Raw genomic sequence first — 251925 nt, 5'->3', positions numbered from 1 at the left:
ACACTCCCAAACCTGCTGAAATTGCTGTAGGATGCTGTGCTGTGCACAACGCACATGGTTGACTCCCTCTGTCTAAAAGACACAGGGATCCTCAAGCTTTTTACTGTTTTTGAGCTGGCAACATATTTCTTGGATGGATGGGCTATATTACCTACAAAAACTAACTAACTGACACTTTACTTGACACCAAGAATATATCAGCATTACCAGTCGTCCAAGTTTACTCGCACCCTTCTATTAAAGTACAGCCTCTTCATCTTTTCTCCCGTACAATTTGGGATATGACATCTTCAGGAGTATTGTAGAATTCATGTAATCCTTACTGTAATACAGTTACAGTAAAACATACCATAGGTGTACTAACTGAAAATTACAGTTTGCAGGCTGGTCTTCAGCAGATTTCGAGAGAGAGGTTTGGTGGTCAATTCACTGACTTCTCGCACTTCACTAACAGTCACAAGATGTTTGTGAAGCAACAACTTTAACAGACTGTTGCACACTGTGTTAAGAGTCAGTGACTCAGTACATCTAACCCGCAAAACCTCTCCTTTGCCTTTCTTACTGGAACAAATACACTTAGTGATCCCTGTAAAAAGCTATAAACATATAGGGGTAATTTAAAAGCAGAGAGATTCATGACAGGTCAGAGTTGTGTTACTTTACCAAGTGTAAAAACATGTGTGACTCATTTGCTGTGGACCTTTTCAGATTTTAAAGATGTGGCCCTTGAGATAACGTTACAGTTGAGTGAATGTAATGGACCGCTTGCACAACATTTGAGAAGGGAAAGATCAAGCTGTACGTGGAAATATAAATTGGTTTGCAACATCTTTTGCACAATTGGTCAGAGTGCTCTCAGTTTGGAGTATCAGGGAGAAATTCTGATGTGGGCGCTAAGCTAATAGTTATTCAGAATAGGGCAATAGAAGAGCAAATTTTAATCTTGTAAAACCAACCCAAACCTTGAAAAAAATTGTAGTGGTCTGTGTGTACATAGCCATACATAGCAATTTGTAAACCACATCAGTTCTGACAGTTGTTTACTTTGTCAGTTTTTTCTCAAAAGAAGAAAGTTGCTATGCCTCATTGTATGTGTGGTAGCTGCCCAATCTTTCCTGCTGTTGATCCAGCTGTGCTTCACTTTTCTGGCAGTCTAATCCCAAAATACCAACTATGAGACAGTAAACATTTGTTTAGAAAGCTTTGGAAAGACACTTTCCCATATTTTAAGTCCTTGCAAGTTAGTCACCCAGCCTGACACTCCTTCGGATAGACTCAGCTGAATAGCTTTTGCTCGAATTACTGTGTATTTAGGTATTAAGTATTTTAGGTTTCAGTTTTTTCCAGTTCTGAGTAACTGTTAGCATAGACGTTGTTAGCTTGACCTCATGGTTACTGAATATGTTCAGCTTGATTCTAGTCTTAAAGGTTTCAAGTAAGGAAAAACATCTTCTTTTAATCATAACTTATTTTCTCTCTGTGGTAATTCAATTCACTTTCAGTAAAACTATGATATTGCAATGACTTGCTGGGGGTCCTGACCTTCTTTTCCCTGTGCTCTGGTTTTCTGGGGGTTCCGTGATAAGGGCTGCAAACAAAGAATTCCCCAGGTTGCATAACAACAGATTTCCTTTGGGGAAATTAAGGTTTACGGCTCTGAAATATATCAAGTTCGGTTGCGTGTTCCCTCTCCCCCTCAGGGCCTCCCCTTTCTCCCTCTGCCCCAAAACCACCTCTCCACGTCGCACGAGACTCCCTTACTTCTCATTCTCCCCCCTCTTTGATTTTCAGCCCTGTTGTTCACAGCCAGACTCAGACTTCACTCTTCATGTAGACATCGCCTTTGTCTGCACATGCCGCTTGTAATATGGGGCACATGTGGTTCTCTTTTTATGCTTCCACAAAAATGCTGTACTGCTCTTGTGAAGCATTGCAATGAAGAGTGAATTATTGTTATGAAATTATTCTTATTCCCAGGAGATCCAACAAATTGCACAGTAGCTCTATAATTTAAATTTTCATGTCATGAAATTAAGAAGTATAGATAAATTGGTAATAGAACATTACTCTAAATGGATAAGTTTTGCTTTGTGCTGTACTTTGAAGCCTAACGGAATCAGTCATTATAGAATTTTGGATTTATTATTATGAGCCTCATCATTTGACCTGAAATTAATGCTACATCTGGTAAGAAATAAACGATATGTAGCTATTAATAACAAAAAAATAAAAACTATTTAGACAAGCAGTTTAAACATTTCACTTACTTTTGGTCATTGACGTTATTATGAGGCAATATGTTTTACTGTAATTTAGCTGTTGTTACTGGTAACAGCTCTGTCACTTTGTTATTTTTTTTCTCTGAATAATAAAATGGTTTGTGGTTTCAGGAGCATTTTGATAAACAATGTTAATACTTTTGGAACACCATGTAAGTAACAATTTATGTGCCTGGCGTGTATGAGTTGCGTCTTCTATTCTTGGAAATCTGCTGCTTCACGTCTGTGACGATTCTCTCACATACTGGTTGGCTTCAGCTTCTCCTTGCCCTGCTGGCAACGCACAGCCTTGAGTCTGAAATGTGTTTACATTTTGAGCATGTTACAAATTATCTGCTAAGACTAACTTTGCGTGACTTGGCAGAAGCCTTCACCTTGCTCAGATGTTGTTTGGGTCAAATGTATTTCAGAGGTTTGCTCTTTCAGTTTGACTGTCTTTATCTGACAGCGGTTCTCCAAGCCAGATGTGAACCCAGGCAAAAAGTAGAACTTATTCTTGATGTCGGTGTGCTTTCTTTTGAGCCCGAAAACTTGTGTTTACATGAGTATATGCATGCGTTGGCACCCTGCCAATACGTAGGCAATATTTTTCTTCACTGACAAGATCCCATTTTTACTTTATATCGTAAAAACTTTGACCCGCTCAATGAACTTTTTATATTCCAATTTATAGATATGGTGTATCTCTGAGCAATATCTCATCTCAACCTCCTTTGACAGATTGAAATATCTCATATTATGTTTTTAGGATTTTTCCAAGGACACAAAAGATTTTCCAAGAGTTTATTTGTGCTGGGTAATTAATCATCTTAAAGCATCTTAAATCAAAGCACTGCAGTTGCTTCATCGATGATACATTTTCACCAAAGGATTACGTGAATTCTAGAGTTAAAGTGTACAGTAAGCTCCCAAACAGCCATTAAGTCATCTAACTAGATCAAAATTACAGCAAAAAAATGATTTCAGACATTTTGTTTAAGAATTAGGCCAAGTCAGAGTGGTGATTAAAGAAATTTAAAAAGCTGTGATTGAATGACAAGGTTGTCATCGTTATTAGCGATAGACAGAATAAATAGTTCATTCAAAATGCATAGTGCTGTTGCAAATGTACTGATTTTTAAAAACATTTTTCATCACAGTATGTAAGCAAAACAGCTCTTTCTTCATTTTGCTCTCTACAATGTTTTGTGCTCAATAACATAGTTTCATTAACGGCAGGATGAAGGCTTTGTTCATATGATTCGCGTGCAGTTTTTCTTCATGAAAATGCAACAAAAGCACAAAGTCTCAGAATAGAGCAGGTAAAAATACTTGAATATGTTGCAAAACAACATCTTTCTTTCCATTGGATTTATTGTTGGGCAGACACCTGTTGACTTGTCCACAAAAGGAACTCTGTAAGCTAGTGTATATGAGTTTATTTTGAGGTCTGTTATACTCTATAGTGGAGAAAAACCCATGAATACAGACTGTAAAACGCCTTCAACTGTTTCACTGTAAACAATCAACATAGAATAATGCACATTGTAAGTAAATGGGACACTTAAACACATAGCAAATCTGCTTTATATAAAGAAAAAATAACTTACAATCATAAATGATAAAGCAATTGCTGGGATAATGTTGGTGAAATGAGTATTTGATCATTTGTGATGAAATAAATGAATCTCCTGGTATATTATTGATCGTTTTTGTCATGCTTAGCTAAACAGGAATGTCTGAACAGAAACAAAAGAAAATCTCTTTACAAATAAATATGTGAAATTTTAGTGTACAAGATTATTAACTCTGTAAGAGATTATATAGCGTACCCATTAATTATGTTGTTCAATTTGTGTTTTAATCTAGAGATCTCTTAAGCAGCAGCAGAATGTTGTAGCATTTCAAAATCCCATCTTAATAATGAAAAGGGAGTCAGTGAGCAGCTTCAGTGTGTTTGACCAGAGTCTGGTCTCCTGCAGACAGGACAGACAGACCAAAACACATCATTCACAAATGGCTTGCTTTATGTGTGCTATTTATTCATTCTATTAGTGGACATGCTATTTTCATGTATTGCGCTCCAGTTGAGTGTACTTTAAGCATTTGTAATTAAAAAGACAAGTCCAGCTTGCTTCAGCACTTCTTAGTCAAGCCAAAGATTCATTCTGGACCTTTATATTGAATATACAGGTCTCCTTATCTCGCAGAGTGTGGAACTTCTTTGGAAAAGGGTTTTGTGGTGCTTGTGTGTAGTACATTTTTCTGTTTTGTAGGAAAACACTTTACTTAAGATACTTAAATAAAAATACCAATAACAGTGATATTTTGTGATGGCATTGTCTTACTTGAAGTTGACTGGAGCAGTTTAATCCGAACATCTGATACTTGTTGCTTTCTGTTATCAAAATGACAGCATATTATAAACGATTATCTAATCTATAACTTGAAGAGAGTGGAGTGTGACGTTGGTAATGAGGCTATGTGTGTCTGCTAACATGTATATGTGGCTGAAATCAAAATCATAAACAATTTGCAGCTAAGTCCTTTGCTTTTTCACTCCACTCTCCTCTCCTCCTCCTTGCATTGCATTGGGATGAAGTGAGATGACACATGTTCCCTCCTGGTCTTCTTCCCTCGCATTGGCCTTCCTTTCTGAGACAGGGCTATGAACATTGCTTTGCCATTTTTAGTCCACTTTGCAGAGGAGTAAGCGTTGAAGTAGTTTTCTAGGAAAACCTCCTTGAAGTTGCAGTTTTCATTGTAGATCCTCTGTAATGGAAATATAACAAACCATTATTGCAATGTGGTATGCAGTTTCCAGCATTTGTCTTTTTTGTCAGCTCTTGGTCATGGTGATTACAATGGATATTTGGGAACTCTTGTTAGCTGTTACTGCATGATTACGGAGTGGCTGAAAAAAGCATATGATTTTCTCATTGAGGATAAATATTACCTTGCCTTGCAGCTGTCCAGCCTTGTTCATACAGAAATAATACTGGCTCTTCACACCTTTGATAGCCAGAATGCCGCCCTCAGAAACAGTTCTGATCTCCAGGATACCTGCCAGATAGTCAGACAGTCAGGAAAAAGAGACACTTTGCAGGACAGATAAGAAACTGTCAACATCCATCCTTCACCCCAGCTCTGCGCTGCACTCGACATTCATCTTCATTAAAAAAGGAGATGGAAGTTCCTGTGATTAATCAGTCTGTGGTCTCTCTGTCTTTGTTCAAGTCTTGTTAACTTGCCTGGGTGGCCATTACACAAACCACAACCTATGCCATTGCACATATGGGAGACAGATTAGGCCTCTCTCCCCTGGGATTGAGAAAACTACCTCCTGGTATGTGCTTTGCACGCTACATTTTAAGTCTGCTCTTCAAATCTGTGGAGGGGATAAAAACACTCAAGAAAGGCTATTTTGCTTTGTGATTTTTAAAGACTTCGCAACTTATGAATAAATGGTAGTGCTTTGTTTGATTTGTTAAAGCACATACCACTTCAGTAAAGCCATAGTGTGCCCCGTTGAAAGTTAGTCCCAGGAATGGGAATACATTTTACATTATCATGTAATCTAACAAAGGCACAGAACAACAACTATTTATCCAAAGTCAAATGGTCATAGAGTTAGATGACAATAAAATTGAATTGTGGAAGCCCTTACACACATCATACACTGCTTGCCTTATCCTTTTGATTAAGGGTATGATGTTTACAAATTACAAATATATAGCTGTAAAACTAAAAGGCTTTGTGTTACGCAAATATGTATTTTGGAAAAACAACAAGCTACAGATGATAGATTTTCTGGTAAACAAAAACCTTGTCATTTCCATTGTTTCACTGCTGACATTCTTTCATTTGACAGACAGAGGGAGAAAAAGGGGAAAAGTCTATTAAAGCTCTTCAGAAAGACATTGAGCATGCATGCATTTTAGTGTTTGCTAGATCACAAACAGATGGCAGTCTCCCAATCCTGGAATGCTGTTTTAGCTCTGCTTGCACTTTATATTGGACTTGATAAGTGTGCCCTTTGACTGTTTGCTCATATTTACTTAACTTGATTGATATTTTTCATCATGACTCTAAGGTGAACTTGATCTCAAATCCCTGATTCATTCAACGCCAATTTCCTAATAATGCGTACAATGAGGGGAGCTGAGGATGTAACTGCATCTCATACTGTGTCAGTGTTGGCCATGAACATGTAACAGCTACAGGCTTTTGGTGCTCAGTGGAAATATGAAACTCATTTTCACTCACATACATGCGCATTCTGTAAAAATGTTGGCGCTTAAGCAGTCCTCAGCTTCAACAGATTTTGCATCACACGCTGAACCTTTCGTAGATAAACAAATAAGTGGGTAACGCCTAATTGGGCCTTTTCTGAACAGAGTTGGCCTTCAGGCTTTTACATTTACTGGTAAGAATGCTGAAGACAGCAATGGATGATTGTGCTAGGTATTCATTTTGAATGCTTTTTATGAAGTTCTATAAAATTATACTGAGAGGATTTCTGATCTGACACATCGAACATAGCTGATTAACTCTTGTGTAGTTAAAATTTCCAAAGCAACTTTAATCCATAGTCCCACTTAAATTACAAATACCCGTTACATTCATTAGGTACAACTTCAACATTGACGAGAGCACTCAGAGCACAACCGCCACCAAAGCCAATGCTGTTTAAACCTTTTAACTGAAGCTATCCTGATCTGCACCCAAATTTAATAAGTGCCTCATTTGCCTGTGCTCTGAATCTTAACCAAGCTAAACGAATTTCTGCTCAGCAGTTTTTGCATAATCATGTTAATAAACACAATGAAATATCGCACACTTCGACTTTCGCTTTTCCTTGCACTGAAAAGTCTTATTATAGATCTTATTATAGATCTATTAGAGAGCCATTGGCAAAATACTTATTTTTTGCCATGTTTTTAAGTTAAATCCTTTTAAGCTTTGCCATTTATAGGATTTAGAGATTTTTTTTTTGCTTATTTTGGCTTACTTTTTTATAAATTTGATCAACTCAAATCAAGCCTTGCCATGGTCTTTCATTCAGGCACAAACCTTACCTATGGTAGTGATTATCGTTCACTATATAGTTAGAAATACAACATCTTATGCCAACTTTATGTTTGCTTTTGGTGTGTTTATACATTTAGAGAAAAATTGTACAGTCAGATAGCAAAATATTCCTAACAATATACAGTTTTAAAGAAACATCTGTACATAATCATTTATTTGATGATGTCAAGTATAAGCATTACATTTTTGTTCTCTTAACAGAAAGTTACAGGAAAACATAACAAATTCACAGGCAATTAGATTTATGATCCAAGTAACGATTTGATTTGAAAGATAATAAAGAAAGAACAAATGTGTTGTTTGGTGAAAACACATACGCCTTTAGTTACAGAGGCAAATGAAAAGCAGAAACCAAAAAGAAGATTTTGATTTAGTTTTTTTTTTCTTTCTCTTTTTGTCAGAAAAGCTTTTATACAAACAACTTTTACACTTCTGTTTTCAGTGCAGTCAGAAATAGTCGTTGATTTATTAGATCTATGTCCAAACAAGGCTGCCTACATCAAATAAGTGTTAACTAAATTTATTGGGCTTTAAGCCTGCGACAGTCAGCCACATATGGGTGTGTTAATTCTTCTGTCTTTCATTGCCAGTTGTTGCACAAGCATCTTTCCAATGAGCCTTCTCTCTTTAAAGCCAACATTCCAGCCTTTGCCACACTGTCAGATAGGAGGAAATGATAACTACGTAAAACATCCTTTCTTTGATTGAGACATGTTTTTGTAAACACGAACTTTGGAAAATGTTGGACACTAACAACTTGCTGTGTTAAATCACAGTTATTGTGGCTAGCAAATAAAATGTCATTCATTGATTGCATTAGTCATACATTTTTCTTTTAGTCGTAGCAAACGGTATTTTTGGGTCAGACAAGGTATGTTGTCTGTCTCTGTGAGAGATGTCAGATGCTAATCTAAGGTTAGTAAGACATTTAAAGAAAATGACTAATTCTTTGTTTCCAAATCTCAATTTGACACCAAGTTTATGCAGCTGTAATTAAGCTGGACAAATGTGAGTCATTGCCATGTGGGTCTGGGGTCGCAGATACCTGGCACTCTTAAGTCTTCAAGAGCCTTCAGTTTACTTCATTGCAGCCTGTATTTGGTGTTAACAAGCCAAAACCCCCACCTGCTTTATTTTACCTCTGTCACTTTGGCTCCTCTACCAGAGACAAATGACTCATTAACACTGAGGCAAGTGCTATACAATAACATCTCCCACGTGCTTCTGTCACCTTGACAAGCTGAAGATTCTTTACTGACTGAGTGGAAAGATCTCAAAGCTAAACATTTAAAGTTTCATATTCTAAGACAAAGTTAAAGTGAATCCACATGTAGAACATTTTTTTCTGGTAGATTTGTGATGGGTGTATTATTAACACAAACAGAGAACCTCCTAATGAACCTTAGTTGTTAGTATTAGACACAATGCAAGATACAAGATTTTTTAAATCTAAAGAAAAAGTACTTACTGTGGCAGTTGGTGGGATCTTGAGTACCATTGATATTGCCAGAGTCATCAATTGTTAGGAACCACTGCGTGCGGCTGAACAACTGTCGAATACGCACATCTCCTCCCTCCATGTAATCATAGTTCCTTGTGTGGCGCTCATGTTTGGAACAGTTCATGATGGCGGCAAGTTGTTCTGGAGTGCAGTCACTGTAGACCACACACACACTGCCAAACAGAAAGATTGCGTGCAGGTAGAGTCCCGAGAACAGATTCTGAAGGTTCCATGTCAGCATCCATTTGCGCATTATAATACAATACAGTGGGGATCAATGAACAACATACTGAAATGCGAGATTGAGAGCTATGTGGTATCCCTCAGCCCAGCGACCCCCTGACCCCTGACTTGTGAGCTTCAGGTCCTTGTTTCTGTAGAGGGGATTCCTGGTGTGATGTTGTGACCGAGCGTTTAATGAGAAGACTTTGTGAGGCTGGCTTTGAGTGGCTGGTGAGAAGTCTCACGAAAAAGACAGCTGACAGTGTCAGGAGATGATGTTTGCGGTTAGTCCTCAGTAACGGTGCATATTGACTGCTCCATCCTCTTGAGACCATAGTCCGACAAGCAGCATCATAATCCAGGTTAAGAATGGTTGTACAGGATGTCACTTTAGAATAAAAAAGAAAGAAGAACTGTTTCATTTTTGAGAAATGGCACATTTACAAATTAAAAGACAAAGATTAAAAAAAAGGATTAAATGAGAGCTGGAAAGATCCAGCTCTGTAGAGCTGCTGTAAATTTTCAAACATATTTTACAAAGCTTCTGGTTTCACATGTCTATACAAATTTTCATTGTATATTTCCTAATAGTGACGAAAAAATGTTGTGGTGCACACTGACAGACATGTGGCTCCCTGTCACAGACCCAGAACAGTGAAATATGTCATTCAGGCTATTGAATTGCTACACAAAACCGTGCTCTTTTCTGTGTTAACATATGTACATATGTGAATAAACAAAATACACTTATATTCTTAAAAGAAAAAAATACCTGTAGTTTAATGACTTACATGTGCTCTTAGTGATGATAGGAGTTGTTAGACGTGTGTTCCTTTTCAGCCAGAATTTTAATGTGAAGACTCTTTGGTTCTAAAGCCGTGGTCTCAGTGGTAAACCAAGTCCAGTGATGCAGTAAAGCAGAGCAAGAGCTGGGAGCTTCTGTCAGGTCCCATGTATGTTTCTCTGATTCTGGCAGGCTGACTCTGTGCATCATCTACTGTTGCTGTGTACTCTGCTTAGATAAATGCCTCCTGCTGACCTCACTTGAGAGCAATTAGATCCCAACCAGTCAGCTGTCCCTGGCTGAGATGCAATGGAGAAACACCCTCTGCCTGCCTCTCACTCACCAGACATGAGAGGGAGCTATAAACTCTTGGAATACCAGACTCTCCTCGGTATGCGCTCGTAAGTACTTTAAGAACATTTGCATACACACTCATTCTAACAGAATTTGTTATGACTCCTCTGAGTTATCCTTGTAAAACCTTAGATGGATAATGCTTTGCATATTAGAGATCTCACAGTGACTCTTTTGGATGTTTTTTCATATCTGCTCTTATGACAAAGCTTTAAAGAATTTACTTCCTATCCTTTTAAATGTCACAATTAATTAGGGGATTTACTCAGCCGCTCTATATCATTGGTAAGGATTTATTGACCTGAGTAAAAGACTTCAAAGAAGTCCTTTAATTCTCATTCTTATTGAGTGTAATAGTGGGAAGCAATAAGTTATGGCTGGCAGGTATCCATCCAAGGAGAGAAAAACAGAAGACATCACTGCTGAGAGGTAGTCATCTCCATGTCAGGGGTCATGCACTCTTTCACTTTTCTTGTTTGTATTTAAAGTCACAATTTATTGCTCTACATACCTGGCCTTTCCTTGGACTCACTACTTCAAAAGTTTATATGGGCCCTAATGATCCGCTCCCCTGGGAAGGTCAGGACTGCAGGCCTGAGAGAGAGGGACTTCTGGCCGCAGCAGGTCTCCTTCTCATCTCTAAACTGATGGTCATAAAGACCTGATCTATTAGTTGTCACTCTGGCCTGTTCAGCTGTCCCTTCTATCACCTCAGATAGTTCATGCTCTGGTCTTTTGAATGTATAGGCCATGGAAGCACCACTTCAGGCCAATACCATTTTAGAAATACTAGACACATTCACATAAAAATGACTGTTTATAGCCTAGATTTTGATAAATCAATACTACTCGTGAACAAGAATAATTTTTCATATTGAACAAGTAATTGGGAAAAAATATTCTACGGATATATTTAACTTTCGTGTGTCGAAGGGAATTGCTTGCCCCGAGGAGGTGTGTTGTCATGGACATGTAGCACCTGGTAAGTCCCCTGGGGATATTGTTTCAATGAGAGGGGGCAGGCAAAGTGATTCCGAAGCCAATGTGAAATGGTCTCAAAAGACATGAATGACCTTGCCTGGAATTTGAAATTTGGACACCCCACTTGTAGACATGTGAACAAACTTTGCAGGTGAGACCTTAGTGCATAGCTGAAAACAATGCATAATGTCCATGTTGGCTGATTTCATGTGAAGATTTGTGTATGATTATACCTCCATAATGAGGCCAGTCCTTGGCTTTGAAATATCACCTCCTTGCAGGGAAAGGACCTGTAGGCAGTTGTCCCAGTGCAGGAGGTTGATCGAAATCATCTTTTCGATGGGGACTGATTTCAGTCACTTTTCACATATGCCTCAGATGACAGGCAGTGAGGAAATAAGAGGGATGTAACGTTTCATTGAACAACCCAGATGAGTGCTGCTGTGTTTGTTGTTCTTCAAGAGAGCAAGAAGGTCACTATTGTACATCTTTATTTTTGAGTGTTGAGGGCTCTGCCTTTCATCTATTTTTAGGAGTATCCGGCCCTTGTGGTTGGTGCCCGGAGATAGTGTTAGGAAGACATAACCTTGTAAGAACCATGTCTATCTTCTTCTAGAGGTCAATAACTTAAGCTCCATGCTTTCATTATTCAGTGGTACTTGAAGGTCATGAACTTTTCTTTTTTAATTAATTCTATCCCAGATTAGTTCAAATATATTCAGGTCTTCTTCCCAAGTAAGAACTCTCAGTCTTTCTACACCAAGCCAACAGTCTGTGGTCTGGCATATCACGAGCATCAGCGAACATTAAGAGCAATAAAGAAAGTTTAAGTCCCAGACTGTCTTGATCTTCTTGATCAATGTCAAAATCACATCCTATTACCAACATGACCTTGACCTGCACACACTGGAAAATACAAGGAATGATGGAAGGCTCTGCCATTCCATCACTTTTTCAATTACTCTAAGAGATCTCTTCCACTAATCTTTTCGAGTGTGTATCTACATACAGGCCATTTTCACACATGAACACAGGATTTCTAGGAGAAAGCGCAAACAGTTTGGTACAGTCTTTTACAACAGTTGCTGTTCACATGGTACATCACATCTGGAAACAAGATGGAGGCAGTGTGTGAGAACGGGTGTCTAGAGCACACAGGACGCAGCAAGTGATGCAGAAGCGACAGTGTGGAAATCAGTGTTCTCTTGCAACAAGTTGAGGATGTATGTAGGCTATATCTGTACGTAAAAGTGAGTAGCAGATGGAAAGCAGCATACCTCTTTGCTATGTATGATCTATTTGGCAGTCTATCATTTGTTTCATATTGTTTTACCACCATGAGACTTGCCCTCATATTGCCAATGGATTAGCTTTGATGCAACTTGATATGACTGCTTTAATGCAAAGAGATTTTAGGTGCATTACACGATTTGTCTGAGACAAACAGCAATATGGTGAATCAAAATTTTGTACAAGAAGTACCTTAGCCTGGTTTCAGGCTTGTTTTAGGTTATGAGGGCTTTATGTTGGCAAGTGGTTTAATTTCCATAGTATAGAGTTCAGGGAGAAGATTAGCCCTGCATCATGCCTGTGTGTTCTTTACTGTCACCTGTTGGACAGTTGGCTGTTCATTTTCATTTTAACATTCATTTTCAGTTTTGTCCTCCTCATGTTAGTAATATCATCTCCAGCATCATTCAGTGTCTTGCTGATCTGCTCCTGCAATTGGGCTTTTCTGTCTTTGCTGTGATCATCTCTGTAAGATAAACACAACGACAAGCAGTTTCTCAACCATGCCTCCAGTTACCACAGTGATAATCTTTTTCAATTGTCATCAGTTCTCTGAAAAAGATGACATAGAGAAACCAGCATATTTTTGAAAGCTGCTCCATTAGAACTATCCACATGCCTTTAGTTCAAAGTAGCTGCACAAAATAAGTCAGAGGACACTGGAAAAAAAAGATACTGGGTGCATCACTTTCCCCCTGGTTGACCAGAGGGCTTTCTCCTAACCGGGAACAATTGACAGAAACAAACAAAAACTCTGGTACACAGCAGAAAATAAATGCTATATGGAGACTAGCCCTTATTAACACTGATCATATCATGGTATTTGGTGTGAAGTTAAGAAATTGTTCAACCAACAACTTTTGTTTCCCACCAATGTTTGATCTTTGAAATCCAGAGGATGTTTTTGGGGACTGCTTTTGAGGGTCAAAACTGGGTAACTGAAGAGTTAAACAGCAGCTTTAAATGCAGTCAGAGCTCCTTCTGAATAGCTGATTTCAGTACTCTAATATCTCTCATTTTAGAGTTCTAAGGTCAACAGCTGCATCACAGACCTTCCAAGATGTGGAAAGGGGAGACGTGGAAGTTGTAGACAAGGCAGATTAGACTTTTTAAAAACATATTTTAACACCCCTAGCACTTTCTGCTCCTTCTTTGTTCTTCCAAGATATATGGGTGTACCCAGGTGACCTTTACCTTAACATAAAACATACATAAGATTTATCTTCTGGACGTATAATTTTACTTTACTAAGAAATAAAAGTTTGACACTGGTTTTGTGTGTCAAATTTCTCTTACTGTTGCATCATGTCATCACCTATGGGGTTTTACCACCTAGCCTTTGAGACTATAAAATGTTCCAAATCAAGCCATACTTCCTGTCACACCTATTTCTCACTGTTTTGCCTTTTTCTTCTTTCCTTTAATAACAGTAAGTAATAACACCACTGGTATGGGTAGTTTCACTTGTAAAGGTTGTACTTTTTAATGTAATAGTGAATTTGAAATAGTGTTAAGAATATTAACTATAACTATAAACTAACTGTAAAATTTGTGGTAGTAGTATTATTGTAATGGAAGGGAAAAAGTCCAATGAAATGATGCAGCGATAAAAAGCTGCTTGAGTGTGCAATCAGCATTCCTGGAACTGAGACTTGAAAGATGTGTGTTAGTTAATATGTCATGCAAATACTGTAATCAGAAATGACTTTTACTTAAATCTTGTGTTTATGTGTGCACACACATTTCTACTCTTGCTTGTACATGTGTGTGCAGGTAGTTTGGTTTTACAGGCTTAATGGCTGCCCGCTGCTCCTCCAGGATCAAAGGCGCAGCACTGTCTGGAGTTTACAGTAGCATAGGAAGTGCATTGGCCGTGAGGCAGGCACACTAGACCTGCGTGAGTAAGGCTCTTTAAATCTCAATGACTGAATTCCTTAATTCCCCATCTGTCCTTCTTTATTTATTGTATTTCTCTTTTTCTTTTTCTCTGTTATTTGTTTGCTATTGTGACAGCATTTAAAATGTAACAGCTTCTCTTAATTTATTCCCACTGTTGATTATTTTGTCAAATGTTAAAGCCAGCAGAGAGTCTGTGAGGGTTTAAATGATTGCAGGGTAACACGCAAACATGTAAGCTCACCATAAACTCAATTCCAACTACAAATCCAGATTTACCACCAACTCCATTTTCTGAGCCTTTTATTCAGTATAAACTTATGGTAAATGTCGTAGTTAGTTTAATTTCATTCCCCACACATTTTTGTCAACTAATAGTTATAAAGATAACTGAATAAAATGTACTTGCCTATGAAGTTTTGTAAAGTTTAGATCTATTTTAAAAGTAAGTTTGTTAGTATATTGTTGAAAGACATCACACACTCACACAATTTGGGGTCTTTTGTGTTATTGTTCTAAACCAAGTACAGCGTTGTGGGGTTTATCTGGCAGCTAACCAGATGTGCAGTTGTTCAAATAGCCGTTTATTAGTCTTCCTAGGCTGACAGTAATATTGCTATCTGATTTATATCTCTGTTGTATCTCAAGAACCTCTTAGATTGTTAGCACATGAAGCTACGTCCAGAATTTATTATACTTTCCGCTATTACTGCAGAGATCTGCTTATACACAATATCTGCTCTCAACACTCTAAAAGCATTCCTGGAGAGAGAAGAGCCTCTGTGTCTGTGTGTGTGTTTGTGCTTTTACCCTGTCTTCTAGTGATATGACTGTATTTATGATGGGAGAATGCATCCTCCCTAAGGTCACTCTATTCTTAGCACCATTTTAGACTGTTTGGGTTTAGCTTTTGCTTTCTAAATTCCATGATAATTGGGAATCTCTTGGGATGGAGCCTCACAACATTAGCTCCAACTATAGAAAAATATGTAGCTTACAAACACACACTCATGCATGCAAACTACTTATACACAGACTTAATGACTGCTTTAAAAGTTTCATTAAACAACCCTTGCAGATAATCCGTATGTATAAATATTCAGATTTTTTTATACAGATCTGTGCAGAATTGCATTTGTGTTCACTAAAACAACACATTTCCCATCTTGAGTCTGTACTCACCCTTAAAGACATTGTAGAAGGAGTAATAGTGAAGCTTTGACTGTGGCAGTTAACAGAGACGTGCATACAGTGTCACACACTGCCCATTTTGATGGGCTCTTTGAAGCATCTCTTCCTGGGTACTGCTGTCACGCTGAGTGTTAGTGCTGTAAAATACAACACATGGCCACAGCACAGTAAGTCCCTGCTTCCTCTGTCTTGTCTGAGGTGAGAGATTAATGTTTCAAGTGTTGCTTGGTGTTTTTCAATAAATGTTATAGCCCATTGGGGTTTCATATCTGTAGGATGTATTCATTAGAACTTAATTGAATGCCATGCAGGTCATCTTGCTGGATTATACAAGAGACAAATCAACATTTGGGCAAGGTTGGGCAAGTATTAATACCAAACAAAGACTGTTCTATTGTGTCCCCATTCGATTTGGATTGCATCACATTGTAAAAAAATTATATTTTTTTGAGCTTGTACAGTCATGTGAAAAAGAAAGTACACCCTTATTCACTTAAAACATTTTACAAAACACAGCATGATAATAATAAAAAATCATTATGTCCTTGCCAGATATTAATTAAAGTGAAGTAAATACAACCTCAGATGAACAACAGCACATTATGTACTCCATCTTGATATTTAGCGCTAACTAACTAAGCCAAAAACTGGAAGCAATGTGTGAAAAATCATATACAAACCATTCAGCAGCTTGTTGAACCACCTTTAGCAGCAATAACTTGAAGTAATGATATATGATGTTATCAATCTCACACATTGTTGTGGAGGAAATTGGCCCACTCTTCTGTGTAGTGTTGGTTCAGTTAATTGGTGTTTGCAGGTATTTCTTTATCCACATCTCTCTTAAAGTCCCACCACAACATTTTAATTAGGTTGAGGTCTGAACTGATCTTCTGTAGATTTTCTTCTGTGTTTGGGATCATTGTCCTCTGGCACGACTGAATTTCAATCAAGTTTTGGCTGTCAGACACATTTGACACTACAATACTTTGATATTCAGAAGAGTTTATAATTGACTCAAGGACTGCAAGGTTTCCAGGTCCTGTGGCTGCATATCAAGCAACTTTGCAAACCTGAATTGTGCTGCCATGTTCTATTTAGAGAGAAGACACTTTCTTCTGGAAACCCTCCAAACAATCCATACTTGCTCTGTCCTTTCCTAATCATGCTGTCATGAACTTTAACATTAACATGCTAACTGAAGCTTGTAACATCTGAGATGTAGTTCTTGTGTTATTTGCACATTTATCTGAGCATTGAACAGTCTGAGTTTGTGATGAACTTGCTGGGACATCTGGGAAGATTGACAACTGAATTTTTTCCTCTTGTTGATAATCTTGCTCACTGTAGTGCGATGTTCTTGTAACCCTTCCCTGTAATGATGGGCGGCAACAATTGCTTCGCTGAGATCACTGCTGATGTCTTTCCTCCTTGGCATTGTGCTAACACACACCTGAAAGATCAGCAAACTGCTAAAACTTCTGCTTTTATAAAGGTGTTCACACCTTGATGATCAATTAATCAGAGTGAATTTGATCAGCAGCACCTGGCTGCTAGTTACCTACCATTTTAATTTCAATGGTTTTTACATACATAGTTTTTCACATGCAGAGTAATAAGTCATTGTTGTTCATCTTAGGTTGTACTTACTTTATTTTAAGACCAGGTAAGAACCAAATTTTTTTGTTATAACCTGATATGTGGAGCTATAGAATTGAAAGAGGGTGTGCTTTCTTTTTTACATGACTGTATATGTGTTATAGTTATCTAACTTATTATCACATTTGATAAAAATAGTATTAATTTTCTTGGATGTAATGACAGCACATCATGGCTGCATGCTAATGTGATCAAATAAGGCATATCAGTTATTTCAGAGATTTTCTGTTAATTATGTATTTAGTTGTTGCTAGGCACATTTCAAGTTCGTGGCTGTTTTGGTGCATTAGGGCCGGCATAATCAGCCTTGTTTGAGAATGTGAACTGGTATTGTGCTTCAGTGTCAGGGTAATATACTGATCCCATCTAATGCTGGAACAGCTGTTAGGGATCACAATCTTAACCACTCACCATATCTGCTCATGTATCAGAAAAAGCAGAGCTTTGGTTATAAAAACATTCTCTTCTTCAGTGGCTTTAAAGGAGAAACAGGTTCTAAAATAAGCACTTTTAAAGTTTCTAAATCGAAACAGTGGACAGTTTAAATAACCTCTAATTCAGGTCATGTTTATAATTGTGTAGATATATGGAGAAAATATACAAGCTGTTTTCTGTGGTATAAATATGATTTGCCATTTTTACACCCTGTAATTTTTCAGTAGCTTTTAAGCAATTTCTTTGTAGCTTGCTTGCATGTACAGTAATGTCATATTCACATCTTCTTTTTGTAAGTGGGATTTTGCTTCTGCCATTTTCCCTCATATTAGGTTTTAATAGCAGATTCATTTGATGTGGTTATTCTGTTAATACAGTATATGAATATATATTTCCTGTGCATTTGTAAATGCATAAATTCTGTTTTCTAGTTTCAAATAATTTAATAATGTAATGAGGACTAAAAATGTTAAATATATATGGTATGTTTGAGGTCAATGCAGGCTATAGTTGTGGGGCTAAAAATAACATTTTAAAGCCATATGTATAGCTTTTTTGCATGAATAAATACCTTCAGAATATCAGTAGATGATTGTCCCTGTGTGTGTGGGTTGTATGACATCTTCAGACACAACATCTCCATCCCAAGTGGCTGGTGCAAGAGCAGATGCAGAGGCTTGTTAACACTTCAGCGGCTGACCTGTAATAGAGCTTTGTAGTGAGATTCTTGTTATTTTGTGTTTTAACTACCTAAAATGGCATTGTGCACATTTCAGTATCACAAAACCCAGATGGTGCCTGAAAATGTCTGTTTTCTGTCTCATATACTTTCCACTTTCCACTCTGTGTCTTTTCAAATTTATCTACATTGCTTTTATAGGTATGAGGACTGGGGTAACATGGACTTTATACCATATCAGTCAGTGGGGATGTTTAACGTCCAACCTATCTTCAGTCTGTGTATAGAAAACATGAACACCTGGGATTTTTGAAGAGAAAAAATGCAAAAATAGACTCTTTCCATCGTTGCTTTTCCCTTATGTACATAAAGATGGTAGATTTTCTGTTGGAGCTGAGCCATCACAGCATGAGACATAGGGGAGGGGATGACAGGCGGCACCTATCCTGAGAGCCCAGGACTTAGGGCATGATGCAAACAGTATGGTGTGGAATTCATTGTATATGTCTACAACACAATGAGACTAGAAGATGAGGCTTCTTGATGAGTGTTCAAATACAACGCATATCTGAAAACAAAATCAATGAGTTTAAAGCAAGGTTGTCCAACAAAGTAATGGATAATTGAAACTGTTTTGTCAACATTATGCCCAACTCAAATTAAACCAAAGTTCTTAGTTTTCATTTTGGCGGACTACTCCAGAATGGAGAGTTTTTTAACTGAATCCTTAAAAGGGAGACAGTTCAACCAAGAAAACTTAAATAGTTCAGCTTTAAATCAAAGGTTGCTTGGGGAATTGCTTTATGCCACCATTATCGTCTATGCTTCAGTCATTTTTTTTACTGAATTAGGTAGCAAAATGGCATGTAATTTATAGTTATACTAATTGTATTTGAATTGCCCAAAAAGTAACATTGTTTAACAACCTCACCAGGATTATCTAACATCCAATCTGTTACTCTTTCTTCAATTTCTTCAATTCTTCTTTATTTAGTTAGTTAGTTTCTAGGACAGGTATATTTTTTATTATCTGATACATACATTTCACCCCTTCTTTGAATGTATCACCTATTTTCAAGATGCATTTGTTGTTTTAAAAATACATTGTCTCTTTATGGTGAGTTAAGCATCAGTATTAGAGTATGTAAATAAGTTGTGATCATGAGCACTACCAGCAGCCTTGTGTTAACTAAACAGAGCTGTATTTCAACAATTATCTGAAATGACTATGTCAGATAACAGTTTGTGCTCAAGGAGATTCCTGTCACGATCAATTTCAGAAATATAGTTGCTTTCCTCTTTGACTCAAAACGCTTCCAGATGAGTGCCCCAGTCACTACTCCCTGAGCTCTGTTTTCCTCCTTTCATTACCATTGCCTCTTTGTCACATTTACTGTGTTTAGGTTTGTGCATTTGCCATGCAACCCCTTCTCAAAACGCTTTTTAAAAACAGACTCAAGAATAGTGTGCTAATAAAATACCATGCCTCATCTAGGTATAGCACTTTACATTTTACTCTCATCATAAAAAGAGTATGAGGGGTTCCAATCAGCAGGGTGCAATGGCAATAACATGTGTGGGGTTCAAACACACCAAGCTTGCTAACTTCATAAAAACACTCAAACATGGGGCTTTGTGAAGTTAAATGGGGCACTTAATGAACCTGGCATGGAACTGCATTGGACGGGGGTTTGAGGCGCTGGAGGGTTTGGTGGAACGTAAACTGTTTTTCATGGTGTTTTCAATGTTCCTCTTGTGGTACTTGATCAGTGAGGATTTTGCCAAACTCTTATCAGTTAATTAGAAATTAGTGAAATTTAAATGGAATTAAGCTAAACAGACAGCCTGACTTTTCCTTTCTTCTTCTTGCACACGTTGTATGAAAGGTTGGGAAAATGTATTTGTGTAGCCCTTTAGTAGAAGGCTGTAAATCGAGTCTACAGTGACCTACATTCACAACATATGACCTATGTCATTAAAGCCTCTATTTAAATAGTCCTAGTTGTTGTAGTTTTATTGGATGGATGTAAACAGTTCATTTGCTAATCATACCACTGATACATACAAAAGACTGCTGACGACAGGTGAATAGGTGAAGAATTGTTGTTAATTCTTTAACACCAGTCAGACAAATGATTGACTATATTGAGCAGCATAAATTGGTTGCTTTTTTCCATCCGTTGAATTTTCATACCCACTTAATAACCTCTGTTATGCCACCTGTGTGTCTATTTTTGCATGACATTACACAGTGATCCACTCATAAATGAACTGCTCCCATCAGAGACGGGCTCAGCTTTACTTTATCTTAGCTCTACATAGACTGATTATCAATTATCGTCTGCGCAATTAGCCTTTTTTTACACTGGTCAAGAAACTGCAAACACCCTCTAACATCTGGCTTTTTTTACTTAACATTCAGCCCACCCCCAAATTACTTTGCAGTATTTGTGGGTATTCATTGTCTCAAGCTGCCATTGTCACTGATGGGATCAGAGGATGCGGATGCACATGCTCATATTCAAGAGTGCTGCGTTCAGGGCTACAGGAGTGGGGACAGCTAATTTTTTCCTTTTAGAAACTCCCTTCTATGGACCGTACCATCTCACGTGTGTACTGTGAAACTTACAAAAACAGCAACTCACGGACAAAAAAAAGAGACAAGATTCATTCAAATTGACTTAAAGGCAGCTAACATCTCAAACATTAAACTTTTTTGGTGAAAAAAGGACACACTCCTGGAACATATCTTTTCTCAGAGGTTAGATTTATTACCAGGCAATTCGCATCATAGGAATAACTTCTCAGGCACATTTATTGTGACTGATCAGATTAAATACTTTTCTATACTGTGTGAGCATGTGAGGCCATGACAATGACTCTAATCTGTATTATTGGCTCTGCCCTAGCTTTACAGAACTCACCATTGTTCCTAATCAGCCTGATATGCATAAACTGGACACAATATTAGGCAACATATGTTGATCAATTGTAATTAAAAAGAGTAATGATTGTTATTTGAACTGATGTACCTTTGCAGTAATAATTAGGATATTGGTGTAAAACTGTAGAGTAATGCAAATACCAACATGACTTTGCAGAGATGTCTGTTTATATCTATACTTTTCAGTGTTTGCCATTAAACAACAATTCAGCAGTTACTATAAGTTTATGTAAACTTTTTGGTAAATCAAATAGATGAGACATTGATCAGCTGCAGACAAAGAAAAGCAGCTGCATCAGATGCAGGTATGTTTGTATTCATTTATTCTATCAGCGGTGACAAATATTATATCCTACAACCAGACAAAGTTACAAGTGTTCTCTTTTCACTCTCATACTGTATATGATTGGCACTACACAAAACAGCTATGTAAAATCGTAAAATCAAAAGTGCTGAACCTAGGTTCGATTTGAATTGATAATGAATAAACAAAGTGAGATAAGTAAACAAAGTGAAGGTTCAGGGAATTACTTGTATGGAACACTTGAGTTATGAGTGTGGTTTGGATTCGTCACAGACATGCAGACAGCAGCAGAGGCCAGCGAGGGAGGCAGTAAGTCCAGACGCTTTCAGCTTGTCATAAGGCACACACGCGCTAATCGGCTGTCCTTCACTTTTATATTTGCAGTGCTAATGAATGAAAACAATGAGCACATAAAACAGACTCATGATCAGAATTAATCTCCCCCGAATGAAAGTCCAAATAAAATTTCCTCTGGGCAAAGCTCATTTTGGATCCATCTGAAGTCCTCCTTAATCTTCTCATAGCTACTGGCTTTAGTGGAGCCATAACCATAACACTGAGTTACTCAACTGTTCATTGGCTTCTCAGAGGAATGTCTGTGTCATGTGTTATGACAAAAGTTAATGAGAGACATTTTTGTCTGTTTTATTTTCATAACCTTCATTCTGAAAGGCTGACAAGTTACTGACACACACACACACACACACACACACACACACACACACACACACACACACACACACACACACACACCAGCAACCAAGAGTTTGTTTGCAAATATATCTAAAAACCTGTAGCAAAACACATCTTTTATCAAGTTTACATCTATTTCTTTCAACACTCGACATAATCCCTGTGATATTTGCACATTTATTTGCATCCACAGGTTAGCCATCCTTCATGTGTGAAACGGTTTGTGTGTGAACATGCTGAGGCATATCTATGACTTTTTTTTACTTTTATTTTTGACTAGTAAAGGACTACAGTCTGTGGTTTTAAGATAAGTGCACCTCTCTTGAGCCTCCCCTCTGTCTCATTGTGAGGATAGATGTATTTTAAATAGTGGAGGTGGGAGAAACAGAGTAGAACTGGAGAACAGGAGCTGATATCAGAGGGAGAATACCCCCAAGAATAACTGATTTCTCTCGGAAATCTTTCAATCTGTATCCTGTGATTGGCCTTGAGTTTGTTACATGATAAAGCAATGATCTCTTTCATGGCATCACACCAGCTTTTCCTCCATTACTATGGCTTCAATTCCATCCTCCTTTTCATCACAACTTTTATCTTGTTCTGGCTGCTTTGTGTTATGTTCTGACTTTTATTCTCACGAGGTTACAGGTCACAGTTCCTTAGTGTTTCATTAAAGTCATCTTTCACTTCTGAAGCAGAGTCATGCAATAAGTGGAGGAGCTGAGATATTGATGGATGAATTGGAGTTATCCGTGCAGAGAACAGGTGTTGTCTAGATGAACGGGACTACTGCATGTTGATCAGTTACGTGTTTGCATGTGTGCGTCCAATAGAAACCCATGTGAGGGAAGATGTAAGCAAGGGGCCAGGCTACAGGCCAGAGGAAATAACCTCTGTGAACAGTTATGTTCTGGATTAGCCTGGTTTATAACAAAAGGTGTGCTGCTGTCGTCTCCATGAACAAAACAAACTGCAAAACCCACAAGGGTGACATGTGTTTCTGTTAGCCTGAGACATCTGTTGAAGGGAATTTGTCATAAAAAGTACTGAAAAAGTTTACTGAACTGTCACTCTGTTTAGTAACAAAGCAGGCGAAGAGAAAACACTTAACATTTTTGAATGAAAATGTTAAAACAAAACTCCCGGCTAGGGCCTTTCTGTGTGGAGTTTGCATGTTCTCAAAAACACACATATATGTGTGGGTTCTCTCCGGGTACTCCGGCTTCCTCCCACCATCCAAAAACATGCATGTTCAGTTAATTGGTGTCTCTAAAATTGTCCTTATGAGTGAGTGTGAGCGTGTGTGTGGTTGTTTGTCTCGTTTGTCTCTGTGTGGCCCTGTGATGGACTGGCGACCTGTCCAGGGTGTACCCCACCTCTTGTCCGATGACCGCTGGGATCGGCTCCAGCCCCCCCACAACCCGACCGACGGATTAAACGGGTATAGAAAATGGACGGATGTTTAAACAATTACGAGATTAGTGCAGAATGTACTATTTATTTATTTTGCACTAAATTTCCAGCTATCTCTGCCAAGCAGAAACATGGAATTCTATAGCAGAGATGGTAGGGATGTTGATGCTTACTTTTTGTTTGTGGCAGCTATTACCTAATCTTTTAAATGTTCCATCTATACTTACAGTGAAATGCATTAATTCCAGTGTGCTTTCTTAAACCACGTTTTTTGGGGTTGTCAGACTGAACAGGTGCAGCTCAACAAGCTAAGCAATGTCCACTTGAATCTTATTTGAGGTCACAGAAGATGCCAGCTTGTAAGTATATAAATATAAGAGTATATAAACCTTAACTTGTTTTAGTTCTTGTTACAAAGTTAAAGCAGACCTCATTTTAAGGGGTAATGGCAATTTGATTGAAAACATTGTGATTTTTTTCAATTGTCCAATATGTCAATGAAAGTATAAAGTAAATAGCTGTGGTTTGTACCTTTCTTTTTTATTAATTGTCATTGATCAACCAAATCAAGATAAATGTAATGTCCAGTGTTGGGCAAAGTCATTTAGATGTCCGGGAAACATGAACAGTGTAACACTTTATGTAAGTAAGTGGAAACCACTGACATTTTGACTGAAGTTATTATAGTTCATTATGAAATCAGATAACATCTTATTTTAATTCAGTATAATACTGGTCAGCATCCTTGCCTCATTGATTACCATCCTCCCTAAAATTATTTCAACCTTGCTCCTCTCATAGAAAAACCTGATTTTCCTGTCTCGCTGGCATGCTTTTTCCATTAGCCAAAGAGGGCATTGTTCCCCTTATTTGAGAAGATGAGTGGCTGAAAGAATGAAAACACTGAATAAACAGCCTTGGCCAAAGAGAAGGATAGCATGAGTTTACAGATTAGTCCTTCCCACAGGGCAGAGGGGGTTGTTTCACAATGTGCTTTCACTCAGCCCATATCTTGAGTTGCGTGAGAGATTTCCATATCTCACACACTCTTGTAAATCACAATTGAACAGTAGTAACTCATAGAATGAACTCCAAACACGTCTGTTTTCAATTTGGGCCCAGGGGTCCTGCCAAGGCTGGGGCAGCCTCAGAGACCACCCCCTCAGTGCAGAATTTACGGGCTTCGTCACCTCTTAAGACTGCAGAAGTGCCTGCCCTACTCCCATCACACTAGGACACACATCTCACACCTATAGCTGGGGGTGGTGTAGGAAGGTGTCTGACTGGAAGTGGTGGAATATTGTAACCCCACAAAACTCACTCTGATTACATGCACAGCTAGAAGGATACCACTTATTGGTTTGGTTAAGCATGCAGTTTTTGCAGTTTCTTCTCCGACTTTACCTCTCACTCAAAGCTACATACTCCACATATGTTTTAGAAATTTTAGAATAGAATAATAGACTAAAAGTAGAAAGAGACTTCATCAAGAGGTTTTTCTGAAGTACGTGAGACATCAGTTTAAAATAATCAGGTCCACTTTTCATGCTGATCTCTAGCATTACACAATTTTTGCAAGCCTTATCGAGACTTATATTCTGCCTCATCAGCCCCTTGCTCAGCAATTGGAGACACTCACTCAAAGTCTGTATCATGATAATCTCTGGTAATCAGACTGAACAGATTCTGATCCTATCAGAATGCATGTCTGTATCATTTTCAGAGTTTGTCAATATAGTTTCTGCTCTGTGACCACATTGAAATCTGTATCAGTAACTCAGAGGCCATACCAGAGGAGATTACAGTAATGTTGCAAAGTAAGCAGACCTTTTTCAAAATGCTGGTTTTGTATCAAGTTCGCTATGGCGCTTTGCGTGTCATGTGCTTGCCATAACGCAGAATGTGGTCTTGCAAGTTGGAATCTGCATAAACAGTGGGCTCGGCGCTCTGTTAGGGCCTCTTTTAAAAGGGCTGAACAAAAGTTTAAGTGTAAAGGAATACACATACTCTAATGCAGCTGGCATTAGAGTAAAGTGTTGGATTTCTTTGAAGACAACATTTTGAAGTATTGTCCTCGTCAACACTATGAGGGTTGTCCATTTCAGTAAATAAATTACAAAAGCAGGGTTTTTTTGTGAGAGCTTTAAAATCTATCATGTCTTGTTGAAAACCATGACAACTCTGACAGAGAAAGTGACACATCACTTTGTGTAAGCGATGTAAGTTACAGGCATTTTTTTCAAGAAGACATTACAAAACCACATTGTGCGTACATTACAAAGGCATGGCTTAGGAAGAAAAGAGTATGACACAAAACCTGAAATATCTTGGGTTCATATTGTCTCCAGTGAATTAAAAGTAAATGTTAGAGTTACTGTTTTGTTTCTTATTTACATTTTCTACAAAATACAAACTTTTTTATGATTTTTGGTTTGTAAAAACAATAGCCCCTGATGTCTACTGCTTGCGTGGTTACTGGGACCTCACAGGAATAAAGTGTCATTACACTGATTGAGTCATTGGCAGTTTATGGAGCAAATTCCAAAGCAATGAAAGATATGAGTCCTCCATTATAGTATTTGATTTCACATTTCAGTTGTCCTCTAGTAAAACCATGAAGGAGTTGTGGAGCGCCTGCCAAATCTTTGGCAGATCAAAACCCACAGTAATTGTATGGCTAGGAAAAAGGGAGGTAGGTTGAGTAAACATAGTTACATGGAACCACACACTAAGGTCTTGTGGGAAGTTAGGGGAGCTTATTTAAGCACCCAGAATAATGCATGAGAGAGGGTCAAAACCACTGTGTGTACAACCTTTGCAACCTGTGACATCTTCATCATACAGAATGGGCTGTTTTACAAGGATGTATGTTAACGCATTTCTTGGAACACATCATTCCTTCTAAAACTAATTACTAAACCCCAAAATAGCTGACTGTATTGCATAAGGATTAAAGAAATGTCCTCACGCTTTGTCTGTGCAGTCATTGAAGGATTGGAGAAAATGGAGTACATGAAAAAGTATGACAGAATTTTCTAAGACCTTGAATAATCAGCTTACATTGGAGCTAAGTAGGAACAGAGGATGGTGGACTCGTGTTTGCTTTCCACTTTCAGCTCTGGCACACATTCAGGCCATCTTGAAGAATCTGAAAACCATTACCCAGGACAGTTGGTCAAAAGTGCAGACTGTATAGGACAACCCAGTGCTGTGCCTCACAGAGAGACAGGGTGATGAGGATAGGGATGGAAGGGGTGGGGTGGGTGGGAGTATCATGGAAGAGATATCGTGCGAGAAGAGGAGAAATAGAGACTAATAGAAGTTCAGCATGCTTTCCTGCATAGATGTCTCAATTACAGCCAGCTTGTCATGTCATTCATGTAGATGTGTTGTGTTTCACAGAAACAAAGGCATCCTCACCAAGTGATGTAATATAGAGCATCCATACCTTCATGGTTGTCTGACACATCACCTTTTCCATGCAACAGCAGATTAGCTTAAGACAGGCCTGCAGACAGGCCTCTCTCCCTCTATTGTTTCCTCCACACGCACCAACTGAACGTGCATAAAGAGGGGTCACGCATACAAACACAAAATCAATCGCCCTCTTATACGACATCCAGTGAGCTGCTGACTGATGCCTTTTAAAAGAAGCTAGTAATAAAAATAGGTTTGTGCAAATGTAAGAATGTGAGTGTGACCTGATGTGGGTTTCTTTCATGTGTAAGGTATAATTGGTTTGGCTCCACAAATATGTTTATATTTTAGTGTGCCACTGGATTTAGGAAGCAGGTCAGATAGTGTTGTCCCTTTTTGCATTGTGCCTTCAAGGCAGGGTTGTTGCATATTTGTTGCCATCCTCTTTGCACAGACACAGAGGTGGAGTGGAGGGCCAAAGTTAAAAATTAAAGTATGTGGTGTGTGTAAAGGAGAGACAGCAATGCAGAACCTGTCACCCAAGACAAAGACGCTGTTGCCACTCCTTTGATTCTAGCATCTTATTTGGAAGCATGCACTGTAACCCCTTCAATGAGCTTATCACTTTGCTGACAAACTAAAATAAATCAGATCTATAAACAGCATATGCCAGAGGCCTGGAAGTTCTTAGCTGCTTCGAAGGACTGCACTCCTCTAGACAGAGACCTCAGATGTTATAACTGAAATATGCTGGAGCCGATCTCACAATTTGTGGGTTATATCCCCTAATGCTCCTGTTACCTCTGGGATCACTTTCAAGTTGTCCTTTCACATCTGTTCCCATTGTTCCTACAGCCCCTCGTACCTCTCGCTCTTCTCGTGCTCCCTTTTCTTGATGTTACCATCAGCTGGAATTGCCACATCTATCATAACTGCCATCTTCTCATTTTCGACCACCACAGCACCACAGTCTGCCAGCAGCTGCTTGTCTGTCTGGAACTTGAAGACCCACAGGTTCCTAGTTCTGCTGCTGTCAACTGCTTCATGTGATATATCACAGCTGGGCTTCTAACCCATAGTCACAGATGTAACTGCATCTCATCCATTTTCTATGCCTGTCAGTGTCTGCTGTCTGAACGCTTGTTTCTTACACTATACTGTATGGGTGGACTGTCTCTGTGTCTCAGGGTCCTTAAGATATTTAAGTTTAGATCATCTCTTTTGGCCTCCATTATTGAAATTATCCAGCTTACATTTAGTCTTGTCGGTGTACAGTTGTTACAAGCCTTGTTTACAGAAATTTTGAGAACTTTTCTAATATGCAACAAGAACCTTTATCTGTAGTTTGTTAACTCTGTTGAACTTTTATTTAAAAGACACAAGTGCAAAGGAAGCAGGTCTCAGTGTGGGTGATGCGGTGGTGCAATGGTTAGCACTATCGCCTCACATCAAGAAAATTCCTAGTTTGAATGCCAGCTGGGACCATTGTGTCCCTGTATGTACATGTTCTCTCCAAGTACTCTGGCTTCCTCATTCAGTCTAAAATCAAGCATATTAGGCTAATTGCTGATTCTAAATAAGAGTGAGCGTGTGTGTTAATTTTGTTTTTATGTGGACTGGTGACCTACCCAGGGTGTACCCTGCTTCTTGTCCAGTGGCAGGTACACCCATGATCTTGAACATGGAAAATAAATGAAAGAACAGACAATGTTAAGTGTTGCAGTTTTGCATGAGTAACCTGTATTAATTCTTGCTGAATACAATTTCACCTGGTCAACAGTCTACTGATTCTCCTCTTCAATTTCAGATCTGGACTGAGACAGAGTGAAACAGAAACAGATCTGGACTGCAGGCAGGTTAGTCAATTACGTGCACTTTGTGTCCATAGACTGTCCGAGGCAATTATGTCATCTTCATGGTATCATATGTCTCTCCAGAATTTCAGTATCCATTTACAATGGTACCTTCACACATCATCCATTCCACAGACACAGATACACATTGATACCATAACAAATACTGACTTTTGTACCTGTCACTGATAACATCTGCAATGGTATTTGTCATTATGAGCCTGCTGAACCTGATCTCAGCTTTTCCCAAAAGCGGGATACATGTTGACTGTTTCTCTGTCCGACTGAGGTGAGCCTCTGCTCAGACAACTCAGTGCTGTTTCTGTGTAAAGTTGATATATGGGCTCCTCCTTGGATAACATAGTTTCAGGTTACAATTGTGGATGCAGCAGGGGACGGTGTTAAGTGACAATGGTTTTCCATGGTACAATATAGCCAATGTGGCTATACTGATGATGGTGTCATGATGGTTTCTCATGCAGTGCTGCCTAAAGGGCTCAAAGTGGACAATCCAACAGTGGTTTCTGACCTTGACCTATATAGCATGGGATTTCTCTTGATTCCCAGGACATGTTCACAATATTTTGCACTACAGATATTGAAGGCAAGGCAAGTTTATTTGTCGAATACAATTTGTACACAAGGCAATTCAAAGTGCTTTGCAGCTACATAAAATCATTCCATAAAACATAAACATAATCCTTAATTAATTCAATTAAAAGTGAAGAGTGCAGATAAGATACTTTCAGTTGTCATATGCACAGCTAAAAATAACTGTTTTCAGCCTGGATTTAAACATTGTCAGAGTTGAGGCCTGTCTCACATCTTCTAGAAGACTGTTCCAGATTTTAGGAGCATAAAACTGAAACGCAGCCTCACCTTGTTTAGTCCTGACTCTGGGCACCAGCAGGAGACCCCTCCCTGAGGTTCTCAGAGTCCGAGTTGATTCATATGGCTCTAACATGTCAGAGATGTACTTTGGCGCTAGACCATGAAGAGACTTGTACACAAGCAGAGCTGTTTTAAAGTCTGTTCTCTGAGCAACAGGAAGCCTGCGCAGAGACCTGAGCACTGGACTAATATGGTCATATTTCCTGGTTCTTGTCAGGACTTGAGCAGCAGCGTTCTGGATGTACTGCAGCAGCATTCTAGATGCAGCTGTCTTACAGCCTGTTTAGAGAGCCCAGTGAGCAGGCCGTTACAGTAGTTTAACCTGCTGGAGACAAACGCATGGATTAGTCTTTCTAAGTCTGGTTTAGACACTATTCCTTTGATTCTGGCAATGTTTTTTAGATGGTAAAAAGCTGCTGATGTTATTGATGTGGCAGTTAAAGTTCACGTCTGAGTCCAATATTACCCCTAGATTTCTAACTTGATTATTAGAATTTAGAGAGAGCCTCTCAAGGTGACTGATAACACTTTTTATTTGTTTCTGTTGGCCACAGACAATAATTACATATAAGTAAGTTTTGTCTGAGTTTAGCTGGAGAAAATTGTTTTGCATCCACACACTGATCTGTTCAATGCAGTGACACAATGTATCTACAGGCCTGTGTTCTTCTGCCGTCAGTGACACGTAGATCTGAGTGTCATCTGCATAGTTGTGGTAGGATACATTATAGCTGCGTATTAGCTGGCCTATTGGAAACATGTACAGATTGAACAATAGGTGTCCAAGGATTGACCCCTGGGGAACCCCACATGTAACACAGTTACCAATTTCAACAAAATACTTCCTGTCCTCAAAATAGGACTTGAACCAGTTTAAAGCACTACCAGAGATTCCCACCCAGTTTTCTAACCTCTGTAATAGGATTGCATGTCAACTGTGTCAAAGACAGCACTCAGGTCCAGCAGAACTAAGACTGAGACTTTTCCTGCGTCTGTGTTCAGGTGTGTATTGTTTGTCACCTTGATCAGAGCTGTCTCAGTGCTGTGGTGGGGCCTAAAGCCTGATTGGAAAGTATCAAAAGCATTGTTAGACAGGAGAAAGTCAGAAAGCTGTTGGTATACAATTTTTTCAAGGACTTTGCCTAAGAATGGCAGGTTTGATATGGGCCGGTAGTTGTTCAGTACTGTGGCATCAAGATTGCTCTTCTTTGGAAGAGGCTTAATGACAGCAGTTTTTAAGGCGTTTGGAAATGTTCCAGTCTGAAGTGAGATATTGACTAGATGAGCGAGTTGTGGTAACAAACTGCTCAACACAGACTTTAAAAATCTAGTAGGCCACCCCATCAAGGCAGCATGTTGATGGACTCAGACTGCAGATGATCTCTTCGACTGTTTTTTCAGTGACAGGTGTGAAATGTGTCAACTCTAGGTGTCTAGCTGGCTGCAGAGTAGTTATTTGTGTTGTGGAAATTATTGCATTTTTAATGCCTTGAATTTTTTCATTAAAGAATATTGCAAACTCATTACACTTAGATGTAGAAATTATTTCTAAACTGTAGGGTTTGTTAATCTGTTTACTGTAGCAAACAGGACACGAGAGTTGCTACTGCAGTTTTTCTCGCCCATGTTTTACGCAAAGTCTGGTTGAACACACATAGCTTTTCTTTGTAAATCTCATAATGAACCTGGAGCTTTGACTTGTGCCATTTCCGTTCGGCTCTCCGGCACTCCCTTTTCTGTGCCCTGACTGACTCTTCTTTTCTCCATGGTGCTTTTTGCCTACTTTTAACCATTCTAACCTTGACAGGACCAATGATATCCAAAACATTTAAAAAATTGATGTGTAAAAGTTTAACAGATCATCAACATTAGAACACGGGGTATTTTCAAACTTAATAATTTCCATAAACTGTGTCCTTGTGCTGTGATTTATGGGTCTTCCCTGAACAAGTGCAGACCCAACTGCTGGTTTGGGTGTATCAGACAGGTCAAAGAAGACTAAAAAATTATCAGATAAAGCAACATCGATGACATCCACACTTGAAATAACAACACCCCTTTGAAATTTAGCACATCTAACTCACAAATTAGCACATCACAGTTCAGCTGCACCTCCACCTCTGCAGTAACTCCCACCACTAGCCCTGCTCTATCCAGCTTCTTGTCTCATACCGGTGCCCAAATTAGGATAACCAGTAGAGCTGAATGACTACAGACCGGTGGCTTTTACATCTCATATCAGACCTTGGAGAGACTACTTATTCGTTGCATGAGATTGCAGGTTGCTGAGGATCTTGACCCCCTCCAGTTTGCCTACCAGCAACACATAGGAGTGGAAGATGCGATTCTGTACATGCTGCATCGGGCATATGCTTATCTGGATGTGTCTGGTTCATATGTGAGAATCATGTTCTTTGACTTCTCCAGTGCCTTCAACACCATACGGCCTCCTATACTGAAAGACTTCTAGGTATGGGTGTGGCCCCCTCCCTGACATTGTGGATTATAGACTATCTGCCAGACCACAGTATGTCAGGATGGGGAGATGTGTTTCTGGAACACTGGAATGCAGTATTGGGGCCCCGCGGGGTACTGTTTTGGCTCCTTTTCTTTTCACCCTGTACACATCGGACTTCAGGTACAACTCAGAGTCCTGCCACATACAGAAGTATTCTGATGATACGGCTGTTGTGGCATGTGTGCGGTGGACAGGAGAAGGGACCTTGTGGAGTCCTTCAATGGCTGGACCAAAAAGAACTGTTTGCTCCTGAACACTACCAAGACCAAAGAGCTGGTGGTGGACTTCAGGAGATCTAAAACTCTATACCAGTCAGTCTGCATTGATGGAGGGGAGATAGAGACTGTTCAGACCTGCAAATATCTGGGGGTGGTGCTGGATAATAAACTGGAGTGGTCTGCCAACATAGAAACAGTGTAAGGAGGGGCGAAAGCCGTCTCTGCTGCCTGAAACGGCTCAGGTCCTTGAATGTTTGCAGTGACATGATGTGCATGTTTTATCACACTATCATTGAGAGTGCACTGTTCTATGCTGCTGTCTGGCGAAGTTGAACTACAGACAAAAACTGCAGGCGCTTGAATAAACTGGTGAAAAAGGCTGGTTCTGTGGTAGGCAGAAGGCTAGACCCTCTCAGTGCTGTGGTGGAGCAATGGATGAGGAGGAAATTATTGTCTGTTTTGGAGAATAATAAACATCCTCTCCACAGCATCCTGGCAGGACAGAGGAGCAACTGCAGTGAGAGGCTCATCTCTCTGCGTTGCAGGACTGAGAGGTTCAGGAGGTTCAGGAGGTTCTTTGTCCCCACAGTCATAAGGCTTTTTAACAGTGACTGCTGACATGTTCTTCCATCCATCCATCAATCCATTTTCCATATCCGCTGAATCCGCCTGTCAGGTCACAGGGGGGCTGGAGCCTATCCCAGCGGTCATCGGGCGAGAGGTGCTGTGAGGCGACGGTGCTAACCACCACACCACCGTGCAGCCTGCTGACATGTTCTTTTCTAATTTTATTTATTTATTTACTTAGTAATTTATTATTATCATTATTATTAGTAGTAGTAACAGTATTGGTATTATTATTATTATCATTATTAGGTGTTATTGAGGTGGTTAGCACCATCGCCTCACACCAAGAGGGTTCCAGGTAAAACTCCCAGCTGGGGCCTTTCTGTGTGGAGTTTGCATGTTCTCCCCATGTATGTGTGGGTTCTCTCCGGGTACTCCGGCTTCCTCCCACCATCCAAAAACATGCATGTTAGGTTAATTGGTGTCTCAAAAAATTGTCCTTATGAGTGAGTGTGTGCGTGTGTGTGGTTGTTTGTCTCGTTTGTCTCTGTGTGGCCCTGTGATGGACTGGCGACCTGTCCAGCGTGTACCCCGCCTCTCCCCCGATGACCACTGGGATCGGCTCCAGCCCCCCGCGACCTGACCAACGGATTAAGCGGGTATAGAAAATGGATGGATGTATTAATATTATTATTATTGTTGTTGTTGTTGTCTAATATACAATCATTGTAAATATCTAAAATCTTTTGAGCTACTTGACTAATTTAAATGAATAATGTATTTTTCTATTCTATTCTATTCTATTCTATTCTATTCTATTCTATTCTATTCTATTCTATCTAGAGTTTGCCCTCTACTGTGGGTGTGCTCAGTCACATGTTGACTTAGACCAAACAGGTCTGACAGACCAAAGTTGTTGCTATCTTGCATTGAGAAATTGAAATTTGAACTAATCAGTGATTCTCTGACAGTGTTTGGAAAAGAGTAGTGAGTCACAATCCATCCTTGCTTGGTAAGACTTTGGTGAACATTCACTCAGCATTCTCACTTCACCAATTAATATGACTGTAGAATCATTCACCTCTATTCATATTTCTTCTTGATAAGTTGCTGGTATCAGATTCTATTTGTGTTTAATATATTTTCTAAATGTAATAGAATTTGAAAGTAAAATCTGTGAATTGTTAATTTGTCAGTGTCTTAAGTTTTTGTTGTAGTTTGGAAAAGGTTCCAACCTCTCTGGAGATAGGTTTGTACATACTTTTTTGTATATATATATATATATATATATATATATATATATACTCAGGGTAAGCATAAGTACAAGAGTTTTATGTTTTACTTTATCTCACTTTATTTTCAAATATACTGATATTTAGTTTAGAAAGTTTTAAAGATGGTTTTGCTCTCTTTTATATATTTTTGTAATTTGCTAACAGTTTAACCCTTATGTTCTTCATGATATCAAGGCTTAACACAGTTTCACTGAACTTTGAGTCAAAGCCCATCACAAGGAAACAACAGCTTTAGGATATTGAGCAACTCCTGTACCATAGGGGTTTTGGGTCAGCTGCTTCAGTTATTTTGTTTGAAATATGCAGACGGTGTTTTTGCCTCTCAAAGTGGACATACATTGAATTCACTTCTGTTCCCATGTCACCATATAATACATATACAACTTTATAGCCAAGTAATTTCCACAGAAATAGCAGATACAGCTGTTCACACTGCAAATCATAAAGTTAAGAAATATTACTGGTTATTCAGTGTTGCCTCTTTATCTCTGTTGTACAAAAAAGTGCTAATTCACAATGTTTTCAATTTTAGTTGGTGATATTCTCTGGAAATCAGAGGAGAAGGAAAGGAGTCCAGGCTGATCATAAGAGGCTATCCCCAAGTATTATTGGACTTTAGGGTGATATGTTTTTAAATGTTAGATCATTAAATGAGATCATCTCAAAGTAATCATGCCTTGACAGCAATCATGAGAGATCCTCAACAGTCTGCCTCTGACTCTCACGCTAGCATGCTGATGTAATTTAAAACCAACTCCAAAAAGGATAGTTTTTATGTACTTTCATAATTGTATGTCATTAGATAACAAGCAGGTACAAAAAGAACATCACGAGCAAATGATGAATAATTGACTCACTGAATGTAATGGTTAAGAAACTTCATATCACATGTGACAGGTGATGAAGCCCCCTTCCCTCCAGCAGAGAGGCAAGTGCAGAGAAGTCTCCAATATGTTTTTATTCTTTTTCTTCATAGTCTGACCACCTGCAACTTGCATGTGTCATGCTTGTGCCAATTAAGACATAAAGTAAATGAAAGCCAGACTTGCGCTTTGGGGTCCAGAGGGTTGTAAGGCGGACGTGTAATGGGGAAAGCAGCACACTCCCTCTGCACTGTACACAACAGTCATTAAGCAACCCATCTGCTCAGTGCTTGCATGCTAAGCTGTAATTTTCAGGCTCTGCTGTGTGTGTGTCCATGTTTCTGTTTTTTTGGTTGATGTTGTTTGCTGCATGTGTGTGTGTGAGTGTATGCGTTGGACAAGCCAGTGGTGGCAGACTTGAAGCAGAAAAGATGCTTGTGTGTGTGCCTCTGTTATGTGCGTGTGTCTGTGATTGTCTATAATCTGGATGTCATCACAACCACAAAAATCAGGGCCTGATAGTATCTTCCCTTTGCCCTGCTCCTATCCGCAGCCATAGTCACGAGAGCCAAGGGTCCCCTTTGACCACACACACACACACACACGCACGCACACACGCACGCACGCACACACACACACGCACACACACACACACACACACACACACACACACACACACACACACACACACACACACACACAAGCACACACACACGCACTGAAACAGACACTGCATCATGCTTCCACATTTTGTAGGTAAACATCTCCAGATTGGTGAAGTGGGATGGAATTCCCGCCTTTGTGGGAAATGTGCCCAGAACTATTTGTAAACCCTCTTCTCCGCCGCCTCCTAACTCTTTGCAGATTGTAACTCTGGATTTCTATATTAGGTTACTTTGGTGAGGCTCTTGACCCCTCTTTCCGAGGGTTTTGACTGACCAAAAAAAAAAAAAGTGCAATCAGAAAATGTAATGTCTTTCTGACTGAAACGTCATAGGTTTAGTCACATGTATTATTTTCCAGTATCTTTTAATAAATGTGTACTATACTCTAGCGTGGTGCTTCTATACAAGTATGTGGTAAGCAGCCTTAAGCATTATAAATGTAAATTTAGTTTATTATGTTTTGCAGAAAGGCAGTGAATTTGCTCCAGAGGGAAACGTGACTGTTTCTCTTTACAAGCAAAAGAGCGTACAATCACATGAAAGAATTGGCTGGTGGCCACACTTTCCTGTGGTCATGGTTCAACCTGAGCCATATGCAAAATTTAAATCACTAATAGATTGTGAGAATAATATTTTTTTATTATACTTAGCACGAATCCTGTGCTCATAAAGATGGAATATTTTGGCAACTGAGGTTGAGAGCATAAAAACATCTGCACGATAGGTGTCATCTGAGGATTCGAAGGCAGCACTGGCCCTTCACTGGCCCTTCACTAAGCCCCAGCGCTTGGTTTGGTCTATGTTACAGCTCCAGTTTTTCTCCAACTCATGCTATTTTTTGGGCTTTTCTCTGTTATTCAACCCTATCTCATGTTGAGCAGGCTCTGACTCATACTGTATGTAACCACAGAAGAAAAGAAAAATCTGAATGCTGAACAGTTATTTGTCCTTTTCATTCCCCTGCCTAAAACTTGTCAACCACAACATTAGGTGTTGCAGTTTATACGTTCACTGCATACACAGGGGAAAACAAATGTGGTTCTATCTGCGTTTGATCATGCTTCTCGTTTAATGTCTCTGTTTATGATAATCTGAGATGCCTGGAATAATTTTGGTGAGTTGACACTTGCTTCGCATAACAGTGGCTTGAGTGTTGACAGCTATGCGTGTCACCTTCACTGCAGCTCTTTATCTAATCTGAACAGTGATCTTTTCCTGTGTCAGAAATTGAAATCCACAGAGGATCATTCATCTTCAGGGATGTTGTGCAACATATACAGATACAAGCTATATCAACACACTGATTTCCCAACTAACACTTGTGCACCAGCAGGCAGATGGTCATACACTTACATGGACACTTGTTGTTGGAACATAAATAAGGCCATTAATAATACCTCTATCCATACTACTTAATAATACCTAATCCATACTATCCATGTATTCTTCCTACTTAGATGCCTTTCCTATAACTGTAGTATGGTTCCATTTAATTCACTAAGGGCAGAGATAAAGTTATCTCTCAGCAAGTACCCTGGTTCCATGTAATGGAAATGTATTATTTGTGAGTGACAGATAGATAGATGGGCCCAATGCAGTTTAGAATGATACAAAGTAGATCCTAAGGGATAAGTGTGAGGGCTTTTATCTGATCAAGGAGACGCTCATATGATTTAGCTGCAGAAATCAGAGCCTGGGGTGGAGACAACAGGTTAGACACACAGAGCTACAACAGTTTCTGTGCCATGTCTATAGTAGAGATTTGGTCACTAGCCATGTTACTGCCTTATTTCGCCATTCAGCTGTGAACTATGATGCTTCTCCAATGAGAAAATCCTTGTCAACAAAATGTTTGAGATTTTCATTGCTTTGTTCTTTGAGTGCTGTTGTACTTTTTCAGCTCATTGGGAGAGTTTAACAAATTGTTGTGGTGGCAAAATCTGTTCTGCAAACTGATTTTAATTTAATCCAGTTAAACTGTGTTGCTCATAAAACATAGGATCACATCCAAGCACTTACTCACAGATCTTTATTCATGAATTATCAGCTTACAGAGAAACACTGATTAAATCCATATCACTGCAAGCTTTTATTATTGACTGTATTCAGACCACAGTATGTAGTAAATAAATGAAAACAACACATTAGATTACACAGAGCCAAGACAAAACAAACACAAGAAAGCATATATTGTATGTTTCTAGCTTTATTTTGCTGAGAAGAAACAGCTGCATGAACCATTCTAAAAACAGTATAGTATAAACTACAATAAAGTATGCAAGATAAATATCATAGCAGTTTTTCTTAGCTCATTGAAAGAGTATTGTGGTACCTATAATATTTCTTTCAGTCTTGTAAAGTCTGCTGTCATTTTCTTTCCTATGACAGCTGCAAACCAATGAGAGGTGACAAACAATAGACTGTAAATCACACCACAAGGTGCAATTTGCATGAGAAAGACAGCCCGAATGAAACAATGATCTACAGATAGCAAACATGCCTGGCACTTCCAGAAATGGGTATAGCATGTATATATTTTATAGTAAATGCGAGCTCAAGACACATGCAACGCTTTTAACCGAGGAAAAGTTGTTTGCACGTTGATGTTTTATTACTAAGCTGCTGTCAAATACTTTCACAGCCATACATCATCTGTGCTCGGCTGTCAGCAAATGTGCATAAGTCATTCTACTTACTCCGACAGGTGAGCACCGTGACAACGGAAGGTAAGTTCACTGTCAGGGGCTCAGTCTGAAGATTTGACCCTGTTAATAAAAGCATCTAAACAGTCAGACCTCTTCTGTCAAAGTTATACTGAAAGTACTCCTTTTGCATTTTATAAATGTAAAGTTGGAAACCAGCAATCCCAATACTCATCAGCCTTGATGTTTGAAATATGTAAGGGTGCCTTAATATACACAATCTCATTGCAGAGGGGACAAACATACATAGATTGGACAGGGGAAAAAGTGATATTTGGTATGTTACATAGCTTCATCATGCTGTCTGCATCTGGGACCTGATCTAAAAGCTGGACTTGCTTTTGAATCACATCTGTTATATTTTTATCAGAAGAAGAAGACAGTAAAAACAGGAAAGCTTTGGAACTGTTAGCCCACCATCCCATTGTTTGGGAGGAACTCACGTCAGTAAGATGTGCTGTTGTGAAAATAAGAAACTTAACAACAGCACTTGTACATTTTATAGGAATGTATATGCAAGTTGAACTGCTGTAAAAGTTTGAGAAATGTTTGTTGACATTCATCTGCTCGATCTTCCTGTAGTTCTGTCACAAATACAAGCCAAGAAATAGCGCAAAACATTTAGTACCAAGAACTATTCATGTTTACTTCATCACAGTGTAAAATAAGCGTATTTGACATGTTGAGTTCTAACCTCAAAAACCTCTACCTAGAGGACTTCAGTAGAGATTAGGCATGTCAAGCCTAGTTACAGGTTACTCTGATCTCTGTTCTGTGGGCAATAAATTATCTTGAGTACGTTGTTGGGTCCTAAGCCTACCCAAATTAAAGCAAATTTGTCCACTGAGTAGTATTTCTCAACTTCTGTACATTCATAATACACACAAAAACCTCATGTATCCCAAACCCCCCTCAAACTCAGACTATCAGAGCACATCCTGTACCACAGTTTGCTCGCGTGAGATGCAGGAGGAGTGCGTGTGGATGGCTGCAGTGACTGTTTCTGCCCTTGGAAGTTGGAGTTCATCTGGAGTAACAGCCCCACATCATGGAGTTTGTTGCATAAAATTGAGACATGCTTCAACCTACCTTGTTAAAATGAAAGCAACAAAAAAAAGGAAGAGAAAAACAAACGTGCAAGATGCGTGACTGGCCAGAGTTGAGAAGTGAGAGCAGCTACAATGGCCTAAGGGTAGGCTGTGTAAGGCCAACTTTGCAGAGTGTGATTTTGTGTGTGTTTTTGTTAATGTACGAGTAATGATTTACTAGTTTTTTGGCAATAATACAACAAAGGTTAGCACCCTCATGTGAGCACTCAAAAGTAATGGCAATTTGAGTAGAATATAAAAGCATTTGGCATGATAGGAAATGTACACTGGATTTTGTTGTCAGATGCATGGTTAGAGATGATAAACCTCACGGTATACTCAGATGACAAGGGAATGATATTATTAACTGCTTCCATGAAATGATTCAAGAGTAAGTATCAGAAATAAGAAGAGCTGCTTTATAAGATTTACTGCCTCATGTTAAGATCTTTACATATTTTGTAGGGTTTCATGTTTGCTAATCACAAGCTTGTGCTAGATAAGTATAGGTCTTTTGCACTACGCGGGTCTCTGATATGTAGCTGTCGGAGCATAATTAAGCTTGTGCTGAGAGGGTTTCTCTTTGCCCCTTTCAAATACTGTAGCCTCTCCCCACCACAGCTGGGATTAGCACGCTTTTGTGGTTTTACTGTGTAGAGATTTCAGCAACGATAACGATATATTTCAGGTATTTGAATAAGCCTTGTGCCATAGAATTTGAGGAGGTTGTGTGGGCGTTGTGTAATGACAAATCATGGCATATTAACACCTATGTGTCTTAGAACCACAGCTTTTATGACATTGATTCTTTATGCCTTTAGTGTTGATGCCAACCCATGCAATTAATGAAATGCTGACAGACACAACACACACCATTGCCGCTAGCATTATACGTCTCATGAATGCAGCAATCGGGTCTGCACCAACAGTATCATGTCACCACAATGAACACACTGACAAACACATCACTAGTCTGTGGTTTTTGCTTTATCCTGGTTTCCATGTAAAGCTGGTTGACAGCCACTGCATGACATTATGTAAAATAATCCAATAACCCTGTCAGAGGAAACATGAAAGATAATATCACTGCAGAGAGTGCGCTGTCTGTGACACATTTATACACACACACACTTGCACAAGTAATATTATTCTAGACATTCTTTGTGCTTGGAGTTATAACTCAGTCTGTGAGTACATTCACCCTCCTACTTATGGTCTTAGTGATTTGTGTCTGGATACCGTAAATATTATGGCCAAGCTGACCGCATCGGATGATGGAGCTCAGTTTTTCACCCGTTTTTTGTAATAAACTTATGACACATATGTTGATTACAGTCGATTGCGTAAAGTTTCAGGACTGGAGCTGTGCATCTTTGATAATAAAATCCTTCATATGGTCCAAAGTTGAATTAATCCCAGGGTGAGGCAGTGGGGTTGTTTCGATAGGATGCTGCCAATACTCTCTCTGTGTGGCAGCCAACGCTGTCAAGAAGTCACGAAATTCATTTGACATAAACCTGATTCACCAGGCTGACTAAAATCTGACACACACAACTGGAGGAAGTTTATGAAATATTTTCAGTGGTGAGAATTACCTAAGTAAATTTTTCCAAGAAATCTATATGAGTACTATGTTGAATAGATATACTCCACAACACTATGGTACCCACCACAATTAATATCACTAAAAGTTACCAGTGGCACTATGACCCAACAAAAAATGTAAGTTATAAAAAGTACAGATGTACTTTAACCATAATTCATGTTTCACTTGTTTTGTTTAACTTGAAAATGGAACCTGAAGTGCTTTCAAGAGTTAAAACAAAACTTAAAAAGTACACATGGAAAAGCTATTTGAAAGAAAGAGTAAAAGTTAGATCAAATTCAGAAAACAGCTGTGCAGTAGAATGGACAGAGGAACCATTTTTTTCACGACTGGATCATTATTGATTTATAAATGTTTTAGAAGATGGTTCAATTTAATTTAAACTGCTTTATGTTCAAATCTTTTACACTGAATAATGTGCTCTAAGCTGAGTGGTATCTAAATACTGAGTGTAAATACCTATAGGTTTGTCATTAGTATGGTGGAGTAAACATTGACAGACTTCCATTGAAAATGTAGTAGAGCAGAAATATGAAGTGCCATTGAATTAAAAATAAGATGTCTCGAGTTGAAGTACAGTACTTAAGTGAACGCAGGTAAATTACTGTTCCCACTGAGCGCGTGTTTAATACTAATGATAGTACAATATACTGTAAATTGAGAGAAAAAAAACGTGTTAAAACCATGTCTTGTTACAACACACAGACGACTGCAGCTTGAAACCTCTTTGCAGGGTGTATCAGTCGCGATCCAATAGCGCCATCTACGGAGGGAAATATGTCCCTGCGTCCTACCGCATCGACTCACCACTTCACCGCTGCAAAACACAGCACAGGCCGAGCTACTGATTGTCTCTGAATAAGGACAAGGAACACCATCAATATGTCTGACATGGAAGATGATTTCATGTGCGACGACGAAGAAGATTACGACCTGGTATTTACCACTAATATGACTTGGCTTACTTGTAAATTTTAACGGTTTGTCCGCTGAGCGTTGACAGTTAAGTACCGATAGCACGGGCTAGCTAACGTTAGCGTTTAAGTTAGCTTGTTTGCTAATATCAAGCTGTCAAGGGAATAAGGTTAGCTTTGTAGCCGGCTAACGATTGTTGCTTGACGCTATTTCACAGCTTAGTAATGTTAACAGTAAACATAACGGATATATAGTTTTGTGTGCACGGGCTTCAATGTGTTAGAGTTAGATTTCAAGCCATGGCGTGAGCTAACTTCACGTTAGCTCATGAGTCATATCTGCAGAATAACATTACATCTGCCATGCTTGGCTTGAAGTTAGCTCGCAGAGAGTTTCTAGCAAACGTGCAACTAAGGTGTTGTGACTTCAACAATGACATGTTTGTATTCTTTAACTTAGGAATACTCAGAAGACAGTAATTCAGAGCCAAATGTGGACCTGGAGAACCAGTACTACAACTCCAAAGCTTTGAAGGAGGACGATCCCAAAGCAGCGCTCAGCAGTTTCCAGAAGGTGGAGTTGCACTCCATGAAAATGATCTGTTCTGCGTCGTTTTCGGTGATCTTATCACCTATAAGTGCAATATTTACTGACCTATCTTGATTTTATGTTCAGGTATTGGAACTAGAGGGAGAGAAAGGTGAATGGGGATTCAAAGCACTTAAACAGATGATCAAAATCAACTTTAAACTGGTATGCTATGTAACGCATGCAATACTTTCTTTCACCTTTCTTGTCAGATCCGTCTTATTGATTTTGGTTTTTTAATTCTACAGACCAATTTCCCAGAGATGATGAATAGGTACAAGCAGCTCCTTACATATATCAGAAGTGCTGTCACCAGGAACTACTCAGAGAAGTCCATCAACTCCATTCTGGACTACATATCTACCTCCAAACAGGTATGGAATGAAAGTCAAAGATGCATATGTTGTTTTCTTCTTATAATGTGATAAATCAATGCGTTTTTGAAAATCCCCAACTATATTAACAGATGGACCTGCTACAAGAGTTCTACGAAACCACACTGGAGGCTTTGAAAGATGCAAAAAATGACAGATTGTGGTTTAAAACCAACACAAAGGTATACAGAGATACTTGTGTTTAAGGTTGTTTTGCATGATTATTGATGGACACTCTGATACCTTCTTTTTTTTATGGTTAATTTCCTTTAGTTGGGGAAGCTGTACTTGGAGAGAGAAGAGTATGGAAAACTGCAAAAGATCCTTCGGCAACTTCACCAGTCATGTCAGGTAATGAATCCCTCTAATCTGTGTTTTTCTTTTAGAATTGAATCATTCGTGTAGTCGTCTTCGCACACAAACACTAGAGATTTACAGGAAATTGTGTGGGCAATTGCAGTCAGACTTTTTGAGCGGTTGCATGTTCATGTGTGTACCACACACCCCTGTGTAGTAGAGATGCACAGATGGTAAAGCCTGGCCTTGGCATAGGTGGTCATCTTCTATTCTCGTGTTTAAATGTTCTTTGGCAAGACTGGGAGTCCTGCATAGCCCCCGAGATGCTGATTGGTGTTGTAGAGGTGGGGAAAATAGTGCTAAATGTGTAGTGTTAAAATATATAAAAAGAAGTGCTGCATGAGTGTGTGAATGAGAACACCATCGTAAAGCACTCCGGAGAACCTAAAATACAGTTTATTGGCACTTTAAAAGTGTGGAATATGTAATATTTCTCACATAAATACTTTTGTTTTGTCATTTGTCAACTGTAGACAGATGATGGAGAGGATGACCTGAAGAAAGGAACACAGCTGCTGGAGATCTACGCTCTAGAAATCCAAATGTACACTGCACAGAAAAACAACAAGAAGTTGAAAGCGTTGTATGAGCAGTCACTTCACATTAAATCAGCCATTCCTCACCCACTCATAATGGGAGTTATCAGAGGTATTATTATTATTGTTATTAGAGCAGTAGTTTGTCTGAGATGTGCCTGTCACATTGTATGGACCCAAAGCTGTGTGCTGAGTAATCCGTTCTTGTTTGGTCTTTTCAGAGTGTGGAGGAAAGATGCATCTGAGAGAAGGTGAGTTTGAGAAAGCTCACACAGACTTCTTTGAGGCCTTTAAGAACTACGATGAATCCGGAAGCCCAAGAAGGACGACATGCCTGAAGTACCTGGTCTTAGCAAACATGCTGATGAAGTCTGGAATAAACCCCTTTGACTCTCAAGAGGTATGGAAGCAGTTTTCACTTTGTTAGATTTGAGCTTTTAGTAAACGGGCATACACTTTAACTAAGACTGCAACCAGGAGCGAGACTGGCTGGTTTTAGTCTAAATTTATGTTAAAGCACAGCTCAAACTATTTTATCATTATTTTTTTTTTATTAGAATGATTTGTTTGAACACAACCAAATTTCCAGAAAAGTTGGCATACCGTGTAAACTATAGAAAACAACTATACAACTATACAAACAAAATTCAGTGATTTGCAAAACCTGTATTTCATTCACAATAAAACAGCAAATAGTGAAAGTGAGACAATTTATGGGGGCAACACTCATGGGAAAAAGTTTTGATGGGGGATAAAGGTTGAAAAGATAACATGTTACAACTAATTAGGTTAAATGGCAACAAGTCAGTGATATGATTGGGTAAAAAAGCAGCACCTTAGAGAGGCAGAGTCTCTCAGAAGTAAAGATGGACAAAGTTTCAGCAATCTGCGACAAGACTGCGTCCATAAAATGTGGAGGAATTTTAGAATAATGTTTTCCAACATAAAATTGCAAAGACTTTGAATATTCCATCATCTACAGAGCATAATATTGTTAAAAGATTCAGAGAACCTGGAGACATCGCTGTGAACAAGGGATACGAACAGTCATGATTCTGTCCTGGAAATCACTGCATGGGCTCAGGAACACTTCCAGAAGTCATTGTCTGTGAACATAATTTGTGTGCTGAGGCAAAGTTTAAAACTGTTCTGAGGTCAGACAAATTGAAACTTGAAATTTTTTTTTTGGGTGGGGGTGCATTAGTGCCTGTGGACCTTCTGAAAAGGCACCGTCAGTGCTGAGAGGTTGATGCAGATTTTAGTGCAGCATCCACACATTGTGTTTTGCATGGAATGTCTTCATATTTCAGACAAAGACAAAGCTCAACCACATCCTGCAGCTATTACAACAGCACGGCTTCGTAGTAGTAGAGGAGTGACCTGCCTGCTGTCCAGACTTTTCACCAACTGAAGATATTTGGAGCCATGAAACTCAAAATGTAGCTAGAATCCTATATATCAGACAACAATGGGACTCTAGCAAAGGTCCAGCAGCTGGTCTCCTCAGTTCCCAGATGTTTACAGGCAGAGGATGCTACACAGTGGTAAACAAGGACCACTCCTAACTCTTTTGAGTCATGTTGCTGCCATCTAATTCGAGATGAGTTGATATTTTTCATAAAATAGTAAACCATCTCACTTCTAAAATGTTTTATTTGTGAATAAAATACTGGTTTATGAGTTTTACAAACGTATGTATTTGGTTTTTATTTACATCTCGCACAGCGTCCCCACCTTTTTGGAATTGGGGTAGTGGGACTGATGCTACAGCAGTTTAACTTGATTTCTTCTTCTGTTTTTTTCCTCCAAAGGCCAAACCATACAAAAATGACCCTGAGATCCTAGCGATGACCAACTTAGTAAGGTAAGTGGCCCATGGGTGTATCCATGTTACCAAAAAGAAAAGTGTTGCTTACAGTTTGTAAATTGCGCCCCCGGTTTATTCCCACTGTTGATGAAAAGTGTAACGCACACCAGTCTACTTGCAGTAGCTGAAGACCAGGTCCAGGCCTGCTTTTGTCTGGGACTCTGGGAAATTCACCGTGCTGTCTTTTGCATTGCTCTACGTTGTGTTGACTCGTGTCATATTAACTAAAACTCTGTCGCGATGCACTGCATGACAGCATGGGCAGTATTTGGAGTTTTCTGACATGTATCTTGAATAAGCTGGATTTTTATTTGTGATGGTGACACACATTCCCGGTGTAGAGTTGTAAAGGAGGCGTGGCTTATTATCGTCAGTTCATCGCACTTTGTATCTTGTTTTCCCATTGCAAGAAAGTTGGAGAAGATATAATAATTGCATAGTTACTTCTCATATCCAGATGTGTTTGTGTGTTTTTGAGCTGTTGCACACTTTTTAAAACGGATGTGAGCAGTTCACTTGGTACACAGTGAAGCGGTATTAATCTTCATGGTCATGATATCATTTATTGCAGTTGGCAAAATGGGTGAACACATTTCAAAGAATTATTTGAAATCACTATGAACCACAAATTACTTTTGTCTTGGCCCGAGCTTTCACTGCTTTTCTGCTTCTTTTTTGCCTTCTTTTGTTCCCTTATTTACATGCATATGAGGCGCTGGCTGTGGTTGCTCATGTTCCCTGCATATGTTTATGATTTTTATTAAATAAACAAGAAACGAAGAACGGACACCCAAGTCTGTCGTAAGAATGGTGTTTAGAAGAAAGTGCTATGTTTTGGAATGTGTTTGATGGCGATCAGGATGAGAGTTTTTTTTGTGAGGGTCACGGACACAATGTATATCGTAAAACAACAATGACTGTTTTCCTTTTTCAGCGCCTACCAGAACAATGACATCACCGAATTTGAGAAAATCCTGAAAACGAATCACAGTAATATAATGGACGACCCCTTCATTAGAGAGCACATAGAGGGTGAGTGGTGACTTCAGTCCAGATGTGTTGGGGAAATGTTCCTTTAAGTGTAGCCTATTGATTATGTGATCCTGTCTTTCAGAGCTTCTACGTAACATTAGAACTCAAGTGCTTATCAAACTCATCAAACCATACACAAGAATACACATCCCTTTCATTTCAAAGGTGAGTCGAACGTATCACAAAGTCTCCCATGAGGTGACTGAACTGTCATCTTTCCTCTGTGATAAACACATTGTCTTGAACAGTTATCAGATGAACATTAGTGCTTGTGGTTCAACTTGGTATATTAATTTGAAATAATCTAATTATTTATACTTTGACTAATGAATGCTAAATGTTACTCTGTCGGTGTATTATAATTAAAGCCGAGCTGATGTTAAACTCATTCATCTTATTGCGCAATAATTCTTTTTATCTTCTTATCTTTTTAACTTTTGCTCCATTTTGCAAACTTTTTTCACGTCTAATAAGCTTTGCTCATCTTTTGGGTTTTGTTTTATTTTCACGCCATCGCTTTAAGCTGTCCTTTTTGGTTGCACTTGACCCTGTAAAGTGGAACATAAAGTTCAGTTGAGTAGTAATTTTGCAGTTAAAGCGGAACCCCTAAAGGCTGTTTTGATTGATCGATAACAGTTTCAGCATTGATAAAAATTCATTCATGATGAACTTTGGGACACTAAATGGTCTTTTCCCCATTCCAATTATTGTCATTTTCTTATAGGGAAATTTATATACACGTTATATTTTCAATGTCACAATGTAACTACAGAAAAGAAGCATAAAGGGCAGTATTTATATGCTGGCGATTGAGTGAGATTACTTTAGTTGTGGCTGACTCTCCAACACCTGATGGTATCTTCATGCTTTTTCACTCCATTCTTTGCCTTAGATAGAATTTACATGGTAGTTTGCATTGGACAGGATTTGTTCCACGGGTTTATACAACATTTGCAGTAATTCGCAGTGGAATTACTGTGATAATACACTGCACTGAATTCCGCACGTCCTTAATGTCTTTTCCTGTGTGTTTCAGGAGCTGAACATTGACGTGTGTGACGTGGAGAGTTTGCTGGTGCAGTGTATCTTGGACAAGTATGTCTCTCTCACATATGCTGAGATGCTGACAAAGACAAACACTTCCCTTCTTGTAAATGGCAGTAGTTCCACATAGTTTGCATCTTTTGACCTTGAAGGGAGTCATGCAGTATGAGCTGAACTTCAGCTGTCTTTTGCTTAATTGATAGTGATCTGTTCTATTCTATCCATAGTGTTACGTAAATGACTGAGGAAGTAGGAAGTGAAAACACTTACTGTAATGTTCTTTTAAAACATGCCATTTATATCTTTCTTTGTTGTCTTTGCAGTGTTATGCATATCTGATCTGCCAGCAAAATAATGGAAATTACTTTGACTTTTGATGTTCCAGATGTGAATAATTTTTCTAAAAAATAATTTGTTTTTTTTGGGGGGGTTTTCAGCACGATCCATGGACGAATCGACCAGGTCAACCAGCTTCTAGAACTGGACTACCAGAAAAGAGGAGGAGCCCGCTACACGGCGTTAGACAAATGGACAAATCAGTTGAACTCCTTGAACCAAGCCATTGTTAGCAAGCTCACATGATGGCACTTCAAATCAAGAGACAAAGAAAACGGCATGTTCGACGACATCCATGAAGTATACTCCTGTGCTTCTTCAAGTATATCTGGCCAGACGAGATGCACACCACGTTTTAAGAATGTGTCAAGTTTGAAGAAGACTCAAAGAACCCCAAGAACACGTTCAATTTTTTTATTATTTCTTTTTTGTTTTTCTCCCTGTCCCGATGAGAAGAAATCACTGACACTTGTTTTTTTGTTTTTCTTGTTGATTGGCAGATTCTTCCATGTGCAGCAGACAAAAGCTTCAGTTGTTCAAAAAAAAAAAAAAGTCCTAATGTGTATGAAAGCGTAAACACGGTATTTTAATGTATACTGTTGCCTGTTGGTAATAAACAGATGTCTCTCAGCACTAAAAGATCTGCCTTTGACTAGTCACAAGGCTTTGAATGGGCTGGATATGGAAGAGAATTGCTATTATTATTATTATTATTATTATTTTTAGTGGAAGTCGTAGCAGTATTTTCTCACTAAGCGCTGGTCAAGTTTGAGATTTTCGGCTATCTTGCCACGCCCTCTTTTAAACTAAAGGAAAGAAAACAACTGAAAACACTTTTTTTTTTTTTTTTTTCAATGCAAAGTTTAAACATTGAATGGTACAATGCCTAATTTTCAGAAGTAGGCACAACAGATCTGAACAACTGTAATTTGCACAGTTTTGAAAACGATGTAAGAAATTAGTGTGGGGGGTATTTTGTAGTGAAATACATTGATCAAATCTTTAAATAATGTCTCAAAAACTGATTCTCTGAGCTCAAACTATCAACTTCAATTGACTTTACATTCACCTGACACATTTTTAATTTTTTCAAATTTTTTTTTTACTGAGCGATTACAGCGATTACAGCGATTTACAGGTAAATCTGTGTAACATTTTATTCCTGAAGATGAAAAAAATCGCATATACTTTTAACTAAATGTTACAGATTTTTTTTTTTTTAAATGTCATTTTGTAGTGATCAGATTTGTGTTATTGAAATTTTTACTTGTATTTTTATATAATTTCAAATATATAATTTTACAAAAAAATCTTAAATCAACAGGGGAAGTTAAAGGACCGGTTGTTATAGGCTTAATGTGGAGTTGGAGTCAAAGAGGGGTTTTTAAGTAGTTTAAAAAAAAAAAAAAACGTCTTCTGACCTTGATTTGAACATCTTTTTTTGTATGTATTTCTGTGGATTCGTGACGTACTGTAGTTTGCAGTTAGTCCGTACTTTTTGGACTTCGACGGCTTCCGTTTCAGGTGACTCCCATTTGCTCACCGACAGCAGTTTTCACTTCGCCAGTGCTACTAGCTAGACTGAGGCGAGCGCAGCTAGCTGACGCAGCAGCAGCAGCAGTAGTTAACGGTGGGGTCCAGTTAGTGTGAATCGCCCTAAGCCTTTAGTATAATTTTTTTTACAATGAAGAAACTAAAGGGGCCTTCATCCTGACGTCCACATTGTGGTCAATGACAATCTGCAGCGGCGCTGGTGACTGACATGGACGCTGGTGACATTAAGGTATTTTTTTTTCTAGAAATGAACCGTTTTTGTTGGAAGCTGCCAGTGTCTTAGCCCATGGAAATAAGGCAACGTTAGTTTGAAATGTCGAGGCCGAAAATGAGACTCATTTATCGTGATTAAGAAAGGAGCCACTCTGTAAATACATTTAAAAGCGTTACTTTTTGCTGACCAAAATGGTCTACTTGAGTCTTTATCCACACTAACACCCTGATGGGTTTACGTGTTTATCATAGGCGAAAGCTTGATAAGCAGTTATCCCGTTTTGCTAACAAGCTAACATTAAAACGGCAATAACGGATCCAACAGCAGACTATACGGGGGTTGCCCACAACATACTCATTTAATTTTACTGCAGTGTTTGTGGGCTGTTCATGTTTCAAAACGGTGTAGAAATATTCAGCACTAAATTGAAGTGCGTTTTGTTTAGTGTTTGTAAAACATTAGCTTGGCTAGCTAGCTAAAGCTAACTTAAACTATCTCTGCTGACATTTTAGGGCGATCGTCATTTAAATCAGTGCCAGTTTAACTGGAGCAGTCGGGGTTTTTTTTTACATTCAGATTTGTGTCTATCTTTAGAGCAAGACTTGTCAAAAGGGTTTCGGTCAAGAAGGAATGCATGCATGAGTGTTGTTGTCAGGAGAGGCGGAGACGTGTCGTGGACCGTCAATAGAGGAATGTCTGGTTCTTCTGCATGTATGTCATTCCTCTGCTGCTGTCAGCTATGCAGAAAAGTTGGTTTGTTTACGGTTGAAGTTCCTATGTTTCCTTTTAATAACCAATGCCTTTAATTGACCTGTTACTTAAAGAGCTGAACGATTGTGTTTTTACCGACTGAGGAGAGGTCACATAAGTCAGATCTCCTGATGGACTGCATCTGAAACTCGTCAAGTGTTGTTCCTCCTATTGTTCCATTTCATTCATATCGCGCTTTTTAAAAACTTTTTTTTTTTACTGTAAAAATTGACTAAGGACCTGTAAAACTTGAGTTAACATTTTAAAAAGCAGCCTGGAGCTTAAGAGAGCAACAGGTCTCACAGATAACTTGGGACTAGACCAATTAAGCACTTAAGTAAGTAATCTACTTTATTTTATATTTAATCCTGCTGTTAAGAGGTAGTCAATGTGACAATGTCATGATAGGCATCAGTTCTGTTTTCATTAATGTGAAAATTCTTAAAAGCTTTGATGCACATGCTTTAGTGTCAGCACACAGCCTGCCCTGTCAGAATGGAATTAGGTACTGTTCAGTGGTGTGTGTGTGTGAGAATAAATGCTTGCACAGAGGACTGTGAGATCAGTAAAACCCAGTCGATTCAGTCAAGTTCTGTCATCCCCAACGGATGCACATCTGGGTCTGACCTCATTGTCTCTTTCACAATCGCAGCTATTCTCAATCACCCTCTCACAAGCGCACAGACACTAAATGACACAGATGGTTGAATCGAGAGATGAATCACCTCACCAGCTCTGTCTTTCTCCACATTTTCCATAAATGGTTGGATTTCTCCACCATTATCTAGAATTCAAGATTCACTCTGAGGGAACACGAGGCGTCCATGTTAAGGCTTGATGGATAATTAGCTTATCTTGTGGTGCTGTTCCTGCTTTATCCTCTCAAACTAAATCCTGTAACAACACACTACGCCGTAACATTGTACACGTCCAGACCAGCTACTGCAGTGCTAAACCCTGCAGCTTTATCGGTCTGCGCTTGGAGACTGCTATCACTCTGCTGAGGTTTGTGAGCTTCAGAAATCTCACTTTAGGGCTTTGATTTGGTCCTCTTGACTGAAACGGGCTTGGCAGCCAGAGCAGGCTTCATTTATCTTAACTAGATGGGATGGGATCTTAAGATCACCTCAGGGAAGCTAAGAGAACCACCCAAAGACAGTGGCAGTTGAAGACAATAGCTGTCTGTGTGACATCCACTGGCTATACTGATACTCTATTCATACATACCAACCACTATTTCAGAGAGAGGGGGAGCCTTTGTGTGCTGAACCCTGTCACCTTTTCTCATCCTTTGGGGAAAAAAAAAAAAACACATTTGAATTAGACAAGTGGTACCATGAAGTAAAACAAGGGGCACTTAGAGACGTAAACTAATGGATTTTATTAATCGCTGCTTGAGATAACCACAGTGCTCAGAGAGCACATCCTCCCTTGCCTTTTGCCCGTGCTCCCTGCTTTTAAAACAAATTTCCCTAAAATTCAATTCCCTCGTTATCTAACAAACAGGCAAACAACAAAGCTTACCCATTACATAACTTCCTTTACTGAGGTAATCATTAATCAGGTGTGTAGGCTGCGTATTAGTTTTTATCGTTCATCTTACCCTCCTCCTTTGGCTCTGTGCCTCGACAGTAAAACTGTCTCATGTGACCCATTGAGATCGAAGTACTCCTGTGTTTTAGTCTAAAAATTCCCCCTCCAATGCCTTTTGTTGTGTTTTGGTGCTTTTCTGTGGCCACATCTCATTTCTTACAGCCTAGCTGCTTAATTATCAGTGGAGTGTGTTTGCACCATAAATCTGGACACCCTTAAAACCAGAACACCCAGTTTTCCCTTCTATTTTTCCAGCGAAATCGCATCACAGGTTGACTCGGTTGCTTTTAATTGAAAGTGAAAACTATCTACATAGAAAATGGATTTTTTCAGCGCTCCGAAGCTCTGTGTTGCCCACTCTTTCAAATAGAAGTGGTGCGGTGGGGTCATCGTGCTGTTGGTTACTTTATTCCCCAAAGAACAGTGCTTTTTAAAAAAATTTGTGCGGTAGTCGAATCTTTCTGTTCATGTACTGTTTAGAAAAAAAGGTTCACATGTGTAAAACATTCTGGAGCCTGTGGAAATATGTGACAGCTTTCTATCGTGGCAGATCAGTTACCTTTTTGTTTTACGCATGCTGTGTGAGGGCTTGGAATTGGTCCAGAACTAAAAACTTTCATTTTTCAATTATATAAGCAAGTCTACGATATGTGTCTCATAATGAGGCTGACTCGAACGTTTGTCCCGTGCTGCTCTCAGCGGCTTAAAGGGAGTTGATCATTTGAAGTTACCATTATCATTACTATTATTATTCTTATAGTTATTTTTTTTATTCATTATTATGTTATTATTCATTCTTCACCTCTGTTTCGGGTATTCAGAATTTCTTTGAGAAACTGGTGCTCAGAATGGCTGGAGCCATTTTTGATGTGTCGTGAACTTCGTTTCGAGCCTCTGAGAGTTTAAAATTTGAAATAAAAGTGATTAATGTCCTGGTGTTAAGGCCCTTTTTTAATTATTGGTGATTGTACGCACTCAAGCCTGTAAACTAACTGGATTAGATGAAGAAACGAGATGTTCTACCATGATTATTTTTAAGCATATTGGAGTGGGGTCAGTCTGCTTGTAGACTGAAAAGTACTCCTGTTTCTTTCGAACTCTCACTCTACCCCAGTTGATTTAAAACGGGTTGGTTCACACAGTTGCGGTTGTTGTGAAAGTTGATGCTGGAAAGTGTTTTCATTAGGCCTTAAAGTTTCCAAGATTTGAGAAATGGCTTAGCACGTTTCAAACTTATCCAAGCAGTCAAGTTGAACATAGTCCTGACTGTGTTTTCATAACTTGCTTACAAACCATAACTATCGATTTAGATAGTTGTGGGATTGCAATAAAAAAAATGGTAAAGACAAACTGTGAGCGTCATTTTAAACAAACAGAGAATGTGCTAACTGACAAACCCGTTTTTCTAACAGATGCATGGTGTATTCGCCCGTCTTCGCTCACACTCTGACTGTAATGGCTGCTCATTTGTCTTTGAGCAGGATGTGAAGCTTTCACCTGAAGTGGAACCATTCATCCCACAGAGGAAAGGTCTCGAAGGATCACTTGTCAGCATGAGTCTCTCTGGTGAGGCCGGGGGTGGAGGAGGAGGCAATGGAGGTGTGGAAACCACACCCATACCCAGCTACCTCATCACCTGCTACCCTTTCGTCCAGGAGAACCAACCCAACAGGTGCAGTCACAGTGAAGGGGACATTTGGCAGTGGATGAAACTCTAAAGGCAGTCGATTTGAACCCTATTTGAATATGAACCCAGTGGTTCAGATTCTTGATAATTATAAATTGTGCCAGTACTTTTGCCTTTAAACATTGTCATTCTCTGAAGAATTCCGGGTGAACTGCCCAAGAATAGCTATTTTTCACCTGGGCTATTCCCCACTTCAATTTTCAAAGACTCAATAACTACTCTTTCAGTTCTAATCCGAGAATGTGATGTTCCGCATTTTGTTTCACAAAAAACATTATTATTAGATGCTATTAACATTATGTTGAGTCTGAATCATTAGATTCCTCTGCGCTGTAAGAGTGCTCACGTATGAATGGAAACCTCCCCAGTTTTGGAGTTTATTTGGAACCACAACATACTGTATGTTTCCAGTGGCTCTTCCTTTGTTCACAGTGATCTGCTGTATCCTGCACACATCCGCTCCTTTGTTTCCTTCTCCACTATTTGAATGCAAGGAAATGCCCACTATAGTAGGTTGGCTGTGAAAATGTCAAATGGATCCTTATCAGCATTTGTGCATGCTATGTACATACCCCTAAGAAACCAACAACTATAAACATCACCGCTGCATCACAGATGTTAACCTCTTTAGAAGGGGGTAATATCTGATTAAGGAATCTCAAACAACGTTGATTGAGAACATTGATTAAAGAATCAATGGACTCGTGCTCATTTGTTATATGAACACTGTTGTATTTTTAGACTGACAAATGTTGTTTAAAAAAAAAAAAAAGGAGGAAACTAACTTGGAAACATTTTTGCACAATGCCCTCTTTATAATTTTTTGCATTTCTCACTTAATATGAGTGCGCACTTGGCCTAAAATGGTCTACTTTGAATTAACATTTAATAGTTGAATGCATAAAGCATAAAGTTAACATATCCAGCCCCTCAATGGTTTTTCTATATTTGTTGAAAGCATGAAATATTAAAAGCAATCCAACACGTTAACTTTCTTCTTGTCCACAGGCAACAACACCCTATGTACAACGGAGGGGAGCTGCGCTGGCAGCAGCCTAACCCCACCCCTGGTGGTCCGTACCTGGCGTACCCCATCCTGTCTTCCCCTCAGCCTCCTGTTTCTAATGACTACGCTTACTACCAGATTATGCCAGCTCCTTGCCCGCCTGTGATGGGCTTTTACCAGCCCTTCCCTGGCACCTATACTGGTCCAGTGCAAGCCGGGGTGGTCAATCCTGTATCTGCAGATGTCAGTGAAAGGCCTCTTCCACTAGGGCCAGCTTATGGGATGGCTAGTCAGAGGGGGAGAGGCATGGTCCGGTCTAATGTTCTCCCAAAGGTACAGAAAATCAACAGTTTCAGTGGGATTCTGTCACAGCATTGCCATTTGTTATTTGTACTTCTTCATTCTTAATCTGTTTAATGAGGATGTCCTTTCTCCTTTTGTTTCTCCTACAGCAACATTTGGGTGTGTGTCAGCCTCCGAGGGGTCGTCGGCCTCCTACCAGAAGTGTCGCTGTGCAGAAGGAGGTGTGCACCTTAGGACCTGATGGCAGGACCAAGACTGTTATGTTGGTGGATGCAGCACAGCAGACTGGTAAGAATAATGCAACAATCACTAAAGATTCATTCAAATCACAGCACGCAGGCTGTATGCAACATTAAAAAAAACTAAGAACAGCAAACTGTTAGTGTTGACAATCTGAGGTTGACTATGGCAGATGTCAGGGATGATCTTCAACCCTGTGACTGAGAAAAGAGGTTTAGCTGAATGCATGTCAGATTTTCTTCAGGTTGATGATGCCTGAGCTTAAACTTTTGAAAGAACTGGAATGCTGAGATTCCAGTCGGAGAAGTTAACTTTAGTGCAGCTCATGGCGCCACCAGTGATTTCTCTGTTCTTCGGGGAAGTTGATGAGCTTGTGCAAATAGTTTGTTTTCTCTGCTGTGGCACTCTTAACATGTTGCATAACAAATGCGACACAGGTAGCACAAGCAAAGTTTGTCCTAGGCTCGTTATTCAGTGACTCTCTGTAGAACTATTGTTTTATTAGTAAGTACAAACTTATTACCATTTTAAATGAGAATTATAACAGTTTCATTACATTTTAAAATACTGTGTGATTTCTTGTCTAAGCTTCCATTACCTTGTCCTCAGATTTCCCGGGTGACGCGTCAGGGCGCTGTGCTGCTGAGCGGGTTAGTCCGCTGCTGTGGAAAAACCGAACAAAGAGAAGACGGGCTTCCCAGCCAGCCGAAAACTACAACGAGCAGGGCGCCAGTGAGGCAGACATAGACAGTGATAGTGGCTACTGTAGTCCCAAACACAACCAGGCAGCTGGGGCGACACAACGAACGGCAGAAGGCACAGCAGCACCTATGGTACGTTGGGTCGTTACCTTCTGGAAAGGATGCATTGCCATTCGCAAGAGTTAAAGAAGACAGAAAGTGGCACCTTGAACAGTTGTTGGAATTTTTATTTTTATCTGGGGATCACTCTGTTTGTGACAATTATGCAGTACACATTTTAGCAAACAACTAAAAGTCAGATGGTTAAACAACTCTCCAAAACTGTAAGGAAATTATGTTTTCAAACTGTCAATTATAGCTAAACTGATAATAGGATATGATAGATATAGATGTATTTTGAATCACACTCTGAGCACTTACTTATATTTTACATTTTTTAATAAAATGATCATCTTTGTTTGGGTCAGATGAACAACTAGGATATGTGAAAATGTGCTGCACACTCAGACTGTGGAGGTGTAATCCAGTTGTAGAGCTTCCTTAGCTCTGACAGTGTGATGTACACATATAATTTTTATTTTTTTTCCATTTTAACAGCCTCTTTTCTGTGTGTTTTACTTTAGGGAGTAGAGACCGGTGTAATGACAGGTAAGATTTAGATAAATTACTCATCTTCAAACCATGTTTTCATTGGCAAATTTTCATGAACCCAGTATTTAACACGTTACAAAACTGTGTCTCTTTTTATAAATAGGTAACTGGGTAAATGTTGCATCTCAGGCTACAGCAAAATCCTGGGGTGACAGAAATGGACAGTTCCACAGAGCAGATCAGAGGAAGAATCCTGAGCAGAGAAACTTCTCACAGGTACGGTGGATCGCTGAGTAAAAGGCAGCTCGGTGTCTACTGAACAACTGTGTCTGCTTAAGTAATGACAAAGTAAGAGACGTTTAGAGCGTAAAGGCTTTATTATTTTAAGCATCACTTAATACCTCGAACAACAGAGGAGTATTGATTTACACTTTACAGAAACCCCACTTAAGGTCCTGTTCACATATGCCTCTCAAGCGGAGACTGATGTGTCTTCATTGCACATCAATGCCGTGTTTGAAAGTACAGAAGCGGGTAGGGGGTTGAAGTTTATCTGCTTCTGATGCGTCTCGGATTTCGCCGTTATGTGGAAAGAGCTTTTCTTTTCCTCTTATTTGACATTACAAAAAAGTGATCAGCATTCACCATTAGCTTAAATTAGAGATGCAAATTAACATAATTTTCTGACTGTTTTGAGTAATTATCGACATATGGGTGCAGTTCCACAATTACCTGTTTCATGAGCATCGCATTGTGCTATTTTAGGACACCTTAATTAGCTTGCAAGCTGCTATGATTACTCTGGCCTCCTTTGTTAGTGCACAGGGAACACACGTTAGGAATAAAAACCTTTTGATTTGTATGTTAATCTCTGTGTGTCTACCTTTCAGGATTTCCACAGTGGCTATCCGGGACGTATGCCACCCAACCAGTCAGAACAAAGGACACAGCCAGCAGCTGTCACCAGCAGCAATCTCACTCCCGAGCCCCTCTACTTTGAGGTGAGAGGAGACTTTGTTGTGAATTTCATTGTAATGAGTTTTCAGTGCTAAGACGAGAGTGTTACAGTTACACTCTCGTGTCTTTTAGAGAATTTCTTTGAGCTAAAAAATGGTTTGCGCACATTTTCTAGGATGAAGATGAGTTCCCAGATCTTGCTGCTGGAGGGTCTGTTCAACGCAACAACAAACCAGAAACTGCTCCCGCTCAGACACAAGCGCAGCCTAAACTGCCCAAAAACCTGGTAAATGATACAATTCAATCATACAGATGTTTTTATTAAGCTGTGGATTTGATATTTGTACTTTCATGGTGATAAATGTGGCTAAAGTGCTTTTTCGCTCGGTCTTATTCCAAATTCTAAATCAGAAATGCCCTCGAAAGTCATTTAGTCCCTGTTTGAACATAACTGAGCTGTAAGCCATGAATTTATTCTTGACTGATGCCGCAAAGCTTCAGTGACTTAAGTGAAAAAAGGCTTTAAAGTAGCTTCTTCTGCTGACTGTCCTAACTGTTGTTGTAAATGTCAGCATCCTGAGTTGGTAGATGAATTTGAGTTTTACCTCTGACCTACTGTCTTCAGACAGTACTTAATGCGCTGACAAAGTACACTAAGAAAGCTCGAGCTGAACTGTATGAATCCCATTCAGTTGGTAAAAAAAAATCCCATTTTCTGTGGTATCTTTTGCAGCTCTTTTCCACACCTTGTTGCTTTTGTCATTGTCCTTGTTTTGAAACAAAAAAGCATCTGTTGTGCGTTTTAACAGTTGGTGTCATCCACAATGGAAATCTTCAGATTAGATTCTGGTCTTGTGTCAGCAGTAATGTTGATGTTGGTGTTTGATCAGAAGTTGGTTCCTCCTGTATTATTTTAACCAGATTCTCTTAGTTGTTACGGGTTCTAGCTTCCTGCCCTGCTCATCTGCTCTGTGGAACCTCACACAACTTGTAGCAGCAACAGTAGTCCAGGCAAAGTAGCATTTTACAACAAGTAATTGTAAAATAATTTTTTGCAGCTTAGATCATTTCTATGAGGTGTCCAGAACAACATACTATGAACAATGAAAGTACCCATGAAAAGTAAAAAACCATGTCATACAAAAAAAGTTACTTTTCATAAAGTTATGAATAAAGGAAAAATGCCTATTTGGGTGTATTTTGGGCATTTTAGATTAGGGTATAGCTCATTCACGTATTCAAATTCAGTTTCAGTTTCAGTTTCATTTTGATAGGAGTAAAGGAAAAAAATAGCCCCTTTGGGGTGTATTGTTGTTTTACTTTATTGGCACACATCTCGGATTAATGAAAATTTAACATATTTCCTCAACTAGGATTTCTTAGGACTTTTAGTATGTTGTTCTTGACACCTCATAGAAATGATCTAAGCTGATTTTTTAAATTTTTTTATTTTTACAATTAGTTCTATTTTTGGCTCCAAAATGAGTTCCTTTGCCTGGACTATAGTCTAGTTGCACATTGTTTAGCCGATCCTTCCTTCTGAAACATACCGTCCCTTATGGTTATAGTTGGTACACGGTGGTAGCCTGAACACAGCTGGATTTGGTGAAATCCACATGTTGAGCGGCTTAATCTTTACATTTCTTCTCAGTCACTGATGTGTGTCTCCTTGTGCATTTCAGCTGGATAACCTACCAGAAAACTCCCCAATCAACATTGTGCAGACACCCATTCCCATTACTACCTCTGTTCCTAAGAGAGCCAAGAGTCAGAGAAAGAAGGCTCTGGCTGCTGCCTTGGCCACTGCACAGGAGTACTCTGAAATAAGCATGGAACAGAAGAAATTGCAGGTATAGACACAACCTTCTAGTCCTCACCACTGCTTGGCTTAAGAATACCAAACTTATCCTCAGTTGCGTTTAACCATTTTGTTGTTCGTTTTTTTTTTTTTTTTTGCTCTGCCTATTCTGTCCTCGCTTGGCAGGAAGCATTCACCAAAGCAGCAGGGAAAAAGAGTAAAACCTCTGTTGAGCTGGATCTAGGAGACATGCTGGCAGCTTTGGAAAAACAACAGCAGGCTATGAAGGCCAGGCAACTCACCAACACCAAGCCACTGTCTTTTACAGGTATTCATACACTCAAAGTACAACACAAACCAACAATCTTGCATCTAAGGTTTGACTTATAAGAAGATGATTAAACCCAGTATTTTTTATTTGAAATGCTTGCACACAGACGCGCTCACACTAACTTTGTGTTTCTTTCCAGTTGGAACAACTGCTCCGTTCCACAGCTCGGGCTCTACCAGCGTGCCGTCCATGTTGAGGGGTCATCAGCAGCCATACGCGGCCGCACACAATGCTCTCGATTCTACTGCGCCCCGCATCAAGAGAGGGAAGGAGAGAGAGATCCCCAAAGTCAAACGACCAACGGCTCTTAAAAAGGTTGATTGTTTAAAATTAGAAATGTACAGATGTTGAGAGTTAGATGTTATATAGCCAAATGACAAAATTGGACGAAAGGAAGGAAAGTGTATTCCACTTTGTTTAAAGTGCTTTTGTCTCCAACATAGTTTCTTGTTCTGGGTTTCTGTAGATTATTTTGAAGGAACGGGAAGGGAAGAAAGGGAAGCCAAGTGTAGAACAAGAGTCTGCGGGCCATGAAGAGCATGGTGATGAGGCTCTACAGTTTAGTGATGATCTTACTTGCGAGCCTGCCTCCCAGGAAGGTAAATAATGTTAGTTTATTAACATGTAACAGTGTGTCGGTTGGAGCCTCTTTCTCTTTTTTTTTTTTTATCTTCTTTTCTTTTTTGCAGCCTTTTGACTCAGTCTGTAATTAATGTTTGTACCACAGAAAATGGTCTGAGTGTGCCCAGTGATGCATCCCTTTCCCCGGCCAGTCAGAACTCTCCATACAGCATCACCCCTGTGTCCCAGGGTTCGCCTGCCAGCTCTGGTATTGGCAGTCCTATGGCTTCAAATGCCATCACCAAGATCCACAGCAGACGTTTCAGAGAGTGAGTGCTCACTCTTGCCCTACACAGAGGTTTTTTAGGAATCCCTGGCATTGGAATGTTTGAAAAAAATGCACTATGTGGTAGCAAAAATTGTGACTGAAGCAGATATTTGTCCCACTCAAACATCACAGAGCATTGGCTCTGAGAAGCATCCTCTGAAAGTTAACGGGTGGTTTTAAGGTTGCAGCTGTACAATAAAGAATTGAAGAGTATGGCACATTGTCCTTTCTCAGCAAAAATGTATGCCAGGCGGCACAAACAGTGCTTTGTCCCTCTGTGCCCTCCGCTGAAGGCCCATTGTCCTAGCCCACCCTTCTCTAACAGATTTTGCATTTAAAGCCTCCAAAAGGCCTCTGTAGCCAAGCTCCTCCTCTTAGCTTTGACCTCCAGGACATTTGTTCCTCAGACCATACCACACAAGCCTTCCAAAAGATATTTCAAACCCCAAAGCTGTTGGAAACGTGCAAGATAATTGATTGGTTCTGCTTTTCTTAGTATGACAGAGTAACAACAATAGAATAAGCATAGCTAACAAGCAGTTAAGGGTTGCCATTTACAGTTGTGTGAGATTTGAGTTAGCTGTTTTAAGGATGACAAAGTCTGAAGGTGTGCAGACCTAAGCTAACTATTAGTTTTTATTAGACTAATTTTTAAGGTTATAGAATATCACAACATGGTGAAAATGGATTGATTCATTAGACTTAAAAAAAAAAAAAAGAAAAAAAAAATCAACTTTAAAACATTTGAAAGGGCCCGGGCAAAAGTTTCTCAAACTTACAACAACAAATCTGGGCAGATTTCTTTGTTTTAGCAACTAACTATGTAAGTCCTAAACCTTTTACATTTTTGCTGCATCGTTTGTCCTAGTTAACATAAACGCCACAGACATCTGAACCTTTTCTTTCCCGTCTCACTTTTGTTTTTGTCCTCCCGTAGGTACTGTAACCAAGTGCTGAGCAAGGAAATCGACGAGAGCGTGACTCTGCTGTTGCAGGAGCTGGTTCGCTTCCAGGAGCGGGTCTACCAGAAGGATCCCACCAAGGCCAAATCCAAACGTCGCCTGGTGATGGGACTCAGAGAGGTCACCAAGCACATGAAGCTGCACAAGATTAAGTGTGTCATTATTTCTCCAAATTGTGAGAAGATCCAGGCCAAAGGTAAATGTTGTGAAACGTTGTGCATTTAATGTTTACATCAAGGGGTTACTAGTGATGTTGAGTTTTACGGAGCATTATCTCCTCCACCTGCAGCTCACCACTGCTCTGTGGAACATCACACAACATGTCAGTGACAGCTTGGCTGTCAGACCTGCGACATCGTTTGCATTTACTGTAATTTCTGTTTCAACAAATAAAAGCTGTTAAAACTCTGCACACCTATTACTCTGCACCAGAGATGGCCTCAGCAATATGCTTTTTCTCAAGGGCAAATAACAGGACTCAAAAAGACCTTAGATGTTTCTAATGTCTGGGTGCAAATAAGCAAGAGTTTACCAACAAGTGCAGAATGGATATTACAGAAACAGCTTATTTGCTGCTGTCTGTTGTTGAAGCTATTTATTAATTTTTTTTTTTTTTTTTGGTATTTTCTGTTCCGTTGTTCGTTTATTTTCTCAAATTGAACACTTTTGAGCCACCAACTGTTTTCTGTTTCGCAGGTGGTTTAGATGAAGCTTTATATAATGTGATCGCCATGGCTCGGGAGCAGGAGATCCCGTTTGTGTTCGCCTTGGGCAGAAAAGCTTTAGGACGCTGCGTCAACAAGCTGGTGCCTGTTAGCGTTGTGGGCATTTTCAACTATTCTGGAGCTGAGGTAAAGCAGTGCTATCCCTCTGAAACCTTTTGATTTGAGTAGGTTGCTGTTCAGATTTTTTTCCACGGAGTCTAGCCATCTTCACACTGGATGATTGAATGAACAAACTGAATATAGACCACTCAGGATCATCTCTAAGTATCCATTTATTATATATTATTCATTTTGTTAACTCTGCTCCTTCTTCAGGGACTGTTCAACAGATTAGTGTCTCTGACAGAGGAGGCGAGGAAGGCCTACAAGGACATGGTGTCGGCTCTGGAGCAGGAGCAGGCAGAGGAGGCTCTGAAAAACGATAAGAAGGTCCCGCATCACATGGGCCATTCCCGCAACCACTCTGCTGCTTCGGCCATCTCCTTTTGCTCCATCTTCTCTGAGCCCATTTCAGAGGTCAATGAAAAGGAGTATGGTGAGCTCATTTCTTATTTTGACTCTTCTGAATCAGTTTCATAATTTAGCTTAATTTATAATCGCTGAAAGAAAATATTCAAATCCTTCACTTAAAGACAAGCCAACGATGTTAATACCGATAAGTCGTTGTGCCCAGTACAATTTATCATGGCAGATATTTGTTGTGGAGTTGTTTCACTAGTTAAGATGCTGGTTCCCAACTTACGTGCCAAGCTGAGCCAAAATTCTGCAGCCAATCTTAAGGTTTATAAGACCAGTAATTTGATGATTTAGATGAAAAGATGAGGACACAAACTTCCAGTTGAATGTTTTTAAGATTAATCTTGCGTTTATTGTTAAGAAAATTTACATCATTATTTTTATCAGCTGTTTTAGTATCTGTTGCATTTTTTTTATTTCTCCAGAGACCAATTGGAGGAGTATGATGGAGTCTTCCGATGCCCCAGAGCCTGCAGAGGCTGAGCCAAGTCGCCCTGCTCCTTCCACAGCTGCCCAGAAGGACACTGAGGCCCTGGCAGCCACCACCAACGTTGTCCCGCCCAGCTCCACTGCTCCACAGCCCAGGACAGGGCCCCTGACGCAGGGTACCAGCGACAGAGACGAGGTCAGAGTCGACGACCGGCTAGAGCTAGCCTCTCAACAGAGTACAGAGACGGGCTCATTGGATGGGAGCTGCAGAGGGCCACTGAACTCCTCCATCACTTCCACAACTTCAACCCTGGTCCCAGGAATGTTAGAAGAAGCAGAAGAGGAGGAGGAGGAGGAGGAGGACTACACTCCTGAACCTATTTCTGTGGAGGTGCCTACCCTGAGCAGTCGCATTGAATCCTGGGTGTCTAAGACCTTAGAAAACCTGCACCTGGGAAAGAGCCAAGAAAGTACAGAGGAAGAAGAGGAGGAGGAAGAGGAAGAAGATGAAGAGGAACGGGTGCAGTCTGACCAGGAAGAGGACCTTGATTCAGCAGAAATCACAGAGGCGAGAATGGAGGGCAAAGATCAAGTGGAGGCTAAGAAGGTCACCGGCTGAAGTCGCTCCTCCATCTGCTCTTGCATTGATTCATTCCCTCTGTCCCTCTCACACACCCATCTTTCTCCTGTGTCTCTAACCCCTGACACCAGGCATTATCTCAGGTATACAACCAACTGACCAACACTCACACACTCTGCAGAGAAACTGACCAATTCACAGACACACAGGGTCACCGACCAAACAACACCTAACACAGTTAACACATCTTAAATATCACCACAAATAGAAGAATGGCCTCACATCTTCGGCCCATAACCTGCAACACTTGAATCCAGAGGGAATCTTTTGATTTCCTTCCTCCTCAGCTGAACTCTTTTCGAGACATTTCTGGGAGCAAGTGATGAGAGCTGCTGCGTGTAGCTCACAGAGGGAGTTTGGGGTCTCCATTCAGAGCTCTGAAGGTTTACAGCTCTGCTAGTATTTGCATACTTTGCATTTATTTTGCTGTTCATTGGCTTTATCTTTGTAGATATGTTTATTTTGACCTCGCTGCTGCACGGGGGAGGGAGAGATGCACTCTTCCTAATAACAGTTGGCTTTCATCACACATTATTAAAGTGTCAGGGGTTCCGTCTTTGTACCAAAACCACTCCCACCCATCAGTCTTCAGTGTTTTTTTTTTTTTTTTGTTTGTTTTCTTAATTTCCAAATAATGAGTGTTTCATTCTGTATTTTAGATTATTCAAGTGACTTAACTTCTAAGAAGCAAACCAAGCTTCGTGAATATAACCTTGTCTGGGTGGTTCTACTACATCATGTAATGGTTTGTCATATTGATCTTTCCTGGTGTGACTCTGTTTGAGGTTATCCCCTAAATGGAATTGTCTCGAGTTTCAGATGCTGCCTGTGCTTCATAAAGAAAAAAAAAAAGCTCCTCCTTTTGTTCTCTCCAGTGTTTGTTCTCCAACGGCATGAGAGACGCCCTCTAACTGTATGTTTTCAAGGCTCCGAACACCTTTTTCTATCGTAACCGCGCAGATCTTTTTCCATCCAGAGATAATTTTGGCGAGTGTTTTGGTAAAGAATCGGACACAGAACTTGGTGGTGAGACTACTTCACATGAGAAAGCTCTGTGTGTGTCGTTTACAACATTATCAAGCAAGATGCTAGAAAAACAAGCAACAAGTTTACTGTTATTCGTGAAGTATGCCCAAAAATACAGTTGTGGTTGTTTATAAGTGACATGAATCACTCTTCTACATTTTGTAAACCGATTTTTAAAGGCACGCAGCCACTAGTGAAGCGAGTTTACCACAGCGGAGAAGCTCCCTCACCGTACGGAGTCGCCTCTGTCGAATAAGTCAACTCAAAGTCATGCACATACTTTTGTAAATACAAATGTACAAAAGAGATTTTGATTTTGCATTGTATTAAAAGAAAATGCAATCACCCGGTTCTCGAAGCCATTTGATAGTTTTAACATTTTAAAAGTTTGAATCTAATTTGATAATGGTGTTTGATGTTGAATCATGGTGAGATTTCAGCCTGTCTATAGTGATGCAGTGAGTTACCGCAGTATGTTGGGCCGTATGCAATGTGAAGCCCTGAGGTGGGAGATATCTGTGTGATGAATACTTTGAATTTATTGAAAGTATTTCTGGTTTGATTTAAGGTACGCTGTGTGTGTATGTGTGTTTGCGTGTGTGTGTGTACTTTTTGTTGCTATGACTTCCATCAAAGTGTTTCAAGTATGTTAATTGACAACAAGTGTGGTTTTGCACTATGTAAATACAGTTCTGGTAAAGGTCTTGTAACTAATGTGAACAACAAAAAAGAAAAAAAAAGAACGGTGCAATGAAGTACTTTTTATTTTGAGTGTGTTCCTCGTCTTTATATGGCTATTTAAGACCGTCTCCCTCTGACTGTACATCACTAGCAACATTGTTAGAGGCTGTTTCTCATAATCATGTTATCACTCTTAACCTATATGAACTGATGATTAACATCATTAAAATGTTGTTTAAGTAAATTCTTTGGAGTGATGCTTCGTCTTTCCTGTAGCATGCACACAAACACTTTACAGTGGAGCAGAAAATGTTACATGTTACATTCAGTTAGTTTGATCATGAATTCAGTAAAAGAACTGAAAAGAAAGGCAAACCCAGATGTTATAAGATTGGATGCTTTTCTCTGTACTGTACAGTTCTGCACTGATGGTCTGATAAAACAAACTTTTTTTTTTTTTTTTTTTTGCAACTCTTACTCTGCAAACTGCTAAAGAAAAACGAGTCAAAACAATTCTGAAATCATATAATAAAGTGGAGTAGACATACTAGGACCGACACATCTGTTGTTTTGAAAAACTAATCATTTTGAATTTGATGTCCGTAAAAATGTTTTTAATGAATGAATGCAATAAGAGCCCGTTTACTACTTTGTTGTAATATCACATCTTTTGTTAACGCTGCTTGCTTTAGTTTTATGAGAATGTTTTTTCATTTCACAGTGATTTCTTCTTTTTTTCATTGAATAGTTCAACAGTTTTCTGTGGGATTGGCCTGCAGCTTCGCTTCCTCAGTCCTCTCCTACGTAGTGATATTGTTGTAAAAAATTAGTTTTAGCTGTGTCTTGCTGAAATAAACTAGACATTCCCTGACATCTGGATGGCAGCATACTTTGCTCCAAAACCTGTGTATTTACAGAGTATAAATTCAGTATTAACGGTGCCCTCACAGATTTTTACACTGCACTTCAGTCCAACTTTAATTGATTCAAGCTCAAAGAAGGCTTCGGTGCCTCTGCCCATCTTTACTTCTGTGAGAATCTACCTCCTCAAGGTGCTCTTTTTATACCCAGTCATGTTACTAACCTGTTGCCACTTAACCTAATTATGTGCAACATGTGCTTCCAGCTGTTTATTGTGAGAATCGTTTACTTTGGGTTACTTTGGAGAATCGAAAGTAAGGCATAAAAATAGTCAACCTTTAGCTGACCCAAGATTTGTTTTCAAACTTGTTGCTGGCATCAAATTTAGGATGAAAAAACTTTTAAATGAAAAATTACTATAAACATTTACCATGTTTTCAAATGTGAGTGAAATATTGGTTTGTCTGTTCATCTTTATATTCTGTTTTTAATCACATTTTACTCAGAGCTCAACTGCTCTTTGGAACCATCTTATATACGATGTAATGATTTGAATATTTTAGCTGTTTTCATCTAGATTTTACACATCAAAGAATTTTGAAGGAGTTGTAGCAAAAATAATTTAACAAATAATCAAGAACTTGGTCAGATTGATGAACTGTTGATTGTTGCAGACTGAGATTGCAGTTGTAATGAATGACCACGAGGAGGAGACAAAGCTCGCCTGTGCATTGTTCCATAATCATATCCGACTTTTTTTACACGGTACAGTCAACAAGTCATAGTAATTAATTTTTTTTTTACAGTTCATAAAACACTCCATACACGACCACCAGAAAAATGGAGGAACTGTTACATTCTCCTTCTGGAAAGATAATGGTCTTCTTATACTGACTGAGGCTACTTGTTGACCAGCTGTTTCAAATATGAAGCCTGTTATAGAATATGCTTTCTTATAGGTGAATACATTTTCAAATGCATGTTTTATATATAGAAAATCTGTAGTAAAAACAGATAACTCCAAAGAACAAGGTCAAGAAGAGCCACTAGAAATTAGAATTATAGTGTGCTCATTACATCGTGTTAATTATTTTTTTTATCATCATCTATAAAAGTCTATGGTTTGCGTTGTTATTGTTACTATATGTAGTATGTTCCTATGGCAGTGTTTATTTCTGTGTAAAGGTTTGCATATATAATGTCACTATATTCGTATGAAAAGGCAATAAATACAGTTTAATAAAGGAACTCAATAATCTTTTAATCAGGAATAAATACCATATGTAAAATACTCTTGCTGGCGCCTGGCATATTGCTTTGATCGGAATCACACGGAAATGCAAATGTTTCCCTTAATCCCCTTCCTCTTGTGTGTTCATGCCAGTCATGTGAATAATACATTTATATGGTGCACTATGGGATGTGTATCATTGCGTAGATCGGGTCAGTCTGAACGATTTCTGCAATGCAACAGATAAAATCCCCTTTTCCTCAAATTAGGTGAAAACATTTCAGGGAGTAAGCCAATCTAATAATGTATTCATAATACACTTTAAAAGCATCTCTGAGGTGCAAGTGATGTTGGAGGAGAGGGATGAAGCACTCTGGCACTCTATTGGCTCTGCTTCAGTGTATAACTGTAGGTGCGTATGTGTGTGAGAGTAGAGCATGAGTCACCCTGCCTGCCTGTGATTGGATGGTAGTTTATGGATGAGGGAGGGGTAAGAGTGCCTGAGGGGCCGTCTGTCAATCTCTGGTCTGCTCCATTCACACATTCATCTGCGTGCACCGTCATAGAGGGACGGGGGAAGTGAGCTAGAGCCTCTCATTCATAAAAAAAAGAGAGAGAGAAAGTTCATTCATAAAAGCTGCACAATTCTGCGTTGTCTCAGAAAGAAAAGAGACTGGAGGAAAGTTGATGTGGAGGTGAAGCAGAGCTGGAAGCCAGGAAGCTGACTGACAAAGTGTATGGTTCAGTGAGATGGGATGGTACTCAGCATGACTAGAGCGAAGCAGACTGGATTTTAGGCTACACAGGACAACCTTAGTCCCATGCGGGTGAGTCGGATCTGGTGTAATGTGCAGTCGCATTCCCATTGAATAATCTCAGGACACTATCTCCCAAACACATAGATAATTTTCCAGAGATCATCTTATTCACAAGACAACCAAAACTCAGAACTTTATGTTTTTATGCCTGTCATTTCATTGCTATGGCTGTTTTATCTAATTCATGGTAAGATTTCCTTTTTCTTCTTCACTTTACTCCAGTGTTCAAGTCCGTTGATTATGAGAGAGCAAACCGTACCCTGGTTCAAATCACAGACAAGACTCTTACCAGGCAAGTCCCTTTTTGTTGTCATTACAGGCATAATGAAATCACTGTGCTGCACATGTGACTGGAACCCTCTTTCATCCTCTGCAGGTATGCTGAAGCGCACTAAATACAGTCGTCTGCGCAATGATTCATTGACATCTTTGGAGGATCATCCCCAAAGAATGCTGCCCCTGAAAAGGGATCTTTGCTTAGACTCTGATTTTGCTCAACTGGATCCTGGGACACCCCATCACCACGGGCCATCCACCCTGAGGGACTTCATCCCCCGTGTTGCCAACATCCGACTGCAAAGTCCAATTTCCCTACGAGGCCCACGGGGAAAGGCAAACACAACTAGAGACAGAGCCATTAATGGACACACTGAGAAGCCACTGTCCAGAACAGATTGGCGCTCAGGGCTTGATGAGAGATTTTGTAGCCACCCTTCCCTCAATGTGCCCTTCTCCGGTGGCCAAAACTCAATTCACCCAGCCCTGCTCTGCACTAAACGACCTATCACGCTGCATCGGATGGCCAGCCTCCCCTGCCCTCCGTGCTCTCAACACAGAGGTGGTCTGTGCTGTTTGAAGACTTTATCTGCAGCAGATGACTGTGCAGTGGTGAGGACAGCAAACAGAGCAGTTCACCATCACATTAAGGTACCTCTGACCACACACACCAACAGTGCATAAATACACACTGCTGTCCACAAACAGAAGTCTTGTTGCAAGACTGCAACAAAGGTGTGTGAGACTTTTCAGACCCTATTCTTACTCTTGTTCTAACTCTTACTCTTCACTTTGACAGTTTGCCTAGATTTAGTAACGCAAAATAGCATCACTACAACAGCACTTGTGTGTCAGTGGGAAGCTTCTTTACCTACATGTACTTGTGCAAGTAAGCATAGTTAACTTCCTGATAGCCAGAGTCACACCGCAGAGCTGAGACACATGGTTTAATTCCAACCAGTGTCAAAACAAACAGACACATTTGAACATCAGAAATACACACTGACTCACTGCATTTCTCTCTGCTCTTTCCGCACCATCACACTCACTTTAGTGCGTTCACCCCCTCCCTCTCAGATAGAGCTTCCTGTGTAGGCAGTAGTGACTCATCCTGCCTCTCTGCTCCTCTCTAGATCAGCTCTGCTTGTGTGTGTGTGCGCGCGTGTGTGTGTGTGTGTGTGGGTGTGTGTGTTTGTATCCGGTATCAGCAGGGCTCACGCTGTCCTAGAACCGGAGGTGTGTCCGCATGGATGATTAGGAGCGGGGTCTGAGAGCTGACCACTGATGGAAATGAGAACGAACTGTCTGAATGTCCTCTATAAACAAGCACACACACATATCACACTTCCGCCCTCTCACCCCACCCACATGTACACTTATTGATTTAAGTCTGGTTTCATCAATGGACTTACTCATCCTGCCTCCAGCCTATAGGGTCTGCTTTAATCAAACTCCCGGCCAATGGAAGCGGGACTGGTGAAAGTTTATTCAAGCACATGTTGCCTTGGTTGCTTTAAAGGCTCCTCCATCCTCCTCACACTTTTATACTCAAATAAAGACAGCGTTTAGTAGTATTTATATTGTTGTTCGCATTTGCAAATGTTAGAATTTTAATCAGCTGAACTAAGACTTTCTTCTGAATTCCATTCATATTATTCAACCCTTGTGAAGGGTATGTTCAGCAAAGGAATGACAGAAACTTTCCCAACATCCCCACTCTGTCTGACACCAGCCTTTTTACTGTGCAAACTATGAGCAAATGTTGTTTCTGTTGTGTTTTTCAAGTACATGGGTAGCGTGGAGGTGACCCAATCCATGAGAACCCTGGACTTTGACACAAGAATGCAAGTCACACGGTAGGGATCCCCCCAAAACACACACACACACAAAGACACACACACACAAGCAAAAAAAGATAAAAACCTCCAAAATGTAATACTTTCCGGTCAAAATATTTGTGTTGGTGTGAACAGTTAAGTGAGCAGCAGGTAAAGTATCTTCAAAACACATGCAAATGAAACATTCATTCAAAAATGTGTGTATTATTTTTGGTTTGTGCAATTTTCGAATGGGAGAAAAAAAGAGGAAAGGTGCCCCTTGCAGAAGTTTTGTTTCAGATCTTAATGAGCTTGTTAGCCTTCTCATTGCTACACAAAAGCCAGCTAATAGAAGTTTCAAAGATTCAGAAAAACTCAAACTGTGATCCAACAATCAGCACACACCACAAGCTCCTTCAGGCAGCTGTCTAGCATTCAAGCAGTTCAACCCCACAGAGCTGGAGAAGTTTATAGGATAGCTTTTTTCAGTGAGTAATTGAATTAAGAAATGTCAGTAAACAAAAATGGTGGAGTTCAACTTGAGGTCTTGAAGATCAAGAAAACATTTTCAAGAGAACTGCACGCAGGATTCCTAGAAAGGCAAGTTGTAAACCCTGATTGACTTCAAAAGACATTCAGGATGATTTAGCAGATTATTTAGATCTACAGCAATGTCTGCTCAAATCAGAGGAAAACCTTCCCTGTGTCTGCATGACAGAATTCAGTGTCAGAAGTCTAAAATAAACATATCAACAAGTCTGACACATTATGCAAAGAAGTCCTCTGGACTGATGATGGAGATAGAATAGGTAAAACAAAATCATTTTGACATATTAATTAAATGCATGTTTGGAGACTAAATGCAGTAGAATTTGATGGAAGCTCCAACTCAAGCAACTCCGGCCCAAGGAGCATTTCACCTGTTGAGAGAGGAGTGTATTTAATGATGCCCTCACTGTTCTCTTAACCTCTGAACATCAACAAAAATTGGTTGATAGACCTCAGAGGCCCCAAAAAACTTCCAGAACTAAAAGCCTCTTGCTGTAAAAATGATCAAAATCCATCCAAGGGAAAGATTCCTAGCAGGCAACAAAAAGTGTTTTCTTACCAGCTGATATTTGCCAGTATGGGTTGAAATCAAAAAAGATGAAAAGTAAAAGTATCCTTGTGATAAATCTAAAAGAAATGTGCCATTTTTTACATCTTTCCTTTTTGAAATCAGAGCTTTTTACTTTCAGAAATTTCAGTCAGGGTGGCCAAACCTTTGTGTGTTCATTACATGTGAGACATTAAAGCATATTTACATACGCTCGAACATCTAATTAACTTACCACTGATCCGCTCTGGACATGTTTGAGCTGATGCATGCATATAGAGTAATTAAACAAAGAGACAAAATTGCTTTACCCTAACTTCATTTAAAAAAAAAAACAAGTATTCGTTCATTTGCCTTTACATGCATATGAACTTAAGTGGAATCCCGTTTCTTAATCCATAGGGTTTAATATGACGTCGGCCGACCCTTTGCAGCTATAACAGCTTCAACTCTTCTGGGCACGCTTTCCACAAGGTTTAGGAGTGTGTTTATGGGAAGTTTTGACCAATCTTCCAGAAGCGCATTTGTGAGGTCAGACACTGATGTTGGACGAGAAGGCCTTGCTTGCAGTCTCTGCTTTAATTAATCTCAAAGGTGTTCTATCGGGTTGAGGTCAGGACTCTGTGCAGGCCAGTCAAGTTCTTCCACACCAAACTGGCTCATCCATGTCTTTATGGACCATGCTTTGTGCACTGGTGTGCAGTCATGTTGTAACAGGAAGGGGCCATCCCCAAACTATTTCCACAAAGTTTGAAGCATGAAATTGTCCTCAAATCTCTTGCTGAAGCATTCAGAGTTCCTTTCACTGGAACTAAGGGGAGAAGCCCAGCTCCTGAAAAACAACCCCACACCATAATCCCCCCTCCATCAAACTTTATACTTAGCACATTGCAGTCAGACAAGTACTGTCCAGTGGAAACATGCTTTGCACCTCTGCATCCGATGCTTTGCATTGCACTTGGTGATGTATGGCTTGGATGCTGCTGCTCGGCCATGGAAACCCATTACATGAAGCTCTCTATCCACTGTTCTTGAGCTAATCACATGAAGTTTGGAGGTCTGTAGCAATCAACTCAGAGTTAGTGACCTGCTGGAGCTTTTTCCAGCTGTCATTAGGCAAGAGGGTACACCATGGACAGGTTGTCAGTCCATCACAGGGCCACATAGAGACAAAAGAGACACACAACCATGCATGCTCACACTAGGGACAATTTAGAGTCACCAATTAACCTAACATGCACTTTTTTGGATGGTGGGAATACCTGGAGAGAACATGCAAACTCTACACAGAAAGGCCCCAGTTGGGAATTGAACCTGGAATCCTCTTGCTGTGAGGCGATGGCGCTAACCACCACACCAAAGTGCAAACCAAGACATTTGTAGCTTATTTGAAAAATGTTTCAAAGAGAGGAAATCAAATTAAATGAATAATGTTTCATAAACCGGGGCTTTCTCGTCATCATTTGACATTGACATCCTAGTGCAGGATGCTAACACACAGCAACCTCTGTTCAAAACAGCAATGCTGACTGATGAAGCAGAAAATCCAATTAGATGAATTTCCTCCTAATGATCTCTCATGGTCTTATTAAAAAGAAAAAAAGCAGGAGAGAGACTGCAATCCAGTACATGCAATTTGTTTTCAAGGAAAAAAACGTCGCTTCCAGGAAAGCTTTCTTTCTACCTACATAGCTGGATGGTACTTCTGCGTGTTTGTATGCTTCGACCTTCCTGACTCAAGTGTCTGTTATCTGACGACGGTCACTGCAGTGCTCAAAAAACGTAATATGGAAACACATTTCCACATTACTATTACTGAGGCTTTTAAAAACAGCATGAATGAGGTGGAGCTCATTTTAACTACTTCAGGGTTGGAAAGTATGTTAAAAAAACCTTGAAGAACTTTGAAAATAGCAACGATAGAAAACTATATATATATATATATATATATATATATATATATATATATATATATATATATATATATATATATAAATATTTTACATAAAATAGGAGTTCATAAAGTGTTAGAACTTTGTCTTAAGAGATCTTGAAAAGCTTGTGTAACATAAGTTTGTTCTTTATTTCTTCTTTTAGTGTTAAATAATTATATGAATTCAGGCCATAGACTGCCTGTGATTTTCTTATTAGTTATTCTTATTCTCTGTGGGTGACAGATCTGGAGTGTGGGCAGGCCACTGTAACACCCAGACTCTTTCGCTACTGCATCATGTTGTTGTGATACAAGCAGAATATAGATGAAATAAATACTTTGAGCATGGTTACATGCACAGTGGAATCTAGCTACAATTATAGTTCAATTTGGCCAGCTATTTGTACCATTGTCCTTGTCTCAGTGTACAAGCATGGGAGCAGAATCAAGATATTGACTGAAGTATGTCTGACACGAGATACTGTTTACTGCTGCACATTCAGCTGCTTTTAACTTTCTCTGTGGGAGATTATGTAAGTACATCTGAATTCACTGCACAGACGTTGTCCTTAAGTTACCTGAAAGGTGAATTTGTCTGATGATGCTGCGGTTAAGAAATCAGGATTTTATTAGAGCAGAGCTACAATCTGAAATCTTATTGGGCTGACTTTTAATCACAATTTCTGATGTGTTTGACCATCTGACAATAGAAGTAGAAACAATATGAATGAAAACAGTTTTACAGGGGATTTGGCCATGTTAACAAATTACTGTCTGGACCGCAGAACATGTTGCACCAAAATCTGTATATCTAGTATTAATGTTGATCACAGATGTGTGAGTTAAACATGTCATGTGCACCCCATACCATCACAGATGCTGGTTTTTGACCCAGAGTCTATGATTTTGAAAAGAATTTCAAATTTTGTTGTCCTAACTACAGAACAGTTGTCTTCTTTATCTCAGCCATTCATAAATGGGCTCAGATAAAATGGCAGCATGTCTGGAAATAGTTTTAACTTGCAATTGTGGATGCAGTTACAAGATGTGTTTACTGTCACTTGTTTTCAGAGGTGTTCTGAGTCCATGCAGTGATTTCCATAACAGACTCCACCCCAACCAAGATGTTTTCCTATTTTCTGAGTCCATTTCATACCAGTCCTTGATATGATCTTTCTTTTTTTTTTTTTTACCAATTAACCCATTTTGTTAAGAGCACTTAAGAGTCTTTTTGTAACATGTTGTTATAATTGTACCTGATGTACAATTATATCTATATTTACAATACTATATATTAATTTATACAAAAATAATTATTGTGTCAGTCTAACTAAAAGTGATCTTTGAAAGTACATTCAATTAAAATAAATTCAGTTTTATTTACATAGCACCAAATTACAACAAATGTCATCTCAAGGCACATAAATGGTATAGTCCAATTAAAGCCAATTGGAGTTTAATTAATTGTATTCATAATCCAATCAAATCCAGTTAATTAATTAAAAAATTAATCCTATTCATACATACAGAGTCAATTCAAAAACAATTTCTTAGCTACGGAAACCAACAGATTTCACCAAAACTTGTGAACATGCACTTTTTTTAGTTCAGCATGGAAAAGTATGATTGAGTATGATTTTAATCAAACTAAAACACCTAGATAGTCCAGCTTGGAATCGAATTACTCCTGCCTGCATGTAAACACATAATGGGACTGACAATGGCCTAAGTTTTCTGCACATGCTCCATGGTTTCCACCCCGGGTTTGGTGTCGGAAATCAGACAAAACCTGAACATAAAAAGAGAAGAAGAAACCAGTGACAATAAATAATAACCACAAGGGATAGCATGCATCTGATTTGTAAACTATCCAATTCCTTGTTCAACATGGATCCCATTTGTTCACACTCTATTGAAGCATGGACCCCTGTGCGGCCAGGAGAAGCAAATTCAGTTCAAACATAGTTTATTTGTGAACAAGCTCACAGAAAGAAACCTGGCCTGGTGAGCAGAGGAGTGGGGCAGCAGGATGACAAAAACTGTGGGTATTCCACATACTGAAAATAATCCACAAAAAACACTAGAGGTCAAGATCCAGGGTTATTTGCCAAACATGCATAACAAAAACATGAACACGCTAGCGAAGAATGGCAGAGAAGACCAGGTGTTTGAACTAATGGGGCAGAAGATGGAACACAGGTGTGTCAGGGACCAGGTATCGCAGCAGTGACAGTACCCCCCTCTGATGACTGCCTTTAGGCGACCCCCCAGGCTTGTTGGGGTGTGCCCATAACCCTCCCAGTCAACCAAAAACTGGAAACCCCTGCCATGATGTCTGACATTCAGAATCTGGTTAACAGAGAAAGCAGGATGGCCATCCATGACCGGGGGGGAGGAGGGGGTTCGGCTGGAGGGCCAAGTGCACAAGAGGAAACTGGCTTCAAGAGGGCTACATGAAAAGTGGGGTGTACCTAAAGGGAGTTGAAGGAGCTTTGGACATACAGCTGAGGGATTAATGATTCTGACCACTGGAAAAAGGACCAAAGAAACAGGGAGCCAGCTTTCGGGAGTCTTCCTGCAAAGGCAGGCCCTTGGTGGATAACAGGATAACAGCAGTGGCTGTGACACCATTTGCCCTCAGCTAGATTTTTTTTGTCTCCTGTTTTGCTCTGTGACCTAATAAGTCAACTTGAAAAAGCTGAATACAAACAATCTAAAAAGGGGATATATCACCACCTATTGTAGTGAAGTCAGGCATACTTTGATCAATAAACAGACTCCCATCGTGTGCTTTTATAGTGGGGCAAGGAAAGTAGTCCAATCAAATCTCCCAGTCAAGCTAAAACCAAAGCTATCTTTACAGTGCTTGTAAACATACTGAGAATCTTCATTTCATATGTTGCATTTGTACCATTTTCAAACATGAAAGATAAATACTAAGTCAAGAAAAAACTAAGTCTCATCGCTGTATGTATTTATTGGACTTTTGAAATGTATCTAGATTCATTCTTCATCAGTATACCAAGCTACATGGATTAAAAAATGTTGATATGTTGTATTTCACTGCACAGCTGATGAGCAGCTTTGTAATGCAGTTTCCTTCCACTTGTATTCTCACATGCAAGTCACAGGGTGCACCGGATCAAATATATACAAAGGTATCTCTGTGCTTGTGCACTTGAGTGTGTACATACTTATAATCTGTTTGTGTACATGTGTGTGTGTACATGTGTGTGTGTGTGTGTGCGCGTGTACAGAGAGGCAATCAGTAGACTGTGCGAGAGGACATCAGCGAAAACAGCAGTGAAAAATAAAAGGGTACGCCGCATACACACACACATACACACACACACACATGTGCAATCAACATAGGCATCTCTGGAGTAACAGTGACTCTTATCATCAGCCTGTGTGCAAGGGGCTGTCTGCTGTTCTGGGTCAAATCAACATGCAGTTTTCTGGGAGCAGGGTCATCCTCACCGTCTCCACAGACAGCATGACTCTGATTGCAGCCTCCTCCTTACAGGTAACAGCCTTAACATACTTCACTACATCATACCTGCCACAAATCTGGATTGTTGAGTTAAAACCATCCCTCTATCCCTCCCTTTGTATTTTCATTCTCTTCCACAGAGGATTGCCCACCACCCGATGCAGGCCATTTCATTTGCCTCTGGAGGAGACCCAGTATGTCCATGTTTTCTAATGTTTCACATGCACAAACACGTTCATGGTCAGAGAGGGACAAAAAACAGGGTAGCATGTGCGCAAACCCACGCACAGTGAGTAATTTGATTTAGCTTGATTACCACTCAGTTTCCTACCATGTGTGGAGGATTATATTATTTCCTACCTCAACTCTTGATCATAGTAAACTTTTAAAAGGTGGCGAAAGGTCAGATTTGCCGTTATAAACTAACAAAACTTAGATTCTATCCTAAGAGTAAGGTGAAAAAAGACTTTCTTGCTGGTCAAAGATTGGTGTGTTGAAATGTAAATGCCTTGCATTTGACTCAGATTTGAACATTTGATGGGATGTTACACAACTTGTTTTTTTCTTTGTAATTGGCAATTATGAGGAATGCAAAGAAATAGCATTAACGCTTTCAAAGTACTTGTCCATGGGACAAAAAAATAGTATTTGATTAAAACACAATTTGCCACTATTCTAAGAAAGGTTTGCGCATGAAAGACTCTAATTGGCTATAATTATAGTAGATGTTCACTGTAAAGTATAATATTTTACTCAGTTAAATATGTTTAGTGGATAAACTTAATTTTAATCAAGTCTCTTCTTATTTACACTCTTCTTAAGCAGGTCATGTGCACTTTGGGGTGAAAAGAAAGTAGGAGAAATAATGCACTTGGGTTGAATATGTGATGCAGTAGCTTTCATGACACTTGGACATTTTATAATACTTTCAGTAAGAAATAAGGGCTTATGAACAATAATTTAACAACTCATCTCTTGTTTAGTTTTCTTTTTCTTATTGAATCAGAATCAGTTTTTATTGTCATTGTACAAAGGCCGTACAATGAAATTTAGAAAGTGCTTTCAGTGAAACGTCATACATTCACAAAAGATACACAATAAAATGCAATAATCAAATACAATAAACTGAGATATGTTGCACATCAAGACAGAGGGAGAGAGTTGAGCATGGTGGTCAGACACAGTTACTGTTTAATTCAGTAATGGCTCGAGGGAAAAATATGTTTTTTTTAGTCTGGATGTGCATGCTTTGATGGCTCTGTAACGCCTCCCTGGTGGAAGTAGGGAGAAGAGGTGATGGCAGGGGTGGGTCCCATCTTTCCAGATGTTGTTGGCTCTGCGGAGTCTTGAATATATCCTCCAGAGAAGGCAGGGGCAGTCCAATGATTTTTTGGCATGTGTTGATGACCCTCTGGATGTTCTTCCTGTCTGCAGCGGTGCAGTTCGCATACCAAGCTGTTATGCAGTATGTCAGACTTCTCTCAATACAGCAGTGTTGAGAGGCCTTGAGCAGCTCTGGTGATAGTTTGTAGACCCTCTCTTCTCCACCAATAATTAGAGGAACAGAGTCTGTGCATTGCCTCCTAAAGTCAATGATGAGCTCTTTGGTCTTGCTGAGTAGAAGGTAGTCTAGTGTATACACTGAATAAAACGAAGGACACTGCACGCAATCTTGGGGCAAGCTGATGTTGAGGGACAGACTGGATGAGTGGTGTGGGTCTATTCTCACAGTCTTGGGATGGTTAAGCAGAAAGCCTTCAATCCACATATACAGAGTGCTAACCAACTTTGAGACCAGCCTACAGGGGCCGATGGTGTTGAATGCAGAACTAAAATCCACAAAATAGCATTCTGACATAAGTCCCTTTGTGGTCCAGATGTGTCAGTGCTGTGTGTAGGGGAAATAGCATCTTCTTACCTTTATAGGCATATTGATACTGATCCAGGCAGGCAGGAAGGTTGAATTTGATCTCTTTTAAAACCAGTCTTTCAAAACGTTTAGCAACAATGGATGTCAGTGTTAACAGTCTGTAATCATTTAGGCAAATAATGTTACTGTGCCTGGGAACAGGTTGGGAAATGATTGTGGCAGTTTTTAGGCAAGTGGGAACAGTGGCTTGGCAGAGTGACAAGTTAAAAATGGCCGTGAACACACCTGCGAGCTGGTAAGCACAGTCCTTTATGACCCTACCAGGGATCCGATCTTGTTTCTCGCTGATATATTATAATGAATGAAACAATATGTTTTTCTTTTGCTTTAGAAATAAAGGCAAACAAGCAAATTACGTCACTTCCTATGAAAAGCTCAAACCTCGCTTTAGCCATGTGCCTTTTAGAGTTTTGACGTGACGCCTACTTTCAACGCGGTCTTCAGTAAAATAGACAAAAGACAAACATTATTTGGTCATCATGTCATATGCAATAATGCACCTTTCACTGTAGTTTCAGCTATGGGCAAATTGTCCCAGACATTAAGAATACAGCTTGCCAGTTATGATAATAATTGATAATGATAATGAACACTTTTCAGTTCATTTTAGCTGCTGCATGTGACTGTTCTCACAGCTGGGTAACTTCCATGTCTTCACTTTTTGAGTCATATCCACACAAAAAGCTGTAACTGAGAGATATCCTAGGCGCCTCATGTACAAAGATGTGCGTGGATTTCCTACTGAAACATGGCCTACGCTCAAACCAAAATGCCCTCCAACGTACAAAAATATCCAGACGTATCAATGTGTGCGCACACATGAATCCAAGCATATTTAATTTGTACAGCCCAATCAACGTGGAATTGAGCGCACATGTCAGAGTACCCGACTCCTCCCTGTCCACGCCCCTACTTAAATATGCAAATCATATTTAAATGAGCCCTGCACCTGCAATTCCCTTCTCTGCACGATCAGAAAATAAAAAAAAAGAATGAGTAAGACGTGAAAAAAAGAATAGCTTAACGGAAAGCGAGCTGGAGGTGCTACTTTCTGAAGATGAGGCCCGCAAAAATGTGCTCTTTGGCACGCTGTCCTACGATATAAGTAGCAAACGTAAGAGGAATGGGTGGGAGAGCGTGAGTGAGGCCTTTAATGCTGTGAGAAGCGCACACAAACACAATATTAAGGTGGATGTGAAGCAGAGACTGGCTGTCCATCGCCGAAGCGTGACCAAAACAGGCGGGGGAGGCTGTTTGAACAGAGAGTCGGCACAACTATGGGTGACACTGCTCTCTCAGGGGTGGTGGGTGTTAGTGTGGGTGACTCTGATTACCTCCAAGGTAAATACCTATATTTGTGTAACAACAAAAACGTGTTCATACAGTAACCTATAGTGAAGAAGTGCGCCGGGGAAAAGGTGAGGCTGATTAAGACATTTCACACTTTACGCACAGGGTTATTAACATTTGCACACAGAGACGAACAGGGGCTTGTTAGAAAGATCTTAAACTATAGTTTAACCAGCAAAAAACAGCAAGTTACTAACTTTAACCACCAACTATGATGCTGTGAAGACAGGATAGAAATTGGGGTTGCACATGCTCAATGCATGTCACGGGGAATAATATTAGGACAATTACACGAATAAAGTTACTCACCAAGAAGCCACCCATTGCGCACAGTGCCAGCTTGTAGTCTGTTGCCAACAATTCTGTTACTGAATGTATGAATCGTGCGTTGTACCAGGCCACCCCCACAAAGCATTTGCGCATCACATATGATCTGTACATTGATGGAATGAAAATGTTTCCTGTTGATATACAAATTCATCATGTGATGGGCTTTTATAGCACTGTGTTTGCAGTCGATAGCTCCGATTACATCAGTAAAACCGGCTCTCGCTTCAAATTGCGCTTCAATGTTGGCCTATTCAACTGCATTGTGGGAATTTGATATACCTGCTGAGATGCAGAAAACTTTGTCCCACTCGGCTGGCATGGCTCAGCTCAGCTCAGGGTCGACTGGCACAATCCCAATCGGTTGGCCAACTCCCTCTGCCCTGGTTGCTTAAACCCCAGTGTGCACGTCAACTGTGGTACAAGCAGCGCATGGCTCCTCACTGGGTTGCGCTCCAAAGCCGGCCGCAGCTCTGCGCACAGTTCCAGGAGGATTGCCCTCAAAACGACTGATGAGCTAGTTGTCATCATGTGCCAGCAAATCCTTTCAGTCTCTGAACACACGCTTTCTTCCAATTGCACCAGTTACAGTGTCTTCCAATACAATGCATTGCAACACTTTACGCATGCTTTTATAACCACTCGTGTAATTGCAGACACATGGGTGTATTAATTGTTCATGTGTCTCAAATGTGCACATCACTCATTATGAGGACAAATTGTGTTTTCCAACATCACCTCTCTGTGTCGCCAAAGAATCAACAGCTGTAGAAAAGTGTGTACGACAGACCTGAAGTTGGCCTGAGACACCGCACATTTCCACGGTCATTTCGCTCTTGATACATCTGATCATTGACGTGAAAAAGTGTGTACGCCACTTTTTTGTACCCTTTGTACATGAGGCCTCTGTTGTTTATAAACAATTGTGCAAGCAGATGCTGCATCACAACAGAGAGGTCGGTGGCTCGGATCCACAGGTTAGCAAAGCGTGCACCCTGACTCACGTCACGTTCCCAATGTAAAACTGGCAAAGAGAACAATTTGAGTCTATCAGTGAAGTTAAGTGTCAATTTAGTATCATCCTGTGCATTGACAATGAAAAAAAGTTTTAACATTAAAATGTATGGACTTGAAAGTTTTCAGTTATTGTTCAACCTTATGTAATCACAGCATACACATATTTATCAAGGTACTTTAAGTTTCAAGTCACTGTACTCTGTATTTTTTGGGAGAAATGATTAGCATAGTTTTAAAAATTCTTTCAAGTAAATTCCTCTTAACAAACTTTACAGTGATTTGCTTCAACTATGTTCCATCAAATTTGGTTGTGGAGTTGAGAGAAATTCTGACCTTAGTTATATTCACTCACTTTTGAATCAGCAGAAGTAAACTCTAAATTATTCCTGGACTTCTTTAGGTCTAACTTTGACTGGTGATGAAGACTTGGAAACATTTTTGCATGTCAAATAGTTTTCTATCACTTGAAGTAAACAGTCCAGCAACAGTCACATTATTATCATGTTTATTGCTATCTCTGAAGTACCTCAACAAACAAGACATAGAAACGGAAGTTAGAAACAGTGTGTAGGATACAAATTTTCCCCTGATTGGCTGTTTCTTCAATAACCACAACTGTGACCGATCATTAGCCAGCTGTCTCAGACCCTTAACTGCACATAATTGCATCTTCACTTGTTTACGAAGAAAGTCCATTGGCAACCGAAAAAATCAGGGAGTCGGAAGCTTAAGTTTAAGTTCCAAAAACTTAAGTTCCAAAAACTGTCAATTAGATAGCGAGTGACCATTAACAAATGTGATTTGCTTCACATTCTTACATAAATACTTCACAGACAGCAAATAAGTATTTTATCCCAAACTGTATTTCTAAATGTATTTTTTACAACTTTGAGCAACAAAGTTGTTGAAATTTTCCCCTGTGACATAATACACCCATGAAAGCTATTGTGTGGTTTTAACCTCACCAGATGTTCTAAAGTAATTACACTTATCTTGTTTCCCTCTCTTTCCTTCTGTCAACCCACGTTGTTTTCATTTGGCTGAATTAGGCTCAATGCTTATAATGCATATAAAATCAATTCATCCCTGTTAATTCCTGAACAACCAGCAGGAAATCCCAGTCTAGGTCAATCCCTGCAAACAGCTTGACAAGCAAAAATTTCTGGCATCTATGTTTTCAAACAAAGAATGAACGCTGTGTAGACACTAATATTTCATTGCTGTTTTAACAATGGGTAGTTGCAATGACAAAAGATTCAAGAACAGGAAGGAAATATCTCTGAGAAACACAACACTAGCAAAACTATGGATAGGATTATAGCTTAGTGTTTAATTAATTAGCTAAAATAATCTTACAGTACGCTCTAAACCTTTGCTCAGTTGTCTTGGGCACACGAGCCAAATGAATTAAAATCAATCTGGTACAGAGGCTTTGTGGTGACACATATTCAGCTGACTCTGCTCCTGTATCAGTGCCTGTATAATAGTGAATTAATCAAATAGAGGATACACATGCATGACTGTTTTACTGAAAATGTTGGCTGTGTTTCCAGTGATTTAATGCGCCACCACAAAGCCAAGTTAATAGATACCAGATACTGTTAAAACTTATGAACTTTTAGCCAACATTTAGTCTATCCTTAAACATGTAAATATACATATTTAATTACATATTTTATTTAGATAATAAGACATCGAATCTTCAACTTGGAAATGCAGTTCTACTAATTTCAAATTCACAGGGCTTTTGCTGCTACAGCTCGAGCTAATGCTAACAATTATCTAAAAGGCTAACATTGGCAATCTTTCAACAAATACTGTTGTGTAACTGAAAGTCAGTTTTCTAACTTTTTAATTTTAATTCTATTCAATTCCATAACCAATTGCCACGTGCATGCTTTCACACATATCACTCTCAAAGTGTCACTACATTTCGTAGTGTACCTCTGGCATCACAAATCAAGACAGAGGGTACCCTTTGATTATGCACTTGGTAAAAGTTGTGAAATTATGTATTACCCAACACAACGTATGGCATATTTTAAGACAGATCACAGTATTCTATGATTCTATGAATGCTAACTGAGTAATTATGTCACACAGACCTTAGATGGGCCTAATCGAACTAACAAATTAAAAGGTAAACAATGAGTGAAAAAGGAAACAGAAAACACAAAGAAGCTAAGTGCTAGTTGTCACACAGTGTTACGTGAGACTCATTTGATTAAAAGTTCTCTGACTTAAATCCCCCACGACTAAACCATGTCTTAAAGCCTTTGCTCTTAGCATTAAATATTGCCATGGTCAAGTTGCCAGTGGACACATTGTGCGTCTTTCTGGGATGCCAACAGCATTGACACATGTGCAGTAGTCTACTTCACAAGGATTCCATTAAGGCTAATCATGTCGAGGTCTTTGTTTGTTAGCCACAAACAGCTGGTGTAATGGCAAACTAAACAAGCTGCACGAAAGGGACACTTGAGCTGTTAAAATAACATGTAAATGTTTTGTTTTTCTTCAATTGGAGGTACATCCACTAAAATAAGCCCAATTAAAGCTTTTCCTTGTGACCCTAATAATGACCCTAAGAAACAATCAGACTTGAATACTACTTTAGAATAAATGGCTACCAAAAATCGATTTTTCTTTTCTTTTGTCTGCAAGTTGTTGCTGTTAGTTTCAGAGCCTATGTGAGATATTAAGACATGCACCTGAGTGTTGTGTTCCTATTGATGCCAAGCTGAGCTGAAGCCCATGCAATATGTCTACTGCAAAGTCAGGACTGAATGAGGCATACATCTGTCTCTTAGACTTGAAAGTGTCAGCAGGTCTTTTTTGACCAGTGTGTAAAAGGCTTACATACACTTTCAGTATACTGTATATCAGTTCACTATCTTACTGTTACCATTTGTTGCCACTGTGGCCACTTCTGAGCAGAAGCTACACCACACTGTCTTGCTTTTAGCCTTGTGTTTATGACGTTTATCTTAATTTATTTACAGGACATGGCAGACTACATCGCCTATGTTGCAAAGGACAACGTCAATCAGAGAGGTAGGTTGCACTTTGGATTGCAATAAGCTGGCCATCTGCTCAAGTTTCTTGCTTCATTGTGAAAACACACAGGATTTACAGTGATTTTCATGAACACATGATTCACTTTCTGGTAGCTTGTCACATCCTGGAGTGTCCCCAGGGTCGGGCCACTGAAGTTATCAACAGCATCGGTCAGGCCTTTGAGACTCGTTTCCGGCAGCTTCTCAGCCAAACATCCACACTCCTCTCTCCAAGGTTGTCCAAGTGTTTGTGTGATACAGCATAGTGAATTCACACTCATCAACAAGGACTGAGCTTTAATTTTCTTTTCTAATTTGTGCTAATTTGTGCATTCAGGTCAGCGGTGACAATCTGTCCCAAATGGTGTCCAAAGGAAACAACAACAGATCCAAAGGTCATGCGGGAATCTGAAGTCAGCGATCAGCGGGACTACTATAATGTCATCCCAGGAAAGACGCCACCACCTGGTGGAAAAGATGACCTACGGGTCACCAAGGAGGAGAAAAAGCTGGATGCAGATGGAGAGGAGGTGAGTTTCTTGAAACAATAATAAAACAATAATATTATGTTGTCAGTTGAACTTTTCTTTTTGTGAATTTTGAACTAGTAATTTGGTCAGATAAAAAAAAAAAAATTCTGAGGTTTCTAACCACATCTTATGATCTTCTTCACATTATAAGTTGGTCACAGTTAATAAGATGGTTTAGTTGTCATCACACCCTATTAAAGTAATGTTTTAGTCAAGTTATCAAAGCATATTTTGTATTTTATAATGAAACAACTGACTAGCCCTGCTACTGTGTAAGAAACCCAACAGCATTTACTCCACTGTGGGAGGTGTTATATTTCCGTAACTGACTTCTGTAATTTGAAGTAAGATGATGTTTGCATGACACTCTGAAGACAATTTAATTCTAAATTCAAAGGGAAATTATATTTCCTAATATTCATACCAGCATTATTAAACATATATTGATGACAAGTGTTTGTCATTCTTTAACCGAGATTAGTTAATTGAGCACAACTGTTTGTAATTGCACCTCACAGCAGCCGACTGCAGCGTGATCATTTCATGTGTTGGTCACCTGGGAAAAGCAAGGAAGTGTTTTACTCAGTGTTTGGTAATAGAGATTCTCCTCAGCATTGCTCATTCACTTCTCAAAATTATTGTGCCGGTCTGGGGATTGAATAAGCGATTCTCCTCACATCTCTAACCTTTAGGCAATCACTGTCCCTGAATGAGCACATACACACTTAAACACACACAGGCACAAAGGTATCAGTCATGTTCGGTTTGAATGACTCATCAAGTGTTGTTGCAGGTCTGTTTGTCTCCACCAGTTTCATTGTATGAGAACTGCTCCATCACAGAAGAGGCTTCAGCTCCACCTGCAGGTGAAAGTCATTAGTAGTCTCCAGACCCACCTTGATATTTATCTATACACTGTGTGTGTGTGTGTGTGTGTTACTGTATGCATGTACTGTAGGCACACTGTTGTATCAGGCAGATTTACTCAAGTATTGCCCTTAAATACCATTTTGTGGCATTTTTATTACTTTCTTTCATACTTCATTCTTCTACGCCACAACAGTTCAGAGGCAAATCCAGATTTTAATCTGCTGCATTTATTTAAAAGCTGTAGTCCAACCAGTTAAAACAGTTATACTAAAATATAATTATAAGTTCATTTATTATGTTTCAGTTGAAAGATATTTGCAGGTAGGACCCACAAGTATCACTGTACTAAAAGTACCTGTAATCCAAATTAGTTTAACCTTTACTAGCAGCTTGACATTAAATTGATCCATACATTTATGCAGCATTAATTAAAACATATCAATAAAATATCTACGATTTAAAAAATATGACTTTTCTGCTTAGCAAATACTTTTACCTTTAGTAAGTATTCTGATGTTAATTCTGGTGTATCCTTACTTGTAAGGGATATTTCTGCGATATTTTTGATAATGTGATATTGCTAATTTTACTAAGATAAAGATCTGGGGGGGTTATTCTGGTAAACATAGATTTCAATGATTAAACCATATCGAAATTTAGTCAGATTCAGTAGATGCCACTTCAAATATGGAATATGAAGGCGGAAGGCTAGACTTTTGTGATTTCATTAATATTAACCATTTTAAGACACAATCACCACAGTAAAGGCCAATAAGCAGTTAATACTAATTACAGCTAAATTGATAAAATTTTATACCATGGATGTGAGTGTCGATACCAATGTTCCAAAATGGCAGATGTCTGGACTGACGCTCACCTATAAAAACCTGTGTAAAATACTTTTTACACAGTCTTTCTTTTAATTTTTTTAATATTGACATCATAGTTGGACTAGAACTTTGTTAGGTATCAGGCTGTGTTATGGATGTGCTTTCTTGCTAAAAGAAAAAAATAGAAATCTGTGTTTAAACATCCTTTACTCTAAGTGGATCTCACTGTCTAAGAGAAATATTTGGAGTGTTGCCCCTTAAAAGAAACCAACCAGCTCTCATTTCAGTTTGGATATGCGTCACACATGTTTTGTGGATGAGACCCTGTTAAACCAAAAACCTGATTTTAAGTTGGAGTTGGTTTAAATGTTGCTTTGGTGTAAGTGTGAAGATTTGGCACAACTACTGTATGACTTGTCTGAGCAACTCATTGTTGTTCACTGTTGTATTCCTCTTGTATTTTGGCTCCATAAGACTCTGAGGTGCAGTCTGAGGTCAGTGCTGAACAAAGCACACCTGTCATCGAGAGCCAGGTCCAGAACTTGATCCAGGAAGAAGGCTGGTTTCACGGCAGGTGGATACCTCTCTGCTTTTCCCTATCAGTGACTTACAATTTTGAATACGTTTGTCTGCAAATGTATCTGTCTGTCTCTTCCTTTCTCAGGAGTTTTTTTGTTTTTCACCCCAGGTTAGGCAGAGAGCAGGCAGAGTCTCTTCTCACCTGTAGCGGGGATTTCCTGGTCAGAGAGAGCAGCTCAGCCTCTGGTCAGTACGTGCTCAGCGGTATGGAGGGAGCCACTGTGCGACATCTACTGCTGGTTGATCCACACGGGCAGGTAGGGCTGTTGTGTTGGACCGTGAACATCCAAGCATGTCGAGAGGAGAATGGCTGCAATATTTAAGCCTGTTGTCTGTGCTTTTTCGTGTGACCAGGTGCGGACACGTGACCAGGTGTTTCACAGTGTCAGTCACCTGGTGCGGTTCCACGTGGAGAAGCAGTTGCCCATCATTTCTGGAAGCAGTGAGCTGTGTCTGAAGCAGCCAATCCTAGAAAAACACTAATACACAAATTAGACTGTCACATGTATGTATGAGATCTGAGCAGCTGTTTTTTGAGCTGAGACTCATCAGGCTCAACTGAAAAGGCCTGATCATATTCAATCAGCATGTTGGGAATGATTTCTGGTGAGCTGTGATCATTTGTGTACAAACTGCATCAACTTGTCAGGAAAATGCTGTATTATTTGATCATTATAGTATGTGTGCTATTTATGTGATAATTTGGTATCCATTTGTTTCTTGTGTCATAAGTAAATTTTCAGCTCTTGTTCACACCGTGTTGAGAACAGCGGCTGGCCTGCAGACCAGCAGAACATCCGGTCTCTCTCAGGCTAAATTTGCTGGTGTTTACTCAAATTTGAAGCACAATCTCTGGTGCCAGGATGAAATGACCAGAATGTTGGCTGACTTTCCAAATATTTTTTTGCAATGTGCTAAGTTTGTCTTGTGTTCATTTGTCTAGATTTTGTTTATTTCTTTCTTTTTTTTTGGTATCGTTTCATGTCTCAATTTTCCATGATTGCTCTTTGAAAATAGCTTGTCACCATTGTCTTAGTATGGACTTCAAATGCTCTTTTTAATGAGAGCATACAAAAACAGACATGTAGTTTGTTTCAGATAAGCTGACAAACATTCAGATAGAATATGTTAACCATGAATTCTTTACCATTAACTCTTCTCCTCAAAACACAAGTTTATTACCAAATGCACTCATCTAGACTCACCCTAACTGCTGCATGTCACAACAAAAAGGTGGTTTTAAGTTTGTTTATTAGTTCATAATGTCAAAGAAATTATGTTTTAGCTCAGAAAATAATTTTTGAGCCATTCAATAGTCACTTTATACACAACATAATTTAAACTATCATCTAAAAGCCTATTTAAATCTTCAAGTGAGTCTCTGGAAAAGTGTCAATTCTTCCCGCTTCGTGCTTTTCTTTGAGTGCACTACAACAATCTTTCTTATAGGCATCTTATAGTTAAGTATTGATAAACATCTGGGTTTCATTTCTACTGGTGACAGACATGTAATAACACCAATAAACGTATTGTACGCACTGTATATAACACCACTCCTACAATGTGCTGTTTGGATTCTTCATTTTAAAGTACTTAAAGACAAATCAGAGAAAACGTAACTGCTGTTTTAAGGTTCAGACGCCCTGTTTAAATGCATATTAATCTGCATTAGTTTATGATCGTAATTTCAAGATTATTATTTCAGTAAAAACTTTTTAGTTTGAAACATTTGGAATTAAAAAAATCTAAACATCATGAACATGATCTCTACTGTCCAGTGTGTAGTAGAGACCACCAAAACTAAGACTTGTTGTTTTAGTCTGGCATTCTGCATAGAGACTGTTTCTTGCATGTATAACAGATAGTTAGGGGGAAGACTCAGGAAAGAAAAGGGAGACTGGATTGGTTTTGTGATTGTTTTACATTCTAGCATCAAACCTTCATTGTCCTTACTAACAAAAAAAAGCAAAGGAAAAATGTTTCTTTGCATATTTTGGTTACATTGGGACGATAATTATCAGAATCAGTGGTGTGTTCACATGTGGTTAGGGTGGTCTTTTATTGTAAAAGTATTAACATTTTAAAAGTCACGGGATAACATATGCTTTCTTTTTGCATTACTGCTTAATGAAGCAGGTTTACATACACACATTTTGAATAGGATACAGTATATTCACTGAAAACTGTGCTTTACCAAACTGTAGAGTAGGAAATTGAAGGTTTAATAGGACAAAGGACGCACAGTTTCTCAGATGCAGGTATCCTTAGGCTTAACTCCATCATTTAGCTTGAATTCAATTTTGGTCAGTCAGCACAAAGTGGGATAACAGCCAAGTGATATCTATTGAAATTGATTTCAGTTAAGTTTACTTATAGAGCACCAAGTCACAATAAAGGTCATCTCAAATCATTTGATAGAAAATGAACAACCACAGAGACTAAAGAGACACATAACCATGCACTCTCACTCCTTGCATCAATGTAAAGTCACCAACTAACTTGAAGAGAAGGGGAAGGAGGGAAGCTGGAGTACCCAGAGAGAACCCTTGCATGCACGGGGAGAACATGAAAACTCCCCAGCCTGGATTCGAACCCATTTGTTTGTAGACCTCACTCTGACTATTTGGACATTACAGCCACAAGATGGTGCTGTGAGTCTTTGAAGGAGGTCTCTCCACTGCATGTATACCAGAATATGGTGGGTTCTCTTCATTGATCAAAAAACATTCAGCTGAAATTCAAAAACTGCATTTTTCAATAATCATATTTTGTATGGAGTTCTTCATGATGAAATATGGCTAACACGTGTCATATAAACAAGAATAACTTACTGCAGTTCTATTGTGATTTCAGTCACAACAGATGTGAATACGGCTGGTAGTAAACAGCCTATGATAATTGCTGCAACACTTCTCTTTCAGATTTCAGCACCCTATCAGTTATAGATTTGGATGCAATAAAAGATGACTATGTGCTGAAAGTATGCACTTGACAGATTTGGGGCTGTGGCCTCTCTCAGAGGCTTAGTGGGTCTCGCCCATATTTATCACCCTCAGCACAACTTGTTAGCCTGAGATTGGGAAAAAACAGCAGCTGATGGGGAAAGAAGCAGCTCTGCTTAGGACTGATACAAAATTAGATACATTTGAAAGGGTATCTAAAGAAAAACAACACTTGAATCCCTTCTGTTCAGATAATCCTCTCAGATGTTATCACAGAATTCACATGCTTCTTAACTTCCCATAATTCCTTGGTCATGGGGATGTTTAAAGAACAGGAACTGGACATGGTTGAAATGTTATCTCTGCTCTTTCCTTTACGCACCAGTTAAATATGATACTGTGCATCATTTTATTCAGTGAGGAAACAAACAGAGGCCGAGAGCGGTTTATCCTCAAACTTAATGTCAGACATAAGAAATAACCTCTATTGCGATACAAAACAATCACAAGTGGGAAACATGTTCATTTTTTAACCAAGTTAAGCAGTTTTCCTGTTTCAATTCCGTCCCGACGGATCTTCTCTGACTCACACGGACCTCACCCAGAACAGCTCACCAAGAACAACAATGATCTCCTCTGTGATGCCATTCTGTCAACCCTGTGAGGCCTGCTGATTGTCACATGTTGTCAAAGCTGTGAAGTCATGGTTTGACCTCTGACTCCACAACAACGTGAAAGCAGCAGCTGGCAACCTGTTGTGCATGTGGAATTTTTGGCCACTTGCTCTGCTACTTTGACAAAAAGTAATTTTATGTTTTACAAACCTGTTTCCAAAAAAGTTGGATGCAGTGCGAATTCTAAATTAAAAAACATCATGAAATGATTTGCAAGCAATTTGAAGCCTATTTTTGATGTTGAAAATTGGACGAGGACAATATTTCAAATGATGAAACACTGATGAAATTGCTCTTCAGATTTGGAAAGGAACATCGCATAACAAAACTCTGCAAGTGTTTGGAAGCTGAGGAAACCAATCGCTCTGATTTTTTAAAGTTAAATGGTTCTCAATTCTCATTCAAACGGAGTAACAATTCTGGATTTCAGGAAGGGCTGGTTTAGCAGACAGACTTTTCCACTTTTCACTTCAGTCTATCTCAGATGAGCTTAAATAAATAAATAAATAAATAATCTGGAAAATGGTTTGTCTCTAGATTTGTAAACCTGAAAACAAAATTCAACCGTTTAAATTAATGATATTTGCAATGATTATGTGGGCAACAAGATGTCTATGCTTTATGCTCATTTAAATAAAACAATCACAAAAGCCAGTTTCTCTTTTTACATTTTGTTCTCCATGAAAAAGCAGAAAAGAATTACCATTTCTTACAATCAGAGCAGGAACAGTTTTGTAAGGAGTTGAAAAAATTATTGGAAATTAATCAGTAACTGCATGTTTTTAAAGCAAATGTGAAAACATGTTCAAAAAGTGTTGGATGCTGCTTCCTAATATTTTATATTGTGTAATGTTCATACAAATCAAGCAATCAGAATATTTGTTTGCTTTCAGCTAGGATTCACATGCTCTTGATTTGCTATCCTTATAGAGACCAAATTTGGGATTCGGTTGAGGATTTTTGTTAAAAATAATTAAAAAACATTCTATTTACGAAAAAAACTTAATTGAAGGTGTTGATATTTGAAGTCCAGTACCTGTTATCTATAACTATTGTCATAATTCAAACAAATACATAAGACTACAGAATAATAGTGAGCAGCTTCTACAAAATCCCAGCTATATTGAGCTGTAAATAATTTTCTAGTATTGATTAAAAACATACAGCAGTAGCACCAGTGACACATGTAGACACTATTGCACATGTACTTCTCCATCTCCACAACAAGATATGGAGAGGTCTTGAGTTTCCTTTTGTCAGTAGTTTAATTAAAGGCTCTGAGAAATTAAAAGTCTGCTGCTGAAACTACAGAAGGGACCCTAAATTATGCAACCATGTGTTGTGTGTGCATTTGTTATTGTATGCAGTCTTTGAACCCAGCAAGTGACATGACAGCACCAGAAACAGGAAATGATAAACATTCAGTATAATCTTCAGATTCTGTGGCTTTGGTTCAGATCCAGGGTGTAAAAAAATCCTGATCTCTTTGAATTCCTTTGCAGAATAAACTAAAGTGCTGATGAGCCTAAGGGTATCAACTTAAAACACACACGCTTGCACGCACATATGACAAAGCATTCCCAGACCCCGAAGCGCCTTAATGGAACAATTAAAGCCATAAAAAGCGCCCTGAATACGAGAGCATGAAATTGTTTCTCGAATCAATGTTATCAGAGTCACACAGAGTTCAGATATGGAAGGAAACAAAGCAATACTTGGCCACTGAGTGGGCCATGTTGCAGCAGTTTCTTCCATGCGCTGCATGTATGCTCCTCTAGAAGCAGCTCAGAGGAGGAGACATGTGAGTCATGTGAGGTTTGCAAACAAATGCAGATCGACACAGAGACCAACGGGTTTTCTGTGCCTGGTTCTGTTTCCTGTTTCCACAAGTCAGGAACCAGTGAGGGCGTGCAGTGGGGCAGCCAGCCAAGAGTCTGTTAAATGAGTATTCAGAGTTGCTGTTGGCCGGAGTAAGATGTGTGTGTCTGTGTGAGTGTGTAATGATCGTCTCACTCCTTAGCGGAGCTCAACTTGAGCTGTTACCTTGCTCTGCTCTCAGGCCTCAGCCCTCAACCCTGGCTTAGGCTGACAGCTTGTATCTGAAACTTTGATGGGCGTGTGAACTATTAGCCCTTGTGAAGAGAAACACACACACGCACACCACACTTTATCCTTAAGCACAACGTGCACTGGAGTTTCTTTACCTCTCCCAAATCTTCATCTTTCCACTCTGTCGTTATCGCTGCTTTGTTGGAAAATAGGTCAGTGGCAGTTTAATGTCATTAGCTTCTGCTCCAGCTGTGCATGTGTATGCGTGTGTTTGTGTGCACATGATCATGTACAATTAGCAGCAGCCGCGCTTATCTTCTATTTGGCTTAAGAACTTCTTTGAAAATGTTTGTTTTCATCATCTATGCCGGAGGATTGGAATAGAGTTTGTACTTCTGTGTGCATTTCTGTGTGTGTGTGTGTGACACAGTGATGATGAGGGGGTGGGGGATTCCAGGATTCTTGCATGAGGCAGCAGACAGATGTGGGAGACTTGAATCTAAACTGTGTTGTTGGCCAACTTCAAAAGGCGACTTTTCTTCCACTACTGCTTTCCATTCCTCGGTCGTTCCCTCATGCTTTGGCCAGCAACTCACGCTTCTCCTCTGGACTTCAAGTAGAGGCTTGGATCCTACCAAACAGCAGGAGGGATGTTTCTATGATCCTTTATCATGCAGGACCTTCTGTTTGTGGTTGTGGAGACCCTGTGGCCTTTTCAGCAGCTCACAAAGCAGCTTAATATTGTTTTATGACTTTAAGACTCTAAGACCTTTTCTATTTAGGGGGTGTTTCTTATGATGACTTTGAGTTGATGACATGTTTTACAGGTTGCTTAAATGGAGAATTATTCCTGCATAGAGTCTAAAAAAACAGCTGAGTTAAAACATTAAGAATAAAATATATTTATTTTCTTTCACATGTTACACAGCACTCTCAGTATCCAAAAGGCTGATTAAGATTTTTGTTCTCTAGTTTCATTGATATTGACTCCAGACAGCACAGTGAAGAATAGTAAACTGTACAACCATTTTGTACCATTTCTGTGTATGTACTGCCTTTTGGCAAATCATCTCAGCTTACAAAATAAGCTGTGGTTATTGCAGCACTGAACATTCAGTTGGTTTAAATATGCCTTAACTGCTATTAGAAATATCCCAATATCAGATTTTCGTGGCCAAATGCATTCACAATGCTTACAATAATTTCAGTTAACTTTCGTAAAATATCAGACTAACACACTTTGATTTCTGATTTTTTGATAGTTGAATAACAGTAAAAAAATTGTTGGTCAGGAACTATACAAAAACAAAAAGTTTTGATTTTATAAGACATCATCATAGTGATATTCCATTCTTTGATATTAGGATTATCATCAATACTGGTCTATTGAGACTGTCCTCTGCACAAATACGTCCCCATGGGGTAATTGCTCATGCAGGTTGAGGCATCCTATGCTTACATAAGAAGAGACCATGAAGCAACAATCTCCAGTGGTACAGAGAGAAACTGCATGTAAAGTGTGTAAATGGCCCCCGTGACTGGGACAGTTGCACTGTAACATAAAAAGAATTGATTGTTATATAATCAACCAGGAAAGGATAACATTTCCTCATAACATGTGGTGTTAACGTGTAACCAAGGCAATCAGCAAAAATGGCTTCCATGAGGGTAATGATCGCTTTGTAAAAGCATCTTTTTTTCACGCAAAACACTTTCATATTTTTCTACCTACAAACTTGGATGAAAAACATCAAATATCGTCTTTTTTTTATTATTTTTTTTTATTAATTTTTCTATAGGCATCAAATTGCTCTACCAAATAAATGATATTGTATATTTTATTGGGAAACAGAGAGACATTTAAAATTTTCTTTGTGTGTTTCGAGTTGAGGGTATGAATGAGGACTTCTTAGTCAGTGATTTTTCTAGTATCCTTGCAGCTGTTTGAATTGTGTATCTGCTTTGGGTGTTTTCATGTTACTCACATCTTTTAAGCTGGTAGGGTTCTTAGGATGTTTCTTCAATGTCCCGTTTCAATCCCCCATCCATGTCTTTTTCTTCCCTTTAAATTTAGATTTAAAGCTTGTTCTGCTATTACAAACTGACATATCAAAAGGCAGAGTTGTTCTCAATTCAAACCTAGGAGAGTAAGTTGCTTGAAACTAGCTAACCAACCCCCTAATGGGTCAATATATCTATGTGGATGCAACGGATTGGTTAATTTTTTTTCCATTTGATGCTTGTTCATTTTGAAGATGGCTGTTGGATGATTTATGATGAACCTGATGAAGGTCACAAGCCGAAATCTATTGATCTGTCTGTTTTGCTTTTTTTGCAAAATGCCTTAAGTTTTGCTGGAGTTCTGACTTCTTCAGTTAGTGTTTCTTATTGTTTCTTGTGTGTCCTGTTCAGTTTTTAGTTATTTTCTCGGGCTTGATCTTAGCTCAGTTTCGATTATTTTATTCTCTCTTAGTTTAGTTAGCAGATTAGTACTTGTCTTCAGTTCCCCTGTTTGGTCCTTAGGTCCATACTCACCTGTTCATTGCCAATCTGTCACAGCTGCAGTCATTTATTTATTAGTTTTCCACAGTATACATGCTCCTCTGTTTGTCTCAGACTTGTCAAATCCTTTCAGTACTCTCATTATTGAGCTTCTCTTCAGTTCTGTTCCTTGTTCATCAGAATTTCTCCCTGTCTGTTTTGTTCTGTAATTAGTCTTTTGTTTTTTCTGGTTTAGTTTACGGTTTCCCAGCTCAGCCATGCTTTTGGTTTTAAAAAAGTATTCTGTTCAATTGTCCATTACCCTCTGGACTGCTCTGCATTTGGTTGTGCCAGCCGCTCTTTCACTACTCTAACAAACAATCAATGTTACGGCATAAACCCAGTCAGGAAGGGACAAAGGTGTCAAATGTTATGTTTTTACCTCAGTGGAAAAAGCTGTTGCTATATGTTGCACAAATGATTGAAAGAGCTGCACCCCCCCCAACCTTCTAATGAGTATTTTGTTGCTTCTTAAAGGAAACCTTCTTACAGCTGCACAATCTGCATTAGCAGACATTTGTCCACTTTGGTGTCTGTCTTTTCTACAGCAGAGCGAAGTCAAAGGATCAACAACAATGTCAACATAAATAAGATCAGCCCACAGCTCAGATGGTTGCATATATCTATGACACTGCTTCATAGTGGCAGCAAAACACGTAGATGTGTTTGTATGACACCAACAGTGTACAGAGAGCTCTGGTTAGTCCTCCACAGAGCTGGTAACATGGCTTCTAAATCTTACTATTGTTTTACTTACACAGTCATGCGATGTGGTCTTTACTTGGAAACTAAAGCCAATATCAACAAAACTGTATTTTTTTCTATCTCTGCTTTCTTTTCATCACTTTTGAAAGCTCTCAAGCTCTTATGTCTGTCATCCTCCACAGCGCTTCCTCTGCCCTCAATTTTCTGAAGAAAATGTGTATTTATACTTATATTGGTGCCTTATCATAAAGGGATCTCAGTAATACTGGGTTTATATGAATACTGGCATAATTCTCTGTTTGTATGGAGTATGTTTGTGGGTCTGTCCATCTATGTGTTTCTTTTACAGATGGTAGTGGCAAACCATCGACGGAAAAACTCGGCAGGGAATGTTTTCCATACCTAAGATAGTCAGGTTTGTGTGAGGGGACTCAGACTGCATAAATCACATGTAGAGGGGAGATAAGTAGGCCACTAGACCAGTCTGGATACTATCCAATGTGCCCCATAAGGGACAGACCCTGCATAAATCTGTGTGCATTCAGACACAGGGTGTGGACAGCACAACATTAACACCTGATATCATGTTACAGTTGAATATCACAACCTACAGTACAGCCTAAAAAAATGCCGGAGTGGAATCAATACCATATGGATAACAATGTATTATGGATTTGCATTATTCACTGCTTGATATTTGTATTTTAACATGGCAATACTTTTTAGGTTCACCTCACACAAGACTTCCTCATTGTACTAATGAACATAATTGTTTCAGTCTCCTCTGCAAACCTTCCACTCCCAAAATGACTGCTATGAATGCAGGAATAAAAACTGTGTTTGCATGGTGGCAGAATCTCTAGTTGCAGGTAAATGAATGAATATAAAAGACAAGTTCCATTTAGCAATTAAAAGGGGATAAGGGAAATCCAGCAGAGGTCTGTGTAGCAGGATCCATGTGTGAACCAGATACTCCAGTTTAATATGTTAACTAATTCCCACATTTGTATGTTTGTTTATTCTGCAGTCATTTTGTGAGTTTCAGAGAGAATTTTATAATTCCATTTAAGAAGAAGTATCAATCCCATTCAAATCAAACCTAGCCTCTTTTGAAAAAACAAATGAATCTTTCAACATCAGATCAATGCAGAGCCTACAGAGAGGCTTATAAGAGAGCCTGCCTGGTGAGCATGACTAATGTTTGGAATTGTGCTGAAAATAAATCACATGATTTGATTGGCTGGGCCGTGAAATTGGAACAAAGTGAAGCAATTTATCCACAATTCAGTTTGCCAGCACAAGACGTCACCTCGTTCAAATTGAAAGCAAGCATGTTAAAGTCTGAAATGTACACGTCTTGATGTCTGTGTCTTTGTAAGCAATGGCCAGTTCAGATGTTGGAGTAATTCAGCCATACTTTTTATGCATCCAATGTGTCATAATTGTGTGCCCAATAACACTCAGTTAAAAGGAAAGCCATACATACCAACCAGATAACTCTCAAATAATCTAAATGAATTATACTGTATAAGGTCATATGCAAGTGGAAGGACATAATTGAAATGTATTCACTTTCTATGCTTTCAATAATCCAGGAGTTGCTAGGTCAGCTCTTATTCAGAACTCCTAGCTAGACTGGCACTCTTAGAAGAAGTCCACTTCTATGGATTAGCGGCATTCATTGCCAAATTAGAAGTGAGATGTGCACGTCGACCCAAGGCTTGCCAAAGAAGCTCCAGGAGCGTCCTGGTTTGTAAGCAAGTTTCCTACTGGCTCACGGTCTCATTGAGACTTTACTCTGCTAGCTCCCTAGTTAGCACAGCCAGATGCAAGCTTGTTACTTCTATAATTTTTAACAGCTCCACTAAATTGTGATTGTTCATTCTAATGTTCTCCCTTGTTAAAAAATGTTCAAATGATCCAGCATTTGATAACACAGAAGACTGGGCAAAAACCTTAAAATAGACATTTTTTCCCCTTAGTCATCAACCCCTCAGATTAATATGGATTCCCTGTATAAAAAAAACTTTACAGAAAGGAATTTAAATTTTTAACTTTATCTTGTGATTCAGTATATTTCATATACTCAATAATTAATTTTACTTCAGTAAAGGATATAAAGTCACTGCCGCAAGCTGCTTTTTGTAAATTGGATGTGTTAAAAACTCTCCACACATCACTTTATGTGATGCGTAGAGAATGACTCATTGTTACATTGAGAAGCTGTCAGTAAGGATTAAATAGATGAAGGTTCCTCCATCTGTGGTAAAAATGGGTGATTGTTCAGATTTCATGTTCTTTGTGAGTATGTGATTAAGGACAAAAAACATCCAGGTTGAGTACACCAGCAATTAAATCATGCTTCCTGGACACTAAGATATGACTCATACTTGTGTTTATCTATTCCCCTATTCGTATTAATTTATTGGAAGTAGAATCCTCATCACAAAAAGGACCATTTACAAGTTTTTACAAACTCCTAAATCCTAAATCACATGAAACTCCATTACACACATGCATTTTTGAGAGAAAAGAGGAGGGGATGGGACGAGTCGTTCCTGCTGCAGCTCATTTTCTTGAAATATTTCACATGAATATTGGCAGCAGTTGCGCTGCAGAAGACAAAAGGAAATGAACCGTGGCTGCTGGAGCCAAAGACAACACACAGTGTGAGAAAGTCTCTCTGCAGTTACTGCTTACAGCACAGTTAGAGACAATCTCAATCTAAGCTATTAAAGGCTGCTTTGGGATATATTAAACACAAGAGGATTAGCTGATTAGATCATTATTGTGATGCAGCAAATGAAAAACTGTCTTCTGCTACAATAAAGCAAGAAACATGTAAATTATAGAACATGAGTTGTGTTATTGATAAAAGACAATAATCTGTTTGCCTGTGAAGTTCTCAGAGGAAACAAGCAGGCTACTTGTTAGATGTTTATCTAAGCTATTTCAGGCTTTTTAATTCAGCCATTTCAGGCCAGAGAAGTAAACATTCCCTGAAATGAAACCCACGCTTTGCTCCAAACAGTAGGGAGAATAACTGAGCAAGGGATGGGGTGAGACACAGAGGTGGGTGGATGAGTGGGAGGGGTGGGGCTGCGGGGTGTATCTTACTGTAAATGATGCCCCCTCTTCATCGAGGAAGAGCAGAAGGAAACCCTGCTCTACTTGACATCAGCTTTCTCCCACACTTTGTCTTCTTGAGAGAAACCATGACTTAAATCTTCCCAAGAAACAGACTCAGCTCTGACATCACTGCTACCACTCTGCCAGTGTAGTGTTTGCATGTGCTTTCTGCATAAATATCCTCAAATTATTACTTCACTATGACTTCTGCTGAGGATATTGTTCTTCTTTTTTGTTGGTTTGTCTGTTGGTAGGATTACACAAAAACTAGAAAATCTATTTACTTGATAGTTGTGAAAATACTGGACCATGACCAAAGAACAACTAGATGACAAACCCACTCCAGCAGCTATAAACTACCTAAAAATTCACCTTTGTTTCTGAAAACTATATATTCTAAAGGTTTTGCCACACAAAAGAGCCTCAAGGTCTTTTCCATGAGGTGTGATTCTGCACCCTCTTCCTCATTCAGTGATGGCAACATATGAATGTCATAATGTAGCCCCTCCCACTAGTTCTGGAGTTCCACAAAGTCTCCAGAGACTGCAAAACTAGCTCTTCTAAGCTAATTTTGTAAAGAAATTTGCTTAGTGTTTTTCAGCCCTTTTAAATGACACCTGCAAACTTGTGTCCTGTCTGATATTTTGATGGGACTCATTAATAATGAAACCAATAACCACCGATAGAATATTGACACAAATAGAATAATGTCCACTTTTGTCATAGTTATCATCTTTGGACAAGAGATAAAGGCTTACACAATCTGTTTTTTTCGCTACTGCAGCAAGAAATGGAACATGTCAGGCCTGCCATCTTCACAACAAGAGCAGAAGACAAGAAGCTTCTCCAGCCAGCTTTGCTAACTTCTCCTTGTAGCTTGCAAGTTTTTAATTCAGCCATACCTCACAGTGCATGCAAATTTGCTCCACATCTTCCCTCTGCCAGAGGTCAGAATCTTCCAATGTAAAACATATGAGTTGTGTGGCTTTACCTCTCTGAGACTGTTGGCGCTGCTCTGTAGATTCAAAGCAGACATCCCCAACCATAGCACTGATATATGATTTTGTTAATGATATCATTTGTAACACATGGAAAACATCTTATGGACATGGTTTCAAACTTGATTTTTAACAGAGGGGACTTTTAATTTATTTTGTCTACATTAAGCAATATAGCTGCTAATATATTAAAGTTGGAGGTGTTTTGTAAATGTTTTTCTTCTTCTCACTAATGAAAACCTAATTACAAAATGTCTTCCTAGGAATGTGTCTTAACATACACATTAAAGCTTTTAGTGGCATGATTTGTGTAAACTTTGCATAGACTTCAAAAACACATTTATGATACAATGAGAGCTTTCAATAAACCTGACATTTTGAGATTCTCAACATCATGATTACAGGGTAAATGCACAATGTGTGCTGATTATATCAGCCAGATAAATATAAAAAAGGAAAAATAACAATTTTTGGTATTGATCTTATCGACTAATTTTCCCCAACATATTTATTTGTTCTACCATTTATAGCCTTTATTTATGCAATGAAGTCAATTGAGAGCAAACTCTCTCTTAATGACTCAGTAAGAACACAAGACAGAAAAAGCACAATAGCATTAAATTAATCAGAGCATCTATAACTCAGAATACCTAAAACAGCGCAGAATGAATCTAAAGCATAAACGTGATAAGAAGAAGTTTAAGTCTAACAACATTCAATTAAAGCACATGCATCTAGTCTTTGAATAAATGATATCTAATTTCAAAGGTTTTCCGACCTGATTCTACTTACAAGGACCACTGAAGATAAAAAAAATATTTTTCAAGCTCAGTATTGATGAGGCGGCTCAGATGGAAGAAAATTTATTTTTGGAACTTACAATGTTAAATTGGTTTATATTTAAGTAGAGATGTGAGAAAACCATTTACAAAGAAGATCTTTACAGATTAATAAAATGATATGCTCTTTCCTTTTACTTGAAACTATTGTAAGCCCATTTTATTGGACACATTATGAAGAGTTCTAAAACATTTCCTTTTATGGACCTGAGAGCAAAACTATATACAGCATCAAAAGATGTGGCAGAATACTGCAAATAAACCATATCACCTTAATCAGGGATGGATACACAAGAAAAATGCCAGTTTAGCTTGTAATGATTTTGCCAGCTTGTTGATATATTTTTTTTAGTTTAGCTTATAATTTATCTAATATACCAAAAGGACCAGTGTTCTTCTAGTGAAACCAAATAATGGCATCATGTCATGGCATGTTGTGTACTGTATGGATATAGAAAAAATACTACCCTAATATTAAACTTTCTTTTCAAAGACTAACTGCACGGTGGTGTGGTGGTTAGCACCGTCACCTCACAGCGAGAGGGTTCTGCCTGGGTTCTCTCTGGGTTCCCCGGCTTCCTCCCACCGTCCAAAAACATGCATGTTAGGTTAATTGGTGTCTCTAAAATTGTTCTTAGGAGTGAGTGTGAGTGTGTATGTGGTTGTTTGTCTCATTTGTCGCTGTGTGGCCCTGTGATGGACTGGCGACCTGTCCAGGGTGTATCCCACCTCTCGCCCGATGACTGCTGGGATCGGCTCCAGGCCCCCGTGACCCGACAGATGGATTAAGCGGGTATAGAAAATGGATGGATGGATGGTCATTGATGTAGATAAATCTTAAATATATATTCAAAATTTTTTTGAATATATATGTATTTTGTGACCTTCTGTATCTGCCACTATTTGAAGCTTCATATTTATGTACCAACATGAGAGCGCCATCTTTTCCTTGATCTTATGGAAAGAAAATGAAAATCTTAGTACTGGTGAAAGAATTTATGATTGATCTCCTCAGCAAACAGATAAGGCTGCATTAAAAGCCTGTATCTGCCTCATGATAGAAGTTTATTAGTGTCAAAGACAGTGTCTGCCTTCCTCCTCACTCCTAACCACTGTGCACTCCTGCACTCAATGTTTCACCCTCATTTTAGCTCCCACCCAGGTCATGCTCATGTTGCAGAGGTTGATCTCAGCTATGCTATGAGAGCACGGATTGAGGCTCCAAGATGATGAGGGAGAGGCCGTCTTACTGTCAAAACAACCACTCCAATCTACAGCAGACCCTTCTACCCTCTGCTTCTCCCCCAGGCTCTCTCATTCCCCAACTTGAAACCTTTTATGCTGTGAGCCCTTGTCTCCTCTGTCAACATCCCTCAATTCATATAAATGCCATTTGCAGAAAGATATCTGTTAGTATCTTAAAATGAGTCCAATGTGAGATCTATTTAAGTTCTCATTTACATTTTACGTTTACAAAACACTCTTACCAGAGTCACTATGATTATGATAAGGCCATTTTAAGGAACACAGGAATGTGGACTCAAATAATACTTCAGTAACAAGATAAAAGTAATGTAAGAAAGGACAAGAACTGATGAATTAATGAAATGCTTTTTTATTGAGAAACTGAGAAAAGAGCAGAGAGAAGGGATATTGAGTACAGAAGGCTCAGGGGACGCCGACCATGATTACTCCAAATCAACGTTATGAAGGACTTGATTAAAAGATATTCAGAGAAGAGTGGAAAAATGTACCTTTCCAACAACTCCGTTAAAGCAACACTAGAGAAGCTTGTGAACCCTTTTTAATGCACATTTCTGGGCACAAAACTGCCTCGGAGCGCCTGGGAGCTGAGATACCTCAGTTCACGACTTTGGTCTCTAGCCAACCACCACACCATTTTGCTTTATGGTCGCTTGACATTTTTGTGAGCTTTTGATGGCTTCTTTGTGGACTCTTCAACATGACAACACATTCTTGTGTACAACTTTACATGAGCAGGACTCCCACAGAGATTTGTTTTATGACAGCAGTGTTAAATCCCACAACTGTAGGTGGAGCCAAAGTGCAAAAGAAATTACCAAATTCTCCAATGATACTTAAAAGGTTCTGGTCTTTCCTTTGTGAGTAGAGACAAAGTACATGATTGAAGAGGCTGTTTTAAAACTAAAACTAAAACTTGATGAGGTCCAATCATGAAAGGAAAAGGCATTTGCCCGAGACAGTCCTTTGTTAAATCCACAGTTTTGACATAAATCCCAAATAAATCTTATATGACACATACTGCACAGACGTTATTGTTTCTGTTGATGAATTATCAAGTAAAATAGATAATTCATAGTCAGGATATATTTGTAATTTTCCATGATAGCAGTTGCTCAATCAATAAAGTGAGTGTTTGGATTCTATCAATATAACATGCAGTCAACTGCATACAAATTCCCAAAATATTTGTATTCAGAAGTACAGGCATTCACATAAAACCATACAATAAAGCACCTGTTTAGGTGAAAATTGATGCAGGAAATTTCAGGTTTGTAAAAGGGTTGAAATAATAAAGCTGAAATGGGGCAGCAGCTGTTGAGAGTTCACTTACCTCAGGGTTCGCATTTAGGACGACTGACTGTGAGAGAGCTTCATCAGCCCAAACAGGACATAACAGTAAAAGTAAAAGTGATTTGTAAAGACTGTTTCGGAAAAGAGCAAACCTGCAGGGGTTCACACTGGTTGAACTCTGGATGCTGCCTGACTGTATGCTGTCTTGAGGCGGACTAAGATTCCTGGCAGTCTGCTCAGGACTAAACACGATCTTGTCAGCAGTGATGGAGAAGCCTTGCAGAGGGCAGAATTTCATAAAGAAAAAGCAGTGCAGTATTGTTTAGACTAAAAATGAGTGGTGGGCAGACGCCCAAGTGTCAGCAAGGCTACAGGAGATTTCATACCTCAACCTGAGTGCCAGAGGGTGGAAAAGGAAAGTTGGGGAAGTCAAGCTGATGTGCTGCCCTATGTTCCAGATGAAATGCTATGAGGTGCCCATCGCAGCAGCTGAGGCAGGTCACTGCAATCTTTTTGCCAAGGAGGTGAAAAAATGGACCAAAAAGTATAAACAGCACAAATGTGTGGATCAACAAAAACGGAAAATTTTGTTTTAATCTTTCTCTTGGTCAAAGCTGTTGAATTTAGCTTACATCAACACAAAACTGAAGTGTAAGTTGGGGCTGGGTTTGAATGTGTGGGAGGAGAAGATGGATAAAGAAGAGAAGAGAAACCACGCTGACAGGGAAAACCTGTATAAGCGCATATAGTGTGAAGTTGATGCTGCTGGATTTGGAGTGATAACAAACTTCAGAGAAGAAACAAGCTGAGTCTTTATTTGCAGGGTGTGGCAGAAGACATGAGGCAGTGTGTGTGAAAACTATCACTGCGCTGGACAAAATTCCTCAAATCACAGTATGCAAACAGTAAGTATTTGCAGGACATTCCATATAAAGGAGAATAAAACCTTTGTGAAATTTCTTATTCACTGGGCTAAAAACTGGCACATTGTGAACTGAAGCATGTGTTATATTGGAGCTCAAACAACTGGAACTCAAAAAATATTAAGGCGAATCTCTGACTCACATCATTTGTGAACAAAACAAGATGACTTGAGCAATAGTTCTCCAGGCTTTCTGAAGTTTTTATTTGGACATTGGCTACTTTTTCACTTATTTTCAGTGCAGTTTCGTGCCTGACCATTTTCAGAAGTGTTTTCTATTTAAGATGATTAAGACTGAGCAAGTAAAAATTCTAGCATAAAAAGACATTGAACTCTGTTGTGTCTAAACATAAGAGACAATTGAGCAAAAAGACCCGGTTTGACCCGGTCTGACCACGCAGCTTGTTACCAGCAGCCAGTCACAAAGACATGCATCTATTGCATAATCTATTGCTATTTCTTTAGTTGACATAATGAAATAATGCTAACACAGTCTAACAGACATGAAATAGTATTTATGCACCAACAAGATGATTTCCAAAGAGCTATTAGCTGAAATCTTTCAGGAAACTGGATGAGTGGAGGACAAAAGAAGAAGTGGTAGGACTAAAAAAACATCTATTGCAGATAAACAGTATCTGAAAGTAATGTCCTCAAAAAATAGCAAAAATTCCAGCAAAGATCTGACACGGGACTAAAGAGATGAATCTGGACCTTAAGTTGATCCATCTACTGTTCACTGAAGCTTCATCAGAAATGGCCTCTCAATAGAAGGGTGGCTCTCAAGATGCCATTATTAAGGAAAGAGGTATGCCAAATGACACAAGAACAAGACACAATAACTGGACTGAAAGTCAGTGGCAACAGGTCTTATGGAGTGATGAATCCTTCCCAGAGCCCGGACCAGTGTGGGATCATCTTGGCAGCCATCATCCAAAGAAGAGCTTTGGACAGTCCCTCAAGAAGCCTGGAGAACTATTCCTGAAGACTACTTGAAGAAAGTAGAAAGTTTGTCTAAGAAGATTCTGGTTGTGTTGAAGGATCAAGGTGTACATACAAAATATTGACTTTCAACAATTGCACAAACTCTGTTTTTGCCCTATATACTGTATTTCCATTTCTGGTAGGACATGTTTCAGTGACTCATTGCAAATATTTTCTGTTTTCCTTGCAATAAATAAAGAAGTGAGAGGTGGCTCAAGACTTTTGCACAGAACAGCACTGTAAGTTGCAGAGATAGTGGTTTACAGCAATATCCACTGTTACTTTGTCTTTTAGTTCAAGATAAAGAACTGAAAAAGGGAATCCAAACAAGGTAACCTTTACTTTTGTCTGTTTCTGAGTTATAATTAATTTATAAGTTGTTGCACTTAAATTAATTCTCAGTCATGAGAATACCATGAAATCAAATCTACTGTTTTGTGACTTTTACCACATTTAAATACCAAACAGGTACAGTAGAGCCTAGTTAAAGATGCAGAAATAAAGTAAAATATTCTTTATCAAACTCTGAAAGTGATTTATGAGTGGCTTTGCCTTTCTGGCTTGACCACAACATTTCTGTGACAGTTCAAGTTCAGGGCTTTAAGTGCGTTTTTGAGCGCAGGCTTTTGTATCGCGAGAGCAGCACACAAAAGAAAAAAAAAGTTTTGGGGAAAGTTGAGCTGAGCAGGGATGAGGAAAGAGTTCTGCAGAGAGGGAGAGACACTGTGAGTGTTGCCATTCTCATCCTCTGGAATGCATCAGTTACTCTAACTTATCTGTGCAAAATCAACACTCAACTGGATGCGCACCAGCAGACTCCAAAAGTTACAATGCGCATCTATTTATAGCAACTCAGCGAAAGGTTTGAGTGACTTTTACTCTTCTCCGCAGTTTTGCTTCCAAACGTTTATTCAGCTGTACCTGCAAGTAAAAGAGAAGCGGTCCTCAGTCGGGTCCCAGGCGAATCTCCTACTCGGGAGACAAGGTAAAGTAGCGAGTCACATACATTTTTTTTTACGCAGCGTTCTTCTGCGACTGTCAACTAAAGTATTTTCTAACTTAATAGGACGTCTCAATCCAAGTAATTAAAAGCAGGGGAGTTTTCATTCTGTGCGCGCTATTTCTCTTACCGTTTTTTTAATAAAGTTTTCTTCTTTTTTTTTCATCATTGTTTTTCAGCTTTGACTCCAGACTGCAGAGCTCCGTCGGGGCTGGGAAACTAGTGAAGATTTTAATTCTACCGAGCACTAGGGGTGTACACATGAGAGTGGATATGCTGGACAGTAAGCGTGGAGGACGGCTGCTGCAGTTGGCCGTGGCTCTGTTGGCCTTGTTGTCGCTCTTTGTCGGTCTTGGAGCCGCTGCAGAGGTGGTGGAGACTGGGGCCAGCGAGGTAGTGACCAAGCAGACCGACTCCAGAGCAAGCAGGGCAAAGAGGAGAGGAGGAACGGACGTCCTCAGAGGGTAATGTGGCAATGATTATTATTGCTTGTCCAAACCTTTTTCTTTTCATTTCTTTGCTTTTTTTTCTTTTCTCTTCTTTTGCATTAAATGTTTCCCTCCACATTTTTCAATCTAAAAGAGCACCTTTTAACTATCTTGGTATTGCAGCAGGTGTATTTGCTTTTATGGCCCTTCAGAAACTCTGAAGGTCAAAAACCTGTGTGTGTGTACGTATGTGTGTGTGTGTGTGTGTCTTATTAAGACGGACTGAGACCCGTGAATGACATTGTGTGTGATGGGAAGTTTGGAGCAAAGTTTAGTAATTAAATACTGGCAAGAATACCACATTCCTGCAGACTGCAATAATAAATTACATCCAAACAAAGGAGGCCATTGGTCTTGTGTGGCTGTAGCAGAGGGGGAGAGAAAGAGACTAACAGCCTAATCCTCGGTTTAGCCAAATACACCACACCCCAGTTGTGGATAAATCACATCTGCAGCTGTACACAGTGGGTCACTGCTGGAGAGGTTGAGTGTGTGAAAGAGAGAAAAGAAAGACAGACAGATGGAAAGCTGGGAAGAAAAGAAAGAATGTCTGTGTCCAGTGATGACAGCAAACAGCTGATGAAGGTCATAGACAGCTCAATGAGCATTCTCCAGAGGCATTTTTATTTGACATGCTTTATGTTAATCTATCGCAGCATCTGGGTTCTGAGGCAGGAAGTGCACACAGACTACATACTGTGTCACGCTGACTTACCACTGTTTCAAACACCCAAGTGGCTTCATTATTCACCTCATGGATCTGTTCTGAGTTACACTGTACAGTGCATACACTGACCTCTGGATCAGTGTATACCCGTGGGTGATCACTAGTTCACATATGTAGACTTGTTTCGGACCTGTAGGTGTCAGGATGGCTCAGGTGTTGGCTCTCATGTCAGGTCAAATATTTCTTACAGGTGTATAACATTTATTGAAACATACAGAGAGACGCCATGTCCAGTTGGAAGTGTCTGCCAGTGAGATGTTTGCAAACATCAGACATCATAACATAGTCACTGGTTCCAGTGGGTTACAAGAGAACTTTGGAATGGATTTATTAAAAAAATTCAGTGCTTGAGTTTCTGCAGTGGTCCCTATTCAGAAATAAAAAAGAATGGAAAATCTCTCCAGTTTAACTGCTCATGTGGTCACAAGCAAAAACAGCCTGAGAACCTCTGGCAAAGAAGATGACAAATGTTGTACTGTAAAGCTGTTGCACAAGATGTTCGGGCTTTTGGGGGGCTGAGAAAACATGATTTTAGCATTTTGAGTGGGTCTGTGTGTTTTTCGAACACAAGAAAATGTCACTAAGATTTCACTAAAGTAGAGTTTTGGTGTTGAAGTGACCTTGAGAAATGTGCCATTATTCCTGCTGCTGATGAGGTGCGTTGCAAAGTGGGCCAAGTAAATTTATCACCCAACTATGATCTATTCATCAGTGGAGAGTGACTGAGGGTCAAAGGCTGTTTGTTATATTGACTTTAAAGTAATTTAAATGGATATTTGGTCTTTTTGAGGTTTTGTTATGAAAAGTACATCATACAAGTAGTTATTGTCTTACCTGTACTTGACAGCTGCCAGAGGGCTCTCAGTTTGAGAGCTAAGCTAACCGCTACTCCCAATGGGGTCATAGAAGCAAATCTTCGCTGTCTAAAACAACTCAAACCAAAACATTTTTATTGTGGTTTGAACAAACACTGGCTATAGGGAATTTTACACTGCAGTTGTTTACATTGTCACTATTTCTCAACTAAAGAACGTCTGTGTTGATTTGCATATTCGCATGTTTGCATGCGCGATAGCTGCCCAGTGACTCAAAAGTCAACCAGTCCTCTCCCAAAGTTTAATATATGAGACTGCATACAAAGACACAGAGCAACACGGATGTTCTTTGGTTTAGACAATGTTGACAAAATAAACAACCGTCTAATGCAAAAATGTAGCCCCGTACAATTCAGTATATAAGGTGTTGGTAAAAACTGCCATGAAATTTTTGATGTTTGACTTCCATCACCCCATTCTGAGTAGCTGTTACTTTAGCTCCCAGTCAGATTTCCTCTGTGCTTCTCCAAACTGAGAGTGCTCTGACCACTGTTTGCTGCAGGTAAGACAATTTGCCTGTGTTCCTTTGCCTTTTTTAAAAATTCACATTTCAATGTATTCATCAGAAAAGGTGAATGGAAATTGTCAAATCTAAAAGACTACTGTTTGTGACTATAAGAATTTTTGTGCTCTCCACTCTCGAGGTGGAATTTCCCCGGTTCAAAGAAGAGTTGATGTGCATTAGGGGAGCATAGAAATAACTTTCTGAATCTCGCCTGACCTGGCAAAGATTAAAATAACGAGACTGACCGGCTGTTTCCGGTATAAGTCGGAACGCAGTAAACTCTTGCGTGAAATATTGGTGTCTTCCAAGATATAATGTCCCAGATATTCCCAGAGAGAAATGCAATTCCCAAAATAGAAATCCCTGTATTTTATTCTTGTGAAAGTCCACTGCAGTATTTGTTGTACTTTTGTACCGGAGGTTTGTTACCAGTTAGTTTGCCATGGTGGTGGTGACGGTAGAGGCTACGCAGCCTAGTTTTCCTTTACAAATCAGTCATGTGTGTGATTCACAATTATTTTATGCAGCTTTTCAAAGGATTGCTTCAGATATGCTCCAGTAGTGGATGGAAGCTCAACTACTGACTGCTCAGAAGTACTGGACTTCACACCCCACAAAAAAAGTTCCTTTAAGGCAAACCGATAGTGTACATAAATATAATGCAATGATTGATTTGAACTGTGTGATGTGAACTTTGACCTTTTGATGCTGCATCTTCCACAGACCGAATGTGTGTGGCTCCAGGAACAATGCTTATTGCTGCCCAGGCTGGAAGACTCTTACTGGAGGAAACCAGTGCATTGTTCGTGAGTATCAGCTCCATTATGCTCCTGTCACCATTTATGCTTAAAGTTATGTTTTCGGGACAGGAAAAACTGAGTCCAGTCCCAGATCTATAATTGGAGCCATTCGCTCACGTTTATTGAAATGTTGTTCTTTGTTGGGAAATAAATCAACAGAAGTGCAGCTCATGTACACCAGGAATAATGATAACAGTCCGTACATTCAGAGGGCAGCTCAGATGGATTGCTGGATTATAATCCAGCATGTGTTGTTCTTTTATGGTAATCATTAGATAATTGTAATAACAAAAACATAAAACAAACATAACAAAATGTTAGTAATCTTGTAAACTTGCTGGGTGAGATTTGTCTGGGCGTAACTGGCCTGTTTGTTTAGTAACACAATATTTGCTGTTCACATTATTTGTTGAAATAGTACAGTAAATCTGAAGAATCGGGAGTGTTTGTGCAAAGCAGAAAACTCTACTGAAGGAGATGAAAACTGACTCATTTACATATTTGTAACGCCCTGAATATGAAACGAGAACACTCAGACTGCATCACCCACTAAGGTCAATGCTGAGAGATTTTATGAAACAGCAGAAAACAGCAATCCAACATACTTCTACCTTGGCTTTGCTGTGGTGGAATAATGAGGGAAAATTATGAAGTTGCATCTAAGCCATTTTACGTCAAGAGGGGATCATTTTTCAGAAAATAAACTTCTTAATATGAATTCTGATCAGATGAGTTTCTCAGGGATTAGATCAATGCCAGTGGTTTGGTATAGGAGTTTTTTTTTGCTTTACAAAGACAGACTTTTTCTTAATGTGTTCATTATGATTATGCAGTATTGTCATGTATTTTTATTCTCATGCTTAATATTTGCCCCTTTGCCTAAACAAATGGGATTCACTTAAGGGAGTCACTCAGGACTGCAAGCCAAACATTACCATAGATTTGTGTGAAGGTGTTTTGATAACAGTGATGTGAAGCAAGTGTCACGACCAAAAACAAACAAACTGACAATCAATCATGAAGACTGCGCTATTCTGGTAGTGGTTTCTCTCTCAGGTGTACTTTGTATTTACTCTCCCTCAGCAGACAGGAGCGTCTGAGAAGCTGTAGAGTTGTGTGATTGCACTCCGGCTGGCCGGATGCCGTCGCAGCTCTAATGACATTGTTTAGCAGTGGGGTTCAGGGAGAAGGGGTCAGCGGCTGGACTTTACCTGACGGGAGCAGGGGGCAGTGGACCATGCCAACAACAGTCTGTGGGAAAGAGAACAAATGAGCAAAAACTGACAGTGCCAACTAAACTCCCTGGCACACATTTATAGCAGCTAAGCTCAAAGTTGAAAATAGCTCAGTGCCAGTGCCAAGGGGGCTTCTATAACTTGACTGAGATGAAGGTTAAAAAGAAAATTTGGCTCTTTTTGAAGTTTTTTAAAATATTACAGATTAGGTGTCAGTTTGGGGTTGAGATCATAGCCTGAGTTGCACCATTGAAATTCTTAGCAGAAACTGAAAACCTGCAGTGGACAGGCTGACGAGCAGCAGATGCGTAACATGAATTTTCTCTCACGCAAAATATAGACAACTCCTTGCACAACAGCTTAAGCATTGCACTGTTATTTTGCCTTGTGCCTGACAGAGGACATTTTTATGTTGTTTCACCTGGTGTCATGTTCCCATTTGCAGCAATCTGCAGGAGTTCATGTGGAGATGGTTTCTGCTCCAGACCCAACATGTGCACCTGCCCCAGCGGCCAGATTGCCTCATCCTGCGGATCCAAGTCAGGTCGTTCAGAACCTCCTCTTTTCCAACTCTTTTAAAGCCTGGCATGTTTTTGGTTATATATTGTGCATAGGTTAGGGGTTAGCTGGCATGAAGTCAATAGATAAGCATGATTTATGCAAATAGAAGTGCATGTTGAAACTTTTTTTTTTGGAGAGCTTGGCCCAATCCCAACTCCTGTCTTTATGTTTTTGATTAAATAACTCTAATCTTTGGAAAAACATTACACTATGTGACAAGCCGTGACAGATGATTGATAACAGAAAACATTCAATCGTGCCATCAAATTTTCTCTATCGAATACAAATGAAAGAGAATGTAAATGGTTCCTATTCTTTAGGTTTAAAAGGTTTTGTGCCTTAACTTCTTTTCTCTTTAGTTTTTCCTCCACCCCTTAACGAGTAATGAACACTAACTAGCATGATACAAAACGATACTAGGCCAAAGAATCTCCTGAAAACATCCTTTGAAACTGTCCCAAGATTGTTGCAACTGGTGTATGTTGCAATCACGTTTTTGCAAACAGCGGCCAGTCTTGTGGGTTGTGTGTGTGTCAACTGTGTGTATGTGTGTGCTTTCTGGAAGATGTCCACAGTCAACATCTCCTCCATGTTTCTCTCTTGCAGCTCACAGCACTTCAAACCAGTGCGCTCATCTGTTTGCACACCATGAATTTCTAGGAAATTGCATCTGAGCTTGACTGTTAAGAAATAGTTCAGAGTGAATTGTTTATGTTGTAAATATAATCCACAGCATACTTTTGAGTACTCTGAACTTAACTCCAACATTGTTTTGGGTGTATGTTTGTGTGTGTTTGCATTGTTCTGCCCACAGTCCAGCACTGTAACATTCGGTGTATGAATGGGGGAACATGTACAGAGGACCACTGCCTGTGTCAGAAAGGCTACGTGGGAAACCACTGCGGTCAACGTAAGGATCACTGTGACTCACCTCAACATTGTCAGTTAATGTTAACGTAATTTCTTTTGTATGAAGATTAGGTATCCAACCTTTTTTTCTAACATTTTAGTTTTTAGTGCTTTTTTCTCACACTTTCACATCCATTTTCTTGTGCAGTGGAAAACAAATTCTTGACTGATAATGCTGTGGCGTAAAAAGAGGAGATTGTCAGAAAATGTTTTAAGCTGCTATCTTTCTCTCTGGGTGATCATCATATATATATATATATGTATACATATAGCCAAAGTCACTGCACAGACATTGTCTTTAATCTCCAAATGCTTAGATAGTGAATTCGGGTTGACACTTTGACACATAATTGGCCACTTTTCAGTCACACTTGTTTTGCCATTTAACAAAAGAAACAAAAATGGGAATGAGATAAGCTTCATTGGGAATATTGCTGCATTGTTGTTCAATATATGTGAGCAAAGAAAGCAGGAGAGAAGCAAACAGATGTGAAGCGCTGGTGCAAAGAGGAATGCAACATGTGACATTATAACTTGGCATAAAATGCTAACTTTATCAACTGTTAAGCTCCATTCCTAAAGGCTGGGCTCCTGGATTCCATATTATGTGTCCTGTTTGGGATACTGATTAAATAATATTTACTTTTCGGTGGTTAGATTTTCTATATTAGATCAACTACTTTTAAATTTCACAATCATTTCTTGATTATTTAACTATTAGCTGATTTATTTGCGACTACCACAGACATTACAATGCCTTTGTCCCCTTTTATGTTTGGTTTGAGGAAGTAAAGGTTTCTGTTTTTTTCATTTAAATTTTTTACAAAGTTGATATTTGTCACTGCTGTTGGAGCAGCTGAGAACTGTGCAGGATTCTCCTGACTTACCAGACATTGTTGTGAAAATGGACATTTCACAAAGTAAAAGCAAAAGAAAATTGTACTCTTGCTAGGATGGGTTGCATTGCAACATGCGCATATTGTAAGGCCCCTCGGAGAAATGGCGACATGTTTTCCTCTGGTACTTGCCTGTATTTGTCTATAGAGGGCCAGTTTTCCTTCCATTTGAGAATGGAAGTTGTGGGCATTTTACCCAAGGATAGAGTGGTTTGCTGATGTAACCTTGGCTCCCCATAAGCACTGGCGTTTCGCTTATCACTGGTGCTGTGGGTTGTCGGTTAGGTAGCAGTCAGATGATTGGTTCTGTTGTTGCTGAGCTGATGTGCAAACAAGAATTAAACAGGTTCTCTTCAGATCCAAACGTTTTATGAGTAACTTATTTGCAGGAATAGCCCAGGATGATTGAGACGATCTGAAACGATTTGACGATTTGAAACATCTATCACAGTGTACAACAGCATCTTGATGAAACCTTAATTTTGTATCCTTACTATATTTATTTAGTGTGTGCGCTATAATTTTTCGAGCTACCGAAGGAGAGTCGCCAGGCTTTAGCAGCTAGCACCTGTCTTCTCATGTGAAATACAACAAGAAAAGAAAAACTATAAGCATTTTACCAAAAAGAGATTTAAACAGCTCACCCTGATATTGTAGCTTACCTTACAGTCCTTGTGTCGTCTCATGGTTTGTTTGTCTCTCTTTTCATCCCCAGCGGTTTGCGAAAATGGCTGTCTCAATGGAGGAAGGTGTGTGGCTCCCAACAGATGTGTCTGCACGTACGGCTTCACCGGGGCCCAGTGTGAAAGAGGTAATGAGTGCCACACGACAGAGCTCAACATCCCACCATCTCAGTGCTCTACATTCACTACTCACGGCTCCCGGTGCACTTTTCAAACCCACACGTGCTGCTTTTGTGAGAACGTGACTCCGTGTTGAATGGCGGTTCTTTCATGTGACTGCTTAGTCATGCCGCCGGCTGGAAGAATGTGGTTTGTTGTGGAACATTTGCATGTCAAGCTTGAGCTCAGAAATGACCATTATTTTCCACATGTGCTTTGAAACAACGCTCTGGGGAATGTAATGTCTTTCTGAGTGTGCGCTGTTTGTTAACTGAAGACCTCCCATCCTCCTGTGGTTGCTCTCAGGCACATGTGAGCAAAGACTCCAAAGTATACAAAGTAACCGAGGGCAGTCTGTCCTCTGTTTGAGGGAAATGCGTGTGTATGCACGTCTGTGCATGTGTTTTGTGTATTTTCTGAGTGTCTGTGGCAGTAGTGACCTATAGAGGTCAAAGTGTTGGCCTTGTAACAGTAATATTTAGATTGACAGCAGAGCTCTTAATTAGTAACATCCCTTTTAACAAGGTCATGTCTCAGAGACCTGTCAGGCGGGTCTGCCCAAGGATTTGTCCTTTGGTTTACTTTAGTATGTTCTTAAAACCCTACAGCTAATAAGCACTATCTGGTCGCCTGATGTTTCAGTAGCAGACCTTATCTGGTGGAACACATACTGTGGTATCTGCTCTTTCCTGTAGAAGTGTGGCCAGATGGTGTATAACTGTTGATTCAAAATTCAAACTGAACATTTTTTCAGCAAACATTATCTTCAGGATGTTCATAGTTTTCAGGGAACATAATGAATCTCAGAATCCCTGTGCTGTGGTGAAGGAAGTAATGCAAATACCACATCTGGTTTTAAAACTTAGATTTGCCATGCAAGGTGAGGAGAATGCAAACAGGCCACTGACTTTTTCTGTTCTATTGATATGAGTCTCTGAGTGAAACTGGAGTGCTAACTGTTGTGCTTGGAGGCTGGTTTCCATCTCCACTCAGTGATCATAACATGGTGTTGAATTAAATTTGGACATCCGTTGGTGTCATTGCACATTATGTTGTTACAAAAGCTATGATAGAACAAGTCAGTGCAGAGTGTTTTTCTTATATTATATATCTGTACTTTTATATACTGCTGAATATCTGTAGTATAATATAATGCTCAGAAGTTTGACAAAGACATTATGTCAGACATTATGTCAGGCTCTGGGAGCCAAAATGACTCAGTAAAACAAGCCAGAGATCTGGAATAATCTTCTTTCCTTTTAGATAGGGAAACCAACAGTCAAAGTCTCACCTCCTTTTCTCACTGAAGAATAAACAGCCTTTGTAGACTGCATCTCCACAACCACTTTCTAATTCAGCCACATTTAACCCTTGGCTGAGGCTTTACATCAATGCAAAGTCTTATGTCTGTTTACATCTGTTTCCCCCAGAGCTCATATGACATTAAGTTAGATCCCCACACATATATACGTAGGCGCCACGTTGGTCATTGGTTCATACATCAACAGCGCTTCTATAGTGCTAGTGGCAACTTCTTAGAATTAAGGAGGACTGAACGAGGTAAGGATATCTGGAAGCTGCACAAACTGTGTTTATACCATGGTCTGGATGAATACCCACTTCTGATTGGCTGGAGGGCGTTGGTTAAAATATGATAATGGACACTGAGGAAAGACATTCCGGTCAAATTGCCTGATGCTCAAACGCTAGTTGGTAACCATGGCAACGGAGACTCAACGTAATTAAACTCAACGTCGGACGGTTCACGTCTCTGCGTCGTACATTAATTTCTGATAATGAACACCTCGTCGGGCATTGTCCCTTACATATTGTACAGAGAGTCACACCACTCAAATCAGATTGTGTAGATAGTAAGAGTTCTACCGTGATTTGATATTTTCACACCACAACTTATTGCATCTATAGGCTATCAATGATAGTACCTTACAGCTGTCTACATTGTTTCAGTACTACATCTCTATGTATATGACAATTTATGCTATATTGAACCTACAGCCTGTGTTATTTTGGCGCTGTTTTATGTTCAGCATGTCAGGTAGATGCTATGCTGTTGTTTATGTTTATTTTGGAATATTATAGTAGTATAAATGTCATGATAAAATATTGGCATTGTGTCATTTTTTGTATTATTCTTACTAATGATAGTTGTACTTAGGAATGCTTTGTTCTTTTTTTACTATCTCCAAATGAATGAGTTGTGTGCTCTAACATGAAACAGAAAAAATAAAAACTGGCATGATTGCTACATTTAATTTGGCTGCTTTACTGTGTAAAGTGATGCCTCTTAAAGTTTTAACCAGAGAAAAATTAGCCTAATCAATTCCTGACAAACGGAAGGTTTTACACTTTTCTATGACAATGAATTATTTTTCGATCACATATGTATTTCACTCTGTAAATCTTGCTCTCTCGTCAGCATCTGTCATTGACTATTGGTTAATTGTTAAGTTACTGAGGAGCAAACGTTTGAGTATAAAAAGCAAATGCCCATGAAAATGTAAAACTTGTCATATTTTTTTCCTGTAAAAAGGAAACTTCCTGTTCACTTCGTGTTAGTTTAATGCCCTGTCTTGCCCTGACCAATATTGCGGACACATTGATGTATCACAGAAACAGGCTCAGGCTGTCAATGTATACATGTCAATGGTGAGATCACATTAGATGACACATTGCTTCTTGATAGCACACCTTGCCTTGACAATCACAAGGATTTCCCATAGTGGTTGATGCACCATTATTTTTAAATCTTTTGGTGTGAGGATGTTCAAGATTGGCAAGAAGCTCATAAATGGAGCTGTATCTTGTATGTAATGTAACTTGGACTTGACCTACACCGCCAAGTTGTTGTTGTTTTGTTTTGTTTCCATTTGGCACATAGTTGCCTGTTGAAGCGAAAGCAGCACACTTTGTCCACATGTTTGGTTTTCAGGTACAGGTGATTATAACTTTGTTCAATTTTATGTCTAGATTTGTTTTCCCTTTTCATTCAAAATGGCTCTAAATAAATTGATCAATAACATACATTTGTAACCCACCCATATTCTATTGTTCCTTCATTTTACCTTTGGTTATTTCAAGAGAGGTAGAGAATGTAGGCATGTGGATCCAGTGGCGTTTTGGGCTAAGTTACTTTCACTGGAATTTCCTTGGCAAGGATCCATCACCTCCCAGGGGAAAGACATTGTGCTCTCACATAAACACTAGCACATGCATGAAACACATGTGTTTGCACACCCCACTCGGTTTTTAATGTAATTTACAGAACCATACCCCATTATGGCTTGATCTTATCACATTAACAAAAACACGAGCTTTCCACAAACATGTGATCTGGCCAGGGGAGAAGTAGTTGCACTCAGGACTGTGGGGCTTTCTTGAATGTAGAAATATCCTGCTGCTCTCAGGTCTCGAACACATCACTGCTGGAGAGCTGTATGCTGCCCAAGTGACTGGTTATCTGCTGACCAGTGATCCTGTCACCAGACACTGCTGACTTGTACATCAACGTGTTCTTTGTTGGCTACAAATGTGATTTAGGTTGGAATGTGACATTTGTGAGAATGCAGCAGGCACAGTGCTGCTGCCTTCAAGGCTCTCTCCTCCTTCTGCAGAGTCATTTAACAACAGAGCAATAAAATCTAGATTTTGCTATGACGCCACTGAGTTCACTTGGGATGGTGGTGAAAGACTGGCCTGAAACGTGGCAACACGTGAGCTACACAGTCAAAAAAAAATAAAAATCAGCAAGTATAGCACCAGGAGGAAGTCGGTCAGTCAGCCAAGGGATTCTCTTGTCTCTTAATGCCTCACTTGACTTTTGCCTATCAGCCCCTGTTCTATCCCAATGCAAATCTCAGTAGATAGATAAACAAGTGTGTGTCTCCATTTGTGTTTTAGTGCATGTTTAACTTGTTAGTTCTGGGAGAATGGAATAATCCTGATGACCTGCCAATAGGGAAGACCCCACCCAGATATATGACCCCAAAATGCGTGCATGCAAGCACAAATCACACAAACGCATGCATACACAGATACAGTGGTAAAAACTATTTTCATGTAAATACGTGCAAGATGTCTTTAATGAGAATCATCTGCAATAATATGGAAAAAGTGAAAGATTTTTGATGTGTCAATAAATTCTTGAATCACTCAAGGAAGCTCTTTTGACCCACTTTCCAGCGGGCTTCCTTCCAGTAAACGCACCTCCACCTAAACACAGACACAAGCTCTCCATTACGATATGTGGATACATGCTTGCCGAAGCTACGATAATATGTTTCCCACATTTTTTTCAAAAGTAGAACAGTAAACCAAAAACGGTGGAGGAACATTTCTGTAAGTTTCGGCATGCTTTGAGATCATTGCTGGCCAGATCGTGGCTGAAATGAGCTGACATTCCATGTGTGTGTGTTTAAGTGTGTGAACACGTGCGATTACTCTCAGATGTACAGGACATGGGTGGATCCCCCAGCTGTATGCAGTACACAGAGACAGAAAGATGACGAATAAAATGACACAATTTTCACCCAACAGCTGTCCGCCTCTCCCTGTTTACCTCAGCTGACTGTTAAAGTGCTGTGCTTGTATTTACTTTATTCCTTTCTCAGATGTTTGAGTTTCAATACTTGCTCTCCTTCAAAGGAGGCTATGATAGGCTGGAATATGTCCGATGTGTACTATGTGAATACTTTCCATAGTTTCTGTAATTGCTTTTCCTAAATAGAGTGTTGCTTTGTTGGTGCCGGCTTTATGTAGACAGATGATATCTGATAACTGGTTTACTGTTTTATTATAGAAAAAGTCCCTTTTTTCTGTTTTTGAGAGAATGTTTGTGTGTCTGAAGTCAGGGTAAAGTGTAAGTGTAAAACTCTCCAAAAACACAACCCTTGCATTTTTTTAATGCCCCTTTCTTTGAAAGTTCCTAATTTAATGAGCGATTTTGATTTTCGTTTCAAATTTATGTCACTCGTCAAGTTTAATCTACCTCCTCTGCTAAGCCTTGACCTCTGAGCCCCGCCCGCTGGCGTCCACCCTGCTGTACTGTAGACAGCTGTACTGTGGAGCATGCGTCTTACATCTACCACCAGCCTCAGATGATATAAAGGCCCAGTGGATAAATTATAATTGAGGGAATGTTCCCGTAAGAGTTAGTGAAAGACGATGCATGTGCAGCAGCCACTTTACATCAGACAACTTGGTCCAATTGGTGCAAGAGGTAGTAGCAGCTGACCTCACCAGAGAGGCAGACTGTGGGCAGAGTTGAGCACTTGCTAAGTCCCCACCTCACCAAACAGACTCTCAATAGACAGCTGTGAAAACAGGGTTGAGACAAGAGCCACTGTGCTTAAACTAACACGTATTTTGACCAAAGCCCGTCTCTTACGTCTTAATAAGACCTCAGAAAATTGAGTCAAATTGTTCAAAAAGGGGGGCATAATTTGTCACATAATTTAAAGCTCACTTTGTTGAAAAGACACCAAACCGACAATCGGACATTGGGCACGTCTAGAACATCTGTGATTATCTGTCGCTCTTGTGTTTTTGTAGTGTGTACCCCTTTGCCATTGTCAGATTCAAGTAGTAGAATTGTTGTTGCAGCTGTCGTTTAAAGAGCTTGCTCGATTGGCTGTTCAGTGTGGCGAATGACCGCATGAGAAAGCAGCAACAAAGTGGGTTAGCCATTGTTTAACTTTCCAGAAATGTATTTCACAAACAGGTTAGTAACTTACTGAGGAGACAATGCTCGACACCACCATCTACTCAGCTGTGAAACTGTATGAATGTACTATGCGTCATGTGCGACAAACAGTGCTAAGATAATACTATACAGTTGAGAAATAATTTCAAAATGACCCCACACGTTTTTCTTATTGTTACTAATATTGCTCTTTTATAGGGTTATATACTATATATCGGGGGATATAAGTATAAGCACCACTCAGAGCTGTATGTCTGCATTTCTGGTTTCCCCTCATGCACCTACTGTATAAAACAATGGATAAAGTAGTCTGCTGTCCTGATACCTATGCAGAACTACCTTGAAGTTTAATACCACTGATGGCCACTAGGTGCTGACTCCAAAACTTTTAGCTACAGTGGAATCCCATTAAGAGAGCATCAGTTTCTGTCTTGAAATACTGACTCAATACGTTTGTCTTATGGTTCTTATGTTCTGGTGATCCCTCTTAATATATATATTTCAAAGGTAACATGTTTTTGTCCAACCAGCATTCAAGCACCACTCTCCCACCCCACCCTCTTGTCCAAATTTGGTAGCTCCAGACAGACACTGACAGTGACGACCAAATCCAGAGCTCGAGGTATTAATAACAGAATTTCACAAGCCATTTAGTGACATCACAGTGACTTGGTTTTTCCTCGTGACTCAAGCACAATCTTAACTCTGGAGCAGTTTCCCTACACACTGAGCATCCTTGTGACCAGGATCTGGCATCTGTTCATGATTGCATATCTGGATGGTGTGAAGTAGAGCCATACAGAGCAGTGCAGTTGAGAAACAGACACACATGCTGGAAGAAAATGAGAGCAGCGAAACAACTGTAGAGACTCTTACATTGATCTGAAATTAAAGAAATGCACCAAGATAATATGAGCCGTCTACTTGAGTATGCTTGCACATCACTAATAAGGCAAGAATCTTTATTTCTAAGCATAGTTAAAGATAGCAAGCGTTTACCAAAATGCTGTACAACTGAAAGAATATGAGTAAAACAATAAAAGCTGAATTAGTAAAAGCAACACAAACCAAGCAGATGGATTCAAACAAAAATAATCAAAAGTCATAAACTTGTCCGATTAAAATGCCAAAGAATAGATGTAATTGGCTGCCCACCGTTCCAATGTATGGTATCTGCCTCCATGAGGGTGTGTGACCCTGTGCATGTGTGTTGAACAGGTGCCAACCTGGATGGGTCAAATGCGGAGAGTAATTTTGTGTGAATAACATGACAATAAAGTAATCTTAAATCCATTTAAATCCATCTTTTTTTGAATGTTTAAAGTTACAAGATCTTAGAGATAAGAAGATGCTAATCTATTCAATTACTTGAAACACACAGGAAGGTTTTAAAATCAGTTCTTAGATTAACTTGGAGGCAAAATGGTAAAATGTGATCACTCTTGTGTGTGCCTGTCAGAAGTTGAACTGCAGTATTTTGGACAAGTTTGAGATGAGAAAGCAGGGACTGGCTGATGTTTCGCTGACTGCTAACGTTTGATATATCTTTTTCCAAAAAAGAGGCCTGAAAGTTAGCCACCCACTCGGTTAGGGAAATGGTTCCGTAGTTTGGTTTTGTTTGAAACCCTAAACATTTAAATCTGCAACTCCAAAGTGGAAATGTTCTGCTGTTTGGTTTTGACTGCTTGTCTCACACACTACACGTCATCACAAGTCTTTAAAACCTATCCAAAGATCTGTCCTTGTTCTTTTGCCTTTCTATTGTTATTGTTAAAACACTGATCACATTTCATCTTTGATTTTATACTGAGACTCCATGCTTTTGTCATTCACTTATTTCCTCTTATATTTGTCTGTGGTTTTTGTGATTGTTCTTTTTTATATCAATGTGATCTACTCTAGTCAGTGTTTGGTGTTTAGAAATATGCTCTATCCGTAAACTAACTCGACTGGGCTAGATATGAAACTGGATCCAGAGGACTGTTAGTTTTATTATGATCATGAATATTTAGGAAACATGGAGGTTTAGATAGTGACTGGCTGGTTGTTGTCCTAGTGCTAATGCAAGCTGACTAACTATTCAGTTGACTTCATATATTATGTAGACCTGAGAATGGTATCGGTATTCTTAACTTCAGGATAGAAAGTGAAACACACATTTGGTAGATTGCTACATTTTTCTGTTATGTAACTGTTATAACTGGTGTAGCAGGTACAATGTAAAGTTTTTGCATTACTGCAGCTCCACAATAATGTGCCACAGAATCAGAATTGATATAGTAATATTTTTGTGGTTGTTATTAAGTTAATGAAGTGGATTTATAAGTGGGACATTTCCCTCAGGTATGTGATTGTGCAGAACATTCCCAAGTTGGAAAATTTGTAAAATACAGTTTCTTCCAAATTGTACTTGGTTATATGCACTTAGTTCATTTCCAGCTCTTGGTGGAAGGAGAAGTCGACAAAGAATCAAAAGCATTTGGTCTCCAGTAGAGCCTAAGCAGGAGGGAGTGAGAAAGAGAAAGAAAGATGACCCAGTTCTGTTTCACACAGGGCTGGTGCCAGAGGCAGAGAGACCGTGGAGGCTGTGGTGCACGTGACGGGTCTGGGCTGGGCCTAGGTCCACACGGGAAACGCACAATGTCTCGTTTGTTTTAAACGACTGCACTGTTGGAACTGGTCTCCCTCTTTCCTCTCGCTGTCTGTTGTCTGCTGTGAAATGTGGAAATGATTTTTGCTTTTGGATCACATCCAGATTCTTTTGGGAGTGATGTGTTTTTCCTTCTCTCCTCCTCCCGGTCCCTATCTGTGTTTCACCATCTTTTAATCCTTCACCTGATAAGATTCAGTGATTTTGTTGAATCAGTTGGGAGTTTGTAACTAAGGAGTGGTGTTTGGAGAGACAATGATGTGAGGGGATAGATGCATGCAAGCAGCCGGCTCAGGGGACTGAGGTTTAAAGCAGTTTGAGAGGGAGGAGAGAAAAACCTTCTTGATGAAGGGACTTTCTTCATGCGATACTATTTGTTAAAAGCTATTTTGTTTTAATTCTCGGCTGCTGTAGCTTGTGTGGAAATCACCTTCTATGTTCCATAGACATGCCCTGCCAGCCAGCATTAGCTGGCCTTAGGGATAATGATCTATCCCACTTGGATCATATATCACTTGAAAAATAACAAATAGCAGCAAATTACATGATACATTTGCCATTTCTCTGCAACGACACAACACAGGTAACTTAATAGCCAATGATCATATAATACATGCAGCAGACTGATTTTTCTTTGTCTGGGTGTATTTTTTTACTCTCCACAGCCGCCCACACACCTTTAAAAGGTTTTCCAGACCTCCTCTTTATCTCACACACACACACACACACATACAATGCACCTGAGGGCCGAGCTGATTGAAAAAATCAAGAACAAACAATGTATTATTTATGGAGTGTGTTCCTGTCCACTCTGAGGTACTTTCATCATGTTATGTGAGTGTGTTATAGAAGTCATACAAAATTACTTTGAGTTTGAAGGTTTTTGTTTGTGGCATCAACACTGCACATGTAATTTACGCAGGTTTTTTCAAGCTCTGCTAAAGGTTACTTTTTCACAGTGTTGGTTAAGAAACTTCACAAATGATTTCAACTTCTGTTTACATGTTCGACTGGTCACCAAATACTATAATCCACTAAATTTCTTGTGTTTGTACTGGAAGTAAAGAGACCAACCTCCTGGTTTACTTCTGCAGACTACCGCACTGGGCCATGCTTCGCCTCGGTGAATAACCAGATGTGTCAAGGCCAGCTCACAGGCATTGTCTGCACAAAAACTTTGTGCTGTGCCACAGTGGGGCGGGCGTGGGGTCACCCCTGTGAGATGTGCCCAGCCCAGCCTCACCCCTGCCGAAGAGGGTTCATACCAAACCACCGCACCGGGGCGTGCCAAGGTAAAGTCTGTTCCTCAGAGTCTCTGTCTCTTTTTCTGTTTTCGTATCTTTCTTTTTCTTTGTCACTCTCCCCCGCCTCTCGTTCTGTCAGTAAAGTGCTGCTTTTATCCTTTCTTCCCATTTTAACTCCTTCTGCCTTCTTGTCTGCCCTCGCCCTCTTTCTCTGCCATCCCCTCATCTTTACCCACCATCCCCTCACCAGAGGATTAGTTCTAATTGGGTTAAATTGGGGTGGGTGGCAGTGCCTCCCACATGTGTATGGAATGCCCTAAAACACCCGCTGTGGCGGCACTGTCAGAGTCAGTAACACGGGTCAGTGGCAGTGCCACGTGGGAGAGCTCATTTTTGGTAAGGCAGCCCTGCTCCAGACCCAACAACGTCAGATCCTCTGCAGGGGAGGCGGACCTGAGCCAGAACCAGAGGAACATGGAGTACTCTGAGACTGCATCAGGTCACAGCCTCCTGTAGGTTTTCAGCTTGAAAGCTGCGTTTTAGTTGGTCAAATTCATTAAATTAATTTAATAAAGTCATCAGTATAACTCACAAAATAGTAGATTTCAAACCTGGTGTGCTTAATCAATGACATCATAGTGTCATTGTTTATCTTCATAAACATCAGTCATGTCATGTGATTAACCCTTTAACCTTCTGTTTTATTATATACACTCCTGTGTTTTATACATGCATACATTTCCGAGGTCAACTTCCCTCAGGTTTAAGCTCCTCCTTCAGGACACATTCTTCTTCCTCTACTTTGTCACTTTCAAAGAATAATCAGAACCTGAGTGTTAAACAGACCCAGTGTCTGTCCATGCACATGCAGTGTTGTGTATATTTGTGTATAAATATTAGTTGGTGTGCACGTCATTGATCTTGTTCATGTGAATATTAGTTATAAACTGTATACTCTGTGTTCAGATGTGGATGAGTGCCAAGCTATCCCTGGAATCTGTCAAGGAGGAAACTGCATCAACACTGTGGGATCCTTTGAATGTAAATGCCCCGCTGGGCACAAGTTCAACGAGATCTCACAGAAATGTGAAGGTAAGGATTAAGCCAGAAGGCATCATGGTAAAGCTGTGCCACCAGTGTCAGCTTGAATGAAAGAGTATTCTTAAAAGTATTTTAAAAGTTGGGAGAGTTAAATACCACATCCGTCTCTATGTGGTTTACTTCACCTCAGTCGTGGCATTCTGATTATTAGTTTGTGGGGAGAAGACCACACATAAGGCACTTTTTGCTCTTCCCTTGAAAAAGGTTAATTAAACCAAAGTGGCACCCAGTATTCTGTCAGCTTTGCTGCTCTCACATGTGAGGTTGCTGACCTAAAATGTTTTCTTTCCGGCTATATGTTTAAGTTTCTCAGCTCAATTTATTGCACTGCACATAAATCAAACGTCGAGGAAATGAGGGAAGATTATGTTGTCATGTATGTTTTAAAAAGACACTTCTAGCAGCTGAAGATTGTTAACTATCAGCTTCTGACTTACTTTCATAAATATTATGTTTTAATTTTATCTTATTTCTTTCTCAAATGTGGCCTCTGAGAGACCCACGGTGTGTGTAGTATTTTGATCCAAAAAAAAGAGAACCATTTATTCTAAAAGATTTCTCTCTTCATCGCTTGCAAATATGAAAAAATAAAAAAGCTCACAGTAAGCCTGTGAAAAATACTGGCTCATTAAGACACAAATTTGACGATTTCCAGACCAACTTTGACTCCGGTTGTCTGGCACTCGTTTTCAGAGTAAAATATGTACTAGTTTATGCCCAGTAATAATTGCCGGAAAACTTCTGGAGTGTGTAAAAGACATTTCAAACGAGTTTAAGTTACAGAGTATTTCTTAAAGGACATTGTGTCTGATTTTGAACACTTTATGGAAAACGGTCCTAACGCAGGAACAGCTGCAGTGGACCCTGGATTTAATATCCTGTGACCATGTCTCATTTCCATATTCATAGCCAACGTGTGCTTTAGTGGTGAAGACATTCACATTTGAAGTTTTTTAAAATTTTATTTTACTTTGTTTTTATTTAAAAGTTTAATTACACTGTAGACCTCTTCTTTTTTCTCCTCAGATCTGGATGAGTGTACAAACATTCCGGGTCTATGCAGTTTGGGTGAATGCTCCAACACTGTAGGCAGCTACTTCTGCAAGTGTCCTCAGGGATATTACAGCTCCGTTGATGGATCCAGGTGCATAGGTGAGTTCCCGACTATTCTGCTTGTCATACCACTCTGAAAGATAATCAGCTGGGTTTTACTTGCTTTTTTTTCTTCTTGCTGGTAGAAGAGATCAAATAAGAGACATCATTTTGGTTCCTTCTATGTCTGGCATTAAGAGCAGAACGTACTGAAATCTATCCAACGTTCCAGCTGGTAGAATTTAGGTCAGTAGTCACTTGCTTGTTTGTGGTTCCACAACAATGAGCCATACTCTCTTCAAAGAGTGAGGAGCATGTGATGAGAGTGGTAAAGTGAACTCAGTGGACATTTTGGAATAAGTAGAATGAAAAGGCAGAAAAGAAAAGCTGTAGTGCTCCCCAGTCCAGCACAGTTTCACTCCGAACAGATCAGGGAAGAATTTGGGTAACAATAATCCATTAGACATTTGTGCACATTCTTACACTTGTGTGCATGCACATATAAAATACACAGTCACATTGCCCCCCCCCCCGCTTCAAGTAGAGCATGCTTGTGCAGAAGGAATGTCTGAGTCCTTCGTGCCAGAAAACTGTTGTGCCGAACATTTAGTTTTTCATGCAGTAACACCACTTCTCTGGACCCATAAGGACTGAACTTCTTTTACCTCCATCCAACTCTATCTATCTCTGAGTTTGTGTCGAACTTGACCAAAACTCAGCGGTATGGTCTGTCAGGTTCTCTCGCCGAATATCTTGGATGAGCAGAGTGTGAAACAAGACATGAAGTATTTATGTTAATAGGGAGCTTTAGTGTGAGTCATGCTGGTGCACAGTGCCAGAAACTGCAGGATCAAGGAGCAGCGCTCATAAATATGAAATGATGACTATTGGAAATGGCTTCCATCCTCCAAATGATGGAAACTCTTATAAAACAACAACTACTTTTTGATTGTTCTCTGGCCAGTTTTCTTAACATGTAGACAGCACAGGCCATTTTCCATACAGCACGAGATTTCATGCTGTGTTGTTTCCTACAGATGCTCGTGGTGGGTACTGCTACGCTTCTCTGCTGAACGGGCGGTGTGCCAACCAAAACTCGCAGCTGTTGACCAAAATGCAGTGCTGCTGTGATAGTGGGCGCTGCTGGTCTGACAATTCCACCCCTGAAATGTGCCCCATGCGTGGAACAGGTTGAGTCCCTCATCATCACAATGCTTTTCAATTTTACTTTCTCATGAGTCTCAATGTCTCAATACCGAGCAAACCTTTCTTTGATATTTAATGTGCTCATTTTAGAGGAGTACCAGAGACTGTGCATCCAGACACTTGATAATAACAGAGAGGTGGTGATACCTGGTCGTGTCCCTGGGTCTCCGGACATACCATTCATCTACCCAGTTCCACGTCCGGACTCAGTTCCTGGGCCAATACCTGGAGTGTTTCCCGGTCAAGTTCCCATCCAATATCCAGGCCTGGTCCCATTTAACATACCGGGTCAAACTCCAGGACAACTACCTATACAGCCTCCTCCATCAGGTATACTCTTACTCTCTGCTTCTCTTTGGTTGTGTCAAAGTAGTTTTGAACTCGCACAGGTGAACTCGCAATTGTGCATTGCTCAACCTGACAGTCTTGTGTCTGGATTATCCAGATCCTCTTTTTGAGCTACAGCAACCCATGCTTGCCCTTGAGCTAGTTAGATACATGCTAATGATAGAAAACCTTGACAGCTGCTTTAAAAATATTCAACAAATATGTTGCAGAATGGGTTTATTTTATATTGAAATTTTCTGGATACATTTGTAGACCACAAATATCTTAATATTGACAGGATTATTAGTGTGGGATTTCAATATCCATGTTGATTTTAGGAATGGCAGTCTCACTACTGCTCAGATGGTGACAAAACCCACATAATGCCACAGTTACACACTTGATATTGTATAATTTCTGCAGATGTCTTTCTAACAATGCTGTGTCCAGATTCAAGAAACAATTGTTAGCATTGTTGCCTACATCTCCATATTTGAATGCTATAGAAGACATTTCCCCAAACCTTACTCCCATGCAACTAGACTGTGTGGTTGACAGTGCTGCAGTCTCTCTGTGTTTCACTCCTGATGCTGTCGCTCTATTAGGGAAAGAAGAATTGGCTCATGATAGGTATTCATTTTGGTACGTTACACAATTGCACATCATATAACAACAAATGAGAAAATTGTAAAGAAAAAGGGGTTCCATCAGTGTGAAGAATTCTGCTTAGCCTGAAAAGATAGTTTTACAACATATAGGAAAGCCTTGCACGGGGCCAGAACAGCTCATTATTTATATTCATCAAATTTTTTAAAGTAGTAAATAGTTGTGTCAATTAGAAAAAACATAATTCTTTTGTTTTATCTCACAAAAAAAAATTGGGGATTTTGACCCTTATTTAATCTGTTTCTCCCTTATTGGTTTAACTGGGTTGTAAAATGATGTTTTACTCTTTATCAGCACTTCTTTACTCCTTCAAACCAATCTATCTGTATTGAATGGCTTTGTACCAGCTGTAAGTTAGCTGTAATTAAACCATAGCTTAAAAAGTTAAAAAAAAGATCTAACCTTCCTTTTATTTTAAAAATCCTTCAAAAAAATTTTGTTTTAAATCGACTATTCACTGATTAGCAGAGCAATGGCTTGTATGATCAGTTGCAGTCTGGACTTAGAGTCTGCCATGGCACGGAAACTGCTTTAGTTAAAGTTACAAGTGACCTCCTGAAGGCCTCTGACAATGTTCTTGTCTCTGTCTTGTTAGAACTTAGTGTTGCATTTCACACCATTGGTCACAGCAACATACAAATACTTGGACTTAACATTGTGATCAAGGGAACCTCTGTGGACTGGTTTAAGTAATATCTATTTGACAGATTTCAGTTTGTTAATGTAAACTGTGTTTCTTTCACATATAAAAGAGTTATTTATGGTTTTCCATAGGGGTCTGTTCTGTCTACATATGATCCCTTTAGGAAATATCATCATGAAAGATGACGTACATTTCATTTGTTATGCTGATGACACCCAGCTCTTTATGTCTATTAAAAAGTCAGGAAACTAATCGGTTATTGAAGTCACAAGCTTGTTTCTGTCATATGAAGGCTTGGAAAACCTTGTTCTTGGCCCTGACTTTTCCTGGATGGTATTAGTTTGTCCTCCAGTGCTACTGTGAGGAGCTTTGGAGTAATTTTAAACAGGATTTGCTTTTTAACTCTTATATTTAACTCTAGAGTGGTCTGCTTTTACCTGCAAAACATTTCCAAAATCAGGATCATGCTATCCCAAAACGCTGAAAAACTGGTTTACACGTTCAATACATTTAGGCTATATTACTGCAGTGCAATTTTATCTGGGTGTCCAGATAACTTCCTTAAAATATCCCATTTGATCCAGAATGCAGTGGCCAGAGTACTGACTGCTACTGCCAAGAGAGATCACACTTTACCTGTGTTAGCCTCTCTGCATTGGCTCCTGGTACAATTTAGAGGAGAATTTGAAATCCTCCTTATGACATTAAAGCCCTGACTTAGTTCCATCTTACCTTAAAGATCTTTTTGTTCCCAATAATCCTACTACAAGTCTTTGCTCTCAGAGAGTAGGTTTACTTGTGGTCCTCAGAATTCCCAAATAGAGCCTTCAGCTATCAGGCTCCTTACTAGTGGAACCAGCCTCCTTTCTGGATACGAAATGATAAACCTGTAAAAATCTGTTTTTAAGACTAGGAATAAAATGTACCTGTTTAGAAGAGCTTATGTTTAACTATTATATTGCTCCTTGCAGGCTGCCTTTTAGAGTTGTTATTTAAATCTTTTATTTGTCCATGTATGTGTGTATACATATATTTTGCCTCTGCTCTGTAAAGCACTTTTGGTTGCATTTTTTAATCTAAATCAATCATCTATCCATCCATCCATCCATTTTCTATTCCCGCTTAATCTGTCGGTCTGGAGTGGTCATCGGGCGACAGGTGGGGTTTAAATCAATCATTTTAACCTAAATTTGAATAATTTGGCTCATACCAAATCTTTATACAGTGCAAATGCAGAATACAAATAGGCCTGGTAAGGCCGCATGCTTATGAATTACCAAGCTTTTGCAGGCAAGTGAGATCTCACTATTCTTATACTACTTTGTTTGCTATGTAAGAATTATCTGTAAGTGGTACCTCAAATTTGTTTGGACCAAATTTCTTTGGTAGTGAATAGTCTTTTCACTTTATGATTCATTGGTAACATATTAATTTGATTGTTTCTGTCAGGTCCTGTCATAATCCAAACACAGAATATCACCAACATGTGCCAGGCCTATCGCAACCTCTGCCTGAATGGCCGATGTATCCCCATGGCGGGAGGCGTAGGATATCGTTGTGAGTGCAACATGGGATTCAGGTTGGATGGAAGGGGCGAGTGCATCGGTAAGTTTTGAAAGAGTGTGGTGCCGGTTTCTATGATATCAAGTTTAAGTTAGACAAAGAAGTTTTTGTAACTTTGTGTTTGCTCTCCAGATGATGATGAATGTGAGAAAAGCCCATGTGCACACGGAAAGTGTGTGAACACCCCTGGGTCTTACATCTGTCAGTGTCCTGCTGGTTTCCAGTCAACTTCAACCAGGACAGAGTGCCGGGGTGACACATACGCACTTCTATACAAACACACATACAGACACTTTTAAGAGGATGTATGGGCTTATTGTGCTTTGTGCATTTGTTTCTGCCAGATCTGGACGAATGTGTGGCCAATGGTCGTATCTGCAACAATGGCCGCTGTGTGAACACGGAAGGCAGCTTCCACTGTGTCTGCAATGCTGGATTTGACATTTCAGCAGATGGCAAAAATTGTCAAGGTCTGTTAAGTTCTGACATCTGCATTTATGGAGTAGAAACACATTTAAGGGGAGGGGGGTGTTAAGAACCACAATATGTTTAATGTTAATGTTTAATGAACCATGGATCTGTTGGAGGTGGTGATTTAATATGAATGCTTGCTGGAGGCATGTCATTTGATAGGTGGGATTTAAATGATCATACTTGTGGTTTTGTGTGTTTCAGCTCATTAAATACAAAATATGTGCATTTTATATTGCTAACCCTTTTCCAAAAGAATGAATATTATTAATATTTGCTTGTTTCAGGCATCTATTTATTTTGGGTCATTTTAGAAAACTTGTGTTAGTCTTTTAAAGCCTTTGCAATGCCAGTGTGGTAACTCAGGACGCCTATTCTTTTCAGTTGAAGCAGTTGGGATTAGTGACAATCTGATCAAGAAACTCATGTAATTTATACATAAATAGTTTTTAGTGGGCTAAACCATGCAAAACCACTTGAACTCATTACTAGCAAATTATCATTCAGTCTCTGTTCATCCACAGACCAGGATGAGTGTCTGATTAGAAACATGTGCCTCAATGGACTCTGTATCAATGAAGATGGCAGCTTCAAATGCATCTGCAAACTTGGATACCTGCTTGACACCAGTGGACGCATGTGTGTTGGTGAGACATTTGTATTTGTACAAAAGATTAAAGTCACTTATTCTTCTGCTTGTTCTCCTGCAGCTTGAAAGGTGGCTACGTCTTTGGCATGTTATTACGTCTGTTAAGTGAGTCTTAACGCACAGAGTAAAAAATCCCCCTAAAAGCCTTGGAAAAATCCCTTAGCATCCTGGCTTGCCAGCTGGACGTGTTGATAGTTGGGGCCCGCCTATTTTGAGATTTTAGCAGACAGCCTTCACTAAACTTGTCTGGTGCAGGGAGAAGACATTTGGCCATCTCCTGAATTGATAGAACAGCATGTTAACAAAGCCAACAGCCAATTAATCATCTCATTGTTAATGACAGTATCAGATGCTGCAAATAACCATAGATTTAAATGCAGTTTAAAGTCATTTCAAAGATTTTCTGCAGCCCAACTACTCTCACAGCCACAGGGCTTCATGTACAGACGTTTGATCTCAGAGACACCGACCTCGTTAAGCCATATTAGAATAAATAAACAGGAAAGTAGGGTGTGGGTGAAGTGTGCTTATGTATGCAGTTGCTAATGAAATGTGTAGTCTAAAGGGGCCTTGGGGCCTCATTGTCTCTCTTTCTTCAATCTGGATGTCCCCCAACACACCCAAACATAGCATGTACATACACACAGTTGTGCACAGAGTTGTGCACGCTTGCCATATCATTGTTCACAATCATTATCTTGACTGTTGCAATATCGAGAGGCGATGAAGTTTAAAGTGCAGAATGTTTTCTGACTTCACATCATAGAACTGAAACTCTGCTGCAGTTTGGCTGCATCCTGATAACCATTCACTGATAACCATTCACTGATTTAAATATATTTTACATTTTGTGAAGAAATATGAGGGAAAAACTGATTTTGCTCTGTGCGATTCTAGACATAGATGAGTGTGAGACTCCGGGCATGTGTATGAACGGCCACTGCGTCAACACGGAGGGATCCTTCCGCTGTGAGTGTATGGCTGGGATGGCAGTGGGCCTGGATGGACGAGTCTGTGTTGGTGAGTTGATATAGTGGTATTTTTGTTCATTGTGAAAGACATGGCAAGCATACTCTCTCACCCTTTTTTTCTTTTCAGCTCTAATTGCAGCATTTTATAAAGTTTTCTGTTGCTCTACATGGAATCCCTTCTTTTGGTTTGATTTTTTTTTTATGTCTTCGCCCCAAAAATTTGTTACCTACTTTGATAGCAGCACACCTTTCTTCTAAAGTTCCCACGAAAAGCCTAGTAGAGTGGTGTTTTCCTCTGCATATTCCCACGTCTCCTGTTAAAACAGAACCTATGTGGGCAGCAGCACTTCCATAAAAACCTAGTTTGCTCTGAATAAAGCTCCATTGGCCTAAGAAGGTATTTCCCACCTTTCCACATAAGACTTACTAGATTTTAACACCCAAGAAAGTGTGACGTTGGACACAAAATTAAAACACGCCTCAGAGTATATAAAAAAGTTATAAACATTTTTAATTAAATTACAGGAGAATTTCCATAAGAATACCTAATAATGACATTTTTGGTCATTGTTGGGACAGATACTGGCATAGAAACATACAGGGGTTGGACAAAATAAAGAAAACAGCATGTTGAATAATGAAGTTTTTGTTTAATGTTTGGTTGGTTTTCCTTTAGTTTCAATACATCAGTGAATTGAGTCATACAAGTTTTGAACAGTTGCTGAGGGAATTTTAATCCATCCCTCAAGCAGAACCTGCTCCAGCTCTTTCAAAGATGATGATTAGGGGAAAACACCAGAGACTTTTGATTATGTTAAGATCTGGTGATTGCAATGGCCAATCCAAGTGTTCCACATCTCTGGTGTGCTCTTTGTGCCAGATTTGAACTATTTTGGTTGTGTGAATCTGCACATTATTGTCCTGAAAGAACAGTGGTCTCCCACCTGTTTTGACAAATTTGCCTTAAAAATGACCTCCATGTTTCACAGTTGGGGTCAGGCAGTCATGATCAAAGGTTTTGTTGGGCATCCTCCACACATACATTTGTTCTGGAGGAGAAAAAGCATGAAAAATCAACAGTGAAGAGAGAGAGTGGAGAGATTTTTCCACTAGTCTGTCTATTTCTTGTGGTCTTTACACCATTTTATGAGTTGTTCAACACTGAAGGGGGAAACAAATGGTTTGGCAATGGCAGTTGTTTCATATTTACTGTTGTGTTGAACGTGGCTTAACTTAGCAGTCACTTAGCCGTAGTCCTGTGATTTCTCAACACAGTAAATTTAGATTATTTGAAGTCTATGATTGGGTTTTGCCTTTTGCCCTGGGTAACACTTCCCAGAGGTATCTTTTCCCTGTTTTTTATGCATCGGCTTGATTTTAGGCACAGTTCCTCTTGAAATCTGTAACAACTTGGCACTTTTTGTTACCAAGGCCCCAGCCATTCAAGCTCAAATTTGCTCTCTTTGGAAGTCAGAAAGGTTGGACATTTTGATATATGCTGATGCTCAGAGCTTTAAAAAAAAACATTTATATCAAGTACAGAATATCTTCAGCATGTATTAACATGATTTACCTGCCGTTGGAATTTTTTAATAATTTCCAAACGTTGGAAATACATTACTTGTTTCCTTTATTTCTGTCCAGCACCCATAACTGTAGAATGTTTAGTAGGCGTTTTATATATTAAATGTGATTCCATGGGGGATTTAAGACTAGTTACTCCCAAAACCACAGATGGCATACTTACAATTCTGTAATGAGCTGAGAAAATGTGATAAACCAGAGGATAGTCACAGCCTTTTCCATTGAACCTGCTTAACAACCTTTTACTCTTTTTCAGTAGTGTATTGGTTTGTATTGATAAATAATTCCTTGCCTCTCTGTGCTCCACTCCCAGCAAGTGGTGATTGAAAAGCAGATTTGTTTATGCCTTTTTTTCAACATTCCAGCATTTAAAAAATGGCACTCCTTTATGTATTGTGTCAGCAAATGTTGAAATGCTGTTGTTCTCTCTGTGTGAGTATTCTTTGGAATGATAAGTGCTGGAGAATGCCTCAAATCTCTGAATATTATACAGAGAGAACAACCATTTGTTTCTGCCAGTATTGTTGTTTCTTGTCACTGCTGACTCCTGCCTCTCTTTTTGTGTTCTATCTCCAGCATGTGTCGGAATCTCTTTCCCCATTTCTGTTTCTCACATACATGCTGTTTTGTTTTGTCTAAAACAGACACACATATGCGAAGTTCGTGTTATGGTGGCTACAAGCGGGGGCAGTGTGTTAGACCTTTATTTGGAGCTGTGACCAAGTCAGAGTGCTGCTGTGCCAGCACAGAATACGCCTACGGAGAGCCCTGCCAACCCTGCCCACCAGAAAACTCTGGTACGGATATTCAAATTGCTCAACCTTTACTCTTATAGAACCATATCCTGCTGCTTGACACACACAAATGTAGACATTCACAGCTTGTGTTTAATTCAAAACACACATGTCGAAGCCTGAATCACCACATGAAACACTGCATCCTCTCAGAATACCACATTCAATTTCACAAATGACAGAAGAGCAGTCATGAAGTCAAGTTGTTTGACATAGACGCCCATGGTGAGGAGTTATAGACAGGATCCATGTGCACCCACAACACGCACGAGGACACACATCATCCAGTCACTTCTCATTAGTCCTGCAAATTAAAGTTTCTATATCAAAAGACGACAGAGCTGCACCAACCACATTGGTTGGATGGTTTTATATACATCAAGGCTCAATGAGAAAGCCTCTAAACGATAATGACCTGGTATTAGATCTTCCTGCTTTGACTTTTCTTGAATTTAGGAAAAGTGATATTTTCTGCTGTTTCTTCTTTAATCAACCAAAATATGCTGTTTGTGTGTTTTATTGCAGCTGAGTTCCTCGCTCTGTGCCCCAGCGGCACTGGTATAACCGGCGATGGAAGAGGTGATATACGCACAGGCTCATCCACATGTGTTTCGCTGGTTTTAAAACACCAACTGTGAAGCAGTCAGTTTTTCCCTCACATGTTCAACAGGCTATTCTTTGTCTTCTCAGATATTAATGAATGTGCCCTCGACCCTGACATATGCCAGAATGGAGTATGTGAGAACATGCAAAGGACCTACAAATGCACCTGCAATGGAGGCTTTGAGGTAGACCTGACAGGCAAAAACTGTGTTGGTAGGTGAACTGCTCCATAATGTCCTCATCTTCTTGGGAAATTTCATATCTAAAGCTGGTGTTGGAAAAGTCATCATGTTTCTGTCTGTGGTTCTGCTCAGATATCGATGAGTGTCTGATGAACAGGCTGCTGTGTGACAACGGTCTCTGCAGGAACACACCAGGGAGTTTCACCTGTCAGTGTCCTAAAGGCTTTCGCTTTGACCTTGAAACGGATGTCTGCGAAGGTCAGAAGACCCTCATTCTGTTGTGTAGTGTAGCGTTATATTTATTACTTTTAATTACTGTTAAAGAAAAAAAAAAAACGTGTCTGTTTTTCCGCCCCATAGATGTGAATGAGTGTGAGTCTAGTCCCTGTATTAATGGAGAATGCGTGAACAGCCAAGGGTCCTTTGTATGTACATGTTCGGTGGGCAGTACTCTGGACAAGGGTGGTCTGGAATGCATAGGTAAGTGATTCTTGTTCATATTCATTCAAATCTGTTTATATTCAACATTATCACTAAAACGATACTTTAATTCACTAACTTTTAACTTATTCTTTAAATGAAGTGTATATGAAAGAGAGTCACTCATGGATAGTCATTTGATACCATCATGTATTAAAATAAATCTAAATGGTTTCCAAGCAAAACCTGAAACAATGGAAGAAAGAAGCTTCGAAGAAACAGAGATTAAATTTAAGAAGCATCTAGAAACCTGTTTTCTTTTCACAGCCTGTTGAGTAGTGAGCAAATCGGCAATCTCTTATTTATCTGAACAGCAATATAGTAAATTTAATGTCAGTTTTACAAAGTGAATTTTGCATTAAATGGTATGTACAGGCATGTGAAACCAGCCATGTTACATCAATCTGTTTTGTACATCTAGCAGTGTTGAGTAAAAGTAACTTTATAGTTTATTGGATAGCTGATGTTAAAAAGTACTTGTACATTACTTGATGAGAAAATTAACTTATTAGAGTACTTTCATATCACTAAATATAAACACTCCTTTGCACTTCCTTGTGCACTTCTATTTTTGAACGTACTGGCTTTATCTCATTACAGACCCTATTCTATGGTGTATAATCTGAAGCTCTGCAGGATAAAAACAGGAGTCATAGACACAATACACCCTTAACAGTGGGTCCACATCATTTAGTCACTGATGTAAAGAACGACATGCCAAGTAGCCGAGACTACACATCATTTAAAGTAACGCTAAAGAATTTGGCGAATACTCTTTGGCCCCCTCTACAGTTGTGGGATGGAAAAATACTGTCATAAAAACAAATATCACTTTGAGCCCTGTACATGTACAACCATACACAATAGTATGTTGTCATGCTGAAGAGACCACAAAGACACCATCAAAAGCCCACAAAAAATGTCAAACAACCCTAAAGCAAAACAAGGTGTTATATCTCAGCCCCCGGGCGCTGTAGGGCAATTTCAGGCCCCGGAATTTGCATAAGAAAAATCAATGCACTTCAAGTCAAAAGGACATCATTTTAATGTTTCATAAACTTCTCTAGTCTTTCTTTAAATAGCATAACAATCAGTACCTATGGTCAGATCCAGCTGAGAAAGCAGCATTTACACCCACCTCAATCATATGGTTGATACAAACACAAAGTTGTTGGTGTGCTGACAGCAACAAGGTAGTATTAAACGGATGAATATAGTAATTGCCTCTGCTAAATACATTAGCATAAATTCCAGGCTGTGCATTAACCTGTAAATGCATTTCCCTCTATGGCACATTTATCTTAAAAATGATTAAGAACAGTATAAACTTTGTTGCTCGGGTGTTTTACAGTGAGAGCGTTCACATGGCACAAGAAAAATAAAAAAATTGTGTAATTCTGACCAAAATCGGACTTTTGAAATACATGTAAACACATTTGTCTGAATGAAATCGAATCTATCCGCACTTGACTAACACAGCAGGATTGTGCGTTTTTTTTTCCCTCGCATGTTTTCATTCAACTAAAGTCAAATGAACTGAAGCGCTCTGTACACACTCCAAAGTTCCACCTTTTTTCATCTTTTTGTAAAAACAGTTAAGTTTAAGTGTATATTAACCAAAAGGCTGCCCTCGTTTACATATTTTTCTCTTTCTTTTGTCAGACACTTAAACACCTCAGAGACTGTGATTAAAAAGTGAACCAATAAGCAGTCTTTTGTTTTTGTGGAGATGTACTCATCTGGCAGGTGCTTTTTTAAATGTGAAGTCGATTTCTTCTCTGCTGACAGACACATATTGTCATTCCTGCACAACATCATTTTCACAAGCAAATCAAAATCATGACAGTGCTTCTTCTATGTGATCACTGTCCTTTCTGCCATTTTACTAGTTCAGTGAGCTGCATGTGTGCACTAATGTGTACAAGACTTACTTCCCTCTTACAAGAAACAAAAGACCATGTTTTGGATTTCCTTTGTTCTTCGTCTCTTTCTGTGTTTTCATTTATTTTAAGGCAGAAAAATGTGCAGATTAATCCAGTGAAATGTCAGCATGATCGTTGTTTGAAAAAGTAAATAATAATTGATTATTTGAATTGTGAAACAATGTCGCTAAGTTAGCTACTACAAAAAAGTAATCCAAGTATGTTACCCCAACACTGGTGCCTAGTAACGATGAGGCTTTTTTTCATAAAACAGAGACGACAAAGAGCACCTGCTGGCTGAAGATAGTCAATAATCGCTGTGAGGTCAACATCAACGGAGCTACACTGAAGTCCCAGTGCTGCGCCACACTGGGAGAAGCCTGGAACAGTCCATGTGCTAAATGTGAAAAAGGTGATCAATGTTTAGTTTGATTTAAATTTTTTTAAGGAGTGATACAACAAGCAAAACAGCTATTGAATACAGATTTGATTAGTGATTGATAGTGATTTCCAAATACAAAAAAAATATACAAACCTTTGACCCTTATATGTCAACAAAAATAGACTTTTTTTTTAGCATCTAGCATCATACAGTATTCTCATGTAATAGCTGAAAAATCCTCTCTATTAAACTCAAGAGTTTGCCTTAATTGTTTTTTCTCGTAAACATACTCTTGTACTGATTGTTAATGTATTTTGTCCCCTTTTGTTTTTTCAGATCCAATCTGTGGTAAAGGTTTTGCCAGAGTTAGAGGAAATGTCTGTGAGGGTGAGGCCTGCTTTGAGGACATCTCGACACAGAAAGTCATTTGAGTAATGTGAAGCTCTGAACTTGTTGGTGATGGTGTTGTTTTCTTTCTGCTGACTCTCCCAGATGTGGATGAGTGTCAGGTGTTTCCTGGCGTGTGCATCAATGGGAAGTGCGTCAACACACAAGGCTCGTTTCTCTGCCAGTGCCCTCCAGGAATGACTGTTGATGTCAGCGGGAGGATGTGCATCGGTTTGTTCTCCATTGGACTTTTCTTTTTAATGTGGATTGAAGTACTTTATACCACATTATATACATATATAAAATGCATGCAAAACTGTGTGTCTATGACTTCCAGACCTGCGTACGGAGCATTGTTACCTCACCCACGATGATGAGCGTTGTGGGGCTTCTATATCAGGAAAGCACCGTGTGGACGCCTGTTGCTGCTCCGTTGGCGTTGCCTGGGGCCCCGAATGTGACGAATGTCCAGAAAGGGGAACTCCAGAATTTGACCAGCTATGTCCTCGGGGCCCAGGGTTCTCACACAGGGGTGACTTCATCAATGGCAGACCCTTCCTCAAAGGTATTGTGTGGTTCATAGACAACACAGACTGCGTAGTTTGTCCCATCACTGGTCTCTCACCTGTCTTTGTCCCTCTTCCCTAAATGTTAGACATAAATGAATGCAGGATGATAAACACCTTGTGCTCTAATGGGAGGTGCAGGAACACCATTGGCAGCTTCCGTTGTCGCTGTGATAATGGCTTTGCTCTGGATTCTGATGAAAGGAATTGCACTGGTGAGTTTTGTCATCAATAGCTACATGAAGTGCAAGTAGAAATGTTGCTTTTCTAGCTTTGTAAATGACATGTTTTTAGTTTTCTTGGATACTGTTGCAAATCTTCAATATCTTTAGGTTTGGAGTCATTTTTCAGGCAAGGGGCCACCCATGGCTCTGGTGGATTAACAATACAGATTATATCCAAATTAGTCAATGAGAAATAATTCACATATTAATCAGAATAGAAAATAATCATCAGTGACAGTAATAAACTGTTAAAGGACTGCAATAAGTCAGGAATCAATAGTTCACAGATGCCAGCTGACATATATGCAGCCTCTATTTTTAATTTAAATGACTGTTGAATATCACAGCTCCATTGTCTTTCCACAAGTCTAGCCTCTCTTCATCATTCCCCCTTTCTGGATCCCCTTGCCAACACTAATTGCAGTAAAGTGTTGTAAAGCTGTTGCCTGCATTCAGCTCATTCAGTCTTTTGGGAATTTGGCTGCTTTGGACTTGTTGGAGGTGGTCCCATATTGTCTGGTTAGCTACAGTACTGCTCAGCTGAAGCGAGCACGCCTAACATGAGGTTTAAATGGCAATATAATTGATTTATTCTGAAATGTTTCATAGGCTCCTGGTAAGTAAATGATACCTGAGACCTTTTAAACTCATAAAGAGTTAGATTCAGCCTGATGTCTTTGTGTTAAGTGTTTCAGAATGTGGTTTAAAACTGAAAGGGGGGAGATATTTAAGCTTTAGACTTTGGAGGAATCTGCTTGAGGAGCCATTTGATCTCGTTTAATAGACTTCCTTTCATGTAGCAGTCTTTTGTTAAATGTTTTGGGCTTTTGTGCTCTGCTTGTCCTGCACTTAAACTTCATGCCTAAGCCTCTCGGTTTTGTCTGCTGATCGTGTCATATAAGACAATAAACAACAGGATTTCTTTTCTGTATGTGTGGTGGAAGTTTGAAAATAAACTCTAACCTGTGGTCTTGTTGTGCTCCCTCTCTGTAGACATTGACGAGTGCCGCATCTCTCCGGACCTTTGTGGACAGGGAAGATGCGTCAACACACCAGGAGATTTTGAGTGTGAATGCTTTGAAGGTTACGAGAGTGGCTTCATGATGATGAAAAACTGCATGGGTGAGTAATGAATCACATGCCAACACCTGGAGAAACTGAATAAACATAAACCAGACCACCTCTGCTGCTTCTCATAATTTGATTCAGCAATATGCGCGGACTGAATTTCTCAAAGGGATATTTATTTATTTATTTTATGTGATGAGTTTTGTATCATGCTTATATAATGCTTATAATACCTTCAGTGTCTTACCTTCAGTAGACAGTTTGAAAGAATTTATGATGGGTGAGTTAAGCTATATGCTGCTCAGAATGGGGCCACGAGAAGAGCAATTATGACTAGGTGTAAAAGTCCTGTCTTTGCTCAAGTTGCAACATCATTTTTGAGGTTTGAATTGTTTTAGATATTTGCTCTTCTCATGTCCGCCTTCTGAGCAGCTGTTAGCTTGGCTTCCCTGTCAGAATTCCTCCCTGCTAACCATTACTGAGAGCCTTCGGGTCTGTGACTGACTGCTCTGTTATATATTATTGTGACATTAGCTGTTATTTTTCAATGCATTAGGCTTAAATGCTTAATCAGTTTATACATGAGCGAAACAATGTTGTGTTAGTTTAGTTTGAGTCTGAATACATTAAGGCAGTCTACATGGTGTTGGACACTAAAAACTGACTCCACACAGACATTGTTTTGTTCACATTTTTTAAATTCTATTAGATTTGAACCACTCTGTACTGCAAAGTTATGTCGTCTTACACAGGCATAGATTGCACCCAGCGGTGTTGGCAGGATATCTTTGCAGCGTGTTCAAGTGTAACAACAAAATATCTATTTTACATCTCTCTTTGACACCCTCAATGGTACAGAATCTTAGAGCAGAGAGTTATTCTGACCAGTAAAGGTCTCCAACTACTCCAACCACAGGAGAACCTGCCACTCAATCACACCCCCAGGTCACGATCCAGCCATCTCCTCCATACTCACTCTTTGGTCTTTGGATGAGGTGCTTTGACAGAAATGCCAGACCTGGAACTCACTCCAGAAGTGGATGATGTAATCTAATATTTGCAAGCTGTATTCATTTGTACATATATGTGCATGTGCATTGAGTTAAAGAGTTAAATGCTTTTATTTAAGTCCCTCTGGTGCGTTGAAAGGGTCCAGACTGGGCAGCCAAAGTGTCGTCAGAGAGGCTCCCAAAACTGTCCCATTTTTACGATGATTTTAAAAATAATTGTTCTTTATTATATACGTATTTGACCTGTGGAGTCAATCTGGCCAGCAAAACGATTTTTACATGCAGCTCTTGAGTGTTAAAGTTCTACAGTCTGTGAAAATACTTTGTGCTCTATTTCGGCTCTGCTCTCCCTTTGACTGTTTGATTAAATTCTTTGGCGTCTCAATAATTGTGTTGGCCTAAAGCTCCCATCAGACCAACCTGGCAAGACAAAATTTACTTGCAAGCTGAACTTAAATGACGAGTTTGAAATGGAAAAGATGTGGGCACTATTGTAACCGTTAGATCCAAGCACTCAGGTCAGCTGGTCCAGTCCAGTCCAGACTAAACTGACTAAATGGAGATTAAACTGTCACCAAATGTAGACATTTTTAAATCCAGGTTAAAAACATTTCTTTTCTCATGTGTCTATGAATGAAATATGCACGGTATCTTTTAACTTATCCAGACCGTTGCTTGTTTTGAATAATTTTAATTTCTTTTTATTATTTTATTTTATTTCTTTATATTATTTTATGTATTTCTAATGTTTCTTCCACTCCCCGCTGCAATGCTTTTATTTTATGTAAAGCACTTTGAATTGTTTTGTACATTAAATGTGCTATACAAATACACTCGACTTCACTTAACTTGACTTGACTTGACTTGAATTGACTTGACTTGACATTCTTCAAGCATAAAAAGCAAGTATTTCCTGACTGCCTGTTCAACAAACTCAAACTAGTTTGAAAGTGATGAGTTCACTGGGTTTCAGAAGTAATTGCTGAAAAGTGAAACAAATATTTGCAGATGACAGTTTTAATGGGACTGAACCCTGACACTAACTGCATGTGTTTGTTCTGTACATGTATGTGTTCTTCCACCATTAGACATCGACGAGTGTGAGAGGAACCCTATGCTGTGCCATGGTGGTGACTGTATAAACACAGAGGGCAGTTTCCAGTGTCAGTGCCCGGAAGGACATGAGATCGCCCCTGATGGCTCGGCCTGTCTAGGTGAGTGATAAAGTCTTCAAAGAAGATGGTTTTCTCCAAACAGTTTTTTCTCTTCTTTGTCTTATCTGTGTGGCAAGGTGCACCATCTGTGCTAATTTCTAGAGAGGTGGAAAGAGGAACAAAAGGATGAAAGTATGATCAAGTGGAGATGTTGTCACAAAGCTTTACAGTACAAATGACAAGTGAGGTTTGAATCATTTGTCCTGGTCCTGCCTCTGTGTGTGGGCTCACTGAGACTTATCGCAGTCATATCTGCTAATGTGTAGGATTTGTATTGTTGGATAGATTGCCTGATAGGAACGCTGAATGACTTTTTAATTAAAAATCCTTAATTAATAATCCTTGGAAAAAAATATTATTCAAGGGAAATCACTGTTACTGGTGTATAACATTTTCTTCTGTATTTTTATTTTGAGGTTTTTGTTGTTTGTTTCTAGTCTTGTTGGGAAACTGACCAAAAAAAGTTTATTGCACTCATTTAGCTGGTCATGCATTAATCGCCAGGAGCCCCTGTGAAGACCTAATGCAACGTTTAAAAGAAATCTTAAAAAAAGGAAAGCTTTACTGAAAACTACCCAAACATATCCTCTGAAACAAGGGTCTTTGTTCCCTCTTGATTTTGAGGTGTTAGCTCAATATTATGATAATAAACTACAGTTTCTGACATCTCTTCTTTGATACAACTATTTATCATGATTAATATTTCAATCCACCAAGCGCTCACCAGGTGCCTGTAATTGCAGTGTACAGCTATTAGACAATTTAAAAGAAATTAAAAAAAAATCAACAATTATGATCAGCCGATTAAGTCATTCCTTAACATGGATGATTAATGAGATAATCAAGAAAAAAAAATCAACGGATTAAAGTACAATGAAAATTTTAATCGGTTCCAGCTAAAGGTGGGTACTTTGCTCAATTGCTCTGGTTTGGGCTTCCTACAACATACAGTCAGCTTCAAATGTGGCTTAGTCTTACATTTTTTGTGTTCTTTTTGTATATTTGGATTGATATCAAAACAAACAAAAAGCTCAATTCACTTTAATCACCACACACTATTGTATGTACGTATTGGGCTATTGACATTGAGCCTAACACTTAACTCTGTGGTGAAAGGCTGCTATCTTCGGATGAGTAACACCATTAAACTAGTTTCTATCCTTTCTCTCAGTAATATGAGGAATGTTATCACCACACTAATCTCCCAAAGGCTGGATTTTTGCAACTCAGTACTGTAAATCCCTGTTTTTGCTTATCTGTAGCTGGTGTAGAATACTGCAGTGATTTTCCAGACTTGTACCAGTAAAGGAGACCTATACCCCCTGTAAAAACATCCTTTCACTTGCTCTCTGTCAAACAGAAAAGATTTCTGAAATTCCTTTATTTGTTTAGGAAGTGATAGATGAATCTGCTGCCGTAGGGATTTCAGAACTTCTTTACCTCAGCTCTAAATCAAGCGCTCCTAGATCTGAAAAACAGTTGCTTTTAAATGATCAAGGCTAGGAAGACTTTCTGTGTTTTCATTTGCCTTCTTTCGCTTATCAATGGAAAGTTTTGATGCTGGCATGTATCTTATCATGACCATTCATAGTTGTTTCTTCTGTTCTGCCCACTAAGCTACTGCATGCTGTTTTTGTGAAAATGTAATAATTGCTTCGTCGTTTCACAGATATCAATGAATGTGAGTTGAGTGACAGGCTGTGCAGGAATGGCCAGTGTATCAACATGGTCGGCCGCTACCAGTGTTCCTGCAACACAGGATACAAATCCACTGAGGACAGACTGGACTGTGTTGGTATGTTTGGAATATGGGACTGTTTCCTTGCACACGCACCTTGCTGTTTAATTGTGCTTTATGAAAACATTTGTCCCGCTTTCATGCCACCAGCTTGTGTTTTTCTGTCACTCAGACATTGACGAGTGTACGATTGAGAACGGTGGCTGTGAGACTTTTTGCACCAACTCTGAGGGCAGCTACGAGTGCAGCTGCCGCAGTGGATACGCTCTGATGCCCGATCTGAGAACATGCACTGGTGAATATCTTTTTTATCATCACTGCATATTTTTCTTTTAGTCAGTTGTTACATTTTTTAATATACTTTTTTCCCCTTTTATCAAGATGTGATAGCAAAAGCCAACTGCCTTTCATTGACATGTTTTGTTCCTCAGAATTTCTCACATATGGCGGTACAAAAGTACTGCAACACTTGTGTTTAGATAGGCAGACCAAAGAGCAGCTAGAAAGAACACATCATGAAAATATGTGTATACAATAGACAGACACAGCAGTAATCTGGTTAACACATGGTTAAAGTAAAAATACATTCAAAAAGTTAAAACTGAATCTGAGGAATTTTCACGATTCAATTTGAAATGTTGACAGGCAATGAAAGATGAAAGGTGGTGTTTATTGACTATTCTGACAGAGTTTTACAGAATTTATTTCAAGTCTCAAAGGTGTTTATTTCAGAGAATGACAGCAGGTTTCATGCACTGTTCATAGTCTGTAAACTTGTCTCATAGTTGTAAACTTGATAGCTCATCATTAATTGGTGTAAGATTTTTCTTTTCCTGTCCTGCTCTTTGCTTTCATTTTTAATTTGCCTTTCTGCCTACAATCGTCAGATATTGATGAATGTGAGGAGAGCCCTGACATCTGTGACGGTGGCCAGTGTACCAACACCCCAGGAACTTATCAGTGTCTGTGCTTTGATGGATTCATGTCATCTGAAGATATGAAGACCTGTCTAGGTAACAAATGCACATTTCAAACTCAAAATGAAACTCTGATTCAACACCCTCTGCAGCGCTGCACTTATTAGATCCAGAAGGTTTGAATTCCCTGAGACTTACCGAAACAACGTAATGATCGTTTTCAAGGTTTTCCAAGACATGAGTCATGAGAGTATAAGGTCTAGTGAATCAGATCTATGGGTCTATGCCCGAAAGAGAAGGGAGTAGTGTTGTTGTTGATTTATAAGATAGTGAACATTGTATTAGTTTGGCAGAGTGGGGAAGAATGTGTGACATTTAGACGTCTGGTTCCACTGAGTGAGAAAACAAAAGCTTGACATCCATGATGTAAGGATGCCTAAATGAGTCTGCACAAACACCCACTCTATTATTTCTGTATTTATTCAAAGTAAACACATTTTATAGCCTCAATATAGTTCATGATGTAATTCTTCTGTGACTCACTTTCATATGTCATAGTTTATCAGAACCAGGCAGACAGAATCAACAAAAGCTTTTATTAATTGTCATAAACCTTTTCTTGTTGTAGTTTGTTTAGCAAATTAACATTCTTAATTGTTCTTTTTCCCTCTGCTTTTCCCTCTCTGTCTAGATGTGGATGAGTGTGAGCTGAACCCAAACATCTGCCTGAGTGGGAACTGTGAGAACACTAAGGGATCTTTCATCTGTCACTGTGACATGGGATACTCTGTGCGCAAGGGAACCACAGGCTGCACAGGTGAGCGAAACAAGCATACGCGAGACACAAAAACATACTATTCTGTCTGTTTTAGAACATGGATGGAAGTGAAAGGATGGTGGTGAATCAGTAGTGGTCTGCTGCTAATGAAATGCTGAGCGAGGTGTGTTTCTGTGTGTTGTTTTGCATGAGTGAAAGAATGTCAAAGAGAGAGGTTCGAAATGAAAGGAGAATGTCTGGTTAACCAAAAGCAACTCTGAGAGCTCATTACTCACACTCACTCAAGAGCTCCTGTCTGGCCTGACGAAAAACATGCTCACAAACATACTTATGCTAACGCACACAGGCAACATCCGCAACAGCAGCAGGAGCAGTGAGATCACTATCTTTCATCAGATGTACGCATCACATTGCAGCTTTGTTTATTTCTGTGTTGCTCTTTCATTAAGGTCAGTTAAACATTACGTGATGGTTGGAGAGTTCTGCAGTACGTAATCACCTGTAACAACTCCAGAACACATAAATACTAAGTCCAACCGGCTGCGAGAGCCTAGTGCTGGTTTGAACTCACTTGTCATCTATTGGGAATTAAGTCTGATTTATAATACCGCTTAGTTTTTGATTAAAGTCTAGTTGTAAGTTTGGTCCCTGATTTTTATCTGGCCATGTCTCGAAAATGAGTCAGGCAGCAGCAGCACGTCTTAGATCAGACACAAATAAACAGGTTGGCCTGAAATTTGACTCCCCCGCTTATTCGTAAACAAAAGCACTCATACACACAGACACACACCCTTGCTCATTCTTATCCCATTAAAATGTCCACACGGTATTTTCCTTGTATTGGGAAAGCTGGTACTGCAGCAGCCGGCTCTGAATCACTCGTTTGGAATTTCAACCTCAGACCAAGAAATCAAGACTTTAATTTCTCTCAGCCAGGCAGGATGTCTTCTAATAGACAAGTGGACAAAACCTGCTACTCTTTTTGGAACAGATCCTTCTCCAATATATTAAGACAAAAATGCACAAGAGATCCCTTCTCTTTGTTGAATTGCCTTGTGTTACCATGTTGGTATGTGTGAGATATCTTTGTATTTCTGTGAGTATTAATGAGTCAGAGCTGCTCTTAACCCCAGATCTGATCCAGCTGTTGATGAATCTCCCACAGGATGTAATTCTCTTTTTATTCTGAGAACACACTTCAGTACTCTTTTGCCTTGGCATGTGTCTCATAAAGTTAGAACTGGGTGGGGATGTTCTGGTTTTAAAGGCTGGTAATGCCACAGGATAAAATCAAGTTTCAAACTTTGTAAACATGTCCTTAAACTGTATTTTGTATGCTAGAAGATATTGAAAAAAGCAGTCATCAACAAAGCATTTCAGCCATCTTGCTTCTTTGAAACCGAGTAAGGAGATGAAAACCGTGAAAACGACACATTCCAGTTGGGAATAGCAGCTTATCAGTCATACTATAACCCCTAAAGCATTCCCTTGTTGTCTGTTTAACTCTAAATGGGACCATAATTTCACATAATTTTATGTCTGTATTATAAAAAAACTATCAAACTCAACAGTGATGTGTTTTAGGAGATTTAATCTTTCGTTTTTATATTTTTTCTTAAGCAAAATGACTGAACATAAAACAGTATGACTTGAAGCTGGGCTTTGCGACTTAGTCCATTCCGTATAAAAATGTCAAAAGTTGAATTGAGAGGCAGTATAATACACTCCTACTCAGTTCTGAGAACATTGTTGTAACTCTAACCATGGCTGCTTTGGTTGTGGGAAACAACAGATTGTATGATTTGGAGCATTTGCTATCTCCAAAGCCTTCAACCGTTGCTGCTTAAAGTCCTTATTATCCTGGTGATTACTCCTGTGGTCACATTGTCTCACTTTAACCACCAAGAAAAGCAGTTTATGCTAGCAATTGATGTTAGTAAATTTACATAATTTGTATTGTGTTGCTTGGTTACTTAATGACTCTCTCTATATGAACTCCTAGTCTAACCCATTTTTTATCATTGTCTTGTCAATGGCTCATAGTCTTGCATTAACTGATTCTGCGTAGGTTGGTATAACTGGCAGCTTGGGGTGACTAACGTTAGGTTAAAATCAATCAGCTGTTGTCTGATGATTATCTTTTCGAGCAGCCAATTCTCCACGCCTTCTAGATAACAGATATCCTGTTCGAGACTTTGAGTGAAAAAAATATAAATTTACCAAAGTTAATGCTTAGCTAACTTGTCCCAAGAGTCTGAATATTGCAAGGTAACCAGAAATGGTTACCAGAAAGTTTCTGGTTAGAAAGAAACGCGTCTGGGTAAATAGAACTAGAAGGATGGAGACTGCATACCTTGACCAATGTAGTTGAAATAAAAGTGGTCCAGATGGCCACCAGAATTGAATGGATTCTCTGAATGGATTTTGCTCATGATCCACCTCTCTGAAAAGTAAAATGTAATGTAATGTAATTATCTTCCTTACTTTATCCTCAAGGAACTCTTGCCTTGGCAAAGAAATAAAGAGAGAAGTGAGACATTCATATGTTAGTATGGGCAAATATAAAGATCTTAGTCATCAACAGGCAGGCAAGACACAAACACAAAAAGGCAATCTGGCAGGCATACAAACTCAGAGACAACTAGACAAGCAGGCAGGCAGATGTATAATTCTCTGCTATCTCTTTTCATGGGTTTATTTCATCTGTCAAACATTATCCTAATTAAATCAAAGTTTCTCTTTGACACCAGCTGCAACTGCTGACACATTTCTCAGATGCAACAATCCCTTATTTACAGTTTGCTTTTCCTAGTGTGTGTGTGTTTGTTGTGCTTTCTGTGATCAAAGGCTTGGGGGGAAATGATCGGTAATTCTGTCTGTAATCCAGGGAGATTTGTTTGGTCTTAGCCCTCATATTAACCCCATCATCAAATGTAGTGTAAATATACTGTACCCTCTCTTCAGGAAGACTGTAAACCAGCAGCGCTGTAATCTCTAATTGACAGTGTTTTGAATTACTACCCTCACAAAGAGCGACACACAGATAGGAGTGTGTCTCTCTGGCTGATAAGGCCTAACATCTTGATTGAGTTCATAGCGTGGCTTCCCTTGATGTGCAGGAACACGCCTCAACAACACACATACACACACACACTAGCAAAGTCATTCTATCAAAGCTCCAACACTCATTCCTCAGGCTCAAGGTCAGTTATTGTGTTGGTAAGTGTTTCACAAGGTTGTTTTGGCACAGATTAGCAGTCATCATTGTTGTACTGTAGACCTACACAGAGTTTTTCCATTGTGCCAGTTCGTTGATCATGTGAGAGCTGCCTGAGGACCAAGCGTTGCACAGTCAGGACATCTTATCACCACCAACTTCTGCATGGAGATCTCTATTAGCTCTACCCTACAGGATGTAAACAGCTTAATGGGAAGGGCAGAGTTCAGTTGTAGCCAATAAAAAGTGTTCCAATTATTTTTTAGTCACTCACTTTTTACAGTCATGGGACCGGCAGGTGGTTAGCAAGAGGGATTCATCCACTGCGGAGTTCAGATTTCAGATTTTTTTTGTGGTTTTGCTGTGAAGGAATGTTTACTTATGGAGATGGAAACTTACCAAATCACGTTTTATATAGATTATGTTTTGGAAAGATTACATTACCAAACATGACATCTTTGGTGATGAGGGAAAAAGAACAAACATGAGAGTTAAAAGATGTTTTTTAAATTACAAAACCCTCATATGAAAGATGCAGAGAGTGTAAGTGAAAAGAAAAATCTTTGTGTAAAATAACCTCAGCTTAGGCAGAGTAAGGCCCATGCATTAGTGTATTGTTCTCCCAGATGGCCTTTTTTTAATAGCATTCTGGACCCACTTGGACAATGAATATCCACTCCATTAAACCCCCATTGTATGGCTATTCATATCACAGACCAAGAGAATGCCACAGTGTCTCATGTCCTGAAATAAAGCTCTCCAGGGATGAAAACAGTGAGCCAAAAAGACTTTGTTCTGTCGTCTTTCTCCTGCTGCTCGCTTTATACAATTCAATCCAAGCATCAGCTCACTCCACAGTGCCAAGAACCCTGTTGGAATGAGAAAACAGACCCAAATCTGTTTTCCTTACATGACCTGTTGTTTGTTCCCTTCTCGTCAGATATCAACGAGTGTGAGATTGGTGCCCACAACTGCGACAGACATGCAGCCTGCACCAACACAGCGGGCAGCTTCAAATGCAACTGTGCTCCAGGGTGGATTGGTAACGGCCTCAAATGCACAGGTAGTTGCGTAAATACACATAAATGAATACAGAAGGATATTTGATAGAGAGCTTAGGATATGCATTAAAATTTAATAATCTGCAAGGTTGAAGTCTAATGTAGCTCTCAGTTGCCAAAATCCATTATTTTGGTATTGTTTATTTTAACTATATCCCTCACACAGAGTCCTTTTGCCGCCAAACAGTCCTAACTAATATTAATATTAATTTACGGCTTATTATAGCCCTTACATATATTTATATACAGTTTCTACTTTTTTTACATGATGTTTGTTTAAAAACTACATTGTCCAGCTGTTTTAGAAAGTTACACATGCTGCCTCCCCCAGCCAGTGAAAGTGTCTCACATCATAGAGGGATGCCGGTATAACTCAGCAACGACAGAAAGTTGACTTAATGTTAGCCCATAAAATGTTATTGTAAAATGTCTTGTAAAACATTTTGGGAACTAAGATTGGTTGTATTTTCTGAATAATACAATCTAATTATATCTAAACTAATATCTAATTGGTGGATGGCTAACTGAATATTCCTGAATGTAACGTTGTCATAAGGTTTTCCAAAGGTTGATTACAATCTTAAGGTTGGGGGATACATTACTACAACCAAATGGGAAAGTTCTGCAAAGGTTCCCAGATTATGAATATCAGGAGAATGTTCGGTGAATGTTAAGCGAATGAAAACATGAAAAGTAACATTATATTTGCAACTGTGCTGGTGAACCATACAACAACCCAAACAAACTTTTTGGGAACATTCTCACAACTAAAAATCAACATCCCTGGAACATTTTAGGAACCAAAATTTGTTAATTGGGTACAGCCATGGACCTGGCAGGGAATCAGCTGGGAGGTGAATAGCACAAGCATGAAGCAGCCAGCCATTTCTGTTTAAAAAACAAAAAAGAAAAAAACATTTTGTTTATGAAGTTGATGTCTCCTGAATTAACTTTTTTGACAAAGTGGACAAGTAATGGACAGTTTAAAGTATAAAGATGGAGAGATGAACATAGAATATGGAATATGGATTTACACCAGACTTATCCTTTCTTAAAATCTGGATGAAGTAGTTCAAGTAGTACTTATTTACCAACTTTGTTGTGTTTCAGACCTGGATGAGTGTTCAAATGGGACACACATGTGCAGCAACAACGCTGACTGCCTCAACACCATGGGCTCCTATCGCTGTGCATGCAAGGAGGGATTCTCTGGAGATGGATTCTACTGCTCAGGTCACACTAACAAACCAAGATCTTTGCCCACCTTTTATCTCATTAAAAGATACGTGAATGCATTTTGTGTTTACCGGCTGTCTATGTGATCACTGCAGACAGCGATGAGTGTGCAGAGAACGGCAACCTGTGTGAAAACGGCCACTGTCTGAATGTGCCTGGTGGCTTCCGCTGTGAGTGCGAGATGGGCTTCATCACCACTGCTGATGGCAAGGCCTGCGAGGGTAAGGACCTGCTAAATATAGCTGTCCTGGTTTCAGGCCTCTGAATCTTTGCCCACATCCTAAATTTTGTCAAGTTATTTAAAAAGGTCTGGTATTCACTCTTCTGAATGGCTGTTTGTTTTCCTGTTTGGAGACACAACAGATCCTGACATACGCTTCCTTCAAATAGAACTCATGGGATAGTATTTTTTCACTCAGGAAGTGCACAACATGTTCAGTATTGAAGTGATTTCAGCTCTGAGAACATTTCCATGACTGACGAGAGCAGTGGATCTTGCCTTGCTTCCTTTTCAAAAATTTGGTTTCAGCATCAGGTGCTCAAATGCTTCTTTGTTCACATGTTTAAGACTGAGTTGTAACAATTATTAATGTTTTCTTCGGTTAGCTAAACAAATCATTGTTTGGTTGGAGTCCGCGTTGTACAAAGTAATACATGTATGTGGTAAAAAATTATTGTAATCCCTACTTCTCCTCAGAGGAGAGGTGTTAGAGTTGTTCGCACAGCCATGTGAAAAAAAGATGCCCTCCTGAAATTCCTGATGCATTCCCATCAGGACTCCATACTCATCTATTTTATCTGACAGAGATCTCACACTTCCAATGATGATCAAGGGAAGAAATGGTTTAAACTTCTTTAAACTACATTTTTTTCTGTTTTCTTTTCTGCTCGCAGACATGTCCTCTTCTGTTGGTCTGTATTTGGGGTCTTATTTTAGGCTTTACTTGGGGTTTGGTTAGCTCAATCAGCTTCTTTTACATGCAAACAACTTTCCTGTTACCATGAATATACTTCATGACAGATGTAAAAAAAAAGTGTTCCAGAGTTACTAGCAGACACCATTACAGCAGCTCTGCATCCAAACCAGCATAGAATAATGTTTTAAAAAAATCTATATTTTCACAGAAAAAAAGCTCAGTAGAAACTGAGGATGCAAAGAAAGACACAATATATCCAGAGCTACTGCAGCAGGCTGCCACCAGTGTGGCGTCATTCTACAACAATTTTCTACATCTGCACAGCTTGATACTATAAAGCTTTTAACATCTACATTAAATAAATGCTGAGCAGGCCCAATTCAATCTGACTTTGTGTCTGAAAAACAAAAAATGGAGGGTTAATTATTATGGGATGGATTGCAGGAATTTCAGTCATGCATACTGCCAAACTTGCAATAGTTTCTGTAGAAACAATGACAACAGTGATGTCTCCATTGGGATTAGCGTGGAAAGCAGCAAATAGGATTAGAACTGTGGTTCCAGTCAAACATTTGATGATGACGCTTGTGCGCTAATTCAATTTGTAAATTACCACAGAAGAGCAGCTCTTCCTCAGGTGACCAAGGAAAGTCAATGAAAAGTGTGTTGATAAGAGTAGGCTAATGACAGCTACAGTGTTATTACAGAAAAGTGGCAATATATAGACCCCTCATTACAAAGATAAATGCACCTTTGAGAGTTTATTGGTGAAAAAATGATATTATCAAATGAGTCAACCTTCGCCACATTCGTCAGTAGTAGATGATGCTGGTGTCTTCTGCACCAAGTGGACAATACAGAGCTGTATGCTAGGGGCCAACAAGGCGGGTGGCTTTGGGTAACCTGTTGCTTGGATGGTTATTGTTAGGATGAAACAAGTAGAAAAAACTATAAAGGTGATGTAAGATTGCATCTACACTTCAATGATTGCTTTTAAAGAGCCGTATCTGTGATTTCTCGCAGGCAAGTGTGATTCATGTGTCCGGTGATATGTTATTGCTGGATTAAGCTAAATGAGCAGTTTGACTTCATTGTGCTGATGTGTCAAACATCCTGAATTCACCTGTCGAGTCCTCCCTGTCTCAGCACAGGCAGGGCTGGACAGAAATAACTCGAGAGTCAGTGTATCTCTCATAGCCTGTGTGTGTCGGTCAGGATATGTCCAGGCTTTTTTCTGTCCTAAAACTGTCATCCTGTAGCAGAGGTGACAGGCCTTTGCTTCCTGTCGTTGACTTTCAGTTTTCTGCCAGTTTTCTGCCATCATCCAGTGATCCACTAATCCCTCACAGTTGGGTTCCTCTCTTTCTCTGTCCATCTCCCCCATAGATATTGACGAATGTACCTTTGCTGGCATCTGTGTGAACGGACGCTGCCAGAATATTCCAGGACTTTTTAGATGTGAATGTAATCCAGGTTATGAGCTAGACAGGAGTCGAGGAAATTGCACAGGTAAGACAAGTGAATGCATCAGTCTAATTGGCTTCAGGATTTGGGCTTTCATTTAGCTTGACTGACTAGATGCAAAACTAATGGAGAAATCACATATCCTCTCTGTGCTGTTATGGCAAATAATGATTTATTTATTTTAAAAAAAAATCATATCTGTATATATTTCTCTTTTTTCTCAGACATCAATGAATGTTTAACGCCGACCAACTGTATTAATGGAGTGTGTGTTAATATCCCTGGAAGCTACCTCTGTAACTGCCCAGCAGACTTTGAACTCAGCCCCAATCGGATGGGTTGTGTAGGTGAGAATCAACAAGCTTGCACTATAAATTCTTAATGTTTGTTTTTAGTTTAGCATACAAATAATTCCAAAGCAAATGCTACTTCTAAGTACCTGTATTGTGGGTACAGACACTCGCTCTGGAAGCTGCTACCTGGAGGCCCGTCCTCGAGGAGACGCATCGGAAAATTTGGTCTGCTCTAATGAGATTGGCATTGGAGTTTCCAAGGCATCCTGTTGCTGCTCAAAGGGCAACGGTTGGGGAACTCCATGTGAATACTGCCCTTCTGTCAACTCCAGTGAGTCAGCACTTTGTTACTTAAATTTGTTCTTTTTTTGTTTGTTTATTTGTTTGTTTAAATCAATTGCAGGGTTTGATACCCTTTCTCAAACACACCCCTTTTGGCCGCCAAAGTGAAGCTCTACTGCTAAATGGAATGCTGATATTCAACATAACTGAAAGTTTACAAAGGAGCCACATGTGAAAACAAAAATGTGGATGCGTGGGAGTTACTTAAAATAATTACTTTTATTTAACAAAAATTTAAATGATCCTAAACACTATATAGAAAAATACAGAAAACTAAAATAGGAATGCATCCTATCAAATGAATCTAAGTGAAACTAAATTAATTCCAAAACATTAAACATAAGAGTGAACAAGAATAGACAAGGCTCAATCATCAGTGCAGCCTCAACTGATACAATATAACTTTTTTTTTTTTTGCTGACAGTTTTCTGAGGTCTTAATGAATTGTCAGTGACATTCTTTGGTCAAAATATCACAGGACAGCTCCTTTTCCGGCCGTGAATTTGCGTTTCTTTTCACATTGACCAGTTTTAGGGTGTTAAGTGAACCAGGTGAATCACTCACTCCACCTTGTCTCTGTCTCTTTTGAGATCTGTGGTACTCAATAACTCTTGAAAAAGGTTATTACAATATGACAGAATATAGAGGAAATAGAGAAAACCAAGCTCAAGCTACTACCAAGTCAAGTGAATATTTGACGAATACTTACATTACCACATATCAGTTCCATAAACATTAGGCTTCACTGTTGATCCATGAGTCAGTGTTTTGTTTAAATTATTAGAGGATTTCTTCTATTAGAGCTGTTGCTTGAATGGATGTCTTTTCACTGAAGGTAATGAATTTATATTTTAATGCGCAGCCACTGGTGGAGCATTTAATTACACATGGAAAAATGGCATTTCCGAACTCCTAATGGTCACAAAATTACTAAAGGTCAATTAGAAGTCAAATTCCCTAGTTTGGATGTAAAACATTAGACAAAGATCTGGTAAAGCTATATTACTCAATTTCTTTCTGAAGTAAACTAATAGTCAGACTAATAGTCTGAATAAGGTGCTTGTGCTTGAAATGTCACAACAACAACTAACATCCTATGCAGGAGCTCTTTGTGGTGTGGACCAATTTGTTTTTCTTTTCATCATGATTTCTACCATCCAGATCTGTTTTTCTTTCGTTATTCGTTTTAATCAAAAAGCATTAGATGACCTAAATCCATAGGCGTAGGAACTGGGGGGGACGTGTTCCCCCAATATTGGAGACAAGCGCATTTGTCCCACCCAATGATTTTATATCTGTCAGGTTTCCGATATGTGTCCCTCCCCCAATGTTAAACTCATTCCTACGCCATTGCCTAAATCCATGTCTCACCCTCATTTCTTTTTTTGCTGCTTAACATTAGGCTTGAGAAAATGCTGTCCAATTGAGTGCCATTATAACTAAGCAACCTACCTTCGACTTTATTGTGACATTTCCCCTTTCGGGGCAAGCAAACTAAACACAACTTACTCTCTTGACTGTAGCCAAATCATTAGGATGATGGTGGCCATGGTGAGCGCTATTGCCCCCGTTGAAGCTAACTGTTGATACTGTTAAGGTGCAGTACTACCTTGTTGTTTGTTGGAGAGTCAGCCATGAGTATTTACGATATATTGGGCTGTTATAGGTGCGTTATAAATACAATAATTTTTTTTTTAAATTTTATATAATGGTTGTTGACAGTATGGGTATAACACCTCATGCTGACATGACAGAAGAGGGTAGAGGTTGTATTTTCCCAAGATAAAAACCTCCACTATAATCGTTTGAATTGTTTTGTTCATTTAAGTTTTATGCCAGCAAATAAAATAAATATTTAATGAGTAATACCGTGAGGAAATTTCTTTGGCTTTTGTCGAGTTTTTTTTTTTTTGCCCTGAGCGTAAATGTTTTTCATGAAACGTAATCTGTCAGCGGTAGTTTTTCATGGGGGAATTTCTGTTTTGAAATGTGAGTGAAAAATGATTTATAAATGTCAATGTGTGGCAAACTAATTTGAGGGCAACAACCCCTCAGGTAGCCCTTTTGTACCATAGATCAGAGTGAATCTCTTGCCCTTAATTCCATTGAAGTGGATTAAGGTTTTCTCTCACTATGTCAACAATCAGTAACTCCAGTATATACATAAACTAAAATAAAACAGGCCTCATAAGGTGCGAGTTTGCTGTTCTGCAAACAAACAGACTCACATGCTGATTTCTCTTGTCATGCGATGAACGTTTGCTTTAATTATTGTTGCTGGTAAAGATGAGACAGCTTTGTGCAACTTACTTAGAAAATTGCCAACAGATGGCCCAAAACATTGCAGGCAATGACTCATCCATTTCAGCTTAAGGAAATTCTTGCTTCTGTGCTTAGAACATATTTTCTTTTTTACTTTTTGCTTTGTAATTCTGAGTAGCTGCAGTCATGTCCGGCCGTCTGGGCTCTGCAGAAAACTCTTAGATCGGAGGCGGCTGATCGGAAAAGGCATCTTTTTTTAGGCATCTTTATAGACTGAACATGTGACTTCATTTAAGCATCTCAATATCAGACAGCTGTTCCTGACAAATCCTGCAATAAAACAACCCTGGTTTGGTTTTGTGTGTTTTTTTAATTGTTGTTTATCATTATTTGATGTTCTGTGTTATAGCTGAGTACAAGACGTTGTGTCCTGGAGGAGAAGGCTTCAGACCAAACCCAATCAATGTCCTCTTGGAAGGTCAGACAGAGACACGCTATCAAGTGTACACACTTGAACACACCCACAATGCCACTAAGTGTTTCCTTTATTTCTGTGGCAGACATCAATGAGTGTCAAGAGCTGCCAGGCTTGTGCCAAGGAGGACGATGCATCAACACCTTTGGCAGTTTCCAGTGTGAATGTGAAAGAGGCTTTGCCCTCAACCCAGACACCAGAGTCTGTGAAGGTACTTAACATACGCATATGTTTCTATAGAGCCCCACATTCACACGAACACACAGGTAACCCATCCCTCCCGATCTCTTGCCCTGGGATGTTTCCGTGGGAAGGAAATTGAGTCCATCCGTTGAGGCCTTTGTTCAGAGACACACATTGGGTGGAAGGAAAAAGTTCTGAGAGCAAAAAGACAAAGAAATATAGGACCATGTATTCCCACTGCAGCTCAGTCTACCTCAATATGTGTCTGCTCTTTTTCCCGTCTATTACTAAACCAGCACAGCTCAGTCAGGACGATGAAGCAACTGAGTGCCTAATTGTCTAGAGGAGCGAGGCTCTGATGCGGTCAGTACATCGAGTCCCCGTCAGGTTGAGTCAGAGATGGAGATATAGGGGGGAAAAGATAAATATGAAGGGTGTTTAAAAAATAAAAACAGGCCCGGAGAGGAGAGCAGGAAGCTAAGATTTCGACAGTACATGTGGCTGGTGGCATTTTAATTGGTGTGTGTTTGTTGGCTGGAAAAGCGGATGTCTGCTCTGTGACGTTAGTGACTCCACTCAGTCTGTAGTCAATCAACTGTTGATATGTTAGTTGGGCAACAAGGAACAACACTGTGTTTTATATTTGGTTGTAACTTTGGTAGAGAGATTAAATTTATGTAATAGAGAAATAATAGAAACAAGCAGCGATGATTGGTGCCCAACTGATCGAGCTATTAGCACCCGTTAACCTTCTTTATCATGTGAAAACGAAAAAAGATTCCCATCAGTGGATTCAAAACTTGAACCTTTATATCCTAAAGAAGATGATTTCCTGATTGTGAAGTGGTTTTATATGTGCCTTTTCACAAGTTCAGGCTGCAATGTCATCGTGTGACACAACTCAAGATATCAGTGTCAGTGTGGTAATGCTACTGCTCCACTTTACAGCTTATATTATTACTGTTTGTAACAGGCACTGTTTTTTCCTTTGCTGGATGTGCCTGTATAAATGAATGAATAAAGGAAGAAAAAGCAGAATTTAAAGACTTTCTCACCTCTCCAGGCACCACAACATCACTTGTTTCAGATAATTGTAAAAATGTAAAACCTTGATTCATGCAGTTCAGTGGTCGTACCTCGAGAGGATTTGAAATCTTATCTTATAAGTTTCATGGTCCATTTTTTCACATTTCATCATTATCAACATCATCATCGCTTTGTAGACCCTTAATAATAGGAATCTATTAGAAATATTAAAATCATATGAATGGAAGATATTTGGGGATTATTCTACTCTTAGTTACAAATGCAATTTATCCAACTATGATTGGAGGAAGGACAGTGCCAGAAGTAGATGTGACTGAAAGAGCCATCTCTTCCTGTGTTAAGATATCAATGAGTGTGAACAACCAGGGATATGTGGCCCAGGCCAGTGCTACAACACCATCGGCAACTACACCTGTATCTGCCCTGTTGACTACATGCAAGTAAATGGAGGGAACAACTGCATGGGTAAGTCTGCACACTGTGCTTTAATGTCCATCGATTGGTAAAATGTTACCATCATGCATGTTTTTGTTTGCCTCGTTCTTTCCCATAAATGCACAGACATGAGGAAGAGCTACTGCTACAGGAACTTTTACTCAGAGAATGGGACATGTGATGGAGAGCTGACCTTCAACATGACCAAAAAGATGTGCTGCTGCTCCTACAACATTGGTCGTGCGTGGAACAAACCTTGTGAACAGTGTCCTGTTCCCAGCACTGGTAAGGTCTCATGAAAATGTTTATCCGTGTAGGAAGTTAAGAAACTAAAAACTACCTTTGACATGTTTACATTTTGTGTGCACTCAGATGAGTTTGCAGTCCTGTGCGGTAGTGAGAGACCAGGATATTACATCGACATCACCACTGGACGGGTTATTGGTAAGATTTTCCTGTTCAACAGTTTGTTTGATCAAATTGAAGGGTTTTTGTTTGACTTCTGTTTTAACCTCATCTCGTTGTCATGTGATAGATATTGATGAGTGCAGGGAAATCCCAGGAGTGTGTGAGAATGGAGTGTGCATCAACATGATTGGCAGCTTCAGGTGCGAGTGCCCCATTGGCTTCTTCTACAACGACAAGCTGCTGATCTGTGAAGGTAAGACCCACACTCACATTTCAGCCCGAATTAAAGTGAAGCTGAAAGTCCCCGCTGTCTCTAAACAAAGTTAGCAAATGTATTTGAACCAGGTGAGTCACTGTTATCAGTATGTGATTGTGTGTGAATATATCTACTCCGTTGTTTTCAGATATTGATGAGTGTCAGAATGGACCGGTGTGCCAGCAGAATGCAGACTGTCTGAACATGCCTGGAAGTTACCGCTGCGAGTGTAAATCTGGATATCGTTTCACCCCTACTGGACAGTGTCTAGGTAAGACTTTGTGGGTGCCCAGTTCAGCCATTTAAAGAGGTAAAATGTTCAAAATGTCAGCAGCACATTTACTATGTTAGTGTCAGTGTTCTTTCATCCTTCAGCTAATTAGTCAGCCCTCACAATGACCGTAGTAAACATTGCATAGATCAGATTAAAGAGAATATTTTAAAGAAGCAACCAAAAAACTGCTGTCCTCCATGAAAATGATTCTGAATTCTCTTGGTCTTTCTGTGGCCTCATGCTGTCTGGCTAGGTTATGTGAAATTCTTTGAACTGCGCTTCCCTGCCAGTGATATGCCAAAGATAAAGCACCAGAGGCTCCACAGTGACAGTCTGAGAAAGAATTTTTCATGGTGGGCTTGTTATTAGGGAGGAGAGAATGTGAAGCATGTGTTGAGCTGCTAAGCATGTGCTGCAGCGTATCTGAAACGTGTTGCTGTCAGTCTGGAGGGTCCTAACCGATAAGCAAATGTTAAATCAACATCCTGTTTTGTTTCCTGCTTTTCATGCAATTCCTAAGAGCAAAACAGACTTCAGTGAGTCTAAAATTGTGGCTGGGGATCAGAATGACCTGTAATAGCAACGTATTTCTGGCTTAAATTGAATGATAATTTCCATGGCTGTCATACTGGTCAGTTTCCTATCCTGTGTAGAAATAAATGTGCATTACTGACTGTAACTAATGACTATCTAATCAGTCTCTACGTTCACATTAACTTCTTATTTATTTATCAACTTTAATGGCACATTTGATCTATTCTTGACTATTTTGCACCATTTTGGAAGTATTTTTAGGATTGTATGAACTTATTTTTTTCACATGTATTGTAACACTTACAAATCACTTTCTATAGTGTTATGTGCAGGGTTGATCGTTTAACCTCAAACCCAGTACATATGACATACACAGCCAGCTTGGAAATATTTAAGCCTATCAAGGCGTCAGTGGGTCTAATAAGTAAATGTAAATATATCAATTCATTTTAGAGACATCAATGTAAAACCTCAGATCTTTCCTTTTCTTAGAGTTCAATAGGAGAGTTGTTACCACTTTTATGTCTGTGCTGGATTATGATGGTGTGTACTAGATTGTGCATTTCAAATACTCTCTTCCGCAAAGAATTTATGCTCAGCACCATTCTCCATTCAGACTCAAATATTGGCAGATTTTTTTATTGCACAGCGGTTATATTTCGTGTTATATTTAAATGGGCCACTTCCAATGTTTCATGGGTGGATCAAGGGGCAGCATCAGAGGGACATCTAAAATCTAATTGGTCCCTGAAGTGCCCATGTCCACTCAGTGGTGGCTTTACTCTTTACAGATGAGTAAAAGTTACAAACTGGGACTTTAACTGCTCCTCACAACTAAAGTGATGCTTTGTTTACTTGGATACACAGCAAAGAAAAAAATTCAAACTAGTGTTAATAGATTGCTTATACGTAAGAAACTGGTATTTCTGACAAAACATTGATTTAACTATTTCCAGTTTATTGTGAGGCAGCATGATGGTGTGCTCCATTTGAACTCCCAGGCGGAAAGAGGTGTGCATATTTTATTTATAAGTATACAAAAGTGCTTGAACAGGGAGCAATTTGCTAATTATATTCAAAGGTAGAACTTTGTTAAAATCTCAAATGGTAACCATTAGCAAACAATGAATGGCTGCCTGGTGAAATATAAGTCTTCCTTACTGAAATAAGAATTGTGCAAGAACTAGTTAGTCCCTCTTTTTTAAATGTGGCCCCAGTATGTTTTCTGACTTAGAATGAATTGGAGAGCTATTACTGTTTTGCTTGAAATCAGCCATAAAACCACTTTAACTCCTGTCCCCACCCCCCTTGAAAGGCCATGTCTGCTCTGATTGGTCAAAAATGCTGCCATGCAGGTAGCTCTTTTTCCTGTTTTTTCCTGACAATAGGCTGATTTGTCTCCAGATGTTATGACTGTACACCACTGCAGTTGTTATACATGGAATATTTGTCACAAAAGATATTCTTATATCTTCAGTTTGAATGTTTATTATGCTTTTCTTTGCTACTGTTTTTCATTCCTTCTGATTTTCAAATGTTTCAAATGTCACTACAACTGATGTAGCTGCTACCTGTCTCAGCCAGGACATTCTTTAGTCTCAAGTGTACAGTTTTCTTAGTTGAATAAAGGTTAAAAAAAAATTATATAAATTTTATTTATATAGAGACTAATAAACAAAGACATGATTGTCATGAGAAAAACAAGTTATTATTCTGGCAATTTGTATTTATCACTACAGGAAGCCAGAGAAGACTTAAGAACAACTCCCAAATTCTAAATTAGATATATTAACTATGTTTTACACAATTATACAAACGCATTTTTATTGTTTTTTCCCACTTTCAGATCGTAATGAGTGCATGGAAAACCCTGGTGTATGCAACCCTGGTCAGTGCATCGACACACTGGGGAGCTATCGTTGCCTCTGCCCCAATGGCTACAAAACAACTCGGGACAAGTCAATGTGTATTGGTAAGCTTTGTTGGTTCCTTTCTCTCTTGTTTCTCACCTGCTCATGTGAAACATGTAACTACTATCTGAGATAAAACGGTGGTGCTGCTTCCTGTTTTCAGACGTGGATGAGTGTGAGACACAACCCTGTGGCAACGGGACCTGTAAAAACACAGTGGGCTCCCACAACTGTCTGTGCTATCCTGGCTTTCAGAACTCACACAACGGCGACTGCATAGGTGAGTGCATCTGTAGATTCGAGTGAAGTTAAGAGAGGAAGTCAGGGAGCTGTCGGGTTTATTAATACGCTTTGGTGTTTGTGTTTCGATCAGATGTGGATGAGTGTTCGACGCAGAGGGGCTTGTGTCGTAACGGGCAGTGTTTGAACACTGTGGGCAGCTTCATCTGTCAGTGCAATGACGGTTATGAACTCACACTGGACGGCAGAACGTGTGTTGGTAAGAGCCTGTCATTTCTTTAGTTATTGTTTTTCCAAATGTAATTCACACAGTTTATGCTATATATCTCTTGTTTATTGCTTTTTGCCTCAGATATCAATGAATGTGCAGTGAATCCAAGCACATGCGGCGTTGGAACTTGTGAGAATATGGATGGCTCTTACAGGTGTATTTGCCCACCTGGCTACTATCTGCATGAGGAAACCTGTGAAGGTACGGCAGCTTTAGGCCAATTCTGTCTGCACTGTGGTCATAAACATGGGCCAAAACTTGAAAAATGAAAATTATAAGGGGTGAATTTGACTGCAGAGATCACAGACTTACATTCAAAACACTCTTGCAGATACATGCACTAATCTTAGCTTAGACTAGCTCTGCTTGGAAAAGAAAAAATCGACAACTCCTTCCCCTCACATACACCCCCCTTCTCCCTTTCACACGTGGGAATGGGCCCGAGCCAGGATGCCTGGATTGTTTATACAGTGGGACTGATGAAGAGATATTCGGCAGACTTCAACACATTCCTGCTTTGTCCTCTGTTCCTGGAAACAGGGAGGAATAGCAATGAATTGTGAGCAGCAGCTGTTAATTTTGATTAAAGAATACATGACGATGAGGATTCTCCAGATAAAATTTCCTTTTATCCAACCCTCTATTAGAGTAATTTAATTCTGCCTGAGTGCATTTGGATATTGGGATAGTCACTTACATTCAGCTAAGAAGACATAATCCCTGCAGTTCTAATGGTTGTTCTTGGGGAAAAAAGGGGAAATCTAATGTATTTTCATGGATTTGATCTGTAAATATGATGAGTGATGTTTTTCTTTGCATGTCAGATATTGATGAGTGCTCCCAGTCCCCTGAGATCTGTACATTTGGAACCTGCTCCAACACTGAAGGAAGCTTCACCTGCTTGTGCCCTGAAGGCTTCCAGCTCTCTGCTTCCGGACGCAGATGTTTAGGTAATTGTGAGCCTTTATATGGGTAGAGAAGAAGAGGAAAACAGAGTATGAATTTATAACATGAATTGACTCTACAGTAAAAAAAAAAGGGGAGGTTAAGTAGCAGGCAGTGGTGTTAGACTTTTCCAGCTCTTTCATGATAGCACACCATGTTCCAGCTGGTTCTGATGCTGCTGCCTTAACAGGGCCAAGGGTGGCTCTGAGCAGATCAGTTTTCCATTTCCTCACTTGTGTGTGTGCAGTTATGTACATACGTTTATGTATGTGTGTTTTTTGGTTGGGCGGGGCCGTGCTAAGTTTTCTGTTAGGGAGTTCCCTCTCCGAACACTGAAGTGATGACTTCATCAGTTCAGTGAGGCAGTTTACAATTTGCATTTCACTTTTTGCTGCAATCTCAGAAGTGCTCGAGTGAATGTTGGGGAATAAATGGGAGGAGCTGGGTGGAGAGTGAGCAGCATTGGCAATAAAGGAGCTCAAGGTCGAAGACAAAGCCCGTACCGCTGAGACAAACCTTCAGAAAAATCAGAAAACAGACGCCTTTTGTCTTTTTTCTGTTCACTTACATTGTTGATGATTTAAGTATCTCTTATTTATTCAGTTTATGTGTAACTTTAACAAACTTTCTCTATTTAGTAAAAGATATAGCGTATTACAGTGATAAGCCACAACACTAAAACTTCCTACCTGAAATTAGGTCAGTTGCTCATGTGTTGCCAGAGCACAGCACGGTTGTCCTGTGCTGGCTGACAGCAGGACGTTGGCAGTTGAACCTTTGCATCTTATGAACTTTGGGATGAAGCCTCAGTCAGTCATTGTTGTTCCACTAAGGCTTAGGTCAGCTTCAGACCCGCAGTGTGGCATGCGCGTTACGAGTGCAGAATGTAAAAAAATTCGGACTGAGATACACATCTGCTGTGTGATACACGTGTGTTAGCCATGGTTTGAGCTGCGTTACATCCAGAGTTTTGGGACAATGCTTCTTTTTCATGCATTTGCAAAATATGCAGCTAAAACATCTGTTGTTCTTCGTATTTAGCTGTTTATTATTGCTAATGTGTCGCAGACATTAGAATGTGTCGCAGACATTACAGTTTACGTGTTGAGATGATGATTGATGATGGGTTTTTTTAGCAATCACACTGGCCTTAAGTTACAACTAGGCTAATATTCTGCCTTCGTTTTTAGAATTATATGAACTATGGATTACTCAGAAGACTAAGCCTATTTTAAAATGACTGTGCAGGCAATAGATGTGCTGAAGCAGCATTGTGACAGAAAGGTCATTGTACACGCCACACTGCTCATGTGAGACAGGTTGGTACTTAAAATCAGCACGTTTGGCTCTTGACTGTGTTCCTTGAGCTGTTACTCAACCAGTTTTTCTTTATTGATCAACATATATGTGGGAAACACTTTGTCTTATGCAGAAATATGTCCGAATATCATTTGCCATTTTTTTATACAGCGTCAGCGGAATAGTTTATGATTTAAAGTTTTCGTTTTTAAGACCCTTACTCCAACACTATCCACACACACACAATTTCTTCTCTCTTGCCCCGAGAAGAGCTCACTTCAATTGAAGTGATGGATTACTACACATTTACTTTGCCAAGGAGAATTTAGGGTAATAAATCAAATTTGGTCAGTCTTTGAAGACGGACGCATTCAAAAGAGACAGCTAATTTTTGAGCATTTATTGATAGGAGATATTTGAGAAACATGAGAAGAGGAGAAGGGAGATTACATGCAACAAAGTAAATGGTATGTATCTTAACCACGCAGCTACCATGACTCTGATTAATGACATGTTTGTAATTCTAAAGCTGTAGTGGTTTTGCAAATCGGTCATTACCACTTCATAATTATGTACACACTTACAATGATAAGATTTTGGTCAGCATGTTCAGTGTTCATTTAATTTAAACCTAAAAATTAAAATAGTCTCATTTTACGCTATTTTTAAGCATCATACTTGATTCCTGGTTTAAAAAGCAGTGCCATCGACATGTTATGAGGGCATATTAAGAAAGCACAGTTTTGGAATCATATCTTTTCATTGGAAAAACTAACTTAATCGCTCGTAGATGGTGATGTGTGTGCGCTCATAAAACAGCTGTGCACAGAGCACTATCAATCTCCCGAACAGAATGGCTGACAAATCGGTTTTACGGCAGAAAGTAACATGACACTCTTTGACATTTTCCTCAAGATCCAGGTGTATCTGTATGTGATCTTTGCCTCTGAGCCAGGTGTGTGTGCAAGTGTATTTGATCTATGGTGGTCAAAAAGATTATTTGTGTTGAGTTCACTGAAGGCCAGTGCTAGCAGGAGAGCATGGCCATATGCTTCTCATTACAAGTAAGTGCCTGCCTAGTCCTGGAGGAAAAAGACAAACACAGATCCCTGAGAACGGATAATCAGCCTGTCTCGACCCTCACTGCAAATTCTTCAGGAAAAAATTATTATATTCATGAAAGAAAAATAGTTGTTTCCTTTAAATTGATATAAAGCAAAACACTTCTCTCTTTATCAAGGTTGTTAGCATGAGCGCTAACTTACAATAGATTCCTATTTAGCCCCCAAAACATGATTCTAACAATTCATTACCTTCATAAAAACTGTTAATTTAATGGATTTTAATATAAAATCCTTCTCCACATTGATCAGTCCTTACATCAAAAGGTGCGGTATGTCTAATTTATTATGCCATTATAATTGCACCTGTCAAGGGATTGGTTATATTATATATATAAACATCCAGGCAGTTCTTGAAGTTGATCATTTTTCTTTGGACAGACTTTGTCATGAGACAAATTGTGATGTCTAGCTGTGCGTACCCAGCGCCAGTGAAGGACAACCGCTAAAACCAGACAGAATCATGACCATTCGAGACACAGTGGCTGGTTATGTGGTTTGATATCACAGAAGAAATACAGGTGCACACAATGCTTGCTGCAATGCACCTACATTAGGCAAGTGAACGTCCAAAGACAACCACGAAGCTATTGAATAAGTTTAGCTTGAGATGACATGGAAGCAGGATGCCCTATGGGAAGATGACAGGCTAGCTCTGGCCAGTCTTCTGCTGGGAAATGTTAGGTCATGCAGTGCAAAGATAATGAAAGCCTATTCATTGCAGCTGCATTCCCTGACGGCAGCAGCCTCTTGACAGGTTAATGTTTTTGGGGAATATATGAAGAGTTCACAATGCTGACATGACTTTTAAATTCACTAAATCTCAGTCCATTCCAGCATCTGTGGTTTGTGCTGAAAAAAACAAGTTCAATCCATTCCAGCCCCTTTTCGCAACTTGCAGGACTTAAAAGGTCTGCTGCTATCATCTTAGTGGTAGGAACAACACAACTCGATCAGGGGTCTTGTGAAGTCAATGCCTTGACTGTTCAGAGCGATTTTGCTACTGGGAGAGCCATCTACATTATATTAGGCAGATTGTAGTAATGATGGGAATAAAATATCGTACTAACCAATGAAACTTGGGTCAAAAGTTTAACAAAAAAGACCAAAAGCTTTGTACTATGCTTTGTAATCAAGCATTCTTGGAGGTTAAGTTAATATTTGCTGTAATTCATTAACAATTTGATTTAGTGGTTACAAGTTCTTAAAATGAGAATAAATTTGGATGATGCTTAACAAACATGATAGTTATAAAAAAAAAAGTATAGTTATAAAATGCACAAATTTGTGTCAAACTAATCATCAGACAGACTTTAGTCTTAATTAGGATCGTTTTTAATGTTAAATAGTTCATTGTGGTAATAATTTCCCTTAAAAATCTTGCATGAATATTGTGTTCTAAAAAAAATAGCAGAAATTCAAAGTGATCCAGGCTCGTCTCAGTTTTCACCATTTTAGATTGTACCTTTACACAGTTATTGTACACAACCCCACGCACATTATTATACATATAAAACACCTAAAGAGCACACAGGATCTGTATAATGTAGAAGTTTACGTCAGTGTTTAAGTGTTTTTTTTACAAAAAATACAAAATTGAAGGTGTCACTTTGGCATCTTGGTGGTTTTGATTGGGATTTGTTGCAATTTTAAGTTTTATGAAAAAAATGTAGATAATTAGAATTTTCTGCCATTTAATTTTCAGTCATTAAATGGCTTGTTGATTGAGGGTAAAGATTTTCCAGGATCCTCGGTTGTATTTTGACAATAAGGTATTGGTATTTTTACATAAATACACTCCATTGGCTCTGTTCACTGCATTTATTCCCTGTATGTGTGTCTTCCTTCAGATATCCGCGTGAGCTACTGCTATACCAAGTTTGAAAATGGGCGCTGTCTGGCTCCAAAGCCCCAGAATACGTCAAAGGCAGAATGCTGCTGCACTGGAATGCCTGGTCAAGGCTGGGGAGACCCCTGTGAGATCTGCCCCAGCAAAGGAGAGGGTGTGTATTCTTTCCATCATGCAGCTACAAAATATATTCATTCACAAAATAATGCATATTATTCATTGGTATTTTTCACTCTTCTCATCTCTTGCTTCCAGAGAAGTATCGTGCTCTCTGTCCTATTGAGGGATATCAACGCGGGCAAGATGACCATCCAAAAGGTACATGTGCTGTTAACATGAAATCTACGCTGTCCTGTGTCTCTTGTATTTGTGGCATATTATTTGATGTTGTGTTTTAAATTGTAGATATTGATGAATGCCTCAATGATCCTTGCGCTAATGGCCAGTGCATCAACACGGACGGCTCCTTCCGTTGCGAGTGTCCCATGGGATACCGTCTGGATATAAGTGGAGTGACGTGTGAAGGTCAGTTTTTTCTGTTTTGCTGTCTTAATCTCTCTGTATCCTCATCTTCTTTCTATCTTAGCCCCTGTCATACTTTCTTTGATGTATTGAAATGGTTGATTTTTTTCATCCAACTTTTGTTTAACTCTCTTTACTGTAGACATAAATGAGTGTGACATCGGCAACCCTTGTGGCAATGGCACATGTACGAATGTCATCGGCGGGTTTGAGTGTGCATGCGATGACGGCTTTGAGCCTGGGCCAATGATGACCTGTGAAGGTATGTCAGACTGTGCCTGAAGTCCCACTCCTGTCAAACAGTCCTTTTTTACTTGTGACTTTCCATTCCCTGTCCAGACATCAATGAGTGCGCCCAGAATCCTCTACTCTGTGCTTTCCGCTGTGTTAACGTGGTGGGCTCCTACGAGTGTAAATGTCCCACAGGCTACGTGCTCCGCGAGGACAAGAGGATGTGTAAAGGTACCACAGTGAAATGACTCACTCATACACTCAGCTTTCTTGAGAATGGTCCAGTTACTGGGAAGTGTTGGTTGAAAAAAACTATGTACCTCAGACATATTGGCTCCATCTATAAAGTTACGTAACTCACTATCTTAGCGAGATCCTCAAGGGCTCTCTGTCTGGGGTGAACTTAAAACAGTCTGAAAACTGTTACCGGTCAAGCCACTGTTTACACCTCCACTCTCAGATAGCTTGGTCACCATAGCAACAGATGTATTTGGAGGGAAGCACTGAGACAGGAGGAACCTGTCAGTGTCTATAGCGTCACTGTTTACATTAGAGCTCCAAACAGACCACAAGTTCTCCCCACTACAGGCCTGTTAGCACTACAGAGCTTAGTGTTGGATTGGGCTGTTAGATTAAACTCTGGAGTGCTGTGCATGAGTGTCTGTGTTACATCACCAGTCAAATTGTATCACGTGCACATGTAGACTTCTTCAAACTTCTGGAAACTCCCTGTTTAAGTGTGCTTTTTGTCCTCCAGACCAGAATGAGTGTGAGGATGGTATAGACGACTGTGCCAGCAGGGGCATGACCTGCAAGAACCTGATCGGTACATACATGTGCATCTGTTCGCCTGGATACACACGCCAGCCCAATGGAGAGGGTTGCATGGGTAATCATGATATTGTCCTCATTTTAATTTAAAAGAAGAATTGTTTTGATCCACTTTTGTCTAGAAAATCTTTTGTTAATTCTACACCTACACCTTAATACCTGATTAAGAAGCAGGTGCCTTAAATAAAACATAGGGAAGACTTCTGCACGTCGACTGGCTTACTGCCGAAGTCCTATATACAACCTTTCAGTCTATCCAAACTCCATTTGGTATATCCAGGACCAGACTGGGAGCAAAATTCAGTCCTTGCATTTTTCGTTCATATCGGCCTCATTTTTCCTAAGTTGTGCAACAGTGAACAAAGCAATTTTTATTAAAACAATAGTCTATCATGTTGGACAATGCTGCCGTTGTTTCAGAGACACAAGACTTATAAGTGGTGTGTGGATGTCACTGATGGCTTAGCAAAGTTCCAGGATAAATAATCGTCCTTTTCCCAAAGCGAAGGGACTGGACACAGCAGCAGAGGGGTGACTCCATACAGTAGGAAAGATATCACCTGTGAGGTCATCTACCTACTTGTCCTAATTAGATTTTAGCATAAATTTAGACAGTGTTTGAGTCCAAACTCAGAAGACAGAAACCCATACGGATATTCTGAATTCCTCCCTTTTTTGGCTTGATTCTACTCAGATGTTATGCTCATATAGGAGTTGTGTGATGTGTGAGCTCCTTGGATGAACTTTCACCTCAGGTTCATTTATCTAAGTTTGACATACAGCAGAAAATCCTGTTTGATGAATATGTTGGTGTCATCCCTTCACTGTCTGTGTGTGTATGCCTTAGACCTGAATGAGTGTACAGCCAAACCAGGAATCTGCAAGAATGGCCGCTGTGAGAACACAGTTGGAAGTTACCGGTGCAGATGTGATCAAGGATTCATTGCTAATCCCACACAGACAGAATGTATTGGTATGTATATTCTTTTCAATTGACTATATATGTATTTTATTTTTTACTTTGATCGGCCTCATTTTAGTTTCGTGTGAGCTTTTACCCATCTGTTGTATTCTCACTGCTTCTTTACTTGGGTTAAATGCAGTTTGTTTAGGGGTGTGTGGGGGGTTTGTATGAAGTCAGCCCATCTAACTGAGTGAAAAATACTTTTTTTCCCTCGGTCAGAATTAAACTTTTCAATGACAAAGAGCACTGTCTGCTTCTATCAAGACAGCCAGTGAAATGATTTCCTCCCTTGTCTGAATATTTACCTCTTGACAGCTGTGATGTGCTGAGCTCTCTGAGAAAACCTCCAGGGAGACTTTGTAAACCTTGTGGTTCTTTGGCTATCTTATTCCTCACAGACAGTAGTGATAGAACCGTGTGGGTTATCTTTCTTCGTCTGGTGTGTGGGGCCAGGTCCTGTCTGGGTGGTATCGTCTGCTTCGCTCAGGCTCTTTCGTTTGCCCCTAACATCCTTTTGCTTGTGTTCCTCTTGCCTTCCAGATAACCGTGAAGGGTTCTGTTTCACCGAGGTTCTGACCACCCTGTGCCAGATGACTTCTAGTAACAGGAACTTGGTGACCAAGTCGGAGTGTTGCTGTGATGGAGGTAGAGGTTGGGGTACCAACTGTGAACTCTGCCCTCTGCCAGGCACCACCCAGTACAAGAAGATGTGTCCATTGGGACCTGGGTACACCACTGACGGCAGAGGTATTGCGATTAAACTACACATTAAATTTAAAATGTGAAAAGTTCTATATATCTATATAAGTTTTAACTTGATTCAGCTAAAAACCACAAGTCATGCATACTTAACATGAAGGTTTGTGCTTCCAAACTAACTACTAAAACTAACCTGGAGGAAAGCATCCCATTTTGTTGGTTATATCAGCTGATTGTGCCCAGAAGACAACAGTCCAACATAAATGTCATAAAAATAAAACCTAGATGTTTTTGCATTTAAATATTCCTGTTAATGTCAGTCTGATGGGATTATCAGACTACTCCTTTGCCATTATAGTATACCCTGACAAAAAGTAAAGAAGTAAACTGCTTGTTTCTACCTGAAAAATACCGCAGGGCGTGGACTTTTTAAGCTTTGTAAAAAATATGTCAGCAGCAAAGTGGAGGCAAGAAACTGCCTGTGTGGTCCTATAAAATTACAAGAGGTGAGCATTACAGCAGATAACAGATGGTTGGTGCTGGTTGTGTTGAAATCACCTGCAAAGCAATTATTTTTACTTTGCTGGTAAAAATCACTGCTTTTATACTTGAGATGTTACTGATGAATAAGGTTGTATAGAGCTATTATTCACTTTTAAAATCCAGCTATTGGCAGAATTATTTCCTAAAAGGAACTAAACATACGCTGTTATTCCATCTCAGGAAACTGACCAGTATTTAGGCTGTGATAACTTTATCTGGGGCCGACTTTTCTTGTTTCCATCCAGACATCGATGAGTGTCGTGTGATGGGAAACCTTTGCAAGAATGGTCAGTGCATCAACACCTTGGGCTCCTATAACTGCGTCTGCAAAACTGGCTATACTACAGACATCACCAGCACACGGTGTGTGGGTAAGGCTGAAATTCACCTCTATTATTTACACTTTATGGACTCTTCTCCTGCCTCCTGTTCTCATTCCTGCTGTCTAGTAAAGAGCTGAAAGTATGTGGGTGGACTGCCCACACTCTCCTCTGAAAAATGCAGCCCAGGTCTGTCTATCTCATCATCTCCCCTTATGGAATTGCTGGCTACAGGATTCAAGATCTGTCTCTCTCTGTCTTTTATGATTTTGTCTCACGCTCACTCGCTAGATGTGGATGAGTGCATACAGGCACCAAAGCCATGTAACTTCATCTGTAAGAACACAGAAGGAAGCTACCTCTGTTCCTGTCCCCGAGGATACATCCTGCAGGAAGATGGAAAGAGCTGCAGAGGTGACATGCAAAACTCAAACACAAAGTACAGAACCTCTAAATAGTCAGAATTAGTCCACATTAAGCCTTGTACTTTGTAGGCTGGGTAAACTAATCGACGTGCTCTTCTTGCATGTGCACGTTTGCTCATGAACATGTACCCAGTGTCCAGGCTTTGTGACACACTGCATCTGTCTGTGTGTTTGTTTATCAAGCTTCCTTACAGGTCTAAACAAGCATACTCATGGTGTTCAGTTTTTGAGGGCCTCTTTCATCTTTATTTACCATAGCTTTAGTTCCCCCCTCTACAGTACCCCCTCTGTGTGTCCACTGTCTGGTACATTTGCAGTTCATTTGTAGGTCAGTGACTTTACAAGGACTGGAATTTTAACTCGCACAGGAGCAGCCTTTATACGCTCGAGTCCAATTGCAGTATCTTGAATGCATTATTTAAACTTCTGAGCTTTTCTGAAAACATGTATTTTATGCTGTGAAACTTCTCATTTTCAGATCTGGATGAGTGTTCAACCAAACAGCACAACTGTCAGTTCTTATGTTTTAACACCATCGGTGGCTTCACCTGCAAATGTCCTCCTGGCTTCACCCAGCATCACACTGCCTGCATTGGTAAATACACACTCATACATGCAAAATACAGATAGACTGAATAGCCAATGTTTTGTAATCTGTTTTTTTTTTTAAGACGCCTATGTGTTAATTCAGACTATACTCTTACATTATACACTCTTTGCATTATGCAGACACAATTTAGTCTCTCACAGTGTAATTTCTTGTAGCATCTTCCAGCCCAGCTCATAATAGACCACTAAAGCACCCTCTACCATTATGAACTTAGTGTTAATGGACTCCGGCTGACATCACACTGATCTTATTAGGCGAGACTAGGTTGATATTCTGGTCGCTGAGCTATGTTTTGTTATGGAACATTGCAGAAGATCGCCATGACAGCCGCATGCTTTTTTTTTTTTAATTGGCCATAAAGCAGCTCCCATGACCTCATGACGAATCAAAGACAGGGAACCCTCAGTTTTGACTGTAGGAGTGACCTCAGGCATATGACACACAGTAGGTGTGGATGTGTTAGTAATGCACAAGTAATGAGATCAGAAAAACACGGGTGTGACATGAAACCCTTGTTCAAATCATACCTTGATAAAAACTGCTGTTGTACCGAAGTATGACACAAGTGTAACCTGAAGAACCTCAAACCCCTTCAGGACAAATCCTTTTTAGAAAAGAAATGTGGATTCTAATCAAGTTTAATACTGTCTTTGGTATCTGTTTTATTACTGGTTACCAATTCATTTTTCTTGAAAGCAGTAAGTGCTTTTCACTTTGATTGCTTGGTGGTAATTTGGGAAAGTAGATGCTCACTCTATGCTTTTTAACACTATCTCCTGTGTGTGGACTGTTTCACCAAATGGAGTTTTAGTTGGGAACATATCAGAGGACTTATAAAACCTCAACCATCTGTGAAAAGACCTGGGCTTGCACTTTTACCAGCTGAGATTTAGAGATCGCATTCTTCTCTGCTTTGATTTTTGTTCTGTAACAGCTTTAACAGCACGATTGTGTTCAGATTTTTCCTGATTCCAGTCAAAACAATCAAACATGTTGGTCAAAATAATTTCCTTAAGGTTCACTTACTGCCTTCTCCCTGAAAAGAAAAAAGTAAATTGATGTGGACTTTTTTCAAACTAATATTCCCGAGGATGAACTTTCACACTCAAGTGTTACCTCCTCTGGTTTGAGTTAGTTGTGCCAAAAGTCCATGGTGATCTGCCCCAGTTTTTGAGAGGGACAGCATACATTTTAAAGTGATTCAGCACATTCAAATCAGGGTCATGAGCAGCTTTTATATCATGTTTCCAGATTTACAGCAGTCTGAACCTTCCCTCCTCTCTATGTAGACAATAATGAATGTGCAACAGACGCCAATATGTGCGGCTCCAACGGTGTCTGCCAGAACACTCCCGGGAGCTTCAATTGCGATTGCCAGCGGGGATTCTCATTAGATCTCGGTGGACAAACTTGTGAAGGTTTGAAAACAATTGATACCAAACGCAGTATCAGCTGATTCATAACTGAATAAAGACTCTTTCAGCCATTTTGTTCTGTGTTTGTCTCTAATAGATATGGATGAGTGTGATGGAGAACACAGGTGTCAGCATGGCTGTCAGAACTTGGTGGGTGGATACAGGTGCAGCTGTCCACAAGGCTACCTGCAGCACTACCAATGGAACCAGTGTGTTGGTGAGTACTGTTCTTTTTATCAGTAAATATAAAAATTCTTGCCTTTTGGGACCTCTAATGACCTGATTGCTAAAATATGTACCATGCAGCCTTTGCAGTTACAGGCTAGAGTGAGGCTTGGAGCATTTGTCCATCCTTTATCCCTTTTCTGACACTCTTACAGTGTAATATAAAAATTACCAAATGTTTTTCCTTTATCTGTAGAAGTTCCAAACATTCCCTTACTCTTACAAGAAAAGGAGAAAAACAAATGCTCGCTCCGTGTATTTGCTAAAACATTTTATCTTTGGGTCACAAGAGGCTGAAATGTTTCTCTCTAATTTCAAAAGAAAAACAGTAGTAACAGTATGTTTAGATTTGAAAAGTTTTAGTAATTGTGCCCTTTATTTTATTCTGAATTTCCACATATTTACAACATTCTGGGAAGACTTTCCCAGAAAGCCCTTAACCCCTTGTTTGTTTACTTCCTGTGACCTAGATGAGAACGAGTGTCTGAACAGCCAGATCTGTGGAGGAGCATCATGCCACAACACCCTGGGGAGTTTCCGCTGCCTCTGCCCCACCGGCTTCAACTTCGAGCAGAACAGCGGAGGCTGCGCGGACATCAATGAGTGCTCCACCAGCCAGAACCCCTGCAAGTTTGGCTGCTCAAACACAGACGGGGGATACCTCTGTGGATGTCCACCTGGATATTTCCGTGCAGGACAAGGGTATGAGAGTTGCTTCATGTCAAAGGTGCACACATGTTGATTTAGTGTGCTTATGGCCTTTTGTTTTTGTTTTAGGCACTGTGTCACAGGTTTGGGCTTTACAAGCAACGGACAGGGAGGTGAGGTGGATGATAATTCACTCTCACCCGAAGCCTGCTATGAATGTAAGATCAACGGTTACCCCAAGAAGGGACGCAAGCGTCGCAGCACCAACTCAACACAAGAGGAACCTCTGGAAGACATGCAGGTAATCTGCATAAGAAAGCTGTTGCTACCACTGAGGTCACAGAAGGATGATCATATCTACTTCTTAAATAGAAATTCAGGGTCATAACAATCAGTTAAAAACATAAACAAGGGAGCTTGTTTTATCTAGTTCCTGTAGTTTTTAACTTCTTTTACGAAAGCCTGGCTGCTTTTAGTCTAAAAAGATAAATTAGTGACTACTTCGGTATTTCTTTTTATATGTTAATTTCTTGCAATGTGAGAAAGGCCTTGTAACAGGATTTAGAACCTCAGAAATCAGCCACTCAGAGTTTATCAGCTAAATTCACACGGACAACTTCTTCTTTCTTCAGCTTACTGAAGAGGAGAAGGTCAGCCTGGCCAGTGTGGACATCGAAGACACTCTTCAGTTCCACCTGAACATCAGCGACCTCAGTAATCGTGACCACATCCTTGAATTCACGCCGGCCTTATCCACACTCAGCGACCATGTGCGCTACAGCATCGACTACGGAAACGAGGAAGGCTACTTCAAAATCAACCAGAGGGAGGGTGTCAGCTACCTGCATTTGATTAAGAAGAAGGCCCTCCTGCCAGGGGCGTACTTCCTTCAGATCAGCGGTGTGCCCCTCTACAGGAAGAAGCAGTTGGCTGAGCTGGAGGACCAACATGATAAAGACTACCTCACAGGACAGCTGGGAGACATACTGAAGATGAGGGTGCAGCTCATCCTCCATTAACCATCACATGACTGAAAGAGGCAGATGTTGCCAGCAGCTGCTGATCCAGGGTCAGACTCACACTCCCCAGAAGGCCAAACATTTCTGACTCTGGGTCAGTAGTTAGGTGCAACCTCTACTTTTCCTAACAGTGAGAGAAGAGCTCACCACCAAAGAGACAAGAAGGGGGTTGGGGGGAGGGACTGCATCATTTGATTACCAAAGATGATTCTACATATCATAGATACAGTTTCTGTGGAAAATGTCAGCTGAGTGAGGCGATATTTCAGTCAAATGAAACACATATTGCCTTGACACACAACTCCAGCTGTGTTTAAAGCACTATTGAGGGTGTGAATAGGTTTTTAATTTAGGGTTTAATGTTGTATAATGATATGTGGAATCAGATGCCTCTTTGAAGGGCATGTGGGCTGCAGATAGCTCTATGGGCTGAGTTTGTTTAAAACTCATCTTAAGTGGAGGAAAATAAGGTTGAGTCACAATAGTCTGAAATACATTCATTTCCTCCCCTCGAGTCAGTGACTGACCAAACCTGGGCACATGGAAGTTGTCACATTTCTCTTTCGCCAGACAGTTATTCAGTGAAGATGACAAAGATTGAGAATGTTTAGGAGAGGAAAGGAACCCACTATGGACTATTGAGATGTAGCCATGTCTGAGCTTGAATGACTCCTACTGCATATTTTAACTATGCTTTTCCATTTTTCCTACTGATAGAATAATTCATATCTACTGGTGCTAGCAACACATTCACATAGACTTCTGAATGCACTGCACTACTATACAAAACTCAGTAGTCAACAAGAAGCCCATCGGTCATTCTGAAGATTTCATGTCCTTGCAGCTGCAACAGCTAGCGTCAAAGCCTGTCTGCTCTCCTCTATACTACATGTAAATTGTGTTTATACTGTAATAATCAATGCCACTTTTAATCTATGAAGCATTTGTAAACTAGAGGAAGCCCCTGGAATAGAGGGGGGGTTGTAATGGTGCTTATAATGACCAACTACTTCCTTCGTAAACTGTGTATACATACACACCTGTGCACACACGTACACACACACACAAACACATTTGATGATGCCAAACCTGGGCCTTCATGATTATGCACTGAGGTCTTCGTGGCCACACATTCTCTCACAAGTAAAATCAGTGCTGCATTGCCACGACCAGCCTGACACCAGTCTGTGTTCCCTGTTCACATCCGTGAGGGTTTAGTTGTAAATTCACAATAAAAACATATTTTTGGTGTACATGTACTCAGTGCTTTACTTTCCCATTCATCTCGGTGGAAGTGTGATTATATCAGGGTTCAACAGGGAGCAGCTAGCGTCATCATTGCTCCTCTGCAGTAATGTGTGACCAAAATCAAGTGCAACACGATCGCTGTATGTTTTGGTGAGTAAAACTCAGATTACACTAAATAATCTGCTCTGAAAGTTCTTCTGGCACAGCTTCCACATGCTGAAAAAGCTCACACCCCTACCATCTGTTTAAGAGTCACTGCACAGCGACAATAATGTGGCTTGAAAGGTTTTCTGAGTGGAGGCTGAAATTAAATTATTGTCCTACACTGCCCTCATGTGGCGACTTGGAGGATTTCAGAACATGTCAATGTCTGTGGCAGTAGAAACAGACTCCACAGTACAAAAAAAGAACTTTATTATTATCTCTTTCATAAATCTACAACTTACACAGAATGTTAGCACACAAAATATAGTTGATCTTTCAGTTGCGTCCAGTTGATCCAAAACCTCCAGCACCACGCTCCGTATCATCGAGTGTCTGAAAGAACAGATATGATTAGCAATCTGATAATAAAATAAACTTAAACAACAGGTAAGTGACAAATCCTACAGTAAATGTAACATAGTCTGAATAAGCAGTTTTAACAGGTAAAGTGCACTCAGTGTTTGCCAGCTTATTAAATAAAGAAGACTGTAACGTTACATTTAGGAGAGTTTTGAAATGCAAACTATAAGCAGGTAAGGCTGCGACAGCGACTAAATAGTACAACCTCTGTAAAGCTTCAATTCATACATATGTTGCGTTAGTTTTAGTTGAATGATGATGGTTTGTAAATCAAGTCTGTCATCTTGCTATTTACCTCTTCTTCAACCAGTTCTGGGTAGAAGATCCTCTCACACACCAGCTGAGCAACTCTGTCACCCTTTTTCACTGATGAGGAACAGAACAAGACAAGACACTTAGGACAGACTGAGCTCTCCATATCTGCATTCCAATGTTCTTCTTTACCAATACAGATATGACATCTGTATAGGATGCAAAAGGCTCTACATAAATGTGGATACAACATTTGAACAGTTAGAATTCCCTGTTAAAATTAGAGGAAATGACAGTGTTAACTCCAAACAAAATGATTTTCCTTTAAGGCATTTTTTTTCTTTTCTTTTTAAATTGAGAAAATATTTTACATTGTATCCGGTTTTATTATGGATGTGTTTTAAGCATTAGATTTGCAAGGACTTCATTCATTTAACTATGTGTGCAGACCATTAGAAATGCTTCAAGCACTTTCACTGTTTTGATCCATATCACAGCACAAAGTCATGCGAGGTGTCTGGCCATCCAAAATTAAATCTTCACGACAGCTTCAGATATACGGCCAGTCATAAAGAACTATCCTCAGTGACAAGGATAAGGAGTCCTGACATAAATTGCAAGGGAGCATGCACCCTGTCAGTGCCTCAGCTGTTGCAGTGCTGTATTTATCTGAGTTTTGTGCAACATTTGTCATCTGCCTGAAAAACATGACGACATAAAAGGCACTAGGGGCAAATATAAATCTTAAAAAACTGTGCTTGCTTCGATTGGCACACACAAGCTGTTGATTAAGTGACGAACTCAACACTGGGGACAACATTCTCTCAGACTTACACCATGATTTTCCTCGAGGAGCTTGAACATTTTTACTCAGTAGAAGCATCTTATTATTATAATTGTCAGATGATAATATCATATACTGATGCCACAACTCACCTTCAAATGTGTCCTTGCTGAAGTTGAAGAGCACAACACCCACATTTCCCCTGTAGTCCTCATCTACGACACCAGCTGTGAACACAGGACCATGCATGAAATCAAAATGGCTCACATTGACGGTTAATGCCACTGATTTGATCAGTTAAACACTCACCACCAACGTCGATGAAGTGCTTGGCAGCAAGTCCAGATCTTGGTGCTGTGAAGCAAAAATAGCAAGAGACGGTTACAGTGTCTTGCTGATACCAACTACAATCTACCTGGATCGAACAGAACAGTAAACAGTAGAACAACATGTAATGCTTGAACAGCAGGTCAGAAACTCACCCACTCTCCCATAGCAGCCATGTGGAACTGCTATCTGAATGTCTGTCTTCACAATGGCCTTATCCATTGGACCAATAGAGTAGTCATATGCACTGTTTTAGTTTAGAGAAGTGCAGTTAGATGCATTGTATCTATTTCGATTTATCGCTTATTCATTTTAGGCATTTTATCGCTAGCTAAATTATTACACTTTTCTACATTTCAAAACACATAGCTCGTTATTCACATTGTGTGGTAGCAGAATTGCAGCCATACGAAGGCTCCCCACAAAAATAAAGCCCTGTGCATATTTAAATTAAAAAATATAACCAACCTGTAAAGATCATATCCAGCTGCCTTAGCTGAACCCCTTGTAGGTGCCGTTGCATGCTCAGAAAGTTTAGCAAATCTAAGCACTGGTCTTTCCTCTTCAAGCTTTGCTTCTATTCTTGATCTCTTTGACGGTGAAACTGGGGAAGCATCTGTGACTTCTAAGACGGGCATGTTGGCAAATTGTGCACAGTTAAAAACTGATAGTAAACGAAAAGAAACGAAAAATCTATCTGCTAACAAAAGACACAGTACTACAAGCTTGCAATGACCTACTGCTCCAGTTCTTGGCGGCACTTCTGAGTAATTTGAACGAATTTCCCGCGCGGTGGAGTAGCTCCTCCTCAACAACACGGGATCAGTTACGAGGCGGAAACGGAATTACACAAAACAAAATAAAGGGAAATAAACTTCAAAATATTCGACGACTAAATCGGCACGAATCTCATGACACACTATAACTATGGCAACCCTTTTCATTACCGTGTTGTCGCGATACTGAATGAAACAAACGTAAATGTAACTTCAAGATACACTCATATCACCGGGCTATATTTGCCTGCAAAGCAAAAAGTAACAGGTGAGGATTGGACAACTGGATTCATCCCTCATACCATTACACCAGAATAATAATTAGGAAAAAGAAGTTGACGGCGTCAGCACATAATGTGCAAATCAGTGCGACACCCAAAACAAAGCGGTCAGTCATACAATGCTACACAGGCTAGCCAAGCTAACGGCAAAAAACACATAACATCTTAATGTCTATTATGTCTTGCTTGCCTTTGTTTTCAGCGTTCATTTGCGCTTGGAATTGTCGTCCCAAGAAACGTGGACTAAGATGAAAAACCGACGGACATAGCCGGAGATCTCTCAGCCTGAACAACACTCGTGTCATTTTTAAATTAGCAGCTCACCTCGGCTCTCAGTCCGCTCAGCTGACTGCGTTCCCACTCTCTTCCTTTTTCGTGCAATCCCTGCGACAGATGAGCTGACCGTGATAAAGTCAAGTGTGTACGTGTCTACGTGCACAGAAATGTGGATAGATGCTGAATTAATCGATCCAGATGATGAGGTGTGCTTTTTTGTCGATAGTTTTTAGTGCGGTGGGACCTCGGGGGGGTCACACTAAAACACCTGTTTTAGTGTGTTATAATATGTTCACTCTTTCTCTTCTTGAATTTTGTTTTGCTTTGGTGTTTTGATTTCTAAAATGTTCTCTGCTCTCTATATGTTGTATTTTTGTTGTTGTGTTTTTCTCCCTCCGGCCTGTGTACCTGATGTAACAAGTGAATAAAAAATGCCTAAAAGTAAAAGTGTACAGCAAGTTGAGTCGTGACTTTGTCCTGCAGCTCTTGTATCGTCAATTGAGTTTTCAATCTGGTCTAAAATTGCTGCCCTCCACTGAGGATGTATTGGCATTGCCTTTTGATGTTTTCACTGTTGTGATTCACATTTAATGCAGTTATTCAAGATGTGCCCACACGGCACTTAACTCTTATTTTGTAAATCATTTCACTTTAATGTGTCTTGTCCAAACTATATTTTGTTCATACTACATTTCCAAAGATAATGTGCCTTACAGTTGATGGAAATTTGGACAGATTTCTTATTCCTTGTGTCAGTTATATAAGAGGTCTTAAGATATCTTGACACTTGGCACTATACTTGTATTTTACACATAAAATCGTATCTGCATTTAATTTTGTATCCATTGAGAGGTTTGCATGTAGTTCTACAAAACAAGAGGCTAAACCTGTGTCCCAGCAAAATTTGATGATGATCATAATTATTTATTTAAATATGAAGAGATACACTTGGTTAAAATATACAAAATTGTTTTTACAGTGTATTTCACTCGATTTTCCTTGAACAAATAACATTGTGACAGTAACACTGAAACTGAAATAATAAAGTGGAACAAACGAACAATTGCATAATAGGTGTGTATATCACACACTTTAATATCAAGACTGTTTAAAAAAAGATAATCAAACCATAATTGTCACAGTTTACAGAGAACTGATAGTAATGTACCCCATATTATGTTAATCATTAATTCCATTTTATTCTTGTTTAAAAAATGTCTACTTCGTTATTCTATATACACTTATCTTACAGTCACTGTAACCACTACAGCAACCTTGTGCCACTGCCTATGTCCCAGCTCATTGAGCTGATCTGACTTGGATATGGCTTGGCCCTGACCCACAGCACTGATAGAGAAGTCTGGATGCAGCACAACATGTTGGTGGTAGCCACAAAGTGAAGTCCTGCTAAAAAAAAAAAAGGTTTGCTTGTCGGCAAGTGAGCTGCAGTGTCACACGGTGCAAATTATGTTGAACGTAGCCACACAATTTGCCACAAATCCTTCATGAAAAAGCTACTAGATCAAGAAATAAAACCAGGTATATAGTACAAAAAGAAAAATCAATGTTTTAACAGGGACTGAAATTAAAGCATCACACGATTGTTGTTTTGTCTTTGGTTACTATGGGTGTTTCCTGCTATTTTCTCATTCAAAGAAAGATTCATTTTTGACTCCGGTGTTGGTCTGGAAGACTGAATGTTATCCACGTTCTTGTACACTTTATAAATATGGTTCCTTGTTATCGCAATCCCCTGTTTTACTCCTTAGATGCATAGTAGTTTGATGTTTAGCCAGCAGGGTGCTCACGAGTAGAAAGTAAGCACACTCTTGTGGTTTCCTCTGATGAGCAGAGTGGGTGGAAGGTCCTTTGTCAGAACGTCCAGCCAAGTCATGTAGAGGAGATCAGAGACACCCTTACGAGCAATGGGCATACTCCTGCAGAGGGTTAATGGTACAGACAAAAAGTAAATGAGTTGAATTTTCTTACAGGAGTCAATTACATTTAGTAGTTAGATATTATGCAGACATAAGCTGTTTATGCTTACACTATGATCAAATTGGCTGATTTGGAGTGTTCCTGAAGGAGCTCATTGAGTCGTACTTGGAGGTTAGTCTGGAAAACAGCAACAATTGTTTTAGACAATGACATCCAAGTGATCTACCACAAAGCGAGATGATACACTACGACATCTAAATAGCATCAGGTGTTTACTTTCTCCTCGAAGCTGCTCAGCTCTTCATCTGTGATTTTCCATGGGTGCGCCTTCTTCATGTCTTCAGCCTGTGCAGTGTCTTTAGACCCTTCATGCAGACGGAAAGGCTCAATCATGTCGTCTAACTTCTTCAAGCTGGAGGAATGCAATTAAGAACATGAGCTGACTGTGGAAGATATGAATTTACATGCATAATGCAGATATGAGTTTATTCATATTTACAATCACTGTTGCACCATTTGGCTGGCATTCCCAACTTTAACTGAAAAGAGTAGTTACCTCTCAGAGCGGGGTTGTATATGGATATCATCAATGACATTGATGTCACTGCAGGTAATTCTGAATTTGTGCAACAGGGACTTCATCCTGAAATCAAATTACAGCAAACTGATGAACTTTCATACAAATGTAGGTAATCATTCTGGGTTAAATTCAGATCGTTCTACTTTCAGTGCGATGTCTTGTGACTTTTCATATGTGGATTTTGCAAGTTTATATGCCCAGTTCAAATTCCACACATGAAGTCAGAATTGATATTGAGACATTCATTTGTTCACTCACTCCTGTTTATCCAGGTCACTGCGTCCAGGCTGCCCTGCAATGAAGATCCTTAATTTACAGTCTTTCCACTTCTTCCTGGTGGTGAGGATGTAGGGCAGCAGCAGGGTAAGACCTGAGAGAAGATAGACACGTTTTTCAACTGTAAAACCAATCCAATTGATTTTATCAAACCTGTGTTCCATACTGTGTTTCATGTCTTGGTTAGTAATCCATTCTATAACATTTATATCCACTGAATGTTATATCTTACTCCACATTTACACTTTTGGCACACATGGAGCTAATGTATTTGTCATAGTGACCTCTGTGGGTGTGTATACAGGGCCAAATGTGTTGCGTATAATGCCAGAAGCAGCTGTTTAATTCGGACTGATTATATGTTTGTCAAAACCTCTTTTCACAATGCCATCATTCTATTTTTTATTTTCCTCTTAGCTCCTCTTAGCTAGAAAGTGAGAGAAAAATGCAAAGAAGAGACATGACCAACTTTAATTTTTTTTTACAACATGCCATTTAACTAAACCCCTCTGCAGTATATATATATATATATATATATATATATATATATTTTTATGCTCCAAATAAAAAAAGTCCATCTTTTATCAGTAAGGTCCATCTCACTTCCCCTTTTTTCCTTTTACCATCTTATCTTTCTTGACAAGGTTTGACCCTTTTTAGCCAACATAATAAAATCTAACCAGGCAACAGGCAAGGTAAACGGAGGTAGTGGGATGGCACATTTTTTCACATTCTTTATTCTGTTGAGGGAGACTTCCTGGGTCTGTTTTTGGTTGCACCTTTAGGACAGAGCAACTATAGATTGTTGTAATGAAAAAAAACGTAGGCAAACCTCATCAAAAAAAAACTTGCCCCGCACTGTTTGATGATTGATCAGGGAAAATAAATGCACAAATGTTCAGAGCTATTGTGAATTATATTTAACGAATACTTAACAGATTTTTTTTATTTTTTATCAAAACAGAACATTTTCTATTTTCTCCAACAGTGGAACTTAGTAGAGCAACAGATTTGTACATTTTGAGCTTCAAGCCTCAAGAAGATTGCAGTTTGGTTAATTTAGCTATTATTGGCTGCTTTAGTATAGAGAAGGATGTGATGTATTTCCATATTCTGTTACAGTCTACAGGCAAGGTACAAAACAGGAGGCTACTGACACCTACCTCCATCGTCAAACATCCACCACACATCAAGTGTGCCTTTAGGCTGTTTCTTCTTAAACTGAGCACTGGCCTCCAACAGCCTCTCATTCATCTTGGCAACCTGCGGAGGTGGAGGGTTGCACACCGACACTAACAGGGAGAAAAAAGATACAGGAAATGAGAGCTGTATGAGGGAGAAGAACAGTAAGAGGGAATGGAAGGAAGCACTCAGAGTTAGGTTGGATGGGAAAAGTAGCACAAAGCAACATTAGAAGCTGGCTTGACGTCAACAGACACAGCCATCTCTCAGGTCTAATGTAGGATGCTGAGCTACATTAACGGGCATCGCCAAGATGCAGCTCAGTAGTAAGTGTGTGTTTGTGTGTGATGCAGAGACAGAGACAGATCGAGTGAGAGGCTGCAGGCACCCTCTGCTGTCTGGGTTAAAGGACTGCTCTTATGAAATGTTCTTCAAAGTGGAACTAAAGGGGCCATATTATTGGATTACACCCTCAGAGATGTCTTTAGTGGGAGTGGCTGATTCAATTATATCTCAATGTTAGTGGGGAAAGTTCCAGAAGAGATGTGAGTCATTGACTTCATTTGCTAAATGTATGTTATTTTTTTATTTCAAATTGGTGGAAAACTTTAACGTCAGATAAAAATCTCTAGATAGATACCTCTGGTCATGAGCACTTGCTTAGATGATTTCCTGGACTTCTTGAAGAGTCCTTTTGATTTTCCTCCATTCATTTCATTATCCAGTGCCTCCTGCTCCTTTGCTGCCTTCAGCATCTCATCTAAAAGACACAAGCAGATATCAGGTGAGATGCTACAAGCATCTGTTTCCATCCATCAATTTGTCTGTGTAATCAAATTCAGGGTGAGTAATTATCCAGTGATGGAAAGTAACTAAGTACAGTACATTTACCTAAATGTTGTGCCTGAACAAGAGTTTTGGACACCTGTAAGTTTACTATAGTAATACTGGAGTATTTCCATTTCATGCCTCTTTATTCACCCTATCTTCTGCATTTCAGGAGTAAATATTGAAATTATATTTTCTGCTAATTTTTTTCCAGCTTAAGTTACCATACTTGTTATATCAAATACATATTATTTTAGACAATGAATAATAAAAGGACATTTTAGAATAAAACACATCGTTAAAGATTAATTCAGTAGTTTCCAATATTTTTGCTTCATTTTATTATTAGTTGTTGTGCAGAATGAGTCGGTAACATTTTTAATTGCTCTCCAGGAACTATTACATTTTCAAACGCTACCATTAAGAAAACCAGCAGAACCACTTATTTTTTTTGTCATTAATGGACCAGATTATGGTGTCTATGATAGATAGATAGATGCTATCAGGAGACATAGATATATGAAAACACTTAAAAGTAAAAGAGTCCTTCTGTAAGGGCAAAGTTCTCTCTGAGACTCTGATGTTATTTTATTATCTTATCAAACAATTACCTGACTGTTAGAAGTACTTCATAATCTACAGAACAAAGTGTCCTGGCTTATCAGTGTTATTTTATCATTATCAGGTACTCTGGGTTGTCCTGAGAGCACCATTGCAGTTTCTGGTTAAAGCTTAGTGGCTAAAAAGAGTCCAAGCTTATTTATAATCATATTAGTTGTGTAGCTTTCTTTCATATTGTATGTTCCTCTTCACCATGATATTTCAAACCTAACAAAGCTATTCAATGAATGATCTGACATTTATGCAAATAGTTAATTGGCAAGTAACACGTTAAGAAACTTTATGCTTACATTATAAAATTCCTTAAATCTATGTAGTAAACGTAAAAGAACGTAAAGCAAAGACATTTTCATCAATTTGATGTCAAACTGATAATATTAGCATTTGAGCACACCGTTGAGGATCACCTAAACTTTAACCTTTTTTGTCAGTAACACTTTGTAATCTACAGAACAAAGTTTCCCAGCAATAAAGTCAGTTTAGGTCAACTACAACTTTCTTTCTTTTTAATGTCTACAACGATTTTATGCAGAGTAGACATTTCCCTTTTATATCTTTCTTCAGTGCTGTATCATTATTTGCTGATTTATGTAGTCCATGTTGCAGTATTAAAACCACCTGTTTCCTGTTATAGACTTTTTTTCATACCTTCATTTACTTGTTATTTTGCTTGGAAAATTGTTCAAAAACAAACAAGGTCCCGCATGTTAGTTTAAAGCAACCTAAAGGAACATTCATACTGACCTTCTGCCTCATTAATATGTGACACATTCAGTCCCTCGTTCATCCTCAGCATCACTGTCCCATACTCAAAGTCAAATGCATCGCTGTCAGGAAGAGATTCAGGATACTAGTTAAACACACAGATCTATTTTCCATGTTTAAGTATTGAGCATGTTATTGCCGGAGGTGCGTCTGTATTTCTGACTCACTGCAATATTCCCACATAATCCTGCATTTCCTCTGTGCTAGCTGTCCTCCAGTTCCTCTTGAAGCCTATCATCAGTATATTAGGCTTCATACGGCCAAGACCAGAAGCCTGCAGAGAAAAGAACCATAAAAAACGTATCAGAATAAGTTGTAAACTCTCAGAACACGAGCACCTCCCTACCTCAGGCTACTAAAACCTGCTGTGGTGAAAAACTGAAAATGTTCTCTAAAAACCTCCAAAATTCAGATAAAAGAAGACTGTGTAGCCGTTTTACTGCCAAGAAATCATTCAACAGAAGTCGCTTTGTCTGCAAGGACTCATCCAATGCAGTGTTAATCAATTATAGTCTTTAATCTGCCCCGCTGTTTGAAGACAGCAGTCCTGACAATAAACGGCTGTCTTATCTCAAAAGTGCAATAGCCGGAGCCATAAGACTGAAGTTTTCCAGCTCATCATTAACTCTCTTCTCTTCTACCCACAGCACCAATGTCCTGGCAAGATCCTTAGGACAGGTCTTAGCCAGAGTCATAACATAGCAATATATACTCGGCGCCGAGAGGAAGAAACAGGTCAATGAAAGCTGCTTCTATAAATCTGCCATTGCCCTCTGATGAAATCTTGCAGGTTACACTTTAATCAAGTGAATTATTATTGGTCAGTTTTCTTATCTTTCACCGAGGTGTTTTTTCAACCATGCCCACACTGACCTGCAGTAGGCTCTCAGTTCCTTGTCTGAAGTTTTCACAGGCCACAGCAGCGTAAAATGCCTTGCGTTTGGTCTTCCTTAGCCACTGCTGATTGGTCTCCATTCCAGCATTCATCTCCTCAAGGACCTCTGATCTGGGGCCCTGAGAAGATCAAACCGTACAGCTTTATGTGCATGTTTTTTGAGAGATAAAGAGATCCCACATTTTCTTTCATATTCAAAATTTTAGTCTTTAGTGGCTTAAGTGTTGGCATTTTGTCTAATCTGTGATTAATATTCGATAAACCATCCACTGATTGTGAAGTCAACTCTCTTGATTAATTAAATTTGCTTAGCTCTCATCAGAGCTTAGACTTTAATTGGATTCGGGGATATTCCTATTTCTTTATGACCTACCACAAAAACTTCACAGGTGAGACAGAGTCCATAGTTCTTGGTGAAGGAGTGAGCCAGGTCCAAGAGAGCTGGCCTGCTTCGTGCAGACCCTGTCAGAGCTAAGATCTGAGGCCTGAGGAAGAAACAGCATTGTATTTGTGTTATTCTGTGTTTATTCTCAAAATATGCCTTGATTTTAATGTCTTTTTTTTATGTTAGTCTACATATATGTGCCCAGAGTGATGCAGTGCAGGCTTTTACCTGAAGTTCTTGACATGATCCTCTACACCAGACAGAGACAGAGAATTGCTGACTGCACTCACAAATGTCACTGCCTGAGTGGACGAACCCCAGTTCACATCTGAAGATAAATAAAGTATCCCAACAGGTTAGGTCTTCTAACTCCTGAATACCAAATTTGTACTTCCAAGCATGTAAACAAGCTCACCTGGCTTCTTGACGGTGACATACACATAGAGGAGGATTTCAATTCCATATGTAAGTAGAGCAGCCCACCAGTTGATAACAAACATAACAACACAGCAGAGCAGGGCCCCCAACAGAGACAGCCACATGTTGTAGAATCTATATGCAGGTCTCCAGCCTGGGGGGAGCATGACAGAAGAGGCAATATGTTGGAAAGCGATGACGAAGAGGCTGTTCTATCGAGTCTTAAAATGTACATCAAATTAAAAGACAGTCAATTAACTCATCCAAATACTTTTTTGTTGTTGCAGTAACAGCTATTTGTAGCTATTTGTGATTTAAAATCATATATTCTGAAGTCTTGGGAAAAAAACAAAACCTGGTTTCATTGGATGAGAACTAGTAAAATTCCTTAAGGGTAAGATTCATGAACTACTTTATAGACTTACCTGGAGACTTGGCATAGGATGCATGGAAACAGGAGAAATTGATGAGAGCATAAGATGCCAGGAAGAAGTTTGAGATGATAGGTGCGATGGTATTGAGGTTGCCTATCGACAGAAAAGAGAAATCTTAAAGTCTGTCTCTGGGACTTCATGAACTTTGATAAGTTTTGGCCGTTAGAGAGTATATGTCAGACATAATTTTCAGATTATTCAACACTGAAATTGGCCTATGAATATGCCTAGATTGCAGCTGATTAAAGGTGAAATCCCTCTTTTATGTTTTTTGTCTGTGATTACAGTGAAATGTCAGTAATGCTGTTTGAAAACTGTTCAAGTTCAAAGAAAAATTGTACAAAACGTACCATAGAACATTTTTTTTGGAAAACACCTGAAGTGCATGAAGAGTGATTTATCCGTCATAAATGTAAGATATAAGATAAGAATGTAACATAAATGTAAGGTTTGAGTCCTTTTCTTTCAGCTTGATTTCAACAGTTAACAGTCTGTATTTGCTCATGCAAGGCTTAAAATAATTTGTAGGACAAAATATAACATGTAAAGTGATGTAAGGATGTTCAAATATTATGTTGAAGCAATGGACCACTGAACTGACCGATGAGAATGAAGGCCACAGAAATGATGAATGTGAGGACATAACCACGGATTGGCTCATTATTTTTGCCATATCCTTTGGCAAAGAAGTGCAGGGCCGTGTAGATGTTGTCTTTACAAAGTGCCTGTGGAACAACAGAACTTAAATTAGAGAATAGGATTGCAACAAGTTATTCTGAAAGTTAGCATTTTGATTGCACTGCATTTGGGAAAGGATGTCAAGTTACCTGGAACACTTTAGGTGCACTAACAAGGGAAGCCAAAGCAGATGACAGAGTGGCCGAGAATGTTCCTGCAATGATGAGAGGACCAAACCCTGACACCATGGTCATCACCTAAATTAGAGGTGACGAAAGGAGATGTTAGAGATGGACAAAAAAAAATAATAAAGTGCTCCTTTTCAGTTCAGATTTGTTTGAAAGGGTGATTACCTGGAAGTTGTTCATCAAGCCAAACATGCATGAACTTTCTGCATTTTCTGTGCAGGAAGAAAAATTATAGCCAAGTTCACAGGCAGCTACTGCTGAACCGTTACATGGTATGCCTGTCGTAATGAGGTCAGTTATGTTTCCTGTGGCATCTCGGACAACGGTCGCAGCTGAAAATGAAAGGAAAGAACATGCATTGCTTCTGAGTTCTGTTTTTAAATGAATGTTCACATGAAATATCGACGCAAATATTCTGAGATGTGAATCTGAGAAAACGTTCTCTCAGGATACATAGGCTACTGTTTGTATGATCAAACAACCACAATGTCACTGCAAAGCCCGTGGATGACTTATATTTGTGTTTGTGTGTAGTAAAAGGCTGCATTTCTGTTCAATTAGGTTCAACTGCTGTAGTCTACTTACAAACAACAAGAGCCACACCGACGTAAGTGACACCAGTGATCAGGATGGCCAACAAGGTACCTTTGGGTATGGCGGCTTGGGCATCCTGTAGAGTGAAATCGGTTGGTATCAGAGAATTTCATAATCATGACTAAATGTAATTTAAGCTGAAACTAAATGTGAGCATATTTCTTTATTTTGGATTAAATACAGCCTTTTTGTTTCGAGGCTTCTGCTGTTCTATTGGCGCAAATGATTTCTGTGCCTGATTCTTGTGCAGCAAGAATGAAAAAATTACCCGCAAGTCGCCAGAGATGTTGGCTCCAGCCAGGATCCCTGTTGCCGCAGGGAAAAAAATAGCAAACACTGAGAAAAAGCTCTCCCCATTCCGAAAAGCTGGCGTAAAATTTTCCATGAAGATTTTCGCTGTAAAAAAAAGGGTGAAAAGAAGACAGAGAGGAAAAAAATATGTTAATAGTGTTTTGGGAATTAGTTATATATAGAAATGGTGATGAAGATGTGCAATGATCTGGAAAGTGTCTTACAGTTATAATTGAAAAAGCCTTGGGATTTCTTAGACTCAGTTGCAGGAATGGCTGTTCCTACAAACACGTTCACTATGGCCACAAGCAAGATAACAAGTAGAGCAATCTGTGCCTGTGGGGACAAATTAGTGAGAGCAATTAAAATGAAGGTTGGAGGTTTTACCACAACACACCCAGAGTCAACAACAAACACAGTCGCCATTTCTCACCTTGGCCTCCCATTCCATTCCAGCAACAGATATGCCCAAGAGCAACACCACGGTGATGCAGCCAATGATTCTGATATCATTGATTTCATCCACCATGATGGCAGAATGTTCCTAAATGCAGCAAAAAAAGATCCATGAGGTAAAAGGGAAGTTAGTGAACTGTCAACTCATTTTCACGATTCTTTTTGCTGACACCTGATCACAATAACATCACACACCTTGAGTAAGTCAACCACGGTCTCAGCAAATCCCACCACATACATGGCTACAGCCACTGCATTGGCAAAGGCAAAAATGAGACCGATCGACCCACCAAATTCTGGTCCCAGACTCCGAGATATCAAGTAGTAAGCTCCTCCTGAAATAACAACATGCAGCATACACACACATGTCATATTTGTTTTTGTTTTTTTTACATATTATTGTTATATTTGATTGGTATATGAGGTTAAATTTGCAGCAAACTTTAAGGGATCAGGCAGCAAGTTGGTCATGTCACAGAAAAAGATGCCTAAATAGAAAGAAAATTTACAATTGACTCTTAAAACTTCTCTGGTAGATCTGCTGCCACTCTTTAAATATGGAGAAACACTGTCATAATAACATGGCAGTAATGGTTTGGCTGTCATAGTTATGAAATCTTTCTTGACAACGAATCCTCTTTTAAGGGATTGTGTTTAGTGCATTCATATTTGTGCTACTATTATTGCATAAGACTTTCTAAATAATGTAGTAATACACATTTAGTTCTACACTTTTTGATGATTAACGGCAACGTCAATATGAAAATATTCATTTTGAAAATATGGCAATATATTATGGAACAAAAATATTATAATTATGTTTGACTAAACAAAACCAAAAAAACATGGCGGATATGCCATTTTTACAGCAGAAGACAAGATATCATTTAATGGGTGTCAACTCTATCAAACATAAAATAGTATAGAGAAAATATCATTTATTTTTTTCATTCAGGTAAATGAATGATTGATGCTCTCGATCTTGTCATATAACTGTAAATATATTGTTATGTAATAATTGTAACAGACCTCATTTTCAATGAGATTTTCAATGCTCAATTCTAAAGAGGTCATGTGGTTTTAATTGTGTAATTTGTTCTCCTGAGGACAGATGTTAAACAAAAAAGGTGTAGTTAAATGCCAACCCTACTCTCTGCCGTATTGAATCTCTTTTTGAAATGGCTTTTACAATTCAGTCAAGTGTAAAATTGTGCCTCAAAACACTTCCTTCTGTTACTTGTTGAATGAGCTCACTTGTCATTCTAACATTTAGTTATTTTGTTGCAGATAGCGTTTTCATATTGAGCCCACTGACTTTCTTTTCTAGATATTTGAACAGAAAGCACCAGGCTGCGTAGGTTTTCTGCACCAGAGCAACACGTTTGGCCAGATACACGGACGACCAGGTTGTCAGAGTACATCTAAAGAGTAGTGGATGATTAATCACCACATCTCTCATTGATTGATTTTATGTCAGGGCGAGCTGTAAAACAGAGAACAGGCATCAAGAGGTGACACTTAGGTGCAGCTTTGGGGCTTTGTGACTTTATCTGCACGCACTGTCCTCCTGCTCATTTCGTTCTCTGACTGAAATGTTTTGTGTCAGAATAAGTGTGTGTTATCTTAGGGAACATTTATGAATCATGTTTTAACTGCTGCTGTTGGCTGGATACACTTATAAGTTATGGATGATATACCAGCATGACAGGTTAGTCAACACCTGTGGTCAATTATCTGTCACTGTGCGTTTCTGAATATTAAGTTGTCTCCTGTTGGTTGATGCGTTGACCCACCTCCTCTTACCACACCATTTGTACAAATGGCAGACATGGAAAGGCCTGTGATGGTGGTGACCACACAGCTGAGAGCGATGACCACAATTCCCAGACCTAAAAAGCAATAATATTACAGCGTCAAATGAGTATTTTTAGTACATTTTACTCAGGTATTATTGTCAGTAGGTCAGTCATAAAACACTGAAAGGAAAGCTTCCTCCCCACTTTTACCTTTAAACACTGTAAGATTTAAACTCCCTGTGGAGCCCGGAGGCCATACGTTACAGTCATATGCAATACCTGCTCTGTCGACTGCAGTGACTTTCACTGCTTTTCAAACCCTTTTAGTTATTCTGCCTGAACAAAAGCTGCTGTTGATGGATAGATTCGTAAGAAGTGAATATACTCATGAAGTCATTCACACAATGTCCCTTTTTCTCTCACACTTTGTCACATATGCTCAAAGAAGTTTGGCTCTCAGAATAGACTTACCACTGCTAGAATTGTCTCTAGTCCTTACAATTACGGGTAACTGAAGTGTCCTAAGAACAAATACTGATATGACCTGTCAGCTGCTGCCCTTGAGAAGACAGAGCCTGAAAAATTAAATCCAAAAAACTCCTCCAAATAACAACATAAATGGCCAAGGAAAGTCATTAGAGTCTGATGGAAATTACAAAAAACTTCAAGGAAAAATACTGAAAGTATTTGATAATGCTGCACAAAGCAATTATGTGCTTGGGATGTGTCCCACTGGACCACTCGTGTTTCACCTACCCCAGCCTGCCTGACCGAAAATCCAGGACAGACGGATGAACAGCATGACACCCCAGATGTTTAGCATGCATCTCACCTGTCGGAAGAGAAGAACAATTCAACTACAAATTCCTTATAGTAGGTCATGATGTTCTTTTACTGTAAAATAACACAGTAATGTAACAGCATGTACATGAAGGCAGTTTGTCCTTATTTAGTTATCTATGGATTTTTTTCAAATGAGTCCCAGACTCTGGTCTTGGAAGGCACAATAACACAGAGAGGCACACTGTGCAAGTATTGAGACACATGTTGCCACTTGTAGCCAGGTCACTGTATTATGGAGTGAACTGTTTATATGAAGCAGAGGGAGCTTGCCAGTAGCCAGCATAACTCACCAGGACACCCCTTATCCAGCCAAACTTTACACCTCCTTTTTCAGGAAGAATGGCAGACTCCAGATCATCAGAGGGGGTCCCATCACTCGTCTCATCATCATCCTTTACCGTTTCTGGCACAGAGATTTGTCCATTCTTTTGAGAGAAGGCAAAAGCAAAAATTAAAGGAAGGGAAACATGAATGTGTTGATTATAGCAGTTGTTATTAAAGGAGCATGTTACTGTTATATGCTCTATTGCAGGAGAAACTGTACTTTAATGTTTGGTTTTCTCCTGCCGTCTCTGAAACATATAGCTGTGTTATTTTTGGGATACTGTGACATAAGTCACTAGTTCCCTGTGAAAATGGAACCAAAATTCTTTTGACCAAATGCTGATGGGTCATTCATATTCAAATTATACCTTGCAGTCTGTCCTCTGTCTCAGTGATAGAATGTTATTTCCTTAAATTCCTGTTGGCAAGAGTGCTGAAAGATCTATAATTTTAATATCTCCTCAGAAAATAAAATCTATTCCAAGCTATAAACTGAAATGACCTTTGACCCCATGTCTTTTGCAATACAGTTTGATAAATAGCAATAAACACTCTAAAGTGTGTCAGGTGTTTTAATTATATTGAGTTCCAAAAATAACTTTTCAACTGTATTCTTTTTTTTCCATTTTTAGATAGAAGATAACAGCTCACAATGTTGGACGTTGTGAGGATTTTTGAATAATTGAAGAGCTATAAAATCTCTCATATCACTGTTATGAGTCCTGAACCTGAGTGAATTAATGGTGTGGCTCAGGAGCAGAGCAAACTCTGGAGCTTGTTAGGAAGTTATTTTTTGTTCATATATGCACAATAAAGGAGAAAATAGGTTGCAGACAGACAGAAACAGAGCATAGCTGACATTTGCATTTAGCAAAATCACTATTTATGCACTCACCTTCTGAAACACATCATGGAGCTCCTGCAGGGATGGCCTCACAGCTCGGTGACCACTAACGCTGCCTGCATTTCGATAGAAGTCAATATGGGGCAGTCGGTCTAAAGTGTCATGACCAAAGGCACTGATCACCGAGGGTCGGACTGTCCGATGCTCCTCGTTCGAAGGGTTGTTGTCATAGACCGGGGGTTCATCCAGCGTGGGATCATAAGCGGAGTTAATGTGCGCCCCTCCGTTAGAATTCAACCTCTCCATCAGGGATACTGGAGGGGATTCTCAGATTTTAAACAGTCAAGGATAAAAGAGCAGTGTAGGTCTTAAGTCTTCAGTCATCCAAGAGTATTTAAAAAGAGAATAACACTGCATCAACTGGCACGGTTATCCTTGTGTTTTTTATATAATGACGACGAGGAATAAACTGCTAGTTATTTCTGCCGCTGTGCTGAGCTTCATGAGCATGAACTTGGTTTGTTTCAACTTTTATACTCAGGGTCATACACTGGCTGCCAACTATTGGCTAGTTCTCTGGTTCAGCCCTCAGAAAACTGAACAAGGGGTGTCAGATATGTCCTTGCTCCATCCTAGGGGACACAAAAGTGTTGCTTAACGATTAACCAAGTCATAAACCACAAAAGAGAGATAAAGGTGCTCATTGCCTGAGTTCAGGAGAATTGATTACTAATATTATTGTCTGAAGTGCAGAGTAACAGCACATGTTGTTCTGCAGTTGCATTTTATGGGGCCATGAATAGTGTTTCCTCAGACCTATGTGCCCTTTGGATGAATCACAGGGAAACATCCAAATTTAGGTTCCCTACTAAAAAAAGGCCAATATAAGCTGGAAAAGTTTCAAGGTTTCAGAGCCTTTATTATGTATATAACTTGTAGCGGAAATATTTAACTAATATGGCAAACCAGTGAAACAAGTGTGATAACACTTTAAAGATTTTACGATGACTATGATATTGGACCCATAAGAGTTATATAACTGATTAATAAAATGTCTTTAATGATAGTTTATTGAAAGTAGAAAGTTAAGGGGTTGGTTAGCACAGAAGAAATGGCCATATTCATGAGGAATATGAGAGTTAATGTAAGACCATAGATTACAGGAACATGCCAGAGGCATTGCAGTTGATCCACATGACTTCTAAAGGGCCATTAAAGGACCTCTTAACAAGTGAACTTCCTTATTACTGATACACCACAGTGATTTATGTATGCAGTGAAAGGCAGGCTAATGACAGGAAATCTGACCTTGACTGTTTTGCTTGCTGACAAAAATACTTCAGCACGTGTTTTCATAATAGATTGAAAGAAGACAACCAACAGCACAATGCTCATCAGATTCAAAACAAACTTGAAATTACTACAATGTGAATGACTGATAAAGTCATGCTGGAGACATTTTTCTTATGGAATGCTCAGACTTCAGCTGATCAGACCACAACGGATCATTTTCACCAGTAATGATGGCATTAATCTGCTTTGCTGCTTAAGCTTATTGTCAGATTTAGAGATAATTTGGTGGTTTTGTCTCATACTTCAGTCTTGTTTCTTCCATGGTCTGATTGACTTTTACCTGCCCTGCTTTGGTTATTTCAGAGGATACAGATCTCCTCAGAGATCTGTTGAGTCTTTATGGGGAGCCTGTGGCACCAGGTGCATATGCGTCAATTTGTAAGTAAAACTGCACTCTAGTTGATTTCCAAAGGGCTTAAAAGTGAAAGGAAAAAATCCCTTTGCTGCACTCATTAAGCTTTGCACTTCTCACGGCAAGGTTAACAGGATCCTTCGCACTACATCTTAAATGGGTCCAAAGAATGAAAGGGAACTCAGCTATTTACCCAGTCAGTATTGCCCTGCTTGTTCTAAATAAAAATCAGAAACAGAATTAGATATTTCCAAACCAACAAGCCTTATTCAAAATGGTAAAGATAGATGAAAGAGGTACAAATAAAAAACTTTATAAAAAACTTTATATATATATAAACTTTATATATATGTATATTTTAGAGTACAGCTAATTAACTCACCCTGACAGTAAAACTTTGCATAAATATTCTCATGCTCTGCCAACTGTCCCACAGCCTGGAACAGAGAAAAAAGTAACTTTTTAACAATCTAAGAAAGCTGCAGGACTGAGGTCTGCTTTCTCAGCGGTACTGTTGGTTCAGGTTCATCTGAAAGTTCAGCCATTCTAATCCTAATTTTAAATTAACTCACAAACATGCACAACTATGTTTGGTGAATCCCACACTGCTTGAATTGTTCATTTTCAAATTGAACAAGCTTTGATTACATTTTTCTTGTTGTTTTAAAGTAACACAAACCTGCAAATAACCAAGAAAAGGTAATCCAAGAAAGAAATGCATTAGCTCAAAGAAAATAGTTGTTTTGAATCAATTTAAGGTAAATAATTAATCTTAATGACTTTCTAATCATTAATGACCATTATAAAACATTAATACTGTATATTTCACTATTGCTAAGCCTTGATGTATCCGTTCACAAAGTCTTCCAGAAGTGGTTAAAGGTGTTAAGTCCTCACTTAAGATCAAACACAGCCTTTCAGCAGACTTCAGGGGCTCCAATGTGAGATTTACAGTCAGCTCCAACTCCAACAGCCCTCAACCACTGCTGTGTTTTTTCAAAGGAAAAAAAGATAAAGTAAAACATGTATGCTACAATATTTGCAACTAATAATAATAATAATAAGAGCTAATAATAGCTTTAGGCTATTTTGGATTTTACTATATTAAAGGAATCACAGTACTTTGGATAACTAAGGTAATAAAAAGCCTAATAAATCAACTGGTCTTATCGTAACAAATCAAGGACAGAGCTTGTGAGGTCAGAAATCCACAAGCAATCAAACTAATGATTCATAATCAGCAAAGTTAAGGTCCATTATTCTGCCATCTCATCAATGCTGCACTATGTAACTAATACTATCATTTAAAAGTGCAGATTTTTCTTCACTAAAACAATTTGTAAACATTGCCAGTAAAATGTAAAATGTCTCTTAAAGCCTAACTTTTTTTCGAAACTTCCACCTGAAAGACACTCTCAAATTTATTCAGAAATAATTCCACTACTGTGTCTCCAGACTAAACAACTTCAGATTAAATGGATAGGAGACATCAGATCATGAGTCTCCTCATCCCTTGAGAGTGAGTGGGGTTTCAAAATAAACTCAAAATAGACATTTATCCCTTTGCCTTATAAAACTGTCTCATAACAATGAGTCAACAATAATAGTGCTCAGTCTTATTAAGAAATTCTAAGATGCAAGTCTATTAGATTAGTTTTAAGAAAGAAGAATTACACTAAATGATACATCTATTTTACTTCCCTCAGAATGCTCCACCCAAAGCCAGCTTTTAAAGTGAAAGTAATCATTACAAACCACAACGATCTCAGTCAGTGTGCTATCTGCATGTGTTATGCTATTATTATTGTTATTATTATTATTGCTGTTTACATTTTGGAAAAAAAGAAAAGTGTTTTTTGAGCTATTGGAGGTTTTTCCTCGTGCCTTTGATTTTTAATAAGATGTTTGAATATTTGTTTTGGAAAAATGATGGAGCCGTTAAAAGTTCATAGACATCTAAATGTGACTCTGACATACATGTTGCTTTTAGACGCCAAAAAGGTTGCAAAACCACTGGTTTAATCTTTAACAATGTCCCTTTTTTTTCAAAAGCTTTTTAGTCGTATGTAAAAACTTATTATTTAAAAGAAGCTAGTAAGCTACCATGTGAAATAAATATTGTGTGAAGCAAAAAGTACCTTCTGAAATTAATCGGAGTGAGTGTTAGGTTGTATAAAATTGAAATCCTCAGTTAAAGTACGAATACCATGAAATTGTAATTAAAGTACTTAAAGTACTAAAATGCAATGAATAACTTTCCACTTTTCTTTGACTTTTAATAAAAACTCCTAACAATTACATGCTAACTGTATGATGTGATAAAATAATTCAGAGCAGACATGATTACTGAAACCCTTGACACTTGATACTTGTTGAGTTAGACTTTCTTGTAAGTTGTCTTGTTGGAAGAAGAAGAAAAGAACTGTGTTTTTCCATTAAGAATAGTTTCAGATAAGAATGTCACACAGGTGACAGAGATAATGGTGCAATAATGATTGCATTCCTGACGAATGATGTGTGTCGAGGGAGGCGTGCATGGTGGCCTATGAGTGTCAACTGACCGTGGAAGGAATAGCCAGTGGGCTCTGAAGCTCAAGACCTGCCATGTTTTCTGATTTCCTATCAGTTTACTCTCTTTATTTTGATGAAGTCTCAGACTATTTTGATTGTTTTTTCTAAAGCAGATCACTTTTCTCCAGTCATGCTCTAATGCACTGACTTACACCCTCTCTGGCTGTTGCTGCAGTGATGTTGGACCACTACTGCCAGTATTTGAAGGCAAGGGGACAAGAATGTTTGGAGTTTTGACCCTCTGCTCTTTCCTGTAAAATTACATGAATCTGATCTCTGCTTTGTCCCAGATTATGTTGAAGAGAGTCAAATTGAAAGACTTGAACAGCAATATTCTAAAGTGAGTAAATTAATTTTATTTCACATCATTAAATCAAATGAAATCAATGAGAAATCTCTACCACCAGCGGAGCAAGCAACAGGTCTGTCATTATGATATAAGACACACTCGCGCACACACTCACCCACAAACAGGTGCTCTAATGTTTCTAGATGAAGGCACATAAACCCATTGAAGGTCACAGTAAGGCAGATTCACAGCACTAAGGAGAAACCGTAGACCGTAAAAATTAGCAAAGGAACAGTCCAGACTTTGAGTGGTCTGCTGTTTTACAGAATCTATGTTTAGGACTGTCCTGTCTTCCTCTGTCTGGAAGGAAGAGAGCAGGGGAGAAAGGTTGAGGATGGTTGAGGATAGAGAGAAAAGATGTTCATGTGTAGTGCTGACACACATCCCACCCCTGTTTTCCTTGTGACCTTTTCCTTTGCAGACAGGGAGTGAGAGTTTCTCACAATCATTAGTAAACTAGCAGCACTGAGAATGAAGAAAGTCTTTTTTTGTTTTTAATCCACATCTCCCATGAAAGTCCTTTGCATTTTTCTCATCAGCCCACCTTAAGACAGAGTGTTTTTCGGAAGGAACATTTGACTGCTCACAAAGCAACATTTTTCATACATTTCTGTTACCCAGATATGTAATTTTGGCAACATACAGTATATATCACTCAAAAAGAGCAGCAGTACTCTGACAGTTGATTTTGCATCATTTTGGAATCAGCAAACCATAATGTAAATCACAGTTTGTTCAGTTGCCATTCATTGCATTACCTCAGAAAACAAGATACCACAAAAAGAACCAATCTGCACACACAGCAGCAGCTGCATTCCATTGGATCACAACAAACTGGATTTGATTAGCAGTAGTTTGACATAATACCCTGTACACCCATGTACATTCTTATACTTTATGGTTCTGCTGCGCAGAGGTGTAACCACTCTGTCCTCTATTCTTGTCCCTGAGTCTTCTAACTTTATCTAAATAGATCCGCTGCACCTCACTGTCCACATGTGTTCCACAATACATCCACCTCTTGTCACCTAAAGACATTCAACTTGTAAGTATCGGTTAAAGGGAGCTTCAGCCAAATTCTGTGTTTGCGATGAGCTTAAATACACACCTCCTAGCAGAAGGGCAGAGAATACTGCACAGCATCTGCCTCACACTTGCTGTACACACACAACAAACATGTAGTCACATACTGTAGAGAGACTCTGAACTAACAATGCACAAACAGCAAACACAGCTTCAGTGTCTCAGCTCGATGTATCACACAGAGGTGACTTAATGGAGTGTCAGGTTGTGCAGGGTTGTGGCTTGGAGTGACTTTGCATGTGTGTGTTCAGGTCCGCGTGTACGCATATTTCTCTTTGTGAGGACTTGTATGGATGTGCATTCCTGTGTTAAGTAAGGGCGTACTCAAACGTCCCTTTCTCAAGCCCCTCAATGCCATCAGCCCAGTTGGAAGAGGGCATGCTGCTGTAGGGGTCCAGCAGGATCCTGAAACATCTTACTATCAGCAGCCCCAAGAACACCAGTAGCATCCCCACAAAAGCAAATGCTGTCTTCTGCTCCAGAGTCAGAGAGTGCGCCATCATGTCGTTTCCGCTCATAGCAGCAAGGGAGTGGTTGTAGTGGACGCTGCTCATGGTAAACCAACATCTAGGTGCCTCATCTCTCCTCTGATGGGGTCAGGCATTTCGAAGCCTGCATGTTACCTGGACAGGGGTTAAATGATGGCGTCCGATTAGTTCTGTTTTGCCTCTTGTGCGGCAATCTGTTTTATCCACCTATTAAATCACAGTAAATGCAGACACTATGTATACTGAAAGGAATAGGAAATACAGATTTTCCACATTTAAATGTGGAGCTACACCAAAGGCTACTGGTGTCTAAATATAGCCTCTTTGAAATTAGGTATAAGAGATGTTCGGACATCACTCCCACCTTGTCCCTCCTGGAATTTGACCGAAAATTGCAAAAAAAATCAAACATAAAACAAATAAGTGGTAAAGACTTTCTGAAAATAGATGCAGGGAAATGAGCCAGGTTAGAATTACAGTGTGTCGCAGTGCATGGCCAGCTGTTAAACGTAAACAAAGCTTGAACTTCTAAATGAAAACATCACATCTCATGAAGATGCAATGTTCCATATATTTGGTTTTGAAGAAGGAGATCTCTACCTGTTGCGTGTGAGCAGATGCCTGCCAGACAGGGTAATTCCATTAGGCAGTAAAAGAGCGACAGTAATTCACCACACATAATCACCAAATTGGTTCGGTCACACAAGTGGATGTCTGCCTTTGTCATTCTTTTCCTCCCAAATCTTTCATATGAACACCAGCAGCAGGTGGCTCGAGAGTGAGGAGGGGGGCTGGATGAGAGAGGAAGGATGCATGTAGACAGCGGCTGGAAAATGAACAGAGAGAATGGTGAAAGAGATGAGGGGAGAACGAAGTAGAATGATGAGAAGGATACTGCACAAGTATGCTGAGGGAGACAAGAGAGAGGGAGGGAGTGAGGTAGGGTGAAAGAGAAGGACTGCATTGACAGATTCTCCAGTGAGGATGTCTCAAAAAGAAAAAGCAGGCATCTCACCATCATTATCGTGCCATCCTTACAGACCTGTTGCTGCCGTTTCTTGCGAACAACTTCTCCTCCTTGGAGCTCTCAAACATATTTCCATTATTCTGTCCATCGCTGGCATATCGGATCCGTGAGGCTAACAGTCCATCTAAGCAAAAAAAGCAAGAGGTAAAGAGAGAAACAGAGGAGCAAGGGAGAGGCAGGATCAATCTATTATACGCGTCTCTTCTGAGAGATACAGCTCCTGTCCTAGTGCTGCTTTACTTGCTGCCTCTTGCTCATTATCATTCTGTTTCTCTATCTCTCCCTCTAGAAGCACGCACGCTTGCTCCTGCTGCATGGCAACCACTTGTTAGTCTCATTCAGCTGCTCTGCTGCCTCAGTCATTCACAACAGTCCCCCCCTCAGCAACACCAGGATGGATGCAGCAGCATAAACAAGTAATCTTCCTCTGCTGTGTCTTCACCCCTTGTTCTCTCCTCCCTGGCTTTTTGTCTCTTTTCAATTTAGTCAATTCTAACAGGAATAACAAGATTTATTCAGCACGAGAAATACTGCTTCTCTCTGCTCCTGACTACTACAAATGCTGCTGCAAAGGTATTTTTGGTACAGCACAGCATTATCTACTGAGCCGGGCTTGATGATGTGTGTGTAATTGGTGCAGTTTGCTGTGGACAAATTGAGTTAGTCCCCCTGCTTAAAGGTATACAAATGCAGACTGCGTAAAGACGCTAGAGGAGAAGAGACTGATATCTAAACAAATTTTACATAGTCAAGTTGCATAAGAAAACAAAGAACAGGTCAGCTGATTGCCCACTGACAGAGAATGCAGCAGAGATACGTCTGGCCATAGGTTTTGTTGTTATGCAGTTCAAATTCATGCAGTCACTCAAAACTAAGGATAAAGCATGTCATGAGGGAGATGATCATAACCAGTGTGTGAAGTGCAATAGTTCGTAACATCATTTATTTTTTAGATGTACACATCTTGGTAATTCCCGAAGAGAATATTCACTTTCAAGTTCATGCAGATTCTCAATTCTCAATTTCTGGGCTTGCTGTGTTTTGATTCATGTCTGTATTTATGACAGAAAAAAGCAGCAATCTCATAAGTACATTTTTATTTCACACTTATTTCACTGATAATTCCTATGAATTAAAAAAGTATGTTACATTGTTCTGACAAGGGTGTCGTGAGAAAGTTTGCTTCATTGATACCATGTCATGTCATGTCACTGTTAGATGGGAAGGTCATGCAGTAAACTGTTAGATGTAAGTAAAATGTTAGCAATTTGGCCATAGATGTTTTCTTATTAAACCATTGCAATGTTTTTTCTTACAGATAGTGTTTTATAGATCCAATATTTTGACAGAGATCAGGAGTTCAGTGACTTATATTAGACACGTTTCCCTGTATTGCCTTTATCATATCTTTCAACAGGCAGAGCCGGTTACAGGCAGCCTTTACTTGAGTGTCAAGGTGCAGTAAAAGGACTTCTTTGGCTCTTAGAGAGAATCTACTGAAACATGAACTTATCGCATAAAGCATGCTCTAATATTATACAGTGTCCAGAGGACATATGGATAATGATTGTTACACTTTTATCTTAGCTAGACAACAAGTCAGGAGCAAAACTAATAATGGAAACTATAAAACAATGTTTTTAATAGCTGCTTCAACAGCAAGGCTTTAAAGTTATGAAACACTCTGCTCGACCCCGTGTGATAATATAGTTTTACAAGAAAGTACAAAGACAAACACAGAGAGGTTGCACAGATTTTGAATACTATATCAAGTCACTCCATTAGTCTAAGTGGAGCAATTATTAATTCTGCCTGGGTCCAGAGGTCTATCAAATTTACATGGTCTCTTGAGAAGGGAATGGTTGACGTTTTGAATTATGAATATCATAATAGCAAATTTGGTATTGCCAAACATATTCTTAAGGAAGCTGATAGAAAGGTTTTGTTTTGTTATTTTTGTTAACAAAATACAAAAGAAAGAAATCAAATCCAAAATTGCAGCTGTAGTTTCTACAGAAAACATAAAAAAAATGCTCAAAACAATTCAAACTTATCAGTTAACTCAATTATTGCGTTATATATAATAACATTGCCTGACAGGTTATTAAGTAACTTTCCAGTAGTTCAGTTATGAACTGGATGGCATTCATAATGTGAAAAATGCTGTGAGAACATTTAGTCACCCAGGAAGTGTTTTATCAGTTTATTGACCTGATTTTTCTTTACAGGGAAATGCATGTTCCATCCTGCATGTTAAATGTTAACCTACCTGCAGCAGTGTAGGTCAACAGCATCCCAAACTGTAATGAAAAGTTGCCACAACCGTCCTAAGGGCTGTTATTGGACAGAGGGATTTTATTTCCACTTGTGAGGTTGCACAAGTTTTGCTGTCCAATGTAATTAACATTCTGACGCATATCTTTACAATTTTAATTGTGTTATGTTCCACTTTGCTGGCTTGACAGTGAATGATTTTCTCAGAATTCATAGAGATCCAAATAAAAAAAATTATTTGCAATCTTGAATCAGACAGTTTGACAGTGAAAAATGCAAAGATTGTCATCAACATACCTCCAAGTTAACATGTTCTTGATATTTCTTGTATAAACAGCTTGAGTGCCATCATTTTGCCTCTATTACTGTTAACAAATAAAGGTTTTCTTCTTAAGAACAACTGTTTGTGGATTTTGAAAGTCAGGCTTAAAAGTATTTCTTTGTCAATGGAGTCGTCTCAGACACACTGAGCAGATTCTCTGTGAATGTCAAAGCATGGTGGATAAAGATATTGAAATTATTCCTTTAGTGGAGTAAAAGTGCATAAGTCAGTAGTTTCAGGGATGATGATGAATTGTCTTGGCGCTTTATTATAATCACTAAGATGGAACATTTAATCAGACACTGTGAGAGTGCTGCCTGGAATAATGTAGACTAAAGGTATTACTGATACTGTTGTTGCATAAATTTTCATCCAAAAATGAAAAAGGAATAGATTAATAAAATAGATTAGCTTACTTTGATACCAAAAACGATAAAAGAAAAAGCATATATATTATGCACTGCAGGCTCTCAAAGTGCCATTGTACAGTACATTGCCATGGGCACCTCCTGTAGGAAGTAGCCTCTCGCTGCAGGTCAAAGCTAGACTTACGTGCCTGTATGAATGACCTTCTGTACTGTTTATTATTGCAGCAGAGCTGAAGAGGCCTCTGCCCTAAAACCAAATATACCGAACTGAATGGTGCAAAGACAGTAACAGTAAATGTTCAGTATACAATGTTTGAACTCTGAATTTGAATTGTTTTTTTTAAAAAGATATGCTATATGATTAAAAAAGTCAGGACAGGCATGTTTACCACTCTGTTGCACAATCCATTCATGCTTCATGTTGGGTTTAAGCCACTCATCAGGTCAGGGTCTCCTATACTGTATTTATTCTTCAAGAAGCAGCGTGCTTTGGACAGCAGAGTTTTCACATAGATTTGTGTGTGTGGTGATAACCTGCGTTAACTGGCAATGTTTTTCAGAGGGGTTCCTCAGCCTATGCAGTGATTTGCACAACTGTATTTTACAACCATGACAAATGACAAGTGGTTTTCAACCTTGTACCATGCATACATAGAAATATTCCTCTCTCTCAATGTTTTGATAATGATTTGATAATTATTGCAGTCTTACATTGGGAAATGGTATTTTTCAATTATTGTTTTTATTCTTAAACTATTTGTGTATTCATTCGTGTATTGATAGAGCAAAGCTTGCAGAAAAACTTGAATGGACTGATGTTAAGATTTTGTAACGTGTAGAGGATCAGAATGCTTTAGTGGACTGAACTGAATTGAATTCAGAATGACTAGAAATAAACTGAACTGAAATGAACTACAGTTTATTAATGACACTATGAAAATAATTTTTGCAGCATTAAAAATGAAAACAGTTAACAGTTATCAGTCATAAAGAAAAGTAATTGTGCAGAGTCATTCCTGTGGGCAGAATTGACCTCCTGTCATGTTCTTTGTTGCAGAAGAGCTGAAGAAGAATGTGACTGAACAAACTTTGTTGTTTGATCACTTTGGTATGTATCATGTATGCGGTATGCAGCATTGTTCAGCAGCTTTTGCACATTCCTCTTTGCATTATCAGTTCCACAGGCTCCAGAAGAGTCCGCACTACAAAACAAGCCATCTTTATCATTTTGTTTAGTTGCTTTGAGCCACTGGTCCTCATAATGTTGTCTCGGCAGATGGCTGCAAAGCATCTTTCACTTTCTGTCACAGACTTACTGACAAAACGTAACATTGCTGCAAAAATCGAAAGACCTACGCTTACATAAGAAGTAGAGTCTGTTCTTTAACACCTTGTAGACAGCCTCAGTGTTACATTTCCAGTGTTGTGTCTTGTACAGGTGAACAACCAGGTATCTGTAGTCCTCCCAAACCTCCACCTCTTCTCTCATGATTTGATTTTTCAGAACTGTGCCCTGTTCAGAAACCCATTTACTCATATATCAGTGACCATTAACTGGCTCATATTCAGTTGTCTTTGAATTATGCTATAATTCATGGCATAATGTAAGCAACATTTTTCGATTCTATTCACATTGGTTGCCTAGCAACAGCTCCAAATCTCGCGTTGGAGGCACAAAGCCTCCCTGCACATTTTCAACTGCGTAGGGGCATCTTGCGTTGTGTGTAAGAGGCTCAACATGGCAGATGTTACAACTCCTGATGAGGAGCCACAGCAAGAGGAATCTATTGCATCCGTCAAATCCGAAACCGATGAGACCTCTCAGGAAACACCCAATGGCGTGAAAACGTGGGTAACAATAATGTGCTCTTCTCTTAGTCCGGTCTGTGTTACTGCTAGCTAGCTTAGCTAAAATGGAGTCCTGGGATGCTAGCTATTGTTAGCCAAGAAGCTTCTTATCACTGCTGCAATAACTAATCCGTTGGATACCTACTGGGTGGATTTAACATAAAAGCTACGCCAAAAGTTTGACATACCTTTTAAAATACTACGGTCTTGCCCAAACCTTAAGTGTAATGGGTACAATGGTTTAAGTTATGCTAATTGTTGTCTGTTGCTGATGTTAGCTACAGCTTGCTAACATAAAAAATTCAAAGCAAGACGAATCGACAATTTAATCATGGTTTACTTGAATTAAGTTGGATTATTTAATCACAAGGCTTTACTTAAATTTAGTCTTTATTGGCGAAAGCATCTTTGCGAATTTGAGCCCAGTGTCTTGTCGTTCATTGAACCAGGTACAGATCGGGATGTTAGCAGCTAATGGCTAGCGATGCTGCACAATAAACCCGTGTTAATGGATAAACTATTACCGGTATACATCATTTATGCATAATTCAGTAGAAGAAAAGTGTTTTACCTTGACGGAGTTTTTAAACGGGCTGGGCACATGGTGAAATATGTCAAAGTTACTCTTATAAATAATGATTAAATGCCTCTATTCTGTGTACTCATTCATGAGGAATTTGTGTAATTAATCGTAGGATGTCCAAGCTGGTAAGATTAGATTTAAGGTAGGACATAGGCTTTACTGGCCTACAAAAGTGTTGGAGTGCCCAATGTAATTGGGGGAAAAATATAATAATTTTTAAAAAATGCTTTCGGAGGTTTAAAGTTTTTGGATGTCAAGCAGATCAGGCTTGGCACTTTTCATGCAAAGCTTTGTGGTGTACATTAGTTGAGTTTCAGTTGACATTCTCTTTGTATTTATAGCTCCTTTGTGTCTCTTGTTGCTTCTTTATTATTGACCAAATCTTCCTTCTCTGTGCTTTTATTTTTCACATTCTTCGTTCATTTTGTGGTTTAAGTAATTTGTTAGCAGTAACCCATGTTTAGAATTTGAGTTGATATTGTTGGGAGATATGCTGTTCTTTTACCTGTGCTTCTGTGTACTTTGCAGGGACAGTGAAGAAAATAAGTCCACCAAAGAAAAGCATGATCCTAAAGAGAAGTCCACAGGCAGCAGAAGAGGAAACCGCTATCATCCCTACAAAGACAAACATGGTGGAGAAAAGAAGAGCGCTCACAGGAACCGAGTGTTCATCAGCAATATCCCCTATGACATGAAGTGGCAGGCAATCAAAGATCTAATGCGTGAGAAAGGTAATGTCCCCAGTAATGGGGATGGTGTCTCACCCTTCTCTCTGTCTTCTCATCTGATTAGAACTTTTTGACCTTTTTGTTTGTTTACCAGATGGAACATCCTGCTTCTAGCTCTAGTCTTTTAGTTTGTAGTCTTCTTTGGATGTACTAAGTGTCGATACAAAGGAAACAACATAGTGTGATTTTAGGTTAAAGGTGTTTTTAATCTATTTTTTTCCTTCTTTTTTGGATGGACACCATTTCAGTTTTGGGCTGATACGTATGTGAGAAAAGGAAGATGAACTTAGTTACATTGTCACTTGTTCTATGGCATTGGCAGCTCCAAAATGTAACCTCAAACTAGTCGTAGAATTGATTGTTGAATGTTTTTGTTGCATCTGCTGCAAGGTGAACCGTGACTAAAATATTGTAATATTTTACTTTTTGAATTAAGGGGATCTAAAGAAGCCTATTGATTTCAAAGGACGGTGTCAAACTCTTTACTGCTATGAATGGAATCTGTTGACAAACTGATCATGTTGAAGTCTTTTGAATTTCCCAGGTTTGATGTAGCTGTGTTTCTCTCTGGCCTTGGCCTTTGGGTGTCTCAGTCACTGGCCCAACAAGGCATGGTGTTGTCTGGTGGGATGTTGGTTTGGGCTGACTGTTGATCATTAATGGGACATCTCCATCCGTAGCGGCATTGCCAAGGCCAAGGGCGACTTGAAGACTTGGTGACTTAAATTACTTTGTTCTTTTGGTATTTTTCCTTTGTATGTCTCATGTAGTTGGTGAGGTTACATACGTGGAGCTCTTTAAGGATGCAGAAGGAAAGTCAAGGGTAAGTGACGTGGCCAACTTGCTGCACGAGGTTTTAAATGCCCTCAGCAGGCTCTCATTAATCATGTGCTCTTCTAGGCTCCGATCCTTTGGGTCTACTGGAGATATTGTAGGTTGTGTTTAGAGCCTGATAGATAGATAATGATTGATATTTATTTGAAAGGGAGATGTCCTGTTGATTTTTTTTATTTTTTTATTTTTTGGAAAAGTAGCCTAATGAACTCATCTAAGAGTACATTTCTGTTTTTGTTGTTGTCAATTGGTTTTAACGTTTGTTTGTTTGGCCATTTTCCAAAGGGAAATGCAGGGTTGTGTGATTTTTACCTCATTGATTGACCCTCACGTCTCAAATATATTTATTTCTTCAATTCTTTTACCTTTCATATGTAAAAAAGTTTATCTTCAATGGAGCAAAACAGCTTTGATGTTTTATATTAAATTGCACAAGTGCATATTATGGATTTAATTGTGAACAACTTCATTAATGACACTACTAGGCCTGAACAATGTGCTAAACATTTCAAGGCTTTTCTTTTTGATACCACGGCAGTTGTAATTGAGTTCAAACCCGTAAAATGTTAAAGGTTAATTGCACTGCATAAGTAATGTTTTTTTTTTTTTTAAACAAGAGCTTTTGGATACTATTCATTATATATTTACGATTAATATGTAATGCTAACTTTTTTAAAATCATTTAAATAAGTATCCTTTTTATCTTGTGTGCAATGAAAACAAACACAAACTTGCTGGCTCAAGCCGGTGGGAGAAGTATGGCCAATGTGTACTCTAGAACATAGAAGCATGTTGATAGATTACCTTTATAATTTCTAATGTTTTTTTTTTTGGTCTTGATTTAAAATGCATTTTGTTCACTCCCTGTGTGCCACCTGGACTCCTGTGATGCCTCCTTGATCAGGGCTGTGGGTAAGAAACGGCCTCTCTTTCTCAAGTGATATATGAAACCTTTTTTTTTATCAGCGGTTTTTGTGCTTTCATGGACTCACGTGGAGCCTCTTGTTTGCCTCATGCAACAGTGTGGTGGAGTTCAAAGATGAAGAGTTTGTGAAGAAGGCAGTATCAGCTATGAACAAGCATGACCTGAGTGGAAGGCCACTCAACATCAAGGAGGTGAGAATTAATCGAATTAATTTGATCTCTTTCAACGGTACATGAAAGGTGTTATTATTTTTTTTACAATAAATATTTTAAGGTAAACAGTTCTGGTGAGACCGTTGACCCAAATACTCCTTATTTGTCAGTGATTCTGTATTCAGATCTCCTGTTTAACATTGCACAAATACATTTAAGTTGCTCTTTTCTGTAAATTGTATTTATATATCAGTTTATATATCATATCATCAGTTATCCTTGCTGAATTTTCACCTGACTTACTCTTAATGTTTATCTGAAAGTAATGTTTGAATAAAATTTAAAATAGTAATGCCCGCCCCATTTTTATTTTAGGACCCTGATGGGGAACATGCCCGGCGTGCGCTGCAGCGCATGGGAGGAGGTCAGCAGGGAGGCCGTGGGCAGGACATGGGGCCTGGTGGGATGAACATCCCACCCTCCATTGCCAACAACCCAAACATCCCACCTGAGGTCATCCATGCACTTCAGGCTGGACGACTGGGCAACACTGTGTTTGTGGCTAATGTGAGGACTCGGTTCTAAGCCTTTTCTGAAACTGCGTGGTAATGGTTTTTGATTAAAGATGTTATACTCCGTGTTCTACAGTTGGATTTCAAGGTGGGCTGGAAGAAGTTAAAAGAGGTGTTCTGCATGGCTGGTGTGGTGAAACGAGCAGATGTAAAGGAGGATAAAGATGGCAAGAGCCGCGGGATGGGGACAGTGACTTTTGACCAGCCACTGGAAGCTGTACAGGCCATATGTATCCTTTAAAGAAATCAACATTACAGTAAAAGAGTGCATACAGAGTAATGCTTAACAATTTGAATGTATGCTTCTCCTTGACTCTGGACCCAGCCATGTTCAATGGACAGATGCTGTTTGACAGACAGATGCATGTTAAAATGGTACATTATTTTTAAATTACTGTTGAAGTTAGGTGCTGTACAGGATGTATAAATGAACCCAGTTAACATGTTTGTTCTGTTTGTGTTTGCAGGATGAAAAGTCTCTTCCTCCTGATGATTTCCGTCAAGTAGAAAAACCACATCAGTTACCACGTGAGTACAGCGTTCTCCGTCTGAGAGGAACGCGAACAGAACGTGTTGTTTTAGAAAATCCCAGTATGGGGCAGCTGTTGCTCAGGAGGAAGAGCAGTTGCCCACCAATCGGAAGGTCAATTCGACTTCCCCGGGGGTTCAGTGGCCTACCATCGGTGTATGAATGTGTGTGAATGAGTAGTAGAAAGTAGAAAGCACGTAGATATCGACTAAGGTGTGAGTGAATGGGTGAATGTGGCATGTAGTGTTGAAGTGCTTTGAGTGGTCAGTTAGACTAGAAAATCATTTACAAGTACAGTATATTTAGGGATTTTAATATTTTACCCCATGTTGTGAGTTGTGAAAATGTTCACACTGTCATAGGAGGTACATGTAGTAGGAAAGGAAATTGAATGGGGAAAATATAGTTGTAACACTTTGGGCCATTATGCATTAAGTGTGGGGAATTTATTACTGGGACAGTCCGTTTCTATAATGTGAAATTTTCAATAGTCAGAACCAATCACACATCAGCTGCTTTCACACACGCACTGGAATCAGCCCTGCAAGATGAGACTTTTTGCAGAGCGTTTCCAACCAGCCCCCTGTAAATTCTCCATGACATCAGCAGGTGAGACAATAAATGTGTAAATGTGTCAGCAAATATTTGGGAGTATTTGCTGCCGGTTTGTCCTTTCTGCTGACCTGTTTCCGCCCGCTCGCTCCCTGTACAAAATAAATACATGCAGTACTCCTATAAACACAGAGAGGAGCCTCATCAGCTATTCTCAATGCATTGTAAAGAAAATGGTGATTTTACACTGTAATTTCTGCATCACACGCTCTCTGCTGCGTGCTCCAGACAGCCGTTTCCCCTCCGTTACATTTCCTGCTGGGAGAGCACATCTCCAGCAGAAACAGCCTCGTGCTGTGACGTGTTTGTGTGAACATTAACTGCGTAGAAAGACCGGAGCAAATTGTCCACTCTTTCTCCTGAATATCTCCAGTGTTCATGTGAAAACAGCTGCAGTGACGTCAATGTGTCTGCTGTGTGTGGCTTGGTGTTGTCAGATATTTGTCAGAAACGGGGAGTAGTGCTTCCACATTAAACCAATTGGGCATTAAAGATTTCTGTAACATTAATGTGTCAAGTATTGAACATTGTGTTTTATGGTTTTTATTTTTTTGGTCTTACAGGGGGTCTAGGTGGTATTGGAATGGGTCTCGGGCCAGGAGGACAGCCAATAAATGCAAACCATCTGAGTGGAGGTGGAGGGATGGGCTCTGTGGGACCTGGAGGTCAGTAACCTCTCGAGTGTTTTTATGTAGTATTTTAGCAGGAAAGGCTCACACATGTCCACATCACGGAACATCACACACATTCGTTTGTGCAAGCAGCTTCTTATTATTAGCTGCACAGCACATTAGCACCTTATTGCAATGGATGCAATAAGAAGCGAAAAGCATGATCAGATATACAGAGACAGGCTAGTAGGACACTTGCCAGCTCAAGTTTTAGTTCACTGGGTAGATTTTCATGGGATTAATCAAAGTCTATGCATTTTGCGCTTCAACATGGTCTTACTAACATTTTCTTCTGCCACAGGAATGGATGTTTCAGGTTATGGTGGAATGAACAGACTCACAGGTAAGATCCTTGCTACCCATATGTTTGCTGTATGAATGACTATTAATCTGGTAGTCATGATCCAACTTGGTGCTGCTTTTGATAGGAATGAGTGGCGGTGGAGGCTTTGGTGGCATGGAAAGCATGGGTGGCTTTGGAGGCAGAGACATGGCACCAGTTGGTAGAATGGGAGGTAAGTGAGTATTAATGCTTGCACTGCAGAAGTGAGGGTCAGTTCAAGATTGTTAAGCTGTGAGCATCTTTTGTTTTTGGAAACACCGGTTCAGTGTTACTTTTTATCTATGTTGAGATATGTACCGGTCAGGAATGGGAGGAATGGATCGGGACTTTGGCCACGGTGACATGCCAATGAGTCGAGGATTTGGAGATTCTTTTGGAGGAATGGGTAGGTGATATCCTGAGTTCAGACAGTCCTTCATTCCTTTCATATTTAACATCAAACGTCGCAGAGGTTCTGCACATTTCTCCTTGTAGCTTTTTTAAAGTTTGGATGAGATTGCTTTCGTTATATGTGCTCCTCTGGTCTGATTATTTGAATCTGCTGTTGTGAAATTGTCACATAATTTAATTTAATCTGTATTCTGTCTTTTAGGTGGAAGTTTTGGAGGAGGCATGGGTGGTGGTGGCGGCGGCGGCATGGGGCACATGGGAACTGGATTAGGTAAAGAAAAAAGTCAAATCCATAGTTTTTTTCTAAATTTGATATTTTCATATGAAAAACTATTTTTTCTGAAGGAGTAGGTGTTTAAAAAACAAAAAAAAACACATCATTGGCAGACTTTGGGTACTTGTAAACTGCTGCAGGCTCTGTAACAATAGCCTCTGTTTGCTGTTGACATTTTACAGCACTTTTCACAGTTAATGCAGCCAATCATGTGAGAGTGGGGAAAAATATTTTAGTGATCAAGAAAATTCATCATGAAAACCATCATGATGTTAGTATCATGACTTGCTGAACATGTGATAGGCAACAAATAATGATGGGGATTAGAGAAACCTTCCTTGAGCTAGATGTGGTTAGTGGAAGTGTTGGCCCTGCTGCTGCATTGTTTTCTCATGGCTGTTGGATCTTAGAGGCACGATGCATGTCTTAAATTTTCTGTCTCTCTTAGTCTCGAGTAGGGCTGCCACAAGCGATTATTTTAATAGTCGACTAATCACCGATTATTATTTTTTTCGACTAACCGGATCATACGTATATTGAATGTAAAACATACAGCTTATCGCACCAGGATGCAGATGCTCTTATATAAACATCATTATCTTTCAGCTTGGAGTGTTTAAGGTATATGCTAACAAAAAAAAAGACAGTTAATACAATAGTTCATTAACCCTTTAATAAAATATGCAGATTGTTGCAACAAACAATTATTCAACTGTGTAGCAAACACACAAAAATAAATACTTATGGTTTTTGGGTTTATTTTAGGTTTTTCTTTCCTTCATTTGTCTCTTGCATCAAACATAGCTGCACTTAAATCAAATGAGGTAGGCACCTGAAACTAAGGAATTATTCACAAAACGTTTTGGTCTCACTGACTCAGATATAACACCAACATGTTCAGTATGGACTCAGTCAGGACATTTGCTTACTGAGGTGTACATGTAGCTAGCTTTGTAACAAAGCCGTCCATTGAAGATTAACATACTTTTTTAGCACTGAAACGTAACGTTAGAAAACATTAGCGTTCCTATTCAAACACATTACTGTTATAACATTACAGAAAACACATAAAATATGTGTGCGAAGGATAATTAATCAAATCGTCATCGCTAATACTAACGTTTACTGTTATCAATATGAGTATGTAGCAAGTTAAAGGGGACCTCCGGTATTTTTAAAACTAGACCTTATTTCTGGCATGAAATACATTTATCTACTCACCGAGAACAGTTTGGCGAAAGTCGGCGTCCTTCGGAAACTATTTAGATAACTCGCGATCGGCGTATATCCATATAACGGAGTGAACAGGGCAGGGACGATGCAGCCTCTAAATAAGGCAGTATCTGTCTTTATTTCACCAATACTTTAAGAAGAATGAATGAACAAACGTCTACTATAGCTCTGTTAGCTCATATGTGCTGTTATGTGGCTACTTGCGGGTATAGGAGAGCTAACGGAGGGATTTCTACACAGGCACTCTACTGGGACCACTTCATCCACATTTAACTTACTGTGACATCACGGCTGACCCCGGTTACCACTACTGCGCATGTGTGTCAAGGACAGAAACGCAGACGCAGCAGTGGAAGGTGCCGCAGCAGCTTTGAGAGAAAAACAAAGTTTGAAAAAGAAAAAAACGATGCATCGACTATTAAATAAGTCGTTGACGATTTTAATAGTCGACATAATCGTGACTAGTCGACTAATCGTGGCAGCCCTAGTCTCGAGACAAATATTCCAAAATGATCATTAAAAAAAAGCCCCGTTAGCAGACAGCTGCTAAGTTTAATTTTGTTCCACTGTTAAGTCAAAGGTAAATTAATGACGGCTAAAATGCAAAAACTTTTTTTAAAACGATAATGACGCTGTGTGAATGCTGAATTAATTGCTGATGCCACTCATTCACACGCTACTTTTCTCTTGCATATCCAGTGACTTGCAAAAAGTGTGTGTTGTGAGGACATTAAGGGAGGATCTTTATTTTAGCACATTCCCTATTTTATTGTAAAATAAACTGCCACGGACCAATTTGAAAAGAATGCTGGAAACAGCAACAACTCAACGTTTTATTGCTGTCAGTCATGTGGTGGCAGCCACCAAGACAACCTGAGGAAAATAAACATTTCACCGACGGTACAGTCGCCATGCATCTGTGCTGCTGTTTTTCCCCCCTGCAACCTAAAGAACAGGGCATTATTGTAGAAAAGTAATTCCATCCCAGCTCTGTGCAAATACCTGGACATTAGGCCTCTATGAACGAGAAGCGTATGCTTCAGCATTTGTTTTATCCTATCTTATAGATGTTTTAGTCATTCTGTCTAAATGAAAAGTTATGTTTGAGGTGAAAGTCATTGTAAAGCGAGGTGTTGTGGTCTTAGAATCTCATTTATGCACATCTTTGATCAGGGTTTGCAGGGACTTGTTAAACCGTGTATTAAGTTGTACTGCTCTCTCACTGTCTGTGTGGGTGTTTATTACAGGTGGTGGAATGGGCAATATGTCGATGGACAGAATGGGCTCCAGTTTTGACCGTGTAGGCATGTCAGGAATGGACATGAACCGTGGCTTTGGTGGCTATGGAGGTGGAGGATCAGGCCACATGGGTGGAGGCATGTCCGACAGAGGCTCTGGATCTAAAGCAGGCTGTCAGATATTTGTGCGAAATGTAAGTGTGGGATCAATCTTGTGTCGGCTATCTTAAATCTATCTTATGTACTAACTGAGAAATTTCTGTGTTGCAGCTGTCCTACGACCTGACATGGCAAAAGCTAAAAGAGAAGTTCAGTCATTGTGGTATGTTTTTTTCCCTTAGTTTTAACTGCTCCGTATGAATGACGTCATTTATTGTTTAGCTAACAAACCACTCACAGCCTTCTGGCATTTCATCCCGATTGATCGTTGAATTAGCAGGCCACAATTACTGGCTTGGTGTTAATCAAAACTTTGTGAACGATTCTAGTTTCAGAATTCAGCAATTTCTCTGTCCTGTAGGTCAGGTAATGTTCGCAGAAATCAAGATGGAGAATGGAAAATCAAAGGGATGTGGAACAGTGAGATTTGATTCTCCAGAGAGCGCTGAGAAGGCCTGCAGGATGATGAATGGAACCAAGATCAATGGCCGAGAGGTGGATGTCCGCATCGATCGCAACGCCTAGAGTTTTTGTAGAAGTTAAAGTAACACACTCACTCATTCAGCCCCTTTGCCAATGATCTTTTGTTTTGTTTTAAAAACACAATTAATTCATATCTCCATGTGTCCACTGTTTGACTTTTTTTTTTCTTTTTGGTTTATATGTACTTCATAGCTATTTTATCTTTGTTTTGTAAACCCTTTATAATTTGTCTGGCAGTTTATTTGAAGAAATAAACTTTTTAATTTTTAAACCCTGGCTGTAAACGTTTCTGAGATCAAAGTCTCAACATTGTTCTTCGCTGTGTAAACCGAAGGGGTTGCTGTTTTTGGCCATATTTCTCAATCCTCCTGCATATTGGCCTCTTTGAAATTGAGAAATTCCACATTAATCATAAAGGTAGGCACATTTGATTGCTTTTATCACATGGACTTAAGAGTGTTAATAACGGGAAGCCACACCTGCATGATTCTGATAGATCTGGGGGAAAAATAATAGGAAATAGGATTTCGACTTGATTATCTAGGCATCATTAGGTGTCTGAAGTCCATGCAAAATTAGCAAAGGTGGCTGTAAACGGGACTGAAACACGTCAGTGACAGGAGTGGAAAGTTTTTTTTTTTTTTTTTAACATTTATGGCTCTTTCCACCTTTCCTCCCCGCTCATAAAAATTTATCAGACTGATTGCACAACCAATTAAAACCTAAAAGAGGGTCAAATAAGATCAGTTAACATGTTTATTTCAAGGTGTGGTGTTGATGAGACGGCACGTTTTCTATTTAAATGCCTTTTAAGATGGGGAAACATCTGAGAATGTGGGAATTGGCCTTCGCTTTAATGACTGTTTAAACTGGGTCACATACAAAAGAATGATCTTTGGCACATGTCCACCTTTGGTAAAATCTATCAGATCTTCAATCTCCAGCGACATGACCAGCACACATCCTTTGTGGTGGAGTATACTTGTAAGTGGGACCATGCTTTCATGATATTTGGAGGTTTTAAAGGCTTAACATTTTTTAGTTTGGGCTTTAAGTCTAAAAGATACGGCTTCAGTCCTGAGGTCAAATTTCAGTCGCTACAAAATCTTATAGGATTATTCCCAATAATTCCCAACTCGTACAGGATGGACAGAGTGGCAAAAAGGATGTAGCAAAAGAGACAAATGAGTCCCAATTTCCAGTCCAACTTCCATCCATTGATGTGCACTGATACGAAAAGGAAGACTATTGAGAGGAGGAGTGTGGCGGCAATGAAGATCAGCCCCGTGCTGTTGACTTCTACGGGGTTGTTGGTGTCCACAAAGGCAGTCTTGATGAACCAAGGCAGTCCCAGGCACAGCATGTCAAAAACATTCGAGCCCACAATGTTGGACATGGCCATGTCAGCTTTCCCTAATAAACAGAAAACATGGTTACATGTGGAAATTGTGCCCTGTATGTTCACTCCTGGCTTTTGTTTGCCTTTTTTTTCCCATTACATGAGCATAAATGTTTTCTACTGGTATTCATAAGTAAGCCAGAAACTAAAGTTTTCATATTCAGCTTTCAAGAAGTGTTTACTTCAAAATTTACTGCATTTACTGTTACTGGATAAGAAACTTTGCCTTTTTGTGTTTTTTTTTTTTTTTACACATTCTTATAACTTTCTTTTCACTGTGCCTGCAGTATGACTTGATAGTATTCTGAAGAAATGAACAAAGGAAGTATTCTCTCTCAAAGGCTTTGCTGTAGCAGGTAGCTGCTTTTGTGAGCTCACTATCATTAGTAAGCAGTTGCCTACTTGACTGCAGTCTTTTTTCCACTCCATCTTATTTTGCAGTTCTAACTTAATCATAAAGTCAGCCGCAGGCAGCTGAAGGTGCTCATCGGCACCTACTGTCTTTCAGCAAGAGAGTTCTGTGTGCACTGATAGTTAGTATTTTGTGCAGCTACCACATTTTATTTGGGCAGTTAATAAAAAAGGAACTATTCTTTATATGTATTTCTTGCTGTTATTCCTGGCCTCAGGTGACAATGACCCCATAAGACTGCAACAAATTTCTCCTGGTTAAAACGTGTCAGTCTTACCTTCTCTGGCTACCATCACACTGGCCACAGTGTCGGGTATACTGGTTCCAGCAGCAAGCAAAGTGAGTCCCATCACTGTATCAGGTATGCCAAGTGTCTCGCCTGTGTAAACAAAATCCAAGATAATTTTAAGACGTAGAAGTATTGCCCTTTGTATGATATTTGTTTTTGTTTTTCACAACAACTCAAAGTTCTGTTAATTAAGGAACTTAAAAAAAAGGAGTATCTGCTCCTTCACCCGGAATGAAAATATAGAATCTATCCACAGACCTCACAAAACGTGTGATGATACAGTGTAAAAACCTTCTTGTCATTACCTATTGTCCTTGGTTGTAGCCATGGATTTAATATAGGGTAATTAATACATCTTTCAACCAAGTTAACAGCTAATTTATTTGAATCACCAGGAATTCCACAAACTGTTTCTTTTGATTTATCTTCTTTTCTACGTGTGCTCCTCTGATGACTATGGGGTAATAATCTCATTATACATCAAGAGATCTAATGTCACATGATAACTTTGTCCTTTAAGCTTGCTCTTGGGTCAACTTTATAATTTACATCTCTATTGTAGATAGAGGCTGAATCTGTTCTTCAACCCATGCCAGGTTCTGTATGTACACCCAGTCCTCACATGACTGTGTTTCCTCAGGGGTGAAGCTGCTGTAATCCTGCTGTGGCTGGCCAGGCACACAGCCCACTTTAACTATAATAACCCCCATTCCTTACAACAATGGCATCTTAGGAATTAGCCAGCAGACTAACATGTGACTGTACTCTGCAATTTAGACGTTTTTCTCACAAGTTTCAAACACTTGTGATCCTCAATGGCTTGCTGAGGGATGGGGCTGATTTACACCTGCCTCTATACTGAAAAGACTGAAAAACGTTTGGCATGAAAGAACACCAATCCAGCTCATTTACAGGCTTTTGGCTTTATTTTGGGGCCCAAATGAAATGGTTTCAAATGGTAAAGAAACGTTCTTTTTTCCTCATATTCTACAAATGTTGCAGCACCTCTGGTCATGTTAGAACTGAGAATCCTCATTTGAGCCTCTGTGTCTTTAAGACAGATGGTGATGTTTTTTCGTAAAAGAAGAAAAGCTTTGACCACTAGTAAAGCTTTTCAAGCAATTTTTGTTTTACGGATCTTTGTAGCACACTAAAGCACATGATATCTTTGAAACGAGCATTTTACCGACAACAGTGACCATCCAGACCAGCACGTATGTAAAAGCTGAGATCCAGACAGCTGACATGAGGAAAGTTATCATGAACCACTGCTTCCAGAACCTTCTCCTGCAGTCAGGGATTGTCATGAACAGCAGAGTGATGGCTGGCAGCGAGAGAACCCAGAGGATCCTTTTCAGGTCGCTCTCCGGAACCGAAAACACACTTTTATGCTCTGGTGGGATGATGGCAGACAACAAGATTTATGTCAGATCATCAGGGCGCAAGCAAGTGACTGACTATGTGGACAATTCATGACAAAAACGCTAGAAAAAAGTGCTTTCAAAAGCATGGTTTACCTTCAGGAATCTCATTGAGGCCATGCAGGCTGAGGGAGAGGTGAGAGTACCCCGAGTCATCTTGGAAGATACCGCTGTCTGTTCTGGAGCGTCCGTGGACACGCAAACTGGTGTCATCGTGCCAACCCATTAGAGGCTGTGTCTCGATCTTCTCAACAGAGCCGGAGCTCAGGCAGGTGCAGCAAGGGCTCACCTTCATCAGGACAAACTCACTGATGCGGAGGTCAAAGCACAGAACCACAATGTAGATGCCATAGACCAGCAGCAGACAGGCAGCCTCATACCTGTCAAGATTGAGCATTGGAGAGATTAAATTGTGACTATGCCTAATACAATGTGAAGGTCACATTTTAAGCTGCTCCCTGAGCTTCAAACCAAAATTCTTTTGGCAGTTTCTATGAATGAGCTGTATCATGTGTCTATAAGATTGTTAACCTGATTAAATTCTACTTGCAAAAGAATACAGAATATGGTAAAGCTACGACAGCGTCTATTCATTTGAATTAGCTTCATACAGTTTAATTCTTTCAAAATGTGAGATATTTCTCATATTCCTTTACCCAAATTTGGCAATGTTACAGTTTTTTTCACGTTTTTGAGGGCTGCTTGTGATTTAGGTTGGTTTAGATAACTTTTTTATGAAAGGATCAATACAGTTCTGGCAGTACAGATATCACTTGACTGTCCATACAAAAAACATAAATGAATCACAAAACTGTGCACTTTTGTGATCTATTTTTATATTTTCAGTGTCATGAGATGCAATAAGCAGTTATATTTGACTTTGTCTTTAATAACAAACCGCTTATATGTTGGTTTTGTAAGGTCTGAAGATAATGCTGAGTCACTACACACAATACACACATACACTTACCAGTACACCTTGTTATCAGTAAGTATGGCAATAACAGCAGCAACACTGATTCCGTATGCCAGGCAGTCCCTGAACAGGGGCCAACAGGTTAGACGCCCTGCCTGTTAAAGGAAACACAAATAAATGGTTTACAGCTTATACAACACAATGAGCACAACAGTTCTTTCCCTCTGACTCAGTAAAGGTGCCGCTCTAACAAACAAGTAGTTACTAAATGGTAATCTTGGTTGCAATATGTGAGTATGTTGTTGTAATTTACCATAGAGGCCAAGAGTCCACAAGCAGCACAGATTCCGAGCAGGTTGTAGACAGCTGATCCTACAATGGTGCTGACACCGATGTCCCCCTTTGTCACAAAAACACCTATGACACGAAGCACATAAACAGCACATAGTTTTAAAAGCAGCAGCAGTGTGAAAGTTGCTGAAAAAACATATGCGAGATATACTGAGGAAATAGGAATGAGAATGAAAATGTCCTCCCTTTTAGACCCCATATGGTGATGAGGGCACAGGTTAGTGAGCCAGAAGGTGGTATAATGACATGAATGCAGATGAAAGTGTCATTATCATCATTGTTTATAATCATTGTTTTCTTATGCATGATTACCCAGAAATGCTGTGACCAGTTCAGGTGCAGAGCTCCCTGCTGCCATAAACGTGGCTCCTGCCACATCCTGAGACAATCCCAGACCTGCGGGAGTCCCGAGAGATAAAACAGCACAGAAGCTGATGAAACAAAAGCCAGTTCAACATCATCAACAACAGAGTGGTAATCTGAATTTACCCTCTGCAACTTTCAGTTTATAGTAGAAATAATTAGTGAATCAGCTGATCAGTTGATAAAAGAATAATTATCAAGAATTTTTATAGTAGGTTGACATTTTTGTTTATTGTTTTCATTTAATTCATCAAATTAATTAATCAAATTAAATCATTGTGAAGATGGGAGTTGATGGGAGTCTATTCTCTGTGACTGATAGCTGAACAAAACAGGTTTTAAGATATTACAACTCAATTGCAAGTGTTTTAGGGTTAAATGACTAATTCAATGATTTCCATTTATTGTAATTTAACTTCACATTGTAAAGCTATCCAATATAACCATTGTACAACAAAAGCAAGCACATAACCGTATAGTATATATGGCCTCCAGAACAACAATAACACACAGATACTGCACATAAGCTGGAAGATATTTCATGCAACTTACGTTCACTTATTACTTCTAGTGAAGGCAGAAAGTAATCGTCGCAGACTATAGAAACAGCCAAAAGCATGTAGAAAATAAGCATGAAATAAATGACCAGCCCCCCATCCTTCCTCTCCTGCACAGTGAAGAAGCCTCCAGGAAACTCGGAGGCTTGTGGTGAGATACATTCTGTTTCATTCTCTGAAAACAGCAGAAAACACACACTTACACACTGCTTAGTGATCATCGCTGATATAATCTGTCACCCCAAACAGCTGACAAGTAGCTTCAGGGAACAGTCAAGATGGTTTGGACTCCTAATGGTAGTTACACGCTATTTCATGCCAAAATTGAAGAAGAGCAAACACTGTCATGGCTGGTGAGCCACAACTGTGTGGAGGTTGGCCGGTTGGCAGCTGGGGTCAGTTAGCGCAGAGATATTTTGAAGGTCATAGAAATGATAAAATTTAAAAAACAGTAGCATCAAAACATTCATTTTTATTCAAAGCAGCCTTACTCATTAAAACAGCATTAAAACATCTGACAAGCCATTAATTTTGGTGAGGGTTAACATCTTTTTATATAAGCTGTAAAAAATGTGATGTGTTCATTAAATCTGAAAACTAAAAATGCTGTTAAATGGAAATGGAAACTATGGCTGATAACAAAATTTTGATTACTAAGCTGTAAAATAATTTAAATTAGCATGATTCATTTGGAGTTGGTTGACTTTTAACTGGAAATATTCAGGTTCAGGTATACTTTATTGTTTTGTAGTAGTACTCTACAAAATTAGTCTTGTTTTTTTTTAAAATAGCACAATATACAAATTGAAACAGAAAAATAATAACTCGAATAAATGGATGCTGTGAACTAGAATAAGAAATAAAAAAAGTTGTCTTATATTCACAATGTACAAAAATGCTTGGTGCACATAACTACAGCGCAGTGGTATTATGCATTGATGTATCACTGCATGATTATTACGAGTGTGAATAAATGTGAATTGTAAAGTTTGATGTCACAGCATCCTCCTCTAAGACAGTCCACATCCACCCCTACAAAGCCACTGGCCTTGCCGACCAGTTTGTTGAGTATGTTGGCGTCCGCTAACCTCAGTCTGCTGCCCCAACATCAAATAGCATAGAGCATGCTCAGTCCATATGTACATATAAACATATCAAATGTTTTTGTACATGTCTGGGTGCAGGGAGCAGGAGGTGGGGCCCCACTTCAAGTAATGAAATCATCTTTCTTAGAAGTGTATAACCCCTCCAGGATCTTCTAGTTTTCATGGGTTTCTATTCTGTTGTAACTGACGACTTTGTTACTATGAAAAAACAAACGGACCAAAATGATTAATTTATTTGGCTACAGGGATAATGCAGGAATGCTTACTGCACTTTGAAGAATAAGGCGTGATGTTCAAATAGCTTTTAAAATGAAGAGTTTGCCCAAAGAACTAACAGTGTAAACGACATTGTTGAAGCCCTTGTCACTTGGGTAAAATCACCACAAAACACCTGCATGTTGCTTGGCCCGATTAGAATATGAATTGTTAAAACTGTTTGGAGACAAATGTGTGTTTGAGGAATCCAAAACGAAACTCAAGTCACATTTCTCAAATATATGATTATTATGTTATCAAGCATGTGTATGTTTTTGTCTACAACTAGACAAATTATTACAATTATTACATGAATTATTGTTTTGTGGCATTTTGGAGTTGTTACCACATCTTAGTTGGTTGAAAAAGGTGCATATTCCCACAAAATCAAAACTGAAATTATAGATTGACCTGATTGTCTTATCTCTAAATTATCTGCTGTCATTCTGACAACTTTACATCTCCTAGTCTGTTTGACCTCTAAACTACTTAACGTTGCACCTTTCTTTTGCAGTCTTCAGACTACTCAAAAATAGTGTTGGTCCCTTTAAGAAAATGATGGTTTCTGTCACTTTGAGAAAATTAAAATTGTGTTGACCTACTACCCAGTCACCCCCCCTCCTGTAATCCCAAGGTAAAAGTAAGCTGAAGTGTTCCAGTCTACACACACTGGAGTTGGTCATAAAGACATAAACAGAAGTAGGTTATCATATATGGGTCTACATATTCCCATAATCATTTTTATAACTAGACATACACACATAATACGCACAATCATGAAGACACACAGGCACATGGAAGTTTGTAACTAAGAAGCTTTTTGTGAGCAAACCTAGCAAGCAAGACTTTGTTCAAAATCAGATCTCATTTTTGAAAATGTTCATGGATAGAATATTTCAAAATGATGCCAACTAACACCATAATATGCACCTGAGGAGGTGCCTTTAGTGAATAATCATCTAAACTGTGTTAAGAAATTGTACATTAAAACATTTCTTTGACAGTATAAAATAGCCAGCTGCTTTGATTGCAGCAGATTAGAATATGAGAGAACGGTGTGCAACCAAACTCCAGCCTCCTCATTCAGACTTTAACAAACACAAAAGAGGACCGTCACATTTACACCGTTGGATTAAACGGACTCAACTGATGAAATCAAACTCTTCTCGCACACAACATTAATAATAACGTGCTTACCTAGGGCCCGGCGCACCCTCACAGAGTGGGTTTCCTGAGTTGTTTTTGCTGTCAGTGATACTAGATGAACAGTGGCATACAAGAAAATGACAAAGCCCAGAAAGTAAGGTATAAAATCCTTTCTCCTCTTTTTCTGCAGAGCTGCAGCCGTACCCATAGTAATTTGAAAGTTAAATAAAAACCAATTGAAACAAACGCGTTTTCTAATGACTCATGTGTCTTTTTAGTCTATTTAGCTTGCAGAGAGTCAATGCGGGCTGTAACAGCTTATAAGAGCTGCATCTAACACTATACTAAGCTACAAGCTGCAAAGAGATTATTGTGGGGAGAAAGCATCTTTTAAGGTCTGGCGCTACCAAGAGTGGGGGGATCACGAGTTGCGAGTCATTCCAGCTGACTTGAAGTTACTCCAGCCTGAGGCTCATCAGGGGTGTAATTCATCATAAGCGTTCTTTGAAATAACTCTACCACATTTTAAATAGGGAGAAATGAGTTATTTCTACAGTGGTAACTGAATTATAGTTTATATAAGGCCCGAAGCTCTGCAGGTAGATTTACTTTTGTAACCATGCCGCCATGCTTGCACCAACCAGAGGAATAATAATAATAAATTCCCTTCATGATGTGCTGGTACTATCTATACAATTAAGGATGAATAATTATGTATTATTAGCGAATCAGGTCCTGACATATTTTAACATTACATCACAGACGGGCCCAAAAAACACACTTAAGTCCTGGGTGCAATTTCACCCTCACGCATGATCGAGATATTTAAACTAATAAATATTCTTCGACTACTGAGCAGGCATGTGACAGAAAAGGGGGTGTGCTTGGGCGAGAGGAGACGGGGTGGCGGGCCTTTTTGGACATGCCTGAAGTTTCTCCACTTTACCAGCAGCCATCCTTTGAGGCCTCTCCAGTTCACCTGCATGCTCGGGAGAAAAGAAACAAATGGAGAGTCAGACCAACCTGCAGACCAAGTCGGTGAGTTGCTTTGCTTTGTTTGCTTTCAGAGGCCCTGCTGTGACGATTAGCTAAGCTTAGCTGAACAGGAGCTTACACAAATATCTGCTGAATATTTTAAGAATGACATAGATACGCATTTGTCTTTGGATTGATCGACTTTCTTTTTTCAAACAGTGCACACAAGCCAAATGCGGCTGCACGTGTTTCTGTTGTTGTGATGGGTGATACTGAGGTCCAAACAATGTGTTTGTGTACCATGACAACCCACAAGCAAGAATGAGTTAGTGGCGCCCCTCTGTGGTGTTGGCTGCTCATGGTTTGTTTCACTCACTCGAACAGGGTTTGAGCCTTTACTGCGTTTCAGCTCCCTTATTATCACCACTTTTCAGCAGATGAAGGACAGTGTTTTAGCTGAGATTCTTTTTCAATTCTAGATCCATATTTGTCTTATTTATTGGTTGATTGATGTCAGTGTGGATATTCCTGCCTATTGGCCTTTGGTTCAGTTTCTGTTTTTTTTTCAGTGTTTTTCATGGCAGCCGGCTAAACTGGGCCAGCCCAAACTCTCTCTGGTTGCTCTGGTTGCTATAGTTACCAGTGTTGGTTATTTAAAAAAAAAAAAATTGTGGGCACATGGGTGCCTTTTGCTCCATTTAGACCAATAGTGGACATTGTGTAGTGACCTGCATTTGAGCAAAATACAGACATGGTTCAGCTCTGGGAATGTGTGGATGGGCTAATTGTGGAGCATCCTTCATCTCATCCTCTCTATCTTTTTTTTCTCCTCTGTGTTCTGGTTACTGGATTTGGATGGTCATAGTGCCCAGCCATTGGGGCCTTCCGGGTATTGTTGAAGTTGATGTTTTTTTTTGTTTTTTTTTTAAAATAAAAAATGACAGTATGTAGTACTGCTGAAATTCCTTTTTTTTTTACAAATAAACTGCTGATATTTTTATTCATATTGTTCACAGTGTATACCATAACCCTCATTCGGTGCTGCAATTTGTTATTGCCCTTGTCTAGGCCACTAAACACCCGGAAGAAACCAGTATTTCTGTATAGTTTGAAGATGTATCATAAATGTGATATCTAAATCCACACCAATTTATGAGAATGCTGTAGTCCATCATTTCACATTGCTCCTTACTTTCTGTCGATGATTATTTGAGGAATGTAGGCTCATAATAGTGCTATTGTTCCTGTTATCAAGACCTGTGAGCTGCAGCTGTGCATAGAACAAATATCAAATTCTCTTTTATTTGCAGTGTTTTGTGCTTCTGAATTATTTGATTGCATATTATTCAGAGGTTTTTGTATCATAGTTTTGACTAAAGTAAAAAGGCAGCTTGGCAAAAAACCTCTCCACCTTATTTGTCATTCGAAGCCTCTCTGTCCCTCTCAGTGTTTGCGCTTTCACTTGTATGTAAGAAGATACAATGGAAACTTGACAGTGCCCTGTTCCATCTCAGCTGTCCCTTGTATGTTGTACCTTTAAACAATGGAGGTAAAACCCTCGTCAGTGTGTTTATCTTGTGTGATTTAAAGGACAGTAATTAATGTATCTGTTTGTGCATGTTTGGTACATAATCTTTGGTGGAAGCAGGTTTTATTTGTCTGAAATAACCACTTGCTAGAGTAGAAATACTTGTCAGTTTGCTTTATGCAACCACGATCTGGAGAATGAGGAAGGAAACAAGTCAATCTAGACAAACTGGATGAATTGCTTTTCTCATCATTACACAAGCAAGTCAGGAGCTTTTATTAGTGTCACTGTACTGCTGTTACTGACTGTAATTGGTGTTACTGATCTATGGAAATTCTTCTTGTCATCTGCTTATCTCTTTTTTCCTTCAAGAACACTGTTCCTTGGCTCTCGAAACAGAATGGGTCTACGTGTTTTGTGTACTTCAACTTGTTGAATAGCAGCACCCTTTCCCTGTGTGGATTGCTCTGTGTTCAAGGTTCAGGAAGATAACGAGAGGTGAGTGGCTGACGCATAGCTCGTGTTACCAAAGGATCATATTACCAAAGACAGCAGGTTAGGTGAAACCACAGCTGTGTTCAGATCGCTGTGACTCGGAACAAACCAGGAACTTGGATTAACAGAGGTGTTTAAAAGAAGCTAAAGAAGCTAACAAAGAGCATCCTGTTTTTTTTTTATGACGAAGAGCGTTACCATGGGTAAGAAGACACAAGACTTTCTGCTGCTTTTGCTGTGTTTGCCTGGGCTTGTTCACCGCTCAGGTGCCTATATGTTTTGGACAGCCATGGTGGAAATCAGCTACATTAACAGCAACAATGAGACTGTGGACAAATATTGCGAGTGTGGGGTGTATGGTCGTAACTCTCCGCTGGACAAAGCGTCAGGCATAGTTTCACTCCCTAAAGGGGACCCTAAAGGCTGTGGACCAGATCCTGTTTACAACCGAAACTCCAGCTCTCCGCCTTGGATAGCACTGGTGAAAAGGGGCAACTGCACATTCAGTGAAAAGATCAATGCTGCAAAACGTCAAGGAGCTGCTGGTGTGGTCGTGTATAATCTGGATGGCAGTGGAAACGGCACCTCTCACATGGCACATAGAGATGCAGAAGGTATTGTGGCCATCATGATTGGCAACAATCAGGGCCTGGAGATTGTCAGGTTGATGAAAAACGGAACAGATGTTCAGATGCTTATTGATGTGGGCACCCCCCATGGACCCTGGATGGACACCTACTGGCTGTACTTTCTGTCCATAGCCTTCTTCATCGTCACGGCAGCCTCGATCGCCTACTTTGTGTTTATCTCTGCCAATCGTCTGTATGGTTTGAGCAGGCACAGAATCGCTGAGAATAGGCTTAAAACTGAGGCCAAGAAAGCAATTAAGCGCCTTCAAGTACGCACGCTGAAAAGAGGGGATGAGGAAACTACCTCCGACATCTATTTGTGCGCTGTGTGTATTGAATCCTACAAGGAAGGCGATGTGGTGACGGTGCTCACATGTGACCACATCTTCCATAAAACCTGCATCGAACCCTGGCTGCTGGAAAGGAGAACCTGCCCCATGTGTAAGTGCGACATTTTGAAGGCTCTGGGAGTTGAGGAGGAGACCAAAGAGAACGACTCTACAGAATCGCCACCAGAGGTCGCCGTGATCACAGTCACAGGAGACGACCCCTTGTATGAGGTCCCACTAAATGGCCCGGTGAGCCCTGACCCAGACCAACATCAGCATCGCTATGACAACAGGGCCTTTGAGGGAGACTTGGAGGCAGCAAGGGAATGAACAACAGCTGGAAACAAAACACAAACAAACCAGGACACGTTAAATTTCTTGTTTGAGGTAGATTTTTTTTCCCCCGATATACGTTGAAACAACTAAATGGAATCCCACTGTCATGTTCCAGTAGGAGAAAACATTATTACAAACCTGCTTCAATAGATACCTTAAAAAAAGAAAAGAATCCAAGGATTGGACTTAATGGACTTTATTTAGTTAGTTGGCTGTCATTGTTTGATCTTCGTAAAAGTGTGAAAACGATGGGTGTGCTCATAAAGTTTGTTTGAGATAGTTCAGATGCATTCTGAAAAGTAAGAAAGTCGTGCAGTGAGACTGGTGTCAGTTTTCTGTTTTGCATAGTCAGCACAGCTGACACAGGTTAGGAAGGAAGTTTGGAGACAATTTGAATGTCTGTTTGAAACTGGGGCCAAATTTCCCTCTGTATCTTGCATGGTTCACATAGAAATTTAACCACTGCCTTTCAAAATTAAATTAATTTATTTCTCTTCAAACAGTTGTTTATTTCACTTGCTCTCTGTTTCTGTTTTTAAGCTGCAGTGTTTTTTTTTCCATTTTCATTGGATTTAGTCAGCTTGTCTGGCCGAATTTGCAAACACACCCTTCTGTACACGCCCTTCACTGCAAATTCAGCATGACACACATTTTACTACCATGAGCAAATGAAAATCGCCCGAGGCTTTTCAGAAACAGTCCAAAAAACATGTTGAAACACTATCTACTTTTGCCGACTTGAATCTTGCAGTGATACAGCCGTAAGATGATTGAAATCAGAATTGTACGTCCTCTTCTGAAAATGTTTTCTTAAAGGGAAATCATCTTTATGTGTACTGGTTCTTGAAATGACATACGTTTAGATCGGCTTATCAGCCATGAATTTGTTAATATGAAGATAATATGTAATATTTGTTTAGTCCTTTCCATGCCTAAACAGCTCATTTTGGCTTACACAGCAAACAAATTGTTGTAGGTGAAAATGTCTTCCAGGTTTTTGCCTTTGAATTATTTTGAATGGAGTTTGTTCAGTCCTTGTCTACCTCTGAACTTTAATATGGTTGACTTTACAAGCGTGTTTATGATTCTAGCAATTCTAAGATTGCGTGTGTCCCTCAGTAAATGATAAAGCTAAAGAATTGTTTCACTTCTTTGTTTGCTGGTGGGTGTATAGTGATTATGGTACTTAATATATTTTTCTATTGTTGAATCATTTTTATTCCTGCTTTACAGATTCAAGGAGTCTTAAAATTGTACTGTAAAAACAAATACCCCTTTCTGTATTAAATCACATTGATGCTTATTAGAATCCAATAAATCCCTCAAAATGAGGCAAACCTTTCAAGCATGCATGCTTGAAAGAATGGTGTGTGTGGGAAGGGAATGTATGAGTGTGACTGTACAGTTGGCTGTTTTACATTAGACAGGTGTGTTTGGTCACCTCTCACTTTCAGAGTTCTAGTCTTATTCCCAAAGACTGTTGGGGAGGATAATTACCTCTGCACAGGTGGGAGCTGATACGCACGCACAATGGCTGGAGCTGGATAATCATCATACCACATAAGTAGGAGGGCCTGACTGAGCAGGCAGAGATATGCAGCTGTACAGGAATGGAATGGAAGTATTATTTTCATGATCTTTTTGCATTGCTTCAGAGGTATAGCCACAGTAAAGAATCTATGGACTTTCGACCATATATTTTTTTTTAGGTCTGATGCTCTCCAATTTTTCTGGCTTGTAACCTCTTAAACTGAATTAATGTCCACATATAATTCTATAGCACAGACTATGGCTCTGGTGTTAACATGAAGTGAGAAAGCAGTTAAATCAGAAATGGATTTTTCTCCCATAGGGATTGTTTTCGGAGCTTAAACAAGTGAATCTTGTAAATAGCAGGTATTCTTACAAGAAAGCAACAAACAGATGCATGACAGCGGTCACAGGTCTAAAGCATCCTCTCACACACACTTCACTCTACATGTTTATTTTCTCAGATATTAAATTCTGTGCCTACAGGCCTTGCCTTGCTCTAACACCCCCAGGCTTTTAGCTCACTTCAGTAATTGATCTTTTTTCTCAGTGCCCTTTTTCTTTTTTTTTAAAAAGAAAGGACATTTTGCTTACTTGATATGGTGCCTGAAAACCTATTTCCCCACAAGTCAATGACTGACTGAAATAATTTAAGATAAGAGCAATTCTATGATGTAATGAGTCAGGATGAAACGTGTTGACGTTACAACAGGTAGATTAACAAGGCGGGATGTTTCTGGTGAAAGGGTTACTGGCTCTCTCCTCTCTTTGTGTTCACTCTTCCCTCTGAGGCCAGCATGAACTGAATTTCAGACCTGTGGTGAGAGCTCAGAATTCATAGGTCAGATGGTTATAGTGGTATAACGGTAAGACAGAGAATCAATACAGAACTAACTGGCTGTGCTGGCAACAACTGGCAAGTCCCGTGTTTAGAAGGCACGCTCTGCTCAGCGGTGGCGCTCCTCTGATTTATTGCAGTTGTTAAGGAGAAAATTGAGTCAGAAGGTTTTCATTTAATGGCATTCTAGTCGGTGGCTGTACTCGAATGCCACACTTGACCTTCGGTTTCAGATAAGAACCAAAGAGAGCAATTAACTACTATAGAGGCCTGAGAGCTTATCTTCTCCAGTACAGTAATAGCAGTAAAAGTCTCATCCTCGTCTGGGGCAACATTTGGGACTGAACAGTAAACCTTACAAATAAGCCTGTGTTCGTGGTTAATTAAACATGGTAAACATTGCTAAATGCCCTGACTAAAAGGCCCATACTCTTATGAGCACCACCTAGTGGAGAGGTTTAGCACTGATGATGAGTTTAGATGGGATCCTGGCATGGATAAAATGACATGGTCACAAACCAGACCTGTCCTCTTATTTTTCATCTTCAGGTGCTTCAAGGGAATTTCTTGCATGAATGGAATGCACACAGTGATAAATCCTGCCATATTAAAGTACTTCACGTGCTGTATACTTTAATGACCCAGCTGAGGAGTTCTACTCATCTTCTTCATCTTTGGTCCCTTGTAAATCACTTCTCTCTCTTACATGCTCTATTCATCTTTCCATGTGGTCTCTCTTTTCTGCTGTGCAACTTCAACAGAGTGAAAGAGAGTCTTTCTAATTAAATTACAGTTGGTCTCGTCTCGGCCTCTCTTGTCCCAGACTGTCTGAGTAATTGTACTAATGAAGGAGAAAAATTAGATTACAAAAGTGCAGTAAGAAACAAATGAGTCCATTTAACTATTGAGTAAGCTACAACATAAAGCATTTCTTATGTTCTGCTTATATGGAATAAAAGATCACAAGCTCTTGTGTGTACTGTGCAAATTTCCCTTTTCTGCTGTTTCATTCACTCAGTAATGAAGTGCAACTACTGTAAACAAAAACAGAATGCAATGATTTGCAAATCTTTGCAAAATGAGACAGCTTAATATCAAATATTACCGCATGTTGGATTTGATGGCAGTTGCATGTGTCAAATGTTGGGAGGGTCAGAACAAAAGGCTGGTAGAGTAGGTGGGACTAAAAAGAAACGGCTGGATCAACATGTTGCAACTAATTAGTTTAATTGATAGCAGGTCAGTAACTTGATTGTCTATAAAAAGAGGAGCTTAGAGAGGCAGAGTCTCTCACGAGTAAAGATGTGCAGAGGTTCAGCAATTTCCAAAAGTTGATTAAAAATTGTAGTGCAATTTCAGAATAATGTTCCTCAACGTAAAATTGAGAAGACTTTGAATATTCCATCATCTACATCTACAGCTAATAATATCATCAAAAGATTCAGAGAATATGGAAACGTCTCTGTGCACAAGTGGACACAGCCAAAAAAAAAAGTTCCTGTAATCTCTGGGCATTCAGGCAGCACTGCAATAAAAACAGACATAATTCTGTCATGGAAAGCACGGCATGGGCTCAGAAACGCTTCCAGAAGTCATCGTCTGTGAACACAGTTCACTGTGCCATCCACAAATTTAGGTTAAAGCTGTGTCTTGAAAGAAGAAGCCATATGTGAACACGATCTAGAAACACTGCCATCTTTTCTGGGTCAGAGCTTCTTTAAAATAGACTTTGGCAAAGTGGAAAGCTGTTCTTTGGTCTGATAAATCAAAGTTTGAAATTCTTTTTGGAAATCACGGACACCCCATCCTCATCCAGGGACAATTGGGCTTTCTATCAGCACTCAGTGTAGAAACCTGCATCTTACATGGGGGTGCATTAGTGCTTCTGGAACAGGCAACTTGCACAACTGTTAAAGCACCAACACTGTTGAAATGCAGGTTTTAGACCAACATATGCTCCTATCCAGATGTCTTTTTCAGGGAGCATACTGCATCTATTACAACAGCATGGCTTCATAGTAGAAGAGACTAGGTGTTGGACTGTACTGCCTGCAGTCCAGACCTTTCACCAACTGAAAACTTTGGACATCAGAATAAAAATAAGATTTCCAGAGGTCCAGCAACTGGTCACCTCATTTCCCAGACATTTACAAACTATTGTTAAAAGTTGTAAAAATAAATAATGTTGGCATTATTCCTTTAGAACTTTTTCTAGACGTGTTTCTACTATCAAATGCGATGTGTTTTTTTTACATTACACTTTTCATGTAATAGTAAACTGTTTCACTTTGAACATTTGATATGTTCTTTGTGAGTAAAATGTTGGCTCATGAGATTTACAAATCATCACATTGTGTTTTCCACATATTAATGTCCCAATTTTTTGTGAATTGGGGTTATTGTTACACTAACTAGGTTTATACTCACATTGTTTGGCTGATTCGTCCTTTTATCTTAAAGAAAATCAGCTGACATTCTGTTGGTGGTTTATCTGGTTTATATCTGACCTGCATCAGTCTTTGCTGTGCGCAACATCTAACCAGGAAGAGTCTACTTCACACTTTATGCATACATTTAAAGTCACCACCACAGCAGTAGTATTTCAGGTTTGCCCCTACTTTATGTTGTGAGCCCTTCCTTCTCATTGTTGTCCCTCCGGCAGATCAGATACTGCTGAGTGCACCGGACTACACAAACCTCATCCTGTGTCATTGTTGTTACTTCCCCCTCTTGTCCTGTCCTTTGTCATGTTGGCTGGCAACATTGCTCTTTTTTCTCTGCTGACAGCAAAAGGGCAAGCTTCCGAGGTTAAAGCAAGATAGAGGATGTCTGAGGAAGAGCCACCTCTTCCCCTTTTGACTCAATGGAAGGAAGTGCTGTCATCTGATTTTATGACTGCATTGTACGTGGAAAAATACAGGTCTCATTTCTTATTAGTGCATTACTTCTTCAATTTGAACTAATCTTTTATTTAAAAATCTAAATTAGGTTTGGTAGAGGTAATAAAATAGGCTGCAAGGCTTACAAGTCTGCCATCTGCTGGAAAAATACGATTGCAACAAAATTGACTTGCTTTGATATTCTGGAGAAGTTGTGGAATGTCTTCACTGCTAAGCACATATGAGTCTTTAAGCGAATAATACTTGAAACTTTAGGAACCCTTCAGATTCAGATTTAAATACAAGTCCTAAATGTAGATAAATTATTACCTATCTGTAATTGTCAAAACTGTGAACTTTTGCTTTCTGTATCTGGTGTGACCCCCTTGTACAGCAATAACTGAACATTTCATGTAAGTATTTTATTTTATTTATTTATTTATTTTTTATTCCTCTTGTCCTGTCCAGCATTATGGCAGCAGAATTGTAACCTGAATACCATTTTATGCCAAACACATTTGCTTTGCCAAGGGAAGCTTTATGAATATAGAACTCCCCTTGTTTCCCAAGTACTGCTTATTTATTTATTTTTGTTACAATACTTTACATGTAATAGTGTCGAACCTGCAGGGGGACAGGGAAAGAGACGACCAGCCGCTACACGTATGGAAACCAAACAGAAGACATCCCACGGATTCTGTGGGGAATCCTGGTGGAGAACAACCAAGAGCACCTGTAAGCAGACAGCCCACCGGCTCACCAGGTCGCCGCCACCCAGATACGAGTCGAGTGCTGGACCCCATGAGCCTGAGCGCCACCGAACCCCCCAGTGGAGGCCCCGCCAAATATCCGAGAGGGCCAGGCACCCCAGACAGCCGAATATAGTGGGCAAACGCTCCCCCAATGCCCCTGGCCGGGAGTCAAGACATGCCCACAGCTGGGTGCAGGCCAGGAACGGCACAAGCAGGCCAGAGGACAGTAAGTCCCAGATCCAGCCCCAACCACAGCCTCAGCCAACCAAGTACACAAATCAGAAGAGGGAAAAAAAAGAGATGCAAATGCACAGACCTCATGGTCCCCCTCCAAGCCCCATCTCCCCCGAGGTGTTGTGGGCACGTCTGGGGCCAGCAGTATCCCAGCCACCACAGATCCCCAATCAGCAGACCGACTCCTCCTGGCCCCTCCCGCCCCAGTCAGCACCCAGGCAACAGGGGTGTAGGAAGACCCCTCCCCTCGTCTCCTGGCTCCTCAATATATGAGTGGATTGAAGGCAAGTATGGGTGATTTCATGTAAGTATTGATCCGGTCTGCTGATTGGCTTTTAGGGATATTAGCTCATTCCTTCAAACAGAACAGCTTCTGCCAAGGGATATTTCCTCACATGCTGTCCTCGCTTCTGGTTCCTCTGTAACATTTCTGTTGGATTAAGGTCAGAACTTGGCAGACCAAAACATTATCTTTTTCATCTTTCTCTTAGGATTCGGCTCCTGCACGGATGTGCTCACATTTTCAGTTTGAATTTGCTGGTATCAATATGGAATCATTGTTCCGTCAATTATGGCAGCCTTTTATGGACCACTTGCTGTAAAAAGCCACACCATGATTCCACCACTACGACGTTTCACTGATGGGATAATGTTCCTATACTGTATTGCAGAGCCTTCCTTTCTTCAAGCATACTGCTTCTTATTTAAATGAGTTCTTTTAGTTCTTTTTTAGCCACATCTGTCCAAAGAAAAATTTTCCACCAGCCTTCTCGCATGTTTACATGGTCATCAGTGTTTCTCTTGGAGAGTGGTGACTGTGTCCTTACAGCATTGTGCGACCATTACTGTTCATTGCACTCACGCCCATTAATATTATCCAGTGTGAGAAAGCTTTCAGATACTCAGACATTACTCTTTACTCTTTTGTGAACTTATAGCCTTTTATATACCTTAATCTTGGATTGATCTTTGTTCTTCAGCCCCTCGCAGGTAAGGCAAAAAATTGGTCTTGAATTTCCTCTATTTGAGCATAATCCGTCTGACTGTAGATTTATGGAAGAAGTAGATATTTACTTCGACCCACAGATGCTTTGAAGATCAGACTCCCACTTCATTAAAGATTGAATATCCTCTCAAACCTGAATATCTCTTAATTTTATTGAAAACACCTGACTCCTCTTCAGTTTTTAAGCATAATTGTGAATTCTGGGGGTTTGCTTTTCAACACACTGACTTGAAATATTAGATCATTTCCCAAATCAAATAAATACCCAAGTGTAATTTATGTTTTTTTTTTTAAATTTTCAGGACTTCTGTGGAAGAAGAAATGTATTTTATATATAATATATGAAATATATTTCAAAGGGTCAACTTTAAGCACCACTGTATGAGGTTTGGGAGGAGGGAACAGTGGTGCCTTTTAGTTTGTTGTAGAGAATTATTATTACCGTAGTTTAGAATTGACTAGTTGATCGAGAACAAATAAATCAACAACTGATGATTATTCACTTTGATCATTCCAAGCCAAAGTACCTGGTATTATTAAAGCTTTTTAAACATGCAAATGTGCTACTTGTGCCAGCCATGTAACCGCACTGTGTTGTCACAACATGGAAACTGTTAAAGCACTTTTCAGTTTGCTCTGATTAAAATAAATAAATAAATTGCTGTAGCTGTAGCCCTGAGTAAACTTTATGATAATTAAAATCAATGGTAATCAAAGCTTCTCTTTTTGCTGTGTGATGTAGGAAACATCTGCCTTTTTTTTTTTATCTCTTTCTGTTGTAGATTCCAAACATTCCCCCATTTGTTTTTATTACCACAGTTCCATCACACACACAAATTGCACAAACACACACACATTTGGAACGGGGTATAAGAATAAAAGCTCTGTGTGCCTCTAGAGAAACTGTCTTTAAAGCAGTAAATGTCTGCATTCACAATCAACCTCTGTCTCCACACACAAAGTGATGTCTCAGCACTGAGCCTGCACCTGTTTAGATCTGAATCTGTACTTATCATTCCAGTTTTTTCAATATAAATCCATCCCATGTAAATCCCATTTGGTTTTTGCCATCAATAGCCTCATTTGTATGTGCTTCATGAAAATGATTTGTCAGCAGTGTTTGTTCCTAATACTCAACAACTGAGTTGCGTATCATCAAAAGCTGGAAAAATATGCTCCATCTCCCGCTCTGAATGTTGATGGCCTGAGGCAAGGATTCAAGCGAAGTTTCCTCCTGGTAGAAACTGCCACTCAGCACAGTTTGGCCACATGAATCAATGATCAAGCCGCTTTTCATCAGCTCTTACCATTTTCTGTCATTTCTATTCATGCATGTCTTACTGGAGGCTCACTTTTCAGAAATGTCAGTAGTTATTGAAAATGGACGTTCGTCGGTGTGGGAGTGTATGTGTGTCACAATCTTCCCCAGCAGTCCATCCATCCAGTCTGATTAACTTCCCACGTGTCCTGTTGCCTGCAGCGATTAATTAATGACCCATTTGCTTAATTGCAAAGAGCCAGCAGGACAAAAAGAAAAGCAAAAGACTGATTATGTGGGGATTGGAAGGGTAATGTTTGTCTTTGGATTTGGCTGTAAGGGGGAGAGCAGGTGTTGGGGGGGGGGGGGGGGGGGGGGGGGAGCTAAAATTAACTTTAAAAATTTACCATGCATGATTCCTAGCAAATTGGCTCCAGGCTGCTGTGTCCCTCTTGATTGCATGATAGAGTATTTTTCTGTCACAGTGTGTTTGTTTGAGTCTCTGTGTGTCTCCATCCATCCTGAGGGTAGGTTTGCATATCTACTGTGACACCACACAAGCTTCAGGTTCTTCAGTCCATCTGGGTGTCGTTGTGCTGAACGTGCTTTCCCGAATGCAACACACGTTGTCAGAAGTCGCCAGTTCACTCTGACCATCTGTCGCAGGCCTTCCTGGGCTTCCCTACACAGTTTGTCCACAAGCTGTGGCTGCCATTTGGTTCACCAATAAAAAGTCATTTGAGGGTTTGTCCTCACTTTTGTTCAGCAAGGATCAGTGCTTAGTTTTATTTTTGAAGAAACCGTTTTATGATCATGTTATAAGTAATAAGGGGCAACTCACATTCTTTTTTTTTCTTTGCCTCAAGTAGTGCCTCATGTCCTGTAACAAAATAATAAATACATTTGATGTAAAGAAATTGAGATTTAGCTCAATTTATTTGGACTAAGTCAATTACTTCAAGCTACTACAGCTTGCAACATTATTTGACAAGTTGCCATTCTCATTATTCATATTATTTCCAGGTTTTCATCAACCATTTATGATGCACATTTTCTGAAAAGGTTGCTGGAAACAACAAATTTCAAGGTTGTTTAGCCTTTCTTTTTAAAAAGACATGTGCTTCAGGATGGGAGATGGATACTCCCAATGTGAATCAGCGATGAGGCATCGAACGTGTTACTCGCATGACGTCAGCTGTTTCTGATTATTGAAAAACAAATATGGCCAGTACTTGGACACATAAAACACAACATACCGAGCTAAACAGATTTCCTGAAGAACTCTTTTAATTTTTCTCTCTCTCATGTAGCCAAGGTGTCTAGTTTTGTTTGCGTCTTCTTTCTCCAAGTTTTGTTTCAGGCTACTTCTCTGTTTCATCTTTTACCTGAAAAGTTTAAGTTAACTCATCTTTAATAATGGTAAATGGGCTGTATTTCTATTGCACTTTTCTAGTCTAGTTGACCACTCAAAGTGCTTTAACAATACATGCCACATTTACCCATTCACTCATACAGCATGTCTTAGTCAGTGCTTTATTCTATGCATTCATATGCAACATAGGGTTGCCCAAGGATCTGGGGAAGCTGGGAGTTGAACCAACACCCATCCAATCGGTAGGCGACTGCTCTTTCCCCGAGCTAAAGCTGCCCCTTCAATAGCTTTATGTCTGTATTCCTATCTGTGTTCTGTGTCTGCCATTTGTATCTTTGAGCAATATCAGGTTTCTCTGCACTGATATTTGCACCAAGTCACCATACCAAGCCGGACTTTGTCCTCTGGCTTATGTGTGTATGTACAGCAGAAGCTTTCGCATTGTGAAACGATATGTAAAACTTGAGGGGAAAGAGAAGGGGTAGAATGGAAAAGAGACTTTAGCTTTGGTAATATTTAGGTGGAGAAATGAGTCAGGGGGACAATTTAGATGTAACAATACTCTGAGACTGATGTACCAAACAGTATTTTCTGGAATGTGTGGTCCCCACTATACAGCCTTATTCACAAATACGGGATCTTTAAATAAATTTGGGGGTTGATAACGTCACTGGGATTAGTGTGTGTTGTAGAGTTATATTTTGATTGCATTTCACTTACAGTTATGATGCTTATTTCTCTGTGCCATCACCTGTTATTTTCACTTATGAGAGACAGGTTTATTACTTCCATAGCAGGTGTTTCCTATAAACATTCAAACATACAGAAAGGCTTTTGACAAATTACTTCTGTTGGTCCTCTTTGATAGGAAACACACAATTTCCTACTTTAAATCCCACTTTTAATAATACACACAGCTGGGGTCCTGACTGGAATCTGTTCATTTAGCAGAATTAGCCCATAGTTATTTATGGTGTTTGCACATATCTAAATAACATTTCTCTGGGTTACATTGCAGGTCCTTATCTTGTTTATGGAAACAAACTTATCATCATGCTGCTTCTTTGTGACCTTTAACATTTATGTGGTGCAATACCATTTTACACACATTAACAATCACAAGCCAATCAGATAAGCAGCAAGCAGAAAAGTAAAGTCTCAGACAAGATTCTGGTTGCATCATTCCAGCAGTGGCTTCTTTCTATGTTGCTCTTTTCAAAGTGCCAATCTGACAAATGAGGAGGGCATCTTCTGAATTGGGTTTAATCGTTCTTTTTGGATTTATGTGTCATTCAGTGCTATCTCACAGGCTGGTTCTCACAGTGTGTTTTCTTTTGTAAGAGAGGACAAAAGGTGTTGTTGTTGCAAGAGGAGAATAGCAGGCTTTGTCGTGACTTTCCATATGTACAGGCATGAGTTACATCCCAGTGAAGCTTTTGTCCAAGAAACCGTATATGTGGTCTGTGGCTAAGCTGATGCCCGAGCAGGGAGAGGGATGTGGAGGAAGATCTGGGAGATGGATAGCTTCAGGTAGGGTCATCTAAAACACCATACGTTGTTGCATAAACAAAGAGGATCTTGGCCTCAGGCTGGAAGAGGATTATTACACCAGTGAAACACAAAGAGAGAGACGCTTTGGCAAAGTTTGTTTGTGGTTACCTTCTCCAAACTGCAGCCACAGCTCTTTGTGTGTGGTCTAGACTGAACTGGGATTTGTGGTTGAGGTGAGGTTAGAATGCAAACTGGGGATTAGAATGAAATCTGTGTGTCAACATCTTACCAGAAATGGTTTATAGGTTTTCAATAATGCATTTATAAGTGGCTAACAGGCCTATAATTCTCCAGTTAATGAAAGTAGCATTAGGATTTCCAGGCTCTAGAAGTTTTATTCTAATTCTTCTGAAAGACTGATTACTTAGTTTCTCCAAAATTCTTTAGAGTATCTAGACCACAATCCATTTTATAGCAAGAAATGACTCACACTTACATCAGCAGACTTGAATTTTTCCATTTATTTATCAGTTTCAACACATATAATTACAAGCTTGGTAGCTTTGTATAGAAGGACATGTGAGATAACAGTCATCTTCGGTCGCAAAGTTTAATTGGTGTTTATAAATGGATTTTGTATTTTTCTTGACAGTAACTAATCAGTGGTGGATGAGAAGACTCTACTTGTTTACACCAAATATCAACAATAAAAACTGTATCTGTTGTCACGACTACCCTAGAATAATTGCCATAAAGGTGGCTTGGTCTGAGTTGTTGACTGTTTTCTGTAATGTAGATGCTACTGAAAGATCACAGAAATAATAAAGAATTGACAGGCAGCAGCGTGTCTCTGTGAACCTCTTGGTCCTCTGTGACTGCACATTAATACATGTCACTTTGACCATGACCCACCCGAGTCATGGCTCCACCTGTGCATTACTAATAAGCTATCAACAAACTCATCGTAAGGAAGAGTTTATTCTCTTATATGTAAGCAGGTCTGTTACAGTTATTACACGATCCCCTCCCTGCATTTTTTAAGCAAACACAAATCATTTTGCATAATTGTCAGAATCATTTCCCTTCACATGCGCATAAATAGAAACACGATCATTTGCCTCAGTTTCTAAATCCTTTTGCACAGTTTGAAATACATGGCTTCCTGCTGTGTCACCTTTTTCTGCAAAGGTTTAACTGCAATTGAGTGTAGAGTTATAGCCATTATTAATCGTCAGGTTCATATTTTCTTTGTTTGAAAGACCACATTAGTGTTATGGATTATTTTACAAAAGCAAACACCAAAGCATCACTTCATGCTGGATACATTCTAGCTTGAAACTAAATTAAAAATGAGAACAATTTGTGAGATTTGCAAAAAAAAAAAAGAAGGTGGCATTAGAAGGAGAAATATAATAAACAAACAAATTAATTAATGCACTGCCTCACCATCTTATGTCATCATATCTGTCATATCTGCTCTGCAATTTTTGCCAATAAAACTTGAAAAGGTTTGAAAAGATTTTTGCAACTGCAGAATTGAGACTCAGAGTCATTATTGGACCAGTTTCTGATATCAGTACTGAATTTCTGCTTATACAAAGCACAAAGGCCAGAAATAGAGGAAGATCATAAGCCTGGTAGCTTGGTTCACCCACCTCTTATTCTCTGGCACTTAAACAAACTTAACAGACTATGCCAGGCAAGCTGTTTGTCTTTATATTTGTATTTTCAGTTTTTATGCTAAGCTAATTGGCTGCAGCTACAAATTTATCCTAAAGATATTAAAGTAGAATCAGTCTTCGTACCTAACACACAAGCAGTAAACAAATCATTTCTCAAAAGACTTTTTTTTTTTTTTGCAAAACAAGCATCAAAGATTTTTCCAACCCCAAAGTTGTTCAATTGCTGTTTTATAAAATATCTACTAGTTTGACTTTCATGCTCTTTACAGAAAGTGACATATTTAGAAGAGGTACTAACTTGGTTTGGATATACACAACATATATATCATCCACACATTTTTCTCTCTCTTTTGATCTGTGTAAATGAATGTAATTTGCAGCCACTGAGAACAACTGTCCCTCTGAGTTCAGACACAGCCAGCTAAATCAACTTCAGCGACAACAACTCTAACAGCAGGCTGGTCATCGAGGAACTGTTTGGAATTCAAGATCAATGAGAGGGGAGAAGCAACAGAGAAGGGAGACGGCTTATCCCAGGGGGGTAGGGATACACGTCCTTCAGTTACAAGCGTGAAGGTACACGCACCCACACACACACACACGCATATTCTGACTCTTATCTACAGCCTGAGGGAGTCAGACAGAGCCAGTGAGCTCCCCCGCACAGAAATAGTCGCCATGGCTCTCCGCACCTCTTGATTACTGCTTTAGATCTCAGCAGGTGAAGGACAATATTGTTCAGGCATTGTATGGGAAACCCAGCTTCAAACCCACAGCTGCACCTTTAATTTGCATTTGTATCCTTCCTTGTGAGCTCATAGCTCTCTAGATCTCTGCACTGAATCCCCCCAGTAAGTTGTATGTGGTTTCATTATTTATATGTTGGTTTGGAAAACTTCTACTGAGGGGTTCATATACTTTGATAAGCTTTAAATATGCGTGTGTGCCAAAAACATTAAACGACCTGGCTTTTGTGACTGGCCTTGTCAAGTGGTGTGTGACCCTGGTAACAGCAGGCTATAATGGGGCATTTTTCTTGTGAGTGACTGGGATAACTCATCATTCTGTAAGGCTTTCTTGCTCTTCGAGTCAGTCTGAATGTGTGGTGTGTCGTGTGTGTATAACTTCCTTTGTGTGTGTGCTTGTTTGCGTGTACGCTTGTGGAGAGTTAGGAAATGGGCCTGTCAGAAGTGAATGATCAGACTAATCAGGTTGATCGCAGCAGACGGCAGGATTAAGACGTACTGGAAGAGGGAAAGCCCAAATATAGGCAGGATCAAGACACACCTCATGCTATGAGTGTGTGTGTGAAGTGTAGGTTTACCAGTCATGTGATGTTCCATTGTGGGTCTTTTTTTTTTTTAATTGCTTTATAGTGGTAAAAGAATATCAATCATAAACAAAACTAAACCTTTTTGTCCTTTTGTGAAAGGGCATAAAAACACGCTTACAAATCAGCAACAGCCTTTACAGAAATGTGCGTGCCTTTCAAACGGGGTTAAGCCTTATGATCGCTCTGCCAGGTGACAAGCAAGCTAGTATTTCAAAGACAAATTATTTCACCAGCTGGCCTTAATGGAATTAACTGTTAAGCAGAAGGAGTTACACTGGAGTAAAGCCCAACAAAGTTGTTTACCATGACAATCAACCCATTGAACATGACTGAACCTTACAGGCCTAAATGGATAGATCATCAGGAGAAGAGATAACTGCCTGTGTTTATCTCCTCCATCTATCCATTTAGTCATCCAATCTCTGAAAAATGTACATCCTTGAGCTAATTTGCTCCAACAAATATTGATGTTGCTTTGGATTTAATGCATTGTATAAAAACAGTCATTAATATTAATGGACACCCCTTTTTGAGATAATACCCACATTCATTACCATCCATTAATGTTTGTTTACTTGATTGGATTGGACTGTAACATCCACACACGCACTTCTCAACAATGTTTGTGTGAGTAACATTGAAAATGAGGAAACTAACTGAATTGAACGTGGAACATATTGTGTGAACGCGGCTATTATACGCTGCTGTTTAGATTCTTGTGACACCATTAGAGCTAACCTTTATCAGATTTCATATCATGTTTTTATAATTCACTTCATTACACCTCCAATCAGAGCTGCTCTGCACTGCCAACAGGTGTGAATCTAATTTTCAGATTTATTTATTTTTTTCCGTTTTTTACTCTTCTCTTTCTCTTTACTCGTCTTCCTTCTTGGCTGTCTCTCCAGAGCTGCTCTAATTAAATATGGAGTCGGCGGTGGTACACAATCTTCCAGCCGAGCAGAGGAGAAAGGCTCTAATTCCAGCTCTCTGGATGGAACTGTGACACACAATGGCCCTGCCATCCTCTCCCCCCCCCCACAGACTCCCAACCGAAAGCCCTCTCCTCAGGCAGCTTTTTAATAGGCCTCTCCTCCCTCTTTACACACACACAAACACACATTAACAGCCACACGCTAGAACACATGCACCTGTGCAGCAGAACACGCATACAGTACACGTCACTCACAGACACACACAAGCCTGTGACCCCCTGTGAGTGTCACTAGTGCTTAGCTCACACTGCTTTGGGCCTTTTAAAGTGTTCTTAAGCCCAGACGAAAGCCTTTTTACTTTCTGCATCATGCAGAGGAGCAACCATTAAGCTAGATCTACTACTCAACTTGCCAGTATTGTAAGAGCAGCACCCAAGGGCAGACAATAGGGGACTAAAGGTTTTAGGGCATTTTCCTCACAATTTATTTTCTTTCATTTTTTTTTTTTTTTAAAGGACTTGAGACATAAAGATTTGGCGTAAAGTGTGTTTTAAAATCATGTGGTTTGGGCTGGATGCACTTTCTGTGTGGTTATTGTGTTTGAAGTCATTTTTGGAGTGAAATGAATAATTTGAAAAAGCTTTTGCAGATCACCTCCCATTTTATTGCATTTATTCAACTTTGTCTGATATTTTTAAGAATAGCTGTAGCTCAAGTGGAAGAAAGCCTGTCAATCCATCTCCACTGGTTCTAGATGATGAACACAAAGATTTTCAAGGGGAAATTGTAAATTACTTTATGAAGCAAAAAGGTTACAAGGTGCTCAAACAGTTTTATTAGTGTCTATATTGTTATTATGGGAGAACCCAGTTTGTGAACTGATGAACTTGGCATGAGGCAATCAGAGACAGCCCTCGTCCCAAAAACAACTTCACTGGTTATTTGTTCATCCTGGCAATAGTGACCTATTATAATGTTAAACAAATATGCAAGAGAATCATGACAGTAACTGCGTATGAATTATTAAAATTCTGTCTGTTATGTTGACAGTGGGTCCATCAAAATTATGTTTTTTTTTTTAACCCCAACCAAGAAGCTTTGATTTCTCGCCCTAAACAGATTACATAATTGCCTAAACCAAACAAGGAAGTGACAAAAATGTTTAAGTAATGCGATGATGTGTTATTGACTGAAAGTAACCCAGAAGTGATAAAACAGTTCAGGGTGTCAAACTGGTTTTCCATGGTTGAAAGCCTTCCACCTTCCCTCCAGCATATTCAAGATGACTTTGTAGCTTGTTAAAGGAAACACTTTTAGGAATGATATTTATTTTGCACTGATATGGAAATTCTCTTGAATTGTATTTCCTTTTAGCCGCCTGTAGGTGTGATAGTTTTTTGAAGCTGTCCATTTGACTGTACTAAGGTTGTAAACAAATGACCTATTTGATTGTTTTGATCAAAGCACTTGTTGGAAAATCTCTGTCTTGGTCCTTTTAGAGCCAGAGGGGGCCATAGAGTGTTTGGAAGAGAATATGGAACAGGTGGATATTTCTTGAAAAATGTTTGGAATAAAAGAAAATGTATCTCTAATATCCATTCATAAATGGAATTGTTCTCAAAATGACATTTGGCAAAAATTAAGATACTGATATACAGTACAATGACCACTGATTTACTCTTTAATGAGGAATTTTTTTTTCTATTTTGAGTTTTTACAACAGGGGCCATGGACGTTTGAGTCACAGCCTAAGCGTTGGTTTCACTGTAGCTACGCCAATCATTTAATGACAGTCTGTGATGTATTTCTTATGTAGTTTAATCCTCTGTTAGAAGTGCACTTTTTTACAAAAACATATGAGCAACACGGTTAGCATGACAAGCTCACTGCCTGACATTACTTTACCTTTATCATAAACTTAGCCACTGTAATTTATCATGAGTCTATACCACTGTACATAACTGTATTAATTAACTGTATTAATCACTGTTTAAAAATAGTCTGTAAGAAGACACTGCAGTGACGAAAGTATTAGGCCTATCTTTTTGTTTCAGAAAATCTAATTATCTATTTGTGACATTATTTGAAGGCATACTTTTTCAGTTATTACAAAATGTCTTATGTATTATTGCTACAGTTAGGGCAAGGGTGCTGAAAAGTGTTGAAAAATAATTTTCCTAGCTTCAGCTATAGACATGAAAATGATTGGAAGCTTCTTTTAGGTTATGTGTGGGTATGTGTCATTGGGGATGGGGGTGGCGTTAAGCTGTATCCTGTGCGCCCAGGGTTTTGGATCTTTGTCGATGTGTTTTTGCCCTGAATGATAATTCTGCCTGTTGGAAAGACTAGAGGTTGTTGTGCAACATCTTGGCACTCAGCTCTTCCCTCCTTTTCGTGCCATCTTCTCCCCTCCGCCACTCTCTGTCCTCACTTCTCTTTTTCCTTCAAGCTACTCTCCTTCTTCGTGGTCTCTGAGACCTTCGATGTGCCTTAACAGCACAAAGAGACAGTGTTCAGTCGGGGTGGGAAGAGTGAGAAAGAGCTCATCTGCTCAGCGTGACGCCCATTACGTATTGATCTGGACTCTGAGTAGGGCAGTGAGGGCAAGTTTATGTTTGCACCTAAATAGATGAAAAAAGGACACAACAGGGGGAAGTTGGCTGTGTAGTGGCCTCGGCATGTCAATCTGATTTCTTCTCAATGTTAAACAAGGTTAGTTGGGGGATGGCCGTGGAGTAAGGGCAGAAATTTCAGCAACAGCAACAGCAGCCTGCTTGTGAAATCTTTCTGTGCTGATACGTATAGACCATAAGCCCACTGATCTGAGGGGGAGAATTAATTTGCTCTGGCACTAATGCAGGAAAGAGCAAAATTCATGTTATTTGCCAGTGTCAGATCAAAGCTACACTATATTGCCAAAAATATTTGCTCTTCAGCCTTTATATGCATATGAACTTAAGTGGCATCCCATTCTTAATCCATTGGATTTAATATGACGTCGGCCGACCCTTTGCAGCTATAACAGCTTCAACCTTTCTGGGCAAGCTTTCCACAAGGTTTCCACAAGGTTTAGGAGTGTGTTTATGGGAGGTTTTGACCAATCTTCCAGAAGCGCATTCGTGAGGTCAGACACTGATGTTGGACGATAAGGCCTTGCTTGAGTCTCTGCTCTAATTCATCCCAAAGGTGTTCTACTGGTTTGAGGTCAGGACTGTGGTGGCTAGTCAAGTTCTTCCACACCAAACTGGCTCACCCATGTATTTATGGACCTTGCTTTGTGCACTGGTGCGCAGTCATGTTGGAACAGGAAGGGGCCATCCCCATTCCTGAAGCGTGATTGGTCACTCCAGAGAACGCGTCTCCACTGCTCTAGAGTCCAGTGGCAGCGTGCTTTACACCGCTGCATCCAACGCTCTGCATTGCACTTAGTGATGTATGGCACGGATGCAACTGCTTGGCCATGGAAACCCGTTCCATGAAGCTCTCTACGCACTGTTCTTGAGCTAATCTGAAGGCCACATGAAGTTTGGAGGCCTGTATCGTTTTACTCTGCAGAAAGTTGGCGACCTCTGGGCACTATGCGCCTCAGCATCCGTTGACCCCGCTCTGTGATTTTAAGTGGTCTACCACTTTGTGGCTGAGTTGCTGTCGTTCCCAATCCCTTCCACTTTGTTATAATGCCACTGACTGTGGAATATTTAGTAGCGAGGAAATTTCACGACTGGACTTGTTGCACAGGTGGCATCCTATCACGGTACCACGCTGGAAGTCACTGAGCTCCTGACAGCGACCCATTCTTTCACAAATGTTTGGAGAAGCAGTCTGCATGTCTAGGTACTTTAATTTATACACCTGTGGCCATGAAAGTGATTGGAACACCTGTTAATAATTTGTATGGGTGTGAATACTTTTGGCAGTATGTCCAATTTAGCCTGTTAACAAAAGCAGAGAGATGCACTTACAAGTGCCTTGTATAATCGTTTCCATGGGACATAATTATATCTTGGTGTTTTTGCCATTCATGGGTGCATGTCTAAATTTAGATTTCTGGTCAGAGCAGCAATTAAAGTCCTCTTTGTTATGGGAAGAAACGTTGCTGCGTTATGGTGTAAGCCATTTATCATTATTACAGCATCCTGCTCATTCAGCTAAACAATTAGCCTGCGGGTGGGTCGACATTACAGGCTGTTTATGTGTGTTTGCATGTATTTGTACATCAGGGGCTTTCCCATGCTCAGGGTTTTACAGGTGATGAAGGTCCCGTTGCCTGCATGTGTATCTTCTTGTCACCCCTCTGGGATAAGGGTGTGTGTCGGGGTGTGGCTAAGGGTGCGTGTCTGGGAATATGCGATTTCCCTGTGACAAAGTGCTGTAATGGTAGGGTAGGCTTTAGTCATAAAGCAATTGGGATAATCTGCTGGTTTACCAGCAAAGCTCCCAGAACACCCACACTGTAAAGGATCTGAGCCAGGCTTCAAATGGGGGCAGAGGAGGAGAGAGGAGAGAACCAGAAAGGAAGAAAGAGGAGAAATGTTTTTTTTTTTATATATATCTTCCTTTAAGAAAAGATGAGAAAAAACAACAATTTGACAGTTATGTAGCTATCAGATTGATGTTTTGTTGTGACAATCCTAAAATCAACACATGATAACCTCACCACGACTCAAGAGTCAAACTCAGAAAGGTGTTTAGAGTCTCAGTCAGTGAATGTGGGCTTGGTAGGCCTGCTGTAACTTGCTCTTCACACCCAACTCTATTTTAAAACGCACTCTTTCATCACACACAATCACACACACAGCCTGGTGAACAGATTAAATCTGGCAGATAGGCACCTTTACTCGCAGGTGCCGGAGCAGGGTCTGTGAATCTTAAAGGATTATATTGAACAGATATGCATCTCACTTTCTGACCCTGTGCTTGCATTGCTCTCAGTCTGCGTCCTCTGGTTCTTTCATTCAAACCGGCCTATATCTAAGGTTGACACCAACTGACATAAGTCTAGATTTATTACCTTGTTGTGGTTGTTTTCACTTATTAACAGGCCAAATATGATAAGAACTTTAGGGAAGTCAAGGTTTATAGAAGGCAATCTCGCTCTATAAATTATTACTATGTATTGATGATTGAAATGGATTCAAATCCAATCTGTCCTTGCCCTAATCTTATCTTAATTTGATCTACTTTACCCATTTAACAATTTTGTTGAGTTGCTTTTTGTGGCTCTTTTTTTATTGTAAGACTCTCCATCACACTGAATAAAACTTAATTCCATTATCTAGGTGTGATTTAGATAAAACAAAAACCACTTCAGCATATCAGTGTGTCCAAGTGTTGATAAAAAACTGAGAGTAAAGAAAAAAATGATTGTCCTTATTGTACACAGTTTGTGACTATAGAGCTTCAGTGACTGAAACATACTGTTTCATACAAATACTGTGCACTTTTTTGGCTATTTTAGTGTTTATTTCACTTTACCTGACTATGCTGCTGTATGAATTGTCTTATTTACACTGTAAAACAGAAAAAAAGTCAACATAAGATGAAATGTCACAGAAGTCAACTTTTACGATAGGTGCTTGTAAATCTCTGCATCCAACGTGCCTAGCGTGTGCAGATAAGTTTTATAACTGTAGAGTTTCAAAGTCAAGGCC

At 39.5% G+C, this 251925-nt stretch overlaps 11 protein-coding genes across 12 annotated transcripts; 6 read left to right on the top strand and 5 right to left on the bottom strand.

The window, feature by feature from the left end:
• Positions 1–3405: 3405 nt before the first annotated feature.
• Positions 3406–10072, bottom strand: fgf7 (fibroblast growth factor 7). Its single transcript, XM_072380920.1, has 4 exons — positions 9864–10072; positions 8818–9460; positions 5215–5321; positions 3406–5030 (listed from the first exon to the last, which is right to left on the bottom strand). The coding sequence occupies exons 2-4, from the start codon at positions 9101–9103 to the stop codon at positions 4815–4817; spliced, it is 609 nt and encodes a 202-aa protein (XP_072237021.1). The 5' UTR covers positions 9104–9460; positions 9864–10072; the 3' UTR covers positions 3406–4814.
• Positions 10073–42169: 32097 nt separating this feature from the next.
• cops2 (COP9 signalosome subunit 2) lies at positions 42170–49066 on the top strand. Its single transcript, XM_072380919.1, has 13 exons — positions 42170–42314; positions 42753–42866; positions 42969–43046; positions 43130–43255; positions 43348–43437; positions 43529–43606; positions 44086–44260; positions 44370–44548; positions 45960–46012; positions 46950–47047; positions 47130–47212; positions 48084–48142; positions 48529–49066. The coding sequence occupies exons 1-13, from the start codon at positions 42261–42263 to the stop codon at positions 48671–48673; spliced, it is 1332 nt and encodes a 443-aa protein (XP_072237020.1). The 5' UTR covers positions 42170–42260; the 3' UTR covers positions 48674–49066.
• Positions 49067–49873: 807 nt separating this feature from the next.
• secisbp2l (SECIS binding protein 2-like) lies at positions 49874–66264 on the top strand. The gene is made up of 18 exons (XM_072380923.1): positions 49874–50210; positions 54020–54210; positions 55234–55564; positions 55684–55822; positions 56384–56607; positions 57099–57123; positions 57230–57342; positions 57957–58067; positions 58199–58309; positions 59706–59873; positions 60008–60149; positions 60292–60467; positions 60619–60751; positions 60880–61042; positions 61979–62199; positions 62700–62854; positions 63044–63263; positions 63670–66264. Exons 1-18 carry the CDS (start codon positions 50190–50192, stop codon positions 64290–64292), a joined length of 3267 nt encoding a protein of 1088 aa, XP_072237024.1. The 5' UTR covers positions 49874–50189; the 3' UTR covers positions 64293–66264.
• Positions 66265–68690: 2426 nt separating this feature from the next.
• LOC140302461 (SHC-transforming protein 1-like) lies at positions 68691–89713 on the top strand. Its single transcript, XM_072381282.1, has 14 exons — positions 68691–68939; positions 69153–69222; positions 69307–69857; positions 70992–71062; positions 77310–77370; positions 77459–77578; positions 77686–77739; positions 85172–85223; positions 85340–85460; positions 85563–85755; positions 86549–86621; positions 87930–88029; positions 88144–88291; positions 88389–89713. The coding sequence occupies exons 1-14, from the start codon at positions 68934–68936 to the stop codon at positions 88515–88517; spliced, it is 1749 nt and encodes a 582-aa protein (XP_072237383.1). The 5' UTR covers positions 68691–68933; the 3' UTR covers positions 88518–89713.
• Positions 89714–107060: 17347 nt separating this feature from the next.
• Positions 107061–179112, top strand: fbn1 (fibrillin 1). The gene is made up of 66 exons (XM_072380916.1): positions 107061–107358; positions 107553–107837; positions 110692–110774; positions 112449–112547; positions 113379–113474; positions 115085–115180; positions 124675–124872; positions 125791–125916; positions 126952–127077; positions 128055–128207; positions 128314–128553; positions 131309–131464; positions 131555–131674; positions 131767–131892; positions 132418–132540; positions 133440–133562; positions 135742–135894; positions 136417–136470; positions 136582–136707; positions 136809–136934; positions 137037–137156; positions 139353–139490; positions 139797–139847; positions 139953–140078; positions 140185–140412; positions 140503–140628; positions 141631–141759; positions 143804–143929; positions 145599–145724; positions 145840–145962; positions 146555–146680; positions 147276–147401; positions 151520–151642; positions 152751–152873; positions 152972–153097; positions 155180–155302; positions 155482–155604; positions 155714–155881; positions 158564–158632; positions 158715–158840; positions 160202–160324; positions 160421–160579; positions 160667–160738; positions 160830–160955; positions 161107–161229; positions 163613–163738; positions 163840–163956; positions 164050–164175; positions 164269–164388; positions 165012–165137; positions 169403–169555; positions 169657–169719; positions 169807–169926; positions 170066–170185; positions 170263–170385; positions 170912–171043; positions 171833–171958; positions 172490–172696; positions 173437–173562; positions 173803–173925; positions 174415–174531; positions 175836–175964; positions 176059–176178; positions 176657–176888; positions 176964–177135; positions 177467–179112. Exons 2-66 carry the CDS (start codon positions 107635–107637, stop codon positions 177851–177853), a joined length of 8721 nt encoding a protein of 2906 aa, XP_072237017.1. The 5' UTR covers positions 107061–107358; positions 107553–107634; the 3' UTR covers positions 177854–179112.
• Positions 179113–179498: 386 nt separating this feature from the next.
• On the bottom strand, positions 179499–182419 carry dut (deoxyuridine triphosphatase). 2 transcript variants are annotated; one of them, XM_072380918.1, is made up of 7 exons: positions 182276–182419; positions 181497–181653; positions 181184–181275; positions 181011–181055; positions 180854–180928; positions 179961–180031; positions 179499–179638 (listed from the first exon to the last, which is right to left on the bottom strand). In XM_072380918.1, the coding sequence occupies exons 1-7, from the start codon at positions 182388–182390 to the stop codon at positions 179582–179584; spliced, it is 612 nt and encodes a 203-aa protein (XP_072237019.1). In that variant the 5' UTR covers positions 182391–182419; the 3' UTR covers positions 179499–179581. The 2 variants fall into 2 exon arrangements, with proteins under 2 accessions (XP_072237019.1, XP_072237018.1); XM_072380917.1 differs by lacking the exon at positions 182276–182419 and having other exon boundaries at positions 181497–181737.
• A 921-nt stretch (positions 182420–183340) lies between these two features.
• Positions 183341–197156, bottom strand: slc12a1 (solute carrier family 12 member 1). Its single transcript, XM_072380915.1, has 26 exons — positions 196748–197156; positions 195819–195953; positions 195442–195517; positions 194683–194778; positions 193085–193224; positions 192867–192977; positions 192658–192769; positions 192411–192538; positions 192134–192218; positions 191714–191880; positions 191510–191617; positions 191284–191407; positions 190674–190775; positions 190247–190402; positions 190060–190159; positions 189820–189931; positions 189425–189565; positions 188719–188825; positions 188531–188613; positions 186978–187097; positions 186319–186447; positions 185138–185249; positions 184856–184942; positions 184576–184711; positions 184409–184476; positions 183341–184298 (listed from the first exon to the last, which is right to left on the bottom strand). The coding sequence occupies exons 1-26, from the start codon at positions 197000–197002 to the stop codon at positions 184166–184168; spliced, it is 3123 nt and encodes a 1040-aa protein (XP_072237016.1). The 5' UTR covers positions 197003–197156; the 3' UTR covers positions 183341–184165.
• A 4233-nt stretch (positions 197157–201389) lies between these two features.
• Positions 201390–204155, bottom strand: ctxn2 (cortexin 2). Its single transcript, XM_072381281.1, has 2 exons — positions 203908–204155; positions 201390–203027 (listed from the first exon to the last, which is right to left on the bottom strand). The coding sequence occupies exon 2, from the start codon at positions 202956–202958 to the stop codon at positions 202713–202715; it is 246 nt and encodes an 81-aa protein (XP_072237382.1). The 5' UTR covers positions 202959–203027; positions 203908–204155; the 3' UTR covers positions 201390–202712.
• A 4406-nt stretch (positions 204156–208561) lies between these two features.
• myef2 (myelin expression factor 2) lies at positions 208562–218728 on the top strand. The gene is made up of 17 exons (XM_072380914.1): positions 208562–208731; positions 209843–210045; positions 210813–210865; positions 211781–211788; positions 211899–211992; positions 212329–212520; positions 212602–212755; positions 212851–212900; positions 212993–213053; positions 214230–214331; positions 214639–214680; positions 214766–214852; positions 214970–215065; positions 215273–215341; positions 217825–218009; positions 218086–218137; positions 218336–218728. The coding sequence occupies exons 1-17, from the start codon at positions 208622–208624 to the stop codon at positions 218497–218499; spliced, it is 1722 nt and encodes a 573-aa protein (XP_072237015.1). The 5' UTR covers positions 208562–208621; the 3' UTR covers positions 218500–218728.
• A 581-nt stretch (positions 218729–219309) lies between these two features.
• Positions 219310–226880, bottom strand: slc24a5 (solute carrier family 24 member 5). The gene is made up of 9 exons (XM_072380913.1): positions 226724–226880; positions 224161–224340; positions 223558–223641; positions 223208–223311; positions 222949–223049; positions 222075–222358; positions 221744–221950; positions 220546–220647; positions 219310–219870 (listed from the first exon to the last, which is right to left on the bottom strand). Exons 1-9 carry the CDS (start codon positions 226878–226880, stop codon positions 219548–219550), a joined length of 1542 nt encoding a protein of 513 aa, XP_072237014.1. The 3' UTR covers positions 219310–219547.
• A 2572-nt stretch (positions 226881–229452) lies between these two features.
• On the top strand, positions 229453–232314 carry rnf128a (ring finger protein 128a). Its single transcript, XM_072380912.1, has one exon. The coding sequence runs from the start codon at positions 229852–229854 to the stop codon at positions 230956–230958; it is 1107 nt and encodes a 368-aa protein (XP_072237013.1). The 5' UTR covers positions 229453–229851; the 3' UTR covers positions 230959–232314.
• The last annotated feature ends 19611 nt before the right edge of the window (positions 232315–251925 follow it).

This window comes from Leuresthes tenuis, unplaced genomic scaffold, assembly GCF_036924035.1.
Source record: "Leuresthes tenuis unplaced genomic scaffold, fLeuTen1.0.hap1 SCAF_2, whole genome shotgun sequence".
In the NCBI taxonomy this organism is placed as follows: domain Eukaryota; kingdom Metazoa; phylum Chordata; class Actinopteri; order Atheriniformes; family Atherinopsidae; genus Leuresthes; species Leuresthes tenuis.
This window is presented reverse-complemented; position numbering and strand designations above follow the sequence as displayed.

Excerpts from the sequence above, each read along its gene's own strand:
- rnf128a (XM_072380912.1), top strand. The coding sequence starts at position 229,852 with ATGACGAAGAGCGTTACCATGGGTAAGAAGACACAAGACTTTCTGCTG.
- secisbp2l (XM_072380923.1), top strand. The coding sequence starts at position 50,190 with ATGGACGCTGGTGACATTAAG. Across the intron at positions 58,310-59,705 it reads CTAAACTGCCCAAAAACCTG|CTGGATAACCTACCAGAAAA; the intron begins GTAAATGATACA and ends TGTGCATTTCAG. Across the intron at positions 60,468-60,618 it reads GACCAACGGCTCTTAAAAAG|ATTATTTTGAAGGAACGGGA; the intron begins GTTGATTGTTTA and ends GGGTTTCTGTAG.
- dut (XM_072380918.1), bottom strand. The coding sequence starts at position 182,390 with ATGACACGAGTGTTGTTCAGGCTGAGAGATCTCCGGCTATGTCCGTCG. Across the intron at positions 181,276-181,496 it reads GCTGGATATGATCTTTACAG|TGCATATGACTACTCTATTG; the intron begins GTTGGTTATATT and ends AAACTAAAACAG. Across the intron at positions 180,032-180,853 it reads CAGCAAGGACACATTTGAAG|TGAAAAAGGGTGACAGAGTT; the intron begins GTGAGTTGTGGC and ends GTTCCTCATCAG.
- LOC140302461 (XM_072381282.1), top strand. Across the intron at positions 77,740-85,171 it reads TTGCCTCTGGAGGAGACCCA|GACATGGCAGACTACATCGC; the intron begins GTATGTCCATGT and ends ATTTATTTACAG. Across the intron at positions 85,461-85,562 it reads TCCACACTCCTCTCTCCAAG|GTCAGCGGTGACAATCTGTC; the intron begins GTTGTCCAAGTG and ends TTGTGCATTCAG.
- ctxn2 (XM_072381281.1), bottom strand. The coding sequence starts at position 202,958 with ATGAGCAGCGTCCACTACAACCACTCCCTTGCTGCTATGAGCGGAAAC.
- fbn1 (XM_072380916.1), top strand. The coding sequence starts at position 107,635 with ATGAGAGTGGATATGCTGGACAGTAAGCGTGGAGGACGGCTGCTGCAG. Across the intron at positions 128,554-131,308 it reads TATACAGCCTCCTCCATCAG|GTCCTGTCATAATCCAAACA; the intron begins GTATACTCTTAC and ends TGTTTCTGTCAG. Across the intron at positions 165,138-169,402 it reads TTCCGGACGCAGATGTTTAG|ATATCCGCGTGAGCTACTGC; the intron begins GTAATTGTGAGC and ends GTCTTCCTTCAG.
- myef2 (XM_072380914.1), top strand. The coding sequence starts at position 208,622 with ATGGCAGATGTTACAACTCCTGATGAGGAGCCACAGCAAGAGGAATCT. Across the intron at positions 214,681-214,765 it reads TGGAATGAACAGACTCACAG|GAATGAGTGGCGGTGGAGGC; the intron begins GTAAGATCCTTG and ends TGCTTTTGATAG. Across the intron at positions 218,010-218,085 it reads GTCAGATATTTGTGCGAAAT|CTGTCCTACGACCTGACATG; the intron begins GTAAGTGTGGGA and ends TCTGTGTTGCAG.
- cops2 (XM_072380919.1), top strand. The coding sequence starts at position 42,261 with ATGTCTGACATGGAAGATGATTTCATGTGCGACGACGAAGAAGATTAC. Across the intron at positions 43,256-43,347 it reads ACATATCTACCTCCAAACAG|ATGGACCTGCTACAAGAGTT; the intron begins GTATGGAATGAA and ends CTATATTAACAG. Across the intron at positions 47,213-48,083 it reads ACATCCCTTTCATTTCAAAG|GAGCTGAACATTGACGTGTG; the intron begins GTGAGTCGAACG and ends TGTGTGTTTCAG.
- fgf7 (XM_072380920.1), bottom strand. The coding sequence starts at position 9,103 with ATGCGCAAATGGATGCTGACATGGAACCTTCAGAATCTGTTCTCGGGA. Across the intron at positions 5,322-8,817 it reads AGATCCCACCAACTGCCACA|GTATCCTGGAGATCAGAACT; the intron begins GTAAGTACTTTT and ends ACTATCTGGCAG. Across the intron at positions 5,031-5,214 it reads CTGGACAGCTGCAAGGCAAG|AGGATCTACAATGAAAACTG; the intron begins GTAATATTTATC and ends TTTCCATTACAG.
- slc12a1 (XM_072380915.1), bottom strand. The coding sequence starts at position 197,002 with ATGGAGAGGTTGAATTCTAACGGAGGGGCGCACATTAACTCCGCTTAT. Across the intron at positions 186,448-186,977 it reads GCAAGTGCTCATGACCAGAG|TGTCGGTGTGCAACCCTCCA; the intron begins GTATCTATCTAG and ends TCTCCCTGTTAG. Across the intron at positions 184,712-184,855 it reads ATACAACCCCGCTCTGAGAG|CTTGAAGAAGTTAGACGACA; the intron begins GTAACTACTCTT and ends GCATTCCTCCAG.
- slc24a5 (XM_072380913.1), bottom strand. The coding sequence starts at position 226,880 with ATGGGTACGGCTGCAGCTCTGCAGAAAAAGAGGAGAAAGGATTTTATA. Across the intron at positions 223,642-224,160 it reads ACTAGAAGTAATAAGTGAAC|GTCTGGGATTGTCTCAGGAT; the intron begins GTAAGTTGCATG and ends GGACTCCCGCAG. Across the intron at positions 220,648-221,743 it reads CTGGATGGTCACTGTTGTCG|GCGAGACACTTGGCATACCT; the intron begins GTAAAATGCTCG and ends TTGTTTACACAG.